We start from the raw sequence: 286,596 nt of genomic DNA on the forward strand, positions 1-286,596 counted from the left end.
CGTAAGGACATTCAGACTTTTTTTTTGGACCCCTGGGTATTTGTTGCAATCAGAAACTTGGTTTGACAAATAAAATTAGCAGCTACCCTTACTGCATGCGGATATTGGAGCTACAGTAAGTTATATATATTATATTACTTAATACTCACTGCTAATACCCCTGTGGGTGTGGAAATTGTATCTTCAGCTGGGGACCCTGAGGTTCAGAGAGGGAAATTAACTTGTCTAGGGTCACGGCTGGGTTAGTGGTGGCAAGAAAACGATCTGAGCTCTCTCCCCATCTGTTCTCCTGCCCGGCATCTCGGTTGTGCCGCAAGGCACACCAGGAGGGGTTGCACCTTGAAGATGCCCTTGTTGTGAGGTCAACCTGATGCAAAGGAGCTTAAAGCGGCCCCTGACCTGAAGGAGGCAGTGAGTAGTGTCCAGATGCGAAAATACAATGAAAAAGGTGATTCTCGTCTCTTTCGGAAACAGACTGGCCATTATCCATCTTTCTTATGGGATCTGCAGTCTTCTCAGACCTATTAAAAATGCAGGTATAAACAAACACAAATGGTTTGAGGATGACCCAGTGTTTTGGATTTTCCACTCCTTGGTACACTTTTATTACTGCAGGGAGTCACAGCATCTGCCAAAGTAAAAAATTGTCACACAAAGAAGAATAAATATCTGACTAAATGGGTAAAACAAAATCAAGTGAACAGGACATGGTCTCGCCAGCCACCTGTAGCTCTCCCAACACACATGAAAGGAGGCTGAGCATTTTATCATCATTATAATCATAATCATTTTATAATCACAACTGAAACCTACAAAATGGCAACCAGCCTTCCAGGACAGGCTATGCACACATTGTCTGAGGGAAAAGGGGGGACACCCACAAACTCTACAGCATTATCCTACTAAATAGGTCAGAGCAATGAACTTGAGTACTGTGTGAGTAATCCACTCTGTGAAGAGTCTAACATGACTCTGATGGGTAGAAAGGGAAGTTTAACTTCAACTGCGAGTCCCAGCCACCTACTCTCTGTGGAGACATGCATACCATTGTGTTATTTCTCTTTCTTATGCGTGAAAGTGAAAATTCTAACATTCTGTTTAAAAGAAAATAAACATTTGTTACCACTTCTATAGAATAATTTTACTTCTGTGGTCATAAAGTCATCACTTCTACAGAATAATTTTATTTCTACTGTGGTCATTAAATTCTACATGAGTGGGGAGGGTGCAGAGGGGCAGAGAAAAGTGGAGGATGTTTGTAAGGGCCCAGGTGGGCTCTTTGGAAGGTGCGAGGTGCGCGAGGGAGGAGCTAGTGATTGACACGTGTGGTCATCACCTGTCCCTTATTGCAGCCACAATCTGGAGCTGGGCACAGGTACCAGCTTGTTATCTCTGGCTCCACTAGCAGCCCTGGCTCAGGTCCCTCCACAGCCATTTCTACTCAATCTGGGTCATGTCCCTTTTCCTTTTACAGTAAAGAGGGGCCGGGCGTGGTGGCTCACACCTGTAATCCCAACACTTTGGGAGGCGAAGGCAGGTGGATCACTTGAGGTCAAGAGTTCGAGACCAGCCTGGGCAACATGGTGAAACCTCGTCTCTACTAAAAATACAAAAATTAGCTGGGCGTGGTGGCACGCGCCTGTAATCCCAGCTACTCAGGAGGCTGAGGTGGGAAAATCGCTTGAACCTGGGAAGCAGATGTTGCAGTGAACCAAGTTCATGCCTCTGCACTCCGGCCTGGCCCACAGAGTGAGACTGTGTCAAAAATAAATAAATAAATAAAAAGCAGTAAAGAGGGAAAATCGGGAACCTGTTCAAAGCGTCTCCTTGTCCAGTGAGTCGCATTCCTGGTTGTCTTGCTCTCAAATTGACAATGGCTCATTCTGCCCAGCATGTGGATTTGATAAAGATGCCTGTGCATTAATGTGGAAAGAGGGGCAGTTATTTATTTCACTCATCAGTCAGGACCCTAGGTAGGAACAATTCTCAAATACAACTACAGATTCAATTCTGGAACTCAGCTTTAGCTTCAGCAATTGCTTCCACCACAGAGAGAAATGCATCCAGCTCTCTTAGGAACAGGTATTCTTCTCTTCCACGGGAATATGTGCTTGACCGATCCCTGGCAGTTTCAGAAACAGAAACAAATCCATTTGCTTAAGAAGACAAAGCCACACACAATACTTAACTCATTAGAATGATTTAGCCGTGGCTGGGTATTGGCTTTGGCTGAGAGCACTGGAAGAAGTCCTGTGTATACAAACTTTTAGATTTCATCCCAATACTTTGTCTCCCATCCAAAATATTCCAGATCAAAGACCATGCTCCAAGTCCTGTGGGGGGGAAAATGGCTACATAAGAATTACCCTGTCATGGAGACATTTGCCAAGCTGGTTTTAAAAATTAAGTGTAAATAAACATGATTTTATGTATGTGGTGGCCGTGAGTTAAACAATCTGGTAGAAAGGCGGGCTCCATCTCATTTCTTATGCACACAGATATTTGCTAAGCAAACGTAACCACAGTGATAACAAACAACCACATTATTGTACCCCAATGCATCCTTTTCCCCAACAGTTATTTTTGTTCCCCTTCTCTAAAAAATGTTCATACACAGAAAGAAAATAATCATGGTGTGGAAGTCCAGAGCTCACAGATCAATACTGCCCATTCTGCGAGTATGTTTCTGTCCCTTCTCTCATTGGCTTTTTGAGCATAGAAGATATAAAACAGGCCTTTGAGAATTCCATGAAATAACTCTACTTTATGCTCAAATCACCCATTAAATGCACAGTGAGAATCATGAATATAATTTTTATACCCAAGTTGAATTCCTAGGCGAGGCAGCAGTTCTACTTTGACTAGTTGACTGGGCTAGTTATCTTCAGCAAACTGCAAGGATAGGTTGTAGACTCCACTCTGTGCTGGCCAATCAACTCTGCTCTTTTCTGTGGCCACAGACAGCTCACCTAATACCAGGTGGATGTCTTATAATTAAATGTCATCAGTCACAGAGCATTTGGGCAAGAGAATGGGAAGGAAACCACATCATCCTAACTCCAGAAAGCTAACGCTACTGAACGCTGGTCAGTCTTACGTCTGTGTGTGGTGGACTAAAGGAGTGAGAGCTGAATGAATGTGTGAATAATAAGCTTTGAAAATGGTGAAGTGCCACACAAATACAAGTTTTCACAACAGACCAAATCCAGAAGGTCTGGCAAAAACAGAACTGGAAAGTCATTTTTATGCCTACAGTCTGAATCAGGTTTCTTATTGCAAGCGCTTCACTGAAGTTGTAAGTGATTTGTGATTTGATCATGAATTGAAATATGGCACAGATTTAGAAATTCCGAGTTACAAGAAGCTGCGAGCCGATTTAAACCCAATGCCCTCACTTTACTATTAAAAAAAATATTCAGCTACTCAGGAGGCTGAGGCAGGAGAATGGCGTGAACCTGGGAGGCGGACCTTGCAGTGAGCCGAGATCTCACCCCTGCACTCCAACCTGGGCGACAGAGCGAGACTCTGTCTCAAAAAATAAATAAATAAAATAAAATAAAAATAAAAAAGATTAAGTTGTTGTGAGGATTTAATGAGCTTATGCACAGGAAAGGCTTCTCACTGTTCCCAATGCAATAGATACCTCCTCAAAGGTTAAATTACATGCACTACACTACGCCTGAATTTGTAACACCTTGCCAGGTTACCCTATGCTCTTCCGTGCAACTTTGCAAATTCCCATTGTCACCTCCCCTGCGGAGTCTTCCTCACTTCTCCCATCCTCAAAGCAAAATTAACCCTTTCTTCAGCATTTCCTTCAGAGATACAGAGAGCACTTATGTTACGCAAACGGTTGTAGTTTCTTTTTCATCTCTGTCTCCCTGTTTCTAACAGTCTGACTTGTACCCAGTATGTGTTCAATAAACTCATGTGAAACCTATTTGTGTCATTAGGGGCTTAATGGCTGGTAACCAGAAGTGTCATTTTCTCCGGAGACGCAGACTTTGTCTTGGCCATGAGTCATTCAAATTAGTAATTCCAACAGAGCTAGTTGGTAAATATCACCACGCAGCTATATGCAACCAGTACTAAAATTTGCTACTGGCTGAGGCTTTTCTTTGGCAACAACAAGAAAAGACCCCTGTTAATAATGGAGGAGAAATCACCAGGCACTCTTACTGCACTGTAGTTAGCATCTCGAGTTCTCTCAGAGAACGGCAAACTTCTAATAAGAAGTTCAAAGACACCCTTAAGAACGTGCCATTCAAGTTACATGAATACATTCAAGATGTGAGGAGAACCCTCAATGTAAAAATTACAATACAGGCCGGGCGCAGTGGCTCACGCCTGTAATCCAAGCACTTTGGGAGGCGGAGGCGGGTGGATCACCTGAGGTCAGGAGTTCGAGACCAGCCTGGCCAACATGGTGAAACACCTGTCTCTACTAAAAAACAAAAATTAGCCGGGAGTGGTCACAGGCGCCTGTAATCCCAGCTACTCAGGAGGCTGAGGCAGGAGAATCACTTGAACCTGGGAGGTGGAGGTTGCAGTCAACTGAGATCATGCCATTGCACTCCAGCCTGGCGGAAAAGAGCGAGACTTCATCTCAAAAAAAAAAAAGAAAAATTACAATACAGACAGGCTGTCTTATTCTGCATAGAGTTCATGTTCACTTTTGCTGCCTGAACACAGCAGGTCAAATAGTATGGTACCTACAGTAAATCTAGCCAAGCCTTCCAAAGGGGACCCTCTTCAGTGAGAAGCTAAATGTTACTTGGTGCAAATGATTCAGCAGCTGGTATAGCTGAGTTTATAAGCTGGGCTGAAAAGTTTGATGTGGTGAACTAGGTTATATCATGTGATGCGTCACAAAGTCATTGATAGATATATTATGTGCAAAGAGAGCGCCGGGCCAACTCAACCTGTACAGTTTTTTTTTTAGCTTTATTATGTAATAGTCCTCAATTCATCACAAAGATGTTTAAATCACAAAGATTTTCAGAAGATTCCCCCTGCTTATTGGTAAAACTTAAAAGGCAATTTTTACAGCTCTGTTTTCTTAAGAAATATAATGAGCAAGCATATTGAGACATTTTTAAACACACATAGGAAAATATTTTTGTCATGTAAATTTTCCAGGGTATGGTTCAGAGAGGCAGTCATTTGTGTGAAGCTATATTAAGATGCTTATTTAAAAAATAACTCCAGATTTGACAAGTTACTCTGCCTTTAAAGGAAAATATTCAGAGAGTTCATTAAAAACCACAGAGAGAAAACTAAACCCTTCTAAGAGGTATATCTCCATTTCTTCCAAGCTATGCAATTTAATTCAAGCCTTTTTTTCTAAGTGTCTACATTTATTCAAAAGTGACCTAACACGAAGACTGGATAATTACTGGAACGTCTACACTGATCCAGTACTGATTACTGCCCTGGCTCTTACATCTCAGTCATCTATCTCAAACATTATTAAATATTAGGGATTCCTGTGATTTGTTTTGTCATCTCTCTACTTCCAACTTTCCTGCCACTCACTGCCAAGAGATTGTGAACAAAAGCCTGCTGCTTTAATCTCAATTTGTTACACTAAAAATGCAAAATTAAAGAAAAATGAGGAAAGTTTAATATTACCAGGGAATGTGATTGATAACGTTGTGTCATGTTACGAGTTTTAATATTATAAACTGAGTTTTACGTTACTCTCTTCTAATAGTGACATATTTAACATTTTAAGACTGGATATAATAATTTTATGGGGTAAAATGGATATTATTAGATGATTAGACTGTAGTACTTTGTCAAATTCTTGTATATTAAATACAAAAAAAATACAATAAAAATAAGAGACTCTCCTACCGTCTGCTGAGTGAAAGAAGATAATGCATCCATCTGCGTGTCCTCCTTGTGCTCAGCGCCATCCCAAACCCTGCTCAGAGCTCTGAGTCACATCGTTTCTGTGGCACCAGATAAAAACCAAGCATTGTCTCTTATCTTCGTAAACAACTTACAATCGTTTGTGGCTGGCTATCGTGGCTGAATCTTTGTTTTATTCACAGGCGGTGCTCCCCCCAAAATCTCACCCATTCCTTGGAATGCATTTCCAAAGCAAATTGGAATCCAAGTCTTGAAGGACAGTTCCTAGGTGACCAGTTAAAGAGGGGTTGATAGGAGAAGGCCAAGGGATGCAAAGCTTCTAGAAGGGTCTGTTCAAGCAATACCACGTAAGCCTCTTCAATAATAGTAAAAAGCAGATCAGATTGCGGTAGTAGAGTAGAAGTTGCTCGCGGGGGCAAAGATTTGACATAGTTCACAATGTGGGCAGGCGTGAGACCTAACAGTGGATATCCACAGAGGACAGAAATAAGGAAAGCTGAGAAATCAGGTTTTGCACTCAGTTTCCAAGTGAGCTATGATCTAACACCATGCCACCAGCAGCGAGTGGGAAAGTGAGTATGCAGAGACGTGGGGAGGTTCCAGCTCTCCAAACCAGCTGAAACCAAACAGCAACAGGGCTCGTCAATTACTATCATCAACAACCACATGCCATCTGTGTTAGCTCTTTCCATGTGCTGATACTGAGTTAAGCATTTCATATACATACGAAACGCATATACTCATCCTCACAGTATTTTTAAAGCATACACTACGCGTATTCATTTACAGATTAAACTGTAAATCCTCTACTCTCCTTCCTCTTCTCTTTACACACACTTCTGACTCACAGCCTCCCTTGAGGCAGGAACATCGTGATATTAAAGACTTTCATCTGCTAGGTGAACCTGGACAAGGCACAAAATACTCATCCTTTTCTTGTTCTACCTCTTTTTGAGCAATAAGTTGCTTACAGAGAGGAAGAGAAAATTAAGAAGATAAGGATGCCAGGAATAAAAACAAAACAAACCAGCGTCTTCAAGCCCCCCATTTCACATTGGCTTAAGATTTGGCATGAGCTGGGGGGTCTGACAGGGGCACACGCAAAGAAAGAACCCAAACTGATTCTAACAGTACAGCTGTCAATCTGGTGTACCTGGATCCAGACCTGAGAAGTCCTGTTAGCCCATCACCTACACCCAGGTGAGAACAGGCAGAGGCTCAAAGCCTGGGCTTCTCAGTACCAGTTCACCTGTTAATGATTCTCCAAAATCCACGGTTTGGATAAACAGAGGCCTCCAATCACCCTTGAATTCACATTGACAATTTTCTGAAAACAGTAAAAGTGAAAAACAAAAATCAAGCTTCACTTTCCAATGCTCAGAATGCAATTTCATCCCAAACATCTTTGTGGCTTTTCTCCTTCCTGCCCTCTTGCATTCTCATGCACATGTATTCTATGTCTATATTGGTATTGACGTGACTATCAATGCAAACATAGACATAGGTATTAGTAAAGGTACAGATGTAGGTTTAGATTTAGAGTATATAGATATACATATATCTGGTTATATTTCTGTTACATTTTGCAATCTAAATATCTGTGGTCATATTAGCAAGCCAAGCTTTTTAAAATCTAGTAGAAATATGTCAACCAAGAAGGACACCCACCAGGCCAGTACCCCCAGTTTCTTACGGGCTGCCTGGTTCGTCTTTACCTTTCGCAGGTCATTTGAGAGGTAAAACAGGATCAGTAACGTCCCGTCTTATTTTCCACCCAAAGAACCTGTAAGAAAAGCAGGCCCTGAGGCTGGTAAACATTTAGGTATTCTGACTCACAAAGTAGAAATGCAGCCCAAGGTCAAGCCCAGGTGGAAAAATCCATATCAGTAAATGCAAACGCTGAGCCTCATTTCAGGCACAAATGATGGATTTTGGTGTGATTTATTATTTCAATAATTCAAGTTCCCTGACCCAAAGGGGACTTGTAGAGCAAAGTGGTAGCCAAAAAGAACTGATAATATGTGGAAACAAGCCTTCATTCACACAACTGCAGCCTAAAAGATGTCAAGACAGCCTCGCGCCAAGCCCAGGACCCCATGGAGATCAGGGTTGGAATTGCAAGAACAGGACTGTGTCATTCAGACAGTCTTCCTGTCACCCTCTGCTTTCAGGAGGTGCGACATCAGTAAAGACTGTTCACCTATCCCTTCCAGACAGGCGGTTTCTCCCTGTTAGGCCAGTGGTAAGAATTGTGGGGCAAGGGGCAGGCATTCATCGGCTCGGAAAGGAAGAGCAGTCCGCAGAGTGAGGCTGAGTTATTGCAGTTGTGCCCAAGCTGGCCCACTGTCTGCAGAGTTGCTGAGTTTGAAGTTATTTGGAAGACTGTGTGGATGTGTATATTCCAACACATTGTTGGTACAGAACTTGTCTGTCTTCCTATGTGGAGTAAGAGTCTCAGCCTGGGTCCAGCCCCAAGACCTTATATTAACTCCACAGTTTTGACAAAAGCCTCTAAAATGTATTTGGGCTTGGAAAATAGTTTATTTCCAGTTGCTTCTTGTTAAAGAAAAGCAATCTGCTAACCAAACAAATTTTTGAAATATATTACAAGTCAAAACTTTGCTCAAAAATTATTGGTGTTTTCTAAAGACTCAAACTGTTAGACTAGCTTCTTAGTTGTACAGATCTACCCAAAATTTAGCCACCTAAGGCCATCAAATGGATGAATTTAGTCATGATAAGAGTAAACAATTTTATATTTGGTCACTGGCTTAAGATGTTTAAAAATGCTTCATGGAGGCTGAGACTTACCGTCCTGGGGTGATGGGTTTTACAAGGTAGGCCCTGTGGCTTTCTTTAGACGATAGAACTAGTTGGAAAGGGCTGCACCCCCTATATGGTGCTTTATCCACTCTGCCTGAATAAACCCTACTCATCCCTCAAGTCTCAGCCAAGTTCCCAACACAGCCCTTCTTTGGAAGTCTCCCCTGATACCCCGGTAGGGTGAGGTGGCTCCAGGAAGACCCTCTAGCCTCCCGTTCGGTTCAGTATCTTTATCACGACAGTTGCTGACTACCGGCTCACTTCTCCTCCTGCACTCTGGGCTCCATGAAGGCAGAAATCCCATCTGTCTAGCCTTTGTGTACCTGATCACTGAATGAATGGATGTGGGCATCTTTCAATCACCTCCTCGCTCTGACCCCCTGTACCCAACATAATTCCAGGAGCAGGGTCGAGTTATTGCAGTCATCCCATGTGGTAGATGTTCAAAGAACACACCAGTAAAATGAAGCAGAAGGTGGAGAAGGCTTGTGGCCTCTGCACTTATTAACAGTGAATTTTATTGCATAAAAAGTAATATTATTTTCATGTTTGAGGTTGTCACGTGTGCCCACAGAGGTGCTAGCAGTAAACAAGCTCTACAACACCAGAGAAGACTCCAGTTGTCTAAGTGAATCTGATGTACTGAGAGCACTAGAGCAGCAAAGTGTTACTGGGAAAAAAAGTCAGACACTGGGGCCAGGCAGACCCAAGTTCAAATCCTTGCTCTGCACTTTTACAAGAGTGACGTTTGATGAGTTAATTAACCTCTCTGAACCTCCAAGTGGCAATATTAATATTTTCGCATCCCCAAAGTGCAAATAATAAAATCATCCTTAAAAGATTGTTAGTAGATATAAATAAGATATGTATATGAAGAACATAACAATATGTTTTAGACTAAAATAACTGATTAAAATGCCAGGAGAAGCCAGGGTATGTGGGAAGAGCAGAGAATGAAAAGCCAACTTCGAATTTAGTGAGAGAAAAAAGCTCAGAAGACAGTGATTCAGCTGCACTGTTATTAATGTTATTATTTATAAAGCATGTTGAGTGCCTAAGACATTTTACCAAACACAGACAATAACATGGTCTCTATTTTTACTTAACAATCACAAAGACATAAAACAAGCCTGCTAATGTCTGACAGAGTAAGATGTGTTAATGGTGTTTTCAAGAAATGAAGAATCCATGTTGCTGTTCTTACTGCTTCACATTACTTATGTTGGCAAAGTAAGTAGGTTATCACATACGCCCTCCCAAAAACCTGGAGAAGTTAGAAAAAAGAGAGCAAGGGAGACTTGTCATTGGCAATATCATTATCCCATAACTAAAAAAAAAAATTCTTATCAAAGTTAGAATGGCACCAGAAATGTCAAGAAAGAGAAAAATAATTACTATTCTGGAAGGAATAACTAGAACTACTAGTAACTGTATACTTTAGATCAAAACCCAAGTCTGGGCCAAGATATGAAAGAGGTAAAACTTCAAAGGCATGTTGCACTGATGTGCTCCCTTGGGGTGGATTCTTTCTCTAACTCACAATGGTCAGGTGATGGCACTCGGCACTACCGACAAGGTGGGCTGGGCGCTGTGTCTGACCCCTGCAAGGTGGGTGTTCCATACATTACTGCTTGTAATCTAGGGAGATGGTTGGTTTACCTTGGCTCTTGCCCCTATCAAAGCTAAAGAAACATCCATCTCATAAATGAGGGTGTTTATAGGGAGCACTTTGGTTGAGTTTCAAATTGTCAAAAATTATAAAGCAGCCATTTTCTAAGTCATAGTACCACTGAGCTAATTGCAGGGACTATTTTCTATTATGACATGTTCATGGCACAATACGATGGTAGCACACGGACTTGTCAAAACAAATAAACCTTTTTTTTTAATTTAATGAAATCTATTGCACAAAGAGCTAAATAAATTATGGGGTTGAGGTAAATGTCTACTACACCATCAGCATTTAATACCTGAAGAAAAACAGTGGAAACTTTCAGGAATTGACTGAAAAATTAACTGAGCACAAATGAAAGGCTCTGTTACAATGGAAGGACATACCAGGGGCAGTGCACCAGGGTCTGAAACACAATTTACCACTCAGATTGCAGATGACTGTGTGCAGAATTTCAGAAGAGATGGTAAGGCCACGGTGTGGCTAAGAGAGGAGACAGGGAGATCATTCTCAGGTTATCAGAGAGGATTCATGCACGGCCACTGAAATGCAGAAATTGGTTTAGCACCCAAATTGCTACTTTCTTGTTTTCAATCAGAGAAGAGATAATTGGCCCAAAACCAGAAAGGTAAGTAGACAATCACTGAATGGACAATAAAAAAAATAGAAAGAAGCCTCCTTTAAAAGGAAATGAATGGCTGCCTGGTCATCAGCAAGGCAGCTGATTAGAAGCCCCTAGTCCTCGTCCGCCCTACCAAAGAAAGCCAGAACAATAAATAAACAAGCATATTTTGGTGAAAATAACTGAGGGAGAACACCGGAGTGCATCAGAGAAGTAACAGAAACGCTGGTGAGCACAGAAACCCAGGATAGCCATGTAGACAGCAGAAGGAAAAGCCAGGCCTCCACCACCCCATCGCCAACCAGGATCAGCTGGGAACCAGAAGGAGCTTCTCCCTATGGCCAGGAGGCAAACAAGAGGATTCCAGCAACCCCCATCAACACCTTGGACACCTACAAAACACCTCACCACTGGGGTCCCCTGCGGTCCCCACCAGCACCAAGTCCAGCTGAGGGAGCTGCCCAGAGGCCACACAGCTGTGCTTTCCCCAGAAAAGGAGCCAACACTGTCCCCACTCCCTGTGCAGCTACGTTGCGGTGCAATCTTGGAAGTGAATGATGGCTGGAGCATGCCTTGCTTCAGGGGCATGTAGGTATGGCTCCCCTTCATCCCTGAGGCTAAGCCGCTAATGAACCAGCCCACCCTGGTGGCCCAACATCCCTAAGCTGAGCTGCAAGCAACTGTTATCTCTCTCCCCAGAAGGCCAAGCAGAGGTGGGTCCCTTCCACCTATGCCTCCTGCACCCTCTCCAGCTTGAGCTGAAGCAGTGTCCTACCTCCTGAGAAAATAATATCTTGGCCACTCCGAGGAGTTATGCCTCCTCCATGCCTAACTTGAAGTAGAGCCCTGCATCCCACAGAAATGTCTGAGCCACACAGAACAGTCACATATTCTGCACTTGAGCTGAAGCAGCACATGGACCCCTGGGGAATCAGTGCTCCGGCCAAGCTCAGCAACACAGCAGCTGTGCATACCAGGACTGAGCTAATGTACTATCCTGCATCTCAGGGAAACACAGCAGTGGCTGAGCTGAGACACCCTGCCCTACAGTACAAACAATTCTAATATCCTACTTTCCTGGAGCTGGACTAGCCCTCTATAGTCTGAGCTTTCGAGACACCCCTCTCTCCAGGGAGTGTAGTCATCACTATGCCATTTTCTGATCCCTCCATGCCCAAATTACAGCTGTGCTCTGGAGTATTTGCTGCCACTGAACTTGTCCTCACAGAGTCTCAGCTACTGCCCCCCACCCCCACCCTAGAGTCTAGAGTCACTGCTACATGGTGCTTCAAACCCTGGGACCCAAGACGCCACTGAGCCCTATTGGCTCACATTCCCAAACTGCAGCCATATCTGCTCTTCTGGCCCAAACCTCCAGAGCATTCCTTCTTCCCCAGAGTCAGGCCAGGGTTGTGCCCTGCCTCCCAAGGGCAAAATCACAGGTATTACTCAGTCCCCAGGCTTGTACTACTAAGAGGTACCTCAGAGGCACAGATCCTGGCTCTGTGAGCAACCTACATTTAATCCTGCTAGAGACAGCAAATCTGTACCCCCAAGATTCCAGTGTCACAATAAGTTTGTGAGACCCTGAGGCTAGAAATCTGGCCCCACCGCTGAGCCAAACACTTGCACCTGAAACACAGCACTCCAGCAGCTATTTACAGGCAGTCTCAGACCTGAAATCAAGAAGGAATCTTCTCAGCTAAGTTTCCCCAATGTGGAGAAAACAAGAATAGGAAGACCCCAAAAGCCTTGACACAGAGGTCATTAACAACCTATGCTGCCACTGCCATAAATGCCTACAGCCTAGATCACTGAGGTGCCCACAGTTTTTGCTGATATTGAACACAACTGAAGAAGCTGCATGGAGATTGCGCCACGGCACCTATCTGGAAACTGTTACTACACCCTTCTTAATTAGCACGATAAAACCCAACTGCAAGTGAAAAGCCTTTCTCTATGAAAGCCACTGTAGAAAGTTTGGAAGAAGCAATTGTTCCATCAGATGCACAGACATCAATACAAGAACACAAGGAGCATGAAAAAGCAAGAAAATATGATGCCACCAAGAGAACATAACTTGTAGTAACAGAACCCAATGAAAAGGAAATTAATGAAGTGCCAGAAAACGAATTCAAAATAATGCTCTTAAGGAGACTCAACAAGATACCACACACACAGGAAAATAATTCAGTGAAGTGAGAAAAATAATTCATGGATAAGGAGAAAATTAAACAAAGATATAGAAATCATGAAAAAGAACAGAACAGAAATACTGCAGCTGAAGAATGCAATGAATTTAATTTTAAAATGCAATAAGAGCTTCCACAGCAGATTTAATCAAGCAGAAAAAAATGATCTCTGAACTTGAAGATAGGTTACTCGAAATTACCTAGTCAGAGAAAAACAAAAAAATGAAAAAGAGGGAAGAAAGTCTGTAAGACTTACGGGGGACACCATTAAGCAAACAAATACACATATTATGAGATTTCCAAATGCAGAAGAGAATGAAAAAGGCATCAAAAACCCATTTAATGAAATAATAGCTGAAAATTCTCCAATTCTGGGGAAAGATATGGACATCCAGGTCCAGGAATCTCAAAGATTCACAAATAAATCCAAACCAAAAAAGATCCTCCCTGAGGCACATTATAGTCAAATTGTCAAAATTCAAAGACAGAGAGATTTCCAAAAACAGCAAGAGAAAAGTGTCTAGTCACATATAGGGAATCTGCATTAGACTAACAGCAGATTTCTCCACAGAAACCTTACAGGTCAAGAGAAAATGTGATGATATAGTCAAAATGATGAAAGAAAAAATTGCCAGTCAAAAATATACTCAGCAAAGCTATTTTTCAGAAATGAAGAAGAAATAAAGTCTTTCTTTGACAAGCAAAAACTGAGGGAATTCAATACCACTAAACCAGCCTCACAAGAAATTCTCAAAGTAGTCCTATATCTTAAAGCTAAAAGACAAAAATCACTACCCTGAAAACATGCAAAAGTATACAACTCACTTGTAGAGGAGATATACAAAAGAGAAAGAGAAAATAACCAAACTTTATCACTACAGAAAACCACCAAACCTCAATGATAAGCAATAAGAAAGGAAGAAAGGAACAAAATAACCAGAAAACAATTAACTAAATGACAGGAATAAGTCCTTACCTAACAAAAATAACATAAGTGGAAACAAATTAAATTCTCCATTTAAAAAATATACATGGCTGAATAAATGAAACAACATGACCCGACTATATGCTGCCTGTAAGAAACTCCCTTTATCTGTAAATACACATACAGACTGAAAGTAAAAAGATAGAAAAAGATATTTTGCACAAACAGAAACCAAAAGCAAGTAGGAGTAGCCAGACTTATATCAGGTAAAACACACTTTAAGTCAAAAATTATGAAAAGAGACAAACAAGGTTATTACACAATAGTGAAGGTATGAATTCAGAAAGATGATGTAACAATTGTACATAGATATGTGCCCAGCATGGGAGCACTCAGATATGTAAAGCAAATATTATTTGATCTATACGGAAAGATAGACTGCAATATAATAATAGTTGGAAACTTCAAAATCCCATTTTCACCATTGGACTTATCATCAAGACAGAAAATCAATAAAATAAATATCAGATTTAAACTGACCTCTAGACCAAATGGACCTGACAGACATTTACAAAACATTTCATCCAACTGCTACAAACCACACATTCTTTTTATTAGCACACGAAACATTCTCCAGGATGGACCACATGTTAGGCCATAGAACTATTCTTGACCAATTTAAAAGAATTGAAATCATATCAAGTATCTTTTCTGACCACAATGGAATAAAACTAGAAATCAATAACAAGATAAACTTTCAATATTATACAAATATGTGGAGATTAAGCAATATGTTCCTTAAAGATCAACGAATCAATGAAGAAATTAAAAACAAAATTTAAAACATTTTTGGAACAAAAGAAAATAGAAACACAACAAACCTATGGAATATAGCGAAAGCAGTATGAGGAGAGAAGGTTATAAACACCTACATCAAGAAAGTAAACAGATTTCAAATACACAGCCTATGATACATTGCAAGGAACCATAAAAACAAAAACAAAACAAACCCCAAATGAGTAGAAGAAAATAAACAATAAAAATAAGAGAATTAAATTAAACTGAGACTTAAAAAAATACCAAACATCAATGAAAGAAAAAGTTGGTCTTTTGAAAAGACGTTTTTAAGTCAACAAACCATTACCTAGACTAACGGAGACAAAAAAAAATAAAGACCCAAATAAACTAAATCAAAAAAGAAAAAGAAAACATTACCACTGACATCACAGAAATATGGAAGATTATTAATGAGTATTACAAACAACTATATACCAAAAACTTAGAAAACAAAAAGGAAATTAATAAATTCCTGGACACATACAACCTAACAAGACTGAACCCCCCAAAAATTTGAGATAGAAAACCTGAACAGACCAATTACAAGTAACAAGATTGAATATTTAATAAAAAGTCTCCCATTAAAGAAAACCCCAGGACCCAATACTTTCACTGCAAAATTCTACCAATCATTTAAAGAAGAACTAATACCAATTGTCAAACACTTGCAGAAAATTAAAGAGGAGGTAATTCTTCCAAATTCATTCTACAAGGCCAGAATTACTCTGATACCAAAACCAAACAATGAGAAAGGGAAGGGAAAGGAAGGGCAAGGGGGAGGGGAAGTAGGGCAGAATGGAAGGGAAGGGAAGGGAAGAGAAGGGAAGGGAAGGGAAGAAAGAAAAAGAAAACTATAGGCCAATACCCCTGATTAACATAGATACAAAAATCCTCAACAAAATACTAGCAAACTGAATCCAGCAGCATGTTAAAAAGATCATTCATCATGATCAAGTGGGATTTATCCCAGGGGATACAAGGATGGCTCAAAATAGAAAAATCAATAAACATGATATAACATATTAACAGAATGAATGAAAAAATCATATAATCATCTCGTAGAAAGAAAAAGCATTTGATAACATTAAACATCTCTTCTTGATAAAAAAGAAACTCTCAACAAGTTAGGTACAGAAGGAACATATGTCAACATCATAAAGGTTATATATGACATACCCACAGCCAACATCAATCTAAATGAGGAAAAGTTGAAAGCTTTTCCTCTAAGAGTTGGAAGAAAAGAAGGATGCCCATTTTCACCACTTTTATTCAACATAGTACTGGAAGTTCTAGCCAGAGCAATTAGGCAAGAAAAAGAAATAAAGGTCATCTAAACTGGAAAGAAGAAAGTCAAATTATCCCTATTTGCTAATGACATGATCTTATATATTGAAAACCCTAAAACCTCCACCAAAACCTTTTATAGCTGATAAATAATTTACTAAGGTTTAGGATACAAAATCAAGGTAAAAAAATTCAGTAGTGTTTCTGTACACCAACAGCAAAATAGCAGAAAAATCAGTAGAGAAAGCAATTCCACTTACAATAGCTATTAAAAAATAAAATACTTAGGAGTAAATTTAACAAATGAGGTGAAAGGTTTCTGTAAGAAAAACTATAAAACACTGATGAAATAAACTGAAGAAGGCACACACACACACGAAAGGGAAAGATATGCAATGTCCATGAACTGAAAGAATTAATATATTTAAAATGACTGTACTACCAAAAGCAATCTACAGATTCAATGCAATTTCTATTAAAATACCAATGACATTCTTCACAGACATAAAAAAAATCCTAAAATTCATTTGGAACCACAAAAAAACTCAAATAGCCAAAGCAATTTTGAGCAAAAAGCTGGAGTCATAATATAACCAGACTTCAAAATAAATATATTACAAAGCTATAGTAACCAAAATGACATGGTACTGGAAAAATAAAATAAAATAAAAATGTAGAAACAGACACATAGATCAATGGACCAGAATAGAGAAACCAGAAATAAAGCCACATGTTTACAGCCAACTTGTTTTCAACAAAGACATTAAGAACATTAACTGGAGAAGAAATAGTCACTTAAATAAATCGTATTGGGAAAACTAAATATCCATATGTAGAAAAATAAAACTAGACCCTTGTATCTCACTACATACAAAAATCAACTGAAAATGGTTTATTGAGTTAAATGTAAGACCCAAACTATAAAACCACTAAAAGAAAACATAGGTGGTACATTTCAGGACCTTGGTCTGGAGAAAATTTTGTGGAAAAGACCTCAAAAGCACAAGCAAGAAAAAAAGCAAAAATAGACAAATGGGATTATAGCAAACTAAAAACTTCTGCACAGCAAATGAAACAATCAACAGAGTTAAGAGACAACTTGCAGAATGGGAGAAAATATTTGCAAACTATTCACCCCAAAAGGGATTAATATCCAGAATGTACAAGGAACTCAACAGCAAAAATAATAACAATAATAATCCAATTTTAAAAATGGGCAAACAAACTAAATAGACTACTCTCAAAAAAGACATGCAAATGTCCAATGGGTATACAAAAAAATGCTCAACAGTGTGAATCATCAGGGAAAATCAAAACAAAACCAAAACCAAAGTGAAATATCATTTCACCCCAGTTAGAATGGCTATTATCAAAAGTATATATATATACAAATATTGGCAAGGATGTAGAGAAAGAACTCTTATACACTGTTGGTGGGAATGTAAACAGCTCAACCATTATGAAAAACAATATGGAGTTTCCTCAAAACAACTAAGAATAGAACCACTATATTACCTAGCAATCCTGCTACCTGGTATATATCCAAAGGAAATGAAATCGGTCTGTCGAGGAGATTATCTGCACTCCCATGTTTATTGCAACACTATGCACAATAGACAAAGTATGGAATAAACAGAACTGTTCCTTAAGAAAAGAATGGATAAAGGAAATATGGTATATATACACAATGGAATACTATTCAGCCATTAAAAATAAAGAAATTCTGCCATTTGTGGCAACATAAATGAGCTTGGAGGACATTGTGTTAAGTGAAATAAGCCAAGCACAGAAAGATGGACACTGCATGGTTTCACTCATACGTGGAAGCTAAAAACGTTGATCTCATAGAAACAGAGAGTAGAGCAGTGGTTAATAGGAGGGCAGGGGATGGGGGATAGCCGGAGGTTGGTTAATGGATACAAAATTACAGCCAGATAGGAGGAATAAGTTCCAGGGTTCTACAGCACTATATAGGGTGACTTACAACAATTTATGTTGTAATTTGACAACAATTTATGGTATATTTTTAACTAGAAGAGCAGATATTGAATGTTCCAAACACAAAGACTTAATGTTTGAGGCGATGGATATGCTAATTACACTGATTTGATCATTGCACATGTATTGAAATATCACACTGTACCCTATAAATATGTACAATTACTATACATCAATTAAAAATAACAAAAGCGAAAGGAAATGAATTAAAATGTGTAGGGAAACATTTAGCATGGGTCCAGGGAAATAGGCCCTGCCACACTGTGCTGTTGAATCAGCCTTTCTGGGTGGTCATTTGGCAAGCGGTAGCAATTGTCTTTAAAAAGAGCAGCAGTTTCCTATCCAGGGGATGTCCCAAAGAATCAAATAAGAACACGTAGATGGGTGAGCAAAATATACTTCTCAGGGATTTGTTTATATTAATTTTAAATATATATAAAATCATCGATAAGCCCATCAAAACAGAATTGGTGAAGCAAATAGTACATCCACAAAATGCACAGCTGTGCAACCATTAAAATGGGGCTTATGAGCACAAAGTCTGTTCACGTAGTAAATTAAATAAACCATTTATAAAACACTATGCAAAACACAATCTCATTGGGGCAACCGTATGTTATATCCAATTTTATTATAGATCACATATAAAATATATTATTTGGAGGCATATATTATTTGGAGGAGTGGTTATCTCTTCACTATGGGGCTTCAGACTCGTTTTTTTGTTTGTTTGTTTGTTTTTTGTTTTGTTTTGGCTTACTTGTCTTTTCTAATTTTTTAGAAAATAAACGTATTTAACATTAAAGGAAAATAATTTGAAATGAAAAATAAAGGGACACTAGAAGAAAATGTTGACACTAGTGCAAACTAAAAAAGAAAGAGGAGGAGAAGGGAAGGAGGAAGTGGGGGAGAAAAGACATAGAAAAAGAAAAGCTGCACAAATACGCAGCGGAGAAAGGGAGGCGCAGCAAGGCAGCCATTGGTGCCACTGACAGGCTTTCTTCCCTCAGCCTCCGATCAACCAGGTTCATTTGTTTTTACGCACTGGTCATAGCCTCCCTCTCTGCTTCTGAATGTAATTTTTAAAAATAAAACCCTGCATAACAGGGTGGTGAGGACAGCAAAGGCTGCTTGACTTCGGGAGCCACAGTGCAAGGGTCTAATAGTTCATCATTAGCTGGAGATGCAACACACATCATGTGCTACCCATTGATTTTTTTCCTACCAATTTATTTAAAAGAATAGTAACACTATTATCTAAATGAGATAACACTAAATCTAAAATGAGGCCAGACTGCCTGGACAATAGTAATTCATTAGACAGGCTGGCATTCACTACCATGACATGTCTTTAAAATAAACATGGGTGCGAGACACACCAACAGCCACACAGATCTATAATCAGACTGCTGCTGGCTGGAGGAGGGTGATATTGGGTAAGACCAGAGGTCTGTTCACCAGGTAACCCCAGATGGCATCCCCAGCCCTTGGAAATGGTGAGGGGCTAGGAGCTGGCAGCCCCTCCCCAATAAACAAGAGGCCCCTCTGCATAAAGTTGCAATGCAGCACCCAAGGGAACACAGAGGCTCCCAGCCTGCTTGCCAGGGACAGCAGCTGCGCTCCGGGAAGCACCTGTACACCTCTTCGATGGTGACGTGTCTCAATAGCGTTTCCCCATGTGAAGCTTTCTTTGGTTTACATTATTTGGAGAGTGAAGGCAAGTCCATTGAATGCGGGATGGATATAATATCACTTTCCACATTCCAGATTACTGGAAATTCCCACTTTTTTTTTTTTTTTTTTTTTTTTTTGCAATCGCTTGTAGGGTTTGGGTGTTGCTGCCAACACAAACCTGTAAAACAATGGTTTTTCAAAAGGGAAAGAGTTTGAATGAACACCCGAAGGGCACAGGTTTGCTTCCCAGGTCAACTCCCTGTCATGAGAAGCCAGCTGTGGGTTCTTGCCTCTAACCTCTGCATAGGATGAGGCCCTTCTGTACCCCTTTTAACCCCACGTCAGAGACCCTTTCATGCATTAGCAAGAACACTCACAGCTAACGTGGCTCTAAATCATTTTAATGTGGAAAAAAAATCAAGCAACTTCTGACAATATGTGAAAAGCATTCATAGTTTTCATACAAAGAACAGAGGGGCTCTAACAATCACTTGATCCAAACTTTTGTTTTTGGTTATGTTAGGTTGTGTTTAGTTGAATGCCTCCCAAGGACACACTTAGAAGAATCACATACATCATCTGATAGCATTTAGTCAACATCACTTTACAGGGAGCACCGTGTTTACATCTCTGCAAGTGAAGGATTCCAACGCGAGCACATTCACATGGGAGAGGTGAACACGAAGAAATGCTAAACAGGACGTGCAACATCAATGTGTGCATTTCCTGTGTATGGGACACCATGCATCATGCCTCACCACCGAGCCTCGTGTGCTGTGTGGTCCGTAAGCATCAACGGGTATTTCCTGTGTATAGGACACCATGCATCATGCCTCACCACCGAGCCTCGTGTGCTGTGTAGTCCATAAGTATCAACGGGTATTTCCTGTGTACAGGACACCATGCATCATGCCTCACCACCGAGCCTCGTGTGCTGTGTAGTCCGTAAGTCCCTGGGACATCCACAAGAGCCTGCTGAGTTCATCCTGGAATTCCAGGGGAAATTATGCGTTTGCAGTTTAAAGTAGAAAGAGCAGTGAACTTGGAGGAAGAGAACTTGGGGCCTCACTAGCCCAGCTCCAGCCCATCAAAAGGGCTGTGTCCGCAAAGCACAACTTTCTGTGCCTCCGTTTTTCCAAACTATAAAGCAAAGTTAAAAAATATCCCACAGACGTACCCCTAGAGGTCCTGTGACAATGAGGGTAAGAGCACAGAACAGAGTGGAGAATGCCATCAATTGTCCATGCTGTTGTTCCAATTTCGGCATGTGCAGAGTAAGGCACATAGTCCGTGACATTAGAAGATGAGAAATTCTAGATATGTTGATTGGCAAAACAATCTGCCTTAATTAATTTGCATTTGCTGGAAGCCTCATCTGCCCTTTAGAAGGTGCCGTGACAGTACATGGATCATTAAGCCAAGGCAGTGTGTTCTCCCTCCATGGGGCTGGAACTTTTGGTGTGAAGAGTAAGAGAGGTCAAGCTTTCTTCCTTCACTTGATTTTCTTTCTTTTCTCTTCCACTTTAGAGCAGTAAAGTGACACTTATGGAATAGATGAAGAGAGCCTGCAGGCAGCAGAGAGGTTCTTCAAATGAGCCAGTGAAGGGCCAGGAGCAGTGAAGAGGAGCTGCCTAGGTTGGAGATGGATCAGAGGGATGGAGACATGGGTTATAAGATATAAAAGAATATCGGTGAAGGTCACACATGCTTCAGATCAGCTTAACAGGGTGGAAGTCAAAGTTCTAGCCGGGAAAAACAATTGTGTGGCTGAGCTCCCCTGGTCATGTCTCCGGGGTGCCTTGAGCTGATGGTGGACCAGGATTCAGGATTCAGGATTCAGGCTCCTGACTTGAAAATAAGTAAATCAGTTGGATTCTAACTTTGCACCAGGGTCTATGTAGGGCCATGTAGGGCCCTAGGCACAGATTTGTTTGCATAGAACACATGGTGGGCAGTCAGGAATCGCTGGAGGGACTCACTAATCACGTATCTCTCATCTCTAGAACACGTTGCTTGACAGATGAGAGAACCACAAGTCACCTATGTATGTGAGTCGGACCTGAAGCTACACTGAGGTTCGGTTTGAGAGACACACACATTCACGCATCCAAACCCAAAGAATGGACTCGGAGACAGGAAGAACAGCTGAAGCGAGACTTTTAATGGTGGTCTTGCAAGATTGGGTGTCTGGTAGGTGGGCACACCCACGGCAGTAACAGCAGGTAATTTATCTACTAGCAGGCAAATCCCTCCCCCAGTTCCCCACTGGTCAAGTACTGGGGGGTTACAATCTTCCTGGAAGTCGCCTAAGTTCTATTATCCGCTTATAAGATTATACCCCAAAGTTTCAATTTCCCAAAAACAAAACTTTCTTCCCTTTTATGGGCTGACCCCTCCTCTACATTCTGTTCACTTATCATAACCTAGGTGCATGAGCCATGCGGTTTGTTGCATTTGCAGGCTGGCTACCAGTACTTAGATTTATCATGCCTTGAAAATGGACCATTTAAAATGTTTTCTTACAAGTATGTCTGGGCATGCATGAAGAATGGGTGGGGAAAGAGTTTCTAGCCAGTGAAACAATGTACCTAATATCATCATGCCCACTGGGCCCCAATGACTCATATCAAGGAAAAGGGGGGCCCTGGGAAGAAGCTGAACAATCTATTCTCACAGCAAACTGTGGGGGACACTGTGGGGACACTGGGACTCTTGTTGGGATGTGCCAATGACAGAGTTGGGGGACATACTCCCTCATTATGGATCACAGCTGGTGTGCAGCAAGGGATGCCTCTGGAGCAGCTGAGTCTTGGTGCCTCGGGCACAGAGTCAACACTGTGAGAGTGGACCCCCTGCCCTCCATGTGTGCCCCATGGCCCTTGGCAGGCAAAAGCAGAAAAGAACAAGACTCTGTGACCTGGAGGGGCCCTGGAGATATGAGAGGCTCAGGGACAGTCAAAGCCAAGACGAATGCTCCCACGGAATGCTGTAACTTGTGTTATCTTTTTAATCTCATGGGATGAATACTACAATAATATTGGCAAACATTTATTGGGTACATGCTGTGTGCTGGGAGCTGGATTATACATATATTGTTTTATTTAATGGTAACAACAGCCCTGGGTGGTAAGCACAGTTATTCCCTCATCCTCCAGATGGGGAAGCAGAAGCTTCAGGAAGTTTGGCAACTCCCCAGGGTCATGCAGGAAGTGAGCAGCCAAGCCGATATCAAGCCCAGACAGGCTGATTCCAGGGTCCATGCTCTTGGCTCTGATCATCAAGCAAGCTGTGCCCAGGACTGGCTTCTGGGGCATATAACCAGGGACCTGTGCTTGGGTTCTAATGCTCTGTGAGTGCCATCTCGAAATTCATAATGATTTTATCTTTTAATTTGTGTTTTGTAACTGAAATCCACTGGAATAGTGGAGCATGTGTCAGGGGCTTGGAGCTTTGATGGGGCTTACACACAGTACTAGCGTAAAGGTAGCAATGGCCTTGGAGTCACCCATTCATGTGGGATGGGATCACAACTACATGGGAGAGGAAATGCCAGGCTGAACCTCTTGCCCCACCAAGGCTCCACACACTAGCCCAGGATGGACAGCACTTGTGCCAGGTCATGGGATGGCCCCCAGTGCCCATGAAGGTCTGTGCCAGCCCCACAGGCATGCCCGGACCTGAAGGAACATGATGCTATATAGTAACTAAAAATCACCATGATACCAGAGAGAGAGAGACCCAAAAGAGAGGCAAAATCTTTCTATGGCACCTGTGCCTCTAATGACATCTTTCATCTTGCTTCTTTAACAAAGAGCCTCCCTCCATTTTCATTTTACACTGGGCCTTACAAATTATGCAGCTGGCCCTGTGTGTACAAATTTCTGTGGAAACACAAAAGACCTGGCAATTAAATCTGCATGAAAAATTTGAAAAGGGGTTCATAGGGAATTTGAACTGGATAGTGATACACTTGTTTGTGTAGGTATTCATAAATATCTTTTGAATTAACAAATAACTCATGTGCAGGCCCTTGCACAATAGGATTGGAAGATAGGCAACTGAAGCAGAAGACACAAAAGAGGCAAAGATATAAAGATTCATGCATATATTTATTTTATTACCATACTTCCATTGAGTGTTTCCCTGATGCCAGGCACTGAGCTGGTCACTAAACCCCTCCAGGGAGTGGGAAAAACTCTCCAGGGGAAGCCCATGATTGATTGTAACTGGAAGCTATGATACTGGGGATGAGAGAAATGACAGTATGAAGAGAGCTGAGTTTACAACGATCAGTTTGGGGTCATGTGAAGGGTGACTGCTTCAGGAAAACAGAAGTCAATCTAGGTATTCTCGGTTTAATGCAGGAAATCATTGGAGGCTTCCACAGCCTCCTGGAAGGCTGGAGGGTGAAGGGTGGAATCCAACTGCTCAAGCAGATAATTTAAAGGATACTCAATGCCACCAAAGCTTTCAGACATCTCAGCAGGAGCTGTCTCCCAAGCACAGCTGCAGGCGGCACTGAGTAGATGATGCTCAAGAATGCACCTTCCACCTTTGTTTCTGCCATCGAATCTACTGGAGAGTAACAGTTCTCCTTATCTTCCACCTTCCAAACCTCCCTACAGTGCCTCTTGGCAGTCTTTAACCTGGAACCCTGCAGCAGAAGGAATGCTGGTCAGTGTAGCTGCAGGCTTCTCTTCTGCAGGGCACAGGAGACTCTGGAAGAGATTGAGGCACAGTTGACAACAGATAATTCGGCACAGCCAATGCCAGCCACAAAACTATCTGAGTTTTAATACTGTCCAAAGAGTTAAATGGTAGTTCAGGATTTCATTTATAAAGCTGATTATAAGCTTTGTAGTGGGTAGATGGAGGTAAGAGAAGATGGATGCAGAAAATTCATTTGGGAGGGTCTTAATTTTCTGAAGGCAATACAGAGCAGGATTAAGTTAACACAGTGGTGGAAGACTTCCTTGAGAGACATTTTAGAAGAAGAATCAACAATAATTGATAACTAGTTGGCTTTTGGAGGGACATAAGAAGTGTGAATTTACATACTGTTGGTGTCCATGATATCAAAAATGCCATCCAAGAAAAGTCATAGAAATATGGTGTTTTCTTGTTGAATTAAGTGTCACTAGGATCTTTTTCATACCTTTCAGCATTTGTCATCTAAAAATCAGGCTCCCGTGTCCTCATGGCAGTCGTTGAGAGGGATGCTAAAGAACATGTGCCCTCTGCAGCCTCATACAAATTAGTCCACTCACCTCCACTGCATTTCACCTCAAACCTGACTTTTCATTGTCATCCAGGTGTCTGCTCCTCCTTTGGTGTTTCTCCTACTCAGGAGATGCCCCTCCCATTATGCCTCCTAGAAATCTGGAAGCTAGCCTTTGCCTTCAGCCCAGTTCCCATCCTGTCTAAGCCATGACAAAATCTAGCCACTTCTGCCTCTTAAATATATATTGATATTGACCACTTTTTGCCTTCTTTCCACCACCCTTTCAGACCAAGTCACCATCTTCTTGCCCCCCAAACTATAAGAGACTTCCCCTTCCAATCCACTCTCCACCCAAAAGCCATGATAGGCTGTGAGAAACAGAGTTTAGATAATGTCATAACCTGCTTTGAAAAACCTTCAATGTATTATGTTTTCACTTAGCATTAGGAATAGAAGTCCCGGCCCTAACATAACCCATACATCCTGCATTTCTGGCTGCTACACAGCACTCCAGTACAATTCTGAACCATTCTAAGCCTCACCATTCTTTACCTACACTTCTACTCTCATTTTCTCTACTAAGCCAAGTTCCCTCCTTTGAAATGTCCTTCCCCCACCATCCCCCTGGCAAGCTTCTACTTTTCCTTCAGACTTCGGCTTCTATATTACTTTAGGTAACAAGTCCCTGACCCCCTTCCTCCAAATCTAAATCAGGACTCTCATTTTTAAAATGTTAACTTGTTGCTATATATCTATTTGTGTTGGTATTCATTAAATATCTTTTGAATTGACACATAACTCATGAAGAGACCTTCTCATTTGTATTAACATCCAGCTCATATTTTTCATTTTTCTGCAAGGACAGCTTGCCAGATACCTTGCTGCAGTCCAGATACATAATCTCTCTCTTAATTTTTTCACTTTCTAGGTTTTTAAATCTTTCAAAGGAGGAAATGCAGTTAGACTAACAATGCTTGTTTTAATAATTTTTATTTATTCGAAGTTCATTTTCAGAATACCAATTCTACATGAGCTTTGGGCTAAGAGATGAAGACATGGCAGGGCACACTGGCATTGTTCTTGGTGAATTGCTTTTCCTTCCAGGTGCTCTCAGACCATTTCTTTAATAATGTCTTCCAGAAGACTGCTCAAGCAAACCGGTATATAGCGTGTGAATCCACCATCTTATTACTTTTAAAACAAGAGCAACACATCTGTCTACTTTCTGGCACTTCCTCAGTTTTCCCAATCCCTCAAAGGTCACTGACGTGCTCTCATTTGCCTGTTTTTTCCATGTCTTCAGCTGGAAGTGATGCAGTATAGGACATTAAAATGAACTTCAAACATCCTGGAGACTCCGTTGCAATTCCTTCTGCTACCTTTTCTTTCCCTCCCTCCTTTTTCACCTCGCTTCCCTCCATCCTTCATCAAAATGCCAGACATAGTGTAAGGTATTAGGCACATAAACATGGCCCTGTCCTCAAGAAGCATTTTCAACAAATCAACTCATGGTTATATAATCCAGAATGTATCTAAAGGTAATAAACAGCCCTATCTATGCCAGACATCTTATATTATAATCACTTATTTGCCTTGCAATTATGTTTCTAAGAAAATATTTCAGTGACATTGTAAGTTCATCACAACTGAAGAGTTCACTATTTTTTCTCCTCTGCAATCTTACATTTAGCAAGCTTCTTCATCATTTCCTACAGTAGTACTATTATAAAAGAAATAGTCTGGAAATCCCCAATGACAATTTTCTTCCAAGAAGCCATTTTAAAATTGCATAACTGATTTACAGTGGCTGCTAAATTCTTTCTATTAATAGTGCAAATTTAAATTCCGGTTCTCCATCAGACATTGCAGAAAGGGAATTGCTATTTTGGTTAATCACAAACCCAGCAGGTGTCCAGCAAAGGGCCTGACTTCTGTGGGCTTCCCTGAGGTGCAAGGGCAGCTGAGCGGTAGACATCCTATGATGTCTGGTACTGTGATAGGTGCACGCTGCAATCTGAATTCTATCCACCACTCCATGGAAACTGCCCTACTACATCAGCAGAGACGGGCTATTTCAAAGCACAATGGACTCATCTAGATTCATGTTTGCTTTAACTTCAGCTTTTAGTGAGGCCTGCCAACTCCATATCTGAACCCGTAACTAGCTACATTTCCTCTTCCCTTAGTCCTATAGGAGCATCATCACCTATTGATACTTTGACTTCTTTTTCATCTTTATTTTCTTCTTAGAGAGTTCACACATTTTCATGACGTAAGCATGAGTCTAATCAAACATGAATCTTTATTTTCAATCTCACCTCCTCCATGAATCTTCTGGCCTTTATTTCCAATTAATTTTAGCACAGTGTGAATTACATATGAGGATAATGGTAATGATGAGGATGATGGCAATAATGATGGTGAAGATGGTGGTGAAGATGATGGTGATGGTGATAATGGTAATGGTAATGATGATAGTGATGATGAAAATGGGATGATAGTGATAATGGTGATGGTAATGATAATTGTGATCATGGCAATAATGGTGATAGTGATGGTGATTGATGGTGATGATGTGATGGTGATGATAATGATGATAGTGATGATGATGGTGATAATGGTGATGGTGATTATGATGATGATGATGGTGGTACAGATAGCGGTGATGCTAACAGTGATGATGATGATAGTGATGGTGGTGATGGTGATGATGATGGTGATTATTATTACGGTAATAACGGTGATGGTGATGGTGATTATTATGGTAATAATGGTGATAGTGATGATGGTGACGATGGTGGTAATGATGATGCTGATGATGATTATGATGATAATAATGGTGATGGTGATGATGGTGATGGTGATAATGATGATGGTGATAGTGATGATGGTGATGGTGATGAGGGTGATAATGGTGATACTAATGATGGTGATGGTGATAATGGTGATGATGGTGATGACAATTATTATTATTATGGTAATAACAGTGATCATGATGATGATGGTGATGGTGATGATGGTGAAGATGGTGGCAATGGTAATGATGGCAATGGTGATGATGGTGATAATAGTGATGATGGTGATGGTAGTGATTATTATGGTAAAACAGTGATGAGGAAGGTGATGGTGATGATGACGAAGGTGGTGGTATGATGCTGCTGCTGATGATTATGATGGTAATAATGGTGATGATGATGTAGGTGATGGTGATAATGGTGATGAAAAAGATAATGATGGTATCATCAGAACCTCAGCCTTGTCCTGGGAAGAATCCCTATCTCAGGAAAATATGGTCATTCAGAAGACAGTTTAGAGAGACAGAAAAGGACAAACGTATTCAAAGTAACCTGCTAATCTCAGAAAAATAAAGATACCACTTTTGAGCCCCAAGTCTAATCAAAATACATGAACTTAGTACATGTCACAGTGATTTAATGTTTTTAGAAAAGGAGGCTGATTCCTCAGGCATTATAGAGATAAAACCTATGAAAAGAGAAGAAATTACAGAAATTCAGAACAAGACTAACCATATAGGTCCAGAGCTCTCCATATGCAAGTCCTCATGTATATCAAAGAGGGAAGATTTTAGTGGAATTTAGTTAGCTTTATTTTGCTCACGAATTGCTTTAGGAGTTCATCTTTTATGTTATAAATTTACATAGATAGACACACATGAGTTTTCCCCAGAAGCCTTCCCTGAACCCTAAGGTTTGGCTAAGTCTGCCTCCTCTGTTCTCCCAGGGTACTGTGCATACTTCTATTGTTGCACTCAGCACATTATTTGTGGTAGACTTATTACAAAAATACCTTCAAATCCTTAGCCTTCCCTGTATTCACATTTTTTGCAATACTGCTTGCAGACCATCCAGTCAAGAGGTGGAATCTATTTCCCCGCTAGGCTGGCTTTGGGAATTACTTTGGCCAACAGAATGGGGTGTGTGGAACCAGATGCTGGTCTCCGTCTTGCATATCTCCACTCTCAGTCTGGCCTCTCTGCCTTCATCACCAGGGTCCTGCTGAAGAGTGAGACCCAAAAAGCAACAGTTGCTCCAGCTGAGCCCCAGGCACATGAGAAAGCTCAGCCATGATCAGAAATGCCCCCTCGCTGATCTGCAGCTGACTGCAGATGCATGAGTGATCCCTGGACCTGGCCAGCCCAGGTCAGCAAAACCACTCAGCTCATTGGTGGTGATGGCAATGATGGTGATAATGATGGTGAGCAAACCTCCATGGTCATTGTTGTGTGCCACCAACGTGGTGTGGATATTTGTTTTCTAGGTCATGAAATAAAGCAGTGGCCAAGACAGTCTCTGCCTTTAGGGCATTTATATTCTGGTGTGGGAGACAAATAATAAACTATACCTATGTGTGTGTGTGTGTGTGTGTATGAATGACACATAGTGGCAAGTACTAGAAAGAAAAACAGCAGACAAGTGGATAGAGCATGATAAGGGAGCATTCTAGCTTCCACAAGCAGCCAGGGCAGCTGTCCCTGCCCTCTGGGAAGGGGCATGGGGGCTGAGACCTGTGAGACCCAGATGAAGTGAGGCAACAAGCTGAGCAAAGGCCCAAGGAAAGTGTTCCAGGAAGCGCAGGTGCTTCGCGGAGGACAGTGTTTCATTGACCACATGTGGCCTGCTGCCCAGGACAGAGATAGCATTTGGTATTTGTCGATCAAAATATGGAAAAACACAGGGTGTCTATTATTGGGCTTCTGAAATGTTTCCAAATGGTGGCCAAGATTAGAAGATATGCATCTTTCCCAAAACCAGAAATATTTCTAGCTTTAGTTAAATTCACTGTATTTATAGGTGAGCTAACTGTCAAGCTTTCATCTAGAAAAATACTTAAATTTGAAAATCTAGGAATACCTCAGAAGTCTAATCCACCTACACTTGACTCATCGAGGGCTGTTTTCCAGAACTTTCTATTATACTTATTATTTCAAAAGGTGAAGAAAATCCAGTCAGGGAGTCATTCACAAGGGACCAATGAGCCTCCAGTCAGTTCCACACAAGGGCCGGGCACTTGCTGCTGCGTCCTGCCTCCCACCTCCCCACGGGCTCCGGAACTGCGTCCGAAGGGTGGCATCCTTCCTGCCTGGCCTCAGCTGAGCCTGCACTGCCCAAGGTCCCCAGCGGTTGGCTGGAACTGACTAGTCAGGGCCGGGCCGGTGGGGCGTGAGCGGCTCTTGTGGCCCACCATTGGCCTGCGAGAGGTAAGCAGGGACTGCCACGTCCTCTCTTAGGAGCCCAGGCCTGGGATAGGGATAAACTCTGCCTGTGGGCTCCCAGCCTGAGCCAAGGGTCGTGTAGATCCAGGGACTGGTGCAGCCACTGGAGGCCACACGCAGGCAGACAGCTGAGCAGACGAATTCCATCCAGACAGGGGACAGCGGGACAGAACCCGGGGGTAGACTCAGGGCTGGGGCCGTGGACGGCCAGGACCACAGCTGGCTCCCGGGGACACCGGGTCTCTGCGGAGGCCCCACGGCACATCCTCTCCCCAGAGTACCTGAGCCCTCGTTTTAGTCTGAGAATCAAACGTCATTGGTATCAGGCCAGCCTGAGGAGCCGTTGCTCCTTACGGCAGTCCCAGAGGCACAAAGTCCCTCAACCATGACAATGTGGACTTGACAATTTGGTCAGCCCTGCTCCGCCACCAGTTTCTCTCTGAACAATCAGCTCTCGGCTTCCCGCCTTTCAAACCAGCCATCGGCTCACACATTCTCCACAAAGCACTCCACCAGTAAAGATGACGGGAGGCAGCCCAGCCCCACGCCCCGCACTGTGAGGAGTCACAGCCTGTACCCCTTCTGTTCCCCACCCTACTGCGTCCCTTGCAGGCACCGGGGTGCTGGCCTCTGCCTGGTTCTTTACCACACTGCAGCCTCCCCAGGTCATAGAAAGCCCTGAGGCTCGCACCTGCCCGGTCCAGCTTTGTGGGGCTGGTGCTCAGGAGCCAGCCCCAGGCAAGAGAGGAAGGAGGCATGCCTTGCCTCAGTTTCCCCTGCATCATCCTTGAGGCCCATGTCTGAGTGGCCAGCCCCTCCTCCTGCATCTGCTCCTCCCCAGCCTCCTCCCAGGGTGGGGGACCCTGCTCTAGGCTGAGCTCCATCTCCCTGTCACCCGCAGTATGAGACCCTCACCCCCAACCTGATTGGTGCGGAGACAGGGTCTTTTAGGAGGTCGTGAAGGTTACGTGAGGTCACTAGGGTGGACACCTGATAGGACATGATGGGTGGAAAAAGACCCGGCTGTGAAGCTGCCCAGGCCTGGCGTCCTGTGTGGCAGCCTGAGCAGGCAAATACACTCCTGTCCCACTTAGGAAGAAGGAAACTATTCCCCAAAATGGAACATCTGTGTCCTCTGCCTCACACCTCCAGCCGGCCCAGTGAGAGCCGTCCCCAGATGCCCCAGTTGCCCCCTCAGCTGCTGCCCCCCTCGCGCTCCTGGTCCCTGAGCCCGGCTGTCCTCTTCCTGCCCCCTCAGCCACGTGGGCAGCCTCTCCGTGTGCTGCTCAGGGCTCTTCCCCTCATTCTCTGAGCCCAAGATGAAGGGGGGCTCCCACCGCTCCTCCAGCTCACGCCGAGCCCTGCTCCGCCCTCAAGGCACCCACTCTCCAGCCTGGAGACACCTTCCGAGCACTCAGACTTTCCATCCCCAGCCCCTAGTTGCCTTCATAAATGCAGACCCATGTGGGCAGCTGTGGACGATGCTTCCCTGAACCCCCAAGAACTCCAGGTCCTACCCCCAAATCACGCGTTCCTCTCCCATCCTCCCCACGTGAGTCAATGGCACCACTTCACACACCCCGAGGCCCAGGCACCCAGGCCTGAGGCTGCTCCAGGTCTGAGGCTGCTCAGTCAGGCCCAGGAGGCCAGAGGGCATCCACCCAGAACCCTTCTCTTGTCCAGCCATGCAGGTCCTGTAAGCCCCACAGCTCCCGCCCACCTGCTCCAGCCTCCTCCAGGGCCGGTGAACAACGGCTTTCAGCTTTTGTGTCCACTACCAAAGTACATTCCACACAGGCAGGGAGATCCATTCTGCCAACTGCCAACAGCCAAGAGCCAATTTATGTTTGTCTTTGACAAACACAAATCAGATTATGTCACCCACCGGGCAACACGCCTTGGCAGGGTCTGCGCGGCCGGGAGAATGCAGCCACGCGCCCTGCTCTCTGGCCTGCCCTCCCTCCTGCTCCTGTGCGGAGCTCCTGTGTGGAAGGTCTCCCTTCCTTGGGCGCATGCAGCGGTCTCCCTGCAGTCCTTGCCCTCTCCTGCGCCCTGAGTGCTGTTGACTGCTCGGCCTGCATGCAGAGGCCCTGGGATGAGACCAAGTTCTCTGCCTCCAGACCCCCTGCCAGGCTCTGCCTGTCGCACTTGTCTCTTTCTGAGATGTCTGCATGTATCTGCTTGTCTGATTACTGCTTGCATGCCTAGGAGAACACAAAACCCCATGAGAGATGGGCCCTCGACTTCTGAGCTGCTGAATCTCCAGTGCCTGGAAGTCAGCGCAAATGTGGCAGGGGTTCCGTCAAGATCCGCGGGCAAACAGCGCATACCATCATCACTGTGGGCCTGTGTCAAACCCTGCCAAGCACCGTGTGGCCCCGGGGGCCCAGCATGTCATCTTCATCTTGGTAGCCCCTTCCGCATGCAGCGGGTGCTTAATTTATGCTGGCTGAAAACAACGAGGTGAATGAATTTGCATTCGGGGTTGCTTTACATTCATGTGTGACGTCCGTCTGCCATCTAGTGGTAGAAGAGGGCAACTTCAGGAAAATGGGCTTTTGAGAAGAAATTAGAGAAGCCCTTCAAAAACGGATAAAGGAAGACCGGGCGCGGAGAGATGGTCCCTTTGACTGTTGGTTTGCAATCACTTCCATCCCTGCTTACTAGAGAAGCGCTGAGAACTCCCCTGAGAACTGATTCTGGCACATTCTGCGGGAGGCGAAAGTACGAAGGCGAAGGCGGGGAAGCCCCAAGGCTAAATGAGTACCTGTCCTTCTGCTGGCCTGCACACCAAGGGAGGACAGGCCCTTTTGTTCCCCGGGGCACTGCACGGGGCAAACCCAGGAAAAATGTCAGAACACAGGAAGGCCGTCTTTCCCGCTTCTTAGTAAACAGAGAGAATGTGGGGAAAGTTAAGCTACATTGAGAAGAGTGAAGAATGCAAAACCGAGGGGGACAAGGTGGTGAGAACGCAATGGAAAGAAAAGGTGCTTAACGCAGAAAACCTGAAAGGCAAATGTAATCTTGATGATGTAACAATAACAGAAACGGCTGGGCGCAGTGGCTCATGCCTGTAATCCCAGCACTTTGGGAGGCCGAGGCGGGTGGCTCACGAAGTCAGGAGATAGAGACCATCCTGGCTAACACGGTGAAACCCCGTCTGTACTAAAAATACAAAAAATAAAATAAAATGAAAAATTAAATAACAGAAACATAGAGTAAAACTGAAGAGGCTCACTAAGGACCTGTGAACCACAGCCCCTCCAGACCTCAGCCTGACGGAGAATTTTAGACTGCGTGGTCCCTGAAGAGGGTTTCAACCTTCAAGTTTTCTAACTCTCTGATTTTAAAATTAACGTAAGGCAAATCCCTAACAAAAACCTAACTGTGTATTTGTCACGAGACTTTTCTTTGAATAACTGCCTGTCTCGGCGGGGGCTCTTCTCACACTGAAGGGGGGCACTCCTGGATCCAGGGTCGCAGGTTGAAATCACACCTGAGCCTGCGCCACGGGTGTAGGACGCCCAGCAGCAGCTTCTGGAGAGCAGAGAGCCGGGGGAGCGGCCATTTCAGAGTGGGGCCAGGACAGCTGGGGCCACCGCCTTCCCAGCGCAAGGTGGGCCAGGCCCCACAGGTGGCCCCAGAATTGCAAAGCCAATGGCAGCTTCCTAAGTGGTCACCGAAACGCACTTTCAGTGTGGACCCGCCGGCCTGTGTGTATTCAGCAATCCCAGCCATCCAACCTGACCTCAGGCTACAAAGACGATCGTGGCCGGAGCCGGCTGACTCTTTGGGAAAGCAGCGGGACCCGGGGACAGCAGGCTGCCTGCGCCGCTTCCCACCGGGTGGCAGGCCCACTCTCTGCGGGCACCGCGTCCTGCTCACCTGTGTTGTGGTCGGGTCGCAGAGCAGGCCCCTTGACGGGGGGATCCGGAGCCGCCTGGTGCCGGCACAGCCTCAGCGAGCAGCCCCTAAGCTGCCCCGTGACAGTCAATCGCCCACTTTCCCCCGTGGGAAGTCTGTGCCGTGACCAGAGCCTCTCACCCTCCCACGGCCCCCACGCGGTGGCCTTTGCTCAGCACCTCCCAGAGCACCGGGCAGAGGCACCCAGAAAACCGTCACCACCTGATCCCGCAGAGAATCGCCCGTCCTCTCCGGAATTCTGTCCAACTAGCACCGCCCCAATAAACAGGAAAAGCCTTTTTCTTTTTCCAAGTCCATCTCCATTTCAGAACGGCCAGGGCAGATTTAAGGCAGCTTAGGACACTCACAAGCTCGAGAAAAGAGCCAGCCAGATAAGGTAACATGTGAAATGCTGAGAAATCGGCTGAGTTTCCCTTTACCAGCCCAGTAAAAGCCAGTGACAGAACCCATCCTCGCAGGCACTTCATCCCAGCAGGGCTGGAGGCCTGAAACTACAGGTCTAAACATCGCGGGGTGTTCACTGGTTTCTATTAAGTAATTCCTGTCCTCAGAGAGTATGATCAGCTCTTCTTTAATAGTTGTCAAATAATAATAAAACAGTTCTCATTAAGAGTGTCATCAGCGGCTGGGTGCGGTGGCTCATGCCTGTAATCCCAGCACTTTGGGAGGCCGAGGCGGGTGGATCACGAAGTCAGGAGTTCAAGACCGGCCTCACCAACATGGTGAAACCCTGTCTCTACTGAAAATACAAAAATTAACCAGACGTGGTGGTGCACGCCTGTAATCCCAGCTACTCAGGAGGCTGAGGCAGGAGAATCACTTGAACCCGGGAGACAGAGGTTGCAGTGAGCTGAGATAGTGTCATTGCACTCCAGCCTGGGTGACAGAATGAGACTCTGTCTCAAAAAAAAAAAAAAAAAAAAAAAGTCATCAGCTTGCTTTTTCAGTCTACCTGAAACCTATACTTTCGTGGATAGGAGAAGAAATCCAACTGTTTACCTAGTTAAAAAAATTTATTGAACAAGGGAAAATGACTTACATCTTGTGTGTCATAGGTAACAGAAATTTCCAGATTCATAAACGCAATATAGTTTAAGAAAGAAAAAAAAATGCTGGTGTCTAGAGACCATGCTTATTTAAAGACAACTTTATGGGACTTGAAAAAACATTGTCACTCAAATTGCTTGGAAGTAATTCCAACTTACACTTACATATCGCATTAAAGTTGACAAAATGCAGCCCATATATCGTTTGCCACAGTAACACCAATACTGGGAGATGGCCATTCCCACTGCACAGCTGTGGAAACTGAGGCACGCACTCATCACCATGTGTTCATTTACGAAACATACACACGGAGAGCCACGGGCATGGCTTTGGTACAGCCACAGAAATGCAGTGCGGTGTGTCTGCCTCAAGCACTGCCAAGCTCAGCTCAGTGGGAGGAGGCAGAGAGGGTCTATTTAGTTTCAGATGTTGTGACTGGTGCAATAGCACGCCAGGATGTCCAGAGAGCTGGGGGGAGTACAGGGGAGAGGCAGGAACCCAGCCTCCTCTGGCGTGGGAGAGGCAGGAGGAGGAGTCAGAGTGGGCCAAGGCTCCCGGGCCGCTCCCCTCAACCGGAGCCTCTGAGAAGGCAGGAAAAGCGGCGCGCAGGAGCGCAGCACCGTGAACGCACCTCGTTTGGCATCGAGTGCCCGCGGATGACTTGTGGGCGTCAAATCACGAAATGATTTGCATGGCACAGGGAAGCCTTTGGGGTGTTTCTGGAGGTAACAGAAAATTACTGAAAGATTTCAACCAAGGAAGTTGAATGATCTGTGTTCCAGCAAATTCCTGTGGTAGCAACACAGAGTGAGCTGGGGTGAGCTGGCAGGTGTGTAATCCCAGGAAGAAAGACCCAGGTAGTCCAGGTAGTTCTTCCCCAGGGTCAACACAGAGGACAAGGCCAGAGCGGTGGATGGAAGGGAACGTAGCATTCATAGATAGATACATAACTAGATCTACAGATGATATCTCAATCGCTCAGAGATGCACACTGAATTATTTACAGTCGAAATGACACAATGTCTGAGAATCACTGAAATATTCCAGGACAAATGACAACAAAGGGTAGAAACAAAACTTGGCAAAATATTGCAATTGTTGCATCTGGCGAGTGAAAAATATATAGAAATGTGTGTATATGTAATGTGTATTTTTTTCCTTTTACTCTGCATTTTATCCTAGCTTTATTTAAGGCAAAATAATTATACTCAGTGACTACGAGGATCTTGGTAAGTTTGAGGAGAGACAGTGCAGTGAAGCAGGTGTTGGTGATAAAAGCTAGAACAAGGAGGGTAAAGTGATCACGGACGATGTTTTAGGAAGGAGGAAAGGTAAGGATACAACAGGTGTAGAGGGTTCTGGGGTCCCAGGAAGGTGTTTCCTTGGTGGTGTTTTTGGGAAGGGAGTGTCTTGAGCATGTCCACATGAGTAAGGGAAAGAACTGACAGAGAAGGAGATAGAAACGGGAAGAAAAAGGCTACTGGACATGCCCACTTGGCATGCAACACACCTGGAACTCACACCCAGGTCTGGGGAGATCCCGGCGTTCTTACCCCCATGCACGTTACAGCTGAACTTACAGAAGGTCACCCAAAAGAAGCCTTGATCCCTCTGAGGCAGAAGCTCAGAAATCCAAAACGTCTTGTTTTGATCCACTGAGGACCTCCAATCATCTCGCTGACAGGATCCACACCCCAGGTCGCTGCGGTGATCCACGCGGGTAATGGCTGTCTCAGTGTTTTGAAAAGTGGCAACATGTGCTATAGTTTTGATACGTGTCCCATCCAAACCTCATGTCCAAATTTCATCCTCAATGTTGGAGGTGGGCCTAAGGGAAGGTGTCTGGGTTATGGAGGCAGATCCTTCATGAGTAGATTAATTCCCTCCTGGGGGTTGGGGGTTTAGGGATTTCTTGCTCTACTAACTCCCAGGAGGCCTGTTGTTTAAGAGCCTGGTACCTCACCCCCTTGCTTCCTCTCTGCCGTGTGATCTCTGCACACACCAGCTCCCCTCCACCTTCCACCATGAGTGGAAGCAGCCTGAAGCCTCACCAGAATCCCAGCAGATGTTGGTGCTGTGCTTCCTACACAGCCTGCAGAACCGTAAGCCAAATAAACCTCTTTTCTGAAATAATTACCCAGCCTCAGATATTCCTTTATAGTGATGCTCAACAGACAGGGACATGCCACAGGGATGATCCTTCTTACTAACTGCATGCATCCCTCCAGTCAGTACAACAAAGCAGAAGAGTGCAGAGTGGTAGGTCTGCAAGCACAGCAGACATGGACTCCACTGCTGTTTCCGCAGGTTCCTGGCTGTGTCTCTTTGGGTATGCTACCCTTCTCTGTCAGTTTTCATCTATAAAATTGAGTTAATAGTGCCTATGTTGAAGAGCACTGTGAGACTCGAATTAATTAGATGAAAACATCAGAGTTCCCGACACACAGGTAGCCCTTTTAAGTATTAACTTCTTGTAAATTTCTCTCTCAAGACTTAAAGCTGTATCACCTACACGTAGGCCAAGAGAGTCACTGTACAAAATGTCTATCTGATCCATGCCCTTCCAGTCAGACTTCCTCTTAGCCTTACTCTTAACTAATCCATCTCACTTTTTCTACATCTGATGTTGAAGCTTCCCCTCAGCCACTGTGTTGTCCACCTCTGGCTTTTGTCTAGTTCCTTGAATTTTAATAACAGATGCGCACATGAACTCAGAAACAGGCACACCATACCTTTATGGCGCTGGTGGGCCACTGTGCCATTTTCTCCACAGTCTCCTGCCTGCTGATCCCCAGGCTGCCAATTTTGCCGTCTGAAGCCTCACTTTGAATTAGTCATCAAGGAATAGTTGGCAATGATCTCAGTCTCTTTCCTCTGTCAGATTTGACAAAGTATGTTCTAATTGTACTATGGGTTATTTCCAAAAATACACTCCCTTAGCTTTTCCTCACTGAAATTCACATGTCACTTGTCTCTCCCATCTTAAGATCTTATAGATTTTCCAAGTCAACTAAGATTTACTATCAGAGGCAAGTTTTGTTTTAATGCCACCTAATTACCCCATTATATCACATCCTTCCAAAAGTTTCAGGTGTGTGTCACCTAGTCCTGGTGACACCTGGGTATCTGATTAGATCCTTGCCTCACTCCCCAATGGAAGAGGCTCCATTCCTCTTCCACAGACACTGTGAGCTTGTATGTATTCCCTCTGAATTAGAACTCATTTTTTTTTTTTTTTTTTGAGACAGTCTCGCTCTGTCATCAGGCTGGAGTGCAGTGGTGCGATCTCGGCTCACTGCAACCTCTGGCTCCCTGGTTCAAGCGATTATCCTGCCTCAGCCTGCCGAGTAGCTGGGACTACAGGTACGCGCCACCATGCCCAGCTAATTTTTCTAATTGTAGTAGAGACGAGGTTTCACCATGTTGGCCAGGATGATCTCGATCTCCTGACCTCATGATCTGCCCACTTCGGCCTACCAAAGTGCTGGGATGACAGGTGTGAGCTCCTGTGCCTGGCCTAGAACTCATCATTTTTAGATCCATGTTCCTCCTCCACTGTGACAGCCCAAACAGCAGGTTCCGTTTTGTTCATCTTTCTATGCCTGCACCTATTTCAGTGCTTACCACACGGCACAGAATTTGTTAAGCGAATTCATAAGGTTGAAAACTTTGTGCCATTTCTACAATTTTAAAGAAGCCTAAGATCTTTTGATTAAGTGAAACTTGCATGTTTATCTGGTTCCAATTTACTTCTCTGAGTAAGGACTCTAATATTGTATTCCTTAAAAATGAATGTCGAGCTTCTGCTAAGACGCAGGGTCAGGGCGAGTCATCTACTCCTGCACAGCCTACCCTACAGGTGACATTTTATTTTGAGGCAGCATCAGCCTGTTCCTTCCACCACCCATCAACAGTTCTACTATGCAAAATACCCATGCCAGACCTCCAAATATTTCCCAGCGGTTCATCTAATTTTGCGAAGTCTGTCTTAAACCCTCCCTTTAGACTCGGTAACCCTGTCCTGGGAACATTCCGCTCCACCAATGCCACTCTTATAGAATGGAAGAGCAGGACATAAGGAGATTGATGTACGAAGTCAAGTGGGTCTCATGCTTGTGACCTGAATACTGGTCTTCCATGGACAAATCTGGGCACATAAAAAGGCAAGATGGAGTCCCCTTGTCCTCTTGCCCTTTATAACTTGAAACTGTTGGCAATGAAGAATTTACTCTTGGCAGATGAAATAACCCACCCAAGGGCTTGGAATGGGAATCTCCACATCTCCCTCAGTTGAAAAATGAAAACAGGAGACAGCATTTGCTACGGTTTGAATGTCTGTGTTCCCACCGCATTTCATACGTTGAAACCTGACACCCGAAGTGTTGGCATCAACAGGTGGGGTCTTCGGGAGGTGATCAGGGTCATGAGGGCAGAGCTCTCAGGAGCAGCAGCAGGGCCCTCATCAAAGAGGCCCGAGAGGGCTTGTTCGCCTCTTACTCCACGAGGACACAGCAAGAAGGCTCCATCTATAAAGTGCAAAGCTCTCCCCAGACACGGAACCTCCTGCCACACTGATCATGAATGTCCCAGCCTCCAGAACTTGAGCAAAAAATACGTTTAAAAATTGCCCAATCTTAGGTATTTTGTGATAGCAGCCTGAAAGGACTAAGACAGCATTCTCATTGTGATTGTTTCACTACATTTTCCCTACCCATAAAGAAATCAGACAGAGGGATGTGGGACTGTCACCTGCTCCAGATTCCTAAGGAAGTTCCCCTTCCTTAAAGCCATCCTAAGCCCCTGTGCCTCAGCAGACAGTGAGGAAATCGGACATCCCAAGAACGTGTCATGCTGGTAAAGACCAGGGCATCTCGCATTTTCTTTCTGTAATTTACAATAACATCTTTTAAAAACATAAGATTGAGAACATTAACAACACACATTAGAAATGCACCACTGTTTTCAAACAGCTAAGGAAGGGAAAATAAAGGTGCTGCGATGAATGCAGCCATTCGTGGTAAGGTTTTACATTGTTGGGGGTGGGGGGGCGTCATGACACCCAGCTTCCGCACCTAGCACGACATGGGCAAACTGCAGACACGGAGACTCCGCGCCACTGCCTTTCACCCATTTCCCACCCAGCAAGACGCCCAGAGCAGCCAGGGTAGATGTCGCGCCCTCACTGCTGGGTGATCAGGAGGCGGATAAAGGAGGATGCAATACTGCTTTCTGGGGGAAGGAGCTCGGTTACTTGTGGAACCAAAGGGTCTGGGATGCGGCCACAGGAACACCAATAAGCTCCTGTGTTACCAGGGGAACTGACCATGTCAGGTGACACAGAGATATGTAGGCCAGGGTTTTGTTTTGTCCTAACACAAGTGTTCTTAGCCCTTCACTTCAATGTCAGCTACCTATTAAGGACTTTGGTGTTGCCACTTCGTTTCGGATGCACGCCCGTCTCAGAAGAACCAGCCATCCAAGAGGTGGGAGGTTCTAAACAGCGAGGCATAAACCTCAGCAGAGTTAGACAAGGTCTGCACTTCATCTAAGGGCCTTTCAGAGTATCAAAGGCCTTCGGGCTTCCACAACAGCATTTTCACCGCAGAGTGGCGCACCCAGGGCTAGACGCCAGTGCTGTTCAGAGTTCCATTTCCTGCCCAGCACATCTGGAAAGCCACATTCGGGAACTTATCTAGTCCGTTCTTTCCTCAGCCAGTAGAGACACAGTTATATCTTTTAATTTTAAAACACATTTTATCTTTTTAAATTAGAATCTTTATTGCATCTGATGGTCCTGTCTCATTTTCGCTGTCTCATCAGTCAACCATTGCAAACCACGGTGCCAGCCCTTGTGTCCCCACATTTTTGACATAATAATTTCCTCCAGGTGTGGCTGAGTCAGAATTCCTTCTGCGTCCATCCCTGTACGTCCTGTATGGGTGACAGTGCAAGGGTAAGAACAGTGGGTGTATTCAGTGGGGAAAAAACATGTGTGCTGTGAAAAAAAATGAGAAAAACACAGCATCTCCATTAAAAAACTATATGTCCTCGAGTCCACAAAAGAGTTGAAAAAAAAACCACTCGGGCCATCTGGGCATCTGTTCAGATGAACGATCTTGTGAATCACCCTAAAACTCTTCTATAAATAAAGAGCATTAACACTTCGGTTTATGTTCAGCCAACAAAAATAAATAACCACAGATCAAAGCGGGCTGTCAAACGATTTAAGCCACCCTCTGAAATTGGGGAAAAATGTCTTACAAATCTCAGAACTCCAAGATGTTTTTATTTATTTCAAATTCCAATAGAATGAATATGTTTTATCTAAATATTTTTATCACACAACTAAAACATTGAATTATTTTTTCAGAAATAGAGTTAAATACATCAATCTAGTTACAAATTCTAATATAAAGAGTACAAAATATAATGTTATAAATTGTATTTTAAAAAAAAGAAATACAAATTCTATGGTCTTTTGCATTTTACTGCCTCAAAGTAGAATTAGCAAAGCTGATGAAGAATGAACATTTTCCCTTGGGCGGGTGGCCCTTGGTCACTCCCACAGGCATGTTACCGGGCTCCAGCGTGTGCTCCCACCAACCACAGCAAACAAAGGCGTCCTCCTCACTTGAAGTCCTGGCCTGTGGTTGTTTCATCTTTTTTTTTGCTCAGTGAACAAAACGTTCTGAAATTAGAACTCACCAAAGTTAAAAGCAGTAAAACAACATATGCTACTTAAGACATTTTGAAGTGGAAAGTAAAGCTATATGAATGCCGTCCTTCCTTCCTTCTTCTACAGCTTGGAAACCTCTGAGAATTTGCTGGGGGTGGCAGAGGAGGGTTTGTCTAGTTTGAAGGAAGGAATGTTGGTAGACAGTCTCCAGCCACAAAAGCCCAGGAGGTGCCCTCTTCCACACAACAGACTAAGCACTGCACCCACTTTCTTTGATCCAGAAAGCATCCCTACTGACCCTGTAACCTACACCCTCTCTGTCCAAAGAACAGAGGCCGACCAGAGTTGCCAGCCTGGAGAGGCACCATGGAGATGAAGCTTGCCCTTTCTGCACTCAACCCTGCAGCCTGAAGGAGTGTGAGATGATGAAACCCACATGTGCCGGAGCCCCTGCAGAGGTGTTCTCACACCCTCAGCGACCTGTGCACAGTGGCCGGATCAGGGGCGGGGGCCTGTCATACTGGGTGCTCCTTTCTCTGACGAAGTAACTGTATGCAACTCCCAACTGCTACTTCCTGAAGCACCTGCTTTTCAGGGAACCAGTGTCTTTCTTGGTTTAAGAAATAAATAAGTAAATATTGGGGGACCTCTTAAAACACTTAATACTTTTCAGAGCCTCAAAGGCAAAATTCACCTGGCTTTGAAGCCAAATCTGTATGGTGCTGAGAATGAAATCTGTCCGTCTAAGATGACAATAAGACCTTCCAGGGAACCAGGCAGAAAGGTGGCTGCGCAGGTACAGTGGCCAATTTCCCAGAGAAGATCCTCAATATCTGACTTTTGAGAGAATTTAAATATTCATTCTTCAAATTAAGGAATACAAGTGAACAACCTGAAAAGATTTTTAGAAGCTCATTAGCTGTGTGTTATTTGAACGCAAAAATGAGGAAGAGATATGAGCGGGAAACAGGAGAGTGTGGGAAGGCAGGCCAGGGTGCAGCCAGGCCCCAGCAGGGGCAGAGCGGGAAGCAGCGAGCGGAAAGCAGGGTAGAGACACCGAGAAGCTGCAGTGTAGACAACCAAACCCTTTATTGTCTAAGTTACATTAGACGCAACACTGTAAAAAATCCTGTTAAGAAACAAGGAAACAGCAGATCGGGAGAGGTAGTAGAAAGTCTGTAACAGTCAGAAGACAACGTACAGAAGCGTATCATGCAGAAATTACCATTCGGAAAAAAAAGGGAATCAAAACAGTGGCTAAATAAATAAGAAAACACAAATCATATTAAATACTATGACCAAATCAACAAATTAACAAACCAATACAATACTGATGATGGGTGGAAGGAAGGGACCACACATCCAGGCCTGCCCACAGCTGGCCTCAAGGGATGGCGTTCTTGGGGGGGCTCCCCAGTCTGTTTAACTGGGTGAAAACCTTCCTCCTGCACTCTGTGCACCCTGTGCGGCCCCGCAAGCTGACTGTCCTCCACGCCTGCTCTCCTGCAAGCCAGGAAGGATCCAGCACGCGGCCGGCAGGGCCCCAGCGCCAGCCCACTCCCCACCAGAGTCTCCAGGATGGAGCCTCACCAGCAAGACACTTCCAGCTCCAAAGGCCAACTGCACTTTTCCATGCCGCTTCTGAAACAGTAAAAATGTAGACTACACTTTCGTGTCACTTTGGGTACAGAATTTCTTTTTAATAACTAAAACACAGAGAAACAGGACTGGGTCACTAGTCCCTGACATTCCTAACAGTCACCATTCACTTTCAGCCAAGAAAACAAAAGCCAGAAAATGCAGAAATGATCACTGTGGGGAAACTACTGAAATGATTAAACATAAATCAACAGAAGAGTCTTCTGATTTCTTAGGTGGACAGAGGAATGTGTCTCCGCAACTTTGCCCAAAATAACTTTACAGAACAGTCAATTACAGTTGTTTAACTGTATCTGCATGGACATTCCTAATTACACCAACAGGACAGATCATTTTCGTACATATCTGGTGTAAGAATATCAGAAAAAAATAAGTAAAAAAAAAAAATATATATATATATATATATATATATATATATAAGCTAGCCAGTTACATTGCATCGTTTGAAAGTGTTGCAAAGTAACCTGAACCGTCAAGTAATTTAAACTCAGTAACAAGTAGAATCCAGAACCAAACATTACTAATAACAATAATAATAATAATAATATAATAATAATAATATTCAACAAATCATTAGAACAGGAAACCCACACTTTAGGGTGTATGTGTGTGTGTTTGTGTGTGTGTGTGTCTGTGTTTAAACAAGACTTTGTATCAGAAGCCCACTGTCTACAAAAACTGCACTAGTCCATTACCGTATTAAGTAAACTGTTGCTCTCGCCAGTATTAAAGGTTAGGATAATTTCTGTACATGTAAAATTATTGCTTCTTTGAAAAATATATTTAGCATGCTCGTTTTAATCCACTTCCTGCCTTTACAAAATTTCACAATTAAAAAAAAAACCTAGTAAAGCTTTTGCAAAAAATTTCACAGAACATTTTCATTCAAGGCAGCAGTAACTTTTGATAATGCATAAAATCATATGTGCAAAAATCTGAAACTCTCAGAAATATTACCATCACACATAGTGTCACGGCAATGGGAAAAGAAAATATTTATATCTGTGGAATACCATTTCAATTGTGTACACTGCATGGTTTAAGATCCTCTGCTATGGGCCTTAACCCCCACCACAAAAACTCGCATTTGCATTACTGAGGAAGAGGTATATAAAGCCGTCCCCCACCCAAGGGGCTGGTGATCCCCACACTTTATGAACAAAGTCACTCATCCTGTGGAGGTCACCAGGCCCAGGGAGAAAAGACACCCACTTGCTGGGGTGGCTCAGGGAAGGGGCGGGGAGGCAAAGAGTGGGGACAGAAGGCGCCAGAGCTCAGCACCCTAGTCATCTAGGGCACCTGAACCTGCTCAGGGATTCTTCTGCCATTACTAAAACAGGTCCGAATCGGGAGGACTCAGTGGCTAAATAATTTGTTAAGACGTATAGTCTTCCTTTGTAAGCAGTTTGCAGAATGTAGCCCTGTTACAAAAAGGTCCTGAGAATAAACAAGAAGCCTGCTTTTCTTAGTGTTGCGCTAGCCCTCTTCCGAGGCGGAATCTACGCATTCCCACAGACGTGTCTCCTTTGCCGGATTCGCTCAGTTCGAATGGTGGGAAGAATGGAACAGGCACACGGCCCCAGGGAGGAGTGCGATGGAGCCAGTGAACAATGAGGGTCTCATCATCATGCCCCTCCGCCAAGCCTGCTTCCCACAGCACCTGAACGTCACCTCCTTCCTCTCTCTTACTATTTTAAATACCCACTAAGACAAGGAGAGGCAGTAGTATTAATACTCGATCAACCTCAAATCCACCACGGCTTGTTCTGACATCATCTCCACAGTCCCTCTTAACATGGGAGGCCCCTGTGACAGTGCTCAGCCTCGCCACTCTGTCCAACACACACAACAAGTATCTTTTTTTCCAGTGTCTCAAACTTGTCTTGAATAAGATAAGATGCCTTGTGCCCCTACTGTGCCTGCCAGTACTACTGTTTATTATAAGAAAATATGGGACTATGGACGATGAGCACGTAAATGCGTATATAGTATCTACATGTATTTCTAGAATACAGCATCTTCATTTATTTCTGAACGTTTAACAAGGAGAGGCATCTGCCTTCAGTTTCCACTCCAGCGCAGCGGCTCGGGATGTGAGGTGTCTGCTCAGGAGTTCCCCGGCTGTTCTTCCATGGAGCGGCCAGGTCACAGGTGGGAGGCTGCTGGGACATCGTGAGGGTACTGCTAATGGCCGTTACGGGGACCTGGGGTGCGTCGGAAACACGCCTTTAGGTTCCCTTTCTCAGAGGCACTGTCTGGACGGTACCTGTGTTAGAATGGTCTCTCCCCTGGGTGAGAAAAAGGAAAGAACAGGAGAAAAGCTCATTTCTGCCTTTTGGTTTCTAAATGCATTTTTCCTATTAATTTTCTAATCAACATCCAAGAATACAAACAATGACCTTCACAAAGCAAGCCAACCAAGTAGGCGAAGACCCCCTGACCTGAGCTGTAACTCATTTCATAAAATCAGCATCAAGTATTTTAAATGTGCCTTGCTGCCTTAAAGAGAGGCAGCTTGAAAACGAATCATTTCCAGTGTGATTTAGAAAGGATCATTAGGCTTCCCTAATGGTTTCACATGTAAGAATGGCAGATGATAGTGTCTGAACCAGCTCTGGAGAGAAGGTTACAAGTTGGCAAGATGAGGAGGCGGCCAGATTGTAAAACTGTATAGTACAAAGCAGATTTACAAGTGAACGGTAGTTCCAAAACAAGGCTGAATTTGGGGTCATACAAACAAAAAGAAGAGCACGACTCTCACGTAGGTCTGTCAGAACTTCAGAGCGTGTTCACCCATTTCCATAAACAATTACCAAGTTGGAAAAAGGGAAGGAGTATTCTAAAGTGAACTGCGAGAGAAAACCAAGCATAAATGGGGGTCCACAGCTTTCAGAGAATGCTCTCCAATGACATTTGAAGCATCCCTGTTTGAACAATAGCATTTACAATCTGAGGACAGAAACAGTATGGCCAGATTAATCTTACTTAACTGCATTAACCTTCAGCTAAAATCTTGATGAAGTGAAACTGACCAGTGGAAATTAACATGCATACATAAACTAAGGGACTCGTGTAAAATTCTAACTGTTTCCAGCTATGCCTATAGGAACCCCAGAAATAATGGCGGAGTGGGGGAAGGTCTGGTTGACATAATGAATTAAGGGCTTTTCTTTAGTTAATAGTTCCAGAAAACTCCTACTTACAGCTGGCTCTGTGTTTGTGACATCTACCAGTTGGCATGTAGTGGAAGTCAGAAAGATACTGGACAAAATTTTACGAGGGGTTAGGGGGTGGGCGCAGTGGTGGAGACAGCAGTTTATTTGAAATGTAGGAAACAGTAATGGAATGAGAGATGTGATAAAACTTCCCTAAGTAGATGGTGAATTTCCTGCAGTAAACGGAGAAAGATTGTTTTACATTTTTGTACAGCGACGTCAGGCCGTGTAGAGATCTCTGAGGTTCGGATGGGAAATATTCATCAACAAGGCTCACTAAGAACCAATTCCAAATACATTCTGGAAGGAAAATGGTCTTCGTGTTTACCAAAGAAAACTGGGAGTTATAGTTAGCTATTGGGTGTTTGGCCTTGACCGTCTCTGCATAGCGAACATAGACGTCAGGGACCGTAAGAGGCGGGCAGGGGATGCCTGTGAACACAGGTGCTGTGTGTACCTAGATTGCACATGGACAGCACCCCCAGGGCACATCCACCTGGGTAGCTCTTCTTTTGGACCAGAAGTCACAGACTTGCATTGGGTTAGGCATCAATGGACTGTTCCAGAGGCAACAGGAAGACGGCCCTCCGTCCATGAAGGGCTAACGTTTTATATTACAGGGCTCAGAAGGCTTTAAAAATATTTATTTTGGAAGCACTGCAAAGTCGGGATAAGCCAAACAACTAGGTGGTTAAACTGTGTTCACAAATCCAGATGCAGAGACGCCCATTTTCTCTTCATAACTGAAGGGATGTGCTCCAATACCTCATTTTTTTAAGAGAGTTGCTTTAAGTTATTGATTCACCGGAGGCCACCATGTTATTATTCAATAAAGCAGCCCTAGAGCATTTTTAAGAAATGAATAAAACAGGGAAGAAAGGAGGCAGAGGAATATTCAAATTAAGTGGACACACTATAATCTTTTGAGCACGCCCGCATCGCCTTGTCCTCCTGGAAGGGAAAGAGGAGTCAAAACATGAGAAGCTTTCGGAAGATTTCGCTTTTCTTTTCTGCAGCTGTGAACTGTGGGCTTTTCAGTAATGCTGAAAGACATACTATCTTTCTTGAAGGTATTTCACTGTTCTAGGGATGGATATTGACTACTGGGACTTCACGAGGTCCACTTTCTCTCTTTCTTCTAGTAAGGCAAGGGACATGTGTATGCAGTGGTGGGTGTGGATCGATGCCCTGCACACAAAAACCCCGCCATGCCCCAGGACACACGGGGCACCTCTCGGCCTTCAGAGGGAGCTCAGCCTATAAACAGGGCTTGTGGTCAGCCACGCAGGCAATGCTAAGTGCCTGAGGACCAATTATGCACAATGCTTTATTGACTAAAACCTTTACCCAGCAAGCCATAAGTAAACAAAGGCTATGTGACTGGAGGGATTTTGGGTAACTCGCCAGGTCTAATTCATGATTTTTGGTAGCATATTATATTTAGAGAAAATGGAAAATGTGTTTTAAGATGCTTGTTTGGTTTAATAAATAAGAAAAGCTTAAGCAAATGAGCCGAATTTCAAACTCTGATCTGTGATGCTGAGACTCTGAAAGTGATACTGAAAATAGATTATGCATATATTCAAATGTACCAACCTACGTGATTTCTCCATCATTTGCATTATAATAGCCACAGCTAAAAATGAGACAAATTAGGTCGCCATTTGTTTTTTCATTTCCTGTTATTTTGATTAATGGAATTATTTATCCAGCTTAACCATTTTAAAATAACATTTAGAATAATAAGAAATAAACTATTAATCATAGTCTTTAAATTCTGGCAAGGAATCCAAACAAATCAAAACACCAGATTTCATATTTCAGCAGACATTCTGGTCTTTCAATAAATCCCAAAACCACGAGGTTGGGGGGAATAATTTTTCTTGGTTTCAAAAATCATTTTAATTTCTAATGTTTAACAACAACGCAACAAAAAAAATCAATTTCTCTGCAACACTAAAGAAACTTCCTAGTTTTTCCTCTAACATCCACAGGACAAAACACCCAGATTTCAACATATTGTTTTCAGAAAGTGTTCTTTCTAATGATGAATGCTGATGATTACTAGAAATTAAACATTTATTCAGTTGTGCTAAATGGATGACCAAGCATCTTTTAAACGACAACATGCATGAGCTCTTTCCCTCATTTAGAATTTGATTTGGAGGATCAGCGGTCCTTGATATTGGAACCATCTTAATCCAAAACACAGTAAAAGCACCAAGGACAAGCACCAGTGCCACCGCCGGGCTGGAAGAATCACCCACAAGAGCGGATGCCCTCACAGCTGGGCTCCTGAGGCCCAGGGCCCGGACCCTCTCACCATCTTCTAGCTTGTCTACGATCGAGGCAAAAGAGTGAGATGCCTAAAGGGGTGTGCTGTGAGCATCCACAGCCTACGGGTAGCCCTGTTATTTATCCTCCATCTCTGCCTTCCAAGGCTCCAGGCATCCTTTCCACCCTTACCACCTACCAAAGGAAGGTGTTCAGAAAGAAATGGCTGCTTGACTATCTGGTTTTCATAACCTCCTCTACAGTCTTCAAGTATGTGTATATAACACGGAAGAGGCTTAAACAGTGCGTGTGCTGAAAAAGACTGCTACTAGTGTCACCACGAAAGGCAACTACTTTATTTCTCCTCAAGCTTCAGGTGTGTGCTGATCAATTAAACTGACTTTAATTTAATTATTTATTCCTGATTCTAACCTATGGTGAATTTAATCAATTTCAGCAGATTTACCTGGCCCTCGTGCCTGTTGAATTGTTTCGCTGAGATAGACGGTATATCACGATTTCTCAGAATTTTCCAGTATAGAATATTCAAATATTAATATGACAAAGTAAGGGCAGTTGTTCTACAAAAACCAACCATGTCTGTCTACCAACCGGAGGGCTTTTGAACAGAATGCAGCAAATGAGGTAACTATGCCTATCTTGACAACACTTTTCTCAAACTCACGGTTTTCCTGCATCCTCTCTTTAATGAATAATTAACGACAAGTCTCTTAAACCAAACAAAACAAAGAGAAGCAAGCTGGCAGGTTCCGACAAAGCCACAAGACACCAAGTAAAGAAAACATGCCATCAAACTGAGTTCATAAGCAACATCTACCAACTGGCTTATCAATGACAGCCATCTGTCTACACGGGCGTAAGTATGTGTGTAGATGTGTTCACATGTGTGCTCACCACAGAAAGGCTCTCCAAGTATGTGAGTTTCCTCCAGTTATTAAGGAAAATTGCTTATTTTTAGACTAAATGACAAGAGGTCACACTGAATGTGTGCTCTGTGGTGTATGTCCTAACTTGATTTCCACAGCAAGTATACAAAATAAGCACCATTATCATTATTTTACAGATAAGGGAACTTAGGTTACATTATATGTCTATGGTAGAGGATCAAAGTTAAAGCCTCTACTCAATAACCCAATAGATTATACTATCTGGGTCTCTCAGAGTAGAACTGGCTGACCTTGAATGAATTTAAATGTTGACAGCTATTAGATACAGTCTCTGCCAGGATCTCTCCTCTCCACTATAAACCCGTATCTTCCCCTGCCTATCAGACATTCCTACCTGGGTTTCCACGAAGCTCTCAAACTTACCTTGAATTCTATCTGGAAATGTTTTATCCTGCTCCTCCTTCCAGCCTCAGGGGAATGGATCGTCCCTGGGGCCAGCTGCCTGAAGCCAGACCTGGGGTCAACACCATTCCCTCCTGTCCCTCACTTTCCACGCCCAATCCCTCTGTTCTAGTCCCTCAAATCTACCCGCTCTCTCCGGCCCCATGCCAGCTCAGGCCACCTTGTCTCTCGCTGGGATCAAGCTAAGCGCCTCCAAAGACCTGCTTCTGCTGCCGGGAACCACTAAGCCCATTCTCAGTAGCGTGTGACCTGCTCATTCTTCTCAAGCTACAACTGTGACGGTGTCAGCCCTGCCTAGGGCTCTCTATCCCCTGTGGGAAGAAATTGATGAGTCTCAACAAGGAGACCTGGTGCTCTCTAGACCCCAGGCCCGAGCCTCCGCCCACCCACTCTGGCTCTCCCTGCGTGAGCTGATCCCCACCCAGTTCCTCCAGTGGAATGTGTTCCTCCACTCCGGGCCTTCCACGTGCTGAGCTCTTTAGGGACGCCCATCCCTCCGCCCCTCCATAGTCTTCCAAGCGCCTCCAGCCTCAATGACAGGACCCTTCCCATGTCACAGCGCTGCCTTGCTCTGCCCTACTTCCTGTCTAAGCCACCCATGGACCTTTTGAACCAGAGAAGCAGGAAAAATGGTTATCTTGTCTCCCCAGTATCCTGCACAGGCCTGGCACGCAGTAGGTGGTCAATAAATATTGTTAGTAAGTGAATAAATTATTATAAAAAGGCATTTCCAAATACTGTTTCAATTACATAATGTAGCATCTAAGTGTCACATCAAATAATTTCTGCATGAATACATGGTGTTGCATGATCCAAAAAAACCACAGCCATGATCCCTAGCATCTAAAGCCCACAGGAAAAGAATCCGATTTAAATATTAATGAATGTTAGCAAAGCACACTAAACATGAAAAAGAACATGGCTGGTAAGTATGAATCACATTCTAGACATACATAACTACAGAATGTTTTCTATAATCTATAAGGTATCCTAAATTTAACACAGCTATTGTGGTTTCTGTAAACAATGAGAATTATAGGATAAGAACAAAGAACCCTAGGATTTAAACCTCTACCTATTACTGATGTGTTTTGCAATTATCCTACCCAACAAATCTCTATAGGAATGCTTATAGTTCCAAAGTATGTTAAGGAAAATGGAATTTTCTTAGAGAACTCTGCAGAGCATTCAGTGATAAATCACCAAAAGCTACTTTAAATGTAATGAAAGACAAAAAGTACCATCAGAGGCCATGAGCTCAGATATGGAATTTAACAAACCAACTGCCACAGCAGGAGACGCATACAAATCTAGCTCAGTTTTAATGCCAGGCCTGAACCGCCACTGTCCTATGAATGAAAGGAAAGCTCACCCACCGAGATCTTCACACCAACAGTTAATACACAGGCTAAGTCTGAAAGCCACATTCACTCAGACCACAATATTGAGTTACTGTAAACTTGAAACTAAGAGGTTAGTTGGTATGAAGTATAAAATAACATTTTAGTCTAGAGAGACAAAGAGAACGATATAAGTACATCTTTTCTATATCAGAATCAAGAATGAGTAGCAATTATTATAAACTCCCAGCATAACCAATAAGTAACACAGAAATTATTTAAAATAGTCTAAATGATTTGCTTTTTGATCTCCCATTTCTCCCTGGGAGAAGAGTTTTTCAAAGAGGCTTAGGTAGAATTAATAGGCAGCAAATAAACTGACATGCATTCCTGAAGAATCTCACCAACTTGTTCCTAGATCCGCCTGGCCTGGCTTCCCGCCCCTGTCAAACATTCCTACCCAAAAGCCAGGTCTTTGGTGGGTTGAACGGGTCACCTGTGTAAGCAGGAACACTTGGCACTCACTCCAGTTGTAACATCAACTTGTAATTCTCAATTACAGCATGACCTTGCTGTTACTATATCCCACAAACACATCATGGTGACTGTTTGTGGCAAGAGGGTTTTATTTCTGTTAAAAAGGACAATGCTTCCTAACTGCAGTGGAGGTCATACACTTGGAAATCTTTTCATTCCATTTTCAGCAAGATGTTTTACTTATTTCGTAAGTTGTCATAGTATTGGGTAACTATGGGTTTTATTAAGAAAGGCAGAAGCTAATTATTTAAAACCTGTAATAAATGGCAAGGGTTTTTGTCAACAATACATGAAGCAAAGGCTTTTAACAATACACAGAAATTCCAACAAGGCAAAAAAAACAAAAATAAAAACAAAAACCGAAATCCCTCATCAGGTAATGTCAATTCTACATCCAGCCCAGCTCAATCACTAATTAGCAGTGGGTCCTTGGTGAAGCCATTTCATGCCTCTTATCTTTTTCCTCTAGAAATAAACTAGAACGATTCTCGAGTTCCTTTGAGACCTCACTAGATCATATGGAGTCTTGAGATCCCTTGGAGGTCTGAACTGCCCTCATCCTCACCAGCAACCAGGAATCCCACAGACAATGAGATACTTCAGCACAGGGACACAAACTGAATTCGACCACCCAGACAGGGCTCGACTCTCATGGCAAAGAAACTCTTTCCTCAATGACAAAGGGGAGAGTTTGTCTTTGGAGAAAGCCAGAATGTTACTTAGAGAATGCTTGTGCAACACAGGTGTGACGTCCTCTCGGAGGGCAAAATGGGAGAGCAATGAAAATACATACTCTCAGCCTGAGAGAATGCAAGAGACCCGCTGCGGGCTGTGGGTGCCTCCCTACTTCAGAGCAGGACTCAGAACCGCGTGCTAGTGCCAGGGTCCCACACGCTCAGTGTGTACTGAGTCACGCATGTACACAGGTCATGCCTGGATGGTAAGGTGCATCACAGGCACAGGCACACAGCTACTTTCAGGCACTCTGGCCTTGCCAGTCGTGTTCGTAATGCAGAGAAACAAGGCACAAAGCCGCAAGACACCACGCTGGACACGAAACTTTTCTTACGGAATAACACAAAAATAATGTTCTTCAAGGAGGTTAACCATAATTTGTTCTCAAGCAAACTCCCATCCAAAACCATCTTGGAAAAACTGAGTTTCTAGTGTCTGCAGTCACCGCCAGTCTGTCCCAACTTCCTCCTCCCCAGTACAACCAACAACCAGCTGTGTGCACCTAGACCCTGCACCACCCGGCTGGGAGGACCTCTGTGCGGCTACTGCCCACAGACGGCCCCGAAGGGTCAGGTTCCAAGTCAAAGCATATAGGATTATTTACACATCTAGTGAAAAAAACAAAAAGAAGGTCATGCTTCAGTGATGAGCATCATGGTGCACCTCTCCCAGCTACCGCATCGAAACCCAGACATCCAATTCAACATGAGACCTACTTGTTTGGGGGCGTCTGCGGAGGTGGTGTGAACTTCAGAACCCCGAGGCCCATCGGACTCAAACACCACTGTGGGAACAAGGGGTGTGTTAACAGATGAGCGTGTGAGCTTCAGGACGTGCACATTAAATGAGTCCATTACAGATTAAGTACTTCCACAAAAAAAGACACCAGCGCCTAGCCTGTGGCTGGAAAATACCAATTTACCGTAACACTTACAGTAAGAGACTGTGATAATGGCTGCCTGGGGCCACTGCCCTTTTTAATTCAGACCTCGCTGCTGAAGAAAGCAATCACTGACAACATTAATTATCGGTGTGTGTGTAAGGGACCCTCTTCTTGCATTACTTACCACTCGGCCTGTGTCATCTTGCATCAGACCAGCTTCTGTGTGCATCCTTCACACTCCTGATAGAGAACCCCGTCTCCCTGTCTCTCTAATGCCCCTGCGCCGTCCTGACAGTTTCCAGCCCGATCAGGTGCAAGCTCTCTACGTAAGGGCTGAGGGATTTTGCAGTACATCCTGCGTGGTCCAAAGGGGCCCGGGTGTATCCCACGGAGTCCAGTCAGTGCCAGTGAGGACACAAAACCAAGCCTACGCTGTGCTAAAAGGGTGCTTTGATTAAATGTGTGCTGGTGGCAATGCCATTCATTAGCATATTCATTTCTGAGGAGTCAGTTACTCTCTAATTAAAACGGAACATTTGCAAACAGGCTTATCTCAAATTAAACCACATGGCACACGGACACCAAAAAAACCCATTTCAGGTGTGGAGTGGGGGCGGCCTGTATACGATCCCGGAGGCAGATGGCAGGCCCCCCGCCGCCTGGTAGGGGCTGAAATCTCAGTATCTCCCTCGCTGCGGATGGTCAAGCCACTGACAGAAGAGACCCCTCTTCCTCTGCTCCCCTTGGGGATAGCTGGGCAGGAGGGCGATACCTGAGTGTGCCCGCATGTGGGCCCTGAGGTGGCCGGGCTGGTGGAAGCTCTTTCCGCACTCGATGCAGACGAACTCTCCTGGCCGGGCCTGCGTCCGGAGTGTCCCTGCGGTGGCGAGGTGGTGGCGGTGGCAGGGCCGTGGTGGGGTTGGCGTGGAGGTGAGGAGGCAGGAGAGCGAGGGGGAAGCGAGAGGAAAACATCATTAGTCTGTCTAATGTGTCACCATGTGAGGCTCCCTTCAGGCCCTGGTGACAACTGTCAGCCTTCATCTCGGCTCTGCTGACAGGCCAGGCACTCTCAGGACTGCAAGGATGCATAAATTACAACGAATTAAAAGCCACTCCCCAGGACAGGAGGCGCCCACCAGGCAGCACGTCGGGCTGTGCAGCTCCGAGCATCTGCAGGCTGGGCACAGCCATCACCCGGCTCTGTCAAGCAGCACATCCGGCAAATCAGAGTGACACCGGCGTGACAGAGATGAGGCTCATGGAAAATAGGAAGTGAGCGGGACCAGAGCCCACCGTGACCCGGCCGCGATCCTGGGAGACCCACGCAGAGTGAGTGCGGCCACAGGGTGGCCCCGCCTCTGGCCCTCTCTCCTGCCTGCCTGGGCAGCTCTGAGGCCCCGGCCCCCAGAAGGGAGGGGACACGTACAACCACCAGGCAGCAGGCCTCCAAGGTGGGTGCACCTGCTGGCCATCGGCAAAGGGGGGAAGTCCCCAAGTCCCACCTTTTCCCCAAAGATCATGCCACATCCCTGCACTCAAAGGCCGGGCTTTGTGTTTCCTTCTGATCCAAAAAGCCACACGACTTTGATTAGAAAGGGATGCAGAGAGTGTTTATTTGTCTGCACACCTTTTCTCTCTGAAGAAAAGGCTTGATTTCCATGTGCTGGCAGCTCCAAAGAAATTTCTCTGGCTGGGAGAGTCACTGTTATGCGCAATAGTAACTCAACTCAGTAGGAAAAAAAAAAAAAAACAGAAATAATAACTATAAAAAGTTACACCTGTTGCAGTAATTTTTTAAAACACTGCTTTATGCAGCTGAGTTTTTATGTATCTAAAGGCTGACACCTGAGTGTGAACAGCAAATGAAGAGAATGACAAAAGGCACCTTAGTCACATTGGTTGAAAACAAACCTTCAATATTGTTTCTCTTACCCTAATTCAGAGTAGCTCAATAGGTAAAAACATAAAATCATGTTTACACTATAGATCATGTTTATGGAAATAAGAAATGCATGAACTGTGAGGCACATCTTGTCAAATTTCTTATGACAAATCATTAACATGAATCAGAGAAATTCAACAACTTAGCCACCGACTACTCAATATTCCCATTGCCTTACATATACAAAAGGAATAAGAAGAAACATTTCAACCAACACTCAAGTTAACAGGGGCCAGGTGCGGTGGCTCACGCCTGTAATCCCAGCACTTTGAGAGGCCAAAGAGGGAGGATCACTTGAGCCCAGGAGTTCAAGACCAGCCTGGGCAACAGAGTGAGAGACCTCATCTCTACTAAAAATGTAAAAGCTATCCAGGCGAGTGGTGCATGCCTATGCTTCTAGCTACTCGGGAGGCTAAGGTGGGAGGATCACTTGAGCTCAGAAGGTCAAGGCTGCAGTGAGTTGAGATCACACCACTGCACTCCAGCCTAGGTGATAGAGTGAGATTCTGTCTTGAATGAAAGAAAGAAAAGAAAGAGGAAAAAGAAAAAGAACAGAAGAGAGAAGAAGCAAAGAGAAGAGAAGAAGAAAAGAGGAGAGGGGAGGGGAGAGGAGGGAAGAGGAGGGGAGGGGAGGGGAAAGGAGGGGAGACAGGAGAGGAGAAAAGGGAAGGAGGGAAAGAGAAGGGGAGAAAGAAAAGAAGGAAGGAAAGAAAAGGAAGGAAAGGAAAGAAAGAAAAGAGATTTTTAAGCTATTTTGTTCCCCCATTCATTTGCATTAGAAACACCACCCAGTGGAGCTCCTAGGAAATGAATTTCTGAATACTCTGGTTGTCTGGATTTTCCCAGGTACAATCTAGCTGCTTCCACAGGTGGAATCTGACCGCGCCTACACACAATACTAACGATGACGACGTGCAATGTCATCTGTGTCTAACATTCACAACTTTCAAAAACTAAGTCATTATTCTTTTTTCAAGTAATTATTGTAGCTATTTCCTATCCAAATGAGCAGAGAAAACATGGATAGCCCTCCCACTCATCCGTGCTTATTTCCTTGAATTAAGGGTGCATGAGCACGCGTGCACACACACTCACGCAGGCATACACGCTCACAAGTGCACGCACACATATGAGTTTCCCACACATCTCACCATATCACTTTCTCTTTACTTTTTAAAGACAGGGCACTTGCCCTTATGGCCAATAATATTATGCCCAAGCTACAACATTCCGAGTGAATCACAAAGGTTATAAACTTCATTTGAACCGAAGACCACCTGGTAAGCACGCAGCTCAAATGTTCTCACCTAGAAATTCAAGTTGTGTTTGGAAAGTGGACTTAACGGTCAAAGAAAAAGGCCTGGCCAACTTCAGAGAGGGACACCCAGCCCTGCTACGTTGCGTGTCATTATGTGGTGCTGTGCTATCCATAGAGAAAGAGGAGATGAAAAAGATTCTACAAAGAGAGATCAAACTGCAAGAAAGCACAAAGCTTTCATCACCACAATATGAAGGCCTCCTTGGTATAAATGACTTTTTTTAGGTCCCAATAAGAAATACCATCTATTTTATCTGGAATTATTTTATTAGCTTCAAATTTTATTCTAAGATTCATAGTATCAGATTATCTAGGCTGGCCATAAGGTCTGAAAACACAGATCATGTATTATTTTATTACTGTTGTAGCAATAAGTCATTTATGTTCTATTCCTGTATGTTTATACACTTGGCAGTCACACTGTACAATGATTACAGAAAATGTAGTGGGTTTTTCTTCTTAAATGGTCAGGGAGTCCCTAAAGGAGGTAGGCAATAGTTCTTTCCTTCCTGTTTGGGTACAGTTTTTAGACTCTTCATATCTACAGAAACATCACCCAAACACATGTGGGGGGCGGGGAAGTCTTTGAGACTTCCGTTTCCTAACTTCAGAATAAAACCTGTCTTAGAAGCATCCTCCAATAGCAACATTCTCTGTATAAATGGAACATGTCCACTGCAAAATCACAGAATCACACTTCTAGCACCCACAACTATTGCATGTACACGTGAGATGACTTCCTATTCTCTGAGACCATTCTCCTCTATATATTTCTACCTCCCCAAACTACAAAATGATGCTACAGCAATAGGGGTAATCAATGACCACTCACAGGGAAGTTGTGATCTTTACAGCTGCAGACGACACCCACCTAGCAGACACGTAACAAACACATGGGGTGAGAAGAGAAGACCAGAAAGCACAGATACACTTGTATAATAAGACACGTCAAAAAGATCAATTTGACCAAGGAAGGAATGAAACAAGATTCTAGACTCATGACTCAAAAATCAACTACAGGTACACCACAAAAAAGAAACAGCTGAACAGAAACAAGTGGAAGAAAAAAGCCCTAAGAAAGTGTAGTTACTCCAGTATTCAGCAACACTCAAAAAAGGAAATCCAGGCTGCACAGATTTCCTGGGCTGCGGTAACAGAAATCGAGTTTCTGTAACAGGAAACATGAGTGTTCTGTTCACCTTTCCAATAGTCTGACCACACCAAGGCTGCTGGGTTTCCTTCTGGCTACAACACTTTAAGGGCGTCAAAAACAAACATTCAAGTAAGGAGAAAGGAAATGCGGAAGGTCCCAGAGACCAAATAGAGGATGGATGTGAAGGTCCTGGACACCAGGTAGAGAGTGCACAGGGAAGGCCCCGGAGACCAGGTAAAAGGATGGACACAGAAGGCCCCAGAGACCAGGTAGAGAGTGGACGTGAAGGCCCCAGAGACCAGGTAGACAATGGATGGGGAAGGTCCCAGAGACCAGGCAGAGGATGGATGGGTAGGTCCCGGAGACCAGGTAGAGGATGGACAGGGAAAGCCCTGGATACCAGGTAGAGGATGGACGCAGAAGGTCCTGGAGATCAGGTAGAGGATGGACACAGAAGGTCCCGGAGACCAGGGAGAGGATGGACCCAGAAGGTCCTGGGGACCAGGTCTCTTGTCCTGGGAGACCTGGGAAGGCCCAAGATGGGAAGGCCCAAGAGACCAGGTAGAGGATGGATGGGAAGGCCCTGAAGACCAGGTAGAGGATGTATGGGTAGGCCCCGAAGACCAGGTAGAAGATGGACACAGAAGGTCCCAGAGACCAGGTAGAGGATGGACACAGAAGGTCCTGGGGACCAGGTAGAGGATGGATGGGAAGGCCCAAGAGACCAGGTAGAGGATGGATGGGAAGGCCCAAGAGACCAAGTAGAGGATGGATGGGAAGGCCCAAGAGACCAGGTAGAGGATGGATAGGAAGGCCCCGAAGACCAGGTAGAAGATGGACACGGAAGGTCCCGGAGACCAGGTAGAGGATAGATGGGTAGGCCCAAGAGACCAGGTAGAGGATGGATGCAGAACAGGGATGCTGGGTCCAGGAAAGGCAAGAGGGAAATGTCTGAAGCCTTAAAGAACTATGACATAGAAGAGTTCTCAACTTGTTCTGACAGCTTCAACACAGAGACCTGTAGGCAAGGGAAGTTCACCAAAGCTAGGGGCCCAGGAGGTGCCGAGCCCCCTCACCGGAGGCGTCCCATTTGGAGATGCTCGGCACTTCTCAGGTGCACTGACCGAGTATCTAAACAGGCTGACCTCAGGTACTCTATACCCGGGAAGCCAGGATCCTAATAATGCACCTACTAACAGGTGTATTTTAAGACCAAAAAGGTGAGAGCACTTCCCTGAAGAAACCCAATTTAGAGTACACTCAGAAACCCTAAATTTGCTGACTCACACTATGTCTCAATGTGTACCTTAGAAGAATAAATAACCCAAGATGAGTGCATGTACTTTGTGACTAGTATTTTTCACACATGAAAGATAAATATTTAACCTCTTTCAAAAAAAAAAAAAGGCCTTAGAACCATTTATTTTTTAAAATGTCTGTAAGAAAAGAGAAAATACTTGAGACTATTTTGGACTTCAAATTCTATCATCTAAAATTTCAAAACCTGACCTTAAAACTCACTTCTACTTTCTTAGAAACAGCAACTACGCCACCCACAGGGCAGCTCAAAAGCCTTTAAAAACTGGGGACGCCACTTTCCAGGTGTGAGCTGGCAGGTTTAGAACCTAGGGTGCACGCAGGCTGGAGGGCATGATTAATTAAATTATGAGTCCGCTGGATCAAGTGGGCGTCAAACCCCCCTTGCTCTGCTGGGAGGCGGCCACCGGGGGAAGGACACGGCGGGCCAGGTGCAGCTGGGAACACCCAGCATCCACAACAGCGCAGCCCTCACCACTCAGCCTTCTCTGCTTTGTCTTCCAAGAAAACCCACATCTCCAGAAGTGAGGCTGGCATCACATCAAAAGGCCACCAACAAACTTGTTTTCCACTTAGCAGCAAATAATCTACGTGACTGGGAAACCCTGCTGAGGCTGAGGGAACTCGCTCACTGTAACTGAACGTGGAGAAAGTCAAACCATCAATCCACATGGCACTGCGCCGCGCCTCCCACCCACGACAGCCTCCTCAGGTTACACCGTCCACCCAGAGCACATGGGCGGGGAGAAGAGATGAGGATCTAAGACCATGCCTCAGGGACTCAGTGGACCATGCCCACTCCTGAGTCACACCTCAAGCCAACGTGAATGACGAGACCCTCGGGTGTCCAGGCCGACGGCCTCATCCTAAAAAGTTCACAAGCGCTCAGCGGGCTCTTCAAAGCAGGAATGTAACAAGGTTGGCTGGAGTAAGGCCTTTGCCAGCAAATCTGTAAGAGGGGCAGCAGGCCTGTGATGTCTCCTACTGGAAAACACCTTGGGTGGGCATCCCTCATGCCAAGACAGCCCTGCCAGGCCATGGATCTAGGCAGGCTCTGAAACCCCGGCCTAAGCCAGGAGCTCAGCAGGTGACCCCAGCACCCACTGGGACACTGTCCCACGGTGGATTCGGGGAGGCTGTCTGCTGATATCTCCCAGACCCAGAACCATGCCCCTGACAGTCCTGCCAGCTGCCTGGAGTTTGCAGCCCTGGATCTCAGATGTTCTAATGGTAACTACTTTAAGAAACCGCAGGCTTACAAGATTTTTTTTTTTTTTTTTTGAGATGGAGTCTCACTCTGTCACCCAGGCTGGAGTGCAGTGGCACGATCTCTACTCACTGCAACCTCCGACTCCTGGGTTCAAGCAATTCTCCTGCCTCAGCCTCCCGAGTAGCTGGGATTACAGGTGCACACCACCATGCCTGGCTAATTTTTGTGTTTTTAGCAGAGATGGTGTCTCTCACTATATTGACCAGGCTGGTCTTGAACTCCTGACGTCGTGATCCGCCCACCTCGGCCTCCCAAAGTGCATGGATTACAGGCGTTGAGCCACCATGCCCAGCCACGACAAACAATTCTATTGAAGAACGGTTAGGACTTCCCAGGCAATGAACTGAGAGACTCTGTTTTGTTTTGATTTTTAACAGAACTTAGGTTTGTGTTCTGGACGTTAAGTGAGAGTGACCTTCAATTATGTTCCAGAACGGGGCACCGCATGCAGTGCGCGTGCCGGAGGAGCAGGAGGAAAGCCAGCAACTGCTTCTCAGTGTTACTATCAAATAGCAATACTAAAGCAGAGGGAGAAGCGAAGATAACCTTTTCCAAGTATTTTTTTCAGGAATTTTTGCACAAATCCCATTCTCCAGACTTTATATGGTACATCGATCCTCTGCAAAGCTTTGCTTACTAATACCAGAGGACTAATTAGGTGTTTTTTTAATTACAGATGAATAAAAATAAAACAATACATTAAATGAATATTCTTGTCTTTTGAGAGACAGGACAATGAACATCTACGGATTCTGTTTAAAATGACAAACAAGTGAAGTGCAATCACGTCTGCCTGCTCCTGCGGAATGTCGGAGTGGAGGAAATGTCCTCTCAGCAGGAGGGAAGCCGTGCAGGGCTTGCAACCCCCTCCCAGGGCCAACATGCAGAGGGCCACCAACCCCAGGCAGGCATTCCCCAGCAGGGCAGAACGTGGAGCCTGGGAGAGCTGTTCCCATCTGCTGTGCTCCTGGGCCAGGGCAAGGGAGCGGCTCTCAGCTCAGCAGTGGGATGGGGCCGGCTGGCTCTGTCCTCAGGGACATGGACAGGCAGGTGCGCAGCAGCCCTGGCCTTCCGGGGGTGGTTCTGGGGGTCACATGTGGCCTGGGGAAGAGAGGGCCCACACATCTTACCTCTGTGCTCCAGCCCAGGGCCGCTGACACCCCATCCCTGGTAGAGGGTCGCAAAGTCCTTTGGAATGTACGTCTTAAAGATGTTGAGGATGTCTAAGCGCTTCTCATGCCCCTCGGCCACCGGCTCCTGTTTGATGGAGTGTAGGACGGGGGGCGCCCCAGCCACGCCGGGCTGGGCCTGCAAGGCCGCGTCGCCCCTGGACCCCGCAGCACAGGTGGCCAGAGTCCTCAGCTCCTGGGCTGCCTTCGAGGGGGGCTCGCGGGGAGGTAGAGGAGGAGCGCCCCCTTCGCCCTTTGCAGGAGGTGGACCCTGAGGCTGAGCACTGAATTTGGCTTTCAGGGAGTCCGGGGCACTGTGCTTATTTGTGGGGGCAAAGCCAGCCCCCGCTGGGGGGACCCCAAACTTCTCCACAGGCTTGCTGTTCGCCGAGGGCTGCGCGCCAGCCCGGGTGATGACGGTGGGCGTAGGGGTGGCGCTCCTGCTGAAGCCCCCGCCACCCGGGGCAGGCACCGGTTTGGAGCTAGCCTCCTGCCTGGGCTTGGCCAGGGGCCCCTGTGTGGCCGCGCCATGTGGCTCCTGGCCGTGACAAGGTTTGGTCTGTCGATACCCGTCAGGGCCGGGCGCCCACAGAGCGCAGGGACCTCCGGAATGGCTCTCCTTATTCTTAGGCATGCTAGCGGCTTTTGTGACCACTCCCAGGGGCGAAGAGCCACTTTTGGACCCCGGCATCCCCCCTGGCACCTGAGTGCGGGTGAACCGAGCAAGGAGCAAAGGCTGGCATTCTTTGCCACCGAGGGCAGGTGGGGGGCCCGTGCGTCCGCTCCGGGAAAGGAAAACCAAATTGCTTCTGATGCTTTTGTAACCATTGGGCTGAATCCACGGGGGAGCCACGGAGTTGCAGCTGACGCGGTGCCAGATGCGTTTGTGCATCCACAGGACCTCGGGGTAGTAGGTCTTGTGGCTGCAGTAAGGACACGGGTAAATGACTAAAGCCGCCTGCAGGGAGGAGGCCGTCTCCTTATTGCTGGGGTCATCCCGCGTCGACCTCGCACTTAAATCTAGCGGCATGAGGTCTGGGGCCAGCGCCCGCTTCCCTCCCCCAGAGTGTTCCTTGTTGTGCAAATCGGACAGCTTTTCTGCAGGGTGACCCGTCTGGCCCTCCGCTCCCGTACTGGAAGGGAACTCCACACCATCACCAGGGACGGGCACCTCCTGCTTGGGTTGAAATGCTGGCATCTTTAAGTCCATAGAAAATCTGTGCTGCTCTTGCCTTCTAGAAGTCTCTCTGCTACTGTTTTCAAGTATGGACACAGAAGCTGCGATCCCTGCCTTGGACTCGCCGGTGTCTCTTTCCGAGGCGTTATCTCCCAGCTTGTGACTCTGGTCTCCATTGGAGAGCTCGGTCGAAGTCACCTCTTCGGAAAAGCAGCAGTGGCGCGGCCGTCCCCCTAGAGGAGGCAAAATATGAAACGGGAAGTTACCATTTCTCATCAGAACACAGCAAGACACACGGTGCATACAGCTACAGCATGTTCCAAGCCATCTGTCTTCAGCAGGAGAAGCCACCCTTGAGTCTGGGTGGCTCTTAGAAAACCCATGAGGAGCCACCCAGACAAGAACAAAAGGGGGTGAGTCAGGCAGGACTTCTTTTCTCAATTTAAATGACCTGAAAGATCACAGGGAAAAAATACAATAGCAGTGGTGTATCCAGTTACATGTAACGACGCCGTCCCTAGTTAACAGAGGGTGACTGGTATATTAAAACTCGGGAAAAAAATTAATTATTCACAGCAGTATAAGGTTTGTATGACTTTCGAGGAACTCTACATTTAGGGCTCTTGTGGAATCTTCACAATCATTCATTGCAGGGTAAGAAAACCAGAGAAGTTGGGTGGAGCCCACAGTCACAGAAGCAGGCTTGGGCAACAGCTTACTCTGTCCAAAGGACCCCGGTGTCTGCCTCCGAAACCACTGGGCTACCGACCACCTCCCGCCTCAGCCATAGGGCTCCCTCCCTACGCATCTCTCCTGTGAGGTCAATTCTCAAGCCCAAAACCCTGATGCCCCAAGGTCCCCCAGAGGCCGGTGAGCAAAGGCAGCCATGCTATCCACCTCCATGCCGCCACCTGCCGGCTGCCCAGGAGAACTGAGCCCGGGGTTCCGCCCCTCAAGCTCTGCGCCCCTGATGGTCGGACCTTGACAGAGAGCGTGTCTGAGCCACAGTCTGGGATGAACTCTGCGGTGGGGAGGGATGGTGTGGTCAGAACCCTCCCACTTTACCCAAGGAACGCGTGAGACAGGGAGAAACACAGCCGAGGTGTGGGCTGGGCTCGGAGGTTTTAAGGCTTTTCCAAAGTCAGAAGAGACTGTACTGCAAGTGGACACAACACGGATTAACAAAAATTCGGTTTTATGTTTTGCATTTACGGCCTTGGGTTTATGTAAATCTAGACATCGAAACAGGGCAGGAGTACAGATGTTTCCGGATATCTTAAAACTCTCTGAACTACAAAACACAGGATTCTTCACCACCCAGCCGCCATCTGCAGTCCCTTACAGCCATGTCTCAGTATGATAAGGCCCCAAGTTCTTGGTTTTCAAATAAGATTTTCAGAGATTTTTAACATTCAGTAAAATGGAGGGATCTGCTAACTCAGCATGTTCCTTTAAAATGTTCTAAGTGTATATTTGGAGATAACACTTAGGAATCCCAACAAACTGGTAACAAATCCATTCCAAGGGGTTCTTCATCAGGGTGAGACAGCGCCTGTCACTGAAGGCACTTGCCCAGATCTGAGGGACACGGTAACAAATGCTGGTTTTCAATCAGCGGGCAGTTAGTGCGCAATTCATACGCCGTGTTAAAGGACTTGTCCATGTAAAAAATGCCAGCAGTTAAGGGCTGATCAGCAGAACTGGTGCGGAGATGAGACAAAGGAAGAAAAAACTATCCAACTCCTACCGGCTCCTAAAGGCTAATATTTAAATAAAGTCAAGGCTGGACACAGTGGCTTATGCCTGCAATCCCAGCACTATGGGGGGCTGAGGCGGGTGGGTCACCTGAGGTCAGGAGTTCAAGACCAGCCTGGCCAACGTGGTGAAATCCCGTCTCTGCTAAAAATGCAAAAATTAGCCAGGCGTGGTGGTACGCGCCTGAAGTCCCAGCTACTCTGGAGGCTGAGGCAGGAGAATCGCTTGAACCCAGGAGGTGGAGGTTGCAGTGAGCTGACATCACGCCACTGCACTCCAGCCTGGGCAACAGAGCAAGACTCCATCTTAAAAAATAACAGTAATAATGATAATAAAATAAATTTTAAAATAAAAAATAAATCAATGAAGTCAGGTATGTGAGTCTGTTGTATGCACACAGTGGTATGAGAAAGGAGACTGGGCAGTGCTAGGATGCACCACGGATAAAAACATGGAATTAGGTATTCGAAAGAGGAAACGTTAGCCTTTGTTTAAGTCAGACTGGTGCTCAGTACGTTCGACTCATTTCTAAATATTCGAAAAAGGCAACATCCGGCAGGGAGAGATCTAGTTTTCCCTGCAGTAAAGGAATACAGATTTCTGAACACACATGTCCAAGACTACTAGTGGAGTCTGTCAGTGTAAACAATGCGGCTGTGTCATCGGCCCCTGTACATCTGTGGGGTTTTCAAAGCACGACTGTCGAGGCTTCCAAAATGTTCCCCAAAAGGATCATAAAACATCACCTAGAACTTCCAGTACCTCTGACCAAGACACTGAGTAATAAACTAAAAGTGAATAATCTAGCCAGGCACAGTGGCTCAGACCCATAATCCCAGCACTTTGGGAGGCCGAGGCGGGCAGATCACTTGGGGCCAGGAGTTCGAGACCAGCCTGGCCAACATGGCAAAATGCTGTCTCTACTAAAAACACAAAAATTAGCTGGGCATGGTGGCCAGCACCTGTAATACCAGCACTTTGGGAAGCCAAGGAGAGCGGATCATTTGGGATCAGGAGTTTGAGGACAGCCTGGCCAACATGGCAAAACCTCGTCTCTACTAAAAATACAAAAATTAGCCAAGCGTGGTGGCATGCACCTCTAATCCCGAGGCTGAGGCAGGAGATTCCCTTGAACCCTGGAGGGGGAGGCTGCAGTGAGCCGAGATGGCGCCACTGCACTCCAGCCTGGGCAACAGAGCAAGACTCTGTCTCAAAAAAAAAAAAAAAAAAAGCGAATGGTCTAGCCCAAGTTATCGAAGTCACCGGTCGAGAGTGAACGGCAAAATGCCTCTGGAACACACAGACCCTGCACAGAGTCCCAAGCCACCCCAGGAGGGCGGGAGAGAAGCATGACCACGAGTGGAGGGGCAGGGGGCAGGAAACTGAAGCTATTCGCAGAAGCAGCTGATGATCAGAAAGACTGAACAGCTTTCCAAGGACCTACTTCCTTTCCAAGGAAGAAAACACGTGGCTAACTGGAGAGGCGCAGGATCCTCAGCAACAAGGAACCAAGCACCTTCTCAGCCAGGGACCCAGAACCCTCCTTCCCCACCAGGCACCTTCTCAGCCAGGGACCCAGGACCCTCTTCCCCACACCAGGCACCTTCTCAGCCAGGGACCCAGGACCCTCTTCCCCACCAGGCACCTTCTCAGCCAGGGACCCAGGACCCTCTTCCCCACCAGGCACCTTCTCAGCCAGGGACCCAGGACCCTCTTCCCCACCAGGCACCTTCTCAGCCAAGGACCCAGGACCCTCTTCCCCACCAGGCACCTTCTCAGCCAGGGACCCAGGACCCTCTTCCCCACCAGGCACCTTCTCAGCCAGGGACCCAGGACCCTCTTCCCCGGACCCTCTTCTGACCGAGGTTTCTTCATTACAGGATCAGGGCCACTGAAACAGCAAAAGCCTCTAGTGAGCTCCTGATCAGGCCTCAGGCCTTGGTGTGCAGAGAGGCGCAGGCCCAAGCGCTCCCCGCATTCATCATCAGTAAGCCACAGAACAGACGGCTTCGCCCCTCGTCCCCGGCTCCTGGACCCAGTGCTGTTGGTTGACAAGGGCCCTCCAGGGGCCTCCAATCACGGGAATAAACTACTGCCAAGTCCAGTGGGCCTGGCAAAGTGCTGCCACGTGACACAGCCAAGGTTTCCTTACTGCCAAGGTTTCGTTACAGCCAGGTCAAAACAAAACTAAGACGAGGGGCCTCCCAGGCGGCCCAAGGGGACCACGACACCCATCCGCTGTTCTCAGGTTCCTGAGTGCCATTCTGACTTTTTCATTTATCCCTTTTCTACACTCCCCATTCTCGTGTGCACTCCATCTACTGCACATGCGAGGTGAACCTCCCAGAGAAATTAAACGCCACCACTGGCAATCAGACCTCCCCAGGACACCCCCTACAGGTGGCAGCAGGCACAGGACACACCCGTGCCCCCTCCACGGCCCCCACGCCCCCACCAGGGCCCACATGCCTTCCTCCACAGCCCCCACCCCTCCCTCCACCACCCCCACCCCTCCCTCCACGGCTCTCACGTCCCCTCCACGGCTCCGACACCCCCACCACGGCCCACACACCTTTCTCCTTAGCCCCCACCACTCCCTCCACGGTTCTCACGCCCCCTCCATGGCTCCCACCCCTCCCTCCACGGTTCTCACGCCCCCTCCATGGCTCCCACCCCTCCCTCCACGGTTCTCACGCCCCCTCCACGCCCCCCACGCCCCCACCACGACCCGCACACCTTTCTCCATGGCTCCCACACCCCCTCCACAGTTCTCACGCCCCCTCCACGAACCCCATGCCCCCTCCGTGGTTCCACACATCCCCTCCATGGCCCCCAAACTCCCTCTCCACAGCTCCCACCCCCCACCCCCCCTACAATTGGGACCTGGCGTAGGTGGCTTTTGATGTTTCGGTGGCCCTGATCCTGAAACGGAAGAACTCGGCTAGAGAAGTGTCCGGGGAGGGGGCTCCAGCTCCCTGGTTGAGGAAATGCCTGGTTCCGTGGCTCCCATGCCACACAGGGAGAAGGTCTGCAGGAAAAAGCACTTCTGCTCCTCAGTCCCCACCAGTCTGACAGCCCCTGGGTGGCAGTGCTCACCAGGCACTTTATTAGAATTGAAGGAAAGAGAACGGTGCTGATTTGAGCACGGCGTGGCCCTGCATAGATGGCTGCCTCTAACGCTGACCGCAGTGCCGAGGGCACACACCAGAGAGGCAAGGCTGGCTCAGAAAGGCCTGGCAGCGGCCCTGTGCAGAGGGAGCAGGATCTCCAACACTCACCCCATGCTCTCCGGGTGCACGGAAGCACGTGCCAGGAGGAGGCAGCCGGGTCTGAGCAGCCCTAGAGAAGGCGCATGTCGCTCCCAACCCCACGAGTGTGCACACGCGTGCCACAGACGGTGACTATGGCTGCTCTGTCCTCGGCTCAAACACACCAGGGGCTCCCGGGTTCCTTTCTAAGCAGGACCTTCCTAGATGTGTCTTGGAAACACAAACATGGATTAGGTCTTGGGTGACTCCACTGCGTCCCAAGCTGGCCCTGGCCTGGCTGGTGCCGCACACCGCGGACAAGCATGTTTCACACGGGGCCCAGGGAGTGGCAGACTTGCACTGTCTGAAGTCTCTGAGGCAACATCTTCAACACATACAACCGCCCTCAAAAGCACAGAAATGCGGTGAGGGCACTTTGTATAAAGTTACCCCCCTTTCACTTAAAATATTTTTTATTACTGTAGTAAAATATACATAACAAAAAAGTCTGCAGCCACGCTGAGGCGCTCCCCTTCCGCGCTTATGGCTGCTCTGGGGCTGCCTGTTCGTCTTGTTTTCGGTTTTCCATGGGTGTTTAAAGCACTTCATTCTCAGTGCACATTTGTGCCTCTTTTCTTCTTTGAAAAATAAACAGGACCCCAGAAGCGCCCTGCTGGCTGTCACTCCAGGAGGGGCAATGGGCAGCAAGCATGGGTCTGCGCCCAGCTCTGGTGATGCTGAAGAACCAGGCCCTGCACCTAGGGTGCTGCTGCACCAGCCCCCCGGGAGCTGTACCCTCATGGGAGCGGTTGCCTCACTCCTCCTCCCAGGCAGCCCACCTGCAGGGGGTAGCGCCGGCCCCGGTGCCAGGACCCTCGTGGCCCCCTGTGCACTGAGAGCTCATCCTGCGGCCAGTTTCCTGAGCTGCTATTCCTACAAAGCGGCCCTTCCAAAAACCAACTTCCTCCTGAAACGCATCCCCATGCTCTCTCTGCAAGACACTTTTCTTGCCTAACCTCTTAAGTGTTTAAAATAAAGATTTTTCTCATTTCTGCCCCTCTATATTGGGCTTCGTAAAAGCCATTATTTCTTTCCACCCATAACGGATACAGTTTAGTTAATTCCGTGAACAGGAAGGGGTGTCTGCCCACCTGGCCTCTCTGGGTTTCTAAGGGAAGGTTGGGGGCCCTTGCTTGGGGATCGGGGGGCTGTGGTGTTTTGCTGGGCTGGGCTTTGTTGAACACACAGGGTGGCTGCAGGCAGGTCCCCACTCTGCACAGTTGCTGGACCCGTCTGCAGTCAAGTTCACGGCACAGCCTGAGCTCAACACCGGGGGCTCCCCCGCATATTAACAGGGAGTGAGAAGTGAATGAACAGGTAATTGCAAGCATCACATTCGTCAGTGACATCTCTGATTCAACTTTAGCCTGACAAGGAAGAGGGGATGGGAGGTGAGGGAGGAGGGAGGAAATGGCACTACTTTTATAAAGGTTAAGAAAAGGTGAAAGTTCCACAATATTAAGATTATACAGGGAAGAAAGCTTGATGCTTTTTTTAGAAGACGAATTCAGTTAAGCGACCATAATTCTAAGGAGCGTCGGGAATAAAACTTCTCACCTCCCAACCTACAAACGGCATCAGAACCACCAGAAAGAGGCCCTTTAATGAACAACTGCATGTACAGAGACTTGTATGAGGACTTTTATCTGGTTCTACATTTTTCAACCTTATCACAATGATTTCCTTTCTAATGGATGAGAGCTGGACTTTTCAAGATTTTCCAGTTCTATGACTGCCAATTTTACCCACACATGTCATTTTCATTATGCAGCCAAACATCTTAAATATTTTATTCTATAATTTCAGCAACCATCATGATGGTTCCCACAGGATGTGGTATAATTTCGGCAACCACATCCTTCCCACAGGAAAAAACCTGCCAAGGGCAGGGGGAACCCGTTACCACCCCAAATTCTCACTGGACTGATCTCTCGGCGCTGGCTGATCGGACACCTCTGATCAGCTGCCCTGAGACCAGAACCCATCGCTGGAGTCCCGGCCACCTGGGCAGGACCATGCCCCGCCCCTCTGAAGGCTCCGTCATCCACGTGGACTCTGCTCCTGGGACACAGCCACCGTGGGACGAGCCCGCAGCCCCTCTCATTTCAGCCACATCAGCTCAGGTCAGACACGTGCACAAAATTCACACTTCTTCCAGGCACCCCACCACGATCATAGAACAGGAAGAATCTTTGAAGAGACATGGCATGTCCGTGCACCACACCCAGGCCGGTTTAGTAACCCATGGAAGATTCTTACATGCCTTACACCCGCTTTGCTTTTCCAATACATTGTACGTTTGCAGGAGTGAAGGCACTGAACAGCAAGGGAGGCAGCCTGCAGGTACACCAGCACAGGCCCGCACACGCTCTGCCACTGACCTGCTGCAGACGCAGATGAGATCAATTCTGTGTGTCGTGGTAGGTTTATAAAATACAAATTGTTTTAATATATTTTATCCCAGATTTGCCAAGAAAAAAGAAAAAAAAAGTCACTCAGTCACACAAAAGCACACCAACTATATAACGTGATTTTCTTTTTTCAGAGGATTACTAAGCTGGTAATGTAGGAGACCGAAGCATGCCTGGACTTGGTCTCTCCCTGACAGTCTTGGGGACAGGAAGGAGAACACGGCTGGCTTTAGTGCACAGAGGTCAGCTGGGAGCAGGCCCAATGCCTCTGCCCAGGAGTGGCCATTCCTGAATCTGACATGGACAGGAGACAGGGAAATACTGGATAGAACAGGGCAGTTCCCTGGCAAAGGCCCCACCCTCGAGCTTGGAAACCTGTGGCCCTAAATGGGAACAGGTATTCCTGTTTTCAAACTCAAGTGTTGCTTTTGGCCCGCCATGCCTCCCTATCCTGTACCCGTAGAAACCCCAAACCCCAGGCTCCAAGAGCAGAGAAGAGCAGAAGACTGGCAGAGGGGCAGAACGGCACGGCAGAGAAGAAAAGAGAAGGAGCATCTGAACATCGAGAGGAGTATGGCTGCGGACGGTCAGAGAGGAGGTCGGCCGTGGGACAGCTGAACTCCAGGGGAAGATCATCTTCCCACTCCATCCCCTTTCCAGCTCGCCATGCATCCCCCTGAGAACCACCTCCACCACTCAATGAAATCCCTGCAATCACCATCCTTCAAAGCCTGTATGACCCGATTCTTCCTGGACACCAGACAAGGACCCAGGTACCAAGATGGCAGGGTGTAAAAGGCTGTCACCCTGACTCTCCACTGAGCTGGTTGAACACTTAGCCATCCACAGATAGCAACTGCTAAAACAGCATTAACTGTCTAGACACTACCATGGGGCCGATGCCCAAAAGCACTCACCCAGCTCCTGCACCTGCCAATCTGCTTGCTACCCCTCCTGTAAGGAGTTTGAGTGCAAATAAGCCACGCCCCTGTTGCAAGTCCCGCGAGGGGTCAGGGAACTCTCCTGTTTCAGATCCACAAGGAGGAAGGTCTCAGAGGTTGCTGCAGTGCCCGACCTCCCATGAGCCATCATGTACATTGATGACCCAGATGGAGAAAGGGAACCGGACAAGCTTACTGGAGCAGGGCTGACACTCAGAGATGAGGGAGACCAAAGCAGCACAGAGACTCAGAAGCTTTCGATGAGATGCAACAAAGGCTTGAAACTAACAAGATGAAATCCCGTAAGGAAAAACAAAGTGCAAGAAGAGAAAGTTCTGGCCACGGAAAAGACCCCAAGCTCCTAGGAGACCACGGGCTCAGTGTGAGTTACTCAGCTCAGGGTTGAGATCAAACAGAAGCATCCTCAGCAACAGCCGGGGAAGGAAGGCCCAGGACGGGGCTGGCCAAGGGTCCTCTCTTCACACTGGGCGGCAGGAGCCCAGCCTGGGCTCTGAACCATACATGGAAGAGCAGCAAATGAACAAGAGTGAGCGAGTCCAGAACAGGCCCGGGGGAGGCTTCTGGGAACCAAGTAATACGAGAATGACTGCAAGAATGTGGACGGTTCCACCCAAAACAGGCGGCTGGTGGGTTGGGCTGCCGCAAACCCCGATGTTACTCGGTGAGCACTGAATGGATGCAGGAAAATCAGTTCATCCAGGACAGCCTTGCAGGTGGCATCTGAGAATCATCTGTCAAGGTCACGAGCCACAGCTGGCAAGAACTGGTCAAGGCCAGAACCTGGCCTAAGGTCCAGGCTTCTAAGGGAGTGGCCTGCACATTCTCCAAAAAAAAAAAATCTCTGGGTGATTCTAACTGCAGCCAAGATTGAGGAGGGCTGGGTAAGATAGGACAAATAAACAGAAATCAATGAGAATGAGATTTCAGGGGAGGCCAAGGGAGAAGCGTTCAGCTGAGAAACAGCTGCCTTATAAACAGCACATCCCTCACCAACGAAAGGGGCAGGCAGAAAGCAGGAGGCAGCTCTCGGGAATTCTGCGGGGACAGACCTTCCATCCGCACGCACATGGAGGCATGATCTCCCCCTGTCAATTCTAAGGTTCTAAGTTTCGTGTACGGAAACGACCCAAAAATTGCTAACTAGACAGGAGTAATTCATTTCTTATGTACTCTTCAATGTCATTTTTTGTTCTGTTCAATTCCTTGTGACTTAGTTGATTTTTGCAGAGTTATTTTTAAGCAGTACAAAGTAGAAACACACTTCTTTAAACAAAAATGCTTTGTCATTTCTTAATCTCTACCTTTAAAAATAGCAAGCAGCTATTTCACTCTGAGGAGCGCTTACACAGCCATCACTGCCCGCAACCCTGGGACCTGAGGGGGAGATGGGTGAGTCTGGAGAAAAGGCTGTTTCCTAAGAGTCTCGTTGCTAGTCCTGCTCGGTCACATGACCTCACCTGTGGTCCCGAGCGATCATGGGCAGCACGCTGTTTTATTACATGAGGCAGTATGCCTCCCAGTTCACGCTTATTATAGCAATAATTCCAGAGCTTCTCACTCTTGGTTAAAACAAAACAGAAACACAAATGCAATACCAAGCACAAAACCATGAACATCTTTGAGTAACTGGGCTCTTCCTCCTACACAAAATGTCCTGACGGGTCCCTCAGAGTGAATCTATGGTCACGACCCGGACCCCGGAGGCCTGTGCATTGAGTACACGCTAAGGTTTTTAATACAACTGGCTTCTTTCCATTGTCTCCCCATTTTCCCACACCAGGTAGCTGGGTACTGAACACAAACTGGTCATTTTGATATGAGAGTGAGCAAATCTACCAGAAAATTACGAGCCATGAATGTCTGTAATGAAATCCACAAGGAACCATGACTGCAGTTTCTCCAGCCCCATGGCACACCTGTGTCGGGGTTTACACCAGTGGCTTTAACAACACAGCACAACACACACACCTGTTGTGGGGTGGAGCAGGTCACCCAGGGAGGCCAGTCCCAAGCCAGGAAGCAGCAGTGATGTGCCCAGGACGGCACCCGTCTCAGATGCATCCCAGCTCACCAAGGACCAGGGGATTCCAGGGAAGCACCAGGCAGGCCTTGGGTCGACGGCCAAGCAGCCCAGCTGCCAGCACCACCCACGAGTCTCCAAGTCTCCAAGGAAACAAGGGGCACAGAGCAGCCCGGGTCCCGCAGGCAGGAGGCCCATGTGGACGTCGGTCATTATCCTTTGGAGAGGAGAAGCTGGGTTTGCAAACTCAGCCTGAGCACTGCTTTCCCCAGCCAGAAGCACCGAGCGGGGGTGTGATCAAAACATGACACTTTCCGGGCTCACTGGGTGCCTGGAACCATGCCAGGAACTTCACATCCACGACCCGCCCCTCGAAACAGGTCTAGGGAGGGAAGGTCACCGTCCCATTTTGTAGATAAGAAACCTGAGGCACAAAGCAGCTTATCTAAGGCCATCAGGCTGAGAGCTCAAGCCAGCTTCAAATGCCTCTATCTCAGCACACACCCCACAGCGCTGGGCTCATTGACACTGGCAGGTGTTCCCAGATCCCAGGAGGGCCATGAGGGAAGGAAACCAGGCACAGCAGGTACGGAAGGTGGGGACACCAGGGGTCCACAGGAGGACAGAGATTGCACAAAGAAACCATTAAGGAGGGCTGTGAGATTTCGAAAAGAAAAGAGAAAATGGTATGAAGAGTCTGCACTTTAGGAAACAGGCTACAGGGTGAGTAAGTGTGAGCGTAAGGGCTCTGGCCGAGGAGGGTACTACCATAAGCATAAGCCAAACCACAACCCTAATCCTAGCACAAACCCTAGCCATAGCCGTAGCAATACACCTAACCCTAACCTAACAACTAAAATGAACACCTAATCCCAATCCTAATCCCCTCAACCCTAACTGTGAACCAACCATAACCCTAAACCGAACCGCTAACCATAACCACTAACCCTAACACTATTAACCCTAATAAAACTCTAACCCTAACCCCTTACCCAACTCTAACCCTACCCCTACACCTAACCCAACTCTAAACCTAACCCAAACACCTAACCCTAACCCAACTCTAACCCTAACCGTAACCTAACCCTAACCGCTCCCTCTGTCGCTGTGGACTTGCCCGCAGCCAGGTCCTCCTGCAAACCTGCACAGCCCCATCCCAGACACGTGACTAGGACAGGGGTCCCCAAACATGACGTACTGGCATCCTAGTAGCCCGGGCAATCACACCAGCCCTACAGAACCTGTACTAAAATACCAAATTAGAAACAGGGACTTCCACAGGTGCCCAGGCAGCCAGGTGGAAAACTGCAGACACAGAGGTCTCAGTCATCCCATGGCCCCAGCCTCATTGTGTGCTTTGGGGATAAGGCTGTTGTCTCAGCCTCACCCTGAAGGCCGGAGACCCCATCAGACAGAGACAGGCAGAGCCAGCAGGAGGAGGCCGGGCAGGTAGGCCCACAGCAGAGAGGCCACGAGAGCAGGGGAACGTGACACTCAAAGGGAGAGGGACGGCAAGGCAAACAACACCACGGTCCTCTCTGCCGCAGCTCACAACGCCGCCCCTGGCTTCCGGGGAGCACACAGCTGAAGAAGAGCCTCATTTCCGCCACCAGCGATGCCAGTCAAACCAGGGAGCCAGCGCAGACTCGGCCACTGGACCAAAGAAACACAGTACGGCCAAGGGACAGGCCTTACATCCAGGGCTCAGGGTGGCCTTTTCCTCACTGTCCCCATGAAAATGAGAAGACTTCACAGAAAGGGAAAGAAGCATCTTTTGACATAGGGAAAAAGACTCTAGGTTCCTAAATAGATGTAAGACCACAGGGAGTGTCACTAATAACAGGTTATAGTTTTACAATCTTCTGGCCAACCACAGGCTCTAGGGTTGGCAAACGGGGCTCTTCACCCAGAAGGTGACATTCACAGGGCTCAAAATATGTCCCAGGCAACACAAGTCACCCAGGAAGTAGCGCAGCCTGGGAAGCCCTTTGCACGTTCAAGAGCAGAGACCAGGAAAGCAGGAGGCCAGCTGGGAAGGCAGGTGGGAAGGTAGGTGGCCAGGTGGGGGAAAGGTGGATGGGAAGGCAGGTGGCCACGTGGGGGAAAGGTGGATGGGAAGGCAGGTGGCCACGTGGGGGAAAGGTGGATGGGAAGGCAGGTGGCCACGTGGGGGAAAGGCAGGTGGGAAGGCAGGTGGCCGGGTAGGGGAAGGGCAGGTGGGAAGACAAGTGCCCAGGTGGAGGGAGGGCAGGCGGGAAGGCAGGTGACCAGGTGGGGGAAAGGTGGATGGGAAGGCAGGTGGCCAGGCGGGAAGGCAGGTGGCCAGGTGGGGGAAAGGTGGATGGGAAGGCAGGTGGCCACGTGGGGGAAAGGCAGGTAGTCAGGTGGGAAGCCAGGTGGTCAGGTGGTGGGAAGGCAGGTGGTCAGGTGGGGGGAGGGCAGGTGGTCAGGTGGGGGGAAGGCAGGTGGTCAGGTGGGGGGAAGGCAGGTGGGAAGGCAGGTCAGAACACAGCCTCCAGGAGAGTGCTGTCCACACACAGAAACTCATTCATTGCCCAATCACCACACACGCCCTTTCTGACTGAACCACGGTTGACTGGAAGAACCGAATGATATCCCAGGTCTGCATTTTTCAAACTCAGTCCCGATTCCAACTCCTTCTGCTCTAACTAAACACATGAGTGAGCATTTGGTCATCTCAGGCCAGGCAGGAATATTGGAAACGGATGGAGCAAAGTCACAGACAAAGCCTGCATGCCTGCATGTCATGTTTTTAGGTTGTAAGGGAACAAATGTTAAACACAAGAAAGGGAATTTTGGCCCTAACCCAGCAGAGTGGGTTTCCCACACAGGCACTCCTGCCGCCGCAGGGCCTCTGTGCTCGCTGTTTCCCCCGCAATTCACAAGGCTGCACCCCGTCCTAAACGAGCATCTCCCAGACACCAAGAAAGCAAACCTCGTTTCACAGCTTTATCGCCACTATCTAGCACATCTGGCTCCTGGGAGAGAGACCATCAACAAGTATGCATTTATGGGATGAATGAGGTGAGTAGGAGTCATTTAATATCCAAGACTCACATGCAATGAGACAGTGCACAGGAAACTGCTAAAAAGCATGAAGCGCAAGATGAATTCGTTAATTCAGCAGGTATCTCTTAAGGACCTGCAAATAAGAACAGTAACGTTAAGCACAGGCAGCCTCAGGGGCAGGTACGGAATTCTGGCAGCACAGAGCACACAGCTCTTAACCCAGTTACCAACCTCGAGTGGGTGCTGAGGTGGACATCCCAGAGCTACAGTCACTGGAGTCAGTGACCACGGACAGGCTGGAGGCCACGCATTCTAGATGAGGGAGTCTCTCTCCAAAACAAGACGCACCAGCACATGCCGAGGAAATGAAACTCCAAATGACGGTAAGATAAAGCACTTCCCAAATGACGTCTCCACCCTGGTCACACTGCAGCCGGCCGTGAGGGTGGGCCAGCCGCCCTGCAGGAGCCAAGTGTTTCAGGGACAGGAACCCGCTCCTCGTCCAGCTCCCCACACCGCGAGCTTCACCGTCCGGAAGTGCGCAAAGCTGCAAGTCAAAGAGGAAGCCCTGCCTTCTCCCCAGCGTCCACGCTCCTGACCCAGAAAGTGATCCACGTACAACCTGAAGTAGGAGATTTCATTAGCAGCCCATTCTCTTAATTAAAAGCCAGATGGAATATTTGAGGTGATGGCCTCGAATGGTAGATAGTGCTCAGGGCTGACAGCAAATAGGATATTCAGGTCACTGGTTCTCCCATTCCCAGTAGCTGTGATTAGGAGATGGTCACACCCCTCCTTCACTTTCCTCTTCTTAGATGTTCCCTCTTATTTAAAAAGAAAAATCTATGAAACTAGCCCCATACAAGTATATGGGCGTGGGGAACAAATAGGTATTTGTGATATAAAAGCAAACAGCCTCTATCCAAATGACACTGGGATTTCAACCATATACGGCGCGCAGGGTCACCCTGCTCCCAAGGTGAAAGTGCATGGTGCCAGGAGCCCGACGCTGTCTCAGAACTCAGGGCCACTGCATTCAAAATCATTTCAAGATTTCAGCATTTACTGTTAATATTTGTGAATCTGTAGTAACTTTTATAACAGACATGACTAGTTAACAAAAAACTGGATTTGACAGCAAGAACATCACAGTCCTCAACAGTGTTTCTCAGAAGAAGATCCATCTATCACTTTTAACCTGTCCTGAAAGGGGGAAACTTGATGAAATCAGGCGTCCAGATTTCATCACAATTTGAATTTCTAAGACAATCAAAATGCCAGAGACTAAGAGAAAACTACATAGACATCTGGGGGGAAAAACAGCCCCTGGAAAGATATTCAAGCTGAAAGGATCCTGGCAGCAGGCAGAGTGATTCTCCAAACTGTGGAGAAGAGAGGCCGTTCCACTGAGAGTGAGAGGCCGGAGCACCGCTGTCAGACGATGTTTTTGGATATGATGTAGAAAATGCACGAGGAAAAGTTGTAGCTATAATATCCACGGGGGCTTTTCCACGAAAAAACAAGACATAAGCTGCCTGTGCAAGGGGAGCCAAAGAAATGCTGAAAACCACTGCCACAGGCTGGTGTGATCTGGAAGTTCTCCTCCTGAAACATAAAAAAATAACCAAGACAGACTCAGTGCTTCAGAGGGACACAAGGAGCACAGAAAAGCCGGGGGACACATAATTGCTTTCAGAGGCTACGCAGTTCAGAAGCAGGTGCAGCCCATCAGGAAGCCACAAACCCCTCCAGAGGCACCGAGTCGGGGAGACCCAAGCCCCAAACACCAAGGCCATGGAGTGGGAAAGTGACAGCGTGGGTCTTGCCCTCATTCTCATCAAAGGGCAGCCCCGGGCTTTCATATAGAATAATAAACGCTGCTGCCAATCGTCCAGCTCAGTCCTATGGCCAGAAAAGTTTCTTCTAAAGAAATGTCTTCAAGAATGATTCTTATCATGACACATACAATGTGAACTACAAAAAAAAAGAAAAAAAAAATCTGAATGACAAGAAAATGCCAGGACTAGAGCAACATGGAACTGAATGGTATTATAAAATTTTGATAAATTATACCCCAAGATGTTTATTCTACTTTTTCTGGATGACTGAGTATACATGTTTTCATTTTAAGTGATAATCTACTAACATAAACAACTTGCGAAAGTATGTTATCTGTGTTAACAGAAAATTACATAAATATCTTAGTACTCTGGACACGGTATTTTATTTTTGAGACAAGGTCTTGCTCTGTCACCCGGGCTGGAGTGCACTGGTGCAATCACAGCTCACTGCAGCCTCAACCTCCCAGGTTCAAGCCCTCCTCCCACCTCAACCTCCTGAGTAGCTGGCTCTACAGGCGTGTGCTACCATGCTTGGCTACTTTTTTTTAAACTTTTTGTAGAGATGGGTCTCACTCTGTTGCCAGGCTGTTCTGAAATTCCTGGGCTCAAGTGATCCTCCCTGGCATCTCCAAGTGCTAGGATTACAGGCATGAGCCACCGCGCCCCCAGCCTTGGAAGCTGTATTTTGATGTCCAAACAAAAACAGTCCCAAATTAAATACAGAATTTCTGACTAGACAAATTATTCGTGTTACTTCTTAAATCAGTGAGTACAGAATCAACAACTTAAAGGTTAATCAAATACCTCTAGCTTCCATGACAGCTTTCGGTTAAACAGCAGTTTATCCGGCATAAAACATAATCAGGTTCCAGAAACCTGGAATTTACTAACTGCTTCCTATTGACTCAACCATAAAGAAGCGTCGCTCAGGTTTGGTTTTTCTGTTGGGAATCAAATGCTGAAGTGAATCGAATTCAAGTTGGCTTTCACGGCTACTCTACACCTTACACACCTTCCTTCGTCCCCAGATCCTAGCAGCCAACCAAAACACATCCACTGGAGAAAATACAATCAATATATTCTTTTATTATTTTTTAAAACATGGCAAACCATACTTTAATCAGAGAGCAATGAAGATTTCCACTTACAAATTTATCCAAGTTGGCAAAAAATAATTAGCTAACACGAATCTTTCCTTGTATGACGCAGCTGTCTGAAGCAGATGCCAGCTAGCACAAAGGCCGTACATGAAGTCTTATCAAGAATGGTGGCGGGGACTGTCAGGAAGAAGCTGCTGACGCCGCTGGTAGATGTCAGAATGAAAATAAGGAAGCTTAGAGTAAGGAGGAGAGCAGGAAAGCCAGGCCCATAACACTAGTTATGAAGGAATGGGGGCCTTTCTGAAGGAATGGGGGCCTGGAATCTTCCAATAGGAGTCACAAAGAATACAATTAAACCACTTGTGTGTTTTCTCCTACACAAAGTGTTTTAAGAGGCATAGGAAGGAGTAAGTCTCAGGAAGAGAAATAACACTGTACACTTCTCCGACTTAAAGCCAACTAATATACACACAAACTAGCTAGCACCTGCATGGCTTTCTACAACTTTTTCTGTTGCGATGCATAAATGTCCAAAAACACAGAATCCAAATTCCGTGTCTTTTACAAAGAAACTGTAATGAGCCTTTAAAAAAAAAAAATCAGGATCATTTATTAGTAGAGTCTTCAGATTTAAAATCAGGCATGTGTCTGACTTACAGAACAAAGGCCATTTCATAACACAAGCGGTCTCTGTCCTCCGTGACAGAGGAAGGCGGATTTCCCCGAGGCATCCTGGCAGCCCGCGCAATGCATGGAAGCTACCACTAGATGGCACCTGCACCCAAGCTATAGCCCGACTCCCTCCTGGCGCTGGTGCTATGCGTGTGGTCCCCGTACATGGAAGAGCCATCCACTTTTCAACAACAGGCATTTATCTGCAAAAGACTTACACCAAGAGCTTGCCTTAAAAGATCATCAGGACAAATGCAAAATGCACATGTCTTATGAAGCACAGCACTGTCAGTATAGCAATGCATCCTTTTGATCTGCATCTTATATTTCAGTTTGCAACTTCAACAATATTTTCAGAGGCTAAAAATGCAGAGGGCTTTAAATTAATAATATATTTGCATTTTGGCATAGATGGAATTAAGCAAACTATGTCCATGAACATTAGATTTGGGGGATTATATATATAGTCAGCATATCCAACTTCAAAAATGTCCAACCTTGCAAAAACTTACTCAAATGTAATGAGTTAGCAATTGACTTAAAGTATGTTAGTCATTTAGTAACTGACTTGAAAATGCTCTCCATGCTGGCTTCAAGGCAGCTCATCTCAGCGAAAGCCTGGGTGCGTTCTAAGGGCTAGAGAGGAGGTTCGGGAAAACAGCGCCTAAGTTGTCTTCTGTCACCTCTAGACTTGAGGTCCAGAGGTCTGACTTCTAGCCCCAGGGCCGCCCCCCCCCCCCGATACTGTATAAGTCGGGAAACACTCTCATCCCTTGAACATAGCTCTGGGTGACATCGTCCATTCAATACCGGTCCCAGGTGGTCACCACCTGCAGGAGGAGACCCAGCCACCAGCCCTCACCATGTTTCTGCTTGGAACCAGCAATAATCACTTAAGATTGTGAGTGACATGGGGATGAAATGGAAACTGCTAAGACACCTGGCTCTTTGGCCTAGTTTGGTCTCCCAATGGGGTGGTTTCAAGGGTAAGGATGTGCCTCTCCCACCGTGGGATGAGCAGAGCATCACCGCAGAGCAATCAGCCCTGCCCAAGGGCAGCAGCCCTTCTGAAAGTGACCCTTCCTTCACACACCCCCACTTTAGCAAACTCAGGCAGGAGGGTGTGAAAGGGCTGGAAATTCAGAGTGAGCAACTGGAAGGGGAGACAGATGGAGGGACAATTTCCCAAGAGGCCGACTTGGGGCAGAAGCCAGAGAGGGTAAAAGACAACCCCCAGGTCTGAGCCTAGGCCAGAGATGAACACGGGAGCAGGCGAGGCTCACGGTGTTCACGACACAATTTTCTAAGTCCTTTCACAGAGGTTTATGTTACAATTATTGTCATTCTTTGGGTACTGTGATGTGTGTCTTCTGGTAAGACGGACTGAATAATTTGAGGAATAGCTATTTCTGAGCACTTGGTAGGATTTGCTACCTAAACGCCCAGAAAGTTAAAACTTCATTATTTTAGGACACTAAATAAACAAATAAACATCCCAGCTTTCCCCATTAGACATTCTTACTCTTATGGTTCTGATGAATTCATAACCTGGCTGGTACTGACCCCGTACTTGGTTGAGTGTGGATTATAAAGCTATAAGCAGAGAGGGGTGACCAAGTGGAATCAAACTACGTAGGCACGGCCTGTCTGGTTAGGAAGCTTGTCCACACAGAAAGCCAGGCAAAACTAAAGCATGTTATGGTTACACATATATAAACAAATGTGAAACATGTAGGTTTTCTACAGCTCCCACATGCAGAGTTCAAACTATTATGTAATATAAATATTGAGTCTCAGAAGTTCCAGTCCACCATGGATACCTAAGGAAAAGATCTGACATTTTACTTAAAAATTTCAGCAACTCTCCCCAAATCACAACACTATATTGTTCCTGAAATATCTCAGGCAGGCTTCCTTAATCACACTGTAAGTTGTAACAAAAGGGTTGTAATTATAGTGTCCATTAAAATGATGTAAACAAAAAATATATATATATACATTTCTCCTTCAGACTTCATTCCTTCGTTTTCCTCTTCTCTCCTATTTTTAAAAAGAGGAAATAACTGAATTTTCCTTTCCTGTACATCTTAACCCATTTATGCCTAGTGTTCCATTATTGGAACGCTAAGCTCATGGGAGTTATTTATATCCTACTGCTCAAGGTCGTCACCAAGGTCTGATTTTTCACTAAAAAAAAGAAATTTGCAACCTCCGGCATAAATGGGTTAAGTTTTGCTCTTATAGTTCACCTTCAATTTATCTTTTTTTGTGTGTGTGTGAACCAAAAAAAAGAATTTCAAGCCCCAATTGAACAATGCCTCAGACAAATCTCTGGAAAGCCCTAATTACTGCATTTATCTTCTCAACCACTCAGTCATATTTCTATTTTGAGAAGGAGTTATAAAATAATATCTCTGCAACTGTTTCGCAGGAGCTCGTTGACCAAGCTGGAGCCCTAGATCTATGAATTCAAAATTTTGAAAGCTAAGTAAGCTGTTTTCCATCAAGTACTACATCAAAAAGCTGGTCACAAGAGGCCAAGCCTAAGTCCGTCCCTCTCCGCCCACGGGCTTCTCCGAGGCCATCTCCGAAACGCCCTGCAGCTGCTGGCAGAGCCCGCATGGGCCCCCCTATGTGGCCCCTGGACAGACGGACGGCACTCCTGGGGCAAGGTGAGCCCGGAGCACAACCGGCCTCCCAGTCCGTTCCTTCCCGGGGCTCTCAGAGCCAACCACACCCCCGCGCCGCATCTCTCCACCACCAACCACACCCCCGCGCTGCATCTCTCCACCACCAACCATACCCCCGCACCGCACCCCTCCACCACCAACCACACCCCCGCGCTCCATCTCTCCACCAACCACACCCCCGCGCCGCACCTCTCCACCACCAACCACACCCCCGCGCCGCACCCCTCCACCACCAACCACACCCCCGCGGTACATCTCTCCACTACTGTTCATAGGCTCTCAAGAGGGACAGGGAAAACCAGTATTGTTTGAGTGCCAACTCTGCATAGACAATTTCCACAGAATGACTGCACATGCATGTGCGTGCCTATGTGCATGTGTGTACGCGCGTGTGTACACGCGTGTGTACACGTGCGCGCATGTGTGCACGTGAACGTGACCAGTGGTCTCTGCATCCCACAGGGAGGGGAGGGCTTCTCTGAAAAGAAATTGTATATGCACAAGCCTTAGCCCCGCGCCTTCTATTTGCTGAAGACATCGCCTCGGTCAACACCAATGAATTCATTTACTCTGTGAATACAAATCCCGCCAGTGGCCACAACAATCCCTCTTGCTGAGTTCAGCAGTGAACGAGGCACACACTGGGCTGTCCTGCGGAGCTGCCTCCAGAGAAGCCGAGAGTAAACCTGAAGAAAGGGTGCCCTCCCGTAACCTCCCAGAGCCACCATCCAGAGGACAAGAAGGGTCCCACAGGCCCCTTCAGCTTTACCATCCTAAGATGCCTAGGTCCGAGGACATTTCCTTGTCATCCAAGCTACAGGCGTCCCACAGCTGAGAACCCGGACCTGTGTGACCTGTGGCCCCCTCTGCCACCCACGTGACAGGACAGACCATGGACCAAGTGGCCCCTCAGGGACCCAGGCTGTCTGAGGCCCCTGCGGGGGACAGAGGAAGACGTTGCTTCTCCAAGAACACAACTTACACTCGGGCACTCACGGACAGTCGTGATTGCAAAACGGGAAGTGATCTGAAGAGTCGCAACGGATCTGAACGACTAAACTCCGCTCCGTAAATGAACTTCAGATCAGCGATGACTTGACAGGTCTGACTCTCGCGTGATTTCTCCTCTCTGAACTAGAAGCGAGCTCCATCGGGCCGCTGCGCTTCTATCAGCTTGAGCTGATGCCCTCCGTGTTCCCATGCTGGCAGCTGCCGTCTGCGCTCGCAGGACCACAAGTGATGAACTGATGCCCTCCGTGTTCCCACGCTGGCAGCTGCTGTCTGCGCTCGCAGGACCACAAGTGATCCACTGGTTGTGCCGCAGAGTCGAAGCTAGTCGAAGCTACAGGGCTGAGAGCCAGAAGCCACCTGCAAAGGGAGACTGTGCTCACCTGCGCACCTTCCCAGCTGCTGCTAAGCCACCTGCCTGCCACCAGGCCAGAAACCACCAAAGGCGCCTGGCACTACCGTCATTTCCATTATTATCAATGGCTATGACTATTTCTCTGTAATTACCCATGTTTATCTACCCTGCGTTTACTATACATAGGAATAAAACACAACTGCTTAAACTATTCAAATCCACCTGGAAGTCCATACAACAGTACTATACTGGTGCACCCGTTAAGACACTTCCCTTGCCCAGGGCTGCCTGCACCTGTCTGCCTGACCTGGTTCATCTCTTCTCATACACATGCAGTCAGATGAGAAGCCACACACACAGGCACGCTGCAACGCACACCAACACGGGTACACACACAAAGCACAAGCATGTGGTCATGCATCCATGGACATACATACAACTGTACACACACAGCCGCACCTGGGGGGCACACACGGCACAGGCACGTGTGCAGTCACACACGCATTCGCACAACTCACAAGAGAATCGCAGTGTGGTCTGGGTTGGGAATCCAGGACTGCAGGGGTCAGCGACAGTACAATGAGATACAGAGCACCCAGCCCTGACCCTCACGTACCTCCTACAACCAAATACAAGATCTAGAGTTTCACACCCATGAATCCACCATTCTTTAAAGTGAGAAAATAGGCGCATGTTTGGAGGTAATTCTTAAAGCTGAGAGCATCCAATCTATATCCTTAATAACCTGAGTGAGAAATCACACACATACCACGAGCGAAACACATTACAAGGGCCTCACCTTCTCCTATGGACAGATTTCCATCAATTTCATGATCTATATGATGTATTCACATCAAAACTAAAAGATGCAGCTGCCAGTAATGAAATGTTTATGATTTTTAAAATCTGGGGAACATGCATACCCCTGCAACAGTCTCAATGTCTACAAAAAGCACAGGTCCAAGGACTAAGCATCCTGCGGACAACGAGCACCGACCGCCACTCCCTGTGGCCCCCACGTGGGTACCAGAGCAGCAGCGGACAGGCTGGCAGCCTGGGGCTCCTGTCCACTGGGCAGGGCTGGGGCAGAACTGGCCTCCGCACTCCACCCTGTGGCTCTCCAACACCCCTGGGGACTTAGCAGTCTCCAGTGACAAATGTTGCTGAGAAGTCACCAATCTCAAGCCCTGGGCAGAGGGAAGACCCTCGGAAGCAGGTGGTCCCACATGGTATCACCTTCTTCCATGAACCCCAGAGCCAGGGGGGTCCCCAAGGACCTCACATGCAGCTCCACACACGCCTGGGGGAGACGACGTGATCCCACTCGCCCCACTCCAGCACCTCGTGCATGTGGACCGTGTGTATGTGTGAGTGCATATACTACGTGTAAGTGTGCATGTGTGTGAACGGCAGTTTTAGAGTATCTGTGTGAGTGTGGGGGTGAGCATGAGTGTGCACGTGTAAGAGTTTGTGCATGTGTGTGAGCAAGTTTGTGCATGTGAGCATGTGTGTAAGCATGCGTGCATGTGTGCATGTGACTGCACAAGTAGTGTGAACATGTGTGAACGTGTGCATGTATTTGTATGTAATGTGTGCATGTTAGTGTATGTAAGTATGAGTGCACCTGTGTGAGGATGCATGTGCATGTGTACATGGGTGAGCGTGACTTTGTGCCTGTGAGCATGAGTGTGAGCATGAGCATATGCACGTGTGCATGTGATCAGCATGTGCGTTGAGTGTGTGCATGAGCATATGAGCATGTTTGAGCATGAGTACATGTGTGAGCATATGTGTGCATGTTAGCATGTGTGCATGAGTTTGCATGTGTATCACTGTAACTGTGTGTGCATGTGTGAGCATCTGTCCATGTATGGTGAGCATGAGTGTGAGTATGAGCGTGTGTGTGTGGGGCCGTCCCTGCAGACAGGAGAGTCCTAAGCCACGGTCGATGGTCCCCCTACCCTCCTTGGTCCCCTCCCCACACATGCAGCACCCCAGGTATAAGCAGTACCCTGCCCTTTGCTCCCAGCAAAGACCTCAGGTGCTGGGCCCATTGCAGGCACAAGCTAGGCAGATACTCGCTTTCCTCAGCACCTGATGAACCAGCCTCCCGAGGCCAAGATAAGGACACACCCTGGAGGTCATCGGGAACACGGTTTCCAGGGAACAGGGTCTGCATTGGCACCACAAACCCAAGGGCCCCCCGAACTGTGCAGCCTCCCATCAGACAGACTGTGTCTTTTTTGAGACAGGGGTTTGACTCTTGCCCAGGCTGGAGCGCAGTGGTGCAATCATAGCTCACTGCGGGTGGCCTCGACTTCCTGGGCTCAAGCGATCCTCCCGCCTCAGCCTCCACCCCACACTGCACACACCCACCAGTGCTACCTGCATAGGACAGGACACTCAGGAAGGGCTCAGTGAGGCACAGACAGGGCGTGGGCAACGGCAGGAGACTCCGCAGTGCATCAGCATGAAGCAGCTGAGCACAGCCAGCAGGCAGCAGGCCCCAGGCCGGGAGGGGGCGGCGTGGAGCTTGCAGGGCCTCCTTTCCTGGCTCTTGTCTTCCCTTCTATCCCTTTCACTTTCGGGGCACTCGGTTCTGTTGTGTTCTCATTGCGGTTCTGCTTGCGGTTCATTTAAGCACCACGGTGAAGCATTCATCCCTTCAGAGACATCCACGGTCATCAGGCCTGCAGTATTTTTACCAAACGCCCCCAGCTGGTGACTCCACTGACACACGCGTGATGAATGCGTGTGTTGTCCGAGACACAGAGCCACACCGTCACACTCAGCCCGATGACGGCTGCCCTTCCCCATACTTCAGTCAGGGTCAAAGGCGACTCACCTTCCTTTGGAATCCCGCCGCCCCGTCCCATGGGTGACGAGTCCATGCCAACCCCATCCGTCAGGGACCCACCTTGCATGGCGGCTTCTGCACGGACTGATCAGATCCACCTCTGACACACTGAACAACTCAGTCACGCCTGGCCCTCACACCAAACATCCACATGGGAGGCGTGCTCAAGCGTCCTCAGCAGGCCCAGCTGTCATCAGACGACAGCGCACGCAGGTGAGGGGCCTCCTTCAGGGCAGCTGGCACACGGGACACCCTGCAGCCCCTCCTCCGGAGGCACCGCCCGGCCTGCAACTCGCCCGCGCTGCCCAGACCCCAAACCTCTCTTTTACCCTGACTTCTTCACACCACCAGGTGGCGCCTGTGCTGGATTTCTACTCTGAAGCCTCGTCCATATACTTATCCAATCTTCCTCTTAGCAACAAAAACAAGGCCGGGCGCGGTGGCTCACGCCTGTAATCTCAGGACTCTGGGAGGCCGAGACAGGAGGATCACGAGATCTGGAGTTCAAGACCAGCCTGACCAACATGGTGAAACCCCGTCTCTACTAAAAATACAAAAATTAGCCGAGCGTGGCGGTGGGCGCCTGTAATCCCAGCTACTCAGGAGGCTGAGGCAGGAGAATCGCTTGAACCCGGGAGACGGAGGTTGCAGTGAGCCAGGATGGCATCACTGCACTCCAGCCTGGGTGACAGAGCGAGACTCTGTCTAAAAAGAAAAACAAAACAAACAAGAAACCATAAAGCCAGCGACAGCCGCGCTCCATGTCTCCCCTAAATCTCCCCTTTCCTAAGCTTTCCTGGCTCTGCTGGCCTGTCTGCACGTTATCATGGGTTCCAGGCTTTCGCCAACACGTTCCTGTAGACCTAAGAGATGTCAAAGTTCCCAACAGTCAATAAAATTCCCCTCTTTCTCACCATCACAGCAGGAAGTCCCCACAGAATCCACTGACGGCCCAGGAGTGCAGAGTCTTATCCTCCTCAGAGACAGACCCACACGAGCACCGCCTCTTTGAGAGTGCGAGACAGCAGCCAAGTGACCGCATCTCAGTGTCCCCTGCCAGGCCGGAGTCCCCGTGCTCCTGCCTGGGGCTATCTTAGATTTGTTAACCCGGGGCACACAGTGCGTCTCCGTCCACTGTTGGGTGAGTCCTCGCCCAGACAGAATCCAGGTTCTCTCGTGCACAGGCTGGGTGGACAGGTTAGAACGGCTCTGGATTCCTCCGCTACAAAATGAGTTAATTCTACTTTGTGAGGTGGATTCAAGGACACCCAGGGCAGGCATGGTGGCTGACACCTGTCATCTCAACACTCTGGAAGGCCAAGGCAGCCTTCCAAAGGCCGAGGAGGATCACTTGAGTGCAGGAGTTCGAGAACAACCTGGGCAACAGAGTGAGACCCCATCTCCACAAAAATAAAATAATTAGCCAGGCATGGTGGTGTGCACCTGTTGTTTCAGCTACTCAAACAGCTGAGGTGAGAGGATCCCTTGAGCCCAGGAGATCAAGGTTGCAGTGAGCCAAGATCATGCCACTGCACTCCAGCCTGAGCGACAGAGACCCTGTCTCATAACAAAGAAGAGGAGGGGAGTGGAGAGGAGGAAACCCAGTAGCGCAGGTTCAATGCTGGGACAGGGGCTCGGGCGGCAACATCCATAATTACCAGGAGACGGGGCCATGTGATTGGAACCCCAGCCTTCCTGGCACAGACAACACCGCCCTCTGAACACAAGCCATGCCAATCCACTCGTCCACCACCGAGCATCATTCTAGCAACACTGCCATTTCCCCCTTAACTCTTTCATCCTTTCTGATGGTAAAACATGGATACAGAAAATACTCAACACGACATGCAGTTTAATCAGTTATTTGAAGGTGAACACCCTTATAGCTACAGCCTGCAAGAAACAGTCGTTGCCAGCCACCCAGACACCCCTCATGGGGCCCATGGGCTCGGAGCCCCGCCCAAGTTTCCACAGTGTTCACTTCCCTGCATTCCTCTATGCAGTTCAAACACGCAGCCCTCTGAGCTGCAGCCCAGCCAGGTCCTTCCCTGATGTGTCTGAGGGTCCCCGGCCCACGGGCCGGCCCACTGCCGGCTTCCCACCACCTGGATGATGCCAACTGCACCCTCTTGGTGCAGCCCACGCTGCTTCTGTCCTCTGTAGTTTTGGCACGCTAGCCATGCACCATTTTAAAAGGACCAGAAGGCTTTTTCCCATATGGTTCATGGGATGGCAAGGGAGGCAACAGTCTCTTCAAAAAATGAGATGAGGCTGCTACATTTGGGGAGGTGAGGAGGGACCCAGAGCCTTGGAGGGACAGAACTGGCAGGACCAGGAAAGTAGACCTTGCATGAACGTTTTTAATCGCACGTCACTATGACCTCCCCGCTGTTATCGGAAGGCTGAGTTCCTAGTGACACAATGACTGTTTCCAAGGTGGGTGAACTGATCCTCATCCAAGAGCTGCTGCAGGCTGGTGTGGACAGCAAGCTCCGAGGGGTTGCGGCGTGCGTCTCTCCTGACAGCGACACACTGGAGACCCTCCGGGAGTTCCAGCCGGGGTGAAACCAGTCACAAGGGAAAACAGCAAAAATTAAGAAGAAGTGCATGGCTCTGGTATAGCTCGGAAAGTACACTGTGAGGTTTAAGGGATGGTTTAAAAAGAACCAGGAGGTGAAAAACGTCTAAAGGCAGAAGGTGTCAGTGTTTGTCATCCAACTAGGAAACTGAGGGCACATGGCTCCCAAGACTGTGTGAGACGCTGGCACCCTAAAACCAAGAAGAACATGACCGCTAACAACAGAAAGAGGCGTAAAAAGAGGCCTTTCCAAACCAACCCACGTGAATGTTTGCATAGTGACACGTTTGTGTTCGCTCGTTAATTCACAGAAAACAACTTCTACAAAGCTGTCCTTAGATTTCCAGTAATGTATCACCCTCAGTCAACAAACATTTTCCTATGAAATACTTAGCACCCGCTTCTAGTCCTCTGTCTCCTGACACTGTGAAGTGAAGCTACCATGAAGCTGGGCTCAGGACACTGATGAGAGCGCTGCTAAATTGAGGCTCAGACTGAGGTTCCGCCCCCACTCAGAAGCCAAGCCAAAGATACAAAAAGTTAAATATATTCTTATCTATCTAACCTTCAGAAAACAAAGAAGCTATAAAAAAAAATCATAAAAGTTTTACACTTGCAGAGAAACATACAGCAAATAACTAGACATAATCATTTATATATAAAATCTCCCTAATATAAGCAAATAAAAAATATTTACATAGCTACAGTGGAAGAGCAGCAAGAGAACGATTCCAGGGAAATTGAGACTTTGCTTAAATGTGGTTGTGGATTCCATTTCCTCTGCACAGATATGTTTTGTACATTTATAGAAACTCTATTTTTATACAAATCAGGAACACCAGAGTTCTTTGATGACCAAATTTTCATTATCAAATTTAATCACAAAATATTCATTATTGAAATTAATTAAAATGTATTATCAAAATTAATCAAATTCTATTTCTTAACCTGACCTCCAAAAACACTGCAGGAAATGCTACCATTGTCACAACTAATTTGCCAACGGAAATTAAAAAGAAAAAATTCTAAGAAGCTGATTTTGAAGTTACAGTAAAAATTAGTGTTGCAAAAAAAGAAAATAAGCACTTACATTTCATTGAACTACAGACTGAAGAACAATCACATGGTGGGCCAGACTGTTTTTCTGGTAGGAACGATATTAAAGTATACCAACTATTACACCAAAAATATGCTCAGTGGCCAGTCTGGATAACTCTTCACATCTGTGCTGGGCTCTCTGGATTTGCTACTTCACCATGAGCCCACCCTCCCTGTAGCTGGAGATGGTGGAAAACCGAGAGAGCTGCATTTCCCAGACTGCCTTGCAGCTAGGCTTTGCTACAAATTACATGTCCCCAAATTGGAGGCACCAGTGAGATCCAGACATCAGAGGTGGTATGGTTTGGCTGTGTCCCCACCCAAATCTCACCTTGAATTGTAGTAATCCCCATGTGTCAAGGGCGGGGCCAGGTGGAGATAACTGAATCATGGGGGCAGTTTCCCCCACACTGTTCTCATGGTAGTAAGTTTCACGAGACCTGATGGTTTTTATGAAGGGGAGTTCCCTTGCACACACTCTCTTGCCCACCGCCATGTAAGATGTGCCTTTGCTCTTCCTTCATCTTCCACCATGATTGTGAGGCCTCCCCAGCCACGGGGAGCTGTGAGTCCACTAAGCCTCTTTCCTTTATAAATCACCCAGTCTTGGGTATGTCTTTGTTAGCAGCGTTAAAAACGGACTAATACAGGAGGCTCCCAGCTGCCAGTGCTGGCTGGCAAGGACAGGGAAGTATGAGGGCTCGCCACAGCTGGGTTCCTTCTCCAGGCCCCTGGTTGTCACAAAATAGTGGCAAAAGTGAGAGCTTCTTGATAGAGCTTCTTGATTCTCGGGTCAGGGCTTCAGGTATCCATTCTCTGGCTTCCAAGGTCTCAAGAAGCGGTTTTCATTGACTGTGGCTTCTTCCTTTCAGCACAAAGAAAACAGCTCCTGAGATGGGTTGATTCTGTCATTCTGTCACTTTCTGGAGCCACTGGAGGAGGCCTTGCCTCGAACAGGTCCCGAAGCTCGCGCAGTGGTTCCGCAGTTCCCTACACAGCCTGCATTCCTGCTTCAGGTACCGAGACGCTTTTCTTACTACATTGAACTCTGACAGGTAAAATTTGCTTTTGGGGAGGAAAAACCCTACGATTTTAAAAAATTTCAATTTGTTTTGGTAGAATGGAAATCTTCCCCTTGCAAATTTATTTTGGGAATCAAAGAAAATAAACCATTCACTTGTGGGAGACTTGAGAGTCGGCTGGAGGAGAAAAAGAGAAATTTTACCACAGGCTTCTTCCTCACCTCCCAGTGTTCACCATGCAGCCACAACACGCAACACACATCCAATCAGCAGCAATCTCCCGGGGGAGTTTTTCAAGATCTCAGGTTATAGCCAATTAAACACATCAAAGAGCAAACACCTACACACTCAACTTTCTAAATGAATACACAACAGTGTGCTCAGTCTGCCTTTCAGTATATCAATGAGAAGAACTTGCAGGTCCTAAAAGCAGATAAAACTTTCAGATTAAAGAAATAAAAGACCAGCTAGAATTCTAACACAGCTTTGCTGCTATGAAATGCTTCCATTTTCAGAAGCTGTGTTCTTAAGACAACTGAAAAGCACATGGAATCCCTGAGGTCAGGACTGTCGAACAGGTCCTTCCTCCGGGATGGAAACGGTCTCTACATCTGTCCTGTTCAACACGTAGCCTCTCACGGCCAGGGGCTACTCACGAAGGACTGCGCAGCCTTGAGTGTCACAATCCTGTCACTCTGGATGAAATGGGTGTCGTGTACCTTTCGCAATACCCCAGAGACGAAATGCCTCACTGCACCCCAGCTACACACAGTGCAGATTCTACATCAACAGCCTCCACAATACACTCAGTTCCACTGAACATCCTGCACTGGAGACAAGAACATTTCCAAGCATTTCAGCAAGTCGCAGCTTCAACAAAAATATTTCTTAACCACAGGTAATTCTAAGGTTGGATTCTTCACTTAGGATCACTGACATCAGAGTTAATAGACAAGACGCTATTCCATGGCATTCAGAGGAGAGCAGCAAAGGTGGGGAACAAAGCAAAATTAAAACTATAAAATACTTAAAAGTTACAAAATACGCCGAAAGCATGGAAGGATGTGTTGAAAACACCACAAAAAACTTCTGAAACACAAAAGCCCCAAGCATCAAACTCAACAAGTCCTAAAATTACCGCTTGACTATGGAGAGGGCTCAGAAGGCTCCAAAGACCTAAAACCTCATCTTGACCTTCCTTTTTCATCCACAAAATGAGGAGGTGGATGGGACAGTCTCTGTCAGGAGCCCTCTGCACTCAGGCAGTGGGGAGACAGTGTCTGAAAACGTGTACCACCCCTCCAGCATAAAGCAGTCTTTAAAATATTTAAAATACCACTTTTTATTATCACATACTTAGATAAGAAAACTAGCAAAGCACATAGGTCATCCTAACCTTAAAATACTCTTAAAATAAAAACATCTGAACATTCAAAGGAGTCAACCCGAGATGATCCCAGATCATAAAACGCATCCTCTCCAAGACCGTGTGGGTGTGTGTTCCAGATTTTTTAATGACCTCGGCAAAATGCAAGAGCAGCCCAGAGACCACCATGTAGATGGTAAATAGTGGCATTGTTGCAGATGAATGTCAAAAACTATTTTCAGAGGAAGCGGCACTAATGATTCACAGCTCCCTGATGAGGCTGCATTCCTAAGTCCGGGACCAAGACCAGCGAAGGTCGCCGTGCTGACTGCTGCTGCACTTCCAGGGGAGAACACCCTGGCGATGCTCTCCTTCCTCACTGGGACAGAGGGGACGTACACGGCACCCAAAGGGACAGCCTGAAACAGGAAAACCTGAAAACAGCCCTGACTCTGGGCGGGCCACTCCAGCCCAAGGCTCTCCTCCCCTCCTGGGAGGGCCATTCCTACTCTTAGCTTAGTCCTACTGCACACGGGCGTGACCCCAAACACTGCCTCCACTCACCAGGGGACCGACGGGAGCCCACACACTCTACGAACCCACCTGGTGATCAGCAGGGCCAGCCTTAGGAAGACAATGGCCATGGAGACTGACCTCATTTCTTCCTCAAGGACTGCAATGCGCTGGGTAACAGAGGAAGGGAGGGGAGGCCAGAGGATAAGGACACACCGTGCCTCCTGATGTGCAAGCAAGAAGTCAAGTCGTTGCCAAGATGTGGCCCCACGTGACAAAGTGACCAACAGCAACTGAGGCAGCTCCTGGACTCTTTTCCTCTCAAGATTTTGTCTGGACACAGTTTTGGGCAACCAGGGAGTCCATGGTCCCACTGAGTCCTCTCCTCTCCCAAAGAACTCCGGGTCTTCTTTCTAGTCTTTCTTCCCTCAATGTCCCGGGACACCGGGCTGAGTGTGGCATCCTCCCTCCACCTCGCCCACCTCTGAGTCCCGCCATAACCTACCCGGAACCTACCAGAACCTAGCATCACTGCACGCCACCGCGGCCCACAGTGAGCCCTGCTCAGAGGCCCACTTCTCCTTAGACATGAGACACTGCACCTGCCAAGGTAATGCTGAAACCAAGGCCTCTGTGAGGAAGCGGGAAGCGGAGGCAGAAACGAAGTGCTATTATTTGGAAACAGGACGTACTGCTGAAAATGCCATATGGTTTATTCCCATCTTTTAAAAAAGGTTTTCTGTGGCTTTAAAGTTGACCACACTCTCTCTCTCCTTAGTGACTAATTCAATCCTGCAAACCTTGCCAAAACAATAAAAATGTAGTGGAAGAAATTTAAGTAGAATTTAGCAGTTAAATCCTACTACTACATGACTTTAAAATTATATATAAATTACACATATCTAAAATCCTTCTCTGGCGGACGCCAGGCTCCTAGGCAGCAGGGAGAGGGTATCGTTCATCTTGCCTAGCAGCACCACACCCAACAGACGTCTGTCTGTTCAATCAATCAATCGATAGAAAGATGCTAGGACTAAGGAAGAGAAAAGGATCCAGGTTTCCCATGCAATCCCATTATCAATCAACCAACTACATTCACTTTATATGACTATATTAATAAGATAAAGTACATTTTTTGTTTCAAAAAAAAAATTATGTCATGACTGGTTCAATTTCATCCCCTCGAATACCTCAGCACACCTTAACGCCCACCCCCAAATATCTGGGCTGCCACGGTTTCCTCCCACCGGAACTGATTTTATGCTAAGATATATGTTTTCTTCATCTAACCCACTTTGGGCAGGGGTTCAATGTGACTGTATAAAACTAAAATTGAAACAGGTCTTTAAATGATGACGTAAAAGCCAATAATATTGGTGAACAAGAAAAATCTTCACGAAACCTCATGAACAAAAATGTCCCAAGTCTTCACACAGTTCTTATGTATTCAAGACTAGTGAACATCTGCTTATTTAAAAGGTTTCCTTAAATGTTTTTTCAAACTGATACAATATTTAAGCAGTTTATCTGATTCCTAAACAGTTCAAGAAATTTCATGTCACTTTTTTTAATTAAACATTGGAACAAAAAGTTTTCTTCTTGAGAAATTCTTAGGCCATCAAAACATTATCTTTTACCCTTACTCAAAAACTTCACTTTAAAACTGTATTTCTTACAGAATTTTAAAGACTAACATGTACATATATAGATTCCTATGTATTTACATTAAATTAGTGAAATCCTTCATTGTTGTTTGGCTTTCAGCATTACCAATTGTTTACAATCCAGTTGTTTTAAAAAGCCTACTTATTCTGAAACAAGCCATTTTCCTACTTTCTTGAACAGCATACTAGCATATACTGAAGTACAATTTCACTGAAAAATAATCTTATTTAAAGTTGGGATACCAGTTCCACGTGTTATTTTCCTCAGCTGGGTTTCAGTTTATTTTAAGGGTTTTCATCCCTAAAATGTAATATAATGTCTTACAATTTAGCTGATCACAGAACAAATGCCCTCTGTCACCATGTATACCAGCTGGCAATACAGGCAATGCTGAATGTACACAGTTTTCGTGTCTATGGTGATTTTCAAAATAGTTACATAGTAAACCACAACCTGCTATTTAAATCTACATACTACTGTTGATCAAAGTTCTCTTTTCAGGTTTTCTTTAACTTTCTTCACCCGAAGAAGGTTACCTACTTCATTAGCACTGTAGTTGTTTAAAGGCTCAATTAAGAATAATTATGTGAAAGATAAACCAATAAATTCTAAAATTTGGTCTTAAATTTCTTTAAATGACATAAGTCATGAGAAGAATGGGCCAATCATGTTCGCACCAACTATGTGACATTAAACACATAGAGAATCTGGCTTTTAATCTATTTTTCAAATCAAGTGATACGTGTGTGCACACACAGACACCACACATTCTTAAATGTCTCACCACAATGGATCAGCTCTGGGTTCTAATACAAAAAAATAGTAGTTTACACCGGATGCGGTGGCTCACGCCTGTAATCCCAGCACTTTGCGAGGCCGAGGTGGGCAGATCACCTGAGGTCAGGAGTTCAAGAGCAGCCTGGCCAACCTGGTGAAACCCCATTTCTACTAAAAATACAAAAATTAGCCAAGTGTAGTGGTAAATGCCTGCAGTCCCAGCCACTGGAGAGGCTGAGGCAGCAGAATTGTACGAACCCAAGAAGTGGAGGTTGCAGTGAGCCAGGATCGCCCCATTGCACTCCAGCAGCGTGGGCAACAGAGCAAGACTCCGTCTCAAAAAAAGAAAAAGAAAAGAGAAAAAAAGAAAAGAAAAAGAAAACAGTAGTTTAGAGCTAGCTGAGAAGAGCTCTTAACAGAACAGAACTGATAAGGCGTGAGTGTTCCCAGAGCACTTATTCTCTGGCCAGCTCATGTGTGTGACAATGGCCTGGCACTGATGGTTGTCACGGCAAGCCCGGCTGTGGCTTTGACACCCATCTAACTTTACTAGATGTGAATTTTCCAACCACTAAGTGCACGCCTCTGAGCCATCGCCTTAGACTGTAAGTAAGTGGATGTATATTCCATGATCAAGGGGGTGCAAAGAGGGCACAGCCAGCTCTCAGCGGTGGCCACGCAGAACCTGCCTCTCCGTGGGATTCTGCAGAGGTGGGTTCTGAAGTGCAACGGCTGCAGTGGAGTCCGGGTTCTCGGGGAAACGGCCGTGGAAAGAGCCTGTTTTGCTGTTTGAACCAAGTTACCTCCTGCCCAGGAAAGAATGCTTCTAAATACAAGCTTACTGCAAATTGCATCTCTCTCACTTCAACTGCATAGAGAAACCGGCTCAAAATGCAGCATGTCCTCAACAGAGTTCAGGGTTTCTGATTCAGGATAAGTCTGCACCACTCAGGTTCCGTGAGGCATAAATGAGGCCCTGGATCCCTTAACAATGTGTATCTTCAAAAGTCAGCATCTCTCTTACTGTAAAAGCTACAGGTTTAAATACTTGCTTCAGTTCCAACTACCAATTACCTCAGTTTGCAAATGAGTCAATGTACTGTTAGCAACCGTTTTCAATAGCTGGAAATGAAGTTCATTAATTTATACTAACAGAGTAAGCTGTTGCTAACAATGCATCCTCCTGTACTAAGTGTGCAACTGTTTTGGAATAAAAGGTCAACTTGTGGCACACAGAATCACTAAATCTTACTGAAAGTGAAGGAAAAACTCAGGAAACACAAATGTTCACTTAGTAATGAAAACCACTTTGCAGTAAGACATTTTAAGAAAATCATGTTTGGAAACCACACTTTGGTCCTCCTTGGAAGAGGTGGCCGGTTCCCCAGGCAGGACTGCCCCTTTTTGTATCGCACACCAGGAATGAAGCGCCCTGGCCTTCACCACCTTTAGACAAAGCTGGTGATGCCCCCCAAGTCTGTGAGAATGCTGTGATGTTCTTGGGCAGAGCCTACGCTGAAATGCCGCCCATGCTTTACACCATGTCAAAGGTCATGAGATTTTTCCATTAATAACCAAGGAGGTATAAGTTATCCAAACTTACTGTTTGGGGGTTTGGGGATTTTAGTCAAATATTTAATCCTGTTTCAAATAAAACTTTAATCCAAGCACAAATATTAGCTCAGGAAATTGTGATTTGGATTTTCTGCAGGCCTTCAAGAGCCAGAAACCAATAGTTCCTAGTTTAGACTTCATCAGACACATCTCTGAATAGTCAATGTGAGGACCATCGCCTACACACCTAAGCCTTTACAATAGTTGAAGCTAAGGTTTAAAAGTCTCATATAAAATAAAACCTTGAGAAACTTCAGTAATGGCGAAAAGCAAATTGAAAATACCCATTTAAAACACATTCTCCCCCTTCTTAAATTCTGCCTCCTTCCTCATTGATTTTAGATAAAAGAACATATCCTTCTTCATTTCTCCATTGTCCCTCCTCAAATTAAAGGGGGGAGGGACTTTAATCTCAAATTACCGCTGTTGTTAATAAGCAAACAAAAAAGAAAAAAAAAACGAATGCAGAAATATTTAGCTGTTCTCATGCCTGGGAAACATAACCCAAAGACCTCCATAAATAACTTGGAGAATACAGGGTCAGGGCGATCTGGGATACTGAGAAATAAACAGATTTTCACAATGCTTCTCAGCTTGCAACCATTTGATGGTTGCTGTGAAGTTCTGAAATGAAACTTGGCAAATGGTCTCAGTGAGATGCCTTTGAACTCCGAATGCCTAGATGCCGCAGCAGCTACTGAACGGCTCATCTGGTCCCTTATTCTCAACTTCAAAGAACAGGCTCTCCCTGTCCCAGGCAAGGGCAGAAAGCTGGGTGCACAATTTTAGCTTTAAATGTTTTACTCTACACTCCTCCCGGCTCTTTCAACATTTTATTAACCCATGAAAGCGTGGAAGCCAAAGCTGTAAGAACACCGCCAGGAATCTTGAGAAACTTTTAAAATCCCAAAAGTCTTCTGCCTTCAATAACGGGGAAACATCAATGACTTTTGGTTTTTACCAAAGATATTTACAAGTAATTTACCAATTTTTCTAGTACATGCTTTGTAAACATATTTAAATAGGTATATAATCCAAGCACGGATTTTTACCTTAATGTATCATATTAAGTAATCTTCCATAAAAACCTATTTCAGAATTTACATCTGATACTGCTTTGTTACTGAAAGCCAAGAAGTAATAAAACTTCAAAGGATTTTTCTCCCTTTTTGATGTAATTAACTATATTAACTTGGTAGCTTTCAATTAGAGAAAATACCACACTCAACATTTTCTTACTATTCCTACAAATATATGTATCATTTCCTTTATGGAATTACGACTACCATTGAGTTTCTGCGTAAGTTTCAGAAAGCCCTAAGTTAAGAAATATTTAAATCATCTAAACCTCTGAAAAATGATATTTAAATATACAAAATGCAAAAGAGTGTCACTTATTAAATGTGAGATTCCACAATTTTGCTAGTTATCTTACAAAGGATTCTCGGCCAGAGGGTCAAGTATAGCAGTGACGTTTTAAAATTGAATTATAAGTAGCTTTTTCGGTAAAAATAAATGTCAGTTGAATATGAGGATTCTACGTTTCTCCTTCTCACTGCTTGTGGCAGCCCCACGACTGTGTTTCCCCACCACATCCATTCACTGTCAACACACACTGTAACGCAGACTGTAACATACTGTAACACATGCTATAACATACACAGTAACATACACAGTAACACACTGTAACACACGCTGGAACACACGCTATAACACACTGTAACACATGCTATCACACTATAACACACTAACATACACCGTAACCCACTAACATACACTAACGCACTATAACACACGCTGTAACATGCTTTAACACACTAACACACTATAACACGCTGTGACATATGCTGTAACACACTGTAACACTAACACACACTGTAACACTATAACAAACTATAACATACACACTAACATGCTGTCACACTAACACTGTAACATGCTGTAACACGCTACAACATGCTGTAACACAGTGTAACATACGCTGTAACACACACTATAACACGCACTGTAACACACACTATGACACGCACTGTAACATACACTGCATCCTAACTCCCCGGGTCACTGATGCAAACATACAGGCTTAAGATATGAAAAAAAAAACCATTAAGAAATAGAAGATTGTGCTTCTGGGTTACCTCTAAATGTGAAAAAAAGAAAGTGGAAACAAAAATCCTTTAACAATAACTTTATTTTAAATGTAATTATAATCTCAATTTCCTTTTTGGAACGCTATAATGCAGTGCAAAGCCAGGGAAAATGAATTTAGTTTTAAAGCCAAAATTGAACAAATGATGTTAAATCCCATTTGCTAGTAAGTAGAAATTAAAAAGCCTTGTGACCTAGGATAAGCAAAGGAACGGAAGCCTGAAGGGCAGAGGGTCTGCAGGGCAGATGGGTGCCCACTTCCTCCAGCCCAAACACCTCATTCCGCAGACGAAAAATGTGAGACACAGAGCAAGCTGGTGCCCAGCTGGGGCTGGACCCTGACAGGACAGGGGTCCACTTCCATTTCACACCATCTCACCAATAAAACACATCAGTTAGGCACAGACACTGTGGGTCGCAGCCACTCCTACTCTGGAAACCTGAGCCTCTAAATGCCAGAAATGGGTTACATCCCCACTTTCTGAGACCCTGGGGGAATTCAGGATTGTCCAGGATTATACACGAGGCTGTATATACGTGGACAACAAAAGCTCAAATGTATTAAGTTGAAACAATGGGATAGAGACAAGTATCTTCCAGATGTGTTAGGTGTATGTGTGTACACTCGAGAAAAACGTACTAAAGGGACATGTGTATCAAATGTGTATACACAAAGGATACTCGTAGAAAGGTGCAGCCAGACCAAAATATCGTTACCTATGAGCAGTGATACCTTCTTTTTCTTTTCCCTTATCTGCATTTTCTACAACGATTAAATTGCACGTAATATAACAATACATAAATAAAATACTTCAATTTCACAACAGTTTGATATGATCTGGCTGCGTCCCCACCCAAATCTCATCTTGAACTGTAGCTCCTTAATTCCATCATGTACTGAGAGGGACCTGATGGGAGGTAACTGAATCATGGGGGCGGGTCTTTCCTGTGCTGTTCTCGTGACAGCGAATAAGTCTCACAAGACCTGACTGTTTGATAAAGGCAGTTCCCCTGCACAAGCCCTCTTGCCTGCTGCCATTAAGACATGCCTTTGCTTCTCCTTCACCTTCTACCATGATTGTGAGGCCTCCCCAGACACATGGAACTGTGATCCATTAAACCTCTTTCCTTTATAACTTACCCAATCTCAGGTATATCTTTATTAGCACCATGAGAAGAGACTAATACAAGTTCATGAGAACATATACAATAAAAATACTACTTGTCTCATAAACACTGCTCCTTTTATATTCGTTCCTAGCCTGGAAGCCAGGAGTCCCCACTGTGTGTGAGGCCCACGCATGTGGAGCGAGAGGCAGCCCTGGTATTTCTACTGACCTCACACAGGTGAGGGAGCGACTCCAGGTACCTGGGGATCCCATGGCTCCCACAACAGCCCCAGGTGCTGAGGTGCTTTTGTTTAGTAGGCATTTAATACCTGCATTTCTGTAGGTTTTCACTGTTGGTAGTCAATTATCACTGCTCTTACATCTGCAGTAAGCTTAAGATCTAAGTCAGCTGCTGGAGATGGTGTAAATAAGCTTAAGATCTAAGTAAGCAGCTGGAGATGGTGTAAAAGGTGTAGCACTGCAGATGCTCATTGTCCAAATCTATGATGTCTACTTGACCATCCAAACTCCTCCAGTGTCCTTCTCACCCTCTGGCCTAAAATGTGCTCTCTACCCCCGGCCCTCATTGCTGTCTCTATTTTTTGCTTATTTCTGTAAAGGTCATCTTACCATACACTGAATTCCAGGAAGGTCATTTGTCAAACTGCTAAAATCAGTAAAGTACTAGACTATAAGGAGCAAAGTCAACCACGCTGCTCATTTTAGGTATATATACACTATTCTTAGGACTATTTGTATGTGGAAATTGGGGAGTGGGGCATGTTATTTCGTGGAAAACAGTGGATACTTAAAAAAATATTCTAAGTAGGACAGATGATCAAAAAAACTTGCAGGCAAAAGCAATTCCTGTGGCTGTAAAAGTTTATGCTTCCCAAGCCTCTATTTCACCTTGCCATGCTGGGCTGGGGAGGGGTTACACCTCCTGAATGTGTCATATTCTATATATATAAAAAAAAACAAACAGTATTTATAAACTTGCTGTTCAAAAGTAAAAATGTACTTTCATCAGGAAAGTTTATGCTTAGTAGTGAAATTCCCAGATTAGTCCATGAATGGGTACTTCATCCACAATATCAATAAGTGTAACTGAATTTCCTTAGTGATGTCTTTTGAAAACACCAACAGACCAAAAAATGGATTTGCTTTATAAATCATGAATTTTGGTGGTGCCCAAAAGGAGAGAAATGGAAGAGAACAAACAAGGAGACGTCCCATGATGACTGTGATTCTGACTTGAGCACCTGGGCGTGGACAATTTCTAACAGCTCCTGCCCTAGAATGCAGTGTGCGCCTCCTGCTCAAGGATCAACATGCATCCCAAACACCACTCTTATGCACAATATGTATGTTCAGGGTCAACTACTGACACGTTTACAAAGCAAGATGAATTACACTTAGGAAGTCATTCTGCGTTTAAGCTGGTGCATATTGGAAAAGGGCTCTAGAGACAGGGTGTGAAGTCAAGTTCAGAAGTCATAAACCTCCCAAGAGGAGCAGGGCAGCTGAGGCTCCGAGGCTGCTGTCCTGGCTGCCAGAGGTATGGCAGGCTAGGCCTTAGGTGATGGAGACGCTGTGCTGGCAGTTGCTCCAGGGCTTCGAGCTTTAAGGAACAAGTCCCACGTCCTAACTGGTATCCTGATCCAGTCCGTGAGGCCAGACTTTGTCTCAGAGCTGGAAAGCAGAGCCCGGGCTGAGCCCCCGTGAGTTCTGTGTTTGCAAAGCTGCCACTGGGTCCCTCCCCCTGCTCTCCACAGAACCTGCTAGACAACTCAAGGGTTTGCTTGAAGGGGAAATGGGGCATAAGAATTCCACACTAAGTTCCTGGAGTCTTTTCAAACATCCAAGCCACAGGGAGCAGGTCCTATGGGTGAACAACATCCCAAAATAAACCTCATGTTTCACTATTACAGAGGGCACTACTTTACACTAAGTATCACCTATGTTTTGCCAACACCTCACATTTCTTTGATTTTACCTACAGTAAGAAAGTGTACAATGTGCCACAACATAAGTATTTTCAAAGCAAAGACAAGTTTCTGAAAAAGTTTCCACAGATCTGAATCACACAGTGGGCCGGGTCTGGTGCCCAAGTCATCAGGAATTTCTCTGCCTCACACATGGATCAAACTGTATGACTCTGGCCATTTTAAGGCAAGTGTTTTGTTTTGTTTTGTTTTTTGTTTTTAATCTTAGAAATTAAATAATGCAGCAGACTACCAGTGAGTATTATTGTTATTTTAAATAACTCCATGGCTACATGAGCAAGTGAAGGTAAATCCCAGAAAAATTCAGCCAGGGTATCTATGCTAGTATCACCCAATTGGAATTTGGTAGAGTTGCCTAGAATTCAGGAAGACACTACCATCAGCTAGAGATGCGGAGGACAAGCACTAAATAAGACACAGCAAACTGTTCCTGGAGAGGGCCCTGACCCAGCAAACCAGGAGACAGCTCCTGCCACAGCCACGCAGAAGAGCCTGCGGAGAGCGGGCCGGTCCCTCGGCACTCCCTGCACTGCGGCAGTAAGAAGCAGACCACGGTCTCCAGGGGCCTGACGGATGATGACCATGTATTCATACACTCAGGCTATGGAGCAGAGCTGCACCTGCAAACACGTGACTGCCCTAACTTTCCGGAAGCTAAATGTAGGATTCAGAAATACAGGTCAAAAGACAGTTAAAACAACAAGCACAACCTCAGAATTAAATCGACTAATTATGAGGCAGTTCTAAGGCTATAAGTGGGACTCTGTATTTATGGAGAGGTAGAGAATTAAAAGATACCCAGAAACCACCACTTAAACAGAAAGGGGTTGTGAAGCAGACATACCCTAGCACAGAGCAAATAAATGGAGGGCTCCAGCCAAGGGGCAAGAAGCAGGGACGGGATGATGGGGGGCAGACATGGGGCACTGGGGAGGCATGGGAGGAGAAGATATGAATTCCATATATCTGGAGGATAGGACAAGCAGAAATTGCATATATTGTGGGCAGAACAGGTTAGAAAGAAATCTCCGATCGTAAACAATGACAAACTGGAATAGATAAGAAAAACCACCTAAATTAATTCTCCTCCATACAAATCCTTAAGAAAAGCAAAGATAATTTATTTCTGTCACCGATTCATTTTTACCTGATAAAGGAAGACAAGATGTACTCTCAATATCACACTGAGCTCCGCAACTCTAAATCTTGATGCGTCTGGCCACCTGGAGTTTGCATGGAGACCCTGGGCTGTGCACACCGCAGGACTCCCACCTGGAACACTCGGAGACCCCAGGATTCAAGCACTCTGCAGCTGGCAGCACAATCTAACAGAGACCCATTAAAACGGATGTCCACAACAGAATTTACACGCATTCTTTACAAGGGAAGGGATGCATATACGTTCCCAAAAGGAAAACAGCCACAAGTTTTACAAGCTAGGAAAGGAAAAGCTGCACAGATCAAATGCTAGGGTTCATGAAGTTCCTGTGTGGAGAGAAACAACACAAAGCCCTTCTTGCGTGTTCTCATTAATACGTCCGCAATGTGAACTGACAGTACCTTGCCTCAAACTCCATTTAAGCAACAAGACATGACAAAACATATGCTGGCAGGAGATAAGGCTCATCCCTGAAACACACGCAGGTGAAAAGGTTCCCCCTGAAACACACACATGCAGGCGAAAAGGTTCCCCCTGAAACACACACATGCAGGCGAAAAGGTTCCCCCCTGAAACACACACATGCCAGTGAAAAGGTTCCCCCGAAACACACACAGGTAAAAAGGCTTCACCCCTGAAACACCCACACGCAGGTGAAAGGTTCCCCCCTGAAACACACGCAGGTGAAAAGGCTCCCTCCTGAAACACACACACGCAGGTGAAAAGGCTCCCCCGAAACACACGCAGGTGAAAAGGCTCCCCCATGAAACACACGCAGGTGAAAAGGTTCCCCCATGAAACACACGCAGGTGAAAAGGCTCCCCCATGAAACACACGCAGGTGAAAAGGCTCCCCCATGAAACACATGCAGGTGAAAAGGCTCCCCCCGAAACACACACGCAGGTGAAAAGGTTCCCCCGAAACACACGCAGGTGAAAAGGTTCCCCCGAAACACACGCAGGTGAAAAGGCTCCCCCATGAAACACACACACGCAGGTGAAAAGGCTCCCCCGAAACACACGCAGGTGAAAAGGCTCCCTCCTGAAACACACACACGCGGTGAAAAGGCTCCCCCGAAACACACGCAGGTGAAAAGGCTCCCCCGAAACACACGCAGGTGAAAAGGCTCCCTCCTGAAACACACACACGCAGGTGAAAAGGCTCCCCCGAAACACACGCAGGTGAAAAGGCTCCCTCCTGAAACACACATGCAGGTGAAAAGGCTCCCCCGAAACACACGCAGGTGAAAAGGCTCCCTCCTGAAACACACACGCAGGTGAAAAGGTTCCCCCATGAAACACATGCAGGTGAAAAGGCTCCCCCCGAAACACACGCAGGTGAAAAGGCTCCCCCATGAAACACACGCAGGTGAAAAGGCTCCCCCATGAAACACATGCAGGTGAAAAGGTTCCCCCATGAAACACATGCAGGTGAAAAGGCTCCCCCCGAAACACACACGCAGGTGAAAAGGCTCCCTCCTGAAACACACACACACAGGTGAAAAGGCTCCCCTGAAACACACGCAGGTGAAAAGGCTCCCTCCTGAAACACACGCAGGTGAAAAGGTTCCCCCATGAAACACACATGCAGGTGAAAAGGTTCCCCCATGAAACACACATGCAGGTGAAAAGGTTCCCCCATGAAACACATGCAGGTGAAAAGGCTCCCCCCGAAACACACACGCAGGTGAAAAGGCTCCCTCCTGAAACACACACGCAGGTGAAAAGGTTCCCCCGAAACACACACACGCAGGTGAAAAGGCTCCCCCTGAAACACACACGCAGGTGAAAAGGTTCCCCCGAAACACACACACGCAGGTGAAAAGGTTCCCCCTGAAAAACAGGCAGGTGAAGTCACAACCTCCCCTGACTTGGAAGGGCCTTATCTCGGAGCCACACCAGGTTCCAGAACCTTCTACATCAATTATATACCCATCTCTCAAAAAAAAGAAAAAAAAAAGTGAGAGATCGCTTTGCAAGTGGAGGCATGGGAAGAGCCCACTGTTTTACGCCTTTTCCATTTGCCCCGTGGAATCTACAACTAATAAACCAGTAATTCTTCAACAGTGCAAGCACAGGACATAGAATTCCCAAAAGAATGGTGATTGGCCACGGATTTTTTCCACACATATTCACTTAGCATTTTTTAATCAAAACTAAATAAGGCTAGCTCATGCACAGACAAAATCAAGTTACAGCCAGAGGAAATGTGTCCACCAAAGGAACCACATCACAGTGAGGGCTGATACACTCACACACTGTGCGATCCTGACCACTGATTCCCCATCTCTTGTGAAAATCACAGGCCACAGATCACATGCCACTGACAGGGCTAAACATTTCGCCACATCTGGGAAGCCCATGTCTCAGGACGACCGAAGGAATTCTTGGGGCTGTTTTGATTTTGAATTCAGGAGGTATGCTCATGCAGATGACCTAATGCCCCGTGGTCGGAGCTGTGTCTTTTGTCAACACCTGAACTCTTACCAGAGCTTGTCCTGCATTTTTCAGGGTCCCACAAAGCAAATGAAATGTGATGGACCCATGCGGCACTCAAGTCACTGACAACCCACGAGGGGTCGACGTCCAGGTAAGAGACACAAGCAGAGCCTCGACACAGAAATTCACGTGCAAAAATACCCAAGCCCAACCAAGCTTCCTGCTCTGACAGCTGACGTCGACACCAAGCAGGCAAACCCCCCAGCGCTGCTCTTCGCGGCACAGGGAATTTCAGACGTCAAATTAACATAAGACCGCCTTCATGTTGCATAGCAAACTCAAGTACGTTCCTTCATCCTAATTCAAGAAACTTTTAGAGAGCTATGTTAGAAAATGCCAGCAGTCACTTTTTTAATTCAAATGAAACAGAATGAAGGTGATTTCTGTTTTCTGTTAAATCTCTATTTCCACAAGCATTGTTCTGACCCTCGATAGAGCTAATCCACGTGTTTAAAGTATTAACAAATGTAAACTGCAGAGAGAAAGCAAACTCTGCTGAAGGGTCTCCCCTCCTCTCCCTCAGCTAATTATTCTTCTAGCCTTTGCTGATGTGAGGTAGCCAACATCTCCCATCTAGTAATAAACAAAAGGAGTGTGCTCAACAGGCTTTAATCAGCCAACAAGACCAGACATTTCCCCCATGCATTAAAAGAACATAACCTACCAGAAAAGGTTTACTCACAAGACACTCACCAGCTCAAATACGGCATGTCCGGTTATCTAAAATACAGATTTTCAGATAAATAACAAATGAATCTTCAGTGTAAGTATATCCCAAATATTGCATGGGACATACATAAACTTTTTTTTAAAAGTATTTATTGTTTATTTAAAATCCAGTTAACCAGGAATAATGTACTTTTATGTACTAAATTTGGCATCCCTAACTTCTAAAACAAACATATTATTTGAATGAATTAAAGGAAGCCACAAGAGTCCAAAAAAAAATGTGTAAAGGCTGATGTCAACACATACACATGGATAAAGGGAACATTATTTCTCATCTATGTGCAGCATCATTAGTTCACTGGAAGGAGTGGAAATTATGCACAGGAAATGAAGAAAAAGCTAGGGAGCGCCGGCATCATCTCCCAAAAACCCAATCCTCCAGGGCCTCAGTGGCCCATCAGTACAGGACAGGGCCTCTGGATGGACAACACTGACCCCTAGCGGCTCCTCCCAGGCAAGCAAGGATCCTGGAACCGAGGCGGGGTCCTTTCCTTTCCGTATGGACACTTATGGAGACATCCCACCTCCAAGTCCCAGCCCATGGGTCCTGCTATCTGGGCCCTGAGTAGGGACTGCAAAGGTGAGGATCAGGGTGGAGACAAGAGCCTGAGAGACAGAACGGGCACAATGCCGGGAACACAGGGCAAGTTCCTAGCCTTCATTTCTCCATCTTCCTGCCCTTCTTCCCTTCACACTCTGGTGGCATGTCATAATACATTATTATATATTATTGGTTTCAACACTTATGACTGGAACCATCTTGAGAAAGTTTACTTAACCCTCTAAACTTCAGATTTCCTATCTGTGTTTTGAGACAAGTGGCACCTTCACCTCATGGGGCTATGCTGGAGGTTTATATGAAATACAGATAAAGCACACAAAGATCGAGTCTATGACAAAGTTACTACTTCAAATCAGTGGAGAAAACATAACATAACCTACCAGAAAACATTCACTCAACTGACTGTTGAATAAATTTTGTTGGAAAAACCAGATCAATATGGGAAAATGTTTAAAGTACCTCACAGAATATATACGAGGTTTTACATGGGTTAACACAATGTGGAATAAAGCAAATGTAATGAAGCAAACTAGATTGAATCAATGAGAATAGTTAAATGGTAGGGTAGAGAATGTCTAAAGTATATGTAAAATCCAAAAGCCATAAAGACAATTCTGATGTTTCAGAACCTCTACAATAAAAGACTTCATAAAGTAAAACACAAATGAGAAACCAACAGAACGTATTCAAAACATGAGAATCAAATCCACGATATATAAACGGTTCCTATAAATTAACAAGAAAAGGACAACACATTTTTTAAATGTGCAAAGTTCATGGACAAGTACATCAGGGAAGAAATACAAATGGCCAGTAAACATGAAAACACTCTTATGCTCACAAAAAAAAAAAAGAGAGAGAAAATGGAAATTAAAGCAATAAAAATATACCACTTTTTTTGTTTCATAAAGGCAATTTTAGAAAATTTATAATACTAAGAATTATTGAGGGCGTGGAGAAACACATACACTCATAAGCTTTTGGTGGACGTGAGGATTATTACATTCAAACAGGCAGCACCTATCAAAATATAAAATGTGCAAATTCCTGAAACTACCAATTTCACTTAAAGAAATCCATCGTGGTCCGGGCGCAGTGGCTCAGGCCTGTAATCCCAGCACTTTGGGAGGCCAAGGCGGGTGGATCACCTGAGGTCAGGAGTTTGAGACCAGCCTGGCCAACACAGTGAAACCCTGTCTGTACTAAAAATGCAAAAAAAAAAAAAATAAGCCAGGCATGGTGGCACGCACCTGTAGTCCCAGCTAATTGGGAGGCTGAGGCAGGAGAATCGCTTGAACCTGACAGACAGAGGCTGCAGTGAGCCGAGATCGCACCACTGTACTCCACCCTAGACAACAGAGTGAGATTCTGTCTCAAAAAAAAAAAAAGAAAGAAATCCATCATGAAATCCTCCTAAGTGTTGTCAGCATGTTTACTGCAGCATGTTTACTGCAGCACTGTTTGTAATGAAATTTGGAAAGGACCTGAACAATGATCAACAGGCAAATAGAACAAGATCACCCTGAACTCCCAAAGAGTCCAAGACAGGAGAGTCCTCCGCCCACACAGGGAGATTCCCAAGACATACTGTCACGTGGGGAAGCAGGCTGAGGAACAAGACACATCAAATGCGCTTACTACGTACCAGAACAAGAAAAAAATCTACACATACGCTTACACAAGCAAATACATTTTAAAGACCTAGGAGGGTCAGAAGTAAACTCTCAGGAAGAGGTGAGGCCGGTAAGGACAGTCAACAGAGGAGGATCGCTCCTTTCCAAGCACTTCCTCACCATCTGGATTTCTTTGCAATGTGCAGGTGTTCACAAAAGATGTGTGGATGTTCTAAAGGACGAGCAGAACTCTAAAACCAGGAGCCCAGCATGGGTCTAGCCCAGGAAATGGGAGCTCCTCCTGCCATAGCTAGCCCTGAAGCCCACGCAGAGGCCAGGAGGCCGCTCAGGAGGAGGGCGAGCGGGCAGGGCAGGGAGGTCAGCACGAGATGCAGGCTGACCCCGGGGAAGTCGGGCCTTGCCTCCCCCTCTCCCTCCCGGGGACAAGATCAGCAGCACCTGGTAGGGGATGAGGAGTCCTGAGCCAAGAAGATGGGTCTGGGGTCTCAGGTCTTGTCTTGGAAGCCCCTCCCCCAGCACAGGGCATCAGAAAGAGCTGAGAAGTGAAAGATGCAGATGGCACCCAGGGCCAAGGGCCTGAGGGTCCCAGGAGGAAACAGGTGTGTGGGGAGCAACAATGGCACATGCAGGCACATGGAGACTCCTCCTGGCCTGGGATTCTGTCCATGGCCTTGGGACAGATAAAAGACAACAAGCTCAGGCATCCTCTGAGACTGGACCTAGAGCCGTGGCCTCCAGATGCAGCGATCCACGCTCCCCAGCCTCTGGGCTCACTGAGGTGTTTTGTGCTAAGATGCCCCCTGGGCTCCTGACTCTGCCCATTCTAGTAAGAAGAGGAGTAGGGGGAGGAACAGAGGTGCCCACAGTGAAGGAAGACGATGACCAAGGCCAGCAGTGCACAAAGGAGGGTGTGGGTGACCTTGGACACCCTGTGACCAGGGAAAGGTCAGCTTCTTGTCCCCATTCCAGACACGCCCTGCTGGGCTGACAGCTGCACACTGCCCAGGAAACTTCCACAACCACCAGCAGCAGCATCCCCCAAATCAAGAGATCTTTAAACTCAAAGAAAAAGATCTTCCACTCGAGAAAGAAAAACCAGGAAATTCTGACCCAGAATGGAAAATGATGCGCCGAGCAGTGGCTACGGAAAAGGTATCAAGGAATCCAATGTGTGCCAGACACCACACGGCTACCAGGCTGTTCTGCAAAAGCAAACACGGTGCCCTTTTGTTACTGAGGTTTCAAAACAACATCAAGAATTTGTTTCTAAGTGGAGTGTAGGCTATCGCCATAGAAACCGCAGAGACTCTGTCTTGCTGGTGTGACGCACAACCTGTCCAGAACCTTCTGTTCAGAGCTTCTGAAAATTCCCGAGCCAGTATCTTCCAATTGCTTTTTTCATACCTGAACTTCAGGAACTTCCTGGGCCACCTTCTGGGGGCACCTTTAACTGCATTTCAAGGTTCTTACCAACACATCCCTATCTGTCCAAGATGCTTCCGAAGGTTTAGGCCTTGATTTCAGTCTCATGGCCCTGGACCTACCATCTTCCATCATTTTTGAAAAAGTGGAACCCAGTAATATTTCTTAAAAATGAAAAAATTTCCCCGGGAGGCAGAGCTTGCAGTGAGCCGAGATCGCGCCACTGCACTCCAGCCTGGGCGACAGAGCGAGACTCCGTCTCAAAAAAAAAAAAAAAAAAAAAAAAAAAAAAAGAAAAAATTTCAATCCATTCTACTCCTATCATGTCCTAGTCTAATACCAAAATAATCTATAAAAATCACATTCTCATGAGTCACGTAGTAATCAATTTTTAAAAACCAGTGACATCACAGATTAATTTTAAATCAAAGGAAACACGATTTAACTAGTCAGACTGGAAACCTGGCCATCATTTCAATATCAAAAATGTTCTCTAATTGTCCAGTCCAATGAACAAACTATCCCAATAATGTCTATATTGGAATCAATCACTGGATTATCATAGGTACCAACAACCTAATTTCATGACTTTGAAGGCAGCTGCCATTCTCCATCAGGTTTCAGATATGAGATTCAAGCATGTATGTAAGTTTTCTATAGGATGGCCAGCTCAACAAATGGCACCGTGGAATTATCATTTTAAGTGATACATTTCAGTAACCAAGTAGGTTATTAAATAAAACAGTAATTGTATTAAATTTGGAAGAGAGTTTATTCATAGTGCTGAACGTAACTATTCTGGAGTTAAGAGAAAGAACATGAGTAACACTCAGATTTGGCACATCTATACAGGAACATATTTGGCAGCTAACAGTTCGCCCAAATGTCTTACTAATCTGTGAAAATACTTCTTTCAAATCAATGGCTTCCTTTGTAAAGAAAGCAGGAGACAAGGCCTCCTGTAAATGGATATCGCTATGTGAACCATGCACACAGAATCAGGTAAAATCTCAGTAACTGGAGTCTTACTTTCTAACCTTTAATCCAGAGACAAATATCCCTAGCTTTTTAAAATTCTAGTAAAATACAGACCTAAAATGGCAATCCATTTTAATATGCAAAGGCTTATGCAAATTATATATGCAAATACTGGATCCTATCAATAGCCGACAAATCCCTCATGAAAAACTAGCCTCAGATTAGGTCCAGCACACAGAAAATTATCTAAGAACCACAAAAAGAAAAACCACATACACACAAATGAAAAATTACGAACTTGTGCCAGAGACGAGGACACACACACACACACACACACGAACACTTATCAAATAAAACTTAAATGCTTCAAGCATTTAAAAGAAAGTCTAAACTTATGAAATAATTCAGTGTGCCCATGATGAAAATGCAGACTAAGAATGATGCAAATCAAATGGCAAGCCACAGATTCCTTTAAGAACTGACTGAGCCTAAGTCATACCAGGAAGTCAATCCTGAAAGCAGCGAGATAGGGGCTGCTCTGGAAGGTCCCGTGCCCGGCATGACAGGGTTTGGACATCTGCTGCCTCCAAACCTCATGTTGCGACCAATTCCCTTTGTTGGAGGTGGGGCCCAAGGGGCGGTGTCTGGGCCATGGGGGTGGGTCCCTTACGAATGGCTTGGTGCTCATTACAACGAGTGAGTTCTCGCTGAGTTCACGCGAGATCTGGCGGTTTCAGAGTGCGTGGCGCCTTCCCTTCTCTCTCTTGCTCCCACTCTTGCCATGTGACACATGGGCTCCCCTTGATCTTCCACCATGATCCTAAGCTTCTTAAGGCTTCACTGAAAGCAGATGCTGGCACCATGCTCCCTATACAGTCTGCAGAACCGTGGGCCAAAATCAATCTCTTTTCTTTATACATTGCCCAGTCTCGGGTATTCCTTTACAGAAACACAAGAATGGACTAACACGCAGTGCACCAGCAGTGCCCCATGCATTCCGCCTCCAGGTGCGCTCAGGCGGCCCCGCCCACCGCTGCCCTGGCGGGAACAGGACAGGGTCTGCTATTCTAAGCAGCCACCAATGCCAGGGCCAATGACAAAGTTCCCGTGGATGAGACGCTTTGGAGATAGTCTCTGCGGATGTCACCAGTTGAACAAGGAAGGACTCCTTAAGGAAACGACAGGCTTTGGGCTCTATCTAGAGGTCCTCAAAATGCGGCGCCCACAGCACTCCTCAAGCAATGGGATGGCCAGTCCTCCAGCACCTGCCCTCCTCCGCAGCCTCTGCCTTCGGCACCAACACCGTGCAAAGCACCAGCACCATCGATACCTGCTCACCCCATAGGCCTCTGCCTTGAGTGCTCATGCTGTGGAAAGCCTCAGTACTGTCACCACCTGCTCTCCCCACAGGTCTCTGCCTTCCGTGCCAACACCATGCAAAGCACCAGCACCACTGCTACCTTCTCACCCCATCGGCCTCTGCCTTCAATGCCAGTGTTGTGCAAAGGGCCAGCACCGTCACTACCTGCTTACCAGGCCCATCACCTCACCTGAGCTGAAACAGAGACCATGCACTCAACTGTGTCCTTGACAGCTCACTCTTCTGTGTCACCTGAGCCCTGTGTGCTGGAGCTCAGTGGAGAGCAGCCCCAGATGGGACTCCAGAGCCTACAGCCCCACTCTCTGGGCCCCAGCGCCAATGGAACTCATGGATCTTCCCACATCCTCTGGCCTCCAAAGGCCATCAGGCCCACGGCCCTCTGTACTGAGGTGGGAAACCATCCAGTGGCCTGACCAACCTCTCTCTAGGAAGCCTGCCGTGACAGTCCGGGGCCCAGGCAGGACCCCATGCCCAGGGTCACTCGATGTTAGCATCACTCTCTACTGGGAAGGGGCTTAGCCAACTTCTGCTCCTCGTCCACAGTAACAACAGATCAGTAACAAAGGCCCCAGACACAGCAACTCCAAGCCACGGCTCCAACACGAGGCGTGTAGGGCCAGAAGAAGGGAAGAAGACAACCTCCCCAAATCCTCACTCCACTGAGTCCGACAACACCAAAAGCGAGACCTGGCCGCACGTCCTGAGTCCACACATCCTGAGTGGCAACGGCACTGAAATCCACACATGCAGCACTTTCCATTGAAGACTCTGTAGGCTTCTGAGATGCTCCCATTAAATACTAACTGTAAGGCCAGCCTCTGCTGTGACTGCTGTTCATCGCTGTTTCTGTTATCAGACAGGAAGATCTCTAGAGTCTAGACATCCAGTAAAAAGCACCACTGAGCGCTGAGTACTCCCGTGCAAAACTACCCACTCCCGAATACAACATTTCCCCATGCAGTTCGCTGTCAACTCTGAAGAACAGAATTCATCAAGGTGCAGCTCCAGCCACTGTTCTCAGCATGAGCCCTGCGGGGCCCTCAAGAAAAAGCAGGTCTGGCCCCTGTCTTCAATGAGATGGCAATTTGAGGATGCCCGACGCAAGGCGGATGCTGGGGACAGAGAGGGTCATCCTGCCTGAAAACAATGTGTCCACGCAACAGGGAGGAATGGGGCCAGCCTGAGGCCCAGGTTTGCATTCCACCCTGGGTGCCGTACCGCGGCTGCACGCTCAGGCCTTGTGGAGGAGACATGGGAGCCTTGAGTCTGGGCATAGCATCCGGGGCACAGCAAGGTGCAGAGGGGAGAAGACGGGCAGGTGCCAGAGCTGAAACGCATATGGAGCTGGGAGCCACCTCAGCTTGCAAGGAGGAACACCAAAGGGCTGGGCAGAAGGGCGGGAATCTGTGCGTTAAGCAAACGCCTAGTGAAGAATCGAGAAAGGATGGGCTTAGTCGCAGCACATCACAGATACAGGAGGGCGACAACACAACCAAAACAGGCAGGTGCAGAATCATCAGTCGGAATGACTGGAATCTCCCAGACAGCTCAGCAGCAAGGCATCATCTCACGGTGCCACGTCCCCAGCTCCACAGGGGTGCACACCGCTCCACGGCATCACACCTCTCCTGGCCGGGAAACCCCACCGCGACCGCCAGCACCTTTTCTCGCAGGTGCACCAAGCCCTCGGCAACGCCTGACCCAACCCAGCACCTGCTGCTCCGGCCGTTGCTGTCCGTTCTTCCAGCTGGTCAGGAACTGACGGCTCGGAGTGGAATCAGACCTCCCTCTTTACCAGGAGCGATCCTGCCTGGTCCATGAAATGCCCTATCTCACGGGAACGGGGTGCAAGAACCAAATTCAGGCATTTCTGTTCACTATTGATAGGTGAAATCTACAAAAAGGAACCCTTCCATTTCAAGCCAGAGAAACAATTTCAAGTCACACCTGGGAGGACCGAGCGCCACTTCTTCACGACACAGCAACAATGACATTCACCCAACAGGTTCGGGGCTGAAAGTCGTATCCAGCACTACCCCTCCTGCAGACTGGAAAATGCCAAATCTAGCAGGGAAAGGAGAATTAAAGTAAAGAAGTTTAGCATATGAGGCAAAGAGAGAAAAGGTTGAAAACTGTTCCATCCAATAAGAATCTGTAAACGCATCCACTGGCTCTGGAGTCCGAGAATATCACGAACTTCTCTTTCAGTGAACATCACTCAATGTGTATCCTAAGTAACTTCCTACGTGGCAGGAAGGAAACTCGGCACACCCCACAGGACTTCTGCACAGAGTACCACGGCTGTGGCTGTGGGGCATCCAGGCCTGTGTACAGCATGGGCACAAGCGCAGATGCAGAATCTGAGCCGTCCTGGGACTACGCATTCCTGCCCCTCGCGGACATACCAGGAAGGGGACCCTTTCCGAGGCTGGAAGCTGGACACTGACAGGAAGAGTGTGTGTGCAGGATACCCACAGTGTGCCAGGCACACACAGGAAACGGAGCGAGGACAGCAGCTTCGGTGGAAATCACAGCCTCCCCACTGCAAGGCAGGACACTGCAAATTCCCAGGGGCTGAAGAACTTCTAATACCACACTGTGACTTGGTGACTAAAAGAGAATTAAAATCCACATGTCTGAGTCCAAGCTCATGTGCCCTCCACCAATGATGCCGTGTTTGAGCAATGCACACACCATTCGGCATGGGGCGAAAGCCAAGCCTGCCCTGTGCCCTGGTTTCCTTACCGATAAAACAGGAGGATAGAATGGATACCTCTTAGTTCCCTCCCACCTCGAAAATTCTATGATCCTATCTTGAGTTAAAAGAGAGAGAGAAGATAAGTGTTTGAATTTTCCTGGCAAACCAAAATGTCTGCCTGATGTTTGTTTCACGGTACCAAGTACGTACATCCCACATGTATTTCTCAGTGGCGGGAAGAAAGCCCCAGAGTATAATCTCTGGAGTCTAACGCTTTTCACAGTCTAATAAATTCATTCTGGAAGGTCAGAAAATGTAGCACTCTGTTCAAGCAAATATCAGCATGCATGCCATGCATAGATTATCAACGCTGAAAGAATCAGAATACAATAAAACGTATTTAGGAGACACTATTCTCCTCGTAATTTAATCTTCCTCTGATAACTCGGAAAGCACATGAGGACACCCAGGGCCCTGTGAACAATCACCGTCGTGTTCATGTGTGCGGGAGCGCGGATTAAGAGTGGGCTCCGGTTGCTAAGATGCTGACTACATCACAAGGCATTCTGCATGTGACTGTCAACTACATCTGAATATTTCTCTGGAAGAACACTGCTGCATTTTTATACTAAACAAGAATTTAATATCAGGGTTTTCCAACTCATACTTTACTCCCAACAAAAGGAACTCCTCAGAACTCCGCACGGGGTAAAGTCACGGAGGATGTCTTCTCTCCAGGTAGAGCCCTGGAGAGCCCTCTGCAGGGCACACTGTGCCAGCTCTTCCAAAGCCTGCGATCGGCCTGCAGCTTCCTGACCTCGGTCTCCGTTCTTCTGAATTTCTGTCTCACCAGATCCCACTCTGGTTTTGTTCTCTGGATGTTCTATGGCTCATTTTGGTTAGGGAAAACACCCCAGGGAGCCCTGTCAGGCCTGGCACGGGCCACGTGGCGGACAGCAGCTCTCACTTTTTGGGGGCACCTGACTTCAGGACGGCCTGTCACCCCTGCACTTCAGGAGCACCAGAGCAGTCTATGTGTGAACATTTATTAGATATTATGCAAGATGAGCCTGGGGCTGCGGCACGACGAAGGAACTGGGCAGAGCCCGGCCGAGTGAACCTGTCTGGATACTAAGGGGGGCTGGCCTTCTGCTTTTTACCTTTACCCATTCTGCAAGCTCCTGTTTAATAGAGGGCCCCAATGCCACCAAGACCCCCTCAGAATGAGGACATCCCACAGCTCCAGGCCATGGAGTGGCGTTTGCCATGAAATTGTTCCCAGCCGTGTGTGCTTTCCTTCCCCCAGCTGAACTGGATGCTATTTCCTGCCTACACTTGGAACTTCCCTTGATGAACACACTTCACTCGTTTTCTCTCCTCCTTGGTCCACAACCTCTTTCTTTGAATCGTTTTGAGCCTCTCGTGGGACCCATGATGAACACTGTGTGAGGACAAGCGCTCCTCCCGACCCATGACTTGGCTTCAGAGAGAGCTTTGCCCGTGTTGCGTCCAAGCCAGGACACCGCTGAGTCCCCGAGAGACTCAGCATCGCGAGTGGATTCAGCTGCAAGGTCAGTGCGCGAAGGTATTGTGAGAGCGCCTCCTGCTCTACCTTGAAGAAACGCTTAGAAGAAGTACCATATAAAGGTTGCCCACACCCAGCGGGCTTGGCCGCACAGGCAGACACCCCTCCCAGCTCACCCCATTCCATTCTCCCTTCCGCTGGCCAAATTCACCCTCAATCCTGTTTCAACGGGTAAATACATCCTCCAGGCCAGGTGCAGTGGCTCACGCCTGGAATCCCAGCACTCTGGGAGGCTGAGGCGGGTGGATTGCTTGAGCCCAGGAGTTCAAGATCACCCTGGACAACATGGCAAAACCCCATGTCTACCAAAAAAATACGAAAATTAGCCACGTGTGGTGGTGACCGCCTGTAGTCCTAGCTGCTCTGGAGGCTGAGGTGAAAGGATGGCTTGAGCCCGGGAGGCGGAGGTTGCAGGGAGCTGAGATTGTGCCACTGCACTCCAGCCTGGGTGACAGAGCAAGACCTGTCTAAAACACACACACACACACACACACACACACACAAACATGCCGTCTCTCACCCTCCCTAAGCTATTCTAATTGCTGTCTGTGTTCTATTAGAAAGAAAGAAGGACAGTTGTTGAACCTCTGTACCCAGCCGCATGACTGCAGCCTGGCCTTCCTCACAGCCAGCGCACCAGCACGGACAGCCAGCCAGCCTCCAAGCACGTGCTCAGCAAACACCTTACAGCAAAAGCCTCAGTGCGGCTGGTGACAGTGGAAAGAAGATGGGCTCTGAGGACGGGGCTGCTGGGCGGCAGGGAGGCAGCCAGCGAGGGGACGGGAAACGTGAGACACTCTGAAGGTAGATCCATTTCCTCCTTTAATTGCCTTTCCTTCCCTTGACCATATTTTTTTTTCTTTGAAGACTCTTCCCTTGATTCTTCAAATTGCATATAATACCAAGGCACTTGTTCCAAGCACTTTTTTTATTCTATTGAGTCATACAATTTGCCATTATGTTGATCAAAAACAGTTGAACACAATGGTCCCTTGTGGGACAGGGGTGACTGATTCCAGGACTCCCCGATACCAAAATCCAGGATGCTCAAGTCCCTGGTGTAAATGCCTGTGTGTAACCCACGCACATCCTCCCGTACACTGTAAATCATCTCTAGATTACTTATAATAATGCAATGTAAATGCTCTATAAATTCTGCTGTGTTGTTTAGGGAATAATAACAAAAAAAAGCCTGTATGTGTTCAGTACAGATATAAACATCTATTTTTCTTTAATATTTTCAGGCTGTGGTTGGTTGAATCCAAAGATGTGGAATCCACGGATACACAGGGCCAACTGTACTTGTAACTTCCCACAACGTCCTCTAAAACTTGAGGGTGTCCCATCTATTGAGTCACAGTGAGTATCTAAAAAGTGAGGGTGGGTTCAACAGGATGGAGTATGGATTTTACATGACAGATATTAGCACGACAAGAAATGGTGAAAAGTGGGAGTAGTGAAATTAGTCTTGAATGATATGCAGCTCAACGGGGCACAGCTTGTGCATTACGAGCACCTCAGAGCATCCGCCATGGCCTGGGCACCAGGCATCCCAGTCCAGGCACTTCTCAGGATGGCACAAACTCTGACAGCAAATCTTGCAGAGATGTGCAGCCTCTCTGCATGCTTCTGTTATTCCTGAGTCGCCTAAATGCTTTCTGAGCAGAATTCTATTTTGGCCCATACACTGAAGGTTTGTATGTCTCCTTGCAAAGCAATATTCGTTTTTCCTTAGTGATGGTTTCTAAGCTCCCTGAGCCTACTTGTGTTTGGGAATGTTGGAAATGTTGATTTTTACAAACTCCAATTAGATGCCCTTTCACCCCTCTTTCTTACTAAAAATATTAACTTTTTATGAAGTCCAAAAGTGGACTTTCTGTCCATGCCACGTCTCTTTCTCAGTGGAGGATTTAAATCTAGTAACATATTCCCAATGACTGACTTTTTTTCCATAATTTTGCACTTCTACTATTTTAAGTCAATAACGAGAGCTGCTGTGACCAAGTCTTATGTGGGGATAAAAGTAACATGAATATCAGAACTTTCCAGAGGAATAGATGGCAACATTCAACTGACGAAACATGTTCCATAAAAAAAAAGGAGAGGAGTTTCTTTCAGTTAATCTAATAATGCAAATTATTTCCAGGTCCAGAAACAGCATTCAAATCAATTCCCAGATGTCAAAGAAAATGTTCGGGCAAAATTATGGCACAACTGGGTATTACTGGAATGGTCGCATAGATCTGAATTCTAATTTCAACTGTGCTCCCACAGGCAGGCTGGCTGCTGCTTGTAAGAACCACTGTGATCTTTCGTGCCTCAATTCCCACACAGCCGCTCTAGCAGTGTTAACCAATCATCCCATCAGAGTTCCATGAGAATTTAAAATAACCTAACGCTTAAAGAACTAAGTAATCTTTTTAGTAACAGGAAAGGCAAGCATTTTCCAAAGTTGCGTGAATTTTTTCAGAAAAAGAAAGGAATGCTGCAGATTTAAATATGAGATTCAAAATACCCAGTTTCTTTTCCAAGCTAGCCCTGTGAAAGACCTGGGCCAAATCCCACAAATCACAGTGTTTTGAGAGTAGTTAAATCAATGGAACACGGTCTCTCTCTCCTTAAAGAATATCCATGAATTAGTAATTTGTTGCTACACTAGACCATTAAAGGCAGCTGTTGTGAGTGAAAAGTTGGTGTTTTTAGATAGAAAGATACTGTCCTTTGGGATTACGGAAAGTGACCCACATATACCTACAGGGCTCTTCCATGTTTCATGCCTCTGTCGAGCCATAAATTTCTGTCCTCTCTCAATAAGCTGAAATATCCTATTTATTCTATCACCAACTGTTTGTTACATTCAACTATGATACATGTCTTGTTATAGAATCAGCTGAGGTCTGTATTAACTTTCTCAAAAAGTTACACATAGAGAAAAATATATATAATGTCTTTAAGACATAAACAGTAGTCTCTAAAATTTAATGAGCCTGAAAAAAGAGTACCTTCCAATTTATGATGGGAATCATTTGATCTTTCCAACTTCTTGATTTCTAAAAGCACTACTGGATTAGCTTACTATGAATCAGGTGACCACCATCATAATCAATGGGGTGAGTGAGGCCCAAGAGCTTTTCCAAATATTAAGAATATTTCTCTTAAAAGTGAAAAGAAAAAAAACCCATAGTCCTAGCCCAATATTTTGTCCAGCATGTGCTGCAAAAAGTAGACAGAGTATTACTGGAACATAACCAGTAAAATCTGTATTTATAAAAATAAAAAAAGAACACCGAGAATTAAACTTAAAAGAAGTCAACCAGGGGTCACGATGGGGTCAACCCGGTTTCACATGACAAATTGTTCAAAGAATCCAAAAGTGTTCATTGAATGAGCACAGCATTTTCAGAGAAGACCATGTCCTCCTGCTCCTCCCATGGGGACCAATGACTAAAACGTGAAGTTAAAATACGCATTACTGCAAAGTCATTTATCTATGTATACACTCATAACCTGTGCGTGGATTCAACACAAGTTTTGCTACAGGAGAAAAGACTTGCCTTCTACATCTTTGTTGACTCAATATGCATTTCAGTGTAACAGACCTTCACATAACACACTGTGTAAGACGCTAATAAACTCTGTCCAGGTTTGGCCAAATCTCTAATAAGGAAAAATGACACAGTCTTCTGTTTTGTTGTGAAATAATACAGCACAGCAGTCATCTTCTTCACCACAGAATATAAAACAGCCCTGCCCCGGGCTTGGATTTCTATCACTCTTAAAAGTCCAGGTAAACAGCAATAGTCAGTAACGGCGTTGCAGAGAAGGGAAAAACATCTTTGGCTTTGTGGAGAAACATGCAAGTTCTCTAACTGAAACATCACTTTCCACTTAAAACAATTATGCAAAGCAAAAAATAATAAAAGAAATATCAAAATGTTTAAAATTTATAGAAAGTAGGAGAATTATGAAAACAAAGTTGGCCAAGCATCTTTAAATATTTACATGGCTATGTGAAAAGTAATCTGTTCCAATTAACTGTCTCTAAACCCACAGGTTTACTTGAATCCAAGAAGATTAATTATAACTGCACACCAATTTGAAGATAGTCTTCTACCCAGCTGGAGTGGAGGAAAGTGTGTGTGTGTGTGTGTGCACGCGCGCATGCATCGTATGGTGAGAACTGGGTCTGAAGCAGAAAAAGAAGGGGGTGAATGTCTCAGAAGGGATCCATGATGGTGTTCTTTGCTCAGAAATTAGGATTACAGATGCTCAGGTGAGACCATCAACCCTAGAGGTCAAAGGTGTGAGTGTATGCAAACACTGAAAGGGGCTCCAAGGGGAGCTGATGGGTGTCTGTGTCTGCACTCCAAAGTGCCAGTTCCAGATCCATACTGGGGACAGATTCCTGGGTGTGGGGGACCCTGGGCACAGGGACCCTGGGCAAGGGCACAAGGCCGCCCGGGTGTGGAGTCCTGAGTCCCAGGGTTACCTGAGCATAGGCCTAGCTGAGTAAGGGGCCACCGGGTAAGGGGCTAATGAGCGAGACTACTTGAGTATACGTTTACCTGGAAGCAGAAACCCCCTGAGCCTGGGATCCCAGGACCCAGGCCACCTGGGTACACTTGCTCACCTGGTGCAGGTTCAGGGGCGCCCTCCTCACCACTGTCTTCGGCAGCCTCGTCGGCCAGGCCAGAGCCCGGGGAGTAGGCAGCGGCACAGGCGGAGCCAGGGCTGCTGGGCTGGGAGGCCGAGTCACCCTCACTGAGTGATCCGCAGCGGGCCCGCGCCGCCCTGTCCCCGTCACTGTCCCTGTCGCGGCGCGCGCGCCGATGCACGCGCGAGTGCAGCACCATCTGATGATAGGTGCGGAAGATCTTGCCGCACTCGAAGCACTCGGAGGACTTGCCCTGGCCGGTGGTGGCTGCGGCCCTGCGGTTGGGGCGCGCGGCCGAGCGGGGATCGAGGTGGCCGGCGGGCGCGGGGTCCCCAGGCCCACTCGCGCGCTTCCGCGGGGGCCCCGGCGCGGCTGGTGCATCCTGCTCACGCTTGCGCTTCTCCTGGCTCACCAGGACGTACTCGCGCCTGTCCTTGTCGAAGGCCACGTCCCCGGCCAGCGCCTCGTCCCAGGCCCCGTACTTGAGGTACTCGGCCGGCTCGGCCACCTTACCCCGCGTGGCCAGCTGCCAGGCCTGGTAGCTGTTGACCGGGTCCAGCTCAGCCACCCGCCGTCCGGCCTGCGTGCCAGGGCACGAGTCGCCGGCCGCCGACGGCCTCAGGTTCAGGCACTGGAGGAAGAACTGCTTGGTGTCCGGGGGCCCCTCCGCCCCCTCCTCGGTCGGGGCGCGCGTGCGGCTGGCCTCGACCCTGCGGTGGATGGCGTTGTGGGCGTTCAAGCTGTCCAGGTTTGTAAACAGGTTCCCGCACTTGGCGCAGACCTCGTAGAGGCTCAGGCCGGCGACGATCACCTCCTCCTGGACCACGTTGTTGATGGTGGCGATGGGGTCCAGCTCACTCTTGGGCCTGTTCTTGCTGCCCGTCTTGGGGCCGTGCGCCTTCATGTGGTTCTTGAGGAACCAGGGCTCCTTGAACCTACGGCCGCAGATGTGGCAGCCATGGTCGAAGGAGCCCCGGTGCTTCTTCATGTGCGCCTTCAGGAACCAGGTCTGGCTGAAGGCCTGGCCACACACCTCGCACGGGAACTCCCCGGGGCTCAGCTCGGGCTTGCCGTTCTCCACGCAGGCCTCGCCGCTGCCGGGCCCCTGCGCGGTGATGTGGTCCCTCTCGATGTGGCTCAGCAGCGACTCCTCCCGCAGCGTCGCGTAGCTGCACAGCCTGCACTTGAACGGCTTGTGCGCCTGGTGCACGTGCAGCTCCAGGTCCTTCTTACGCTCGAACTGGCTCTTGCAGAAGGAGCACTGGACCGCTGCCTTGGCCTCCCCCGGGGCGCATGCGGACCCCTCTGCCCCCTTCTTGCTGCTCCGCAGCAGGACTCTGCCGCTGTCGGCCTGCGAGGCCCCGTTCAGAACCCTGGCGCCGTCGGCCTGCGAGGCCCCGTTCAGCAGCCGGTTGCAGGCCGAGGCGCTCTTGGTGGGGCTGGCGCAGGCGTCCAGGCCCTCGGAGGCGCGCATCTCACCCAGCGGCGCCTCGCCCGCCTCCGGCTCGTGTCCCTGAATCAGAGTCCCCGTGCGGTGGCTCCGGATGTGAATCTTCAGGTTGCCCTTCTGGGAAGCCCGGTGGTCGCAGTAGGGACACTTGTAGGGCTTCTCGCCCGTGTGCTTGCGCATGTGCTGCGAAAGCGAGCTCTGGAAGGGGAAGCTCTTGCCGCAGATGCAGCAGGTGTGGCAGGTAGCCTTGTCCCCATCCACCTCGTGGCCCCGGCCGGCCCTGGTGGGGCTGGGGCCTCGCCTCAGCTCCATCTCGGCCTCTCTGCTGCGATCCATCCGAAGGACGGGCGCGGCCGGTGGTGGCGGCACAGCTTTCTGTCGCGCGGGCTGCAGGGACTGTCCTATCTCTCCATGGTCAGAAGAGCCAAAAGACGTGCCTGCTCCCAGGAGGTGCACCTTCTACATGGGGGGCGCAGCAGCTGGCAGCCAGCACCTGAAACAGAGATGGAACATCATCAGCAAAGCTCCTGGCTAAGAGGGCACAGGCATGGCTGCGGGAACCCCCACATGCTCCCCAAAACATACCCATCCAACCCACATTAAGAAAAGCGGCACCAACAACACTTCACACAGAGGCGAGAGCAGCTGCTTGCCTTAGTAAAAAATCAGTATCACTTAATTATCAATAATGAACTATGTTAAATGATTAACATAAATGTTAATGATTGTGCACCAAAATAATTTTCTTTTCCCAATAAGGTATCAAATCTTTAGGAGAGATTGTAGTACCAGAGTGTGTAGGAGTGTGAGGAATACAAGCTACTTAGCAAGACCATGTGGGAATTAGGGACAGAGGAAAGCAAGGTTTAGGAAAAGGGCAGAAATAAGAACAGGGGCCAAGTTCCTGGGCTGATGGAAGGTGAGCTGCACAGGTGGTGACAACAGTTGACGGCACTTCACACACACAGTCACGTGCCACTTAGCCAATGGGATACGAGCTGAGAAATGCATTGTTAGGCAATTTCGTCCCTGTGCAGACATCCTACAGTGGACACACACACCCGCAAGATGGCACAGCCCGCAACACACCTAGGCTGTATGGTGAAGCCACAGCATCCTCCTAGTGAGGCTGGGTCTGCTCCTAGAGATTGTGCCCAAGCCTGAAAACAGTGAGCATCAACCACCCTGCACGGCCGCCACCTGCATGCCCATCCCACCCACCAGAGGGTGAGGAGGGCAGAGGCCCACTCCCTCCAGGCACACAGGCAAAGGGCAGCCTGCCAGAGCGTAGCTGTGTCCAGCACGGAACAGGCCCCCACCAAGGACGGAGGATGCATGAATCAAAATGCTTGTATCCAACCAAAGAGGCCTAAATGGTGCAAGGAGAAAAGCAACTCTTCAGTAAAAACAGGAATCCCACCTGACACAGGGTAAGTAAGGTAAAGCAGCAGAACGATGAGCCAGTTAGAAAGGATGTGAGAGATGTCGAGTCTCTCAGGTCAGCATCTGAGTGTTCAAGAGGGAGGGGCTGCACAGACAACTCCCCGGGGACAGGCTCTGCTCATCTGCTCATCTCTGCATAGAACAAATCCATTTCCTGCTTCCAAGGGTCCAGAGAGGGTCTCCCTTCTGGGGCCGGCTCCAGACCTGCACAGAGAGGCACCCAGATGGGCCATGTTCTGAAAACCCAAGTGATTTCGCATAGAAAGGAAGCGTGTTTGTTTAAGCCTACAATCTCACACACTCTAAGAACTCCTGCTTAAACATCTATAAAACCCAAAGCAGCTCCGTATTTCCGGCTGGGAAGCACACAACACATTAACACACAGCTTCCATGCAAAGATGACAGGGCCGCCCACGAAAAGACCTGGGGTGGCAGCTCCCTGCTTGCTTCGAGTTTTGCAGCCTCCCAGGTTTTCACGGAAGCAGATGGGACACAGAAAAGAATACTGATAATAGACCTGAGGGGGTGAAGGGGCATGAGCTAAAAAATCAGTGTCGGTGTCAAGAGTGTCCCCATACCTCCGCCACGGGGGTCGGGGATTCTGAGCATTTTGTATTAATACTTCAACTCCCGAGGGCCCAGACAACAGCAAGACAGCAGCCTTCTGAAAAGACAGACCCCATGCTGTGCCCTCTCACAGGCAAATACAGTGCCAGGTAGAAACCTTATCAAGAATTATAGGCTTCACAATGTCTTTCCAGAAAGCCCCGCTTTGGAGGCGCCTAAGGAAACATGTGCAGCCTCAGCAGCGAATGAAAAGCAGCAACACAGAGGTTCTGCTCCTTCCTCCAGGGACGCACCCAGCAGAGCCATGCAACAGAGCGGGCACGAGAGAGATGCCCACCCAGAGGAGCCAAAACCCACTTGCTCCAATAAAAAAACAACAATTAGCCAGGCATGGTGGTGCGCACCTGTAGTCCCACCTACTCGGGAGGCTGAGGCAGGAGCATCGCTTGAACCCGGGAGAGGGAGGTTGCAGTGAGCTGAGATCATGCCAATGCACCCCAGCCTGGGTGACAGAGCAAGACTCCATCTCCAAAAAAAAAACATTAAAACTTCCCCCAAAACTGGAGAAGTAAATAAGCTTACCAGGAAGATTTCTTAATGACCTTTTCCTCCAAGCTAATTTAAATGATTTTGGTCTTGGCACTCATTGTGGATGGCTGTGTAATGATTTATGATGATTTTACAAGGCAAGTGATTCACAGGAAAGCCTCGTCCTTCCCCAGGCCCCAGTTCACTCCCCCACAAAAATGCTGAATCTGATATTCAAAGTATGAATGAAACACACTATTTATATCTAACTTAGTGACTGGATGTGGTATAAAAACCTTACAAGTGCGAACAATCATATAGAAAATACGTTTACAGGGAAGAAAAGAAAAACAACTAAAATCCTGGAAATTGGTGGCTCTGAAATAATTGTACAGACTCCCCTGGACCTCCAACGTTTGTCTATAAAGGATGTTAAATGTCAAGACACTTCTCCAGTTCGAGAGAATTCAACTGCCAGAAGCCAGCTCCAAAGACAGGATTCACCCAGGAGGAGCCCAGGCCTGGTCAGGGCCGTTAGAGACAGCCCTCGAGTGCAGCATGAAGCAAAAGGAGATTTGTTCTGTGCAAAGACTCACACCAATCACCAAAACCCTGTGCTCTAGGGCTATCAGCTCCTGCCTTCTTTCAGAGCAGCAGCTCCTGGGGTCTGCGCCCAGAGAAGCGGCCTCTGTGCCAGCCAGCTGTGTGCCAGCAGCTGTGCACCCGTCAGCGTGCAGGTCACAGGGTCATGGCCAACACAGGGCATTCAGCACAAAGTGCACATGTAAAGTTGGGAACCCTGGTCCCAGCCCTCATGCTCCCAGTCACCAGCCACATGCCTTTCTAGGCGTGTCCTTCACGCCCTCAACTCGTCCCCTCCTCTGTCAGGCACAGAGAAACAATAAGAAGAAGCCACATGTCACCGAAGCCCCTTGCAAATGCCTCCTTCTATAAAATCCAGTGACCCCCTCAGAGCCCACAGCATCCAGACCCCAGGGACATCCAGGCAAACACACACCTGGCACTTAGGCCCCTCTTCTCATCCCAGGCAGCTTCCTGCCCTGCAGGTACCTTCCAGGAGTGCTGGGGAAATACAGACACTCTCGCTCGTGGATCACCAGAGCCCCCAAATACAGCCCCATCTAGCCCAGCTCAGCAGCACAGCCTCGGCATCCTGGGCCATGACCACGGCTGAGCGGAAGATGGCACAGTATCAAGGAGCACGGCCCTTGTACATCTGAAAGGCCTTTGTGCCAGCATCGGACCCATCCTATCCTTGCACAGCCTTGACTCCCCGGTACCCCCGCCCTAGCTAGAGCCTGAACCCTGGCCCTCAGGCACCCGGTGACTAGAGAATGCAGTCTCCATTTCCTTAAACTCACTTAAAAGCTTTCCCCGAAACTTGCAGAGCCCTGCAATTTACAGGCAGACGTTCAAGGAGGAGCATCCACGACGCTCTGCGATCAACAAAGCAAGCTCTTCCTTCTCTCCTATTTCCTGCTCACTACCTCTCCGCCTGTCCCATCTTTCAAAAATAAGCCCTGCTGTAAATCCCTGTGAGAACTACACAGGATGTGTTTTTAGACTTAAGAGCATTGTGAAGGGAAAGATACATAAATGTAGAAACAGAAAAAGTGCTGAGACAGTAACCAAGTTAAGCCCAAACCGCCATTATCTTAAGGACACGTGAGCAAAGCTGCCTCTGCCCAGGGGTACATTAAGTGAGCCCCTCCTGATGTCCACAGTTGACTAGCAAAGTTTCTCAAACTTTAAAGAAACAGTCAAAAATTAATTCCCTGCAACGAACTCTCCTAAGGGGTTACTCAGTGGCCAAATCGAAAGATCTCTGTAATCATTCTTTTTAGCTGCAGGCAAAAATTGCTATTTAAGACAAGGGCATCCCTTCCAAAAAAAGAACAAGAATGCTGTCCTCAGAGCTTCCAACTTCAAAACACGCCATGGGCGGCCGCCCCAATTAGGAGGATTATTGGGACGTCAGCGGCCCTGCTGGCACGATGGGCTGTGCTTTAAATCCCGCCAACCCCTGTAAGCCAGGAGGGTTTCGATGGGATGCCTCCTCCACCTTTATCCTGGTCCCTAGTGGGGCGTGCCTCACGTAGGAGCGGCGCCGTGTGATAAAGTGCTACCTACCTCAGTTCCAGCCGCAGACATTTCCGTCCTGGGCTGCTCTATTCCACTTTCTCAAACGCACGCCAAATACAGGTTGTTCCAACTCTCCCTGTAACACACGGGCCTGGAGATAACCAGCCCTGTAAAACTTGTGCATGCGAGCCTGCCACCCAAACCACAGGGAATACGGAAAGGTTCTGCAACAACACAGATGCTCAGAGCCAAGGTGGAGGGTACAGCATGTGTCCAGCTGACATGCAATATGGCGCCCACGCACCTCGGACGGCAGGGACCCATCTGAACACATGGTGTGCCTGTGTGTTCAATCACAGATTTGTTGTTCTGGTAAGATGTATTACAAACTTTTTCCAAGGCTGGAATTGGGAACTTGCCAGACAAAACCGTAATTTAATTGTTTAGGCATAAATATGACTTGCTGACTAGGGTTTTAAAGCAGATTTCCAGTGGATCTCTTGCTGTATGTGAGTGTGAGTGTGTGTGTGTGTGTGTGTGTGTGTGTTTCTCCAGAGATGTAATGAACAGTTCGAGGCCACTTTTTTTAAATGCCTTATGTAATTTTTGAAATAAAAAAAATTTATTTCATTTTGAAAAACTAAGGTAACACATTTATTAAAAAACAGGAAGAAGTAAAATGTTTGAAAAAACTGTTTACTCATAACATAAAAATACATTGTAACGGAGAAGGGGAGAGGCTGAAGAAAGGACAAAATATAAAGTAGAAAATATGTAGCTACATTTTAAAACTAACCATGTAAACATCAAAAACATCTAAAGACATATATATTAAGGCTGCTGCCGTACCTTTGGATATTTTTCTTTTTCTTTTCCTTGTCTTTCTTTTTTTGCCTGTATCATACAATTGAAATTAAGTGACTTTCTCCAGATTACTTACATTTGCTAAATTTGGGATAAATTTACTCTGTAGGCCAGTATTTCAACTAATCAATCCCTTCTGTAAGTGAGGAAGAACTGCCTTTTTGACCTAATAATACAGAGCAGAAAAGTCACTTCCTGACACATGCCCCGGTAAGCTGCTGAAACACTTCCCGGTGTGAAGAAATGTGTACCCAGGGTTAACCCCACTGACACTACAGAAAATTCTTTAGAAACAAGCACTGCAAAGCCTTGATCCAACACATACAGCCAGAAAGAAAACCATGTTCACAAAGCCAGGGGGTATGTACAGCGCAAACATAGCGGAAGCAGTCTCTGTCCACATCCCCGAGGAACTTCAGGTGACGGCAGGCTCCTTAGAGGTGTTCCAGTCCTAGGGCGGGGCGGTCAGGGGCTAACGAGGGTATCCCTGCAACAAGCACTTCCTGAGCACCTACCAAGTGCAAGGCCTCGTATCAGGAGCCAGAGAATCTAAGATGACTCAAAAAAAGCACCCGGCTTCAAGGAACTCAAAGTCAGACAGGGAAGCATACTATTATCAAAGCGTGCTGGCAGCGCACCAGTAAGACAAGGAGAAGTTTCCAGAAGGCCAGGAGGGAAGCGATTCACTATATTTGCAAGCATTGGCCAGGTTTTCCCCTGGGAACCTGAGGCTCACCTGGGAACCACACTGGTGTGGCTTGAATTCTAAGTACTTTTCATGACCCAAGCACAAAACACCAGGTCCTCCCTGGCTCCTCCCTCCCCATCTCAGCAGTGCCCAGTAATAACCCCACGTCCTGTCGGCTGCAGCTCCCAACTCACTCTTGAATCCATGTGCCCAACTCAAGCCAAAGCCATCGTTCCAGAGCACAGATGAGGCCGGTCTCCACCAGTCTCCCAGCCCTTCAGAGGCTCCCCAAGTCTGCAAGATGAAGCCAAACTCCTCACCTTGGCTTCTCAGGGTCTGAACCCCATAGCTGCCCTGGACCCCGGTGTCTAGAGCCCTGAGCCCTACTCCGGCCCAACAGCCTCCCAGTACCCATGCTCATGCTCCCCCTCTGGCCCTCACGCCTGCGTCCCTGCCCCACCTGTCATGAGGCTGACCAACCACCACCCAGGTACAGTACAGCCTTCCTGACCTCCTTCAGCCAATGATAAGAGTCTGGTGACCCAACAAGTTGTGAGAGGCAGCCAGACTACCTGGGATTAAAACCCAGTTCTGCCACTACCTGAGGTCAGCTGTGTGACCCTGAGCAAGTGTCTTAGCCTCTCTATTCCTCAGTCCATTTCTTCATCTTTAAAATGTAAATGATAGCAATGATATCTATTTTATCATACTCCAGTAAAATTTAAATTAATGCATACAAGCCACAATGTTTACTACACTGTAAATCTTCAGTCCATCTTAGACGGGATTAATAAGTAATTGTTCAATAAGTGAATGAAATATCAGTGCAAAGGTACTTGGTCACTGGCAATGACAATACATGGTTTAATAAACGCAAAAGGACAAAATAGCAGCTAGAAAGCTGGATTCAAAATAGCTAAATAGGAACACCTCTATATTCACTGGGCCCTTATGGTTTAGACAACAACAGGTTATTTAACACAATTAAAAACTCTTTGACCAACAGCTATAATCATCTACAACGAGCACATTCAAACATATTGTAGCTCCAGAACTCTTTGTAGAAATTAAACTTCAATATGGACTGGATATTACAGGATATTTGAGAACTACTGTTACTTGTGTTAAGCTGGTAATATAGGAGAGTGGTCTTATTCTTTGGAGATGTGTAATGAAATATTTAGAGTTGGTTTTTACCAAAGAGAAAGAGAGAGACGGAGAGAAGGCAAATGTACCAGAATGTTAACAACTCATGAAACTAAAGGGGGGGGGTGTTTATTTCTAACTCTTTCCATTTTTCCAAATTTGGCAAACTTTTCCTAAAAGTTAAAAAAATAAATCCTACTTGCCACTCCAGTAACACAAAAGCAAAGCAGCTCTCAGGGACCTGGTAGGCCTCTTCCCCTATCTGCCCCTCCCCCTCCCCCACTCCCCACGCTCCCCAGGCCCCACGGAAGCTCCAGGGCTGTAATAAATGCAGGTTGGGAAACTACCTTTAGTTAACTCAAGTTTTCGAAAGAAAGTCAAAGAAAAATCGTCTGAATAATAGGAACCTGGTTCAATTGAAAAGCAGTGTTTTATTTTAAAAGATCTCACTTTCTGATGTTTGAGAGGCTTGCCCAGAGCCATTAAAGAAACCCACCCACAGGCTCCAGTTGCAAAGCCTTCTGTGGCCAACACGAACTCTCACGAACATCAGCCAAAATTCAGTGTATTCTGGCATTCTGAGTGTATTCTGGCATTCCTAACTATCCTTCCCAGCACTTCACGAAGTAAAAAATCAGTAACGCGGTGCAGGTTTCCTCTTCCTTATTTTCAACAATAATGTTCTGACCAGTTAAATATGGCGTTATCAGGGAAAAACTGTAAAACATCTTACATTTTAAAATAATAACTATGTCTCTGAATCGACAGGAAATCTTGCCATTTTCTGCTCTGTGAATTAAACCAGTACAAAACAAAAGCTGAATGGTTGTGTACTGATTTCCCTACAACTATCGAAGTTGACTTTATTAAAATCTTATCCCGAAAAAGGCACCGGAAGGCTAACCAAATATGCTCTCGTATTTAGAGTCATTTCCTAAACAATCTAACGCTTAAAGTTGCGGAAACCAAGCAAAGCTGACTGGGAGACACCAGGGAGGAACAAAGGAGCGAGAGGAAAACTGAAAGTCCCGTTTCCTGCACCAAGTCCCCACAAGCAGCATGTGTCAGGGGAGGGAAGCAAAGCTAAAGTGGGTGCTGCTTTCCAAATGCCTATCTAGCTTGGCATTTTTTTCAGTTCTGGTTCATGAATTAACCTTATCGCGGTCCCGAAACAGCCCTGGCTCCCCCGACGCCATGTGGCTTTACTTATCCCCGTCTGCGTCCTCTCTGACCACCTTCCGGGGGCGGGGGGGGGGGCACCGATGTCAGCCCGGGATGGATGTCCGCGGGTGCAGGGGGGTGACAGCCCGGTCCTGAGCACATCTCCGCTGACAGGGCATTCCTCAGGAGGGGCTGGAGTGAACGGGAGGAACTGGGGAGGGAGGGAAAACGCCGAAAAGCTCCAAGCAGACAGAATGCTTCCGATATTTACAGGGCTGTCTGCAAAGGCGTGTGATGGCTCCAAAAGGCAAATCATAAAATCTAAAAGAGCAGCCACGCTGGTGCGTTTCTGAAGGACGACTCTCAGACGCGGCTGGTCCCGGCCACAGCTACTACGGGGTCTGCGCAGAAGCCCGTGCGTGTGCTGAGTGGGTGCAAGGCCCAGTTGGTGTTTGAGTATACTGTGTGTGTTTGTTCTCCGGGAAACAATGAGACGGGCTTCACTAGTTACACTGTAGTATTATGAACCATGAATTAAAATACATCATTAACATCCTGGACAAGCTTATCTTACTACTGAGACAAAAAGCCTATTCTCTCAACAAATGGGGGAAAATTCCATCACAACAATGAAGAGTTCCTCTCCCTACAAGCCATTCTGTACACCAGTAACAATTACAGGCTTATAGTCCCCAGACTGGGGTCCCGAAGAGCCCCATAAAGTGATGCATTCACTATTGGGAGAGTAAGTACGGCCGATGACAGGCCTGGAGGCGGCTGCTGTTCTCAGACCAATCAATAATCCATTATGAACCAGCTACATTTCCACTCTAAGAAGAAGAAATGAATAAAAGGCGACCAGAATCGGCAGCATTCACAAGAAACTCCACCCACCTCCCCCACTAGGGGAAAAAGGACACAAAACGCCACTATCCCAGGGAGCAGCCGCCAGCAGCAACGCGGCCCCCTGACCACAACAGACCTGATGTGGGGGCAGCCAGAGAACAATGTGCTTAGGTCTTTCTGCTCAAAACATTTATTTTAGAGGTAAGTCTCCAGCCGGCTTTGTTCAGAAAACGAGGTAGAGTGAAGGAGAATGACAAAACCCCATTTTTCTCAAACAAAGGTTGTCTTTACATTACTTAGCACCCCCCAAATAAATCAAAGCAAGTGCCAACATGCTAGTCCCCAAATGTAAGGAACTGTCCGTAGTAAGGCTTTAGTATGTGAACTCTGATCCTTTAAGCACAGCCTTCTCCGGCTCTGCACCTCAGACCACGGGCTGGAGTCATCACGCTATTTATAGCCAAAATGCATATATGACCTAAATGTTATTCTTCCGCAAGTAGGTTACCTTTTATGCAGTTGTTTACCACCAACTGTCAAAAAACCCAAATTAATTCCTGGTCCAAGAGGAAAGAGAGAACTCCATCTTCCACCTAAGTTCAAATAGAAGAACATTTGCTAAGAGTAAAGACAGTATCACAATATATTCTCGAAGTCCCTTGAACATCACCAGTATGAAGCTGCCCGTGTGTCCTTTTACTGAAATATGACCTGGGGGAGGAGGGGCAGCTGAATACACAATCTAATTATGGATTACATTCAGAAAAGTCCAAGAAAAAATGAGGAAGGATACAGAAATTTTCTTTCCACAGTCCTTACCATATCCTGGGAAATTCAAGATAGTTCTAGAGACTTTAATAAAGGAGTGTCCGTGTGAAAATGAAGAAAAGGGGGTGGCTATTTTTATATCAGAAGGGAAGGAGCCTCGTTCCCTTTCTTTTGCTCTCCAAAATTATTGCGTTACTGTTACTTGTCATTTACTATTTACTATTTTCCAAGTCTTAATACTAAGTAGTTGCTTTGCCAATCACTAAAAAAGTAAACTTCACAGAACTAAAAAATAACAGGATCCAGAGCCTGCTCCATAATTTTCTGCAGATAAATGTGCTGTTTAGAGCCCCTTCGTCTGCCACAAAGAGCTGGCGTTAGGGATTTGGAGGTAAATCCAGGCTTCTGGAGCAGCCAGCATTGCTAGTATAGTTAATGATCTTGTCAACATTTCCATTAAGAGCCCCATTTCCAGAAGCTTAGAATTGCATCTCCCCCAAACCCACGGCTCAGATGAAGTCCTGTGGTCACTGAGGGGCCGCTCTCCTTCCCACAAAAACAGAACAAATCACTCGCTATTCATTACAAAAGCCATGGAAGTACTGGGTTTTCACTTTGACTCCGTCTACATCTTACACTACAATAGTTAAAGCTAAAGTTGTGCATAACTCAGAAACACTGAAAACCTAGGGAACACTAGAGAAAATGAAAACTCATCAATTTCTATCTTTAAAACAAATATGGAAAATCAGAAGGCCTTCGATGAACTCCAGCAAGAACCCAATTTAAAAGTGACTTAAAGATTTTACGGAGCCTAAACTCAAAACTGTGGAAACTGTTAACTAATTCAGTGTCTTAATATAAAATTTCTTAAAATTTTTCTTAGAAATGATCAGCAGTGAAAACATAACAATGGTGCAGAAACTCGTATTTTTTTACTGGGTGACACTTCCTAGTCACTACTAAACATGCTTTTTTGAAATTTCTATGAGTTATCATAAAATATATTTTAACTGAAATTTGTTTCTACAAATAAGCTGTATATACTATGCCATGTAAACCAGTAGCAAAGAACAATGTTCTCCTCCCAAACACACAGTCCTATTTTCCAACCACTTGATTAAAACCAACACTTCTCTCCCAGTATAAGAATACAGATTGCAATTAATACCTATCTGACATTCTCTCTTCCCTCTGTGCTTTTTGTGAAAGACCCTAGAAGTCCCCACCATCAAATGAAAGAAAGAACTGTGCCCAAGAATACAAAGAGAGATAATCGTATGCAGTAAGCCATAAGGCATTCTGTTAAACATTACCTTCCGATGTAGTGCTGTTTAGCACAGAAGTCAGCGCCCAAAAAAATCCCTTCATTAAGAGCTCATAGAGGAAAAACAAACACGTCAATAATCAATTTTACCAAATTCTAAGCAATTGCTTCCGCATTTTTTGTTAAAAGAAAAAAACAGATACCCTGAAACTGAGAAGATTTTGATAGGATAGCTGAAAGGCGTATCGTGCAAGGAATTACTTAAGATTTTGTTTATCATTGTACAAACACCAATCAATACTTTAAGATGATCAAAATTACAAAAGGACAAATCTTTCCCAAATGCTTTACTATATATAGCACATGTACTATAACCAGTTTAAATTTTCCAGCTCCATTACTGCCAATAACGACTGTAACATGACCTAGTTTATCACTAACATACACAGCACCTTTGAAAGCAGTTGGCTATTTCAGCTGCTTAAGGAGAGTGATCTATCAGAGAATGTTTACAAAGAGCAATTCCTGACAAAAACATGATGTCACATCTCCATACGATTTACCCTGCACTGCCTGTCTAAAAATATTTTTTCAAACACACTTAATGACACATTACTGCAAGTTCCACGTTTTGAAGATAAAAGAAGATCTATTCTTTCCTTGCAGGAAACAAAAAAGGATAAACAAGCAAAATTCCACTGCAACTCCCTGTAACAATGTTGTTACATTATTCAGCTACAAAAGTTAAGAAAACTTTGCACCTGAAGTGATCATAAACAACCTTGCAGAAATGAGGGTGGGCGTATTTTTCTAAGCCAAAACATCTTGCCCAGCAACAGCTTCTGGTAAAAATAAATTTAAAACGTAACAAGGCATAATGTTTAACTTCAGAATTGCCAACCCCCGCCCCATCCCCTTGGTCCCCAAAGAGGACAGTTATCTACCCTTTATCCCAGCCTGGGTTATATGGGAATAAACTGTCACACTTTAATGGGGGAAAGCTGTCCTAAGTCAAACAGAAAGACAAACAGCAGTCACACAGTTGCTTTAACGAACATTTTCCAAGAACTCGAAGACCATGACACTAATTCAGTGACTACATCTGGATAGTCCGTTTGGTCACAGAAGGTCCATGTTTGAAATTAAGGTCAGAACAGTCATGAGTTTACGCAGTGGAAGAATGCATTCATTCTACAACCACGGTCATTTTTCCTCTCTCTTTTCCTGCAACTTCTCTCCTACCCCAACCTGGAGGCACACAGCAACACACACAACCCTAGACTCCTTTTCTCTGATTTGTCCAATGCAGACATTGTCAACAGTTGTGCAAGGCACTGCTCAGGGACAGATGGAGGCTGGAAAGGATCACTGCCGGCACAGGTGGGGGACTTCAAGGACTCAGGCCCACCCAGGCCTCCCTGCTCCCATTCACCAGGGTGTAAGCACAGCCAAGGGCAGACAGGAGAGCCAGGAGAAGCCCCTGGCAGCCCATGCTTGTGTTTCCAGATACTATCACATCTGATTCAAGAAAATTACATTCGCCTTTATGAAAACAAACCACAGAAACAAGTACCTGGTGAAAGAGGAGGCTACTTATAAACTTACTCTCAACAGGCACGTGAGATGCGCCAATGCAAGTCTGTCTCACAAAGAGTCTGCACTTACACACGTGACACGCTACACAGAGCTCTCCATGCACAAACCTCTGTGGGAGAGAAAGAAAATGAGCATGTGTGTGCAGCTTGCCCACCGAACCAACAAGGTACTGAAAAATGACTCCAAAATGTGCTTCCACCTCGATTATCTAAATAAGCTGCTATTCCATTATTCTTTAATAAACACAATTGACAACCAGAGAGACCATTGTTACCTCCCTGTTCCCCTCCCAGAGACTGGGCTCGGCATCCTCATACAGTCAGGTATCGTCTGTAACTCAAGAAGGATGGTAGGACCATCAATAATGAGATGCCACCAAACTCACTCCTTCCTTTGTCACTCCAGATAAAGACAGCATCAGTGCTCGCCCCTCTTCTCAGGAGCCCTGGCGAATGTGAAACAATAGATGCTCACTTTAGCTCATGCTGCTGGCCTGATTTCTTTGGCAGCTTAAACTGCTCAAGCAGAACCTTTTTCTGCCTTGCTAACTCTGGGGCGATGAGCAGTAGTGCCTATTCAGGGACCTTGCTACAAAACAAAATCTGGATGACTAAGAATTGGAGGCAAGAGAGATAAGCACGCTGGAGACCTTGCTCAACTAAAGGCCCCAAAATCTTGCTTCCATTTTATCCATCAATAACTAAGAAGGAGACTGTCATCCACTTAGCTGGTGTTAAGTCACATAAACTAGTGTGTTAAAGTCGGCTCAGGGATTAGCCTATCCCGGCCAGCCTTCTGGGACCCACAGCTTCAAGCTAAGGAGGAGTCCACCCAAGTCCAGAGCATCAGGACGCCCTCAATGTGCTTCGTAACTTTAGCCTGCCATCCACAGCCCAGGCTTCCCCCCAGGAATGTGTGTGTGGCTCATCATCACTGGGCCACACAGTCAAACCCGACGGTCAGAATGAAGGCGCAGGTCGAGACTCTGCTGCTGCATCTTTATCTGGGTAACATAACTCAGAAGGCAAAACTCACTGATTCACATGGGGGGCTGGGGGGGGGGGGGCCAGTAGCTCCATCCTAAACACAAATACTTTCTCAGCTTTACACTTAAAATCCTTTTTCCAAGCTATTCATGCAAACATATAATACTGCTTTCAATTTCTTGTTTTACGTTTACTCTGAGTTTTGTTGTTTTCCAAAATCACTTTGCTGCACTAAATATGCGTCTGTTACATTGTGCTGTGAGGCTGGGTAAATCACGCACAGGTACCACCTGTTTTATCTGCAACAGTGGAAGCCACAGAAAGGGAAGACCACAGGCTTCAGATTTGTCATCAGGCTAAATTAAGCTGACAGCGCAGGAGAAGGGTTATGCAGCCTGCCAGTAAGACAACACGCAGTGAACAAAAAGACATTCCCTTTTAAGCGTGTGTAGGTATATGTTTATTACACCACATGTATGTGGCAAAGAAAATGATCTACAAATGCTCCTTGCATGTAAGATTCCTTTCTGGAAAGTTCTCAACAAGGAGCTTCAGGATTTATAAACAATTTTAAGCTTTCTCTCCTTCTTAAACTGAACATATCTCCACTTTTGATAAGCAGAGCCATATTTGTTTTCTCTGAGAAGGGCAGTTATCTCAAACTAGTTCTTAAATCCCTTAAGGGAAACTATGTTAACTAAATAAGAAATCTTCCAAAACTAAATCCAAGTGCAAAATCATGCTTTAAAGAGGGATGTGGGCGGCGTCTGTAATGCCAGCACTTTGGGAGGCTGAGGCGGAAGGATCACCTGAGCCCAGGAGTTCAAGACCAGCCTGGGCAAAAATAACAAGACCCCATATCTCTATATAAAGATTAAAAAATAAAAATTAGCCGAGCGTGGCGGCGCATGCCTGTGGTCCCAGCTACTCAAGAGGCTGAGACGGGAAGATCCCTGACGCCGGGGAGGTCGAGGCTGCAGTGAGCCATGATCATGCCACTGCACTCCATCCTAGGTGACTGACTCACATCCTGTCTCAAAATAAAAATAAAAAAGAGTGATATGGGGGCAACTCCCACCACTGACTTGGGTCTCAGGGACAGAAGGGTGCCAGAAATAATCAACATTTTTTTAAACCCAGGGAGGTTCCCTTTGTAAGAACATGTCGATCCAGTCTTGGAATCTAGCAGGAAAATTCCTTTCCATGCCACTCTCTGAAAGACAGCTCACTAGGACACAAATGGAAAATACTCTTTTACTTCTGCAGAGATAAGCTTCTTCTCACCTTCAAGGCCCAATGTACTTTGCAGCTACTTATTTGAAATGATATCCACCTCGGCTGGATACGTTTACCTCGCACATCAGGCGCACCATGGTTTTAAATACGCAGAGGGCCATTTTTCTCCTGACGCTTCAATGCCATCATTTACTTAGCTAATAAGTGCCACAGCAGGTCCTCAGTTAACATCATCTATAGCTTCTTGGAAACTGCAACTTGATGCGAAATGACAAACAGAAATCCTTGATAAAGTCGTTTTGTTTTAAAGCTGATGTGAAAAGGAAACATGAGTTTCATTTTACATCCTTTCACTTAAAGTTGCAGTTTCCAAAACCCTACAGACAGCACTGCGGATCTGCAGTGCATGGAGCTCCAATTCCTGATGTGCCCAAGTCCTCACAAAAAGGTGCTTTGCAAGGAAAATTATGAAAAAGAAAACGTGAGTGGGGTGGAGTTAAAAGGTTCCTATTTTCAAATACTCTTGCGCTTCTCTCCCAAGCAAGCATCCTGCACAAGGCTCGCTCTCCCTCCCAACACAGATGTTTTGGGGGGCATTTTCTAGAGAGGTACGAAGGGAATCCCGTCCCTGAGAGGACCAAGGGCACAGGAGTAGTGCTCAGGACCCTCAGGACGGGACATGCACTGCGGGCAATGCCAGGCCTCACCGTCGTGTGTGTGCGTGCCTCACCGTCGTATGTGTGCGTGCCTCACCGTCGTGTGTGTGCGTGCCTGTGTGTAAAGGTTAGAGTGTGTGACAGTGAGTGTGGAAGCAGCTGGGTGGACATGAGAGAGACTGAGTGTCATGTGTGAGCATGTGCTAGTGTGCCCAAGGGTGTGTGTGGGTGTGTCTGAGAGAGAGAGCACATGTGTGTGATCTCTTAACCTATATAAAAGCACTCATTCAAATACCCTACCTGGAGGCAAACACGCATGTCCACTTCCAACAATCTACCAGCAACACTCGCGCCCATGTGCCTGGATTACCAGCTTCGCACAGAGCCAGACGCTGCAGCAGTAACGGGGCGCCGGGCCCACCTGCCGCCCCTCTCCTGTGCGTAGGGCGCTCTCTCCCTGCCCTGAGCTTCGGCTTCTCCTCCATGCACGGTCACTGCTGGAGGCACACTGGACCCAGTGCCAGCTCGGGAAATCCTGGGCCGGTGACAGCTCTGACCTGTGGCCACCATCCACTCAACATCATTGAGCCCTCCCACAGGCACCCAAGCTCTCTGAGGACAGCCGTCCTAAGCTTCCTTTGTGGGAGAAAACTCTGGCCCTCCACTGCCGGCCAGGGAGGCCTCACGTGCCAAGCTGGCCCTGAGCTCGGCCCAGGATTTGTGCCATTCAGGACGTGGCGGCCGTGTGCACCCCATCGGGCACCACGTCGCCTCCCTCGGAATGTATTCCAGCACTGTCTGCCATGATGCCAACAGCAACACTTCTCAACACCAAGCCTTTTAAATGTCCAGCAGCTCCACAGCCCGAGTCAGAGTGGCCCAACCTCCCCTGGACCTGATGCGGGGCTTCAGGAAGTGGCAGGGCAGGAGGTAGAACCGGAAGCCTCACGCTACACCAGGCACTGCTCCTGGAGCACAGTGGGTATCCCATCACAACGCGGGCGGATTCAGGGCCAACTGCAGGCCCCCGGAGACGAGGTTAGACGGTGGCAGGCAGGCTAAGAACAGGCGATCTGGCAGGCACAAGAAGGAACATGCTGATGATAAGGAAACGCCGGGTGGGGTCTTTACGTAGGCAGCCTCCTTGGCATCGGGCAGGTCTGTCTCACCAGTCCCAAATAATGAATCATGTCCACCGCACTAGAATGCAGTCTTTCAACCACTATCAACATACGCCAAGGAATGCTTCCACTAACAAATGGGAAGAATGCCCAGAAAACACCGCACTGCATTTCTGGACCAGGACTCGTTCTGTTGGAATGTGCCTACCAAACACAGCAAGGGGCGACACTCACCCGAAGGTTGAAACATGCGGAACTCCGATGACTCCTAGTGCTGTTAGCAATCATAAATCCTCATCCTGGCACAGAGCACAGGAGGTACCTCTGCCTGCACTCACCGTCCAGGGCCCTCCTCCGTCTCTGCGATGCCAACCTCATTTCACAGACGAGGACACTGAGGGTCAAAGCTGTGAGCCACATCCCTCGCCAAGGCTGTGAGCCCATTCCCTGTCTTCCTGCCTCCCCATTACCACCTTCCAGGCGCCCGCTCTCTGGTGCCTGGAATGAGCATTCTGGAGTTGTCAGAACATTCCTTGACCTTCCAATAAAAGGGGTACAATCTAAATACAAAGTAATATCCGGGGCTACAAAAGCGACCACAGTGGCCATCACCTATGAACCTCTAAGACCCCAAATCAACACGAAGCAAGAGGCCACCATCCTGAGCAGCTAGCAAGTCGGCCACTGACCAGTAAAAAAACTGGGAGGAAGGTGGCTGATCGATCCTGTTTTCCTCCCTTTTTCAACGAGCCCAGTTGCTCATGAAAGACAAGTAGACAGCTCTACTCTGCTTCTGTTCAGGGCTAGAGAGGTTCTGGAATTGTGCAAGTCATGTCAGAGCACACCCCGAGAGAGAGATCACTTGCAAAAAGCTACAGTGAAAATAAGAATCAAAACTCCCAAACCAGAGAAGCCATGCCACATGATCGCCTCGCTTGTTCATGGCGGGTAATTACTTAACCCTTTGTTTTTCCAGAAGTAATAGAAGGGCCTTTTTAAACAACATACTGCCCGCCGCGGTGGCTCACGCCTGTAATCCCAGGACTTTAGGAACCCGAGGCAGGTGGATCAATTGAGGTCAGGGAGACCAGCCTGGCCAACACGGTGAAACCTCATCTCTACTAAAACTACAAAAAAAAATTAGCCGGGCGTGGTGGCGCATGCCTGTAATCCCAGCTACTTGGGAGGCTGAGGCAGGACAATCGCTTGAACCTGGGAGCCAGAGGTTGCAGTGAGCTGAGATCATGCCACTGCACTCCAACCTGGGCGACAGAGCCTGACTCCATCTCAAAAAATAAATAAATAAATAAAAATAACAACATACTGAACGGGGCTGACTTATCTGCCTAAACCAAGCTCCTCCTGGACGCTCCGTCATCACTGCACACTGACCATGTAATGGTGAGGCCAGTGTCTCGTCTAACAGAACACCGGCCACCACGGCCGCAACAGGCACTGTGAAAAACACATTGGCTTCCTCCGAGCCCTGTGGCACATGCCACTTTTCCCACCCTCTGCTGCCTCCCTGACCAAGAGGGCCCAGGGGACCAGTGTCTCCATTCACCTGGGACCACCCTGTTGGGCTACACCCCTTGAGAAGCCCTGGATCACCCTATGTAATGTGGCCTTTAGAGGAAATTTGGGGGTGGAAGGAGTCATTTGTCACCTACAACTTCTGCAATTGTCAGAAATTCATTTATAGGACACAAACGTTTTGCAATCTTGCCATCCAAACGTAAAATCAGAAAACATACATCGGGTGCTTAAAATGGGCGCCTGGCACACAGTGGGCGCTTGACAAATTCAAGATCCCTTCCTCTTCAGGTCTCTATCCAAGGTTCAGCAGTACCGAAAATATGCAGGGACCGCACGGGAACCAGCTTGAGGCTCGTCGCCAACAGGTGAGGGGCCCAGGTCTCATCAGATGGTCAACAGGTATCCCCCGAGTGCCCGCCATGGGCCGGACCAGCTAGCAGGCGAGAAACCCTGGGCAGCCTCACCTGGATGGGAAGGGTGCGGCGCCCAGCCCTGCAGGCGTGTGGTGTGTGGGGAAACTGCTCCGCCCTCCTCCTGTGACTCTGTGGGGATGATCTTGCCCAAGCCCGGATATCAAGCGTGCGGGCCCTGGCTCCCACCCTTCCCACATCCGGTTACCTTTTAAATTAATATGACATTTTGTATATTCTTCCAGCATCTACCTTTTTTTCAAAGTGTTTCTGCCACAGAAGCGTGTTTCCAGCCTCCGCCAATGAGCGCTGGTGACCATGCCCATGGGACACACTTCCACGCCAGAGGCCACCCCATCACAGTGGGGAGCGGGCAGGACTTGCACCAGCAGCTCCAGATATGCAAAACTCAGAGACGGCTTTGTAGGAATCCCAAGAAAACCACTTCACTAAAGAAAACCACTTCACTACTTGAATCAAATGATGACCCAATCGATTACTGAAGAACAACACAAGACAGTTCACACCACGTCTTCCTGTTCCCACAAGGGACCTACAGTCCAACACAGGCACTCCTCCAACGCCCCTTTAGTTTAGAAACATCGCCGTCAGGGCAGGTCTCAGCAGAGAGATTAGCGGTCCACCTCATTAAAGACCTGCCTGGTAACAACCGAAACCTGCCCCCCTGCGGATGCAGATGAAGCCTGCACCACACAATTCCATCACTGCGTTAGGCGGCTCTGCTCTGGCACCTCCCAGAAGGGAAGAGAGCTGTCTGCCCAAAAACATCGCCCAACTGTAATAAGCTGTGCAAACTTGGGCAAGAAAAGAAAGTGGGTCTTACTTGTATGCAAGCTAATATCCTCGAGCCAATAGTTTTCCAGATCATAAAAAGGAATGGACCCCCACCCCAGGAGCACCAAGTTCTACGATCAGCTTACACTGGCTGTTTTTCAGCAGAAAACCTCATTCACACTGTGATCCCTATGTCCTCATCAAAGTAGCCCACAGAGGCGGCTTCCCAGTTATGTGCTCTGGTTTAATTATTTTTCTTCTATTTACCATCATTTTACGTTTTTCTAGCTATGCCAAGAAAAGCGACCCTACACCACAAAGTAATAACTGTTGTTTTAAGCTTGATTGAAATTCCAGGTTTGTGAAACAGAAGTCAGACGGATTGACAGGAAGGTGATCCAACTGCACCTACCTGGGCTTTCCTGGGAATGTGGAAATGCAATGACAACGCTCCCAGTTGGATGCTGGTACTCTCAGCTAAAACTGTTCAGAGAAGGACCGAACTCCACTCGGCCTCTCTCGGATTCTGAAATGAGGAAAAGTTAAGTATTCATCTAATTATGTTTTTAAGAACCATTTGCCACTGCTTCTCTTTAAGAAAAATTAAAACAATGCCCAAGGACGTTTTGGGGCTACCGTAGGTATTTTCAGAATGAATTAAATCACCCCAAGTGGGGCTGCTGGGAAAATCCCACACAGTGTGGTTTCTAATAGGACTTCCCACATCTGTGAGGGGCCGCCAGGAGCAGGAGAAGCATTCAACAGTCACAGCACAAACGCAGCAGCGGAGGTAACCAGGACGCCGCCTAACTGTAGCAGCGGAACAATCTGCATTTAGTTATCAATCCAGCCTATCAAAATGTCACCAGGGAACACCTGCTATGCATATGCCCTGAGCTCCTGGCATGGACTGCGCTTGGTGTGCGCATCACACCGCCGACCACCAGAAATGCCAGGCCCCTGGGTGGCTCTCGCTCTTCTTGGGGATGGGTCTGTGGGGCGCCACCTACTCACCTCCTCCGCAGCATCTGAGTTTACAAAACACACCAGGGCACTAGGGAGCCAGTCTGTGACCGCAACGCAAACGTGCCCACTGAAATCGGTGTCCCACTTATACCTGGGACCACGGAATCCCCAAATGTTTCAGGGTGTGGCACAGCTCTCACTAGACTTGAAAGTCATTCCAAAGAGATTTGACAGCGAGCTTTAAAACGGACACTTGCAAAGTATTCATAATAAACTATTTCCACTGCATGAGCAATAAGCAGTGCTTGAAAGCTTATGTTCTCAGTCCTGAATTACACACACTTTTCAAAAGGAAAAAAGACAGAAGAAGATCCACCGAAACAAGATCTCCCCATCACTTCCCGTTCTTTACAGCATCACGCGATGTTTCTCCATCTACAGTCTCAGAAGTGGGACTCAAGGCCGGGCGCGGGTGCTCACACCTGTCATCCCAGCACTTTGGGAGGCTGAGGTGGGTGGATCACTTGAGGTCAGGAGTTCAAGACCAGCCTGGCCAACATGGTAAAACCCCGTCTGTACTAAAAATACAAAAAAAAAATTTAGTACTTTAAAAATTTTTAATGTACTAAAGGTACATTAAAAACGTGGCATGTGGTGGCGTGTGCCTGTAGTCCCAGTTACTCGGGAGGCTGAGGTAGAAGAATCGCTTGAACCCAGGAGGCGCAGGTTGCAGTGAGTCGAGATCATACCACTGCACTCCAGGCTGGGCGACAGAGTGAGACTCAGCCTCAAAAATAAAAAGTGGGACTCACACATAGCTTGGCATGACTGGGGCCTTTGCTGTCTCAAGCTGGCATTCAGAAATCTCAGAACCATCACTGGGAAACCCCAAGAGTCATGGAGACAAAGGTGCAGAGCCCCCAGACCTATGTGGAAAGGCAGGGTGATGCGCAGTGATAGGGGACAGTGGCTCCTGGACTTGCAGGGCCTCCCTGGCACCCCCAGCCTGGCCATCTCACTTATGGAAAGGTTAAAAAGTCTCCTTTTTTTCATGATTTAGTCAAGGCATCTTTTGAAGGGTGGGGGATGTATCATGGGAGCCTTACGCGGTTGGAGGAGCCCAAGTGGGAATGGATGCTAGAGCCCCAGTATCTTTAGTGATGCAGAGAAACTACTGGAATGCGACCCCAGGGATACAGCCGTGCATCCGATGAGGGCAGCTGCACCCTCCTCACCTTCAGGCAACCTCGAGGGGAGCCACCAGAGGAGAGGCTCCAGAGGTGCCAGGGCCCAGGGCTCGCCGCGCAGCTCAAGGCTGGCATGCATCGTACACCAAAATGGCGTGGTCATCCACACTATCTGCTGGACATCGTGTCTTCAACATGTGTCAGTTTTTTAAACTAAGCACAAGCTATTTTCTGGCTTAGTTTCCCCTCTTCGACAGGCCACAGGGGTTGAGACCAAGGTTTCGGGTTATGCGCGTCCAGAGATGCTTTCCTGCCCCTGGACACCAGCTTCAGTTTTGGCAGTTACAGGTGGAACAGGGCAGAAGAAACAGAAAAGATCTTACTCTTCGACAGCAGAAGAGGAGAGATTCTCTAGCCAAGGAAACTCAAAGGAGAAAGAGGCCTTTTTAAAAATCTATTTCCTTTGGGCCAAGGGGGCCAATCTGTGTCTGAGAAAGGCTGACCCTGCGGCGTCCTTGGACAGCACACGGGAGAAATGCTCCGGGGTGGAGGGACAGACAGGGAAGAAACTTTATACCTTTACTTTCAGATGTATTAACCAGTAACAGACAAAGGCAGGGCTGGAAAGAGGCGAAAATACGAGTAAAGGTTTACAAGACCAACCCCTGATGTGCTGCGATGAGAAGGGCCTCTCCCCTGCGGGTCTTCCTCCCGGGAACGATTACCCTGGGCTAAACCAATCAGAAAACACGCCAGAACCCAAACTGAGGGCACAGAAGTCCCTGCACCAGGACGTCACCAGGACCTGGAGCTTATGGGTTCCACAAACACCCGGCCAGTCCTCCTCAGAAGTGTGATGGTCACGAAAACAGAGATGGACCAAGGAGCCATCAGGGACCAGCAGGGACTTGGGAGAAGGACCCGAGCGCAGCACAGGCTCCCAGATGGGCTCCTGGGACAGCAAAGGCAAAATCCCAGGAACGCCTAGACTGCGCCCAAACCCTTCTGTTCAACACACTTCCAAGTTCAAACTTCTGCTGGGCAAAGACACACCATTTTCAATTTAAAGAGGCCCCAAGCAGTCCTCTCGATGCATTTTCTGATGATCAACTGTTTCTTCCCCCTACTTCTAATGTCCCTGGGTGACAGTCTAAGCCATACTGGAAACCATCACGTTCCCTTGGGAGTGATGTTAATTCAGGCTCTGGGAGAGATTTGATTTACGACACTAATTACTGGGTTTACTCCTAGGGTGCTTCTCACAGACGGACTCCATCCCACCCGGGCGGCCACCTCGCTCTCCACTTCTCCAGGCAGGCAGGGGTACAGGGAGGGCTCTTGCACCAGAGACTCCATTCCCTTGGGAGTCTCAGGACCTCCTGCCCCTTGAGAACAGCATTCAGGTCTCTCTGTCAGTTCCCCACTCCCATAATGGTGCACCCATGCTGCCATGTGGACGGGGATGCTGGCACGGAGGCCGAGGCTCTGCACGCTCACCAGGCTACCAGCATCTGTGAGGCCCACAAGGACCAAGCCAGGTGGGACGGCAGGGACACCAAAGAGGCTACTTGGCTGGCACGGCTGGACCCAAGTGCTCCATGCAGGTGCCGGGGCCGCGCATCTCCAGGAGATCTAGTCAAGGAGAAAGGCGCTCTGTGGACAGGCTCTCTAGACAGCGTGGCACACAGGACGCAGTGGTGCCTGCCTGCCAAGCCTGGGATGGGTGTGAGGGAAGACACCCAGTGGGGACACGTGCCTACAGTGGGGGCTGGAAAAGTAGAGAAGGGACCCTGGACATGCACAGGGGCCACCCCTGCTGGGACACACACAGCTGATGCAACAGGAGACAGGATGACACAGAAGTCCCTCCACCAGGATATCACCAGGACCTGGAGTCTATGGTGGTGATGCCACGGGCTGTGAATGTGGGGAGCAAACATGGGAAGGGATGCCCTGGGGCAGGACCCTGGTTCTGCAGCCTCACAGGGAAGGACCACCCACAGGTGCAGGCAAAGGGCCCTGGGAGGCAGGGGGGCCCCAGAGAGGCAAAACCCAGGAGACGCTGGCCTCTGGGAAGTAAAATCAGGCAGAGGCAGCCGTGGCCTCGCTGAACCTGCAGCTCACAGCCCCTCTGGGCTGGCAGGAAGTCCTGCGTGTCTCTCGGAACCTGCAGCTCACAGCCCCTCTGGGTTGGCAGGAAGTCCTGCGTGTCTCTCGGAACCTGCAGCTCACAGCCCCTCTGGGCTGGCAGGAAGTCCTGCGTGTCTCTTGTCCCAGAGAGGAAATGATTTGGGCAAACGCTCTGCCCTGAGATCTCTCTCGCCCTAACTAGATGTTAAGCACACCTCGGGGGCAGTGCTGGAATTACAGCATCCACAGATGCTGGGCTTTCCCGGAGGCTGCAAGTAAGTGCTCAGTCAAGGAGGGGACAAGGCTTCGGAGGCTGGTGGTGGGGAGGTCCAAACCAGAGCGGAGTCCCTGCTGCTCCTTCCTAACTGGGATCTTGAGAAAGACAACAGCCCCAGCCCACTCAAAGGCCACACCTCAAAAACATGTTGCAATCTACATGGGCTGCCTCATTTTCAAAGCAGAAGTTTAGCAATTTCCTGCATTTGCAGGCATGTTCAAACTGTAAGCCCGTTCGATTCCTGAGTTATTTTTACCAAATAAATTCAAGTCCAGTTATCGAATAACTACATGCATCCCATCCCCCTCAGGGCAGCTACATATAAGTATAAAGTAATAAACGAAGGACAGAAATGAGTGCTTCAACTATCTGCTGACTGCTAACTCCCACTGTCATCCCAGGCAGCCTTGCAAGCAAAGAGTAGCTGCAGCGTATTCCAGACCTCCCCACGGACAGCACGCGACGGACGGCCTTGCGGGACTCCCTGCAGCAGCCAACACACCCCAGCCAGCCCGTGCCTATCTGTGAACTGACCACTTCAGGCCACTCAAGGCATCCCAGGAGATTCTCTGGCTCTGATGGATCAAAAAGGTTGAGAAATAGAGAACTTCTGCTCTCTATGTACACAGCAATGTGTTTTTTATGTTTATCTGAAATTAGAGATATCAAAATTAGGATTGGCAGTGTCCTACAATACTTGTGATTTGGAGCAGCCCCGTGCTCGTTTAGTAAGAAAAACAATCACACTCGCTCTCTGGACAATTTAAAGTCCAAGCTTGTCCAACCCGCGGCAGCCCAACACAAATTCATAACCTTTCTTAAACATTACGAGGTTTTTTGCTGTTTTTTGTTTTTTGTTTTAGGCTCATCAGCTATCATTAGTGTCTTTTTTTTTTTTTTTGAGACAGGGTCTCACTGTCGCCCAGGCTGGAGTGCAGTGGTGCAACCTTGGCTCACTGCAACCTCGGCCTTCCAGGCTAAAGCGATCCTCCCAGCTTGGCCTCCCTAGTAGCTGGGACTACAGGTGTGCACCACCACACTCAGCTAATTTTTTTTTCTATTTTTTGTAGAGACGAGGTTTCGCCATGTCAGCCAGGCTGGTCTCAGACTCCTGAGCTCAAGTGATCTACCCACCTCGGCCTCCCAAAGTGTGATTACAGGTATGAGCCAACGCGCCCGGCCGTGTTAGTATCTTTTATGTGTGGTCCAAGACAGTTCCTCTTCTTCCAGTGTGGCCGAGGGAAGCCAAAAAATTGACACCCCTGAAAACTGTCACTTGAGAAGAGTAACTTAAAATGCTGAGCCATCTTCCCCATCAGTTCCTTGTTTAGTCCTCAAAGAGTGTTTGTTGCAAGGACTTTATTGATCACTCCACTGTATATTATATGTCCTTCAACAATGGAAGGTCCTGAACCGCTAAACCACACTGCTACAAAGAAGCACTTGGGGAGAGCCTCCAGGTCTGAAGAGTTCTAATGTCTCCAACTTCCCAGCCCGATTTTAAAGGCATTTAACGTTCATTCTTGAATAGTTTTGGTTTTTGTAATGAAGTCATGATGTTTCTACATGTTTAGCTCTGTACGCCTGAATATAAATAACCGAGGTAGTCAAATCAGGGTGTGCGAATGTTCCCTTTACTGGAAGAAAGTTTTTGCCTTCTCCCAGCAAAATATAAAATTAGTCAACTGTGCAGTGTGGTGAAATCACCAGTCCAAAATTATACCCCAAACATATGATTATTAAGGATTTGCAGTCCTATTTTTTATATTACTAAAAAAGCCACACTCATTATATCTTTATATTTAGAGGGCTTTTTAAAAATAAGTTTTAATAAATATCTCTGAATGTATACATTCCACAAAATGGACAGTTAAAAGAAGGCACTCATGATTTTAGGTTACATATTTTTGTTTCTACATTGAAATAACCAAAGACCTAGTAATAGTTTCCACTACTGCATTCAGGATAAAAGAGCTTTCTTTCAGTGTAAGAAGAAATTAAAAATTACCGGGTTGGGATAAGGGAGGAGACTCACTTTTTAGATTAAAGAAAGTATGGTAACTTTAGTCTTCTGAGCAAAAAATTTAATATTTTTAAAAATATAATTTAATGTTGGGATTAAATCAAAACTTCATTTTCTATTTTTATCTTCTTCCGTTAGAAAGTCCTGGAATCTGAAAGGTTAAACCACTGTACTCAGAAAAGCAGACAGAGCTGCCTCATGTTTCTTTCAACTAATATTCATTTATTATAAAAAACCAATACAGGCACTGAACTGTACACTTAAAAATAGCTAAAATGGTAAACTTTATGTTACATATATTTTATCACAATAAAAAACACAAAACAAAAAGTATAGGTTTTAAATGCTCAAAATCATTTGAAATGCTTTAAAATTGTACTCAGGAAATCATTACAAAATACAAATGAGATAATATTTATAAGGCATTGTTAAGTAAATAATCTACTGTTAAAACTGCATGAAATATGTTCATCTTTAAATGGTATTATCCCAAATAAGGATGTCAGAGGTCATCACCAGAATCCATAAACTGTTTAAAAACAAAACAAACCAAAACACATTTTTCTAGATGAGAGAGCCAGTTTTCACGTTCTCAGATTTGGAACCGCCCGTCTGTGGATTACCCGGCTTTGACAATTCATGTTAACTGCTGAGTTATCTGAGCCAACCAATGTGCAGTTTCCCTTTGCTTGGCGTTTTCCCCCCAACTTTTAACTTAGATCTGGAACAAATCACAAGTGGTCAGGATACAATTCTAATTCATATATATAGAGAAAAGTTCCATGAAGGGAACATTTCTACCCAACACAAGTATGCTTTAACAGAGCTACTCTTTCTGCACTAACTGCTTAAGAAATTCCAAGCTGAAGGTATCTTACACGCAACATTTAGCGGACACTGCACTGTTCTGATCCAAGGAGCCCTTATATAAATGAGCTTTGGAATGCTCTGCTTCTTCCTGGCTGGAAATTCCATACGAACCCTATTCTGTGCTCTCTGGTTTATTCTGAGAATTTTACTCCATTTGATTTTTGTTACAAACATTTTACGACCACCCTTGGCCAAAAGCACTGAAGTTCTACCCTAATTCATTAAGGACTTCTTATCTATGATTTTCTATAAATCCCTACATACTGTAAGGCTTGCCCTGCACTTAAAAACGGTGCCACAAGGCTGGGCGCGGTGGCTATCGCCTGTAATCCCAGTACTTTGGGAGGTCGAGGCGGGCGGATCACGAGGTCAGGAGATCAAGACCATCCTGGCTAACACAGGGAAACCCCGTCTCTACTAAAAATACAACAAAAATTAGCCTGGCGTGGTGGCAGGCGCCCGTAGTCCCAGCTACTCGGGAGCCTGAGGGAAAAAAAAGGAAAACGGTTCCACAAAAACCTGATTTTTTAAATTTCTTTTCTATTCCTTTCTCCTTCCTAGGCAGTTTTCTTTCTTCAAAGATATTTTTGTAAGTGGATTAATTTTTTAAAAACACCTTTCAGATACTTTCTTTTACCTACATCAAAAATATGATTTACAGTATTCCTCACCAATCTGTTGGGCAGAAGAAACAAGAAACACAGATAAAGATGGTATTATGAAAAACTTGTCAGGAATAATTCTAAAAGTATGCATATCTGGCATATCCGTTCAGATGATTACCATACTGAGCAAACCCTCCACATCCTCCACACGGAAAAAAAAAAAGACATATTATTTCAGGGACTTTTCTGCCTTTCTTCCCGAAAAAGGTGACAGAACGGATTGCTGCAGCTCTTGAATCACCTCTAACACCTGGCAAGAGACGGAATCGACCCCAGACACGGACTGATTCCTGGGCCAACTCTCATTTCTCTGGTCAGACATGTGGCCTTAGATGGGTCATTCTCTTCTTTGGCCCTCGTTTTTCCCATCTGTGAAATGTGTCATTTGTAATGGACAAATTGGGAGGCCTTTTCCAGTTCAGAAGTTCTCTGACCTGCGGTGGGCCCATGTGAACAGCATTTCTGGTGTCCAGAGGCCACCACTGGTGGAAACACTCCACACAGGACAGCTGGGCCTCAGCCAGGCACCAGTCGGGGCCACGCTAGATCCTGTCACGTCGCTGAACGGGAGATCCCAGAATTGGAGCCAACTTCCCCCAGGAGCCGGGTCCAGCACGCAGTCATGCTGCCAGTCCGTGGAGGCTAAACACCCTAAGATCCCTATCTTACTGCAGGTGTCCCCAAGACACCCACAGCAGATGGAAGCTGTTCTGGGACTCCGGCCCCACCCGAACAGTCTACCCTGGATGTCTCGCTCCAGGACATCACGCTCACTAGGACTGTGTCCCTGCAGGGTCCTACCCAGGATACAACAGCTGCCTGCACCCTCCCTCCCTCTCAACGCATCCAGTGGATGGACCAAGTCTTACAGACTCTAGACCTTCCAGCATGAACCAAGTCAGAATCAGGGCACTCTGCTCCAGTTTCTCAGTCACAAATCTAGCCCAGAGCTCCATCCTCTTCCTGTTCTGAACCATCAAACCATCTTCCCTTCAGAAACCTCCTGCCGGTCCCTTGGTCAGTGTCCCTGGCCTGTGACGCTTCCTCCCTGCTGCAGATTGGCTGAGGGACCCTCCACAACATCTCTTCCCATTGCCCTTGGGACGGAGTCCATATTCCTCAAGACAATTCACAGTCAAGATGATGTGGTCTTTAACGGCTTCTCAAACATCAGCTCTTGGCTACCACCCAGACACCCCTGCCATCCCTGACAGGCATGTGCACAGACACTTGCACATGTGTGTGTGCATTTGCACAGGCTCACTACACGGGCACACTTGCAAACGTGCACCTATACACAGGCGCACTTACACGTGTGTATATTCACATATGCATGTATGTGTCTGTATACACACATACACTCAGGCACACTTACACACATATGCACTTGCGACACGTGCACTCACACGCATGAACACACAGGTGTATGCACCTCTGGCTTCAGCAATATGAAATTTCCTTAGCTCTCCTGGGCTCTGACCCACTTTTCTGCTGCTTGGATTCTCACCTAGCTCAGGCTAGCTCCTCCATAAGGACCAGTGTCCTCACCAGAGTCCTTTAAGAGCAACCTGGAAAGGTCATCCGGTCAAACAGGACGGCTCCAAATGAAGGCCTCACAGGCAGAAAAAGCAATAATAAAATCCGGCAATGATCACTAAATCCAGTAAGCAAGGAAATAAATATAAATAGAATTACATCCAAATAACTGTGATCTACACATAAAATAAACATGCGATCCTTACATGTCTTGAAATAAAAACTATGTCATGTAAAAATAAAAAATTAACACTAATAGACTAAAAAACAACAGCCAAAAAAGGAATGACAATAGCAATGTGGGGAGGGGGAGGAGATGGGGAAAGAAGAGGAAGGTAATAGAAGTGTTCTAACTTCTTTCCCAAAGGGGAAGTCAAATTGTATTACTACTGATGTTGATACATTAAGAAATACAGCTTTAAGAAAACATTATAAATACCGCCACTAGTGGAAGCAAAAGCATTATATACTTTCTATATGCTTTCTGATTTTAATAATTAAAGGACAAGAAATATAATTCATATTCCAATAAAGAGAAAAGAAAAAGCGAGGAAGCACAAAAGTTTTTTTTCTTTAATTAGGAAAGAAGACCAAGTAAGTCAGTTTCAGAAATAAATATTAATGGAATAAACTCACTTATTTAAAAAAAGACTCCATGATAGGGTTAAAAATTAAATTGACTATTTGCTCTCCACAAAAAAAAAAAAAAAAAAAAAAACACCTATGACTGAGGAACTCGGAAAAGCTAGACACGTAGAGAAAAATGTATCAGAAAAGTACAAACAAAAGCAACATGGAAAAATATACCATTAAAAGTTTAATGTGTGGTCAAAAAAGGCAATTAAACAAAAGTAGTTGGCTGGGTGTGGTGGCTCACGCCTGTAATCACAGCACTTTGGGAGGCCAAGGCGGGCGGATCACGAGGTCAGGAGATGGAGACCATCCTGGCTAACACGGTGAAACCCCGTCTCTACTAAAAATACAAAAAATTATCCAGGCTTGGTGGTGGGTGCCTGTAGTCCCAGCTACTTGGGAGGCTGAGGCAAGAGGATGGCGTGAACCCCGGAGGTGGAGCTTGCAGTGAGCTGAGATTGCACCACTGCACTCCAGCCTGAGCAACAGGGTGAGACTCCATCTCCAAAAAAAAAAAAAGTAGCTATCTTATAATCATAAAGGGTAAAGTAGAACTCACAAAGATGTAATTGTCCTAATACTGGGTTGTTGGTTGTTTTTGTTTGTGTGTGTGTGTGTGTGTGTGTGTGGCTTTTTGAGACAGGGTCTTACTCTGTGTTGCCCAGGCTGGCCTCAAACTCCTGGGCTCAAGCAATCCTCCTGCCTCAGCCTCCCAAGAAGTGGGATTACAGGAAAGCACTCCTCCCCCAGCTGTAGTTATATTACAGTTTTAAGTCAAATAACACAGAATAACACAAACACAGAATAAAATGCATTTAGAAACAGCTACAGTGAATACCTGAAAAGACAAACAGAGAAAAATGATCTGGAAGAATTGGCAAATCTCTCGTAAGCATAGCAGATTAAGTAAGCAAAAGTAATAAGAAACAGACAGCCTGAAAAATAAAGTAAGGCTTATCTAATATATGAGTATCACACTCCACAATTTGCTATTTTGCTAAATTGGCAATAGAACATCAAATGCCTCCATATTAACCACAAGGAAGGCTCTAAAAGTTCCATAAATTCGAAACAGTGCAGGTCCCAGGAGCTCCATAATACAGTACCATGACACTAAAAATTAACAACAAGCAAAAACAAAAACAACACTCACAGAAGTTCAGCCATTTGGAAAATTCTAAACTCTCTGTAACAACTCCTGAAACAAAGAAGAAATCAAAGTGAAACTGCAAACTCTCTTCAAAGTACCAGTGTCAAAATTTATGGTACACAAGAAAGCTAAAATAAAATTCAATTACTTGCTACAATAATTGAAAATAAATATTCAATTCAAGCAGTAACAAAATATAATAAAACCCTTAAATTTGAATTTTAAAGAGTAACAATAAATAAGAAAAACTACAGTAAAACTGATTCACAAAATCAGTAATTGGCTCTATGATAACCTCAATGAATGAGATAAATAACTAGCTGGCCTAATCAAGAAGAAAAAAGAGGTTGGGGGGAATTAGGTCTAATAACCACAGACAGAAGGAAAATTTTTAAAAAATCATACAATGTTTTTCAAACTCTAGGTTAATACACTTGTTAATATGGATGAAAAATATAATTTTCTAATAAAATCTAACTGTCCAAAATTCACTCAGGGACAAAAAAAGTAAACAGACCAATATTTAAGCAAGAAACCAGAGCTCTCTCCTCCACCTACCCAAATGTGAGAGATGAGTCAAGTCCACACCTGAAATCTTTCACACATTTTAAGAAACAACTCATATATAGGCTACCTGAATGTTGCTGTATCTGGAAAACATATGTGACGGAAGATACAAAACAAGTTACCCAAAAAGATATTTGTAACTCATCAGCAAAAGACTATTATCCCCAATAAACAAAATGTTCTTATAAATCAACAAATCATGAATAACTTCACTGGATAATGTGACGAAGTAACAGGTGATTCACAAGAGAGATAAAATGAGCAATAAACATTAAGAAATCCTCATAATCACTTACGATTTTTAAATGCAATGGTATTTTCCTCTATTAAGTTGGCCAAGACTTAAACGACAGATAGTATCAAGCACTGACAAAGAGAAAGCACTGAGTTTTGCAGGGAACGTAAAATGGTACTTTATCTTTGTTGGTAAATTTGGCAGTATCTGTCAATTAAAATGCCCCTCCATCCCCAAAATTCCACCTCGGGGAACTTATCCTAGAGAAACATTCCCACAAGTGCACAAACTCGTATATTAGTAAAGTTCCCTGCACGCTAAGAGAAAGCTGATAGCAGCCCAAATGTCCAACAGGAGACAGGACAAAGAAAGGCGGCTCCACAGGGCGGCAGCCAGCTGGCACACACGGGCACCTCCTGCTGGCTGCTCACAGACCAAATCTGTGCCAGTGGGTCCATGCTCTGGGCACTGGGCATCTGGAAATCACTGAGGGTGTGTACACACAACAGTACCCTACACATGCCTTAAAGAGAATACACTGAAATGTTATGCAAAATTTAAAAAAAATTAGTTGCAGAAAAACTCACAGAACATTGTACCATTTTAAATTCTTTAAAATGTATATATTTCAAGATCTTACTACATTCACCAAGCGAATGTATTGAAATGCCTAATACAGTGACTGGCATAGAGCAGGCGCTCAATAGTAGCTTGCATAAAATAAACTTACTCTCATGTTGTGAAATGTCTCACACACTTTTTCCTCAAAATGCAATTTCCTCTTTCGATTGTAAATATCTCGATGGCCAAGATGATGAAGACTTTGTCGTGTATAAACTATGCACTTTGTACCATTATCTGAAAAGAAATGGTTTAATTTGGGCAAGGAGAATGTTGCCCTAAGTATTTGGCTCTAACTAAATTACCCACACAAATTTGTGGCTGGAAAACCAAGTAATGAGTTATCTGCAGTGAGTTCCACAATCATCATCTCCTTTTATAGTATGAAAAGAAAGGTGCTAAATGTTCACACCATTTTGTGAAAAATCACTGTATATGTCTTAAAAGCAAAGTGCCTCTGTCTATCTTGATCCCCTTATACAAGATAAACAAACAGTAAGGCCTTCAGTGCCAGTTGTCAATGTTTTATTCTGGTTCAGTAATTAAAATGGGTAGCTTCATATTAATTCCCTGGAAGAATGACATTCAGATCAACTCACTTCCCAGCAAAAAAAGTGTCCACATCCAGGAGTTGCAGGACAGGGAATAGGATTGTGCTCAGCTACTGCAATTCCTCTCATTAAAAGTAGGACACAGTGTACATTCTAAGCTCCAACTTCAGACATCTTAAAGCATATTAAACAGTGGTCAAATGAATATGAAAGAAATTCTGCCAAGCGATTAAACGTAAGCTTGTAGTTTTCTGTCAGTTTTCCACTAACCTCCAAAACCAGTCATGGTTTGTCTAAGAAAGGGATGTTTTAATCAGAACACCTTCATTTATTGTAATACTGAGGTCCCACCTGACTAGGTGAACCGTAGGCAACTGAACAACTATAAATTTCACATGACTGGATAGAAACAGCCTAAGCTCCTGAGCCCCCCAGATGTATGCCGGTGCGGGGTGACTTGCTACAGAGGCTTAAATCACTTTCAAGAGAAGAACCCACAGATGAAATTGCACTTGTGGAGACTCAGGTGGATTTTGCAAAACTCTGAAAAGAATTTTGGGCTGGTCCACTAACAAACAGTCGTCCTAAAAGTAAAGGTCTACATTTTCCCTTTATGCAGAAATATTCGTTTGCCTACATTTGCGTATGTCCAAAGCACTGTTTTTGCTGAGTCACTGAAACAGAAAAAAGATAAAACAGCACTTTTTATCCCAGCTGAGTCACATCATTTGGACTTTGTAATTCTACTTGAATGCTAGTCGATCTTACGTTCAAAAGTCTGGTAAGTTTTCTGAACACTGATACTGCAATTCCACAAGTCAGACAGGAAACAGAATTCTAGTTTGTTTCAATATCATCTGACCTATCAAAAGAAGCATTTCAGTGACTAATATAGCAAGCACGAAAACTGACCCTCCGTGAAAGTAATAAACTTGCTGCTCTGAACATCAGATCCATAAGCAGGAATAACAGGTAACCTGAAGTGTCACCTCCAAGAACAGGACCCAGCCCCACAATGAGGAAGCAATTTAACTCTGCCTTAGCCTTGAAAATGTGACAAAACTGAGTTGGAGAGCAGTCTTGAGACACATGGGACAAGAGGCGAGATTCGTTCTGTCCGGGGAAAAACAAGGTCAGGTTTTTGTGCTTACTTTGTGGCACTTTTAAATACACCAACAAAATGTGATTCTCTTGCAATTTTATACTTTAAACCCCCTACATTTTCCCTTCCACTTGGCTTCCAAACCACCCCACACATTCTCAAGCACTCACAAAATGACCCACTGTAAAGGGTTCCTTTTTATCTCACTGTAATTCCCAATAGCATGGGAATAAGACACAAACAACACAAAAAAACCTGCTGAAACGAAGGAATGCAAACTCATTACACTGCATTTAATTCTCATCTCCTTTAAGAAGATGCTTTAAGAAGCATCTTCTTAAAGGAGTTTGGTTTGCTTTGAGTTACTTCACTCTTCCTTCTGAGAAACAGCTTTTCTGAACCAGTATTGTTATCCATTTTTTAATTATTATATGTAAATGACCTACTTAAAAACGGCTGATGAAATACACTTTGTTCCAGATCTATTCTGAAGGGAAAAGGAGGTTATCTTTCCCACGAATGGATCTCCTAAGTGAAAAGCCCCTAACTTAAAGTGTTTTTGTAAACTCTGGTGGAGAGCAGAAAGTGTACTAACTTCTACTCCAATAACTATATTTCAGATTTTCAGGACAAATGAGAGAGTGACAGATTCATAAAGAGAGTGACAAATTCATCGATGAAGATTGCAGAGAGGAGAAGTATGTAAAACCATCATGTCAATAAAACATTCATTCTTCAACAGGAAGGGCATTTTGTTGCTATTCTACCAGTACAATAATGATGTATGAAATAAATCAACTTTGTCTGAGGTTTTCACTCCAGGTATTCCTCAACCCTAAGCAAAGTTAAGAGTTTCTAGGTTTTGTAAACTTGTTTATATTAAGAGGTTGGCAAAACTAAAATGCAGCAAATTATGAAAAAAAAGGTTTAAGGTTTAATATACAATACAAATAACATCTACCTAAATGAATTATATCACAATTACCTCTTTTCTAAAATAAACAATTTTTTAATCTACAAAAAATAGGAATAACAAATCCCTTACACAGTTTATAGGCTGAATGTAAAATTATTATTAGATGACATAGAGAATATATATACATTCATGATCCAAAACTTCAAAAGCAGAAAAACTTTTTCTAGCAAAGCGAAACATGAGTGCATTTCAAACACACTTTGAGTACACTCTCAGTTCTGTATCAAAGTTTATTAAAATGCTTACATTTGCAGCTTTTCACTTAAGAGATCCACTGTGGGGCTGGGCATGGTGGCTCAGACTTGTAATCCCAGCACTGTAAGAGGCCGAAACAGGCAGATCCCTTGAGGTCAAGAGTTCAAGACCAGCCTGGCCAACATGGCAAAACTCCATCTCCACTAAAAATACAAAACTTAGCTGGGCATGGTTGTGTGCGCCTGTAATCCCAGCTACTCAGGAGACTGAGGCACAAGAATCATTTGAACCTGGGAGGCGGAGGTTGCAGTGAGCCGAGATCATGCCACTGCACTCCAGCCTGGGTGACAGAGTGAGATTCTGTCCAAAAAAAAAAAAAAGATCCACTGGGGAAGAGAAAACCTTTTTGTTCCTTCTCAAAACAGACCTGGAACAATCATCATCAGGATACATCAGTCTGTCCACCAAGTCCATTGGTGCGGTTTTAAGAGTCACATGACTTCGGGATGTTTGAATAAAAGGGGCCTTGACTTGGACCTACAGGGCAGGTAAAATGGTCCACAGTCGTTCCAGCTCTTGCTGCTAAGGAACAGAACGTCCCTGTGAACACGGGCCACATTCTCTCAGCAAGCCACAACAGAAATTGTTCGGGAAAAGAATAAACTCAATCCATCATGATTTCCTTCTGTTTTCTGAAATTCTCCCGGCAAGTCAGTCTGCATCTGCAATTCTGCCTGCTCTGTGAGTGATCCTTTGCACAGGGTTCCAGCTCCCCATTGTCCAAAGGTGTCCCTGGGGCACGGTCCTCTCCTAACCCCTGGGGCAGGCTGGCTTCCCCTTTCACCCCACAGATGGAGGGAAGACGCACAGGCGTTCGTAACGGGCCAGAAGTCACACCACATGTGGAACTAGATTCACAGCCACACCAAGATTCCTTCCTGCAGACCCACAATGCTGAAACTAATAAATCTGAGTTATCAAATGCTGCACTGGAAGTGGAGACCTAGGTGCAGGGAACATGGGAAATACCAATACAGGGGCTCTCTGTTGCAAGAGTGTGCAGAGGGGCAGACTTTGGCAGGGTCAGGCCCTTGGCCTCCTGGCTGCCCTGTGGTCTCCCGAAGAGACGCCTCCCCTCCACACCCAGGACCCTGACACTTCACCACTGTGGCACTTGGGACAGAGCCTGAGGTTATTAAAAAAGAGCCCTTTCCCCTTAAACTGCTGGGATCCCCCAGAGACAGTTTTAAAGTAATGTACCTTCCCTTAGTGTCCTGGTTTGAAAACAAATAGCAGAAATCAGAAACAGAGGAACCTGCCTGGAGATTTCTAACTCAACCCTGGCACCAGGCCGCGGTTTGTGGTGGGGCGCCCCTAGAGCTGTGCCATCCTATAAGGCTGCCAAGTGGGGCTGGCCCAAACTGGGATGGGCTGGGAAGGTAAAATGCATGTGGAGCACTGAAGATTTTGTGTAAAAAAAAAAAAAGAACAAAAAAAAACTTAGTAGTAATTCTTGTCATCTACACGTTTAACATTTTGGATTTTGGATATACTGGGTTAAATAAAACTATCATTAACATTAATTTTACGTGTTTCCTTTTACCTCTCTTGATGTGATCACTAGAAAACGTAAAGTGATAGACATAGCGTGCATGGTACTTCTCCTGGGCAAAACTGCCCTTGAATGCTGGGTTAGCGAACTACAGGCCCGCGGGCCAAACTCTTCCTACCACCTGTTTTTGTACAGCCAGTGAGCTAAGGCTGGTTTTTACATATATATACACACACACATACACACATACACACACACATATACACATACACACACATATACACATACACACACACACACACACACACACATTTTTTTTTTTTTTTTGAGACGGAGTCTTGCTCTGTCACCCAGACTGGAGTGCAGTGGTGTGATCTCAGCTCACTACAACCTCCATCTCCCGGATTGAAGCAATTCTCCTGCCTCAGTCTCCCAAGTAGCTGGGATTACAGGCACCCGCCACCACGCTCAGTTAATTTTGTATTTTTAGTAGAGATGGGGTTTTGCCATGTTGGCCAGGCTGGTCTCAAACTCCTGACCTCAAGTGATCCGCCCACCTCGGCCTCCCAAAATGCTGGGATTACAGGTGTGGGCCACCGCACCCGGCTGGTTTTTACATTTTAAAATGGTTGGGATTAAAAACAAAATCAAAAGAAGAGTATTGTGTGACATGTGAATGGCATGGAACTCGAATGTCAAGTGCCCATGAAGTCCATCTCTTCCCTGCCAGGCTGCCTCGGGCTGCTCTCAAGCTGTGAGGCAGGTCTATCAAATACTATCTGGTCCTTTAGGGAAAACGTTTGCTGACCCCTGCCCTGGAGTTTTGCAAATACAGACCCAGGTTTCTGAGCTGAGGAGGGTGTGGCTCAAGCCCCTCTGGGCTTCATGGGAACTGCACATGAGCTGACCTAGGATCCAAGGCCACTGAGCCTGGTCAGAGGCAGGACGGGACCAAGTCCCACCAGCTCACTGGGATGGCTACAGCTGACCCAGGAATTTTTTTGGCATCAAATTCTCTTCAGATCACTCTCTTAAGTTTCTCATTTGTGATGGATGACTCAAAATTGTTGCTTATTTTCAGAACAGAGCAGGCCCATAGACAGGCTGGGGACCCCAAAGAGGCAGACAGCCTGTCCCAACCCCCTCTTGGATGATGCTTCAGAAACCCCAGCCATCTAGAAAGAGGAAGGGTGGAGGGACACTGGTCTCCCATAGTGTCATCTCTAAAGCTACATAATCCCAAATGGCTCGGACCAAAATGAAATGAACTCCACACAGGGTAACAAGCATGACCAGGGTCGGACACTCAAGGGGATGGCCCAAAAGGTGAGCTGCTTAATAACCTGGCTGTGGGACTTTGATGAAGTTACTCACCTGTGCAGGCCTCAGTGTCCTCTCGGGTAAAAGGGGGTGGGAATTACTACCTGTTTCCTAAGACCTGTGCATATTAAATAACACATATAAAGAACTCGGAATAATGCTCTGTTCATAGTAGGCACTTGATCAATGTTTGTTAAAAGGAAATGAGTACTGGTGGGCTATTTATTTAGGGAACTAGTTATTGAGGCATTTGCCCAATTTGATTCAAGTTCGTAAGTCATTAGTAATGAAAATAAAATTTCTATTAATTTAATGGGAAATAGTAATGTTGATAACTTACATCATACTGTCATAGTAATTCAAAAAGTAGCTCTCAATACCTTTTATTTTGTTTTTATGCCCTTGGCTTTTTGTACCAAAGTAGCTACAAGGAACTACTTTCCAAAAGCTACAATAGCTTTTGCCTTAAGAATGTTATTGAAGGCACTGTCTATGTAAGAATATACAGCCTGTATTAAAACAACCAGTATTAAAGTCAACGTTTAGAAGTTGACTTTAGCGCTAATGCTAAAAGAAGCTTTTCCTTCATGGGAGAACTGATGCCTTTTTTTCCTGAGAGTCAGTGCAACACATCAACGGCCATGTTTTGCTTTTTTGTTTTAGGTGCCAGAAAGCTCACATCCTAAGTTTTGGTTCACATCTACCAACGGGAGGGAATCCTAAGACGTACATATGTGATCCAGCTTTTCCCCTTATCACGACCTATTATTCCATTGCCCGTTCTTTATTTTTGTTTGTATTTTACTGTAGATGGTCCCCAACTTAGGAAAGTTTGACTTACACTTTTTCAACTTTACCAGGTGAGGAAGCCACAGGCAGTCAGCAGAAAGCAGTGAGCTGCTCCCTCCACAGGCCCGGCAGCGGCAGCCCCGCGATCTCCAGGGTGGACATCGGTACTTCACGGCAACCTGCGCTGCCAGGTGCTCCTGCCCAACTGTCGGCTAACATTTACCCATTCCAAGCGCATTTAAGGTAGGTGAGGCTATGTTACCATGTTCAGTAGACTGAAGGGTATTAAACGCATTTCCGACTTAAAAGTATCTTCAACTTAGGATGGGTTTCTGGGAAGGCAGCCCTGTCGTAAGTTAGAGAGCATCTGTCTGTATCAAACGTGTGACCTTACGTGCACACTTCATTCTCTCATGCAATGAAATAGGCAGAAACAAGCAAACTATTATTACCAACATGCAAATAGTGAGATTTCAATGACCAGATACTCAAACGAGCCTGCAAAAATCCTCACACCACGGCCTACAGGATGAAGTCCATAAATGACTACACTGATTAAATAAGTCTTTGCATTTCTTCATTTATATTGGTCCTATTTTGAGAAATGTCTAGAAAGGTAGCAAAATCACCTAGTATATAGGTTCGGGTAAATAATGAAGAGTACTCAGTACTATCTTCTTAAGAAAAGAAAAAAAATTCTGAATTTACTAATTTTTTTCCTCTTAAGAAAAGAAATCTAGGGTGTTGGCTATGTTTGCTCATGTTGAGAATGCAAAAGGCCACTGTTTCTTAAGCGGCTCTTGCACAACAAAGAAAAACTACCTGCTCCCTGGCCCAGCTGCCTGCTTTGCTGGAGAAGGCAGGCGGGGTGGAGCCTCCTCCAGGAGGTGTTTAATAATCTGCAAAGGTCCAGACAGCAACCCGGGGCAGACACAGCTCAAGCCAGCCAACCTGACCATTGGAAAGAAAGGAGGAGAATGCACACTTTCCTGGGTTCAGCTCTCTGGGGTCCCCAACACCTCCTCTTAGTGGCCATCTTGTCCACTGGCACCAAAGCTGAGCTCAGAGGAAAGCACCTGCCATGATCCACTCTGTCTCTGCCGCCTCCCTGCCCACTCCTGTGGGAAGCTCCCTCTCGGCATCTGTCCGTCATCAGCATCTGTCCGTCATCGGCATCTGTCTGTCACGGGTCATCTGCCGCACCACACTGAGAACCCATGAGTGCCAAATGTCCCCCGTCAGCTGGCCCACCCGCATTTCATCTTCCTGGCTTAAGAAGGTGAGTCTCAGGGCCCAGCCGTCTATCAGAACTGACCTGGTCTTCTCCGACCCCTTTCCCTATGATTTTTTGGTGACTTTTTTCTTTTAGGATTTTCTATATCCCACGTTGGTCACTTACACTCTGTATTTACTCTCTTATAAAAATGTTACTATTGGTGATAACCATTGGGTTTCGCAAGAAAACCTGTATCCTGGCACCTACTGCGGGGCTGGGAATCTGCGCAGACAGCTGCCTGGTCTTTGGTGACCAGATTTTCCACGTTCCTCCTTGAGCGCTGCCATGTGACAGCAGCCTCAGACAGCAACAACTGGTCCAGTGCCCAACTCGCACGACATCCCCGTGGAAAGACGCAAACATTTACTCAACATGTTTCTTCTCTGTGGAGCAAGCTCTAAGCATCCAAGCAAAGCTGAAGGGGGGCTCTCCCTACACTGCCCTAAACACCTGGTTATTTGCCAGGTCCACACTTGGCAGTGCTAACTCAGCATGACAACACGCTTACCAAGTTCCTTTTCAGAGTGGACTTTCACCTCTCCTTATGCTGTGCATTCAGCACAGCGTATGGAGAAAAAGGCTAAGCTGGGAATCAGGATGCCTGGATTTGAGCTCTGACCATTCCTGTGGCGTTGGCTCAGTTATTAAATCTTTCTGCATTTCAGTACCTGTAAAATATCAGGATTCACTCAAAAATCATCTCCAAGTTTCCTGCAGTTATAACACATATATGATTGTCTATATTAACCTTCTAAAACAAGTCCAAATACAAATAATGTAAGTTTACAAAAAAACATAAACAATCATGAAAGCAAATGCTTTCCTTCACGGTCATTACACCAAGTCAATGTAACACTCCTAACGATACAAAACCATACTCTAAAATGGCGGCCGCCCTGACCCTGCTCGGGCCAAGAAGGTGCAGTTTCATCACCTACCACCTTGTAGGAATCTAAATGGAGTTTTCGTGGGTCCAAAACATCTAAAATGCTTTCCAAAATGGTCTACTATTCCCCTGGACGGGATTTAAGGATTGCCTAAAACACACACTCTCGACGGCCCCCTTAAATGTTCACAGCTAAGCAAAAAACCTGGTTTGTAAATCATCTCCCACACACATATAAAATCCCAAATTCTAACTGTAATAACTTTCTTTTTAATCAATACCTATACTTTAAAATATGTAAGTATTAGGAAAATCAACCTTACTTTCTAAAGTTCAAATTCTTAGCAGCCCATAATCTTTCATCAACCTAGAAAATAACTGATAAGCCAATCTTCCTGTAACACCATTAACAGATTCTGCTTTTCTGTCACCAGGGTAATTTACTGAGGCTAATTTTAATCCTACCACTAAAGCACTAATCCCATGACTCTACAGAATTGTCCCCAAGTTTACATTGCTATGGCAAGCACTTTTACATTAGGAATTCACTTATTTATTAACACTGTTTTATTTTTCGAGTTGGTTTTAGGAATGAGATCGTCTTGCTTGCCTCTCATTTTAAAAAGTAAAAAGCCATTTTTGAAAAAAGGAAGCCACTTGAGCACCTGGGGTTGCACTGCACCCAACACAATAACGTTAATTTAAATTATGCTTGGTGTTACTCAAAGGGACAAATTATCATCATTATGCTAATGGTCATGCTAAAGACATGAAAAGCTTTGAAATGATTAATCTAAATCTGGGGGGAATATGATTATCAATGTGAATGATGGTATTTTCTCAAACTGGCATAAAAATGTTCTGTCTGTGTCACTGATAATGTCAATATAAATGATGCATCACCAAAGGCAACGTGCACTCACACGCTCTTCGCTCACGTTCTCGAAGCAAAGCCCCAGCCTACCTTTCAGTCCACATATGCCTTGCTTTGGGGACACACATGTGGATAAGTAGAAATTTGTTTACTTCTTTCGTAAAACAGAGAAAACAGGATGATTAAAGCCAACAAGACTGAGACAACGAGAGAGAGGTATCTGGAGACACATTTGCTTTGGTGTCGACTCGACAGCCATACAGAATGTTAAAAATGGAGGTGGAATCTTCTGTGGCGTTCCATACTAATAAATTCCTGCAACATGGCATAAGAGCCACCCTGTGAATTCAACACAGGTCTACCCAAAAACCCAAACCAGCATGTGTAAACAAAACACAGCCTAAGTGAAAACATCTCAGTTCTGCCTGTAGATAATTCCAGGGCCGCACCACAGAAGCTCAGGGGAACTATTAAATAGGATTGTCCATTTGTTCATTAACTCATTTCTTTAAAAAAAAAAAAAAAAAAAAAAGATGGGGACAAAAGCTGAGTCTTTTTGACAAAAATAATAATAATAATAATAATAATAATAAACATACTTTTTTGCTGTAGGTTAAAATCACCAGAATAATCAGGAACTAAACAGTGAATCTTCTCTTTCTGACCTGCCCAGCTCTTAGCCTTATTTGTGACCCCCAGAAGTCTTAACTACTCATATTCAAGTCTGTGTTTTCCTGAATTAACAGTCACTCAGCATGGAATGGCAAACTATTTCTCACAAAAATTGTATCGGTGGAAAAAAAGTGAAACTTGTTCACTACACCCTTAAGTATCAACTGAGAAAGAATCTGCTAAAGCCACAAACGACCATTCTGTACAACTTTCAATGCATCATTTACTGTACTAAATTTCAAAGAACATTCTCGAATGCTAAAATAAATCAATGCCCAAACACAGCGTCTTGTCAGCTCATGCAATATAGGTTAAATAGTACCATATGGCAAAGACAGACACATGTTGCCCTTTTCTGAAACAAAGAAAAAAATTCCTAAACAAATGTCCTTTACTTTCACATGGGAAGAGTGGGGGATTAGAGAGTTCTTCAAGTGTTAATAGCGCTGAAAAATTTTTAATTCTTAGCCATTAACAAGAAATTATAGTTTTAATAGAGAACCTTGATTTTTTAAGCCTGTCTTTAACTGTGTCCTGAAAACTAACACCACATCTTCCTCTACGCACACCATCTCCTAAAAAAGCAAGAAAATAACAGGACAGCTGTATCCTGGAGGCTGAGCCGGCACCAGCAACTCCCCAGGGCGGTGAGAGACGTTGTCTACCTGGTTTTGAAGGAAAAAAAAAAAAAACACCAGATTCCCTCTGCCTTGAAGATAACAAAACACACTAAGATTTCATCCCATTTTCACCACTCAGTTGAGGAACTGTCTGAATTTCACAATTACATACGATATATATCTCTTCTCGGCCCAGTAAATTCTGAGATTCTATAGACTTTACTTACTTCCTGACCAAGGTTCGGGAGGAAGGTACAGAAACAGGAATACGAAGTAAATCTACCAGAATAAACACAGAGTTAAAATACCGTATATGGTAAGATGTATCTAAACCTACTATAGTTGTCTTTTAAATAATTTTTCCTACTCTCCTGCTTGTGTTTTAGTCATCACTTAACATATATTTACATGTTTGCTTTCTAAAAATAGTTGCATTTCTAATTACTCCTGCTTTGTAATTTTCAGTACCATTTGAATTAAAGATTAAATGCCAGATCTTTTTTGGAAATGACTTTTAAGGCATGTTGAGAGCCACAAATTACACTTCTTTACAATTCGAATGTATACCATTGGAAAACATCTCAGGCTAGACATAAATACGATGATGGCTCTAGCTTTGGAAAGAGAAGCTTCAGCTGTTCAAGTCACGTGTGGCCAGATGCAGAGCATAAGGAATGCAAAACAGACAGTTGCAACTGCCGGTTTTTACCAGTCCATCTAAAATACACTTCATACACTGTAGTGGATGCTAGAAATTTCAAATACAAATGATGCATTTATAGCCCCTATAAATATATCCTTCCTTATAGCTATTTAAGTCATTCCCCTAAAATATTCTTCAGTTAGAAAAATTAATTTTAAAATAAAGATACTTTTTAAAGAACAGGAGACATTCTAAAGTCATAGTAAAAGTTCTTTCTTCCTCTTACTCCCATAAGGTTAATTTTATTAATTATTCATAAATGTAAACATTTGACATGATTCTTTTCTTACAATAGGTTTGTGCCTTTTCAAAATTCCTGAAAATCGAACGATTTTGATAGTTCTCATCCAATGGTGGGTGGGAGGGTGGTCTTAACTGAGGGCAGAGGTCATTCCTCTATCAAAGAGAATGTCCTGCCCCACTCCCAAACTCACTGGTTCCTGGGACCAGAGAAAACTGAGGCCAGGGCTTGAATTTGAAAAATGCTGTCTCCTCTATGGCCCCTAGATACATTTCCGTAATAGGCTGCTGCCACTACACTTTCGGCCAGTCAGGTGGCAGGACTGAGGATGAGAGCCCCCAGGAGGGGAGGGAGAAGAAGGGAACAGCTACACTGTCAGCTCATGCCACCAGTTAGCCACCAGCCCAAAGGGAACCTAACCAAACAGTCGAACAACCAAATAATCACTGCTGCACAAACAGAGGCTTCTCCACAGCCCCCACCTCCATCTGCCTCCGAGAACCTCCACATCCCTCGGTGCCTCTCATACACGGGGAGATGTATTCCAACCATCACCCACTCAGACCCCACAACGGATGCACAGCCTGACACTACAATTCACTTGAAAAATCCAACTCTAAATGAGATGCAGTTCCCAACAACAGAGTAGGGGCCGCTTCCAAGGCCCTGTGAGCTAAATACAGTAATAAAATTAGTCCTTCACGTTTAGCCATTAACAATGCTGGAAGTGAAGCTCCAAGGTGCCAATTCGCAGGCAGCCAGGAAAGGCCTTTTTGCGGGATGCTAGTTAGGCAATAAATGCAAATTCAGGGAAGCAAGGATGTGCAAAGGAAGTCAGAGCGGCACACGTCCAGCTCCCCGAGCAGTGAACAAACCCACGGGTATTCCTTGGACTACGTTCAGCAAGATAGACAACTGAACTTTTCCCACAGCTTCTAAAACTTTTGAGGGGGAGGGGTCGGGACAGCAAAGAGATGCATTTTTGAAAGAACTAATTGAGTGTGTCAGAATAGCTTTATCCAAGCACTAAAATGTATAAACATTAACAGCATGAAAGATGTCTGCTTTTGAAGAAATGTGACTTCCAAGTTCAAACATTTATAATGCAGATACCTAATCAAATAAATTTAACTTTCTTCCATTACAGTTCTATTACTAATAATTAAATCCATGTCTATCACTGAGAAAGTTACACATCTCCAGTTAAATTTGGCCAGCTGAAAACCAAAGAGAAAGCTGATACGTGTTTCCTGCACATTTAATAGCAATGCCTTCTTCAGTTGGAAATCTAGTAATAAGCGAAATACCACTTTTAATTAGGTAATTAACAGAAGTCCTTTTCCCCTAAATCAAAATAGAGTAAAAAACAAAATAATGCATGTCTTCAACACTTAAACAAGCATATTATACAGGAAAGTGCACACGTTTGGACAAGCTCCCTGCTGCAGAATGCAGTGAGCTTATATTTCAGTCTCTATCTCTACAGCATTAAGGTATAATGCAGCTGAAACTCTAAACACAGTCTCCAGTCAGACTTACAACCACTCCCACCAAATTCTTTTTAAAAGATTCCTTCTCTTAAATTATAAATAAGACCAATACGTATTCTGGAAAATGAATAAATAAAAATCCACAACGACCCAATACACTGAGTACTGGTTTTTCAAGAATAATCCATGACTAAACTCTACGTAAATTGCTAGGTCACATTATCATTTTTCCCCATTTGGTAAGACTGAAAACCATCTGTTGGAGTATACCTCATTTCAAAGTATTCTTTACAGAAGTCTCCTTTCCTTTTTCACATACGTTGCTAAACTTAATCACATCAAATGCTTCACTTATAAAATTCAAATATCTCCTTGCAGGGGGAAGTTAGGTAAATGGAATTAAAAGTTTCATTTATGAAAGTGGAGACAAAGTGCTTTTCACATTGTGACCTGTTTTCAAAGACCTCTCTCATTCCCTTCAGTCAATTTTGGTCTCTGGGACAACATCTTAAAAAAAAAAAAAAAAGTTAGAAATGTAGGACTTCAGGGTTCCAGGAAAAATAAAATCTCTAAATTAGTAGACTCTGAAGGTTGTTTACAGATAACAATGGGAAAACATTGGTGAGGTAAACTATTCTCAGGGTGTCAACAATTCATAGCAGACACATTTCTCAAAGTTAAAGTTCTTGATCTAGTGTATTTCAGGATATTAAGCCATCTGGAAAGATTATTCTAATAAACAAAAGCTTTCAGAAATAAAAATAGGCAGAACTCCCATCTCTCTGCATTGTTGAAAGCTGTACCTACTAAACCTGCTATTTTGGTGTTGTGTTTCATTCTAGCGAGGCATCCCCATTCCTCTTGGTTAGTTTTATTACAGATCCACCGGGATTATTATGTTTCTAGAAGGTTAATGCGCTCTGGTATTTCAGCATATTCAAATTAGCAAATGTAAGAAAACAAAGCCCTACTAATGAATTAAGAAAAACATTAGACATGCTTGTGCCTTAACACACCAAAATTCAAATTCAATTACCAAAATATTTGTGAGTCTTACACAGAATTCAGTTCATCCCAGAGCCCATTCAAGATGGCCATGGGGGTCACTCCTGTGAAACTAAAGACGTCCTCCTACAAGTAAACCAACTCTCAAACCCCTGACACCACGGCAGGCTCCTACGCAACTTCACTCTCCAATTTTACTAAGGGGGGGCGAGGGGTTCTCAGACCCATGCACAATAGTGGTATGTGGCATATTTAATTCTGGCTGGTCTGTGTAAATATAAATAACAGTTACCTGACGACATAATCAAAGAATGCAAGTGAAAATGAAGCTGGAACAAATGATAAAATGAGCTCTTTTTATTTTACATGGCAGTAGCCAGTATCCTATCAAATAACATGCATGCCTAGCTCTTTTAAGTAACACATCCCTAAACCAAAATACTTCAATCACATTAATAAGGTGCTTTTTAAAATAACCTGGAAAAGCTCCTTTTGGGAGGCTAGCCACCGTTGCATCTACTCGGGTCATTTTCTTTAATAGTATTTACTCCATAGCCCCATGGTGAACGTACATCACTCAGCTTTTAAATTACCTTCAATCAAGATTCGAAACTGCATGGCAGGCTGACGGGGGCAATGCCTTTCTGCTGTATGTGTAAGTAGGATCCCCACTAAAGTTCCTTTTGTGACTTGCTGGTTAAGTCAGCACGACGAGCGGACCGGAGGGTCCGAGGGCTCCGTCCTTTGTTACGCAGGGGACACCCCTGGAAGCCCAGCCCAACGCCCACGGGCACATCTGGGCTTTTCCAGGCAGTCCAGAGCCATCCCCGGCCTCTTTACCGCCGAGACACTGTGAGGTCACACACGCAGAACACAAAACCCCCACGCAGCAGCCCCTCGCGAGGAGCCCCAAGCCCGGGTGCCCACCGCCAACTCCCACCCCAAATCCGCTCGCGGGCGCAGGACCGGTTCAGGTGTGAACACTTATGTAATCGTCCTCGGGGCCACGCCTTTCCCACCGCCCCACCTCCGCCAGAATAAAGTGAAGTTTAAAATAGAAACCAATTACCTGGCCTCCGCCGCGCCTCGGCCCCCGGAGCCCGGTCCACGCCGCCGCGCGGACCCCCGCCTGCCCCGGCCCGGAGCCCCGCGCAGACCCCAGTTCCGGACCGGACCCGCCCCCCTCCCCGGCCCCGGCCCCGGCCCTCCACACCCCCATCCGCTCGCTCCCCCCAACCCCGCGGCCTGCCCTTCCCCCCGCAGCCCCCTCTCTCCTCCTCCGGGCCTCGCTCCCGCCCCCGCCGGCTTCCCCCGCCCGCCCCTCTCGCCCCCGCCCCCCGGCCCGCACAGACCCCCGCCTTTGTTATGGTGCGAAGTTGGGCTGTGGGTCCGTCTCTTTCACTTCTTGGGTTACAGTGCAGGCGTGTGACGTCCGCTCCACATGACGGGGGCGGGGGGCGGGCGCCGGGGGGCGGGGGCGGCGGGCCAGGCCCTCCCCGTGCTTCTCCGCCCCTTCCCGCCCCGCCCACGGCCCTCCTCCTGGCAGCCCAGCAACAAGCGGCCACCGCCCCCACCCCGGGGCGGGCAGGTGAGTCCCCCACCGGCCCGCCCCCAGCCCAGAGGGCCGCCCTGCGCTCTCGCCCCCGGCCCCTGGCCGCGCGTGCCCCAGGTCCCCCAGTAGCGCCCCAGCGCCGCTGCTGCTCAGACACACCGAAATAGGAATGATTTAATCCAACGACACCTCCCAGGGCTGCCCAGTCCCGGTTCCGCCAGCTCCTGAGATTGGGGAGGGGCAGAATTGGGTGGAACTCGGGCTGGGGGGCGGAAATGGCCCGAGTGGGAGGGAAGGCGCGGAGTCGGACGCTACCTTGTAACCGAGTTAGATTTCTGCAGAAGAGGAGGACGAAGGTCGCCCACGGACCCTCGGGTGACCTCGGTGCGGCCTGGTGGCCGGGCACACCCGCGCATGGACGAGGTCCCTCCCAGGGGTCTCCCTGCAGGGGTCTCCGGGGAGGTAGTGGGCACGTGGGTCCTTAACCTCTCCATTGCATCATCCCCATCCCGGTGGGTACAGAAGCGCAGCAACCCCGCGGTGCTCCCGGAAGACACCGCGTCTCCAACATTTACACGGAGATGCTGCTCGGCTCAGGTCGGGTCCGTACGCTTCCCGAGGTGCGTACTACGCGAGCCACACACATCACTACCGATATTCCTGGGAAAGTCGGTGCCACAGTAAGTCAGCTGCAAGCGTGGGGTGGCCGGTGACGCGCTGTGCCCGTGAATACGCCCATTGTGCGGGTCAGACGCAGCCAGGGCGCAGCGTTCAGGAGGCGGGTGGGCAGCCGAACTTTCACTGGCCACGAGCGCTTCACCTTCTAGAATTTGCCAGGGACTAAGCATCAACTCCCAGTGAGAAAATCACATGTGAAGTTGGAAGACACATGCTGCCCTTCACTTTTCTACGGAGTTCACATCAGTTTCAGCAATCCGCGTTCTCAGTTCGCGTTGCCCAGGCGAGTGGGCTCCATCATCACCTGAACCAAAAACGCACCAGGGCGCGCCTGCCCAGGCACCAAGGCCGGAGAAACCGCACGTTTCGAGTCCCCAGTTGCTGAGAAACAATCACAGCCCTCCTGTTTTCTTCCCCTTCTGCAGGTTCCGACCTGAATCTGAAAGTGCTTCTAAATCCCATGCTTCACAGAACGTTCGGAGGGGGAGGCGCTCCGTGGGGGCTGCCCATGTAGCCGAACTGACTCGAATAAAAGCGTGTCCACGTCTACATCACACATCTGTGTAAATGCAGAAGCCTGCGGATGCGCGGGGCTGGCCAGACTTCACAGTGTGCAGACACATGGGCTCATGCACGCGCACGCGCGCGCTCACACCCACCCCCCCCAAATTACCTCCGGGATGGAGAAAGCCGCTGCGGATTGGCCAGCAGAGCCGTCACTCACGCCCAGGGGGCAGGGAGACTTCGCAAAGCTGTTTCCTTTTTTTTTTTCTCCTCTCTTCCCTACCGTTTCATTTAATGGTAAAACAACAGCAGAGCTCTGAAAGTTAGCCATCTGCGCAGAGTTTGCCTTCTTTAAGGAGGGAGGCGTCAGACGATATCCATTTAAATATATTTTGTACTTCCACAAAGGATGGAAAGGGAAATTCACGAAGGGAGTGCAGGCGGAAAGGGAGCTCCGAGTAAGAAGGAGGGGTCATTCCGCGGGGGCGGGGGGGGGCGGGGGGGGCGGGGGGGGCGGGGGGGGCGGGGGCCGACGCAGGGGAAAGAGTTGCTCTCTACACCGAAAAGGGACTTTGACCTTCCATTGATCTCGAAATTCAAAAATGCTTCTTCACAAGTCAGATTGTAACAAACACTCGTTCCTAATTTATGAACTCGCCGTTTTGATTTTATTATTTAAGCATGCGCCAGCAATCGTGTTTCCTTAAGAAAGAACTGACCTATTTTTGGCTGGAGATAAACGATCATGTTAACAGATGTTAATCTTGTAATCTGTTTTTCCTGTAAGCACTTTACCTAGCCGGGTTTCAGACCTTAAAAATAACATCTTTTCCAAAAGGACCTGACGTCACAATTCACTCCCTGAAAAATCACACTCCCCCTCCAGTTTCTTCCCCTGCAATGATTTCAAAGACATTAAATCTTTTCCACTTTATAAATGCTGATCTGTTCTGCCTCTACTCCCACAGGCTCTTATTTGCATTTCAAATTCCACAGGTTACACCAGTCGCCTTTTCAAAAAATGTAAACCAACAATGCAGCAGCAAATGGCTTTTTGTGCATCTGGATTAAATAAAGCACAGAATGAATATATTTAAAAAGAGGGCTGCGCAAGTTGATCTTTGCACACCCGGAGACCCAGTGACTCTTTATCAGCGGAATGAGTAAGACACACACACAGCCCCCAGAGCTCCCGGTCTGCTGCGGGAAGCTTATTAACGCTGATAATAGATGAGGCTGACTTACAGACCCACATTTTTCGGGTAAAAGGCTGGTTCCCTCTGGTCCCTAATTGCGGGGGTCCACTGGCTTTCCTCACCACACACATAAACTGCTGCTTTTAAATACCCCACTCGGCTGCCATTTAACAAACTTATTCATACAAAGTTTCGTTAAAACTTGAGGCGGTTTAATCTAAATACTGATCGTAACTACTCAGTCTGTTAGTTCTCCCTGGAAATGGCAGCGGAGGCGCCTCCCCCCACCTCCCGCCCAACCACACACACCCCACCGCATTCTTCCTTCATACACCCGGGTTCATCTCGCCACCGAGGCCTACCCCACCCGCACCCGGCGGGGCGCAGCTCCGAGGAGTCCCTGCCCACCCCTCTCCGAGTCGGTGCCAGACCCTCGCCCCCACCCCCACCCCCGCCCGAACTTCCCTTCCAGGACCTCTCACTTCTTTAACGTTAGGGTCACTTAGAAGCTCCCAGCAGACTGGCAAGCAGCCGGGGAGGGGGCCGTAAAAAACAAGGCCACCCCCCACTCCACGCAAACACGTCCCCTAGGCAGCAGCGCGCGGTGCCCACAGGCATCGATCCCATCCGCCAAACCCTTAATAATCGAAGCGGCTCCTCGGGCCCGCAGCCCCATCACCCACCTTCATTAGCCGGAGCGTTTTACTTTAAAGTAAGGCAATTTGCTCTTTGTCTCCTAATGGATGGAGAGCGCATCCGAGCTCCCCTCCTCCCGCGTCGCCTTTGACGAAGTGTACAAAGCCAGAGCCTCTTCCGCGCTCCCACCCCGGCCCCCACCCCGCCCCTCCACTGCGGTAAAAACCACCTCCCGGGCGCTCGCCCCGCCGCCCGAAGTTGCATCTTCCCCTATCCTGGAATTGCCGAGCAGAGCAACTACCCACCAGGAAAGCCAAGTAGCCCTCCCCGCGCCCGGGGGGCCCCTCCCCGGCGCACCCCCCTCCCCAGCGCCTCCCCCCCCACCCCCAGCGGCGCACACCAGAGTACGGGGCACGTCGGGGCTCCGGGCCCCGCGCCCACCGCCCGCCCGCGGCCCCTGCGGCGCAGCCCTCCCCCCGCCCGCGGCCCCTACCTTGGCAGGGAGGCGGCGGGCCTGGGGAGGAGGACGCGCACGCCCCGCGCATCTGAAGGTGAAGCCGAGCGCCCGCGGCGCGGAGCCGAGCGCTGCACTAGACCGACCGCGCCAGCTGCGCCCGGGCGCGGGGGACGCGCGAGGGCGCGCGGGGCCCGCCACGCGCCCGGCCCCCTCCTCGCGCCGCCCGCGCGCGCCCCGGACGCGTCCGCCCCGCGGGGGCCTCGGCGCGAGCCGGGCTCGGGGGGCTGCGCGGCACGGGGAGGGGGCCGGGCGCTCACGGCCCGGCGCAGGCCGGAGGCTTCCCCCAGCCTGGGAATGGTCTGCCCTGTAGGAAACGCACACTCCACTATTGTCTCATCAGCACAAAGTTCTGCCACACTGCGGGGACAGTCTGGAGGCTTGCAGTGACTCAGACACAGCCAATTCCTCCCCTAATAGCACTGAATCACGGTTCCAGCGGCCAGTGGTCGCCCCTCGTCAAGGTCTAAGGCTGCTGCAGCCCCGGCTCCCGGAGGCCGTTTCCGCGCGCACACGCGCATCCATACGTACAGACGTGCTCGGGATGCGGGTCCCGCCGGCGGGTACCTGGGCACTGCGCCCCATCTGGACTGAAATGGGGACACCCCTTCGGGGGTCCCAGGTGCGTGTGCATTACACACGGCGTAGCGTGTGCGTGTCACTCAACTTCCTGGTAAATGCCTCTGGGGGTGTTAAGATGCAGGATCAATACATTAAGTCCTGAATCAAGGGTCACAGAGGTCCCGCTGGAAAGACTTCAAACAGCGGCTCTGCCACATGGCCATTTAAAAATGAAGGGGTTGTTTACCGGTAGCCTTGAAAGTTCAACTCTTATTTTTCTGTTCTTAAAACTTCATTTCTTCACCTCACCTACTCCCCACGAGCAGTAGTTAGTTGTAATAAGTTGAGTCTGGGACTAGAAATCCTAATTTGACTCCAAAACGCTCTCCTGTTACAGGGCAGGGATGGCCGGGGTGGGGGAGGGGAGGGAGGGCGCGCGGGGGCGGGGGAGGGGCGGGTCGGAGCTAGCGAGGGCGAGCGCCCCTTCACCGCCGGTGACGTAGACCCGGGGAGCTGCGGCCCGCGGAGGGGTAACACTACCTTCTCCCACCAGGCTCCTGGCCGTATTGTTCTCCTTCTCCTCGTGATAACTCCGCAGTGGAGGTGGATTCCGTCCAAGACGCCCAACGTGGCTCCGCGTAGCAATCAGCGCTGCAATCCTGGCGGTTACCTCAGCGGCGGCGTCTCTCTCTGCGCCTCACACTCGCAGCCCGCGGCCCTCCCCAACTTAGGGCGTTTACAAAAGAAACTACTCCAGACGCGCTGCAAAGGGAGGCGCTTGTGCCCGAAAGCTGGCGATCAGACGGGGGGGGGGGGGCATTCTGCATGTGTGATGTTTCTGGGGGCGGTGGGGAGTGTGTGTCGGGGTCGGGGGGCGGGGGGGAGTCAGGCAGAAAGACAGGGAGAAACTCTGCTATGAAGGATCCGCGAGTCCTAAAACGTAAGCTCCGTGTGACTAACGACCTGCACTGATTTGGAGAGCGGGCATGTTAAAGGTCACGGACAATTGTTGCTGGCTTCAGCATGAATGCCTAAGTGGGATGTATTCTTCAGCAATCACATTGAAGTCTGATTCACCGAAAAGTATTGACGTGCCCACCATTCGTTTCAGTACACTGTGAAAATGCACAAAGAAAGTATCCCCAAATTCAGTTAATTACAAAGCTGTAAATGTCCTTGTATACACATATTATTACATACATGTAGGTAACAACAAAGATTAAAATTTGAAGACACTTTAATAGCTTTTTGGTAGGATTTTGGAATGAATATCAGTCCTGTAAACCTACGTTCATCTGCATTCTTGGGTCTATTTTAAAGTACAATCTTGCGCTAACAATTTCCATGTGTTGAAAATGGACAAGGTAGATCATTGAATGGTGATCAAGACTTCCAAACCCCTCCACATAAAACTGTTCATGACTTGCTTCCTTTTTCTAGCCGGTTTAGGGCCCTGTCTTAAGTCACCCACATGTGATTTCACTCAGGGCATTGTCTGTCTACAATAATATTGTGCTTTTAAACCATTTCCTTTCTTACACGTTTATCTACAGTGCATGCGAAGTCTGAGAGCGTAATTTGATGGATGGGCAAAGAGTTAAGTCCTGGTGTCTGGTGTGGCAGACCTAGAAAATGGCAGCTGGAGGGCCAGCATCATTTTGTTACTGACAATTGAAACGTGTTCACATTGATTGTACACAAGTCACTGGTGGTTGTTCATTTGTCAATGCACTATTCCTAGCTCACTACACACACAAAAAAAGGTATAAAAATCAAATGTTTAATACAAGTTTCCATATTATTCCTGTAACCATATTTAGCATTGCCAACATTTCAACTGTTTTAATAGCTTCAAACACTTAAAGTAACCATTAGGGATTAAGGGCACCGTTTGCCCCTGGAATGGCCCAGGAGAGCTTCTCCTATTTTGAAAGGTTTACGTAAATTATAGTATTTGGATGGAGCAAAGTCAGCAGTATTAATGGTTGAATATTAATGGTTGATTTTGGCTACTTGTTTTATTTTAGTGATATGTGATATTTTACACATGTATGGGGTACGTGTATTTGTTGCAAGCGTAGAATGTGTAATGATCAAGTCGGGGCACTTAGGGTACTCATCAGCTGGGGTATTTATTGTTTCTATGCGTTGGGAACATTTCAAGTTCTGTCTTCTATCTATTTTGAAATACACAATCCATTGTTATTAACTGTAGTCACTGTAGTCTGCTATCAAATATTAGAACTACTCCTTCTATCTAACTGTATGTTTGTACCCATTCACTAATTTCATTTACCCCCCCACCCTCTATTTATAATTTTATAACAGACAATAATTTTGGTTAATGAAATAAATGGGGGAAAGAAAGCATTTTCCCTTGCTATTGTCTAATGAATTATCCGTTCAGCCTTTGGGACTTCACCCCTTTCAACGTGTGATGAAATGGTGTTCAATGGTTATGGAGTGATTGAGGACGTTTAGATTAGAAACATTCTCGAGGACTTCCATTAAAAAAATAGCTCAGAGTAAAAACCAAAAAGAACTCCGCCCCCCACAAAAAAAAAGGCCTCCAGTGCTTGAAAGCTAGAAGTGAAACTGTCTATACTATAGCATAAAATCGAAGACAAACTAAAAAATACGTATTAAATATTCATGCTCAAAAATTTAAGTGCTCTGATTAGACAGTTGGGTGTGCTACTCATTAGTAAATAATATTAACCCTATCTTTGTGTAAATTTATTAGGATTGTCTATATCTGAAAAAGAAGAATTATATTATGCAATTAAGTCAAGGAGTAATCTTTTGTTTTCTGAACTAACTTAAATTTAGAGATTTCAGAGTGGATTAGGGAGAAATTTGATTTAAATTATCAAGTATTCCTAGGTAAAGACTGTTTTAGGAGTACAGCTGTGCATTCCCTTTGTACTGTTTGGAATAGGTAACTATTTTGTGTATAAATGGAAATTGGCTATTTATTTAATCACTGATGGTTTCAAAAATATTACACCAATCCTAACGTGTTGGTTTTTTTTTTTCCTAAAATCTTTCCTTTTCATGGAACTAAAAAATTCAGAGAATACACTGTATTTGAATATGGAGGAGGGAAGAAACAGTCCTTCAGCAAGGGTGTATCGATATGGAATTTAACAGGATAATCCCCTTCATGGATGGTGTGGCAAAATTATGATTATATTTTAAATAGAGTCTTCTATGAAGTGGTTTCAGACTGCTTAAATCTAAAGTTAACAGAATATTTTAAATCTTAATTTAGGAAACTATCTCAGTTATCGTACACATTTCTTACAAACACACACACACACAAAAGAAATCACTTCTAATGTGATCTACACCCAGAGTCTCCCGTGTTTACACTAAGATGGCTTCTTACCGAGCTTTCTCTTGTGGGGTCTTTTATTTGAGGTCAAACTGACAGTGATTTAGGTTTAATCATGGTTGAGACTTGCACGTTGCTTGAAACACTTTTGTGAAAATTTGTTCCTCCCTCTTCTGTATTCAAGTCAAAGGATGCCTTCAACAGGTAGTATGCCTGAATTTTTAGTTTGCTGAATAATCCATAAAGCATCGCCTCAAGATTGGACGCAAAATGCACCCGTGTGTGTGGGACAGAGAACGCCTTACTCATTTTCCCAGTAGCAGAAATCTTAAGAACTTTCCCACGGAACCAGCATTGTTAACAATCTGTCCTTGTTTTCCACACAGAAAAAAAAAAAAAAAAACCTTGCTGGCCCATACACTATTGTTATTGCAACACAGATTTTCCTCTTACTGATTTTTGTGCATATATTTTGGATAATGATAAAGATGACATTAACAAATAACAATCTTGGATCACAGAGTTAGGGTATTTTTGCAATGGAGGAGAAAGCATTGTAGAAAAGGTACTAGCAGTTCAAGCAACTGCAGTCACATTTTCTCACCATTTGCAGTTTTTGGTAACTCCATCAGGACTTCACAGCAGGTAGACGACCCTCAAATCTGTTCTTAATTTCAACTTAAGTAAAAGACTCTCAGCAACAGCTGGCTTCACAATTGCTGATACAGAATTCCACAGATGTGGTTGAGAACGGTTTGAAGAATAAAAGGAACTAGGCCGCAGACCAGAATTCATTTAAGGAAAGACAAATTCAATAAAGATTCCTCTTTTGAAAGATTGCCTGTGTTAAGGAAGAAAGGGACTTGTTTTTCTTATTACCTTTTCTTATAATCCTACACTATGTTAATTACTTAACAGATAGGTTGTGACCTATTAACACCACACTTTCTTACAACAGCAAAACCATTGACTTTCTCTGCCCCCAAAGCTCATTATGGCTCACCATGCATAACTGATTACATGTGCATGTTTATGCCAACTTTTCTAACGGAACTGAAAATGAAATAAGGGAACCAGCAATATCTCCTTCACTGTGGGTAGGCTAGGTACACTTGTAATGAAACTAAGTAGGGAAGGCCTTTGCGTGAGATCTCATTTGACACATACATGATACAGTTCGAAGGAAAGCCGCCTTGGCATTCAGGGGGTTCGCTGGTGTAAGAAACAGAACCGTAAGAAAAGAAGTGGTCAGCATATGAATGAGTTGTCATAATTAAGGAATAAAGATATTTTGTTGATGGAGAGGCCAGCCACAGTTTTGGCGGGGGTGGGTGAGGGACTTTTTAATCATATAATATAAAATTTACCATTGTAGCCTTTTTTTTTTTTTTTTTTTTTTGAGACGGAGTCTCGCTCTGTCGCCAGGCTGGAGTGCAGCGGTGCGATCTCGGCTCACTGCAACCTCCGCCTCCCGGATTCCAGAGATTCTCCTGCCTCGGCTTCCCGAGTAGCTGGGACTACAGGCGTGCGCCTCCCCGCCCAGCTAATTTTTAGTATAATGTCCTCAAGCTCATCCATGTTGTAGCATGTAGCTAGGTACAATTTTGCCAGTCTTAAAGACACATAGATTGTACACGCAGGAGAGAACTTTTAGAAAAAACTGATTAATAGAGTGACTATAGGCTGGGCGCGGTGGCTCACGCCTGTAATCCCAGCACTTTGGGAGGCCGAGGCGAGCAGATCACAAGGTCAGGAGATCGAGATCATCCTGGCTAACACGGTGAAACCCCGTCTCTACTTAAAATACAAAAATTAGCCGGGCGCGGTGGCGGGCGCCTGTAGTCCCAGCTACTTGGGAGGCTGAGGCGGGAGAATGGCGTGAACCCGGGAGGCGGAGCTTGCAGTAAGCCGAGATGGCGCCACTGCACTCCAGCCTGGGCGACAGAGCGAGACTCCATCTCTAAAAATAAATAAATACATAAATAAATAAATAAATAAATAAATAAATAATAAAAACAGAGTGACTGTAATTTCACCAAAAACAATTCTCAAGAATTTTTCTTCTGTTACCTAAAATGACTGATTTCCTTATTTGGCTGTCTTTGTCTTTTCTCACCTTGTAAGCTTCAAAAGAAATATGACAGAAAGACTTACCTCCTTCCCAAATGGAAACCGTAACAACATGAAGCCACCCTATGGCCAAATTGGTGTTAAATTCTTTCTGGTTAGTATTTTCAGAGCTTATTTACGACTTACAAGCAGATGACTTTAAGAAAAAGAAAGAAAGTTGGGGGCGGGCACGGTGGCTCACGCCTGTAATCCCAGCACTTTGGGAGGCCGAGGTGGGTGGATCACCTAAGGTCAGGAGTTCGAGACCATCCTGGCCAACACTGTGAAACCCCGTCTCTACTAAAAATACAAAAATTAGCCAGGCGTGGTAGCGGGCACCTGTAGTCCCAGCTACTTGGAAGGCTGAGGCAGGAGAATTGCTTGAACCACGGAGCGGGAGGTTGCAGTGAGCCAAGATCGCGCCACTGCACTCCAGCCTGGGAGACAGAGCGAGACTCTATCTAAAAAATAAAAGAAATTTAAAAAATTTTTAAAAAAGAAGGAGAAAAGATGTAACGCCCAGGCATACTAAAAATCAGAAAACTAAACTTGCAGTCAATATAAAGAAACAGAGTGGTTGACATGTCAGGCACTTGAGATGGGTTCATGAACGCGGCCGAGCACTAAGGCACCCCCAAGCTTCCTGGCCCCAAGGAAAAACCTTCATTAAGAGAATTTATCTTTCTGGGGACTGAACTAGGACAGGTGTGGATCTCTGGGCATGACTGAAGCATTCCATTTTAGAATAGACAGAGGTGTTTTGGTGTGCTCCAAACAGATGTTAAACCAATGGCATTAAGTTAAACTTGGGGAATCAAAATGAAATTTTTGTAAAGAGACAAATAGTTTGATCACGCTAATTGAGTGAGTAAATTGTATAAATTCTCACACTTTTGTGCACTTTTGTTTTTCATGGCAGCCTTATGGTAAATGGCAAAAGGAAAATGTGGGGAAGTGATACGAGATGGCTAAAACATTTTATACACTGAAAATCTAAAAAAATATTTCAGGCAAGGAGTCATCATTTTAAAAATGACAAAAGTTTAAGAAACTTCTAAATCTTAATTTTTCATATCTGTGCATTTACTTATTTATTCCACATTTACTCTGTAAGGCAGGCACTAGATCAAGTGCTCATTTTAAAAGCAGTATGTATTACATGCTTATTATGTAGGGAATCTTCCTAAGAGCTTACATTTTATGTCACTTAATATATCACAATAACCCATGAGGTAGGTGCCACTATTGTCCCATTTGGCAGATGCTGAAGGAGAGACCCAGAGTTCACAGTCCCACCCGTCTCTCAGAGTTGGCGAATGTCAGCCATGGATTTAGAAATAGCCTCGACCATGACGCCAACCCATACATCCACCTACATTGAGCTGTACGCAGCTGAAACACGACAGCCCTGGCTATTTTAAAGATAATTTTATAGACGGACAGGGCCAAATATGTGTCTTCTCACAATATGTTTAGGAACTTGTCACACAATCTCATGTCCAGTTCTCGTTCTGCTTATTGGTCATTTGCGCTTGTGTAAGCTACGCAACTTCTGGTTCTGTTTACGTCATCATGCACTTTGGCATTTGCCACTTATCACAAAGTGTTGTTAGTCTTCCACATACCTAATATATGCTACATATTTGTGCAAGAATACATACTAACTAGCTGGTGGAGACAGAATCTCCATGCAAATGTTTCATTTGGTTTCTCAAAGGAGTTGAGCTGGCTTTAAAAAATATATAAAATACAAAGAAAAGCTTCAGCAGTGGGAAGAATGAAGTCAGGAATAATAAGAGTGGAAAAACAGAAAAATCAGGATCAATTTCAGCTCAACCAGTCTTAACACCAGCACACGTGGATACATGTCGAGTCACCCTTTGAACTGTCAGAAGCAGCAGAATGTTCCCCTGAGCTTCCTAGTACCCAAAGCAAAGACAGAAGCACTATGTTTACAAGATTTGTGCTGTCTGTGAAATGAGAGTGTAACAGACTCTGTTCACAATGACACTGTCACCAAATAAATTCTGACAGTGTGCCGCATAAGGATTTGGAAACAAAAACTATCAACCCATAATTGAATGAGAATTTATAGCAATTACTTTATCTGCAAAGTGGGAATCACACAGTTATTTTTAATGAGAAAAATTTAAATGTGGTAAAACTGTTTTCGTCCTATACTAGTATGAGCAAATGTAAGTTATTTTCTTAATAGCACAGGCCCCCTCCCCAAATAGCAGTTGATATCATCAATATTATAAAACTATATGTTAATTTAAGATGTTTTAAAATATCTGAAGGCATAAAAAGTTATCTCTAATTGTGCTAATACTCTTGAAATGGAAGTCATTTCTAGAACCATTCCTTTCTCCCGCGGATTTTTAAATTGTGTTTGTTTTCAGAGTGTCCTTGGTATGGCCATGCCTAGCAGAATCTGAGATTCACACCTCAAAGTGTGAATGTTTACAAACTGTTTTCACTCAAGACCCAGTCATGCTCTTCCCCTGTGACTGCAGCCTGCCTCTTCCTCCCAAGGCGCCCTGTCTACTGCGAGGCAGGGCCCTGTAGGGCAGTGCTTGGGTTTCAACAGACAGACATGAGCCCAGAGGCTTCCTGGCACGGAACTTGTCAGCACTTTGCTTTTCCCCCGTTAAATTCCAAAGCTAACCAGCCCTGCGCCTCTGGAAGAGAGAGGGAGGCCTCCGGACAGGCTCCTTGGTGTGCAGAAACTTCTGGGGTGTGGACTTCAAGGCATCTGAGTGAGATGCAGCGTGTGCGGGACCTGGACGGGCACTCTCGCTTCTTTATTTCCTACAGCTTAAGCCCTTTGGCTTCTAGAAAGCCTTTCTTTAAAATAAATACAGAAAAGATGTGTTACACTGTGAGTTACAATGCAATACAATCATCCATTAAGTACCAAACTCTGTTCAAACAAAGTTCATGGATGGACTGACAAATTTACAAAAGCAAGGAAATCCAAAGAGGAGGGGCTGCCACTCGCCCCGGGGTCTCCCTGTAGCGCTGGGCAGGCTGTTTGTGAAAGTGGGCCAACAGAAAGAGCTGCGGGACGGTTGTTTTTCTTCTTCCCTCTCGTTCGCTTCTGAGTTCTATTACCTCAGTAAATTCAGGGTATTAGTAAAAGTGAAAACGAATCCTTAAGCACAGCCAATTTTCTATATGTTTCTTTATTTCCAGAAAATCAATTACCCCATCCTCACACAGTGGGAAAAACAATACTCCACCGCCCCACCCCTCCCCCACATCTCAATTTTTTTTTTTTTTTGAACTTGCAATTGAGCTTATCCGGTTTTTTATATTGGGGCTTCACCTCAATGGAGCAGAGAAGAAATATTAGGCAAACTAATAATAAACTTCTATAACAAAATTCTAGGTCTTGTATTCTTTAGGAAACCTTCTTTGATAATACGATTTTACTAATATTTCCACTTGTAGAAAACATTTCTTTGGAGTAATACAAAAAAGTCTAATAAAAAGGCCATATTTGTGCAGTATTATATAGACAACTGCTAAACTCTTCTCACCTTTTCAATGCTAGGAAATTTCATCTTATTTTTAAATACAATAGTGTGCACACATACTCCTATATTAAAAACTTTGATGAAACTTTGTTTCAAATTACCAATGCCACAAAAAGAATTTCGAAAACTGAAGTTGGTTTTGTAAGGACCTATAACAATATTATTTTCATTTTATATAATGTTCTTCTCTCCCACCATGAGACGTTATTGTGCAATATTACGTCACCCTTTCTTGTCCAGTTTTGGACAAGAAACTGCAATTTTGCAGAGCAGTTAATAGTGCAAATATCCTATTCATTTCAGTACCTCTTTGCTCTTGATGAACCTAGGCAGAGAATAAAGCTAAAACCGCTCATCCATCTAAGGGGATTGGAAAAAGCCTGGTTATCTAGCATGCTAAGAAAAAATATAGAAACCAAGTAAAAAACAAATTCTGATTGAAAATGTTTAAAATACTGCACCAAAAAGTGATTTCCAAAATCTGATGTCCACATAAGGACAGTTATACATCTACACAATTGTTTCTCTCTTCCGTGTATGAAGGTGCCCATTTTCAAATATAACATGTAGACAGTGCCATAGATATGAAGATGGGAACAATAAATTATCCATGATTATTTACAAGACAAAAAAAACAATAAAAGTGCATTAATTTTTGAAATGTCTAATCTTCCAGTGACCGGAGTGGTGGTGTTTGCATGAGTTTATGTGTCCTCATACCCACTGTGCAGAGCAGGTGACAACAATATTTCTTTTGAAATAGGAAAGGAGGATCTGTTTTATGGACTTATAATAATCACGTGCTATTTTGAAGTGTTTTCTCATTTATTCTCTTTAACTGCTCACAACAGCAAAACAAAGTGGCTCAGAATTTTTCACACCATTTACAAGTTTAAAACTCATGGCAAAGTTGTTCTGTTTCTTACACGTCACAGTCATTTGGTTTTGAATGGTTTTGAATCCATACATGTTTTTAAAAATTATGTGTCTCAGAATATAGTTCTTAAAACCTATCTTCCCCCTCCATGTACTATAAGGAGCTTTCCTGCAGGCTTTATGAGTTTCACCCTGCTGTATGATGAAATCAAGGCAGAACAATGTCTTGAGCAATGATGTATAATTTCTAAATCCCCTGATATAATGGACACAAATTTTAATAAGAATGATGATTCTCTAACCAAGATTTTCTTGTGAAGCGTATCAGTGATAAACTGCAAATCTGTGACAATTCCTGGATGGACTCAGCTTAATCGACCAATGTCAACTGCATGCATGATTATAACTTTAGCAGTTTCCAAACAATGAATCATGTTAAACAATATTTAAGAGGCTAAAGGAACACAAGGAATATTGTGCGTAGTGCCAGTAAAACCACCAGTCATAGAGCCTAAAGTGTGAATTTTGACATGGTCATGGCACTTGGCATTATCACAATGATAACATTAGACACATAAGATGAGCAGAGAACCAGTCGTTCATTCATTCAACTGATACGAGTATTTGTTGAATTCAGATTCCCTGCGAGTCATGGTGCTAGGCCCGAGGCTTCTTCAGTGCAGACAGTGTCTCAGCCAGCAAGGAGGTTACCAGGCCTGCACAGAGTTTGTACTAGGCCAGGGGACTTTGCCAAGCATTGGATTTTGACTGGAACCCCAGGCACAGGTCCCACAGCGCTATGCCTGCCCCCGTCCTATTGGCTGAAAGATCTACCATGGACCCTGTGGGTCACTCCTTCCTCCATCCTGCATGGTGTCCACTGTGCATGGCCAATGGCTCCAGGAATGTGGACTAAAGCCCCAGCCCGCAAAAGAAGGAGGCGAGATTGATCTAAGCCAATGCAGTTGTCCCAGCCCCGGACTCCCAGCCCCTGCCTGCCAGCGTTTGGAGTAGATACATCCATATGACGTAATTATGGCAAGGGGACAGCAGGGAAAGTTGGCTGGGGTGGGACAGGGGGCTTCTAGCAAGGAGTCTTCTTGTGGAGAAAAGGAATTCCACGTGGGGAAATGGTGACTGGCTACTCCTGGGGCCAGTCACCGGGAGCAGCAGTAATGTGGGGGCAGGATGCCAGTGGCTGTGCCACCCCGGGGGAGAGGGGCGCCTAGGGAGCCAGCCAGGAGGCAGAGGGAAAAGAGGGGAGGAAAATGTGGTTCTGAAGCCACCAATGTCACCCAGCTTGGAGCAGAAAACCTCCACTGGACTTTAACGAATTTTCCTTATTGTTTTAGCCATTTTATTCATGGATTTCCATTTCTTTTCATTGAGAACAACCTAAACCCGTGCTGAAATGGTGGTTTGCTTTGCAATCTTCCTCACCAGTCTGTGAGCCCAGTGAGTGGCAGGGACGGTGCAGGCGGAGAGGGCAGTGTGCGATGGTGAGACGGAGCCGAGGTCAGATCACCGAGGGGCTGGGGCTGACAGTGAAGAGGCAACACAGCCAGAAGCATGGCCAGCGGCCACAGATGGGCTCTGAACAAGAGAAGACACAGTCAGATGTCTTTTTAAAGATTGCTCTGTCCTTTGAAACAGGTATGTTGTAACAATTGCTTTCTCCTCTCACTGAGGAGAAGGGTGTGGTGGCAGAGAGTCAAGAAGTCACATAATCAACCTGCAGATCAAAATCCTGAGTTGTCTCACGGACAGGTGGAGAAAGGGGTGTCTCTGGAGGAGACTGGGGAGGCACAAGGAAGAGCTGCTGGGAATCGGGGACGTCGGGAGAGACATTCACCGGGAGACCTGACTCTCACTGGCTTTTCCTCAAAGACCTTGGAAGACGTGGCCACGAGTGTCAGATGCCACAGAAGCGGCAGTTGGGGAGCGGACGGTGGTGCTTCTGTTCAATTCACCAACAAGGACATGGCAGAGGCTGCAGGCAAGTAGCTTCAAGGGGCAAACAGAGCAGTCACCAGAGCCCTGCCACGGAGAAAGCGGGTGGTGGCGTCAGTGGACTCTCAGAGCTATACTTCCAAGGGTCTTGGGATGATGGACTTCTGTCTTCTATTATGGTTGTTTTAAGATGGGAGAGATGGGAGTATCTTGAACACAGACGCGAAGGCATCAGCAGAGATGAGAAGACATGATTTTAGAGAACGAAGACAGCACCGCAGACGGTAGCGAGACCCCTGGACCCCCACACTCAGCTCTTTCTGCTCCTCCTTGGTGGAGCCACTTGACTGACCACAATGCGCAAAAACACTATCACCCACGGGGCTAGGAGCCGACGTCGCTCCCATGAGTGAGTTTTGAGAAAGAGCACTGGCCAGTGTCTGGGTGAGTGACGCTCCCCCGCCACGAGCAGTTGTCTCCTCCGTTCATAGGCTCCTTCCTTGAAAGGCCCGTTCTGAGCACTGTGGAAGCAGAAGTGAACTTGCCCTTGCTCTGCTGCAGGAACCTGTCCTAGCGACCATCCTTCTGTCCCTGCAGGTCTGAGACTGGTCTGCATGCCGTTCCAGACACTAGCGGCCACTCGGTACCTGCGGCCTGGAGGAGGGAAACCCCCTCAATGTGCAGGATTGCAACACTTCCCTTTCCTTTCACCAAGTTTTGTTTGAGCAACCTCAGGGCCTAGAATTCTTCTGAACTCCAGAGTAGAGGAAATTAGGAATAACAGATATATATATAATATATGATATATGATATATTATATGTCATATATTATATGTCATATATTATATGTCATATATTATATATTATATGTCATATATTATATATGTTATATGTCATATATTATATATGTTATATGTCATATATTATATGTCGTATATAATATATGTCGTATATAATATATATTATATGTCGTATATAATATATATTATATGTCATATATAATATATATATTATATGTCGTATATTATATATATTATATGTCGTATATAATATATATGTCATATATAAATTATATGTCATATATATATTATATGTCGTATATAATATATATATTATATGTCGTATATAATATATATATTATATGTCGTATATAATATATATATTATATGTCGTATATAATATATATATTATATGTCGTATATAATATATAATATGTCGTATATAATATATATATTATATGTCGTATATAATATATATATTGTATGTCGTATATAATATATATGTCGTATGTAATATATATTATGTCATGTATAATATATATTATGTCATGTATTATATATATTATATATGTCATATAGAATATATTATATGTCATATAGAATATATATATTATATGTCATATATAATATATAATATATATATTATATATATACACACTTTTTTTTTTTTTTTTGAGACAGAGTCTTGCTCTTGCCCAGTCTGGAGTGCAGTGGCGCGATCTCGGCTAACTGCAAGCTCTGCCTCCTGGGTTCACGCCATTCTCCTACATTAGCCTCCCGAGTAGCTGGGACTACAGGCACCCGCCACCACACCTGGCTAATTTTTTGTATTTTAGTAGAGATGGGGTTTCACTGTGTTAGCCAGGATGATCTCGATCTCCTGACCTCATGATGTGTTCGCCTTGGCCTCCCAAAGTGCTGGGATTACAGACGTGAGCCACCGCGCCTGGCCAATAAAATATATATTTTTAAAAAAGAAAACAGATAGAAAAAACAGTAGTGAGGAAAGAAACCAGGAAAACGTATTGCCCCATTTACATAGGTGTTGGTTGTGAAAATATAATCATAGCTATCTAGGATGGCAATCCCCCATAGTCTGAAAACAAGAGAAAGAAAAGGCACAGTAAGATTTTTATTTTTGTTGGATGGAAAACCGGAAAAGTTTGTTAATACTGGACATTGACAGAAAGTCTGAATATATGAGTTTAAAAATTATGAGTAACAACTAGGAAAAATAAGAAGAAAAGTTTGTTAAAAACTTGAGGGAATCATGGCAAATAGAAACACAGTTGCAGAATAAGTTACAGCACATTGGTGATAAATCAGAAGGCTCTAAGACTAGCTTTAAAATCTAGTTATATGCTCTGCACGAGAGACAACCCTGAAACAAAACAAGAAGGGTGAATACGAAACAAGAGACACCAGGCAATATTAACAAATACAAATAAAACGTGATAGTATAAACCACAGGCAAAACAGAATGCATGATGAAAAGAAGTAAGACAGCTCATGTTGATGAAATTAAAAGATTAAAGTTATGGTCATTTATTTAGCTAATACTATAGCTTCAAAGCATATAGAGGCCAGGCACCGTGGCTTATGTCTGTAATCCCAGCACTTCGGGAGGCCGAGGAGGGTGGATCGATTTGAGCCCAGGAGTTAAAGACCAGCCTGGGCAATGTGGCAAAATCTCATCTCTACAAAAAATACAAAACGTAGCCAGGCATGGTGGCACGTGCCTGTGGTCCCAGCTACTTGGGAAGCTGAGGCGGGAGGATCACCTGAGGCTGGGACTTTGAGGCTGCAGTAAGCCATGATCACACTACCACACTCCAGCCTAGGCAACAGAGTGAAACCTGTCTCAAAAAACCCCAAAACACCACCATATAAGGCTAATAAATATCAAGACAAAAGTGGACAAATCATCAATTATATTAATGGACTTTCACTTCTAACAGAAATAATGGATTAAGTATGCAAAACTAGCTGGGAATAACAACGAGTAAGCTTCAGCTAATAAAACACAGAATACTATTGCTAATGAAGAGAGAATACAGCCTCCTTGCAAATTCACATGAAGCAGTTACTTAAAAGAAGACCCTGAGAACTTACTGACAAATTCCTAAGTGCAGAAACCATGAAGGCATTGTTCTAAACCACAAGACAAATAACTAGGAATTAACAATAAGAAAATAGCAAACCCTTCACTAAAAAAAGAGTAATTAAAAAATTGATGCCCTGAACCTGAAATAAAAAGTGGAAAGAAAAAAATTGAGCAAAAACTTAAAATACCTTACATTTAAGATACCTATTTACCTATAAATTTAAAGATTTTAAGACAAAAAAATTCAATCAGAAATTAGAAAGTATTTAGAGAAAAAATAAATGAGGGATCTAGGTATCAAATATGTGGGATTTGCCAAAGCGAAACCCAGAAAAGTCTTAAACAAAAATTCATTTATTATAAAATACATGAATGAGGGTTTCAACTCAGGAAGTTAATAACAGAAGTTGATGTCAACAGAAGTTATCAACAGTTATCCACATTTATTTTTCAAACACAATTTAATGAAATAAATAGAAATAATAATCATTCAGTTGAACAATAAAATCTAAAGCTATTTATTTTAATAAGTAAATTATCAGATAAACTTTGCCAAGTCTAAACAATAGAACAAAATAGAATAAACATAATAAATCAGTAGGAATAAATAATATAAAAATATTTTTGTATTATAAAAGAATAATGCATTTATACCAATACGCTTAAAAACAAATGTTTCTAAAATTATTTTAAGAAATATAAACTACCAGCTGGGCGCGGTGGCTCATGCCTGTAATCCCAGCACTTTGGGAGGCCGAGGCAGGCGGATCACGAGGTCAGGAGATGGAGACCATCTTGGCCAACATAGTGAAACCCCGTCTCTGCTAAAATACAAAAAATTAGCCGGGTGTGGTGGCACATGCCTGTAATCCCAGCTACTTGGGAGGCTGAGGCAGGGCAATCCCTTGAACCTGGGAGGCAGAGGTTGCGGTGAGCTGAGATTGCGCCACTGCACTCTAGCCTGGAGACAAAGTAAGACTCTGTCTCAAAAAAAAAAAAAAAGAAAAAAGAAACAAAAAAGAAAAAAAAAAGAAAGAAATATAAGCTACCAAAATTGGCTTGAAGAATAAGGCTGGACTCAGTGGCTCACACTTGTCATCCCAGCACTTTGGGAGGCTGAGGCGGGTTGATCACTTGAGATCAGGAGTTCAAGACCAGCCTGGCCAACATGCTGAAACCCCATCTTTACTGAAAATACAAAAATTAGCCAGGCATGGTGGCAGGCGCCTATAATCCCAGCTACTCGGGAGGCTGAGGCCGGGAGAATCACTTGAACCCAGGAGTCGGAGGTTGCAGTGAGCTGAGATAGCGCCACTGCACTCCAGCCTGGGCGACAGAGCAAGACTACATCTAAAAAAAAAAAAAAAAAAAAAAAAAGTTATGACCTTAAGTAAACCAATAATTATAGGAAAAAAATTGAAAATCTAGTTAGGTCTGGCCAGGCATGGTGGCTCAAGCCTGTAATCCCAGCACTTTGGGAGGCTGTGGTGGGTGGATCATTTGAGGTCAGGAGTTCGAGACCAGCCTGGCCAACATGGTGAAACCCTGCCTCTACTAAAAATACAAAAATTAGCCCAGAGTGGTGGCGTGCACCTGTAGTCCCAGCTAGTCGGGAGGCTGAGGCAGGAGAATCGTCTGAACCAGAGAGGCAGAGATTGCAGTGAGCAGAGATCGTAACACTGCACTCCAGCCTGGGTGACAGAGTGAGGCTCTGTCTCTCAAGAAAAAAAAAAAAAAAAGAAAATATTGTTAGGTCCTGAATTTTGAAAGACACCAGATTAAATGATTTTATGCAGTTGGGCAAATATCAAAATAAAGTTATGTTTACACTATAGTGTATTAAGTATGCAATAGCATAGTGTCTAAAAAAGTAATGTACATACTTCAATTAAAAATTACTTTGTTACTAAAAAGTGCTAACAATCATCTGAACCTTCAGTGAGTTGTAATCTTTTTGCTGGTGGAGGGACTTGCCTGGAGGCTGACGGCCGCTGACTGATCAGGGTGGCAGTTGCCGAAGGTTGGGATGGCTGTGACAATTTCTTAAAATAAGACAACAATGAAGTTTGCCACATAAATTGACTCTTCCTTTCGTGAAGGACTTCTCTGTAGCATGCAAGGCTGTTTGATAGTATTTTACCCACCTAGAACCTCTTTCAAAATTAAGTCAATTTTCTCAAACTCTGACCCAGCTTTATCAACTAAGTTTCTGGAATATTCTAAATCCTTTGTTGTTATTTCAACAATTTCACAGCATCTTCAGCAGAAGTAGATTCCATCTCAAGAAACCATTTTCTTTTCTCATTCATAAGAAGCAACTCCTTATCTGTTTAATTTATACCATGAGATGGCAGCAATTCCGTTCCAGCTTCAGCCTCCACTTCTCATTCGAGTTCTCTCGTTATTTCTACCATGTCTGCAGTGACTTCCTCCACTGAAGTCTTGAACTTGAAGTTAATTCCCACCCTCCAAGTCATGCATGAGGGTTGGAATTAACTTCTTCCAAACTTCTGTTAATATTTTGACCTCCTTCCATGAATCACGAGTATTCTAGAATAGGGAATCCTTTCCAGAAGGTTTCCAACTTACCTTGCCCAAATCCATCAGATATATTACTATCTATGGCAGCTGTGGCCTTATAGAATGTATTTCTTTTTTTTTTTTTTTTTGAGACGGAGTCTCGCTTTGTCGCCCAGGCTGGAGTGCAGTGGCGTGATCTCGGCTCACTGCAAGCTCCGCCTCCCGGGTTCACGCCATTCTCCTGCCTCAGCCTCCCAAGTAGCTGGGACTACAGGTGCCCGCCACCACGCCTGGCTAATTTTTTGTATTTTTAGTAGAGACAGGATTTCACTGTGTTAGCCAGGATGGACTCGATCTCCTGACCTCGTGATCTGCCCGCCTCCACCTCCCAAAGTGCTGGGATTACAGGCATGAGCCACCGCGCCCAGCCCATCTTTTTTCAATATAAGGCTGTTTTGTCTACACTGAAAATCTGCTGTTTAGTGGAGCCACTTTCATAAATTATCTCAGCCAGATCTTCTGGGTAACTTGCTGCAGCTTCTCCATCAGCACTTGCTGCTTCACCTTGCGGAGGTGGCCTCTTTCCTTAAACCTCATGAACCAATCTCTGCTGACTTCAGCGTTTATTCTGCATCTTCCTCACCTCTCTCACACTTCACAGAGGTGAAGACAGTTAGGGCCTTGCTCTGTAACAGGCTTTAGCTTAAGGGAATGTTCTGGCTGGCTTGATCTTCTATCCAGACCACTCAAGCTTTCTCCATATCAGCAGTGAGGCTGCTTTCCTATCATTCATGTGTTTACTGGAGTCGCACTTTAAATTTGCTGCAAGAACTTTTCCTTTGCATTCACAACTTGTCTAACCATTCAGCACTACAGGCCTACCTTTAGATCTATCTGGGCTTTGGACATGTGTTTCTCACTAAGGTTAATCATTCCTAGCTTTTGATTTAAAAGCAGGGATGTAGCCAGGTGCAGCAGTTCATGCCTGTAATCCCAGCACTTTGGGAGGCTGAGGCAGGAGGATCACTTGAACCCAGGAGTTCTAGACCAGCCTGGGCAACATGGCAAGACCCTGTGTCTAGCAAAAAAAAAAAAAAAAATTAATTAGCCAGACATGGTGGGTCAACGCCTGTAGTCCCAGCTACTCAGAAGACTGAGGTGGGAGGATTGCTTGAGCCCAGGAGGTTGGAGCTGCAGTGAGCTGTGATCATGCCACTGTACTCCAGCCTGGGAAACACAATGACACCATGTCTCAAAAAAAATAAATACATAGTCGATAAAAACATTTATGTGATCACTTGAACACTCAGAGGCCATTGCAGGGTTACTAATTGGCCTACGTTCAATATTGTTGTGTTTCAGAGAATAGGGAAGCCAGAGGAGTGGAGGGACGGGCCCGCCAGCGGAGCAGTAGGAACAAACCCGATATCTATCCCTCACGTTTGCGGTCCTATATGGGCGTGGTTTGTGGAGCCCCTAAACAATAACCATAACCACAAACCTCACTGATCACAGGTCACCATAATAACAGACATAATAGAATGCAAAAGTTTGAAATATTGTGAGAATTACCAAAATGTGACCCAGAGACACAAAGTGAGCACCCCTGTTAGAAAAATGGCGCTGATAGACTTGCTTAATGCAGGAAAGACTTGCTTAATGCAGTAAAACAAAAACACAGCAAAGCACAATAAAACAAGGTATTACCTGAATGTAGACAACAAAGAGAGAATGCCTCAGCCCCTGCTTCATCCTAATCCCAATGCCTGGGACTATGAACTATAGATCTTTTACTATGGGAGTGAAACTACATGTATCTACATAAAATTTACAAAAATGGATCTTGTTACATTTTGCTTTGCAACTTTTTCACTTTAACCACATACAATGATGTCACGCCATATTAAAATATGACAGATTTGTAGTACTGAATTGTATGAATGTTCTGTCATACACTGTAGAATATTTAGCTTCAGTTTTTCGCTTGCTTCAGTGAAATAACATATATATCCAATTTTTTTTTTTGAGACGGAGTTTCACTCTTGTTGCCCAGGCTGGAGTACAATGGCGGGATCTCAGCTCACTGCAACCTTCGCCTCCCAGGTTCAAGAGATTCTCCTGCCTCAGCCTCCTGAGTAGCTGGAATTACAGGCACCCACCACCACGCCCAGCTAGTTTTTTGTATTTTTAGTAGAGACGGGGTTTCACCATGTTGGCCAGGCTGGTCTTGAACTCCTGACCTCAAGTGATCCACCCGCCTCAGCCTCCCAGAGTGTTGGGATTACGGATGTAAGCCACCACACCCGGCCCAGTATCTGCCTAGATATTTTCCAAAGGAAATATGCAAATGGCCAACAAGCTCATAATACATGCTCAAAAGCATTAGCCTTCAGGGAGACTCAAATAAAAACCACAATGAGATACCACTTCACACCCACTGGGCTAGCTGGAGTCAAAAGGCAGATAATAACAATAATTGGCAAGGATGTGGTGAAATGAGAAGCCTCGTATACTGCTGGTGGGACTGGAAAATGATGCAGCCACTTGGAAGACAGTCAGACAGGTCCCCAAAAGGTTCAACATGGAGTTACCAGGTGACCCAGCAATTCTGCTTCTAGGTATACACCTAATATAAATGAAAACATGCATTCACACAAAAACTGGTATACAGATGTTCACGGCAGCATGATTCATAACAGCCAAAAAGTGAAAACAAGCCAAATGTCCATCCACTGACGAACGGATAAAGAAAATGTGGTGTGTGTAATTGATGGAACACGACTCAGCCATGAAAAGGGGAGAAGAACTGACACACGCCATCACACGGATGAGCTTCTCAGAACAGTATGCTGAGTGGAAGAAGCCAGGCATGAAAGAATGCATCATGTCTGAGTCCATTCATATGAAATGTCCTCAACAGGCAGATCCAGAGGGGCCAGAAAGTGGATTCGTGGTTGACTGGAGTTGAGGACCTTTGGCGGGGAAATGAGAGTGACAACTGATGGATATGAGGTTTCTTTTCAGGGTGATGAAAATATTTTGATACTGGAGACAGGCCATGGTTACACAGCATTGTGTATATGCAAAAAGCCATTGAATTGTACACTTCAAATGGGTGCACTGTACGGTAGGTAAGTTATACCCTAAAAAAAGCTGTTACTTGTTTTAAATGACAGGGCTGTTAAATACACACACACACAGAGGTCAAGTGGTCTGAAAGACAGGGTATCTTCCTAGATACCCAGGAGGAGAGAGATGGAAGGGTTGGCTTCTTGCCCTGACTTTGCCATTTACTAGCTGTGTGATTTTTCATAAGTTCTTTAACTTCTCTGGGCTTTAGATAGCTCATCTGGAAAATGAGAGGCTGGAACTAAATAAATCCTCCCATATAAGAGTTCTATGCTCTAGATTTAAAGTGGAGCTGTATCTGCTCATATGGAAATATGAGCATAATTACGAAAACAGTACATATTGTACCTATTTAAGATCTTTAACAATATATAAATTGTGGCTGTCTTATATGATGGGTGATTCGGGTTTTGCTTTTATCCTTGTATGCTTCCTAATTCTTTCATAGCAAGCATATTTTATGTTATACTTGGAAAAGCCTTATAAAAACCAAAAAACAGTGTTGTATTGCATAGGTTAAAATGTGATAGCTTGATAGAAATACAAGCCTGTTAAATCTATAAATACAGATGCAAGACATTTGTAATTCCCCTGTGATATGTGGAGATATTTGAAATCCCTCCGTGTATTTAAAATTGGGATTCTTTTTTTTTTTTTTTTTTTTTGGATGGAGTCTCACTCTGTTGCCCAGACTGGAGTGCAGTGGCACAATCTCAGCTCACTGCAACCTCCACCTCCCTGGTTCAAGGGATTCTCCTGCCTCAGCCTTCCAAGTAGTTGGGGCTATAGGCGCCCGACACCACTCCCGGCTAATTTTTCTATTATTTAGTAGAGACGGGGTTTCACCATATTGGCCAGGCTGGTCTTGAACTCCTGACCTCATGATCCGCCCGCCTCGGCCTCCCAAAGTGCTGGGATTACAGGTGTGAGCCACCGCAACCGGCCAAAATTGGGATTCTTCTATACGAATGAAGTTCTTTGTTTAAACGTGTTCTTTGTTTTCAAATTGAATGTGGTCCTTGGCACATAGTTTTGATTTGTATCATGTATGTGCAGGTGCTGAGTTAACTCACATAGACACCAAGGTAGCGAGGGGGCCTCTGGTGCCTCTTTCCCAATAAAAGGGAAATGGAAAAATACTGAATCTCGCAATTTCATATGCGAAACTCCGTTACTTACAATGAGTCTGGACTGAGAACAAGACGAAAGCTATGGTGAGTAAGTTATACCATGCAATCAGTAATTTTTCCATGAAGGAGGTAATAAAACGGTGAAGACCTTCTTTTTATTTTAGGATTCCAAACTAGGAAAGTAAGATTTACAAGACCACTTCGATTAAATTTAAAAAAAAAAAAAAAAAAGCCTTTCTTTAACTGAAGTATTTTTAGTGAACATATTTGAAGTGGCATTTTATCTCTATGAGCACGAAACAAAGGCCATGTATGTTAAAAAGTGAATACAAACATAATGGAAGATCTTACGTATGAGGGTGGGTTTTGGGGGACCTCAAAAATCCATCCCCATGCGTCCCTCCAGGTGTTTGCTTGTTATGTCTGGAAAGGGGTCTGGAGGTCATGGTGGACCTTAGAACTCCCTCAGCAAATGTGGCTGCGACTGGCTTTTACTCTGGGAGACAAACTGCCCCTTGCAGTGTGAAGGGACCCACGATAAACACTCGTCCCTTTGCCTGTTACCCTGCGCAATTAGAGGCAAGCAACAGGACTCTAAGGATGTTGGTTATTTCTGCAGCTCGAACACATAGAGATGGAATTGGAGATGCATATGTTGTGTTAGGAGCACTCCCTTTTTTTTTTTTTTTTTTTTTTGCCTGGCTTCTTTATTGTCTTTGTTATTTAAATATCCTGTTGTGTACGTATAAAGACAGGAAGTGAGTTATACAAAACCTTACAACAACAACAACAGTATTGAGTGTCAGACAAGCAGATGTGCCTGGTGTTTGGGGAGTTGATATATATTTAGTTTTTGAAAATGTTCAATAGTACCACATTTTCTCTGGGAAAAACATTCTCAGTATTTCCAAAGAAGCATGGCAGCGCCGCATAAATATTCTCCGGTTAATCACGGGCGCTTGGGCCTGGAACAGCAGACTTTAATTATTGAGCTTTTTGCTTTGCTTTATTTGTGTTTCTTTCAGAAAACTAAAATCTTGTCTTGCACGGTCAGAGAAAGAGAGGTGGGATCGATGTCCTCTGTCTATTCCCTGGTGCATTGTTCCTGCCTGGGCTCCGCGGGGCTTGATGCTGATCAGAATCTCTGTGCACACAGGAGAGGGATCCTCTTTCAGGTCCACACCGCCGCCGGTTGTGCGGCCGCAACTGCAGCCCGGGGTGGTGTGGGAGAACGTCCGCCAGGGCTCACGCCCCCGACTCGACAGAGAACTGTGGAGAGCAGCTCCTTCCTCTCTCGGGAAAGGGTCGACACCCCCTGTGCCCATCTGAGCTTTTGTTGTTGTTGTTCGCCCATTCACATTTCCTTGGTTGTATTTTGGATTTAAGATTTTAAAAATCCATACATTTTCCTACGTTGGGTAGTAAAAAAGAATTTTGATTTAGAGTAGAAAACACGTTTGTAAAAACCCAAGGACTTAGCTTGTCAACTCTCGTGTTCATAAAATAAACTGGCTAAGATATAGTAAAATGGCGTTTTAGGAGAGATTACAACAATTATTAATTTTATTAACAACATTGAAAATGAGACTCTCCATTTCTAGCGTAGTAAAGCAGCCCTTTTAATGGTGTCAAATGAAACGCTGAACTCTGGGATAGGAAATGGAGAGGAGTTTGAAGAAGAGTGTTGACCGTTCCCATTAGTTTCTGAGCTGGCTCTAAACGCCAGATAAAGAATGAGTCCTTCCTGCGGTGGAAGCCCCTCGGCTCCCTCCCCCTCCTTCTGGTGGACGGGAGCACATAGGTTCCATTTTCTGCCTCTAAAATGATCCGGAGCCTCGTGATGCTTTATCTCTACAACCAACGCCACATAGTAATTGTGAGCCCCTACTTTTACACAATGAATGTAGCTTTAGCTTAAGCAGCGCATTCTCTTTAAAGTTTCTCAGAAGGATCTCAAATCTGACAAAATGTAAAAGGATATAAACTCAGATGTTTGGGGGAAAATTTACTGCATTTTGCTTTTATGTTTTTCACGCTGACAATTTGCATATATTCATTCATTAGTTTGTTAACTTTATTTAAGACCTACACATTTTAAAAGTCATGTTAAAATTAGAGAAAGTGATTCAAATGTACCATTTCACAATAAAATCAAGAACAACCTAATTTCTTGTCACTGTTTCAGCTTCATTTTTCCTTTGCTTTTTTTTGTTAGACTGTAAGAATTGTTATTTTGAAATCAGTGTGCACATTTTTGAGCAAATCTTTCTAAATAGCTATTTGTGTAAAACTTAAACTTTAATAAGCTTCGGTGCAGCATTGTTCGGTGTTTGGATTGCAAGGTGCCCACCCTTTTCAAGTGGCATTAGTGAATCCCAGCTTAAAAAGCTTAATGAACAAGCACATCCCACTCAGGAGGCAGCCTTGTTAGAAACTACAATTTGGTCCAAAGGCAGCCTTTTTATGTATTTGATTTGCTGATTTCTCAGAATTAGGTAAACTATTGCTGGAACTGATTTATGTTAGCATCACTTGAAAACATCATTTGGCCAGCTATGTTTTAAACACCTTAGCTTGATCTCTGTTTCTGGGTTTTTCTCAAACATTGAAAAAACAAATCAATGGTCCTTTGGCCACTTGAAGCCTTATTTTTTATTTCCCTTAAATAACACGAAACTTCAGGCATGCATTGCAGTACCATAATATGTGTGAATGTGTATGTATATATTTATAGATGTTATATTTATAGTTATAGTTGGATTTTAATAACATTCTCTTCCAGTTATGATTCTTCTTTGGTTATCATGTGCTCTAGGATTCCCACCCTTAGTGGTAACGTGATAACAAATGGATTCCTAAAGTAGTATTTAATGGCCTTTGGGTTTGATACAGCAACTGTTCTTATGTTCATTCACAGGCTTTGTCACAAAACACAGTCCAGTTTATTCCTAGCCCTAGGAAATAATAGCTCCTGACATTTGTAGGATTAAAATATAGGATTAATGATCAGCTTTTAATGTGCAAATTAAGTATTCAGTCTGAGAGTATTCAGCCTTCCTGTTACCCATCTTATTTATCCCAAATTTCCTGTTGAAATAAGTGCAGGTAGAGAGTTTCCACCTCAGCCAGCAGGAATCACACTGGTACAAAACTTCTAGACTTTTAGGATAAAATAAAAAAAAGTAAGGAAGAATACTTTGGAAAGTAGCATATTTATATTTCTACTGAAATGCCATCAAGATTTCAGAGCAGTTAACGATTAACTTTAAAAACTGCAAGGCCTGAATCTCAACCTAAAAAATAAAAAAGCTGACAGCTGAGCAGAGCTTCCTCTTCCCTGTTGAGTCCTATCCACTTAAATGGGGAGAAAAGGGAAATTTATGGCTTTCATGTTCTAGTAAGAAAAAATCATTGTCTTATTCTCAGTAAAACTGGGAAAGGTGCTTTTTTTCTGAAAACTACGGCATAGCTGCCTGCCTTCTTTAAAGGCTTAATAACGTTCTTTGTCAGTCTTCACTCATGGCAACCTATTTAGAGGCTACTTATATGCATCAAATTATATGGTTAAAAACCATTGCATATTTTCGTAACTAGAAAAAGCATTTTTAAATACAATGTTTAAAAGACTTTTCTATTGTCTATGCCACAAGGGGGGACATTTAATTTGCAAAGTTATCTGCATGGCAATAACAAGTTTCAGGACTGACATTTCTCCAGCTAAATGAAGTCCTTTTTTTCTTTATAATTTTTTTTTTCATTTTCAAATAACCTCCTTCCTGCCATTTTGGTGGGTTTTAGGTTTTGGGAGTCGACTGATTTATTATAGCATACAAGCTCGATTGGCGAGGCTTTATTTTTCATTGGTATCATGTTTGAAATTATTCTTTGGTCTCAGTAACATAGGTTGACTGGACACATGCATCCCAGAACAGCAGCCCTGAAGGAGGCCTTCAAGAGCCACACACAGAAGTAAGAGCGTGCCTCACACTTGCCACGGGTGCGTCCATGAAAGGCACACTGTCATGCACACTCTCCACTTCAGCAACTCACAGCCCTTCTCCCTCCTTCTTTATATCGTAGTATGCAGAGGCTAACAGGATCTTTATACCATAGTACGCAGAGGCTAACAGGATCTTTATACCGTAGTATGCAGAGGCTAACAGGATCTTCATATCATAGTATGCAGAGGCTAACAGGATCTTTATATCGTAGTATGCAGAGGCTAACAGGATCTTCATATCATAGTATGCAGAGGCTAACAGGATCTTTATATCGTAGTATGCAGAGGCTAACAGGATCTTTATACCATAGTATGCAGAGGCTAACAGGATCTTCGTATCATAGTATGCAGAGGCTAACAGGATCTTTATATCATAGTATGCAGAGGCTAACAGGATCTTCGTATCATAGTATGCAGAGGCTAACAGGATCTTCGTATCATAGTATGCAGAGGCTAACAGGATCTTTATATCATAGTATGCAGAGGCTAACAGGATCTTCATATCATAGTATGCAGAGGCTAACAGGATCTTCGTATCATAGTATGCAGAGGCTAACAGGATCTTTATATCATAGTATGCAGAGGCTAACAGGATCTTTATACCATAGTACGCAGAGGCTAACAGGATCTTCATATCATAGTACGCAGAGGCTAACAGGATCTTCATACCATAGTATGCAGAGGCTAACAGGATCTTCATATCATAGTACGCAGAGGCTAACAGGAAAAGTCAATTCAACTACTTGGGAACTTTGGTCCTAACAAACTGCTTCTAAACGTCTCCCGGGAGATTTCTTTTGTTATTTCAATAACAATGCCAATTTAAAAGGATACCTCTGATTTCCAACAATCCAAAGCAATATATTGCTAAGACCCTTTGAGAAACTTAAACCACATATAAATGAACCGTACAGATTCTCTTCTCGGTGCATTTAGATAGCCATGGGAAGCAGAGGTTTCAGAGAAGCGGGTTTAAAATGAATAGGGCATCGCAAAAAGTATAGAAGACTATAAACATTATGACGCACACACTGGCTTTCAGACAACAGCCTTGATTTCAACCAGTGAAAATCCTAGGAAACTTTTTAACAAAGACTAAACTCTTTTAAATGAGCATTCAGCCAGAGCTCCGTGTGTTTATCGCGGGGCAGGGAGATTTGGAGGAGTGGGAGCGTGGAGGAGCTGAGTGAAGGAGCTTAGGGCGAGTCCTGCGCGCACAGAAGGCCGGGCCTCCTCGCCCTGCTGCAGCCACCTCCTTTCATGCCGAATGAGCCGCCTCTTCAGGCACAGAACCGTCTGTGACTAAGGGGGAACTTCGTTCCCCGCACAGCAGCAGTGAGGTGCTCCTGCGCCGGCCTAGGGAGGTCTGTGTGCTTCTGGGCCACTACCTTTTCCCGTTTGTTTTGAAAGCAAGCAAAGCAGCCGTTCCTGAAACGCTGCGCCTAGGAGCCTGGGAGCGCTGGCGTCACAGGCCACATCCAAGAGACCACGTCTCTTGGATAAATAAAGCGCTTCAGAGAAATCCTTGCTCATTCGATAGAGACCATCTAAAAACTGTATTATTTACAATAATACAAATTATTATGTTATAACACCCGTAATGTCAAAAACTGGCAAAGTTATGATGCATTTATTTTCCTTTCTCTTTCTTTTTCTTCCTTACTTCCTTCTTTTTTATCTTTCTCTTTCTTTCTTTCTTTTTCTGTCTTCCTTCGTTTTCTTTCTCTTTTTTCTTTCTCTTCCTTCTCTTTATTTCCCTCTCTCTTCTTTCTTTCATTCTTTATTTCTTCCTTTTCTTTTTTTTCTGAGATGAAGCCTCACTCTGTCACCCAGGCTGAAGTGCAGTGGCCTGATTAGGGGTTACTGCAGCCTTGAACTCCTGGGCTCAAGAGATCTTCCCGCCTCCGTCTACTGAGTAGCTGGAATTGCAGATACATCGCACCACACCCAGCTAATTAAAAAAACATTTTTTTTGCAGAGATAGAGTCTTGCTATGTTGCCCAGGCTGGTCTCAAACTCTGGACTCAAGTGATCCTCCTACCTTGATCTCCCAAAGTCCTGGGATTATCGGAGTGAACCACTGTGCCAGGCTGGTATTTTTATTTTCTTATTTTCTTTTTTGAGACAGAGTCTCGCTCTATCACCCATGCTGGAGTGCAGTGGCGCGATCTCAGCTCACTGCAACCTCCACCTCCCTGGTTCCAGCAATTCTCCTGTCTCAGCCTCCTGAGCAGCTGGGACTACAGGCCGCACGCCACCATGCCCGGCTAATTTTTTTTTTTTTTTTTTTTTTTTTTTTTTTTTTTTTGGAGACGGTGTCTAGCTCTGTCCCCCAGGCTGGAGTGCAGTGGCACAATCTCGGCTCACTGCAAGCTCCGCCTCCCGGATTCATGCCATTCTTCTGCCTCAGCCTCCCAAGTAGCTGGGACTACAGGTGCCCACCACCACGCCCAGCTAATTTTTGGTATTTTTAGTAAAGACGAGGTTTCACCATGTTAGCTAGGATGGGCTTGATCTCCCGACCTTGTGATCCACCCACCTCAGCCTCCCAAAGTGCTGGGATTGCAGGCGTGAGCCACCATGCCCGGGCCCCCAATTTTTGTATGTTTAATAGAGACGGGGTTTGAGCATATTGGTCAGGCTGGTGGTATTCTTATTTTCTATGGTACATATCTTATACAAGAAAACTAAAGTAGTGATGGGATTTACCTAGTCTACCAGGTTGCTAAAAAACAGGTGTTTAAATTGTGCAATGTTGCGTAGAGGACTCTTTGGCAAATATTGGTAACTTCAGCAATCCCTTTCACATCTGACTTCCCCCCAAAGCTCCAGCTGATGCCCACCTGCCCTAACATTATGGTATCTCATCACGGCCATGCAGAGCAGTTTCTATTGAAGTTTCTTTTCTAAATACATCTCCAGGGGTGCCAACTTTGCACTATCAAAAGCCCCAAAATGCTTGGGGAGGTTAATATCTTTAAAAGGCCATTTCCTTCTGACAATACCCAGGGTTGAAATCTGGGTTGAGGATCTTGATCAGGACAAACCCACAAAGTCTTCATACTGAGAAGGAAACATTTGCTCGAAAGAGTGAACTAAATATGTTAAAATTAGAAAAGGAAAATTAAGTTGACTTTAGCATTTTCTTAACTGATTTTTGTTACCTGGAAACAACTTCTAAGAGAAGTTAAAAACACTTTAAACTTTTCATTTAAAGTTAAGTGGAAAATGGGGGTAGAAAACAATCTTCAGGAATGAGAAAAAATGCTATTTAAACAAAAAAACTCCACTACTTATAACTCTATTGAATAACTACCAAAAACATTCAGAGATTGTCGAGACTAACTGGCAAATTAATATTATTTTTTAAACTAACTGAAAAGCCTGATAAAAGGCACCTGAAACTATTCCACCAGCATGCTGTTGCTGCGAGGTTGTTCGAGACAGCTTTGGGGTTTTCAAACCTTAAATCAAGTAGAATTGAAAAGTTGACAGAAGCAGAGAAATCCACACACACACAGCTGAATTCAATTATGTTTTGCAAGAAAAGTGACTGAGGTATGTCACAAAAAGTAGGCAAGGAAGATAGATACAATTTCACAATTAACGTCATAGTTCACACATTGGACCATGATCAGTTTATATTTACCAAAGTCACAAAATAATGAATGCTTTATATGTTTCCATATGATTTTTGCATTTAGAAAATGTTTGTAAATTGCCTATCTAAAAAAAAATCACTGACTTTCTTTAAATGAAAATTTCCATTTACTTCTTCATCAAATAGTTGTGTTTTCTAATTTATCTGTGGTTCTTTAACCAAGAACAAATATATCATTAAAAAGAAATAAAAATAAAAGACATAAATGATACCTACAAAAGCAAAACGTAGAAGCCTATTTATCGGGTACTCAGAGGGTTGGATAGGCAATTTTCTTACTTTAGAAACCATAAAAAGAACGATGTATTAATTAATTTATTAATTCTTGAGTGAAACTGCCCCAGCGAGTAGCTGTGTGCCAGTGCCAGTGAGGGACCAATTATTATTCGCCCCACACAGGACACTATGGAGAGTGCTATCAGAGGGGACGCCGGGGCTTTTCACCAAGTCCTTGCTGCTGTTGGACTCTCAGTTGTTTGCTCTATTTTCTTTATTTAGCCATAAGACCGTGATCTGGGGTTTAGGACAGCAATATTTTTACAAAAGGCGCACTAAACCTCCCACATCTGCACAGCTCTCGTGACGATCTGTTCTGCACCCAACGCCGTGTTTTCCTGAGAGTAATATGTCCGCTGTGTCTTTAAAAGAACCACTGTGTCAGCTTTCATCTCGCTGTTTGCACTTTTACCTGTAATCTGATTGTGGGGAGAAAAGGAGAACTTGGGTATCCCTCCCTGGCACCCTGTTACCAATAGCATTTGTTTAGTTAGTAATTCTATCTCAGCCGGGACTTTTCCCATTCGCTGGGTTTGTTGCACTCTGTGTACATAGCTGCATCTCCATGGCAATGGAAAAACATGATGCTGGAGATTCAAAAGGGGGCGAGGGAGTGGAGGAAACACTACCCTCAGGTCCCAGCCTCCCGGGAGGGGCTGGGCTAATTTATATGTCAAGTTAAGGGATGTTGGGACTCAGAGATCAAAGAAGGTCAAAACTGGGCTCTTGGAATGGGAGATATTTATTATGTTTAATATAAATACAAATGTGTCCAAGAAGAGAAATTGAAACCTTAAAAGGCATGTCGATTGTGATTGGTAAACATAAATAACACATCTGAAAATGGGTAGATTGCTAAAATTAACAGGCACTTTTAAAAGCTGTCTTAATTTAAATCAGGATAAATTAAGACAGTGACAACCTCAATTGAAATTGAAAATACAAATCACTTGAAAACGTTGATTAAAATTTCTAACAAGACTTTAGAAATGTCTTGTAATACCTTCTGACTATAAATGCACTTTAGACATGTCTGGTTTCACTCCTCAGCTACATATGTTTTGTTATTAAGAGCATTTGTTTCATACCGTTAACAATACAGCACTAGTTTGACAAATTGTGGCATGGGGGTGTGAGTGCCTGATGGAGAAAGAGGCTTTGTCTTTTGGGGGGCCCATTAGTGAAACAATTAATAAGCCTATAGCAAAACTGATATGATGGGAAATGACTTCTATTCAGTTAACTCGATTATTAGTGCTAATTGGGGCCAGGTGAAGCATGGATAATTGAAATTCACAGATAATCCAAAAACCTCTATTTAACCAATAACTTCAAACTTCTTCCCCATCAAACCAATTACCGGAGGAGCTAACAAATAGAAAAAATGGATTAAATTGAATTTCACTTCCCCCAAAGATTACCACTATGATGTCTTTTTTATTGATTAATTCAGAGCAAGAGCCAAAGATTAACTATATTTTAGAGACTAAATTACAGATAGTCCCCAACAATTAAAAAGAAAAAGATTATATTCCAACGGTTTGTTTATAAATCAGTTACTTCAGTTACTTGAAGCTCAGAATGCTTTTTCTCATAGAACAAAGCGTCGATTGGGGTAGGGTACCAAGGTAGCACACAGAGGTCAGCCAGTAACCCAGTGACACTGGAAATATATTTCAGATTCTCAGCTCCTTAGTCAAGTTCTTTTGAATCCTAAATCCTTACCCTCCCACCCCTAAATCTCTCTGAGCCTTCAATCTATTTTTTTTAACTGAAGTAAAACTCACATAGCCTAAAATCAAAAGTGTACAACTCAGTGGCATTTAGTGTAGTCACGGTGTTATGCCACCATCACCTCCAGTTTCAAAACACTGTCCTCATGCAGAAAGGAAAGCCCCCTTGGACCTATTAGCAATCATTCCCCATCCCCGACTCCTCCAGACCCTGGCGACCTCGGATCTGCTTTCTGTCTCTGTGGATTTGCCTCTTCTGGACATTTCATACAACTGGGCTCATAACAATCTGTGGTATTTTGTGCCTGACGCCCTCCACTCAGCATAAGGCTTTTAAGGTTCATCCACATTGTGGCATGTGCCAGTGTTTCACTCCTTCTCATGAGTGAATAATATTCCATCGTGGGGATACAGCACACTTTACTTATCCATTCCCCCCCTTGGAGGGGTGCTTGAGTTGTTTCCATTTTGTGGCTACTGCGAATGCTGCTGCTATTAAACCTGATTTTGACCCTGTGGTGGCATAAGGAGCTCATCAGGGTGAACTGGAAGGGGTGTGCCCCAGCGCTGGTGTCTGGTCAAGCAAACCCTCACCCCTTGAGAGAGGAGTCAGTGGGAGACACCTCTCAAGTCTCCATAATGAGGGACAATTTCAGGCTGGGACAACATGGTGGAGGAAGGCCCTCTTCAGAGAGGAAGTGCACGTAAGGGGCAAGGACCCTAGAAAGACCTGTGGGGCCTGTGGAGAGTATGCACGTCCTTCAGATTAAAGCTGGTTTGAGGCCGGGCGCCATGGCTCATGCCTGTAATCCCAGCACTTTGGGAGACCAAGGCGGGTGGATCACCTGAGGTCAGGAGTTCGAGACCAGCCTGGCTAACAAGGTGAAACCCCGTCTCTACTAAAAATACAAAAATTAGCTGGGCGTGGGGGCACACACCAAAAAAAAAAAAAAAAAAAAAAAAAAAAAAAGCTGGGCTGAGTGCAGAATCAGTCCAATCCAGGGAGAAATCTGGCAAATACTCTGGGCCAGCTCCTGTTTTTCTGAAAACATAGGTGCCAGAAGAGCATCCAGTAGCAGCTGCCAAGTTCAATAGGACTCCACTCCACAGACAATTCTGTCACCCCATTGTGGGTGTCCTGGATGCCCAGAAAACCCACATCTCTTGATAAAGTCCTCCTGTGGTAAGTCTGCAACCCCTCTGCACCCAGCCCCTCTGCTGACACCCCCTCCGCACCCAGCCCCTCTGCTGACACCCCCTCCGCACCCAGCCCCTCTGCTGACACCCCCTCCGCACCCAGCCCCTCTGCTGACACCCCCTCTGCACCCAGCCCCTCTGCTGACACCCCCTCCGCACCCAGCCCCTCTGCTGACACCCCCTCTGCACCCAGCCCCTCTGCTGACACCCCCTCTGCACCCTGCATCTTTGCCAAGTGGGGAGAGATGCGTTCCAGAACTCCAGTGGCAGGATCTGCCCTTGCCGGGATCATGCAGACTTGGCATTTTCCGGTACCTACTGTTGCTTGAGGTTTCTTATAATAGAGCAGGATGAGCGACACAACTTCTCGTTTTGTAATTTGGTACATATGTATGTGTTTTATACATACATGTTATGTGTCTATATGTACACACGGCAATACATACGTGTATATGTATACGTATATATGTATGTCAACGAATACCTAAATATATAATCGTATGAAACAAACTGTTTATCCCTGTTCCATAAACTTCATATCAATTCAATAAATAAAATTTGTTCAAAATCCAATCATCCCAACTCATTAACATTTAATTTTTCCCTATTTTCTGTCTGTGTTTGTCATTGAATATTAAAAGTTTTGCTTTTTTTTACTATTTCACCTCTTTTCTAGGTAGTCCATAATTTTAAAACAATATATATGGCACCACTTGGTCTTCACAGCTTTCAAGACAGGACTGTCAAGGCAAGGACACTCCTTAGGGGACCCTGTCCCATAAAGTCAAATTATGCGGGATGAGTCAGTGACGCAGGAGCTAAAAACAGTGTCCCTTTAAAAATGTGCATGCCTTTCAAATGGAATAAGTAAAGTACTTGCAGATGCAAATGGTTTCAAGTTTCACTGGAGACCCAGCGAGAGCGGCTATTCTCAAAGTTGCCAGGCAGTGTGGAAACGCCCGCTGAGGGGCACACAGTGAGGCGGCCACTGGCTCTGTGTCCTTGGGGAAGCCCCTTCTGCGGTCCCCTCCATTGTCTGCGTGACAAAGTGGACGTAGAACTCCCCCATTTCCTGCCCAGGGCGGGTGAGGACCCTGCACACACACGGTGTGTTTGTGAGCTGTGCAGAGTGGGGTCTCCCTGGCAATGGCCACAGCCTCCAGGGGCGCTGACACCTCCCGTCTAACTGGTAGACAGTTTCTGCCTCTTCTTGTTTGGGGATTGGAGAGGGAAGTGCGTCTGGATGACTACTAAGGTAAATACGGAATGGGCAGCGCGTCTTCCCTTTCTTCTCTCCCTTCCCACGCACCTGCGTGGCTCCCCGGCTCTCCCGCCCTGGCCAGAGTCAATGTGAGCTGCAAAGTCCATATGTGAACAGCTGTGGGCAAGTCGTGCAACAGTGCTCATGGGACTTACTACGCATCTAAGCCGCTGAACTTCAGCTGGACCCCAAATGGCCTTGGTCACGTTTTGTTTCTGTTTTATCATTTCCGGCTGCATCTCCCACAGTCTCAGCCCTGCGCTCCTTGCTCTGCCTTCTCCTCCCCACAGCTTCTTTGCAGATAACATCCTGGCCGTATTATGCAACTGAACCCATGTTATCCGGGGGAAACTTACCCTCCTCTGCTCTCTAAATCTTCCTTTCCCTTCTGGTTTTGGAGAAAGAGGAGCTCCTTTCCATCAATCAGGTCAACCTCTTCCTGTTTCCTTTCTTCATTCTTCGTTATTTTCCACTCCTGAGTTTTGGACTCTTCTCTCGGTCAACAAGTATATCCGAATTCTTCCAGCTGTAAAACCAACAAATGAAAGGCCTCGTGCACCAAGGCTGCCCCCGCGTGCGGCCCCCCGAGCTGTGTGGCCTTGGCCTGGAGCACAGCCCCGCTGCCACCTTCCTGCACTCCGTGGGGGAGATGGGCGGTGCACACTACCCAGAAGTGGAATGTGCATTTCACAGAAAATGACCAATTTAAGGAGAAAATTAAAGCAGAAAACGGGGTGAGAATGGCAGACGCGTGTGTGGGCACCGCAGCGTACACGCCTAGGATCCCGAGCTTATTTTTCTAGAGCCCGTGTGTTGGTGCGCATGCGCGTGCGCCCCCACCACCTGAAATCTTGGTAGTGCCTGTTAACCCGGCAGTAGACCCATGGGTGAATTTACTCTCTTCTCTGTGTCTTTCTGTATTTTCCATGCTTTCTGTGACGAACAACACCATACGTACCGCTACTTCTTTTTTTTTTTTTTTTTTTGAGACGGAGTCTCGCTCTGTCGCCCAGGCTGGAGTGCAGTGGCGCGATCTCGGCTCACTGCAAGCTCCGCCTCCCGGGTTCACGCCATTCTCCTGCCTCAGCCTCCCAAGTAGCTGGGACTACAGGTGCCCGCCACCACGTCTGGGTAATTTTTTGTATTTTTAGTAGAGACGGGGTTTCACCGCGTTAGCCAGTATAGTCTCGATCTCCTGACCTCGTGATCCGCCCTCCTCGGCCTCCCAAAGTGTTGGGATTACAGGCGTGAGCTACTGCACCCGGCCACATATCACTTCTTCTATTATGCATTCACTGCACACCAAGCACTTCTATTGGGCGTTCACTACACACCAAGCCTAAGTAAGGGCTTTCTGTGCACGCTCTCATTTCATGCTTATGACACTCTGAGAATTAAGACCATTTTGACCCCTGTCTTACAGATGAGGAGGCTAAGGCCTAGTGCTCCCAGGGGGCTTGGTCAAGAGCAGGAGGCAGAGGTGGTGGAAGGCTGTTTCCCTGCGGTGAGTGCTCACACGGTTGGCTGTGATTTCTATGTGGGGTCTCACAGGCCGGTGCTCTCAGGAGCCACACCTGAAGAATGGCAGGACCCAGGGTGGGCAAAAGAGGAAGGTGAACTGAGGAACAGTTGCAACAGAGGCCTCGGCCAACCCCATGGAGGGCTCTGAATCTGAGAGCCCTGAGAGTCGCTCCCCCTGAGGCAGGAGGCCAGGCGTTGCACCCATGCGCTGGCCACTCGCTGGGGATAGGCTGTGTCCAGGGAGGGTACCTGTGCTTGGGTGAGGTGCCCTTCAAGAAGGGCAGTTCCTGGAGAGTCCCCAGATAGGGGTTGTCAATAGTTGACACTTTCTGCTGCTGGCGGGACAGCGCTTGGTTGAGGGGGACTCTGGGTGGCCCACTACAGTGTCTACCACAAATGCCTACCTGCTCTCCAGGACACATTCAAATGTCGCCACCCCCAGGAGGCCTTCTTAGATTCCCGTGGATCAGAATGGGCCTGGGATGCTCTCTTCCCATGTCCCTCAGGCTTGTTTGAGCTGTCTCAGGTATGACAGCTGTTGTGGGTTTGAAAGGCTCTGCCACTAGACTGCGATTCCCTGGGGAAGCAATAATCCCCTTTGGGGACATCACTGACTTCAAAACGGTTAAGGGTAAAAGGCAAAAGACCTGCCCCTTTGGGGACATCACTGACTTCAAAACAGTTAAGGATAGGCCAGGCGCGGTGGCTCAAGCCTGTAATTCCAGCACTTTGGGAGGCCGAGGCGGGCGGACGAGGTCAGGAGACCGAGACCATCCTGGCTAACATGGTGAAACCCCGTCTCTACTAAAAATACAAAAAATTAGCCGGGCGTGGTGGCGGGCGCCTGTAGTCCCAGCTACTCGGGAGGCTGAGGCAGGAGAATGGCATGAACCTGGGAAGCGAGCTTGCAGTTAGCCAAGATTGCGCCACTGCACTCCAGCCTGGGTGACAGAGCAAGACTCCATCTCAAAAAAAAAAAAAGGGGGGGTGGTAATAGGCAAAAGACCTGCTTCTGTGGCCAGGCAGCGTGCCTTGGGTGTCACTTGTACCTGGCTTGGGAGTTGTCTAGGGATGACTTTGGGCTGCAGTTGGTGTTCCTGGAAGGCCACAAGGCATAGCTGCTCTTCCAGATTTGGTATGGGTGAGTCCGCTGGGAGTGCTGGCGCTTTCACACTGCTTGGAGGGTTCTGCCCCCCAGTGTAACTCACCCAAACTCACTAAAGCAGCAGATGGCAGCTCCAAGACTTAGCCTCAAGGAGGTGGACATCAGAAGGCATTTGATGAGGAAAGGACTCAGGTGCGGCCGCACCTGGCTGTCTGTGGGTGAGGGCCTGGACATTTGGGTCCTGAGCAGATGGGTCCTGGGTAGGTGGAGTAGGTCTTGGGCAGCTGGGTCTTGGGCAGCTGGAGTGGGTCTTAGGCAGGTACATCCTGGGTAGGTGGGTTCTTCTGGGCAGGAGGGGTGGGTTCTGGGCAGGTGGATTCTGGGCAGTTGGATTGGAATAGGTGGGTCCTGGGCAGGTGAATTCTGGGCAGGTGGGTCCTGGGCAGGTAGACTCTGGGCAGTTGGATTCTGGGCAGGTGGGTCCAGGCAGGTGGATTCTGGGCAGGTGGGTCTTGGGCAGGTGGATTCTGGCCAGGCAGATTCTGAGAAGATGGGTTCAGGGAAGCTAGATTCTGGACAGGTGGGTCCTGGGCAGCTGGGTCATGGGCAGGTGGATTCTGGGCAGGTAAGTTTTGGACAGATGGGGTCCTGGGCAGGTGGGTCCTGGGTGGGTGGGTCCTGGGTAGGTGGGTACTGGGCAGGTGGGTCCTGGGCGGGTGGGTCATGGGCAGGTGGATTCTGGGCAGGTAAGTTTTGGACAGGTGTGGTCCTGGTCAGGTGAGTCCTGGGTGAGTGGGTCCTGGGCAGGTAGATTCTGGGCAGGTAAGTTTTGGACAGGTGGGGTCCTGGGCATGTGGGTCCTGGGTGGGTGGGTCCTGGGCAGATGAGTTCAGGGCAGATGAGTCTTAGGCAGGTGGATTCCAGGAAGGTAGATTCTGGGCAGGTAGATTCCGGGCAGGTGTGTCCTGGGCAGGGGAGTTCTGGGCAGGTGAGTGTTAGACAGGTGGGTCTTGGGCAGGTGGGTCCTGGGCAGATGGATTCTGGGAAGGAGAGTTTTAGACAGGTGAGTCTTGGCCAGGTGGATTCTGGGCAGGTGGGCCCACAGATGACAGGCCTTTAGCAGGACCGAGGGGAAAGGGGAATGGAGAGGCTTACAACTGTCATCCAAGTTTCATCCTTTTATGGTTTGAGGGACATTGTTTTTCAAAGCCTGATGTATACAGTTTATTAAAATAAAACCTTTCCCACACAAGACAAAAGAACAAAGCTTGGGAAGGGGATGCTCACAGTTTGTCGGAGGCGGCACCGCGCAGTTGTTGCAACCACGGGCTCTGGGCAGGCTGTGTTTGAACACTGCCTCTACTGCTTCCCAACTACAGGACCAGTGGCCAGGCCACAGTTTTCTCATCTGCAAATAGGGAGAGTGGCAGGACCTACTTCATAGGCTGTTTGAGGCTTAAGTGAGTTAATATTTTTAAAGCATGTGGAATAGAGCATGATACAAAATAAGTGCTATATAAAGACTCAATAAATAGATTTGGTTGAAAGACATATGAGAAAGCACTTTGAAAACAGTCAGAAACTGATCTAATAACTTGATATGTGATGTGGGAAAATCATTGCATCCTGCCATGTCAGCGTATTTAGCTGTGAACTGGGCAGAGAGTTGCAGTTACCGAAAGCATGCCCGTGTATTTGTTGGTGTTCTTTAAAGAATATTATACTGCTCCGATAGTGGAACTTTGTAGTTGAAAGGGGTTGCCCAGAGGTCATTTGCTCCCTAAAAACTTAGCAAGGGGCCGGGCGCAGTGGCTCATGCCTGTAATCCCACCACTTTAGAAGGCTGAGGCGGGTGGATCATGAGGTCAGGAGACTGAGAATCTTGGCTAACATGGTGAAACCTCGTCTTTACTAAAAATATAAAAAAAATTAGCCAGGCATGGTGGTAGGTGCCTGTAGTTCTAGCTACTCAGGAGGCTGAGGCAGGAGAATGGAGTGAACCCGGGAGGCGGAGGTTGCAGTGAGCCGAGATCACGCCACTGCACTCAGCCTGGGCGACAGGGCGAGACTCCGTCTAAAAAAAAAAAAAAGTAGCAAGGAAAGTAAGCAGACTACAATGGAACTAATACGCAATATTGCAAGTGGGAAAGGACGTTCGTATTCAAACCACATCCCTCTGCCCTGGTAAAAGTGAAATGGTTTCAAATGGCTTTGCAGCTACCTTCAGATGGAGGTGGTCTGCAGGTGCAGGCAGTGTCCACAGGCACAGGGATTTAACCCTTTCCAGAATCTCTCTTCTCCCATCCCTTAAACCATGTGCTTCTTTAGAAAGCAGGGCATTTGTATGACATTGAGTAGCTTGCAGAACCTGTTTTTTCCCATCCCAAATGATAGTATTCTAGAATGTACATTGTTGTAATGGCACACAATTGTTGCTGGAGCCACAGAGATTTTACAGTGGGATGAACAATGTTGCTCCCATCTTAGTTAAATTTGTGAAACACTATTTGATTGAATGCATTTATAATATTAAAGATTCATGATATCTTGCAGGAGAACACAAATATCTAAGTGAACATTTGTGACCTTTGTAGAATCCACAGAAAAGCAACATCAAAATTTAACGTAAACCATCCCAAATGAAGGGGTTTTTGTTTTGTTTTGTTTTTGTTTCATTTTGTCTTTGTTTTGTTTTGTTTTTGAGATGGAGTCTCGCTGTGTCTCACATGCTGGAGTGCAGTGGTGCGATCTCAGTTCACTGCAACCTCTGTCTCCTGGGTTGCAGTGATTCTCCTACCTCAGCCTTGCGAGTAGCTGGGATTACAGGTGCGTGCCACCACACCCAGCTAATTTTTTGTATTTTTAGTAGAGATGGGGTTTCACCATGTTGGCCAGGCTGGTCTCGAACTCCTGACCTCAAGTGACCCGCCCGTCTCGGCCTCCCAAAGTGCTGTAATTACAAATGTGAGCCACGGTGCTTGGCCCTCAATTGAAGGTTTTTAGAGCAATATCTGTGTCGTCACATTGGCTACGGATATCCATTTTGATTACTGGTTCACCTGTTAAGGTCCCTGCTATGATGCAATCAATGTGACATTCTAATTGGCATTATAGATGGAACTGTCTACAATGGTTATACTATAATGTTCAAGAAATATGCCCGAAGGCAGTAAAGATTCAACTACTCACCAAGGACTTAGGCCGCATTTACTCAGTGTTGGGGGTGGGAATGCACAGTCAATGGGAACAGCATCCCCCGTTCAAAAAGCCGGCCATTCAGGAGAGGTGACAGACACACATAGGAGGTTGAGGAACGCCATCCTGTAAGCTCTAGGAAGAGCAGGAGCTCTGCAGAAGCAGAGGCAGAAAGACACTCGGGCTGGTCAAGCAGCTGAGTCCCAGTGACTGTAGCTACAGATGCCATTGATGATGATGATGATGGTGATGATGATGATGATGGTGATGATGATGATGATGGTGATGATGATGATGATGGTGATGATGACATGAAGGCAGGCCTGTGGGGTGCGGGGGCTTGGCTGGCAGGACTTGTTTCCCTGGCTTGGCTGGTTGCTCGGCGGCAGGAAGAGGAGGTGAGCGCTGAGTGGAGATGCAACTGATAATGGGGTTCTGCCAGGAAGAGCCCGAGAAAAGCCCCGGCAGGTGGGTGTCTCAGTTTCTTCTCTTTCATTTCTGTCCCAGGGCGGTTCCCCTCCCCTTCCCATGCCTTCCCTTCTTTAGTCGCTGTGGAGCCCCTATTCATGAATGAAGTTACCAAGTGTCTCTTCCATGCCACACACTGTGTGTTTCATAGGTATACAAACACTGTGTGTTTCATAGGTATACAAACACTGTGTGTTTCATAGGTATACAAAAAATTTCATTTCATCCTCAGATGTGCTGGGCATTCTTGAAATTTCAGGAAACCAGCCAAAAATCACAATATCATCTGTTTAACCTCCTTCCTCCAGCACCCTTGTGCCCATAATGAAATACATGCCCACATGCCTCTGCTCTGCTTCCATGAAATTGTGTGCAACTCCCAAGAAATGACCGTATCCTAAAATCAACTTTCATATAGACCAAAAACTCATTGAAACATCGAGATGATTATAATAATGACCAATCTCATATAGGGTTTTTCCAAACAAATTTATTTATCCAAGTGTAGATTTAGAGTATATGAATTAGATACGTGTGCGTTAATCCTACGTCGAGGGAAATTTAATCACCAATTCCCCCTATTTTCGTCTGACTCCTTTTCTAGGAACTACGATAGCATATAATTTAGGAGTTGAAAAGAAATAATAGTGCATGAAGAATACAGTTCCCAAAATGGATAGACGGATCTGTCATTTTCAGTATAGTGTATTTAGAAGAATAGATGGTTTGACTTTTAACCATTTTGGTATCTTATTGCTCTTACCACTGGCAGAGCAAAGTCAGAGTCTGCATTGGCAGAGGACAGCATTTTACTTGAAAATTCTCTAAAAACAGTGTTCTCTGCTTATGTAGACCTAGTCACTTCTGTGAAACTCCCTGACGGTGGTATCTGGTCAGAAGATGCCTCACGGGGGTAAGCCGGTGGAATTTCTCGCAGAATGAGGTTGTCCTTATCAGTTGAAGCAAAATCTCCTCTTGCCGAGTGCCTCTGTTTTCTCTGAGTTTGAGTTCAGAGCAATTTTTTAACGCACTGGAGGGAGCCAGGCAGACGGTGAGGCCCAGCAGCAAGGAACGCGATGGCACCCAGCTCCCAGCTGCTAGGGTGCTGTTTCTTTTTTACAATTTTAACTTTAACTTTTATAGATTTGCTACCCTTTAGGCTCCCATAACATATTTTCCTGTTAGTAAAGAAATTATTTCATTGTCTTATGATGGCTAGTTCCTCACACTCCATTGTGCGCTGTTGGAAGGTATGATTGTGTCTTCTTCCATATCTGCCAGCCCAGCTGGGTGACGTTCATGTGGGAGACACCGTCAGTCTGACGGGCACCGCTCCTCCTCCCTGGTATTTACTCCGACCCCAGTTCCAACCTGAAGACCTTGGTTCCAGGGACACTCCACTGGGATGCATTTTGCTCATTTGTTTTCTTATATTTATTTATTTATTTTATTTATTTTTGAGACAGAGTCTCACTCTGTCACCCAGGCTGGAGTGCACTGGCGCAATCTTGGCTCACTGCAACCTCTGCCTCCAGGGTTCAAGCAATTCTCCTGCCTCAGCCTCCCAAGTAGCTGGGATTACAGGCGCCTACCACCATACCCAGCTAATTTTTCTATTTTTAGTTGAGACGGGGTTTCACCATGTTGACCAGGCTGATCTCAAACTCCTGACCTCAGGTGATCTGCCCATCTTGGCCTCCCAAAGTGCTGAGATTACAAGCATGAGCCACCGCGCCTGGCCGGTTTTCTTATATTTAAAATGGAATGGAGTGTGTGTGTGTGTGTGTGTGTGTGTGTGTGTATGTGTGCTTATTGATTCTGTTTCTCACATTTTATCACCAACTCTTAAAGGCAGGTGTGAAATCTTTTACTTTATATAATTGTGTGCACCTGGACACTCACAAATTATTTTTGTTGTTGTTTTTTAGAGATGGTTGGCGGGGTGGGGCACAGGAGTTTCACGATGCTGCCCAGGCTGGTCTCGAACTCCTGGCCTCAAGTGTTCTTCCCACCTAGGCCTCCCAAAGTGCTGGGATTACAGGCAGGAGCCACTGCACCCGGCCAGGAGTTCTTCACTGGCTAACACCGTCTGGAAGACAATTTACCTGCCAGTGGGTCTTTACAGAGAAAGTTTGCGTTTTGTTCATTTTATTTCAAAATAATAATCACTTGGTATTTCTTTAATTAAAGTGAAGTTTTCACAATAGACTTCATTTTTTAAAAGCAAGCAAAATTTCTCAAATCTGCTATGTATATTTTATGAAACTCTGCACCTTTCCTTCTTTTTTTTTTTTTTTTTTTGAGACGAAGTCTCGCTCTTGTCCCTCAGAGTGGAGTGCGGTGGCGCAATCTCGGCTCGCTGCAACCTCTGCCTCCCGGGTTCAGGCAATTCTCCTGCCTCAGCCTCCTGAGGAGCTGGGATTACAGGCGCCTGCCACCACGCCTGGCTAATTTTTGTATTAGTAGAGACAAGGTTTCACCATGTTGGCCAGGCTGGTCTCCAACTCCTGACCTCAGGCAATCTACCTGCCTCAGCCTCCCAAAGTGCTGGAATTACAGGCATGAGCCACTGTGCCCGGCCTCTGCGCCTTTATTTCAATACATATTTACTTTGGTTAAGGCAGGCTGCTAGAAAACATCCTGAAACCTAAAAGCCAGAATAAAGCCTATTTGGAAACCCGCTGACTCAATACACCATTCTCTTGCCACCAATTCCATAGCATTTCCCTGTCCCCCTGATTGGCCTGACAGGTGTGGTCTCTGTTCGGCCTCCTGGGTCCCATCCCACATGATGTCCGAGCTCTGAGTGCCCGGGCAGCTCATCCACACGGAGCCTTTGCTTCTCCTCTTTCCCCTGTGTTTTCTTTCCCATTAGTCCTTCTAAAGACAGGGTAGGGAGGGAAATTAAAGTGAGGTTGGGGAATATCTACGGATTCACTATTTCCAGACCCTAATTAACAGGTCATTTAGGACTTTTTCTCCACTCTAAGCGTACCAGGCTCCAGGACCCTGATGCCGTCTTCCCGTCACGTGAGCCCATCCCTTAAAACAAATCTCCCTCTCTCCGTATATTTTCATTCCGTGGGCTCTATGTCCCTGGAGAACCCTGGCTAGTACGAGGTGGAATTGGACAGTATTTGTCTTTTGTGACCAGCTTTGTTCACGGAACAGAATATTTTCAAGATTCATCCAAGGTGTAGACTGGATCAATATATCATTACATGTGTATCACATGTTGTTTATAGATTCGTCAGGGTGGACATTTGGGTTCCTTCCACCTTTCGGCTCTTATGAATTTTCTCTTCTTTATCTAAGTCAATGTGGTGGTGGAAGGCATAGGTCACCCAGTCCAGCCTGCTGTTGTCTTTGTTCTACAATTTTCACAAACCTCAATGAATGACTAATACTTTAAAGGGGAGATTTTACATCTAAATCCCACCTCTGGCTTCTCTCAGAGATGAGGCAGTGCCTGGCCAGGCCTGCCCTTCCTCGGGGCCATGCCGGGTCCCCGCTCTTGCCAGTGGTCCCTAGCTGCTTCTCATGGGGACCACACCCCTGAACCAGGAGGATTCGTATTTACCAAACTCAGCTGCCTCCTGCCCCTGGGGACTCAGCCTGGAGTGGAGGTGGGTGGGGGTGCTCACCAGGCAGGCGTCTCTTCTGAGAGGTTGGAGGTCATACTCATCATTAAATATCTTTAACGTTATTTGGCTTAGAGCTTAATATAGTATTTTCTTTCTTCCTTTCCTCTTCCTTTTTTTTTATTACAAAATATTACTTTTCTAAAATTCCCATCATGGTTTAAAAATTCATATATCATTTAAGGACCATAGCTGGGATTGTAAAATGCAGACGAAACCCATGATTCTCCACAGACTTTTGAAACTCCACCACTCCGCGTGGCCTCCTTCCTGTTGCTCCAGCTCTTGGCATCCCTACCCGGCCAAACAGCTGTCCCCTAAAAGTCTGAATGTACAGGCCAGGGAGAGTGCCGTGCGTTGGCTGCCCGAGGTGACGCCTTGGGTACAATCGTGCAACTGTGTGAGCTGGTGTAGAGCCCCTCGGCAAAATATCTGCTGCTGAGGACTGGGTGTGTGCGTGAGTGTGTGTGCACCCATTTTTCCATGAGAAACTTTCACCAAAGCTTAGAGCCCTGTTTTGGACCAGGGAAGGGGAGGGCTGAGTGGCATGCATTGCTTTCTTGGGGGCCCTCTGGCTGCCTGGATGGCTCTCCACAAAAGAAGTGGGTTTATGAGAGGCAGGAGGCGGAGAGACACTGGTTTCCCTTTATTACTTGAAGAAAAAGGAAAACTCCTCACTGGAAGAATGACAGCTGTTGATATAAACAAGTGTTTTTGATAAAATCTATCCTCCTAGCCCAATAGAACGAAGGTGAGCGTTTTGCTAGGAAATGCCTTTTGGAGAAAAAAAGTTAGCACGCACGTTTGGATTACTTTATAAAAACATTCATTTATTTACTTGCTTGTTTTTAAATTGTGGTACGAGGTAAAACCATTCCACCCCAATTCCCCTTCTCTCAGCCCCTCTCATCTACCGTCATCTACTTACTGTGGCTATGAATTTGTCTACTCTAGACGTTTCATCAGTGTGTGTGACGGCTAATGTTATGTGTCATTAGCACTTAACTAACCCAACACTTGGTTGGGCCACAGTGTCCAGATATTTGATTAAACATTATTATTGTGGATGTTTCTGTGAAGGTATTTTTTGGACGAGATTAACATTTCAATTAGTAGACTTGGAGTAAAGTGAATTCATCTCCACAGGGCAGATGAGCCTCGTCCGATCAGTTCACAGCTTGAGAGAAAAAGACTGGTCTCCCCAGAAGGACGTCTGCAGCTCTTCCCAGCGTCCCCAGCCTGTCCACCTGCCGCAGTCAGTCATGGCCTTGCCCTCCTCCACAGTCACGTGAGCCCATTCCTTAAAACAAATCTCCCAGCCAGGCGCGGTGGCTCACGCCTGTAGTCCCAGCACTTTGGGAGGCCGAGGCGGGCAGATCACAAGGTCAGGAGATCGAGACCATCCTGGCTAACACAGTGAAACCCCGTCTCTACTAAAAATACAAAAAAAAATTAGCCGGGCGTGGTGGCAGGCACCTGCAGTCCCAGCTACTTGGGAGGCTGAGGCAGGAGAATGGCGTGAACCCGTGAGGTGGAGCTTGCAGTGAGCCGAGATCACACCACTGCACTCCAGCCTGGGCGACAGAGCGAGACTCCATCTCAAAAAAACAAACACATACACACACACACACACACAAATAAAACAAAACAAAAACAAATGTCCCTCTTTCCGTATATTTTCGTTTCGTGGGTTCTGTTTCCCTGGAGAACCCTGGCTAGTACGAGATGGAATTGGACAGTATTTGTCTTTTGTGACCAGCTTCGTTCACAGAACAGAATATTTTCAAGATTCATCCAAGGTGTAGCCTGTATCAGTATGTCATTACCTGGGTATCACATGTTGTTTATGGATTCGTCAGGGAGGACATTTGTGTTCCTTCCACCTTTCAGCTCTTATGAATCTAGTGCTGCTTCCAACATTAGTGCACAGGTTCCTGTCTCAGTCCCTCTTCTCAATTCTCTGGGTGAGGTGCTTCCTAGAGAGACCTGGTTCTTCTGAGTCGTCCCCGCAGCCCCTTGCCCTGGTTTGCATGTCAGGTTCCAATGGGGTAAACAATGGGGCTCTCGCTCAGATGTTCCCTTGACGGTCACCCTGGCCAGCACGTTGGCTTTAATTACATGGATTGATTTGTGAATTGTCATCTCACTGTTTTAGCAGCTGTAAATATCGGCAGTGCTGTGTTTCCCTTTACCACGCTCTTTTGTGGGAAATTGACATGATCAATGTGTTCTCAAGGTCTGGTTTTTGCCAAAGCATCACATTTTTTCTGATAGAAATTTACTGTCCCCTTGGCAAGATCCATGTTATTGGAACATTTCCAGGAAGCCCTTTGGTGGCACGTGAGACCTGGCTCCGTGGCACTGGACAAATCTCCTGAAGCAGAAGTTTCAGTGGCTCCTGGAACAGCACCTCCTCTACGGGGAGCCAAGAACTCCCAGGAAGCGGGGGGGTTGGGATGCACAGGCCACCAGCTCTGTCGGCTCTGGGGTGACACTAAGAGAAGAAAGACGAAGACAGCAGCTCTCGTCTCAATGCGTGTTCATCACATTCGTCACTAGGAGACCCCATTTCAGTGCGTTCGGTGATCAGAAAGATTGTATCTTTGCTAATGTGCTGATATTCACGGGCTGCACATCTGGCAGAAGGGGAGAGAGCAAGACCTCTGGGACGCTGTTATCTTGGCTGGAGTCCAGACCCCATTCTGATGTCTTGAGCAGATGACTTAACTTCTTCAGCCTCAGTTTCCTCTTTGTGACATTGGAATGATGCTGTTACCCACTTCTTAAGGACGTTATAAAATAACAGCACGTAAGAGCTGCTTTAAACTATGAAGAACTTTGTAAATGGTGGTAAGGTTTTATTTAATAGGAAGAGAATATGAGCAGGAAAAACTTTATTCATTTTTAAGATATAAAATGTGTGGAAAATTACAGTGAGTAGATTTTATAACACATCCTTTTTCTCTGTGTTCATTGCAGATTTTCACATAATTTTTAAAAAATCACCATATGTCGGCCAGGCGCAGTGGCTCACGCCTGTAATCCTAGCACTTTGGGAGGCCGAGGCGGGCGGATTACAAGGTCAAGAGATCGAGACCATCCTGGCTAACACAGTGAAACCTCGTCTCTACAAAAAACACAAAACTTAGCCGGGCGTGGTGGCGGGTGCCTGTAGTCCCAGCTACTCAGGAGGCAGAGGCAGGAGAATGGCATGAACCTGGGAGGCGGAGCTTGCAGTGAGCCGAGATCGTGCCACTGCACTCCAGCCTGGGTGACAGAGCGAGACTCCTTCTCAAAAAAAAAAAAAAAAAAAATCACCCGTATGTCTGGAAATCTTGCCTTAAAGTAGGTCTTTTTAAAAAATACTATTAGGTTGCCTGTAATCCCAGCACTTTGGGAGGCCGAGGCGGGCGGATCACGAGGTCAGGAGATCGAAACCATCCTGGCTAACATGGTGAAACCCCATCTGTACTAAAAATACAAAAAATTAGCAAGGCTTGGTGGCGGGCGCCTGTAGTCCCAGCTACTTGGGAGGCTGAGGCAGGAGAATGGCGTGAACCCGGGAGGCGGAGCTTGCAGTGAGCCGAGATCACGCCACTGCACTCCAGCCTGGGTGACAGAGTGAGACTCTGTCTCCAAAAAAAAAAAAAAAAGATATTATTAGGTTGAACCACATAAAATTACCACTTGTTCAGTCAAAAATGGTCAAATATAAGCAATTTCATGTGGTTTGTCTGGATATTTTTCTCAAAAAAAGTTTTAGTTGGAGATTGCATTCCTTAAAAAAATTGATATCAAATAAATTATATGTTCATGATTGAAACAGTATGTCATAAAAACAAAGCTGCAATAATTATTGATGCCTACACTAATTTTAAATAGTCAAATTATGCTCCATGTCATTGCATTTTAGAGCTGAGAAGCACCTAAGAGATCATTAATCTAACATTGTTTTTAAGATATGGAAATTGAGTCTCAAAGAGGTTAATCACACATCCAGGACAAGAACTCATATTTCCTGATTTCTAATTCAGTACTTTCCCCCCCATTCTATACAGCCACGCTATACAACATGCATATGAAATAGCCTGATTGTACAAGAGCCCTAGTGTTCTGTCAGATTTGCATATAAAAAGATTCTAAGAAATCACAGTTCTACTATAGCGTAAATAAGACCTAAATGAAAATATTAGCTGTTGAAATACTAAACATGTATTTAATGCTTTTGCTCACCTCTTTACACTTCAGGGCATATATATGACAAGCGATTTGGACCAACTCTTTCATGGATGGTCTTCAAGTACCTTCCCAGGACTCTGCCTCCCAAGTCCCTGAAGCAACTTAGCCCCATTCACCCCACCACCAAAAATGTGAGGAAAAAAAGATGTGGCCAGGTGCGGGCTCACGCCTATAATCCCAGCACTTTGGGATGCCAAGGTGGCCGGATCACAAGGTCAGGGGTTTGAGACCAGCCTGGCCAACATGGTGAAACCCTGTCTCTACTGAAAATACAAAAATTAGCAGGTATGGTGGCACATGCCTGTAGTCTCAGCTACTCGGGAGGCTGAGGCAGGAGAATCGCTTGAACCTGGGAGGCGGAGGTTGCAGTGAGCCTAGACTGCTCCATTGCACTCCAGCCTAGGCAACAGAGCGAGACTCCATCCCCAAAAAAAAAAGAAGAAAAGATGTATCCTGGTCTTCTGCATGATGTGCACTGTCCATCTGTTGGACATGGACTGATCACGGTCATGTTCCTGCTGGTGAGGAGGTGCCAGAAGGACATGTGTAGGAGAGACAGTGAGCGTGTGCTACTCGGAGCTTAGGAAGGGCTGTTCGTTGAATTGAAATCTGAACATGTTGATCTCATTCTTACGTTTGTAGGGGGAATCCCAAATTGTCAGCAACCCATCACTCCCAGGCAAAATCCAAACTGCTGGGCTGTCCCCTTGGACTGATTTGTGTGCTGGCTTTTGGGGACAGCTATCCTCTGCACAGTGGACACCAGGCTCTGTTAAGCTGACCTCTAATGTGCCTTGAGGTTGGTTACCTTGGTGAGTTCACTGTCCTCCCAGAGTTGGAGAAACCCTCCAAGGCGAGTTAAACTGGGTGGGTGATTGGCCCCAAACTGGAGGGTTAAATAACAGAAGTTATGCTGGAGTCAGGCTTGGAGGATTTGGCTTCATGATGTGCAGATTTTTTTTTTTTTTTTTTTTTTGAGGCGGAGTCTCACTCTTGTCGCCCAGGCTGGAGTTTAATGGTGCGATTTTGGCTGACTGCAACCTCCACTTTCCGGATTCAATAAATTCCTGTCTCAGCCTCCCAGGTAGCTGGGGTTACAGGCACCTGCCTCAGCACCTGGCTAAATTTTGTATTTTTAGTGGAGACAGGGTTTCACCATGTTGGCCAGGCTGGTCTCGAACTCCTGACTTCAGGTGATCCACCCTCCTGGCCTCCCAAAGTGCTGGGATGATAGGCGTGAGTCACCGTGCCTGGCCTCTGTGCAGAATTTCAGGTGGCGTCAGGGCAGTGGTCATGACAGAGACACACAGAAGGGGAAAATCAGTCCCTTCCTTACCTGCTACCTCCTCAAGGCACCCACGGCTCTGTTTATGTGTTAGAGCATTTGGCCTATGTTTTGAGTATATAGCTCTGTTTCATTTCTTTGGCTGGGAGCCTCCTTTGGGCAGGCAGAGTGTATTTTTTTCTCTTTGGGTCCCCTGTTCCTATTACATAGGAGACATTCATTGAAACTGTGGAATGAGTGAATGGATGAATGAATGTGTATGTGCTCCGACTAGGACTTTGTTTGATGAATAGGCAGGGTGGACTTATGTAATATGATTTGAGTGGCATCATCTGCCACCAATTTGTGGAATGACGTTATTAAACATTCATCTGGTTGGATGAAAGGCTTCTTCCTGGCTGGCATGGCTTTTGAAATGTAGCACCCTGCAGGGGTAGAGTAGGGCAAACCTCTGAAGTCATTACCACCCATTAGCAGCTGAGTGTGAATTGGTTAATCAGCTCACTTCCCTCCTGGCGGCTCCCTGAGAGCAGGCCTGGAGGGCCCTGTGGGTCTGGGCTGGTGCAGAAGAGGCAGGGGGGTTTCGGGGCTGGGTGGGCTAAGTGTCAGGAAAAGACCTTCAGAGAGAAGAAGCGAGGAGCTTAGAGGGGAAGGGGGCTCCAACAAACTCCTCCCAGCTTTTCCAGGAAGGCTGCCCCGGGGCCTCTAATAGGTGAGCTGGGACCTAAGACGCCCACCACCCCCAAGGTCAGGGGGATTCCCTTGTGTGTGTGCATTTGCCTTTCTACTTATTCTTCTTAAAGAAATGACCCATAAGCTGCCTAACAGTGCCTGGTCTACAGAACACTTAATAAATGTTGAAAAACAGCAAAATGTGGAAAGCATGGTTTTGCAAACCAACCCTGACTCTCTCAAGAGTCAATAGGATGACGCTGGGCCAGTAGCTTCCTCTCTTGGGTTCTTTCTTCAGCATCAATTGCTGATCAGACCATGGCTCTGATGGGGGCTCGTGTGCGCGCCTGCGTGTGCATGCAGGAAAGTGTGTGTGTGGGGGGGGAGTGCATGTGGTGCGTGGTGGGGGTGTGCATGCATGTGTATCTGTGTGTGTGCACACAGGTGCAAGTGTGTGTAGGGGGAGTCTCTGTGAGTTGGGCTATTTAAATGTTTAAGGAAATGATCAGTATCAGGGCAATGTTTTTGAATAGTTAAATGTGATTCAAGAAAACTGTTTTAAGAAAGAAAGAAACGGTGCTATGACAACCCACGAGTTAAAAAGAGACCCGTATCTGGAAACAAGGGATAATGTGCCATGTTTTCCTGCAGGGCAAGCTGTGTCCCAGCCCCTCTGTTGGAAGACCTGAGCCACTGCAAACTGCTTTGGGGGCAGCTCAACCAAGGCACATCCACAGCGCAACATGCCCCACACAAGTCCAACAGCCCAACACTCCTTTGCAACGCATAGGCCTGTTTTCCGCAGAAGGCACACAACTCACACATGCTTCGTTTCCATTTTGCAACCTCACATCCGTAGGTTTTTCTAACATTGTTATGTCCAACAAATTGCATCTTTTGCGGCACATGATAAAAAGAACTAGGTTAAGCTGAAATCGTGTAGCCACTTCCCATGGCCTGGTGAGGAAATCAGAGTGTGTTTTGCTTTGTATTCTATTCCCACCTCAAAGGCAGGATTAAAATAGCACTGCTTGTCACGTCTCATTATGGAAATCGGTGTGGCCCTCACAGGGGCGCAGTCAGTTCGGGACTAGGAGCTGCTCTGAAGGTGTGACCTGCCTGCAGTCCAAGACCACAACCTGTCATTTCAGAGCAGGGAAGACCAGCCAAATCTCCCAGCAGTCTTAATCGTATTCACAAAAAAAAAAAAAAAAAAAAAAAAAAGGAGGCAGAGGGTCATGGGTTTCCCCACTCTGTAAACTGCTTGCGAAAAGAGAATGGATTTCACAAATGACTCGCTTTGTTTGCTTTCTATTATCACATTGCAGGGGCAGAAAGAGGCATGTTTTCTTCTGTTTTAAAATGTGCAAGAACCAGGGACACAGATCCCTGTTTCAAGAACATCTTCCAGATGGAAACGATTAGAATGCCCCCTCCTTACTTTCTTCATGCTCATCTCTTCTAATACGTTGGCTTTTCCTTGCCGGAAGTCAAGGAGCAAGCAGTAAGGAAGTGTACGCCTCTGCATTTGTTCTCTTAATTGTCACAAATAATTGGATTTTGGGAGAGAGACAGGAAGGGTCGAGGTGGGGCTACCTTATGTGAGGAGGCAGGAAGAGTTGTCCCAGGATGTTGCATTGCTCTGTTTTGTTTGTTTGTTTCTTTGTTTCTTTTAGAGCTCTGAGGGTGAATTTGATTCTTCTGTATTTTTTTTCCTTTTTTGGTGAGCTTCGTTTGGGGTTTTCCACGCTGTCATTATTACTAACAATGAACCAGGGGAAGAAGGGTAGGGAGGAAAAGGTTTACTGGAAATAATTACGAGGCTGCTGCACAAATCAGGAGACAGGATGGTACAGAATTTTATTTCATTCTGTCTCCCTGCACTTGAGTCTCAAGTATGCTTCCCATAACGATGCAATTAATCTTGACATATAAAGACTGACCAGAATTCTAAACCTTAGGAAAACACACCTCAGCAAAATTCTACATGATGTTAACATAAAAAGCATGAGACAAGAAGGGAATTTAAATGATTAAAAATAATTGTAATGTAATTTCACTGGGTTCATCCATACCATTGCATTTCTTGAGCCGTTTTTACCTAATGCTGCTCCGAGAGAGAAGAGCATCTGAAAACGGAGTCTGCTTCGGGGTTGTCTCTCTGTTTATTTCTTCCACTCCCCTGTCTTCAAGGCTCTTCCAAGAATGGACCTCACAGTCTCCTTCAGTCATTCACTCAAAGACGTAACCATCCTCTGGGCTAGGAAATGCATCCTTGCAGCTCTCTCAAGCTGTTTACTCTCCACTCTTCTGACCTCTCTTCAGAATGACATTTCTCAGAGAGCAAAGTCCCTCTCATTTGCCTGGGAAATCTGCGATGCATTATCTAATACAGCTCGTCCTCTAATAGATACTGATAGAAATCGATTTAAACCTTTACAACCCCTATTAATTATACACTTGAGATTTCAATAGCTGGTGAACGAAAACTTCACTAATATCCTGTAATCAGGCAGAGCGAGACAGCGTGGTAGAAATTGTAAATGTATATCAAGCCAGGTATACGGAAGAAATGATCCAACATGTGTGTACAAAGGGTAAAACCGTGAGTGTGCGTGTGAGCGAGGCCAGCTGTGAAGCTCTGGCCTGCCTCATACCACTCCAGCTGCAGTTTAATGTGGTAACCAAGAGAGCAAAGCCCGCGAGGTTTCTCAAAAGACAGGTAGAACCCCAGACTGGGAGTTTCTTAGACATGAAAGGGCATCTTTTATTTTCTTCTTCTTCTTTTTTTGTTTTTTTTTGAGATGGAATTTCTCTCCTGTTGCCCAGGCTGGAGTGCAATGGTGCGATCTCGGCTCACCGCAACCTCCGCCTTCCAGATTCAAGCAATTCTCCTGCCTCGGCCTGCCAAGTAGCTGGGATTACAGGGATGCACCACCAAGCCTGGCTAATTTTTTTTTTTTTTTTTAATAGTAGAGACGGGGTTTCTCCATGTTGATCAGGCTGGTCTTGAACTCCCGACCTCAGGTGATCCACCTGCCTCGGCCTCCCAAAGTGCTGGGATTGCACGCGTGAGCCACCGCGCCTGGCCAAGGGCACCTTTACTTAAAGTTTTACTGGAATGCAGTTCATCCTTAGATTTGAGAGAATCCTGTGTGTGCATGTACTGAGGCTTCCCAGAAAGATGCAAGGTCTGAAGTCACAAAACCTGTACTATCAGTGGTATGGCCGGACGGTTTGTGTCTCTCCACTCTCCCTGTACAGAGGGTCACGTTAGCGGGTCTTTGTCCTCAGGCAGGGGTCGGGTCGGAATGATGTCATCGGTGGGCTGTGCAGGGTCTCCTCCCGGATGAACACATTTCCTGGTTTCCCTTTACCGCCATCCCCTCCTGACACCGGCAGCCGTGCTCCTGAGTGCCTTTTTGTTCCTGTGTTTTCTGGAAAAGTGTATGGTTTTGTGTTGGAGTGTTTTTTATCAGTGTAAATGGTATTGTGTTGCACATTTTATTTTGCTTCCTGTTCATTCACTCCGGATTGTGCCCTTGGGGTCCACCCCTTCTGAACGTGTACACATAAGACTTGTCGCTTGCTAGGAGTGCCCCGGTACTGATCCTTTCCAAAATGACCGCTCTGTCCTTCCAGAGGACACGCAGGGTGCTTCTAACTCCCTACTACCAAAGGCACTCGGGTAAATACCCTCGCTCCATGAACAGCCTTGTGGAGGCCTCTGTGGAAACGCGTGCTCTGAAATGCACTGCTCTGAAACACGCCTTTGGTCATGGGGTGGGTGTGTGCGTCACATACCTCGGATGGCTGGTGGTGCGTCACATACCTCGGATGGCTGGTGGTGCGTCAGGGTGGAGCCACCAGCTGCCCACTCAGAAACAGACCCGGGCCGGTCCAGGATCACGTATCCTACATAAAGGAGGCTTCCTCGGGCAGTGGGAAAACCTCAAGCCATCCCTGAGCCTTCTGTCCTATCCCATTTGACCTTTGGTTCTTGTAGCAATCACAGTCACAATCCAAGACTGATTTGGGATTTGATTTGGGATTTTACGTAATATTTGGCAGAGAAAACCCCCTCATGACGCTTCTTTAGGGTTGACTTACTGTTTCATGAACATTGATTTTTTTCATAAGTTCCTTAAGTGAATCCGACTTGAAGGTTGATTGATATTGCACTGAATTTGTAGACTAATTTGAGGACAATTGAAGCCATTGAGAAAACTAAGTTATCCCATGCAAGATGGGATTTGTTCGGATCATTTACCTCTTTAGTCTTTTTTTACTTTGCATTTTGAAATAACTTCCAACCTTACTAAAAAGTTGCAAAAGGCTGGGCGCAATGGCTCATGCCTGTAATCTCAGCACTTTGGGAAGCCGAGGCGGGTGGATCACAAGGTCAGGAGATCGAGACCATCCTGGCTAACACGGTGAAACCCCGTCTCTACTAAAAATACAAAAAATTAGCTGGGTGTCATGGTGGGCGCCTGTAGTCCCAGATACTTGGGAGGCTGAGGCAGGAGAGTGGCGTGAACCCGGGAGGCGGAGCTTGCAGTGAGCCGAGATCGCGCCACTGCACTCCAACCTGGGCGACAGAGCGAGACTCCGTCTCAACAACAACAACAACAAAAGTACAAAAGTAGAACAAAAAAGTTTCTCATATGCCCTTCACCCAGCTTCCCCAAATGTCACCAGCTTAAATGCAGCTTAGGGATCAAAATCAGGGCATCAGCGCTGATGCGACGCTCTTCACGAATCCGCAGGCAGTGTTCACGTTTCACCAGCTGTCCCCCTCACACCTTCTTCTGGTCCCAGACCCAATCCAGGACCACACATTGCCCTTAGTGATCATGGCTTCTGCATCTGGGATGGTTTCTCGGTGTTTCTTTGCCTTTCATGAACTTAACACCATGGACGGATATACTAACTGAAGAAACAATGGCTGGCCTGTTATTTTGTAGGATGTCTCCCTTTGGGAGCTTTTCTGATGTTTCTTCATGATTGAATTCAGGTTGTACATTCTTGACAAGATTACCGCATAACTATGCTTGACCAGTAAAATAGTGAACGCCCAGGTATCACATGAGACATACTCATACCAAAAATGTATTCACTGTTCATCTGAAATTCAGATGTAACTGGGCTTTCCGTATTTTTCCTGTGGCAAATCTGGGAGGCCTACATATATGTGATTCTATATCCTGCTCTCAGCATCATTTAAGGAGAACATAATTTTGACAACTCTCATCTAGTTTGATCAGTTGGTTAGGGTGACGTCTGCCACGTTTCTTTTAAATTAATGCCTATTTTCTCTGGAGAGATACTTTGTGTTTAAATAAATATCCAGTATCTCATCATATTTTGCCCACTAATTTAGCACTGGTTGATGATTTCTTGCCTGCAACAATTATTACAGTAGTGTTTGCAAAATGGGGTCTTGAGGCAGCTATCATGTCCTCTGTATTCATTAATTGGGACTCTACTATAAGGAAGAGCTGTGGATTCTCCTCCATTATGTATTCAATTATATTTTATGTTGGTAGGAAGGCATGGATATTAATGTTATTGGATGGGAAATAATCCATTACTGCCATTATTTATTAAATGGCAGTTTCTGAAATTGTTCCAGGTTTGGCCATATGAGAGGACTCTGGCATCCTTTGATGTGCCATCGTTATTCTCCGAGCACTTCCCTACTTTCTGGCACTACGACCTGTTCCAGCCCCTCTTGGGCTCCACCTACCCAGCCCTGGAACCAGCCCTGGAATCAGCCCTTTCCCTGTTCCTTTAATCTAAGAATGGTATTTAGAAGCCGAGATCTAGCTTCAAGGATGCACTCTTCCTCAAGAATTGTCATTCTCATTATTAGTTTTACTTTTAAACTTTTCATTTTTAGTTGTACATGGCAAGTATAGAGAAATACTATTTTATCTTATATTTCACAACATAATTAAAGCTTCTGCCTTGTACTGATATCTAATATACTTGATTTTTAGATGGTCAGTCATAAAAGTGCAATTAGGTCTTATTACTTTGCTCCCACTAACATTTATTTTTATTTTCTTTCATTGTAGTATTGACCAAGGCTGCTATGACTACAATAAAATGTAGACATGATAGTGGGTATTCTTATATTCTTATATTATGCCAGAAAGTATTCTTATATACCCACAATCATGTCTACATGGGGGGGATGGGGGACCTCAACTTAAAGAGAATAAAGCTAAAGTTGTTTGTTTATGTTTAAATGCTTCAGATTTTTTATCTGAAACTTTGCTAAGTAAATTTCTTCTATGATCTAGGTTGCTGAGATATCTTTTATTTTTAAGTCATAAATGAGCATTGGCCTTCTTAAATACCTTTTCTTGCATTGTTGACTTTTTGAGAAGATCATCTAATTTTTTTGTTACAATCAGTTAATTGGAGAAAGGCATTGATTACTTTTCTGGTATTCATCCATCTTTGCACTCCTGGAATAGCCCTTCTTGGTAATGATTTATTCTTTTTAAAATATAATATTGTAATCTCTTGATTAATATTACTCTATATGTAGGATTTTTGAAACTGTACTTTCTGTTTTTACATTGCCTTTATCTTATTTTGAAATCAAGATGACACTAGCTTCATATAAATTAGCTAGGCAATTTTTTATTAAGTTTATATATTCTAATAAAAATTCTACAGGAGAAGACAACTATTTCTTAAAAGTTTGGCAGACCATGAAAACACAATTAGAACTAATAAACAAATTAAGCAATGTTGTGGGATATAAGATCAATGTACAAAATCAATTGTATTTCTATATATAAGCAATAGGCGATCTGAAAATTAAATTTAAAACAATACCATTTACAAAGGCCTCAACAAGAATAACATACTTAGGAATACATTTAAAAATGAAAGTGCAAGACATGTGCATTGAAAACTACAAATTATTGTTGAAAATAAATTTTAAAAGACCTAAAAATATGGTAAGACACCCTATGTCCATGGACAGAAAGACTTGATGTTAAAATGGAAATACTCTCAAAAGTCATCCACAGATTTACTGCAATCCCTCTCAGGATACTGGCTGACTTTTTGCAGAAATCGGCAAGCTGATCTTGAAATTTGTATGAAAATGAAAGGGACCCAGAATAGTCAAAACAATCTTGAAAAAGAACAAAGTTGGAAGACTCCTATTTCTGATTTTAAAACTTACTACAAGGCTAAGGTAGTCAATACAGTGTGGTACTGGCATAAGGAAAGACACATGGATAAATGGAATAGAATTGAGAGTCCAAAAACAAAACCTAACATTTACGGTCAATTGATTTTTGACCAAAGAGTTAATATACTTCAATGGGGAAAGAATAATTTTTTCAACAAGTGGTGGGGAGACAACTGGATATTCTCAGGGAAAAGAATGAAATTAGACCCCTATCTCACACTATACACAACAGTTAACTCAAAGTGGGTCACAGACCTAAATAAATGTAAAAGCTAAACCTATAAAACTCTTCAGAGAAAACGGAAATAAATCTTTGTGATGTTGGGTTAGGCACTGATTTCTCAGGTATAACACCAATATCACGAGTGACCAAAGAGATTGGTAAATTGGACTTTATCAAAATCAAAAAAATTCAGTGCTTCAAAAAAGATGCCATCCTAAAAATGAAAAGACAACACACAGACTGGGAGAACATATTGGTAAATCATATATTTGATAAGTCAATTGTATCCAAAACATATAGCCGGGCCAGGCACAGTGGCTCACGCCTGTAATCCCAGCACTTTGGGAAGCCGAGGCAGGTGGATCACAAGGTCAGGAGATCGAGACCATCCTAGCTAACACGGTGAAACCCTGTCTCTGCTAAAAATACAAAAAATTAGCCAGGTGTGGTGGTGTGTGCCTGTAGTCCCAGCTACTCAGGAGGCTGAGGCAAGAGAATCGCTTGAACCCAGGAAACGGAGGTTGCAGTGAGCTGAGATTGCGCCACTGCACTCCAGCCTGGGCGACAGAGTGAGACTCCATCTCAAAAACAAACAAACAAAAACATACAGTGAACTCTTACAGCTCAATAATAGAAAGACAACCAATTTAAACATGGACAAAGGATTTACATAGACATTTATTTAAGGTAGATGTATCAACAGCCAACAAGTACATGAAAAGAAACTGACCATTATTAGTCACTAGAGAAATGCAAATAAAAACTATAATGAATTAGCTGGACATGGGGTTTTGCGCCTGTAATCCCAGCTACTTGGGAGACTAAGGAGAGGGGATGGATTGAGCCCAGGAGTTTAAAGCTGCAGTGAGCTCTGAGCCACTGCACTCTAGCCTGGGCGGCAGTGAGACCCTGACTTAAAAACAAAAACAAAAACAAAGCAAGAAAACCACACCATAATGAAATACTACTTTATACCTACCAGAATGGCTCTGATGAAAGAGACAATAATGAGCGCTGGCAAGGATGTGAAGAAATTGGAACACACATATGTTTTTGGTAGGGATAAAAATGGTGCAGCCAATTTGGAAAACGCATCAGCAGTTTCTCAAAATGTTAAACATAGGGTTATTAGATGACCCAGCAATTGTATTCCTAGGTATATACTAAAGAGAAATTTAAAAAAAAAACATGTCTACACAAAAATTTATACACAGATATTCATAACGGCATTGTTCATAATAGCCAAAAGGTGAAAAGAATCCAAATGTCCATCACCCAGTGAATGGGCAATGTGGATAACACGGTGTATCCACAGGATGGAATGCTACTTGGCCCCGAAGACACTGCGCCAAGTGATGAAGCCAGACACAAAGGATCTACATTGTGCTCAGCGTGGTGGGTCACACTTGTAATCCCAACACTTTGGGACACAGAGGAGGGAGAATTGCTTAAGGCCAGGAGTTTGAAACCAGCCTCGGTAACATAATGACACCTTGTCCATACAAAAAATTTAAAAATTAACCACACACAGTGGCACACACCTGTAGTCCCAGCTACTCAGGAGGCTGAAGTGGGAAGATCGCTTGAGCCTGGGAGTTTGATGTTGCAGTGAGCTATGATTGCACCACTGCACTCCAGCCTGGGTGACAGAGTGAGACCCTGTCTCTTACACACACACACACACACACACACACACACACACACAAATAAAGTATGATACTATTTGTATGAAATGTTCACAACAGACAAATCTGTTGACACAAAAAGTCATTAGTGGTTGTGCAAGGCTAGGGGTGGGGAGGAGAGGTTGGGGAGGGAAATGGGAAGTGACTGCTAACATTGCACAACTCAAAATATACAAAAGCCGTTGAGCGGTACGCATTAAGTGGGTGAACTTTATGGCGTGTAAATTACGTCGCATAAGAGCTGTACTGTTTGGTAGCATTCCCTTGTAAAGCTATCTGTGGCTGCGATGTTTTGAAAAGGGGAGATCTTTAATGCTCATTTCAATTATTTAAACACCTTTTGGTCTATTTATTTCCCGTGTTTCTCCCTGTGTGAAATTTGGCATTTTTTCTTTATATGGCTTTTCAAAGTTCTTAGCAATTGTTCACAGTGGCCTTTTTAATACCTTGGGCCCAAAGACATTCCCCTATTTCCTAGTGCATCTTGAGCTCTGGGTCATCTCTCTTCCTGTCTTCTTCTGTCTGGCTAGAAATCTCTCCCATTAATTTGTTCCAATAACCAGCCTTTGCTTTTTAAATCTCCTTTAGTATTTTTGTTGCCTGTATCGTTGAATTACATCTTCATGTTCATTGTTTTCTCTTTTATTTAGTTTTGCTGTGTTGTTCCCTTTTCAGCTTCTTAAATTGAATAATTGGCTTATTTAAGTGCAATTTCATTTCCTCATAAATGTATTCGAGGCTAGCAATTCCATCCATCCTAAGCACTGCTTTTATGATGTCTCACGTTTTTTTATTGTATAGTGGTTTCATTATGACCTAGTTTTAAACATTAATTAACTTTCTTTTTAATTCAAGAGTTACTTAGTAGTATGTTTTGCTGTTTTGTTGTTTCCAAGCAAAGGGACTTTTAAAAAACCATCACTGTTTTAGAAATTTCTTTTTGTCGCAGTATTGTTAGAGAGCCTAATCTGAACAGCACCGATCCTTTGTGGCCTAACGCATGGCCTATTTCTGCCAATGTCTCGCATGTGTGTTCACAAACACGTGCACTCTCTTAGGTCTGGAGTTCTTCTTATCTCTAATAGCTCCGGCATATTAATCATATTGTTTGGATCTTTGACATCCGTGCTGAGCTTTTGTCTTCTTGCTCTGTCCATTTTTGAAAAAGACGTACTAACGTCTCCAACTACAATTACTGATTTAACTATTTCTCCCTGCCGTACTGTCGCCCGTGGCTCAGTGTGTGTTGAGGCTGTCACTGACGTTCATGAAGGACATCACTTCCAGCTCTCAGGCTGCCTTCATCAGTATGTCATATCATCCTTTGGCCTCATGGTATTTTTTAGCCTTATATTCTCTTTTGTCTGATATTAAGATTACTACACCAACTTTCTTTAGGTTCATAGCTGCTTAATATAAACTTTCATTCTTTTTCTTTTTAACAATTTTTTTTTCATTTTGTCTTACATATGTTTCTTTAATATTCTTGTTTTTAACTCCAGGTTGACAGTATCTGTCTTTTAGTCGGTGGATTTAACCTATTTATACTTATATTTACTCATATTTTAAAAACTTACTTCTGGTAGCTTATTATATTTTTAACTTACTGAACTTCTCATTTCTTCCTTTTTGTTTTTGTTCCTGATTTTAATTGTATAGATCAAGTTTTCTTCTGCTGGTTTAGAAGTTGTTTTTATACTTGTTATCCTTATCTTAAGATATAGTCTCATGTTTACTTATCCCTACTGACTTCTTGAACTTATTAATATCTGCATTTTTCTCCTAAGAGGAAAAGTACTTTATCATATTGTCATCTGCCTTTAATATTTTGATACTGCCCAGAATTTAAATTCTGGGTTTGCTTGAATAATGAATATTACCAAAATATTTGGTTTTCATTAATTCTCTCTTATAGCAATTTTCAGGGATCTGTTTCTCTCTTTTTTTTTTTTTTTTTTTTTTTGAGACAGGGTCTTATTCTACTGCAGCCCAGGCTGGATTGCAGTGGCACAATTAAAGCTCACTGTAGTCTCCACCTCCCAGGCTCGGTTGATCCTCCTGCCTCAGCCTCCCAGGTAGCTGGCACTACAGGTACACACCACCACGCCTAGCTAATTATTTTTTATTTTTTATAAAGAGGGTGTTTCATCATGTTGTCCAGGCTGGTCTCAAACTCCTAGGCTCAAGTGATCCACCCACCTCAACTTCCCAAAGTGCTGGGATGACAGCTGTGAGCCACCGCACCTGCTGTGCTTCTATTATTTTTATTGCTTTCCTCCAAAATGTTTTCTTACAAAAAATGAGTCTTTGTATGGCAAACCATTTGAGAGCTATGTGAGAGAGTACTTTTATTATACCTTCAAATTCGTATGACAGTTTGTCTAGAAATAATATTCTAGGTTCAAATTTCTTTTCCTTCAATTATTTAAAAATATGGCTCTATGGCTGGGCGCGGTGGCTCACACCTGTAACCCAGCACTTTGGGAGGCAGAGGCAGGTGGATCATGAGGTCAGGAGATCGAGACCATCCTGGCTAACATGGTGAAACCCCGTCTCTACTAAAAATACAAGAAAAATTTAGCCAGGCGTGGTGGCAGGCGCCTGTAGTCCCAGCTACTCAGGAGACTGAGGCAGGAGAATGGCATGAACCCGGGAGGCGGAGCTTGCAGTGAGCCGGGATCGCGCCACTGCACTCCAGCTTGGGCAACAGAGCGAGACTCTGTCTCAAAAAAAAAAAAAAATATATATATATATATATATATATGTGTATATATATATATATATATATATGGCTGTACTGTTTTGCATTCAGTGTCGCTGTTGGGAAATCGAATGGCAGTCTGGGTCTTGTTCCTTTGCAGGTGAGCTGCTCTTTACTTATGGAAGCTCTTGGAATATTTTCTTTGCAATCGGTTATATTAAATTAACTACAATATGTCTAGGTGTGGGTTTTTCCTTACCACTGTCCTGTCTTTTTTATTCTATCAGCCTTTATTTCCCCTCAGAAATATATCTTCATTAGTTTAAAATTTTTTCTCCTCTCGGATTTTGTCACTCTTTCTGGGATTCCTATCATCCCGATGTTGGCACTTCTTTGTTTGTTTTTTTTTTGTCTGTTTGCTTTGTTTTTTGAGACAGAGTCTCACTCTGTTGCTCAGGCTGGAGTGCAGTGGCACAGTCTAGGTTCACTGCAGCCTCCGCCTCCCGGGTTCCAGTGATTCTCCTGCCTCAGCCTCCTGAGTAGCTGGGATTACAGGTGTGAGTCACCACACCCAGCCCTGGATGTTGGCATTTCTATCCTCGTTTCCCTTAGCCTTTCTTTTCTATTTTGTATCTCTATCCTTTCCTTTTGCCTTATGGGAGAATTCCTCAATCTGATCTTTGGACTTTTCTGTCCATGCTTCAGCTGTTTCCACCTCACTGCTCAGCCTACTCATGGCTTCATATTGTTATTGTTTGTGGTTTTTGAAAACGTAGTTCTCAATTACAGCAACATTTTTAAGTGTATAAAAATAATAAATGCGGAACGTAGTTTCCCAGTACATGAAAGTTTGCTATATTAAAATTTTTGAGCCAGGTGTGGTGGCCCATGCCTGTGAGCCCAGCACTTTGGGAGGCCAAGGTGAGTGGATCACTTGAGGTCAGGAGTTCAAGACCAGCCTGACCGACATGGTGAAACCCCATCTCTACTAAAAATACAAAATTAGCTTGGCGTGGTGGCACACGCCTGTAATCCCAGCTACTTGGGAGGCTGAGGCAGGAGAATCGCTTGAACCTGGGAGGCAGAGGTTGCAGTGAGCCAAGATCACCTCACTGCACTCCAGCCTGGGCTACAGATTCAGACTTTGTCAAAAAAAAAAAAATGAATAAGTTTTGAAGTCCGAAATTGACAAGCGAGACACCTTGAAGTCCGGTGTTACACTGGCTTTGGAATCGGTCTTTGCCCATCATGATACTACCTCTCTCATGACTTTTTGGTTGCAGGTGACAGAAACTCCATTTGCACTAGCTTACATTAGAAAAAGAGGAGGGAGAATATGGTCGAGTGACCCCAGGAGTGACGGGGAGCACTGACGGAGTTTCTCCCTGCTCTGGGTAGCAGATCCGCTGGCTCCCAGCTTATGATCCATGAAGAGAACGTGTTCCCCTTGGGCTTCAATTTGAAGAATCCTGAAGAGGACCCTGATGGCCTCTCGCGGTCCACGTGCCCCTTCTTGCACTACTGTGATGGTCCTATCCACGGACGCCTTCTCTTGGATTCTGTGCTTGGATGCGGAGGAATCATTGATCCTCTGTAGTGGAAGGGAAGGGAGGACACCCCAAGACCATGTGGCCCCAAGAGCCGTGAGAGGAGCAGAAGCCTGACTGGTGCCTCTTACATGTCACTGCAGCCTCGGGGGGGCCACCAGGAAAACACCTGACATCCTGTTCTCTAGTAATGGCGTGGCTGGAATCATTCCTGTACCAAATAATTCACCCATTTAAAGTGTGCAATCCAACAATGATTGGTATACTCAGAGTTCTGCAACTCTCACCACAATCAATTTTGGAACATTTCTATCATCCCTAGCAATAAATACTATATCTTTTTTTTTTTTTTTTTTTTTTTTTTTTTTTTTTTTTTGTGAGACAGAGTCTCGCTTTGTCACCCAGGCTGGAGTGCAATGGCGTGATCTCTGCTCACTGCAACCTCCACCTCCCGGGTTCAAGCAATTCTCCTGCCTCAGCCTCCCAAGTAGCTAGCTGGGACTACAGGCGTGCACCACCACACCTGGCTAATTCTTGTATTTTTAGTAGAGACAGGGTTTCATCATGTTGGCCAGGATGGTTTTGATCTCCTGACTTCATGATCCACTCGCCTCAGCCTCCCAAAGTGCTGGGACTACAGGCGTGAGCCACCACGCCCGGCCAAACACCGTATCTTACTAGCATTTTCCATTTCCCTCCAACCCCCTAATGGTTTCTTTTCCCACAATAATCTAAATGTTTAAGGAACTGGTTTGCTAACTCATTTCTTAATGACAAGAATTAAGCCAGCACAGCCTCTGGTTTCTGACATTCTTTCCCTACAAAGTCATTCATCATTTATCCTTTTTTAAGGGATTTCCTTCATCTCTGTGCCCTAGGCTCACTTCCTGACTCTGGGGATCAGCTCCTCTCACCAATGGTGAGTAGGGAGTACCTGCCGTTAAACCTCTGTCACCACAGGAGAGAGATGCCATGGATGGATGATTTTCTCTCTGATTCTTGGCATTAGTTCATTGGGCAAAAATTCAGCTTCCAGTTAAGCACTGGCCCATGGACTGGGCTTGGTCCTATTTCCCCTGGAAGCACTGCTGGGAAACCAAGCCCAGCCCTGCAGGGCTTCCTCCTGCTGCCGCCCACGCCAGGATCAGCCTCCTCTTGCCGCTGCAGCCCTGTCGCTGCAGCCCCGTCACTGCACCGGTTTCATCGGTCTGAAGTCCAGCTGCTCCTCCTTGGCCTCTGCACCTTAGCACAGGCTACTGCCTCCGAGGGGCCGCCCAGCCGCCGTCCTCCTCACAACCTCCCATGATCGTGGCCCTGAGGTCACCTTTCCATTGGCGATGAACAATCCCATTGTCACTCCCCATGGGTGTGCCCACCAGAAGCTGCTCATGGGCAGGAGGGGAACTGTTCAAGCTGGTTTTTCCAGCCCCTACCACAGCACTGGATGTGTAGGTGGACAAGAAAGTCATTACGTATGTAAATGAGGAAGCGCATGAACACCTGAGCGTGTGAGAATTCGGTGGGGTGAATGCCACTCCAAATGTGTGTCAAATATGATGGGACTGAATGCAAATGAAAGTGGGTCAAGGAGATATTCAGAATAAAATGAGCAACTTTTCCTCATTATGTAGTCATTGCATAATTAAACGAAAAAAACATACTACAAAAGAGTAATAAAATGATAATATAACAACAACAATAATAATAGCTAACATTCATCAGACACTTTCTATGCCCCAGCCCAGCTTTAAACACTTTATATTCATTACTGTTTTTCATCTTCACAAGTGCAATTATCATCCCAACTTGACAAGATGAGCTGTTGGAAAGCACGTGGTGTGCACATGTGTGTGTGCATTGTGTGTGTGTGTGCATCGTGTGTATGTGTGTGACAACATCTAGAAGTGTCATCAGTCATGGTAATCTCTATATAGCCCTTAGATAAGCTTGTGCTCAAAGTGCCTGTCTCAAAATAAACTAAAAAGGAACTATGGAGTCAGAGAAAATTGAAAAGAAATGTGATTTTAAAAATTGCTCCCAAAGGAATATAAATCATTCTACCATAAAGACACATGCAGGTGGATATTCATCACAGCACTGTCCACAATAGCAAAGCCGTGGAACCAACCTAGATGTCCACCTGTGTGTCAAATATGATGGGAACGAATGAAATGAAAGTGGGTCAAGGAGCTATTCAGAATAAAATAAGTAACTTTTCCTCATTATGTTGTCGTTGCATAATTAAACGATGAAAAAAACCATACTACAAAAGAGTAACTTTTATCCAGTACACTGGATAAAGAGAATGTGGTACATAGACACCCTAGAATACTAGGCAGCCATAAAAAGGAATGAGATCATGTCCTTTGCAGCAACATGGTTGGAGCTGGAGGCTGTTGTCCTAAGTGAACTAATGCAGGAACAGAAAACGAAATACTGCATGTACTCATGAGTGAGAAGTAAACATCCAGCACATGAACAAAAAGAAGGGAACGACAGACACTGGGGCCTCCTTAACGATGGAGGGTGGGAGGAGGGAGAGGATCAGAAACCCACCCACTGGGTCCTATGCTTATTACCTGGGTGATGAAATCATCTGTACACCACACCCCCATGAATGCAGTTTACCTACACAACAAACCCGCACATGTACTCCTGAACCTAAAATACAAGTTAAAAGAGGCCGGGCGCAGTGGCTCACACCTGTAACCCCAGCACTTTGGGAGGCCGAGGCGGGCGGATCACGAGGTCAGGAGATCGAGACCATCCTGGCTAACACAATGAAACCCCGTCTCTACTAAAAATACAAAAAATTAGCCGGGCGTGGTGGTGGGCGCCTGTAGTCCCAGCTACTCGGGAGGCTGAGGCAGGAGAATGGCGTGAACCCCGGGGGCGGAGCTTGCAGTGAGCCAAGATCTCACCACTGCACTCCAGCCTGGGCAACAACGAGGCTCCGTCTCAAAAACAAACAAACAAACCAACAAAAAAAGTTAAAAGAAACCTTCTCTTAGACAGTAGTGATGGCTTCATTTAAATTAGTCGAGGACTAGAAAGAGGTACTGATTTATCTTCGCTGTGAAAGGTCCTGGCCACGTGTAATGAATGGGCCCTGTGAGTGTGTGTGCATGTGTGTGTGTGTGTGTGCGCGCGTGTGGCTCCCTGAGAGTGTGTGTGTCCACACTGCTGAGTTCCTACTCCCGAGGTGCCCTGATGGCATTTGGGGTGGGGAGTACGGAGGGCTCCTATCTGAGCAAGGTAGTTCCCTGCCTCAGAGGCAGAGGACTGGATGTCAGGGTCAGAGTCAACAGTTCAGTTGAAAGGGAATTAAACTTTGTGTCACCAAGTTGCATTTTGCTTGTGTGTAACTGGGCGTTTCTGTAACTGCACTTGCCGTGCTGGTTGCCGTGGCCTCACTCCTGGGTCCTAGGACGGATAAGGATGCCTCCATGGGGCCTTGTCTCTCTCCGCAGCCACGTCGCCAACTCTCCCTGCATGGACCCAGCATTCATCCTGTCCATTCTGTTGGCCAGAGGGCATTTTTGTTTTGTTGGTTTTTATTTTTGCAAGGACAGGAGGTGACACTCCAGACAGCATTAGTGTTTCCTCCTAAAAAAAAAAAGTATTTTTAAAAAGGGACGATCGTTGTCTTCAATATCCAGTTCCTTAACCTTTTTCTTAGCATTCTAGCCTGTGAGAAGAAGAAATGTGTGAAAATTCTGGAGCTTTCCTCTCCCAGGGATAACTGGAGGCCTTGAGGATTGAAAGAGAAAGCGTCGGTTTTTTGTCCTTGAGATAGTTTGCTGAGAATGATGGTTTCCTGCTTCATCCATGTCCCTACAAAGGACACGAACTCATCATTTTTTTATGGCTGCATAGTATTCCATGGTGTATATGTGCCACATTTTCTTAATCCAGTCTATTATTGTTGGACATTTGGGTTGGTTCCAAGTCTTTGCTATTGTGAATAGTGCCGTAATAAACATGTACCCTAAAACTTAAAGTATAATAAAAAGAAAAAAAAAAGAAAAGAAAGTGTCGGAACCCCTGCCCTCGGCTGCTTCCTGAGGAGCCTCTCAGGCTTGTCATCCAAGTGCTAGTCCTGAAGAGAAAAGAAGGTATCCCCAGGTGCCCCGCCCATCCCCTCAGCAGGGACTGTGGTGCCCCATCCTCTCCATTGTCCCCCAGCCTCTGGGACCCAGCTCCAGCCCTTCTGCACCGCGCTGGCCTTGCATAAATGTCTCAGATGCAGGGAAGAGGCTTTGGCCACTCCTGAGACCTGCGACCCTCTTCCGAGCAGGGTGTGGAGAACGCTTTCCTGACTGCGGGTGAGTTTGCAGGTGTGCTCTGATGGGTCTGTAGCAATAACCCCAGGCTGCTCCTGCTGAGGACACCCGGGACGCACAAGCGCAAGCTGCGTGACTGCGGCCACCCGAGGGCTTGGCTGCTGTGCGACTGGAGCGCAGAAAGGGCGCGGGCCTGAGCGTGCAGTCAGTGGGAAGGGACTCTCCGTGGGCAAGGCCTGGAGAAACGTCCTTGCCGAATAAATGACGCTCTTTTCTCTGAACGCGTGCAGCAACACGCAGCTGATTATGAATTTCAACGTCCCAAACACCTCACAGGGAAGAGGGTAAATATAAGAGTCATAGAAAGGAGGCATCTTATCAAAACTCAGCACATTCTCCTGGGGTACAATCAGCTCCACAGCAACCGGGAGCTTTGTCTGTTTTGTTCACTAGACGCACGGCGTACGCTCCATACATATGTGCTGAGTGCTGTGTAATCCTGGTCAATAGATGAGTGAGTTCTGGCTTGGGTGAGCTGGGGTGGGCTCTGACGGTCTAATCACCACCAGAACAGAGCCAAATTCAAGTTTCTGGATGGACAAGCCTGGAATATGGTGCCTCTGCCAGGACACCGTGGGGATAGCCTCTGTTCTGCCCCAACGCCAGCCACTTCCTCAATGGGGTGGGTTCATTCTACAATAGACCTGGTTTTCGTCTGCCCCGTCCGTGCTCCGTGAGGCCACTGTTCCCCTGCAGACCTGCCAGTCACCGGTGTCCCTGCTGTCTGGACGTCCCTCTGCCACCTGAGATGCCTGGGCCAGCTCGGCTCCCAGTGGCTGCTGTGTCTGTGTGGCATCCGGTTCAGCATCTCTCCCTCTTGGGGAGATGGGCAGGGCCAACCTGAGACAGGACAGGTGCGCTCCTACCGCTGACACCAGAGTCCCGAAGATGCCCGTCCATGGGGAGGCAGAGACCGTGCCCACTGATGCAGGAGCTGCACTTGTGCACTCAAGACCAGTAAATGCGGCCGGGTGTGGTGGCTCACACCTGTAATCCCAGCACTTTGGGAGGCCAAGGTGGGTGGATGACGAGGTCAAGAGATCAAAACCATCCTGGCCAACATGGTGAAACCCTGTCTCTATTAAAAATACAAAAATTAGCTGACCGTAGTGGTGCGTGCCTGTGGTCCCAACTACTTGGGAGGCTGAGGCAGGAGAATCACTTGAACCCGGGAAGAGGAGGTTGCAGTGGGCCAAGATCGCACCACTGCACTCCAGCCTGGCAACAGAGTGAGACTGCATCTCAAAAAAAAAAAAAAATCATTAAATGCTTATCAAACGAGCATGAGTCACGTTGGTCTTGTGAAGGCAGTTGAACCATCTTTGTCTGGATCCCCTGTGTTTGTAATAAAAGGCTGGTTTTCCTTACATGTGAGTGAGGAACCCCTTCTGGGATGACAGTAATGGCAGGACACAGCAGAGGCGAGAGCAGTCTGGCCATGAGGACCTGGCTTTCTGTTGAGGGTGACTCTCATTAGGCCCTTCACATCTTCAGTCCATCTATAGGACCAATGATTTCCCTTCTAGAGGATTAATGGCTACATAAAAATAATACTTTTAGAGGCTACAGAATCCGATGACAGTTTTCTCCAGATGACTTTCCAAAAGTCCTTAGAAAACGTGAATTTCTGAATAGACTTTAGAACAGGTGTCACTGAGAAGACTGGATGTAGCCTCCTCCAGGTTTAATTTTTTTTTAATCGTGGAATTTCAAGTAAGGTGATCTGGGTTCAGAATTCCAACGGCATGATCTTAGATGAGTCATCTGACTTGTCTAAACCTGAGTTCCCTCTTTTGCAAAATGAGAAAGTGACTCATATCTGCTATATGCAATTTGAAAGGATTCGTACAATGATCAATGCTAAAATGTGCCAGCAAAATGCTCTGAACAGCATTACATCGGTGAATTCTCTAAGAAAACAACAGTGGCCCATTTCTAGGGCATGAGGTCCCTAAACTTCTCTCATTTACTTATTGGGTCCCTCATCCTTCGATATATGTAGTCAGAGTTCGTGGCTGTTGTCCTTAATTCTTTCTTAAAGGCAGAAACAATAATGTCAATTCACTTCATGAATAATGTAAAAGCAATTTGCCATTTATATGGCGTTACTTAATGGTTCACAGACTATAGTGGTGGATGCAGTTGATGTTAAAGAGACTTGGGTCAGAATTCCATCTCAGCTGCTTCCTAGCTCTGTTACCTTGGGCATATCCCTTGGCCTCTTCACCTTCCATTTCTGCATCCGTAAAATGGACATATTCATACCGATTTGGCAAGATTCCTGCTGGGGGTTGGTGATCGAGATCATCTGTGTGCAACCTCCTGACAGGATCTCTAGGGCGTCTGGTCCTGTGCAGAGCTCACGTCTCTGTGGGCTTCTTGTCTTGCCTCTCAAAGCTAGATGTTAGGTGTCAGGAGGTGTTGGCCTCCTGAGAGCTGGAATATTGCCTTCCAAATTTTCCAAAGCTTTTTAACATATTAGGAAGCCTAAGATATGTTAGCCAGAGTGATAGGTCAATTCACTAACCTTGAAGGCTTGAAAAAAAAAATTGCTGATTCATTTTGTTTGCTGAGTACAGACTTTCAGTATTTTTGTGCTAAAGAAGATTTATTTAACATTTTATCATTTAATTAAAGAAAGCATGTTTATAATCAGTGTGTGCCTGTCCCAAATTGTCCCTTTGTCTTCCCAGACTTTGTCAGAAATTCCCTTTCTTGGAGGAAAAATGCTTTTGTGCAGGCAACATTTCTTAGATGTTTTTGTACTTAGAGTTTGACTTGAGGATATTTATGGATGGGACTCAGATTTCAGAGTGTGGGAGGAGAAGAGGTCTGGCCAATGAGGAGGCGGCTTTGCTCGGGTCATTTGCATCTGGCCGCCCAGGTTCCAGCAGCTGCATCGCGTTGGTGAAATATATCCTTTAGGGGATGTCACGGCTTTGGTTAAGATTTCCTTTTACTCCTTAGCTGCTAGCGCAGTTTTAATGATAGCTGTTTCACATGTGCGTGCGGCACTCATGTGGGTAGAGCTGTCAGAAGACTGTAAAGTCTCAACCATCCTGCGATTGCTTGCACCTGAGGAAGACGGAATGACGATGTTCTGCGCCATGGTATTCCTTTGCTCATTCATACACTGATTTACGGCTCGTTGTTTTCCTTTGGCTCAAGGTGACATCAGTACCTACAAAAAGGAAAATATACGTGAGAATGCTTTTATAGCAAAATCCTTGTTTGCAAAGGTAATGATGTTCTAAAACTGGAAAAAATGCAACTCAGGCAAAAGGAAGAAACCCTAGCGTGACTTTTTCTTCCTAGCTTTTGTGGGTAGTAAAGTTTTTCTCAACATGCTATCAGATTGATTCCATTATTTAAAAGTATTTTTAACACAGGAAAAAGTTTCGTGTTTTATGTTTCGCAATGCGATTCGATCATCTTCCGCTGTTCCAGATGGTGGCTTGCACCGTGCAATCAGGCTGGATCTTACACAAGAATCCATTCCAAACCCTGAATAAGGGCCCAGGCCCAGAGAGGGACTTGTGTATCGATTGCCACAGGAGCATTACAGAAACATGCCCCCTAGGCTTGGACACCGTGGAATTCAGGGAGCAAGTCTAGCTAGGAATAGTAGGGAGATAAAGATTTGTTGTTGTTGTTGTTTGTTTTTTTGAGACAGAGTCTCACTCTGTCACCCAGGCTGGAATGCAGTGGTGTGATCTCGGCTCACTGCAAGCTCCGCCTCCTGGGTTCAAGTGATTCTCCTGCCTCAGTCTCCCGAGTAGTTGGGACTGCAGGCGTCCACCACCAGGCCCGGCTAATTTTTTGTATTTTTAGTAGAGACGGGGTTTCACCATGTTGGCCAGGATGGCCTCAATCTCTTGACCTCATGATCCGCCCGCCTTGGCCTCCCAAAGTGCTGGGATTACAGGCGTGAGCCCCCGCGCCCTGCCGTGACGGGACTTTCTGACGTGGCGCTGTGTCTGGGCTCGCCCTTTCCTCGGATCCCACCTCTCCGGAGGACGGGGAGCGTGCTGGGTAATCCTGGGAGTTCCTAAAAGCCAGCACAGAAGGCAGGGGTTTCTTTCTCTGGGGGACTTCGGGGGAGGTGGCCACTGGTCTGAGAAAGTCTAAGTGTAGGTTGGGACTTCGGTCAACTGGGACTTAACTGTGCCATTCAAACTGGTGTGCGTGCAATGCCACTTCTGCTGGGTCTGAAGAGGGAGGCCCTGCACCAAGGCCACGTTCATAAGACACAGGGTGGAGAAGAGAGATGGCATCCCATGGGGAGAGCTTGTCTCCCAAAGACTGGTCCATCTGTTGAAAGAGGCTGTCCTCTCCCCTTATTTCCTGAGGAGCTGCCCAGGAGGGCTCCCTGCTTCCCTCCGGCCTTCACATTGGCCACCGGGACCAGGAGGAGCCCTCCCTCCTCCCTTCCCCTGCCTGTCTCTCTCTCTCTGTCTCTCTCTCTGTGTCTCTTTGTCTCTGTTTCGCTCTGTCTCTCTCTATGCCTCTCTCTGTCTTCCTCTTTCTGCTTCTTGTTGTCTTTCTCTTTGTTTCTTTCTGTCTTTCTCCCTCTTTCTGTCTCTCTCCCCCATTCCCCCGTCTCTCTGTCTATCTTTCTTTGTCTCTCTCTCTCCTTCTCTCTCTGTCTCTCTCTCACTGTCTCTGTCTCTGTCTCTTTCTGTCTCTGTCTCTCCCAATCTCTTTGTCTCTCTGCCTCTCTCTGTCTCTCTCCCCACCCCCACGTCTGTCTCTTTCTCTGTCTCTTTCTCCCTCTGTCTCTCTCTCTCCCTGACGGTGTGGTGCATTCTCTGACCCTCCCCTCCCCTCCTTACCTTTATGACTGGCAGGTGGAGAGACAGCTAGTGACTCTTCTGTGGCCCATCTTGGGATGTGGCCCTGGGCAGTACTCACTGGAGGTGGACAGGACAGCACTTGCCCCTGAGGGCCCAGCAGTCGGCTCAGGTCGCCCGTGTGCATAGAGGGGTGGAAGGTCAGCTTCCACGTCTGCGTTGGTTTCCCTAGACTCTGCCACAACAGAGCATCACAGAGCGTGAGTCCTAAACAAGAGGAATTTATTCCCCCACAGGTCCAGGGAGGAGAGGTCCAAGATCAAGGACCGAAGGTGGGTTCCTCCCGAGGGCAGGGTGGGAGAATCTTTCCAGGTGCCTCTCCTAGTTTCTGGTGGCTGCTGGCACTCTTGGGCATTCCTTTGTGTGAGGAAGCATCCCCTGGTCCCTGCCTTCATCTTCACAGGGCCTTCCTCCTATGCGCATGTCTGTCCCCGTGGCCACATTTTCCCTTTCCATAAGGACACAGTCATACTGGATTAGGGCCCACCCTATTGACCGCATCTTAACTTGATCATCTGCAAAGATGCTATTTCCACAGAAGGCCACACGCACAGATATTGGGGAAATCATCCAGCCTGTAATGACTGCCAAGGTGTGCTCTGAGCCTGGCTCGCCTGGGAGGAGCTCCAGAACATGGGGCAGAGGCCACTCAGGTCGGGAACAGACAGTAGCACACCCCCTGCAGATGCCCCACCGTTTGGCCTATGATCCTTGGATCAGGGCAGCGATGCGTGAAGGTGGATATTATTATGACTCTAAAACCACACTGCCGTCCTGCCCCCAGTTCCGCCTCAGAGCTAAACGGGCCCCTTGATGCAGTTCTTGGGGCACCCGTGGTGACAGCCCACTGGATGAACCCACAATGCACCCCACACCGCGCTGGGCTCGAGCATCCTTGCCGTGAGGGTCGCCCTGCCTGAGCAGATCTCACCCTGCAGATGAGAGACACGTGTCTACCACCTAGCCAGGATGTGCAGAGGGGTGGCTGGGGTCTCAGTGGAAGGGAAGGTGGCTGCTGTCTTTCCTAGGGCTGGGAGCTTTGAAAAAGGGAAAAACACTCACTCCGCTGAATGCAGCTCTTGGGGGACTGGTGGGCCAACCCACAGGGTAAGAACTGCATTGCAGGGGCCGGAGCCCAGGATAAGGTTCACAGTGCATTCTGAATTTCCACCTAGCATGGGCTCCAAGCACTGCGCTTGAATTTGAAATATCAAAAGTATCGGACCTCGTGGAATTGATACATAGGTGAAGCACTTTCCTTTCTTGGTTGGCAGAGTATACAGTTCAGTAGTATTTGCCTGCGCATGACTGTCTTTTTCAAATGAGGAGGGGAGCGGGAGGCATGGAAAGGAGATGGTTTGTCCCTAACAAACTACATTCCAGAATGTTCTCTCCAAGGTTGGAGCCCTTCCTTGGCTGGAAAGCTGTGTGACTCTCCCATACTCTGAACAGGGCCATCTTCATGGCAGGCTTGCGGCTGCCGTCTTTCCTGTGGATTTGCACCAGAGCTGTTTGTACCAGGGGCTTGTTGCAACTCATCTTGCAAGGGGAAATCCAAAACTCAGAAATGACACAGCATTTTAGAGTTGGTGGCAAGGCAGGAATAGGATAATGGAAGAGAGATTCAAGGTCCACACAGCACTTAGTGTTTTGTTGTTGTTTTTTAACTTATTGGGGGAATAAACTATTAGATTTTTATAACATATACTTTGGGGTTTTTTTTGTTTGTTTTGAGATGGAGTTTCGCTCTTGTTGCCCAGGCTGGAGTGCAATGGTGCGATTTCAACTCACTGCAACATCCTCCTCCCGGGTTCAAGCGATTCTCCTGCCTCAGCCTCCGGAGTAGCTGGGATTACAGGCATGCGCCACCATGCCTGGCTAATTTTAGTAAAGACGGGGTTTCACCACATTGGCCAGGCTGGCCTCGAACTCCTGACCTCAGGTGATCTGTCCGCCTCAGCCTCCCAAAGTGCTGAGATTACAGGCGTGAGCCACCATGCCCAGCCTGTAACATATATCTGGACTGATAGGGCTCATGATAAAATGTGGGAGGTTCTGAGTTCCGCGCCTCCTCCCCGGCTGCTTTCTGATCTTTTCCTTGTGCTTCCACAACCCGCTCCCTCCAATGAGGTGGAAAGTGTGGGTATGACGGAGTGGCCTCCAGCCACTGGGGGAAACTCTCCTGCAGTGAACATGGCTTGTAGCCAGGTCAGAGAGACTGTGGGGGCCATGGCATGGTGGCAACTTCTAGCAAGAATTAGAAGGAGAGATGCACCCACAGGTCACGTTCACTTGTTGGCTGAGAGCAGTTTTCCCGGCTCATGTGCAGAGTGTCAAGGTTAGCAGACCTCAAGGCCATTGGTAAATCCCTTCGCAATGTTTGAATGAGGAGAATCCCATAGCTGCACAGCTGATTTATTCCGTTTGTCGTTGGTGTCGTCATCATCACTCTCTGTTTTCCAGTCCTCATCTCTGGCTTTGTGCATTAGGATGAAAGTCCTGAAATGCAGTGTGAGTCTGGGCTCTGACATGTGGGCTCTGGTGAAAGCTGGCACGCAAGTGACTCCACCTGTGGGCTCCAGCATCCTCAGTCTGAACATGAAAGGACTAACACCTTTGTCTATGACCCAGAATGGCTGTGGGAATTAAACAAGATGAAAATAGGTGGAAATCGAAGCTTTTCAGTTTGCCCCCTAGAACGGACGCTGAGACCAGTGTGTGTGCTGGGGAGTTACAGGCCTCACTCTCGGGACGAAGCCTGCACTGAGTGAAGAGGGAGCCAAGGGAGGAGTCTAACCGGCCAGCAGCTGCCCCCAAGGCCTCTGCCCATTCCGTGGGAGTTCTGGACCTGGGGTTGGTGGGGGGGCCTTCAGAGTGGCCCCAAACAAAGGCAAAGGGACGAGCCTTTGTACCCGCCCTGTAGGCTGTTCAGTGGAGATGATGCAGCCTCGGTGAGGCCACAGCTTTGCATATGTCCATTTCAAATACAACAGCAAAGCTTACAGGCAATTTGGGATTTCATGAAGTCAATGAAAGTGACGTTGGAGAATTGCTCAGGACTTTCCCACGGTCACTGGCACACGGTTAACTATAATTAGCAATTAAAGAGCAAGTAATCACCATGGAAAGTGGCACAACAGCATTAAGAGATCTGCATCCGCACAGCTCCAGTTAAAGAAGCCTTTGAGAAAGATGATACAGTGATGCAAGAGTGTTGCAGACATGGCCTTTCGTAGGGGAGCGCTGAAAGCTGGGGGGTGTCTCATCCTGCTGGCTTAGAGTTTTGTTGGAAAAATTACACCAGAAAAACAGTAACACTGGAAGCCTTCTTTGCTGAATCTAAGGATTATTGCATAATTATAACTTAAATTTTGTATAAACTAAAATAAATTTATATAATTAGGTTTTATTTGGTTTCAAGGTAAAACCATCAACTGACCTTTTTTTTCATTATTTATTATGAAAGTTTTATTCTTGTTTAAAGTGGATTTTCCCTTACATAGCCTTTTCCTGGGAACACGTATCCTCAGAGGACATCAACACCAGCCTCTCCTGCCATGTCTTACGTCAAACTCAATCCCTTCTGAGGGCCTCAGCTGATGTCACATCTAGATAAGAAATTGGGACACACCTTGGAAGTTTCAGTTTTGGTATCCTGTGGTAAAAGTTGGTATCTAGACAGGATTAGCCATCACATCCCCAAGAATGAGCTATGGCTAGATTTCTTCAGCTGAGGATGAAAGACGTCTGCCTGCGAGTCAGCTCTAGAGGGTAAGAAAATCTAGGCTTGGGAAGGTCAGATGAAGCGGGTGGGATCTCAATCTCTAAAGTCTTGGAATTTCAATCCCAGCTTCAGTTGTTCCATCAAGAAATGAGAAAATGACAACATAAAATTGTCATTTATGGCAAATTATGCATAAATGTAAAATAACTGCACTGCCGTTTCTGAAAACACTAAGATTCCTAAATAAACACCTGGGGCATTGAGATAGATTGTGAGAAATAATACACAAAAGTGGAGGCATGAAGGAGACCACAGGCCTCAGATGGCAACAAAGTGTGGTAAAACCATCCTGTGTTGGGCCAGGTGCAGTGGCTCACGCCTGTAATCCCAGCACTTTGGGAGGCCAAGGAGGGTAGATCATGAGGTCAGGAGATGGAGACCATCCTGGCCAACATGGTGAAACCCGCTGTCTACTAAAAATACAAAAATTAGCTGGGCGTGGTGGCACATGCCTGTAGTCCCAGCTCTCGGGAGGCTGAGGCAGGAGAATCGCTTGAACCCAGGAGTTGGAGGTTGCAGTGGGCCAAGATTGCACCACTGCACTCCAGCCTGGTGACAAAGGCAGGCTGTGTCTCAAAAAAAAGAAAAGAAAGAAAGAAAAAAAAAGAAAGAAAACCATCCTGCGTTCACCTGGGTGTTAACCTTGGGTAGCCTGTTTCCCTGATAATAGCTTGGATACTTGCATGCAGTGAGAAAGAGGGGGATGGGAGGTGTGGGGCAAAGAGTTAGAGTAGCCTCAATGCATTGTGAAATTCCCCAGCCACACAATAAAAAATACCGTGGTAAAACATAGGAAGGATACAGGGGCATGCATTTCAGCAGAAGTCATGCGAACCTACACATTTTTTTATAGCATTGAGGTTGGTGGGTACTAATACATTCAGGATTATCTAAAAATTACCTTTCATGGTCAGGTGCAGTGGCTCACACCTGTAATCCCAGCACTTTGGGAGGCCAAGACGGGCAGATCACCTGAGGTCAGGAGTTTGAGACCAGCCTGGCCAACATGGGGAAACCCTGTCTCTACTAAAAATACAAAAAAATTAGCCAGGCGTGGTGGTTGGCGCCTGTAATCCCAGCTATTTGGGAGGCTGAGGCAGGAGAATCACTTGAACCCTGAAGGCAGAGATCGCAGTGAGCCGAGATTGTGCCACTGCACTCCAGCCTGGGCGACAGAGTAAGACTCTATCTTAAATAAATAAACACAAATAGAAATTACCTTTCTTAAAAACAAACAAACTCAAAGATTTAATTTTCCAAGGTTAACTAGGGACCTATTTGGGTAGCAGAATAGAGAAATGGCACACAAGGGCAGAAATCTGCTGTTAAGGTTGAAAGGGTGGCTGAGATGCAGGTGGGATAGAAAAGCTTCTGAGAGTGAGCAGGTACAGCTCCAGAAGCTGGTCCCATCAGTGCCTCTGACCCAGGAGTCAGGGCATGGCCACCGGGAACTTCAGGATGGCTGACTTCTGAGGACTTGAGGGTTAGAGTCATTTTTATGTGAACTGCAAGAACACCATCTGCAGGCTAGAGTTTCCAGGGCAGGTGGAGCTCCAGAGCTAGGCATACACAGGGCCCTGCTAAAGGGCGTGGGGCCCAGAGCAGGGTCAGGTCCAACACCGGCTGTGTTTGCCTGCAATTGACAAGATAAGCTATAGAACTGAGCTGTAACCATGAAGGTGGAAGATGAATCCCAGAAACGGGGTGACCATGGAGAGGCGTTTCCATCACTTCCTACTCTCTCTGTTGGGGAGGCAGGGATTCCCTCCCTGGGGCTACAGGGATGTCCGAACAAACAGCAACTGACACTGAGCAGATGAAATGGACAACAGTTTATTCTTCACAGCCCAGGGAGGAGGACGCCGCGGGCCACACGGGGCCACACAGGGTTGCGTACGGGAGCAGAGTGAATCAGCAGGGCTGGGGGAGGTGGCTTTGTAGTATCAAGGGTGGGGGGGGGTGGCCCCTAGTTCCTATGGGGGTGTTTTGACTTGTTTTAATAATTCCATGGCTGGCCCCTGCTCAAGGATTAGCGGGAACTGTGCCTGGTCCCCACGGGAAGGAGGGCTGTTTGGTCAGCGGACGTTATCCACAGGAGTGGGGTGGGGATGGGAACTTGTGTCTAGGTCATTCGAGGCCCTCCCAGTTTTACCAGATGTCAAGGGAGCATATCATATTGGGTCTTAATTTTAGATCTGCCACAGGCAGGTGCAGGGAGTGTGTTGCTCCTCACTACCCAGATGCCTGAGGCCACTGTGCAGAAGTGGCCTGGACAGGATAGCTGAAGCACCATGAAACCTGGTGGCCCTGGCGAAGGCATCCCAGCGACAACAGTTTATGAGTCACATGTCTGGGAATATGACCTGATTCCCAGGCCAGTGGACTCGAGTTGGCCAGGTGGGTGGAAGGGAGTAAATAAAAGCAGGTTGAAGCAATAATGCCTCTGACTTTTGTTGGGCTGGATTGTGCTCAGGCTTCTGTAGGGAGGCCTTCGGTGAATAAGGACTGACAAACTGGGATTGAGGGAAGCAGAAGAAAGCCCCTAGAAGAAAATTTGGATTCCTGGTGGAAGAACTGGGTCAGGAATTAGAACATTTGTGTTCAGCCTTCACTCTACCTTAGGCAAGACAGTCATTGCTGAGTCACTGTTTCCTGGTCAGCAAATGGAATCATGATACCACCAGCACACTTGTGAAAAAATGAGAGAAGTGAGATATTATGAAATACTCTTCAGATGTAAGACATTGCTGCTAATGAGGCATTATCATGTGCACTTGGCTTCAACTGATTTTACTACGAATGTGAAAATGTATTTTAAGCAACTAGTTCTGAACAATAAGCTAACGGGTACTTTTTGGTTTTATTTTGCTTTTAAAGATAACTTGTGTCTCCTGAGTGTTCTCTAAAAAAATGAAAATAGAAATAATATACTTTTTTAGTTGGGCTGTTTTGTAGGAGGCAGCTATGTCTTAAAAAATGAGTACCACCAGACAAAGACATTACAAAAAAAGAAAACTACAAAACAGTATCTCTCATGAACATATAAATGCAAAAATCCTCAACAAAATATCATAAATTGCATAAAAAGAATCAAATGTATAAAAATGTGTAAAAAATATAAAAAGAATTATATACCATGAACAGGTGGGATTTACCCCAGGTATGCAAGCCTGGATCGACTTCCAAAAATCAATTCATGTAACCCATCACATTGACAGGCTAAAGAAGAGAAATCACATGATCATAACAATAGCTGCAGAAAAATATTTGACAAAATCAAACACCCATGCATGATAACTGCTAGCAAACTAGGAATGAAGGGGAGCATCCTTAACTTCCTTTACAAATACTCTAACAGCTAATATCACACATAATGATGAGGAACTCAAAGCTTTCCTGCTAAGATCAGGAACAAGGCAAAGATATCCCCTCTCACCACTGCTTTTCAATGTTACAAGTCTTAGTTAATACATTAAGACAGGAAAAGGAAATAAAAGGCATACAGATTGGGAGGGAAGAAATAAAACTGTCTTTCTCACAGATGACATGATCATCTATGTAGAAAATCTGAAAGAATCAACAAAAAAATTCCTGGAACTAATAAGTGATTATAGCAAGGTTGCAGGATACAAGGTTAATATGTGAAAGTAAATTGCTGCCCCATATACCAGCAATGAACAATGAGATTTGAAATTAAAAACACAATACTATTTACATTAGTACCAAAAAATGAAATACTTAAGTGTAAATCTAACAAAATATGTACAAAATATGTATGACAAAAACTATAAATCTCTGATGAAAGGTATCAAAGAATTAAATAAATGGAGAGATATTCCATGCTCATGGATAGGAAAACTCAATATTGTCAAGATATCAGTTCTTCCCAACTTGATCCAGAGATTCAATGCAATTCCAACCAAAATCCCAGAAAGTTATTTTGTGAATATTGACCAACTGATTCTAAAGTGCATATGAAGAGGCAAGAGGCCCAAAATAACCAATTCAATATTGAAGGAGAAGAACAAAGTTGGAAGACTGATGCTACAGTAACCAAGGTAGTGTGGTATTAGCAAAAGAAAAATAGAACAGAGTAGAGAGCCCAGAAATAGACCCACATAAAAATACTAAACTGATCTTTGACAAAGGAGCAAAAACAATAAAATAGAGCTAAGATAGTCTTTTCAACAAATGGTACTGGAACAAGTGGACATTGTCATGCCAAAAAATAAATCTAGACACAGACCTTACACCCTCCCCAAAGATTAACTCAAAATAGCTATATACATAAACGTAAAATGCAAAATTATAAAGCTCCTAGAAGATAACATGGAAGAAAACCTAGATGACCATGGGTATGGTGAGGACGTTTTAGAGACAACACTAGAGGCACAATCCATAAAATAAATCATTGATAAGCTAGACTTCCTTAAAATATAACACTTCTGCTCTGTGAGAGACAATGCTAAAAGAATGAAAAGACAGGCGACAGACTGGGAGAAAATATTTGTAAAAAGCACATTCGATAAATAACTGTTATCCAAAATATACAAAGAACTCTTGAAGTTAATAATAGGAGAACAAGAAACATTACTGAAAAATGAGCAAAAGGCTTTAACAAACACCCTGCCAAAGAAGATATACAGAAGGATGGCAGATAAGCTCCACATTACATGTCCTCAGGAAAATGTAAATAAAAGCAACAGTGAGACACCACAACACAACTATGAGAATGGCTGCATCCAGACCACTGACAACAACAAATGCTGGCAAGGATGTGGAGCAACAGGAACTCTCATTCATTGCTGGTGGGAATGCAAAATAGTACAGCCACTTTGGAAGACAGTTTGGCAGTTTCTTACAAACAAAAACCTACCCTCGCCATATGTTCCTTGAGATTTACCCAAAGGAGCTGGAAACTTTCTGTGTCCACATAAAAACCTGCACTTGGATGTTTATAGCAGCTTTATTCTTAATTGTCAAAACTTGGAAGCAATCAAGATGTATTTCAATAGGTGAAGAGATAAACAGCAGTACATCCAGACAATGGAATATCATTTAGCACTAAAAAGAAATGAACAATCAAGCCATGAAAACACACAGAGGAATCTTAAATGCATATTACTAAGCGAAAAGAGCCAATCTGAAGAGACTACACACTGCATGATTCCAAGTAGATGACATTCTGGAAAAGGCAAAACTATGAAGACAGTAAAAACAAATGAGTGGTTGTCAGGGGTTAGAGGGAAGGGGTTATTTTTAGGACAATGAAACTACTCTGTATACTATAACAGTGAATATATGTCATTATACATTTGTCCAAACTCATAGAATATATAACATGCAGAGTGAGCTCCAGTGTAAACTATGGACTTTGGATGATCTTGATGGGTCAGTGTACCTTCATTGATTGTAATAAATGTACTCTCTGGTGGCAGATTTGATGGTAGGGTAGGCTGTGCATACTTGGGGACAGGGTATATAATCTCTGTGCCCTCTGCTCAGTTTTGCTGTGGTCCTAAAACTGCTCTAAAAAAATTAAGCTTATTGGCCGGGCGCAGCGGCTCACGCCTGTAATCCCAGCACTTTGGGAGGCCGAGACAGGCAGATCACGAGGTCAGGAGATCAAGACCATCCCGGCTAACACCGTGAAACCCTGTCTCTACTAAAAATACAAAAAATTAGCCAGGCGTGGTGGCAGGCACCTGTAGTCCCAGCTACTCGGGAGGCTGAGGCAGGAGAATGGCATGAACCTGGGAGGCGGAGCTTACAGTGAGCTGAGATCGCACCACTGCACTCCAGCCTAGGGGACAGAGCGAGACTCCGTCTCAAAAAATAAAAATAAAAATAAAAATAAAAAATAAAGTTTATTAATTTGAAAAATTACCAAAGTAAAATGAAAAATAATGTTGGAGAATTACATTTAGAGTGTGATAATGCACCTATGCACACACAAACACAAAGGAGGAAGGTGCACAGAATTGTATGGGGAAATAGACAAGGCCCACAAGGGTAGCTGGGGGGACACCCCTGGGGAAGGGGGAGAGAACCAAAGTTGGACATCAGTCAAGGGAACTTTATCTGTAATATTATATTTTTTAAGGAGAATGAATTATTTTTTTTCTTTTCTTTTGTTTTTTTTTTTTGAGATGGAGTTTCTCTCTTGTCACCTAGGCTGGAGTGCAATGGTGCAATCTTGGCTCATTGCAACCTCCGCCTCCTGGGTTCAACTGATTCTCCTGACTCAGCCTCCTGAATAGCTGGGATTACAGGCATGTGCCACCATGCCCAGCTAATTTTTGTATTTTTTGTAGAGACGGGGTTTCGCCGTGTTGGCCAGGCTGGTCTCGAACTCCTGACCTCTGGTGATCCGCCCAGCTTGCCTCCCAAAGTGCTGGGATTAAAGGTGTGAACCACCGCGTCCAGCAGAATTTATAACTTCTATACTTTACTACTAATTAGAGATAAAAGAATGAAATGAGCTATTGCCTGCAAAAAACAAGAAAACACGGTTATATAGTTGCAACTGTCAGTATCCAGATACAGCAGATACTATACGTCTCCTATAAATAACAGCAGCAAACAAACAAACAGGAAAATAAAAGAGACACGTAGCTCCTACACCTTTATGACAGATATTGGCTTAGTGGCCAAAATGATTCTGGCACAAGTTGGTAGGGCACGGGAAACTCGATGGGACTGGACTGTTTATTAAAATACAAAGGTAATTCACTCTGCCAAGGTGAAGGCCTTGGCGCTTGAACTTCTCAGAGTAAAGAAGTAGTGACTTTTGCCTTTTATTTGTTATTGGGTTTTCAGAAACCAGGAATATCACTTCATTTCCATGTCCTTCTAAAAGCCAGGAAGGTAAGGTGCGAGAGAAGACTCCAGGAGAATTTGCGCTCCTTCTAGATCTTTCTTTTTTTTAAAATGGAACTTTTGTGTTTGTCCTGAGATATTGCAGCAGCTGCTGTGTCTCCAAGTTGGAGTTAGTCTCCTTTGAGGCTCAGAAAATACCTAGTTCTGCGTAAGGGCTCTTTACTGTCCATGGCCACATGCTCATCTGGTTTTGTGTTGGTGACATTGACACATGAATCTCGAATCTCGGTGGCTTGAAATTGCTGACCACCAAAATCGCTTTTACACACACATACACTGAGAGATGCTCAGGACACTCAGACATTCTGTTTCTTTGGTTTAAAGGCCATAAGTAACTAAAACGAGTTGATTTCTGCCTTTATCAGCTCAGAAGTGGGGCTTTTAAAGAGGCAGGGGCTGGGAAATTGGCTGTAAGGCTGTCCACTTAGATTTGGGGCCAAGATTTTCTTTCCAGAAACTTCATGCATAACTGAAAGGTTTCAGGAATCAAATCGTGAGTGTGTTCCCTGGAGTCCCCCAGATTTAAGTGGGTTGTTTTTCTACCCCTGACATTTGTGTTTCTCCAGACTCTACCTGTGCGGCTGACCCCGCCTCTGCTCCGGGCTTTCTCTTCCTCCTTCCCCTCCTCTTCCTCCTTCCCCTCCTCTTCCTCCTTCCCCTCCTCTTCCTCCTTCCCCTCCTCTTCCTCCTTCTTCCCCTCCTCTTCCTCCTTCCCCGCGGTTCCACCTGGTGCCCTGGCGGGGGATACAGGCCACACCACTGCAGATGACAGAAATAAACATGTACCTCAGGGCAGGTGCCACAAGGTGGAAGTTTTCAGTTGTTTTCTTTTGGCAAAAAAGAAAAACTGGAAAATGGCCAACGAACCTGCTTTCCTTCCCCCTCCCTTCTCGCAGCGGAACCGTCGTGGGGCTGAGCTGCTAGAGAGCGGCTTCAGGCCGTGGTCCTAGTGAGCGACGCGCTGGTCTGACACCAACACTGGCCGCTGTTCATCGGCGCCGTGATGCCTCCCCCGAGGCCCAGGGAAGCGCCCGGCCCGCAGCTTCCCCGCCTGGAGGGGCGCCCGGGGGTGCTGACGCCTGGACTGACTCCACACCTGAGGGCTGGAGGGGACAAGGGGTGGGCTCCCCCCACCTACAGGGATGCTGCCCGAGAAACGCCCGCCAGTCTCCATCCCGCTTCTAGAACAGGGGTGAGGCGGTGGAGCCGCTGATTCCTGACGGCTCTTCCCGGCCATGCGCCCTCCAGGTGGAGAGAGGAGGCGCTCAGGCAGGCCCGGGGGCCCCGCTTAGGAAATGCTCAGGACCTTTTTATTTTTCTACCAGGTGACCACTGCCCCCCGTGCTAACTGCCCCCGCGGAATGTTCTAAAATGTCCCCTAGTGGTGCTGGAGCGTGTGCCTGGAACACACAGAAATAACAGCGGGCTCCTTGGTGCCAGGCGAGGGCGAGCCCAGGAGCCTGCCAAGCCCTCCCTCCTCACCAGGCTCCCTGTGCAGCGCCCGGAGAATAACCAGAGAGCACGCAAGACTCCTAGCATAGCTGCCTCTCTGACAGGGCAGGGCAGGCCCCCGCCTCCACAGTTCCCTTCCTCTCCCTCCTTCGCGCATCGCTCTTCGTGCAGCAGATTTCTATTGCTCTGCCACGTCCGAGGCCTCTGTTCCAGGCAAGGTGGGGCAGGGAGGGGATATAGGGCAGACAGCCTGTTTTCAAAGACTTCCAATCCAGCTGGGAAGGTAAGACCTGCTCACAAAAGTCAAACATCATAGAAGACAGTGATGCGTGGTGGCCTAGGGCGGAGCAGGCGGAGCCGGTGGATCAGGCCTAGAGCACCTGCTCATGTTGGCCGAACACCTCTGGAACCTGCTCACTACTGATGCATTTCCGGGACCTGGCTTCCACTGGAAACACTACCGGACGACGTGATGCTTTGACTTATTTCATTTGAGGTGTAAATGACTCGCACTGGATCCTCTCTTCATCTATTATTGCATTTCCCTGCAAGTTGCTGAGGAATTTTCAAAGGAGATTTCTTCCTAAGGACAGTTCTTCACGGGGGAGCTGCATTTAGATCCTCAAGTAGCTGAAGGCCAGGACACAGCCAGCTAGGGCTGGGGCAGCCGGAGTCCACCTCACCGACTTATCTGATTTCTCTAGGACTGGTTCTGTGATTGCAGAGCCGTGGGTTCCTCAGGCTGCGTCTGTCTGTCCTTCACCAGGCCAGGGCCGCTGAGGAGCATGCAGCCTCCTGTGCTCCTGCACCCAGGAGGGAAGCAGAGAACACGGACTGGGTGCCCACGGGAAAGCAGGTGCTGCAGACAAGTGGTGGTCAGCGGCCAACGGGATGGGGCAATTTAAGTGGCTCCCTTGAGCAGCCCCAGCCCCAGAGGGAGCCTTGCCGGTGTGAGACACCTGAGACAGGCAGAGCAGGCACCAGCTAGACCTGTGGGACTGGACTCAGGTTCTGGAATCAGGAGCTTCCTGCTGGATCAGTGACTGGGTGTGGAACTGGTGGCTTGCCAGGGCTCAGGGACCTATCTTGCCAGTCTGGCCACTCCTGTTGAGGGCCTTTTGTGCAGTGGTCAGCATGGTCATGGGTGTTGACAGGGCATTCATCCACCTCCTCAGCCAGTGTGAGCCTTTGCATTGGCTCATGAATTGGGAGGTGCCCACCTGGGCCTCTAGGGGGTGGCCATGGGCAGAAGGGCTGCTTGGTGGCGGTCTGTGGGATTGTGACCCAGCAACAACACAGAGGGACAAACAGCAGCGAGCGCGGTCCATGGCCATCCAGAGCTTCCCCATCCACAGGCTGTGCTCAGGAGTCCCTGGCTTACAGGCTCCAGGAGCCCCCACTCTCCTTCACGGCTGATGATCAGACTCAGCAGCCCGAGCTAATGTGGCAAAAGCGGCCCTCAACCTGCCCCGAGGCTTGCCTGCTCAACCCATTCAATGCTCCTCCTGTTAGTAAGAAACATCTTCGTCTCTGAAAATTTCAAACAATTAGAGAAGATCAATGGAGACACATTTTTTTTTACTCTTTTTAATTTGTTTTTGTTTCATTTAACATTGAGTATCTCTTCTGCAAAAATGATAAAGTGTTTTATTCCTGTGTCTGTAATACATGTGGATGCTTCACTGCATTCTCTCAATTACTTACCTGGTTATTTGTTTTTGTTAATGAGCTGCCAAATATGAGGATTTTTACCTTTTGAAGAGAGTGTGGACTTTTAGAAAACCCAGGACTACAGAAAATGGTTGAGTCCCTAGAAACTGGGATACACAGGTTCAGTGAAGCATTCCTTGAATGCCTAGCATGTACAAGGCACTCTCCATCTAGTTTTGCAAAAACACCACGCTCCGCCACCACCAGCATGACAGTAGCCATGAGAAGTCACCTTAGACCTGAGCAGGAGCTAATGATGGTGAATTACTGTCCCCACCACTGCGGGAGCTCCTGCACCCAGCCTCAAGCAGATCTCATCTTCGTGCATTCTTTCCTCCTCAGTCACATTCTGCTGTGCTTACTCTCCCTTTCATCCATGTTCAAGAGCCTGTTCATTTCTTCCTGCTCTTGCTTCCTTTGTGTGTCCTTCCTCCCTCCTCATGCACACCTGCTCAGGCAGAATGCAAAGAGAAGCACAGAGGAGATGCAGGCCGTTGGACCTGAGTCAGAAACATCCCTGATACAAAATCTGACTTCTTTTTCCAAAAGATGATGCTGAAGATGGAGCTGAAGAATTGCTTCCTGCAGGGAGCCTTCCATGATTGACTACATCACACCATCGTCAATGTTCTATTCTCTGTCTTCTCGCTGCCAGGGAACTCAATTAGCAGATGTGTCACCTAATAGGTTATCAGTGGAAATATGAGTTCACATCCTGGGTTTGAAAACCAAAATTTCACATACCTTTCTTACATGTAGAATAAATAGACCTTTATCTAAGGACCTGAGTGCCTCAGAACATATCATCTTCTGTTTGCTGTCAAGGAACCCCTGAGAAGATGCTGAGTTTACTTGAAAGTTGATTTCAAATTATTTCTTGTATGTTCATTTTCATGTGGTATCATTCTTTCCAACTCAACCAGCTCTTGAGGGGCAGGAATTATTCATGTATCTATATATCATCCTCTACCCTTCCTCTACTCTTCCTCCTTCTCCTCCTTTTCCTCCTTCCCCTTGTCTTCCTCCTTCCCCCCCTACCCAATATTGCTGGCGTAATGTCTGGATTTCTGTTTCTGTGAACAGAAACACTTCATTAAGAGAGAGTTCTGGAAATGGAACTGCCTACTTAGTTTTGTCCACTCTGGTCACTGGAATATTGATGTTCATATTGTGCTGGACACAATCCAGGAATTTTTGTGTTAATAGCATCTGGAGGAGTTCTTAGATTATTTATTAAGATAAAAGAAATTGTTAAGGATGTCTTGAAAATGCACTCATTAGAATATACAGGCTCATTAAAGAAACAGTTAGAAATGAACTGGAATTGGTTACCTGGAACCTAACGTTGTCTCTGCCAGTTACTAGCTTAGTTAATTGGGAAAGTTCTCTTCTGGCCTTTGATTTCGTCATCTTTCAAAGAAGGGAGTTGGAGTAGAAACGCTTTGGTGTGATGAGATAAACATTACATTTAGAATCATAGCAGGTTCCCAATAAGCATTTACAGCATGAGTTAATGAATCTGGGCTTACATCCAGCCTCTAGCTGTGTGTCTTACTAGCAGTGAGAAGGAAATTATTAATTTATCAAGAATCACAGCTATTCTTCTACTCAACGGAAATAGCAATAGCATAATAAGGTGGTGGCAAAGGTGCTAGCAGCTGGTGAATATGGGCATATGATATGGATCTGTTATCTAGAGTACACAGCAGGTGCTCAATCCATATTACAGTTGCATTGACATAAAGACATCAAAACCCTAAATATCCAGTGATAGATTAGAGACACTGGTTCTTTACGGATTCTTGTGGGGTGGTTGTAGACGCCTGTGAGGTGTTGTGGATGAATGACCATCTCCAGGACGCCAGTACACGCATGGGGGACCCATGGTTACAGACTCCATCCTGTGAGTAATCAGAGCTCATCCTAAGAAACCTGAGGTGGCACCCAGGTGTTCCTGGATGCATTTCTGCCATCGGGGGTGACACTGCTTTGTCTGCAGAGTAGTGGGAGCCATTGAGAGGTTCTTCCATTTGCCGAAGTCTTCCGATATGGTGACTCAGATCAAATTCACTTTGCCAAGGTCATCCTCCTAACTCACGTCCGGGTATCCTCATGCTCTCTGAAAGGCACCTACAGTGAGGACCAGCTCCTTGGAGCCCTGTGGTGCCCTGGGATGGTGCCTTGGCATCCAGTGTGCAGCTCCCATCTCCAGGTGGGTGCTGCCACAACCAGCAAAGGGAAGAAGACAGAAAAGGCGGAGACTTTCTGAAGCTGACAAGTGAGATTTGGAGAGAGGATGGAGAGACCCTCTGATGCCAACATTGGAGCATATCCTTTCACACATATGTCACATCTAAGTATGTATTTGTGCAAATGGCAAAAGAGGAGCCCAGGAGGATAAGAAGAGGAACTTGCAGAGAAATAAGTGGATATAACAGAGTGGATCTGACTTCACAGGCAAATGACAGGCGAATCATTTTGTTGGGAGATAGCTTCATGTACTTTCTAAATGCTTTATAAGAGTGTCCTTCTATTTCTGGCAGACATGATGTTTGTCTGTGGTGTTGCATTGTTTTCATGGAATCACTGCACCTTCCAAGGTTCTCAAACTTCCTTACGAAATCTCTTTGCTAGTTAGTGATACACTCTGTCCTTTAAGGAAAGCAAAACACAAGACCCAGAACATCGCGCTGCAGAGCACAAGAGCTCTCTCTGTGACATCGGGGTGACAAACTAGTCTTTTATTTCCATGAGCCCTCCTCTTTCTCAGACACTCTTCATGCATATATAGTGTGTTACTGTGTGTTATTGGTATTTGAAGGGTTTTCAGTTAAGCGAATGAATTTCTTTACGATGTTCTTAGAGCAAATTTTGTTAATCAGCTAAGCCCTAATCAGGTTTGCTTTCTGACAGTGATGATTTCCAGGGGTCTGAAAGAACAAGGCTCAAACTACTCACAATCCCCTAGTGGCAGAAAACCCCATATCAGCACTGACCCACTGTAATGGCTAGGCCCATAGGCAGCGTGGCTCTTCAGCTGTGATTGGAACAAAAGGGTGGTTCTCAGGGCACCTGGGTGTGCTGGGGATGGCAAAGGCATGGAGGTTGTGGTCAGGGAAGAACTGGGATCTTGCACGTGGGTGCAGCCAGCATTCCCGACACAAACACAGCTCTTGTTTGCTGCAGGGGAGTCGGACCTGTTATTCCACAGAAACGTTTTATATCTCTGAAGTAGCAGAGTTTATTTAATGTGTGGTTCCTCTCCACCTATGAAAAGTGAGTACACTCTCTCATCCTCTCTTATATCAGTCTGACTTCAAAAGTCCACTCCTAGTTAGAGAAATCAAAACACCCATTGCATCATATTTCACCATTGTGTGAGACAACTATAAGATGTTACCAAAAAAGCACTGCATTAGGAGTCAGGAGACCTGGGACCCACCCCCAGCTCTGCCAAGAAGGGCTGTCTGTCCCCACTTGCCCAAGTCTGTTCAAGCTCTCAGAACCTCATCTTTTCTGCTCGTCAAAGATGATACAAACGCCTGCTTTTCCTATTACCTGAGATTATTGTGAGAATCAAAATAAGAATGAGTTGGGAACAGGGCTTTGTGAACTTTACACACCATATAAATAAAAAGTATTATCTTACTTTTTCCCCTATCGGCTTATACAGAAATTTCTGCTTCTAAAGTCCAACCTGAGAAGTCTCAGAAATGGACTTGATGTTAATTAATTATGTGGAAAGTAGAGGTGCATTTTATGACGTCACAAGGAATCACTTCGTTTCTGCAATGGGAGCCCTTACGCTGTCGTTTCCCCAGGAGCAGGCGTTTCCCTGGTTGGTGTCTGAGCTCCAGACAATCGGGGCAAAGGCTTTTCTTGTCCCACCATAGACAGGCTTCTTGGGGAAGGTTATATCTAGCCTCGAAGGCTATCAGCGTCAGTCATGCTTATTTTGATTTGAATGTGCCGTGAGATGGCCTGTTTTGCCCCCCCAGCTCCGAGGCAGGGCGGCTGAGATGGCCCAGCATCATCTCTGCTCCTGCTTGGGCTCCGAAGCCCACCTTCCTCTTTTCTGGTTCCCTTTCTTTCTTTCTTTCTTTCTCCCTTCCTTCCCTTCCTTCCCTTCCCTGCCTCCCTCCTTTCTTTTCTCTTTTCTTTTCCTTTCTTTTCTTCTTTTCTTTACTTTCTTTCGACAGTCTTGCTCTGTCGCCCAGGCTGGAGTGCAGTGGCGTGATCTCAGCTCACTGCAACCTCTGCCTCTGTGGTTCAAGTGATTCTCCTACCTCAGCCTCCCATGTAGCTGGGATTACAGGCATGTATCACCATGCTTGGCTAATTTTTGTATTTTTAGTAGAGATGGGGTTTCATCATGTTGGCCAGGGCTGGTCTTGAACTCCTGGCCTCGAGTGATCTGCCCACCTCGGCTTCCCAAAGTGCTGGGAATATAGGCTTGAGCCACCGCACCCGGCCCTTTTCTGGCCATTCTATAACAACATAGTTATGATGTGGACTGAGGCTGATCAACAAATGCCACTTGTTCACAAAACAAATGTTTTTCAGTGAAGTTGTAAGTTTTACTATCACTTTTAGCAAATGGATACAGTGTTTTGTTTCTTTACTGAACTGTGCAGTTTTGTTTTTCTGAGGGGATTTCTTTATACAAGTTAACTATTCCTATTTGACCACTTCCATGTCTGAATCTACACATGGATTTAAGCAAATTTCTTTTGTTGTTGTTTAAAATGTTTAGTTACTTCTGGTTTCCCTAAATATTTTATTTTACAAATTGTTTTTCTTAAAATGGTACACAGACACCCATCTTACAAACACTGGGCAATATGAAGTGTTTTGTTGTAACTGTCAAGATATATTTTATATTTTTATTTTTATATTTTTATATTATAATTTTATATTTTCTTCCTCTTAAGCTACTCAGAAAGAAAAAGAATTGTTTTAACATAAATACTGTCAACTAAGAGGCTCTAAGCATGTGACATTCGTATCAGTCAGGCTTCTGCTGAGAAACCGAACCCATAGGACACGTGCATATATGGGATACGTGCGTATATGGGGCACGTGCGTATATTGGACAAGTGCGTATATGGGGCACATGCGTATATGGGCCACGTGTGTATATGGGACATGTGCATATATGGGACACGTGCGTATATGGCACACATGCGTATATGGGACACGTGCATATATTGGACACGTGCTTATACTGAACACATGCATATGTAGGACATGTGCGTATGTAGGACACGTGCGTATATGGGACATGTGCGTATATGGGACACGTGCGTATGTAGGACACATGCGTATATTGGACATGTGCGTATATGGGACACGTGCGTATATGGGGCAGGGAAAGAGGGCGACTGATGCAAGGCATTGATGCACCCATTTGTGGGTCCTGGTGGGTCTGCAGTCTGTAGGACAGGCCAGCAACCCCAGTTAGGGAGGCGTCAATGCAGCCGTCTTGAGTCCAGATTCCACAGGGCAGCGGGCCAGACACTCAGGTAGGGTTTCTAAGTTGCAATTGTGGGGATCCCGTCTCTGAGGGCCCTAGGGGATCTCATCTCTGAGGGCCTTTAGTCTTTCCTGGTAGGGCCTTCAACTGATGGGACAAGGCCCACTCACACGACCGAGAACAATGTGCTTTACTCCAAGTCCACTGAATTCAATGCTCATTGCACCTATAAAACACCTTCACGGTGACATCTAGGCTGGTATTTGACCAAAAAGTTTGGCACAATAGCCTAGCCAAGTTGACACATAAAATTAATCCTCACAAATCCTAAAGCGGCTTTTACACAACTTGGTCTTATATCTACTTTCAGTGATAGGGGTCCATAGGGGTGTTTTCATTCCCAGGCGAGCTACCTATGTTTGTTCCAAAAGAAAAAAAAAATCCCATCATGATTGTCTGCGTCCACAGCAGTTTAAACTGGCTCATTACATCTCATTTGTGGTGTGCACTGACGCAACATACAGGCTGCACAGTGAAGAGACAACTGTCATTTTAGAGGCTGAAATAGATGCTTTTATTGTTTTTTTTATTTTAATTCTGTTCAGTACAGCTCTGTGTGCATGCAGAAAGCTAATGAATAATGAATAGTACCATTACTAATACATTTCCCTGTCCAAGAAGAAGCTCTCAAAAAAATCAGAACTGGTTCATTGCCCTCAAAAGGTCAGGCCGCTTTTAGGGAATTGTCAAAACAAAACAAAGGCAAGCCCGAGACCCCAAACCAAAAATACCTCCCAAATTTAAGCAAAATGTTTTATCTGTAAAGTTGTGCCAAAATATTAAACTTGCTAATTTTAAAAGCCGGCCGAACTTTCAAACCAGTTCTGTGAGGCTTTGCAAGTTTCAGGAGTGTGTGCCCCTCTCTCGTGGAGGCAGGCTTTGGAGGGCTAATGGAACTTCTGTGAATAAACCCGTCGCCCATCACGACAGGGCTATCCAGATAGGGATCAAAAGAGAACCCTGTTGGGGTACACTTTGGATTACTTAAAGGACCTCTACTTCTTCCTCAGAGGCATTTGCACACACAAAGCCCTGCCCATCAAGATAAGGCGCGGCCCCTAGAAGCAGTGAGATTAGAAAGCTGTGGGCAGAGAAGGCTCAGCTCTAGGAAGAATTCTCCAGCTTGAAAACAGTCTCTACGGAAGTAGCAGAGGCACCATCTTCAAGGGGCGGTGCTGCTGTGATGATTTAAATAAAACCTGGTTGGTCTGAGAAAATAACAATAAGGCAACAGAAATGCTACGTTTGCATATCTGTGCAGCTTCCGGTCAGCCGGGGATTGGCACCCTACTTCAGGGACATTCACGAGGCCAACCCTCCCACCTTCCTTTCCTGGATCTAACGGCTTACTCTCCAAGACGTGAGAGCAAAATCCCAACACCGAGACAGCAAATCAGTGAGTGAATGTGGGCAGAACCGGCCACAGGATTTGAAACGATTTTCTTGTTCTTCTTAAAAAATGATTCGAGCCTCTGAGTTTTTATGCGTTCAACCTTTCTCAATGACCCAAAGGCACGTGATTGATTGGCTGAGTGAACTCTGTCAAAGTCATAACAATTGCTTGAAACTGCAAACGGAGCGGGGCTATCTTTTCTAAAATCACCAATTTTCTCAGACGTGTGCTTTTTCTCTGTTTCTGCCTCCCTCCCATCCTTCATGGAATAAGGAAAACACAGAGTCCTCTATGATCTGTCCCTGAAGCTCACCATGCTTTTTTCAAACCCTGAAGCTAAACTTGTTTTGTAACTACTTAATAATCAAAATGTATATCTTAACCTGAAGTCAGCATCCTGCTAGGGTGTTTATGTGAAGAACAGGAAAAAATGAGAAACTATAAGCTACAGGTTTTAGTCTCTCAGAAAGCATAGAATATTATAGTTTAGATTGGGTGATGGGGAAGGAAGTCTCTCTCTCTCTCTCTCACACACACACACACACACACACACACACAGCAATCAGAGAACAAAGTAAGAGAACAGCAATTATGTGCTAAATTGTATGACTGTACATGTTTCAAGTTCACAGAAAAAAAAGAACTCAGTGTGGACTAAATATGAGATGATTTCATTGTAGCCTGACAGATCCATTTTTAAAGGCAAATAATAAATTGATTCTAAAAATGCTCTTTTAAGGGTTCAGCATTAGAAGGGACTATTTTAGGGAGAAAGAAAAAGGAATGTGAACAGTTACACGCATAGTCACTACCCATTTGAGTTAAGGAAAGTTCAAGCTCTGGTAAAATAAAAAAGGCCTTTTAGCTGATGCATTAGCTTGCATATTGCAGCGGGGAAATTGCGCCCTAGGATTAGTGCCTGGAAGATATTTTACCAGTATATGTGTCCCCATTCTGAATTTCTTGCGTTTGTTCTTCAAGCATATTAACGCCTTTCTAAAGCTATTAAAAGAAATCTGTTGAGCCGCTTATGAAGACTCACAACAACGAGGCTTAAAATAGCTGCGCTTCTGGTCGCTGTATTCCACCTAGACGGCGATTCCTCCTCCACCATTGCTCGGAAAAGCAGGGATCCTACATGCAGTCTCTGCAGAACGTCTGTCTGCTAAAGAAGGAATCGCTCCGAATAATCCAGCCAATGAAAAACGCCGAAGTCATGAGCAGTGAGATGTAGTGAGGAACCTTCAAGCCCCGAGCCCTTGTGCTCCTGCTTCTGCCTTGAGGTCCTCAGCTCTGCAGGCGCGGTCGGTCCTAGGGCCCGGGGCGGCCCAGGTGAGGGGGCGGCTTCCGGAGAACCTCTCCTCCAGCAGCACACGCTTCTCTTTGTTGACCTCCAAATCCAGATCGTTCCAATAGCACATCCTTGGTTTTTCCCGTTTGTTTTTTTCAAATTTGGACCTCAATTTAATCTCAGGCAGGTGGAAGTCATGGTCTCCTGGTCAAGACCTCCAGGAGACGCATCTGTCGCACAGGAGGCCCATCTGGGGGGACTCAACTTAAATGCAGGGGCCAGCAGCCATGTCCCCGTCCAGAGAAAAAGAAGGAAAGAAAGAAGCCACGTCCTGCAGAAGGGAGTTCAGAGTACAGCTGAGGTCCCAGCCCACATGAGAATCCCTGCAAATAAAACATTTCCATATTGTGGGGTTGAAAAACCTTATTATTTCACAGCTTTAGACTTGAGCAAATCCAGTAGCCGGCAGAAGGTGGCTCAGAGCACAGGTGTCTGGGTCAAATTCTCGTTCCAGGTTTGACCGGCTTCAGAACTGCAGGTGGTCGCCAAATCTCCTCATGAGGAAAATAGGGCTGCCCAAAGAGCTTCTGAAAACAAGAAATGATACTCATGAAACACTCAACGTATTATACAAAGGCTCATAGCAGCACTAATCAATGCAGCCAAAAGGTAGAAATAGCCCACATGTCCATCAATGGGTGAACGGATAAACAAAATGGGTTCAATTCACACGTTGGAATATTACTCAGCCATAAAAAAGGAATGAAGTTCTGACACGTGCTACAACTTGGATGAACCTTGAAAACATCCTGCCCAGTGAAATAAGCTGGTCCCCAAAGACCACATGTTGCATGATTCAATTTACATGATATATCCAGAATAGGCAAGTCCAGAGACACAAAGCAGATTGAGGATGATTGGGGAGTGACTGTTTCATTGATGTCAGGTGCTTTTATGGGGTGATGAAAAAGTTCTAGAAATAGATAGTGATGGTGCCATACAGCATTGAGAATGTACTAAATACCACTGAATTGTTCACTTTAAAATGGTTAATTTCTTTTAAGAGATAGGGTCTTGCTATGTTGCCCAAGCTAGCCTGAAACTCCTCAGCTGAAGCAATCCTCCTGCCTTAGCCTCCCGAAGCTTTGGGATTAGAGGCATGAGCCACCATGCCCAGCTAAAATGGTTAATTTTATGATAGGTGAATTTTACCTCCATTTAAAGAAAATATTCAGTATACCCTCTGCTATTGTGCCCAGGAAATGCTGGTAACAGATGTTTCTGATTTCTGAGGAGCTTCAGTCCTTCCACGTCACTGCCAATGGGCTCTTCTCTACCTCCCCCCAGCAAAACATCAGTAGTGGAATCACAGTGAAAAACTACAGTATTGCCTATTTTTAAACCACTTCTCCATTAAATTCTCAGCTGCAAACATCACCCTACGTCTCAGTGTCTCAGATTTACAACTGTAGCAAGCTTGGGTCCGGGCCCCTCTTGTGACATTCCCAGCCAGCTGGCTGTTCATATTCCTGGCATCTACCACCTTTGTTTCAGGCCCACCCAACTCCCTGTCTCACGGTGTTATACCTCTTCCTACTGACTGCTCTGAGGGCCACTGTGTCTGCCTCCGTTTCTCTTCTAACCACTCTGCACCCTTCTGTTGGACTAGCCTTCTGAACAGAGTGTCTCTTTTCGCCTCCCTGTTCAGTAGTTGTCAAGGGATCGGTGGTGCTGTCCCTACAAACAGCCTCAGAGGCCATCAGGTGAAACCACCTGTTGGCTCCTGTCTGAGCACCTGACATTCTCATGTGCTTTTCCCAGACAAGACTCATAGAATTTAGGATTTTGAGAACACAGAGAACTGGAATCAGACCCCTCATTCCATGAATGTGCAAATGTGTCCTAGGGAAATGCTTTTGGTCGCAGGTGCTGGGTTCTGCCGTCACTGCTGTCTTGGGCTGTGCTGGAGGCCACTCCTTGGGTTGGAATGAGCTCCCCTCATCCCCCTCATCCCCTGTTTCCTCAACTGGGCCAGTGCCCTGGATCTCCTGCCCTTAGTTAGCTTCATTAAGCGTTTGCGTCAGTGCTAAGACTCCATCATAGATAAACTCTGGGGTGTCAGCTGCCATCGTGGCAGGGATGCTTTCCCAGAAGTTCAGGGGCTTCTAGCCCATCAACCTAATCTCTGAAACAATCCCACTCTCAGTGCAGAAAGATAAGCCACCAGAGTATCTCATTTTACGGAGACACCCCTCCCCGCCTCCCAGGCTGACACAAATGCAAGCAAACCAGCCACCCCCCAGCCCCCTGTGGGCCGTTTCCTCTGCCCCTTGCCCACCATGCCCTCTTACAATGGGGTCTCCCCTACGGTGACCACTGCAGTGAATCCCTCTGTTCCCCAAAGTCCACGTGACTCCTTTGCAAGGGAGACGGGAACCTTGAATGTATTCTTCATTTAGTTTGATTCACCCACTGTGTGCGATGAAATGCCTTGGCTGGAAAGCGGCAGAAGTTAAAGGCCCTGTTTTAAATCTTGCTGGGAATGTTATCAGGTGCTCACTAAAGATGTCCACCAGTGATGATGCTTCCCTGTGCTTTTCTGTATGTGTTTATCTCTTTGTCTATAAAATGGAAAGGGTCGTTTATTCTCCTAGATGTTTTGAAGATTAACTAAATGAAGCCTGCAAGGAGCATAGCCAGGCAACACAAAAGACAGGTATTACTACGATTTTCCCACAGAGCTTCGCCGTCTCCCCTGCAAAGCCACTTAGGTAAACAGGAAATGTATTGCAAGACAAAAATGACTCCATGCGTCTCAGGAGGTAACCCTGGGGGATTACAGCCTGGCTGCCCTGGGCCCTGTGTTAAAATCCCGGCCAAGGATAAGAAGAAACCACCACGACAGTGGGAGCTAGGATCTTCAGATTCCAGAGCCAGATACTTTCCATCAAAGAGAGATAAAGCTTTCTCACTGGGAATCAAGGAAACAGACAGCAATTGCTTCAGAACCGCTATTGCTCACGAGCAGCACAGGCCACCTAGAACACACAGATCAGTAATGCTGAGCTTTGAAATCCGGCTGACCAAACAGAAATAACGATCATAGAGAGAAAGACTCTGCATGCACCTCCGTGTCTGACTTGGTAGCTCCAGAACATAAAGGTGGCCAAATTAAAATGCTTGGGCGCTCCATCCCCTGATTTAATGATTTAAAGGGCAGTGAAACAGTTCGTGATCATTTTTAAAATTTGATCTCTGCCCCAGGAATGAAAATATTCTTTCCCATCAAGATGGTGAAATAAACACAAAAGAAAGATGCAGCCTGTTTGGGAGCAAAATGTGGGAAAGATATTATCAGATCCAAAACCCTACCTGTGCATTTTTTTTTTTTTTTTTTTGAGACGGAGTCTCACTCTGTTGCCCAGGCTGGAGTGCAGTGGCATGATCTCAGGTCACTGCAACCTCCGCCTCCTGAATTCAAGCGATTCTCCTGCCTCAGCTTCCTGAGTAGCTGGGACTACACAAGCGTGCCACCATGCCTGGTTAATTTTTGTATTTTTTTTTTTTTAGTAGAGACAGGGTTTCACCATATTGGACACACTGGTCCCAAACTCCCGACCTCATGATCCACCCACCTCGGCCTCCCAAAGTGCTAGGATTACAGGCGTGAGCCACCGCAACTGGCCCCACCTGTGCATTTTTGCCAAGACTTGGCTTTTCAAAAAACAGAGACTTATTCTTAGTGCATTTCCTCTTTCCTGACCACAGACCACACTCCTGCCATCCTCCCTCCAAAACTTCCCAGTGCCAGGGCCCTTATGCAAGGGATTTCTGCTTTAGAGAAGATAATTTCTTTAGAAAAGAGGTGTCCTGCTTGATGAAATCTTGTCTGTTCATACTTCTCAACTTGATCTTGTCTTTTAATATGTTTCTCCTTTTAGTGAAGAAATAGCAAGAAGCAATTATTGAAGCAGGTGTTTTTATGGGATGCATTTAATGAAGAAAATAATTAACATTGTTAAATCGCTTATTGTTTTTACTAAAACTTGCGAACACTTAACGTGATATTTGCTACAAGCCAGAAACTCTTCTGTGTGTTTATATAAATATATTGGGATGTTTAATCCTCACTGCTGATAGATGAGGAAACTGAGGCACAGAAGGGCTACGGATTTGCCCACAGTCGTAAAGCTTGTAGTGCAAACTTGTCCAGCCCATGGGCTGCAGGCCATTTGCGGCCCGGGAGGGCTTTGAATGCAGCCCAGCACAAATTTGTAAACTTTCTTAAAACATTATGGTTTTTTTGTGATTTTTTTTAAGCTTATCAGCTATCGTTAGTGTTAGTGTATTTTACACGTGGTCCAAGACAATTCTTCTTCTTGCAATGTGGCCCAGCGAAGCCAAAAGTTTGAACACCCCTGTTGCAGAGAGTGGAGCCAGAATAAAACCCAGGCAGCTGACTCCCAAGTCCTTGCTGTTATAGACAGGACCATGTCATAGAAAGCTTGAGCTTTTTTCGGTTTTTATCCAAAAGACAGGCGATAACAAATGCGGTGAAGATGTGGGGAACCCTCTATGCTGTTGGCAGAAATGCAAATTAGTACAACCACTATGGAGAAAAGTTTGAAAATTCCTCAAAAAACAAATAAAGCTACCATGTGATCCAGCAAACTCACTACTCGGTATACACCCAAAAGAAAGGAAGTCAGTCTATCAGAGAGAGATCTGCACTCCCATGTTTGTGGCAGCTCTATTCACTATAGCTAAAATTTAGAAGCAACCTAAGTGTCCATCAACAGATGAATGGATAAAGAAAAGATGGTACATATACACAATGGAGTACTATTCAGCCATGAAAAACAGTGAGATCCAGTTATTTGCAACAACATGGGTGAAATTGGAGGGCATTATGTTAAGTGAAATAAGCCAGGCACAGAAAGACATATTTCACTCGTTCTCACTTATTTGTGGGATCTAAAAATCAAAACAGTTGAACTGATGGATATATAGACTAGAAGGACGGTTACCAGAAGCTGGGAAGGGTAGTCAGGGGGTGGGGGTAGGGGGAAGTAGGGATGGTTAGTGGGTACAAAAAATAAAAAGAATTGATAAAACAGTATGTGATAGCACAACAAAGGGACTATAGTCAAGAATAACAATTGTATATTTTAAAATAACTAAAATAGTGTAATAGGATTGTAACACAAAAGATAAGTGCTTGAGGTGACGGATACCCCATTTACCCTGACGTGATTATTATCCATTGCATACCTGTGTGAAAATCTCTCATGTACCCTATAAATATATACACCTCCTATGTCCCCACAAAAATTAAAAATTAAAAAGAAAGTGTGGATATTTTTTAAAAAGAAAGAAAACAAACTATAATCCCATAAAATCCTTTCACAGACACCCTTCTTTTTCACATTTACATGCTTTACAGAATTAAAATAATAATACACATTCACTTTTAGCTCCTAAATCCTTTGTGTTACCATGTACTTCTCATGTGTTTTATCATAACCGTTGCAGACTCACCTAATAGTGACTCCCAATTTGCCTGGCTCCTCCCCTTTTGTGGGACATTGAGCTTGCTCCAATTTTTCACCAAAAATAAGAATTCTTCAGTGAGCATCTTTACGTTGTATATTTTCTCATTATTTCTTTAGGATAAATCTAACAAATTATCAATAGCCATAAGCAAATCTAAAAGGTGTCATTAAAACCCAGTAGTTTTAAAGGAAAATTCTATAAAACCAAGGAACAAGTAATAATTCCTAGGGTATACTCCCAGAACACAACATTCACTTTACAAGGACATGTTCGTCCTCATGCTAAAAAGACTAAACTAACCTTTAAACTGAAAAGATTAAAACAAACAGAAATACAAAGAGAGAGAGAGAGACACTTTGGACCAATATCACTTATGAAAATTAATGCAAAAATTTAATTATACAATATTAGCCAAATGAAATGTATTAAAAAATACACCACAAGCAGGCAGGTTTTATTCTAGAAAAGAAAAAGTAATTTCCTGGCCGGGCATGTTGGCTCACGCCTGTAATCCCAGCACTTTGGGAGGCGGAGGCAGGCGGATCACGAGGTCAGGAGATCGAGACCATCCTGGCTAACATGGTGAAACCCCGTCTCTACTAAAAATACAAAAAATTAGCCGGGCGTGGTGGCGGGCACCTGTAGTCCCAGCTACTCGGGAGACGGAGGCAGGAGAATGGCGTGAACCGGGAGGCAGAGGTTCCAGTGAGCCAAGATCGCGTCACTGCACTCCAGCCTGGGTGACAGAGCAAGACTCCTCCCCTCCACCAAAAGAGAAAAAAAACTTTTAACAGATGGCAAATCTTGAGGGTAAGATATCAAGTTGAAAAGATTGGTATCTTTCTTTGCTCACAGTTTAGATTCCTGGGATCTCGAGACTGGGAGGCCATGGAACCCAAACACAGATCAAAGGCTTGACTGTGCCTACAACACTCTGTTAAGTACTTGGCTGGCCTGTACTTAATCAAGCGCAGGGACAGAAAACTCTCCAGGCCATAAAAAACACATCTCAATTTAAAAGTCTTTCTCTTTTTTGCTTTTGAAAATTTGAACTTAACATTAGTCCCAAACTTACCTGGCTGTGATCCCATTTATGAAGTAACTCTGCTTCCCCAGCCCCCAGCCCGGAGCCTTACAAGTCAAATTCCCTTCCTCTGTGGTGGGATGAATTTGCCATCATGGTGCTTCTGAAACCTTTCCCTCCCCAGCTTAGTTCCATTGAGTCCTTCATGGTGTGCTGTGTGTTTGCATTTCTAGATCTTCCAGAATCTCTGCTGTTCACTTTTGGAGAGTCCAGTTAGCCTGTGAAAATGTCATCCCTAGGGGTGAGAGGACTCTGGGCGGGTCTCTCCAGTGCCGAGGGAGACACCAGCCTCCGGCTTTCAATAAATGTAGCCACAGATTACATTTGTGTTTTACAGTTTTGTTTGACTGTTTATTAGTAATTTCATAACACTCTTTACTGATTTTAAAGTGAAAAATAAACTTTTATCACAATACAGATTCTCCTTGACTGATGGGGTTACATCCCAAGAAACACATTATAAATTGAAAATACAGTAAGTCAACGATGCATTTACTATTCCTAACCTACCGAACATCGTAGCTGAGCCGAGCCTACCTTACATGTGCTCAGGACATTCACACTAGCCTACAGCTGGGCAAAGGCTCTAACACAAAGCCTGTCTTACAGTAAAGTGGTGAATATCTCATGAAATTGATTGACTGTACTCGGTGAAAAACGGAATGGTCGTACGGGTCCTCGAAGTAGAGACTGCTGAATAGGTTCCACTTTCACACCATCATCAAACGGAAAAATCCTAATCAAACCATTGTCACAGGAATGAGGCCTGGCTGACAGGCCTCTTGTGCTAACCATTCAGAGTTAGAGAAAATTAAAGAGAGTGTCCAGACATAGAGAATATCTTTGACCTAGATATTCGAAGAAGAAAACTAACTTATGGGCCGGGAAATTTTTGAGGACTTCAAAGGTGGTGGGTGACATGAGGAGGCACAGCGTGAGTGCCGGGGTGGCAATCCCAGGCTCTGGCCCATGCTCCTGCTCAGGAGGAGGGCACCTGGGTCCCATTTGCTTATCTCCAAAGTTGGGTTAACTAGATACGGTAATATCACTGAAGGACTTAGTTTATAAGGTTTCCAATTTATTGAACAACGCCTGTTCAATAAATGGTGATGATCATGATTTCATTTGATTTAAACAATAGTTTGAGATAGGCAGGAGTGATACTAAAAATATTTAACAATCCACTGGGTACCAACCAACTAGCATGGACGAGGGATACGGTTGCAGCAGCCAGCTACACCCAGTAAATATTAACTGGTCTTGGAAATAGGTATTACTGCTGTTTTACAAACAGAGAAACAGACACAGTTAATTGCCCCCAAATAAATTACTATGCATTTGAAATGTGAGGACAGCTTGAGAGATTCAGAGAGATGAAATGTCTTTTACTGCCCTGTACGTTGGGCGTTTGGGTTGGAATACTGCATAGAACATCTTCTGCTTCCAATGCACCTATCTTCTAATCTTTTCAAAGCTTCAGTGTGAAGTCTGTTTCATAACAGGCTCTGAGAAGCAGCATCCCATTTTCAAAATGGATACGTGCTTTGTGATCTCCAGCAACATTACATAATGAAATAATATCTGACCCTCTATATTGTCACCATTGTCATATTTCAGCAGGGTGGGACCCGGCTGCCGTTTAGATCCAGCAAGAAAGGAAATGAAAACGATGCCGATACGGGGGTTTAATAAATGCATTCCTGTCCCCGCGCTCGTCTCATGGAGAATGACCCAGAGTTAATGCATGTATTGTGCATCCATGAATGTTTCAGGATAAATATTTAAACTATAGCTTGAATCACACAGGCTGGTGTTAAATTAAAGTCATTAGCTTCAGGGACTCTATTTCGGAAATGCACCGAGTCCATAAGTCACACTGTAATTCCAGTGATTTATACTGAACATACACCTATGCCTTTTTTTATTTAAATGCACAAAATGTGCTAAGCCCCGAGGCGTTTGTATTGAGATACATTTCCCATGTATGATATGCATGCCCTGCTACGTAAGAATTAACTGCCCTCTTCCCAGCTACGTTATGATGTTACTGATGGGACAGGCTGTGATATTCCTGTGTAATTTCCATTCATATAGTATTAAAATGTCCAAGATGCATTTTATGTCAAAGAAAGCATCATTTAATAAAATTATTCACTATTACCCCATATAGAGATGTCAGACATTACTAATATAATCCTGAAATGATTGCACAGAAGTATCTTTAGGCTGAGAGGCACACTCCCTGTGCTGTAGTAGAAGTGGTTTGTTCACTCTATCCTCAGGTAACCGGTCCGAGTCTTGTTTGTTTTTACTCCATGTTTATATGGTGTCATCCCCACTGACAGACTTCTTTTTCCCTTATTTTCTCCTCTTAGTGATTCCACAGGCATAGAAATTGAAAAACATAATAAACAAGATGCCTTATTTCCTCCATTTTGTAACACTGTGAGTGATTTTCAGCTTCCGGATGCATAGAGAGCTTGTAAAAACATGCATTCCTGGGACCCCGCCTTAATGATTCAAAGTTAGAAGATCTAAGGAGGAGCCTAGGAGTCTGCATTTTCAACAAGCTTCCCAATATCTTTTTTAAACCTATGTACTGTGTAGGTCATGCTTTAAGAAGTATTGCTAAGTACATTAACACTACTTTCATAACTAGATTCAGTGTAAATTTCTGTTCCATTTTAAAGATGCCACTAAGTCAACCAAGTCATATGAGTTTCACTCTCTTCTAATCTGTCACTGTTCAGCCTTCCCTCCTGCCCTTCATCATCTACCTATTCTTCCAGTCATCCATCCATCCATCCATCCATCCATCCATCCATCCCTCCCTTGATCCATCTATCTATTCTTCTATCCATCCATCCATTCACCTGTTCTACTATACATTCATACATCCATCTATTCTTCTATTAATCCATCCATCAGTCTAGTCTATCCATCCATTCATCCATCCATCCATCCCTCCTTCTATCCATCCATCCATCCATTCTTCTGTTTATCATCCATCAATCTATTACTCTATCGATCCATCTATTCTATCCATCCACCCATTCACCTATTCTGCTATACATTCATCCATCCATCCATCCATTCTTCTATTAATCTATCCATCAATCTAGTCCATCCATCCATCCATCCGTCCATCCATCCATCCATCCATCCCGCCTTCTATCCATTCACTCATCCATCCATCCATTCTTCTATTTATCATTCATCAATCTATTACTCTATCAATCCATCTATTCTATCCATCCATCCATCCATCCATTCATCTATTCTCCTATCCATCCATCCATTCATTCATTATCCTTGTAATCATCCATTCATCCTGTCGTCCATTCCTACTGTAACCATTTCTGAAGTATTAGTATGTATCTCAGGATTCGGAGATTCTTGTCTTAAAGGGACTAAAAAACTTAAGAAGAGTTTATAATTAGCCATCCTGTTTTCTCCTTTTATCTATTACTAAAAATCTAAACAATGCTCTGCTTTAAACAGACAACAACATAAAAGTAAAACAAAATCAAAATTGTTGTCCACTTTACTTGAACTGCTTCCTATTACTTATATCCATGATGTCACTAACCATTAAAACTGAAGAGTTGTATTGAACTGTAATGAATCTAAGATCTTTATCCAAGTTACATGGCCTGAATGTGTGTGTCCTCTCAAAAATCACATGTTGAAACCTGATCTCCAATGCAATAGTATTACGAGGTGGGACCTTTGGGAGGTGATTAGCTTATGAGGGCTCTGCCCTGGCTAATGGGATTGCAGCCCCCTAAAAGAGGCCTGAGGGAGCTCGTTCGTCCCTTCTGCCATGTGAGGACACATGGAAGGCTTCATCTCTGAGGAACGGGCCCTCACCAGACACCCAATGTGCTGGTCCCTTGATCGTGGACTCCTCAGCCTCCCCGAAACTGTGAGGAATATATATCCATTGTTCATAAATTACCCAGTATAAAGTATTTTGTTATAGCAGGCAAACAAACTGAGACACCAAGACCCTCTTTCTCTCTCTCTCTCTCTGACACACACACACACACACACACCTGTGTAGCTATGGGCATACTGACCCTAGTAAAAATCACCAGCTGTTTGTCTTTGGTCCATTGAGAATAGAACTTAGCATTTTGAAGGATTTGAAGGACCTGACCCCTCTTTTATAGACTAGGGGGGCCAAGCATCTTGTGAAACACCCCAGCAGTCCCATACCTACTGTATTATGCCAGGACATCTCACTCTCAGTATTTTGAGGGATTTTAAGGACCTGACCCTTCTTTTATAGACCAGGGGGGTCAAGCGTCCTGTGAAACACCCCAGCAGTCCAGAACGTGCTGTATTATTATACTGATGCCAGGACATCTCACTCTCAGTCCACTTGCTCTTTTTCTCATCTTGGGATAAATTTAGTTTGGTGAGGAATTTGTGCAAAGTAGATTACACAGAGTACCAGTCTTAATGTTAAAGTCAGGTATATGCCTCTTTTTTTTGCATGTGGACAATATAAGAATGTATCCTTTAATATGGAAAAATAAGGTCTTAAACACTGCTTTTTGCAAAAATATTAAACCTGGATCCATTAATATTTTGAAAATCTGTACTAAATGAGAATTCATTTATTTCCAATAGAATTTTATTTATATGCATAATACTATTTTTTTCAAAGTACTTTCTCATATATTAAATTGCTATAAGTATATCCTAGGAGTTAAGATATATTTAGTTGTATATGTAATTTTAAGGAGGTCTAAAATCTACATTCCCCCTGTCCTGCAAATCAGGAATTTATATGAGGTTAACCTCAAAAGTATATTTTAATTGTAATTTTGGGGTGATTTTTACTTTTTTAAAACTTTGCCCTTAGTGAGTTCTCCTCAAACACCACCATGTGAGGAAGATACTGCTGAAGGCCCCCCATCTGCCCTGTGGTGGAGTCATTTTTTCCCATTGTTACCCAGGTATCTAGTACTGACTCTTGAAAAGATGAAAAGATGGCCTATTTTGACAGCTACAAATCATAAAATTAACCATGTCCCCTAAAACACTCAACATTCACAATACCAAGACAAATGGCCACGGCTGGCGCTGGTGTCCAAGGGCTGTGTGCCAAGGCAATGCTGATTCCCTTTAACCATCGGCTGCCAATTTCATCAGAGGCTGTGGCTACACAAAGTGAGTGGTGTGGAGCACCACCTGGGTGGATTTTGTCCTCCAAACAAATTAGGTGTTTATCTTTAACATCCTCACACAGGCTGGGCATGGTGGCTCAGGCCAGTAATCCCCACACATTGGGAGGCCAAGGTGGGACGTTTGCTTGAGCCCAGGAGTTCAAGACCAGCCTGGGCAATATAGTGAGGCCTCACTACTGCAAAAACATTTTTTAATTATTATTATCTTTTAATTTTTTTTAAAAAAATTTAAGTTGGGTGCGGTGGCTCACGCCTGTAATCCCAGCACTTTGGGACGCCTAGGTGGGCAGATCACCTGAGGTTGGGAGTTCGAGACCAGCCTGACCAACACAGAGAAACCCTGTTTCCACTAAAAATACAAAATTGGCCAGGCGTGGTGGTGGGCGCCTGTAATCCTAGCTACTTGGGAGGCTGAGGCAGGAGAATTGCTTGAACCCAGAAGGCAGAGGTTGTGGTAAGCCAAGATCGCGCCATTGCACTCCAGCCTGGGCAACAAGAGCAAAACTCCGTCTCAAAAAAAAAAAAAAGAAAAGAAAAAAATTTTCAAAAGGACTACAGGCATGGTGGCACACACATGTAGTGCAGCTACTCGGGAGGCTGAGGTGTGAGGATCGCTTGAGGCCAGGAGTCAGAGGTTACAGTGAGCTATGACTGCAGCACTGTATTCCAGCCTGGGCGACAGAGTGAGACCCTGTCTCAAACAAATAAATAAATTAATTAAAAATAAAATACAATCCTCACACATACACCAAATAGAAGGAATGATTGGCCACATTTTGATCTTTTCTATCAAATCCACATATGCAAATAACAATTGCATCCAGAAGGGGCATCATTAACATAAACAAGTAGAAAGGGCCTCTATACACAGCCCAGGATGTGAAGGGAAGTGTCAATATCAGTACCACCTCTGCTCTGTTCAGACAGGGATGGGTCATCCTGACTTTCTTCACCAGTAATCAAGACTTTGCCAGTGTTTATCCTAGAATATTGTGATTTCTATGTGGAATATTTAAATTGTGTAGGTTTAAACTTCTAACTGGATTTCACAAACTCTTTTTTTTTTTTTTTTTTTGAAAGAGAGATGGTGGAAAGAGTGAAAATGGATCTGTGATATTCTACCCAGATTCGGAGAAACACAAGTTTAGGGTATACAAATCCCGATCAGATTTCTCTAGACTCTCTGCTGGCGTCAGAGACTCAAGTCTCTGCTCCCCACATCCTTGCCTTCCATGTCTGCCCTTTTAAAACCCTTTCAAGGAACACTGACCTGGCTCAGACAAAGTTGGCCTTTACAAGGGCGACCATGGGTAATGCTGACGGCATTCTTCAGAGAGGGCTGCCTGAGCTACCCAGGTGATGGGAGCAAGTGGGGTTGTCACCCAGGGACTAGGACCAAACACTTGAAACCTGCTGTGTCCCCGTCCTGGGACCACTTGAGGACAGGCCTCCCAGGCAACAGAGAGGCTGCATTCCACCACGTGGTGCTGCCTTCTGCTGCCAACCATGGCCCCCAAAGCACAACTTGTTTCATTTCTTTTCCCCTAAAGTAAAGCAATTCATTTTATTCTTGAATTGTTCTACACACACAAAAAGGTCATCTCTTTTTTTGTCCTCAAAAAGTGTAAGTTTATTATTATTTTTTAAATTTGTTGTTTCTATCGGTTATTGGGGAACAGGTGGTGTTTGGTCATGAGTAAGTTCTGTAGCGGTGATTTGTGAGATTTTGGTGCACCCATCACCTGAGAAGTGTACACTGCACCCTATTTATAGTCTTTTATCCCTCACCCTCTTCCCATTCTTTCCCCAAGTTCCCAAAGTCCACTGTGTCATTCTTATGCCTTTGTATCCACATAGCTTAGCTCCCACTTATGAGTGAGAATATACAATGTTTGGCTTTCCATTCCTGAGTTACTTCACTTAGAATAATAGTCTCCAATCTCATCTGGGTCTCTGTGAATGCCATTAATTCATTCCTTTCTATGGCTGCATAGTATTCCATCGTATATATATACCACAGCTTCTTTATCCACTCATTGATTGATGGGCATTTGGGTTGGTTCCACATTGATGGGCATTTGGGTTGGTTCCACATGAATGCTTATCTTACCATGCTAAATGCTAACATAAGGCTGGGCGCAGTGGCTCACACCTGTAATTCCAGAACTTTGGGAGGCCGCAGTGGGCAGATCATCTGAGATCAGGAGTTTGAGACCAGCCTGGCCAACGTGGTGAAACCCTGTCTCTACTAAAAATACAAAAATTAGCTGAGTGTGGTGCTGGGCACCTGTAATCCCAGCTACTCGGGAGATGAGGCAGGAGAATCGCTTGAACCCGGTAGGCAGAGGCTGCAGTGAGCCAAGATTGCTTTATTGCACTCCAGCCTGGACAACAAGAGCAAAATTCCATGTCAAAAACAAACAAATAATAAACAAACAAACAAACAAATAAATAAATAAATGCTAACATAAGCATTTTGCAAAATATGTGATAACTAACACTACAATTTTGGTTTCCTTTCTTGTTTCTATTTTTAGTTAAACTAAAAAAATTTGGTTTACTTAGACTTCTGGGTGGCTATGTTGAAAATTTGTTTTTCAATCGTGGTAAAATATATGTATAATAAAATGTGCTATTTAACATTTCTAAGCGTACAATTAATTACATTCACAATGTTGAGCAACCATCACCACTCTCCATTTCCAAAACTTTTTCATGACTTCAAAGGGCAAATTTAAGTCCCATAAATAGACTTAGGCTTAATTAAGCAGATGAAAGAAGAAGAAGCGAGCTGCAATGGGTGATCAAGGTGTTACGTTTACAAGGAACGTGAAACTCTGGGGTTTTTGAACTCAGTGATTAAGCCCACAGCTCAAAGCAAAACCCAGAATTAAAGCTCAAGTTCACATTCAAGGGAACATTAGTTAATTCACTTGGACCCACCGGTTCTGAATTTGCCCCATTTCTTCTGAATACCTCTCTCTTCTCTCGGTCATATCGATGGAAGGGCCTTCAGTTTTCCCCTTGCATTGAATTCCGGCGGGTCTCACTTGCCCAGTGCTTTGTTTTGTTTTGTTCTCAGGTTTTTGGTTTTTTTTCACAGAGAATACGCTGCATCGAACACAGAACAAAAAGACTCACTACAACGCTGCAGCCACAATAGTGTGTGATTTCAAGTCTTAAAAACCAGAATCACTTTCTTCTCTGGACTGGAAGCATATTTATTTTGGCCGGTAAATGAGGACTTGTTCCCTGCCTGGGGTGGCGGGGCGGGGGAGAAGCTCTGTTCCGCTGGCTGTGGCGGCAGGCGGGCAGGCAGGTTCCAGTTTCAAGTTTGGCCCAATTCCTCCAAGCTAGCCCTGCTGTCACCTACGGAGAACAGAGAACCAGGGGGGATTTGCTGAAGGCAGCTCCTGAGCCTTCCCACTCCCCACACGCCCTCACATCAGCAGCAGAGCCCGGGGCTGACGGAGTGGGTTTCTCTGGGAAGGACTCTGCCCTTGGATAGATCTGTATCTATGGTAACAGTAAGATGTTTGTGTGAATAACTGAAAAAAAAGTCTTTCAAATCTCTTCTTCTAAACTGTCAAGGCATGTTATTTCCAGCTTCAAATATTATTTTTAATAAATACTTATTTTTCCCATGTAAACACTCAGGCAACTCTCTTTAGAACTTATATGTTCCCAGGGTGCATAATGGGAGGTGTTTCAGTTACACACGAGGGAAACATGCCGTGAGTCAGAGGAAAGAGTAAATTATGTAAGAAAAGTGTTGTGTGTGTGCCTGCGTGTGTGCGTGTGTGCCTGCGGTGGCGGGGGCGGTGTGCCTGCGTGTGTGCCTGCGTGCGTGTGTGCCTGCGTGTGTACCTGCGTGTGTGCCTGCGGTGGCGGGGGCGGTGTGCCTGCGTGTGTGCCTGCGTGCGTGTGTGCCTGCGTGCGTGTGTGCCTG

General features: G+C 45.7%; 2 protein-coding genes and 1 long non-coding RNA gene across 31 annotated transcripts; 2 read left to right on the forward strand and 1 right to left on the reverse strand.

Annotated features, from left to right (window-relative positions):
- Positions 1-41,592: 41,592 nt before the first annotated feature.
- ZNF516 (zinc finger protein 516) lies at positions 41,593-177,216 on the reverse strand. 28 transcript variants are annotated; one of them, XM_016933921.4, is made up of 7 exons: positions 175,906-176,004; positions 144,147-144,260; positions 122,543-124,509; positions 62,146-63,594; positions 54,788-54,892; positions 53,849-53,916; positions 41,593-45,949 (listed from the first exon to the last, which is right to left on the reverse strand). In XM_016933921.4, exons 3-7 carry the CDS (start codon positions 124,350-124,352, stop codon positions 45,890-45,892), a joined length of 3,492 nt encoding a protein of 1,163 aa, XP_016789410.4. In that variant the 5' UTR covers positions 124,353-124,509; positions 144,147-144,260; positions 175,906-176,004; the 3' UTR covers positions 41,593-45,889. The 28 variants fall into 28 exon arrangements, with proteins under 28 accessions (XP_016789410.4, XP_016789401.4, XP_063651941.1 ...); XM_016933912.4 differs by lacking the exon at positions 53,849-53,916 and adding an exon at positions 54,200-54,452 and having other exon boundaries at positions 45,663-45,949; positions 175,906-176,069; XM_063795871.1 differs by lacking the exon at positions 175,906-176,004 and adding an exon at positions 175,460-175,569 and having other exon boundaries at positions 45,663-45,949.
- On the forward strand, positions 176,246-177,559 carry ZNF516-DT (ZNF516 divergent transcript). Its single transcript, XM_016933926.3, is given in 3 exon segments — positions 176,246-176,548; positions 177,041-177,292; positions 177,295-177,559. Coding segments are annotated over 3 exon segments (495 nt in total). The 5' UTR covers positions 176,246-176,470; the 3' UTR covers positions 177,460-177,559.
- A 31,840-nt stretch (positions 177,560-209,399) lies between these two features.
- Positions 209,400-232,187, forward strand: LOC129137916 (uncharacterized). 2 transcript variants are annotated; one of them, XR_008540772.2, is made up of 3 exons: positions 209,400-210,079; positions 211,509-211,589; positions 231,844-232,187. It is a non-coding gene; the product is annotated as an uncharacterized LOC129137916 (long non-coding RNA). The 2 variants fall into 2 exon arrangements; XR_008540773.2 differs by lacking the exon at positions 231,844-232,187 and adding an exon at positions 221,162-221,673.
- Positions 232,188-286,596: the final 54,409 nt, after the last annotated feature.

Source organism: Pan troglodytes, chromosome 17, assembly GCF_028858775.2.
Source record: "Pan troglodytes isolate AG18354 chromosome 17, NHGRI_mPanTro3-v2.0_pri, whole genome shotgun sequence".
Taxonomy (NCBI): Eukaryota; Metazoa; Chordata; class Mammalia; order Primates; family Hominidae; genus Pan; species Pan troglodytes.

Bases quoted from the DNA above. Each gene is read 5' to 3' on its own strand.
- ZNF516 (XM_016933916.4), bottom strand. From the start codon at position 124,352: ATGGATCGCAGCAGAGAGGCCGAGATGGAGCTGAGGCGAGGCCCCAGC. The intron at 63,595-122,542 runs GTGAGCAAGTGT...TGCCTCCTCTAG, and splicing joins CGCCCCTGAACCTGCACCAG to GGGGACGGCCGCGCCACTGC. The intron at 54,453-54,787 runs GTATCGCCCTCC...GCACCCTTTTAG, and splicing joins CCACATGCGGGCACACTCAG to CACAGCGTAGGCTTGGTTTT.